The sequence below is a fragment of the Triturus cristatus genome, chromosome 12 (genome assembly GCF_964204655.1).
Source record: "Triturus cristatus chromosome 12, aTriCri1.1, whole genome shotgun sequence".
Classification (NCBI taxonomy): domain Eukaryota; kingdom Metazoa; phylum Chordata; class Amphibia; order Caudata; family Salamandridae; genus Triturus; species Triturus cristatus.
This window is the reverse complement of record NC_140595.1, coordinates 487,458,964-487,747,321: the sequence shown is the minus strand read 5'-3', so window position 1 is coordinate 487,747,321 and position 288,358 is coordinate 487,458,964. Positions and strand designations below refer to the sequence as shown.

The following is a 288,358-nucleotide window of genomic DNA, read 5'->3' as shown; positions in this document are numbered from 1 at the left end:
CGCCCCGTGTTGGTGGACTCCGGCACACCTACCACGCGTATATTATTGCGTCGGCTGCGGGCCTCCAACTCCTCGTTCTTAGCGGCGATGACCCTCAGTACATTGTCCATTTTTGTAAGCTGCGTAGAATAGGCTGCTGTGGTATCATCATTATCCGATATTCGGCGCTCCACCTCAGTGATGCGTTCTTCGTGGGCATCTATTTTCTGGGCGAACGCATCCACGCGCGAGGAAAGGCGGTCCACCTTATCCACAACAGTGGCAAAGCCCTGCCTCATCTCCCGCATCATCTGCTGGAGATCCGGCGTCGGAGCGGCCCCGTCCCGGCCAGCCATCGGAGGGCCCTGTCCATCTCCAGCATCCGGGGCACTCCGCAGCCCCGCTTTAACAGCCGGGGCCGCAAAGGAGAGTTTAGACTGTTTGTGTTCGGGCTTGCCCATCGTGGGCCCGGTGAAGGGAGACGTCAGGCCGAGCTCAAGGATCCAAGGCGTCAGTCCGCACCGCCACCCGGACCCCTCCAGGCCACTCGTCACACCTAAAGAGCGTCACGCAAACAGTGGATAGGCCACGTGGCGACAACTGGGGAGGGGGGGACGGGTCCAGCCGGCAGGGGTCCGTAGGATTGTTTAGGCCGCACTCAAAGCGGGCGCCGTATGCGTCGCATCCAGGTCCATGCAGTCGGATCGCGACTCCGGTCGCCAGCGCCACTGGGGCACCCAAGCAGCAAGTAATGACGAGGCCGCGCCACCAGCACCAGATCCTCACGAGAAGCGGGGGTAAACGCAGCAGGAGCGCCGCTCCACCGCCGGGGCCCCAGGGCGCCGAAACAGGAGAGCAAAAAGCGGGACACCAGGCATCAGGAAGCAGCCTCGGGAGCTGCACAGAGGGGGGGGGCCCCCACCAGCACCCCCGTCGGTCCAGGGCACCCCAGAGGCAGGAGGGGGGAGGCCCAGAACGCCCACTTCACCAAGGGACCTCACCGACCCCCCAAACTTCGTCCGCTCCGGCCGGTCAGGCGTCCCTGCTCCTCCGGCCCTTCAGAGGTGAGTGCCTGCGGGGGGGGGAGGGGGGACAGCGCCACAGGCAAATAGACGGTCCCACGCCACTCCGGTCCCCCCCGGTACCTGCCGCCGAGTCGATACTCCGGTTCGAGCCCCGGAAAGGCTCCGCCTCATCAGTCTGCTCCGCCGGGCCCACCGGCCTCGTGGAAAGCACCGGAGTCGCGTAGATGCAGTGTCCGGCCGATCCCTCCACCTCGCAGCAGCCAGGGGTACGGTCAGGACCGCGGTGCCCCTATCTCCGTCACCGGAGGTCGGACAGCCCCCAAACTTGGACCGGAGCCGCGCGGGGACACCAGCTACAATCTCATCCGGTCGTGGCACGGCCGGCAGTCCGGCAACCAGGATAACTTCAGGATCGTGCCACCAGGCAGCAGGAGCCTCACGCTAGTGCGGCCATACTGCGTGCGCGCCCTCTAGCGCCCCCAACCTTTGTTTTTTTACCAGTAAATTTTAAATTCTGTTTCCTAACTATAACATCCCTGTCACCTATGTTTTTTTGGTGAATTTCTAAGTTTTTTAATGTTATTTCCTAACTAGAACGTCACTGTAACTTTTGGTTTTTTTGAGTGAATTTCTAAGGTTTTTTTTAAATGTTATTTCCTAACTGTAACCTTTGACAGTGAGTGTGTGCATGTTTGTCTCAGTAGGTCTGTTAGTGGATGTGAGAGTGCCTGATTGGGTCTGTCAGTGGGTGGGTGTGTGTGTGTTTGAGTGCGTCTGGGAGTGGCTGTATAAGTATCTCACTGGGTCTATGAGTGGGTGTGTGAGAGTCTGACTGGGTGAGTGAATGTCTGAGTAGGTCTCTGAGTGGGTATCAGTGTTTGGGTGGGTTTGCCAGTGCCTCCAGAAGTGTGTGTCAGTCTGTGAGTGAGTGTCTGAGTGGATCAGCAAGTGGGTGCATGAGTCACTGAGTGAGTTGGTGAGTGGGTGTGAGAGTCTGTAAATGGGTCTATGAGTGAGTACATGAGTCTCTGAGGGTCTGTGAGAGAGTGCATGAGTCTGAGTGGGTCAGTGAGTGGGTGTGTGGGTCTGTGCGAGGGTGTGTGGATATATGAGTAGGTCTGTGAGTATGTGCATGAGTCTGTGAGTGAGTGTGAGTCTCTGAGTGAGTTTGTTATTGAGTGCATGAGTCTGAGTGGGTCTGTGAGTGAGTGGATCTGTGAGTGAGTGGGTGCGTGTGTCTGGAGGGGTCTGTGAGTGGGTGCATACATTTCTGAGTGGCTCTGTGAGTGGGTGCATCACTCTCAGTGGGTCTGTGAGTAGGTGCACGAGTGTCTCAGTGGATCTGTGAGTGGGTGAGTGGTTCTCTGAGTTGGTCTATGAGTGGGTGTCTGAGTGTTTTCTGTTTTGCCCTCTTCTGCTCTGTTTTGCCTTTTTTGCTCGTTGTTCTGCCCTATATTTTGCCGTTTCTGTGTGTTTTTCTGCCCTCTGTTTTGCTTTTTTCTGCTCTTTTTTCTACCTTCTGTTTTGTCCTTTCTACTTGTTTTTCTGCCCTCTGTTTTTCAATCCTCTGCACAGGGGTGCAGCATTCCCCTGGGCCCTTTTCAGCCACAATTCAATAGGGGAGGGGGACCCCATCTCTTGCGGCCTGGCCACAAACAAATGGGGGATCGGTTGCAAAGCCTTCACCTCCCAAAATATCCAAATGTAGTTTTTCTTTAATAACTCCCAAACTACTAAACAGTTTTATACCAATTTACCAAAAGGTTGCTTTCTGGACCTACAGCTGCCTTTCTGCCAAATTTGGTGTAATTCCATTCAGTGGTTCAGGTTGTAGTTATGTCTCAAATCCCCATGAGAAATTGAAATTTAGGGACCGCCCTTTTTCTCTTTGAAGACAGCAACTGAATTGACTGTCGTACTAATCTTGAACATTTTGTAAAGATTCATCAAGCAATGCCAAAGTTATTGGCAAAACAAAAAACTGACTATAACTACCTACATATATATACCCACACACATACACACACACACACACGCACACCCTTGTTTCCCTAAGAAAAGCGTTTTTTAGTTTGCTTATAACTTTTGCGCCGTTTCCTGAATCTTAATGAAATTTTCCACAAAAAAAGGTCTCATCTACCTCAGCTTTTTCCTGGAAACTTTTGGGGTGATCATCAGTCAAGCTGGGCTTAGAAAAAGGAAGGGTCCCAAAACACGTTTTCCTCCTTCATTTTTTCACATGGAATTTAGACACCGCTATGGCCCAAATGGCTGAATGGATTTACACCAAATTTGGCAGAAAGCTTGATCATCTTGGTCCAGAAAGTGTGCTTTTTGTGATTTGGTGTAAATCGGTTCAATAGGTTTTGAGATATTAAGGGTCAAACACAATGTATATTTCATGCTGCAGAGGATCCATGGAGCCGACGGGTCTCGAGATTTGAAATGCTTGGCTGCCACTACATCAACAACAATGTGGCAGCAGCCATCATAGGACTCTGTGCCGAGTCCCTTGTCCTGGAAAAAACTTTAAAAAGGATATAAAGGGGGCACGGTAGGGATACCCTGCCTCCCTTAGGCCTGGAGGGGGTTCCCTAGGGCCCTCAAAGGCCAGAAAGACCCCCTGCCCCCCACCCAGCCTCAAACATATTTTTTGTTTACTTTAACCACAAATTCACTGTAAAATTTTAAAAACAGTGGGAGTTTAAAAAAAACAAACCACACAGTATATGGCGGGAGTCTGGGTAGGACATCGCAATCAATTTTAGAGGGGAGGAGAAGGGGCACCTAATTCCCCCTTGAGTCTCCCTGAAGCCCTGGGAACTCCATTCCTCAGGGCCAACAATAAATTAAAGGGGCAGGGGATGTGCAGCCCCCTCTCAGCCTCCCTGTGGACCACACACCCCATGAGGCAGATTCAAAAATTAAAAGAGAGGGGTCATGCAGCCCCCCCGAGCCTCCAAAGGCTTTGGGACGCCCTTGGGGACGCTATCCCTCAGGGCTGCTATTTTAAAAGGTAGAAGCTTGTGTGTCCCCGAGCCGCCAAAGGCCCTGGGGACTCCATTCCTTGGGGCCAGCTCCCGCAGGGTGGCAGCACCCACTTTTCTCCAAGCATGTACTCTTGCAGCCTGAGAAAAAAAGATTTTCCCTGTCTGGAGGGGGCAGAGAAAAAACCTGCTTACACTGGGCAGGAGCAAAGCCGGCTCCTGCTGCACCCAGAATGGATACATGCACAGGAGCTGGCAGGCCCCAGCTGCCCCCCTGTGGCTCCCAACAAAAGCTGACTTGTGGTTACCTCAGGGCATGGAGTCCACAGTGCCCGTGCTGGCTCACCCCCTCCTCTTTAAACTAATTTTGGCTCCCAGGATGGTGTCCCTGGGGCTAGTGTTGGCTCAGGAGGGACGGGACACACACATTCCTCCCCTTTAAATAAAATTTGCCTCTGGGGTATGGGGTCACGAGGGCCAGTGTTGGGGGCTGAACTCCCTCCTGTCTTTTTAATTAAGTTCAGCCCAGAATGATAGGGTCCCGGGGCAAGTATTGTCTTGGGGAGGGGGTACGTGCCCTTTTTTCTCAATATTAAAAAAAGAAGAAGAAGAAGAAAGAAAAAGGAATTTCCAGCTACTGCTGGCATCCTGGATGGGTGCCAGCAGGGGAACAAAGCAAACACAAGGAGATGATGGACGGAGCGCAGAAACTTTTCAGACACTCACCCCCAGTCACAGATCTGGGTTGAATCCATCAACATTCTTTAGCTCACTTTGCCACCTCAGTTCAGACCCAGCTATATGCAAATCAGTCTTGACCCTGTGCCTCATGGGAACAGTCCAGCCCGAACTGCCAAGCCAGGTCTTCCCTGAACTGGAATCAAGCCTCCTGGGCCCGGTTTCTGGGTAACACCCTTCATCAGCCAGGCTAGCTTGAATCCAGTGGCAAACTGAGCAAGGGACCCACGCCTGGGCATACCCAGCCAACTTAGGGCGAACAAAGCAAATGCAAGGAGATGGGTCCCCTGCAACCCCAAATAAAACAAAAAAAATAATTGGTGTCCCCTGGTGAGCAACAGAACACCCAAAATATATATTTAAAAAAAAAATCTATGCGCTATCATATCCACTCAATTATTAATCACTGCTCCTTACAAGAAGCACCTAGTAATGCCATGCCAGTTTTTTTAAACATATGTTTTCGAGCCTACTGGTGTCCCAAGAACAGGGAGAGTCCCTGCCAAGATTTTTTTTTAATGTTGTAGGGCTGCAGGGTGTGCAGCAGGCCCACAGTAACATAAAAAAATACAGTAAGTTCCTGGGTCATTAAAGCCATAAACCCCTGAGAGCTTACCATATTTTTTAAAGCACTTCTTGCTGGAGTTCTATTCTCTTGAGCTGTAGCGCAGAGCTCCCTTGTGGTTGATTTGGTGGCTTCACTAAATAAAGCTTTATAGCATTGTTTAATGACTTTTATCAAATTTTGAACTGTGTGAATTAAATAAATGTACAGCTTGTTGTGATTATTGATCATATTTTGACAAGAAAAATACATGGGCTTTATATATTTGATATTCTGATCCCTTCCTTAAGCGAATAGGCCCATTTTTATATATTTTGATGTTCTGACTCTGACCAAGTCAGACGCTCTGCCTTACTTAAAATGACACACTTTATATTCAGCCATGTGGGCACCCGTGAGTTAGGCACCAGGCCCTGTGCTCAACCCCCACTGATCATGGCCTGTGCGCAGCAGAGGGGGTTGGGCACTAGGCCTGGCCTGAGGCCAAACCCAAACCGCACATGGCCGAAGGCTTTGTGCGGGGTGGGATTTGATACCTGCAGGGGGTTGGATGCACAGCCTGGCTGCAAGCTGGGCGTGGCCAACTCACGGTGAGCATGACTGAAGTCTGTGGGTAGTGTGGAATTGGCTGCCCGCAAGGTGTTAGATGCATGTTTCAAGTGGAACTACGGTTGTGTTGCACTGTTAACGTATTTATCATTGGAATTATATAATGAGAAATTTGTTGAGTTTTGTGCCAGATTGATTGATGATGACCTGCATTTGAAGTTCACAGTGAATTACAAATACAGAAGCACGGAGTGTTTGGATTTTAAACTTGAGGGGAAGGATGAACACCTTGAAATATTACTCCATATAAAATCATAGAAAAATTATGTCATAAGTGTGATGTACAATTTGAGGTCAAAAGCAGTGCATGGCGGGGTTGCAGGTTATAGGTAGTTTTGTTAACTGTAACTGGTGAATTTCTGTGTTTTTATTTTAGCTTTCAACATTAATGTTGTCACTGACATAGTCATTTAACAATAACGTTACTTTAACCTTTTGTTTTCTAAGGTTATCCTTTGAATTTCTATGTTTTTTTAAACAAAGACAAATCTTTTCATCACACCTAACTTTAATGTTACTTTAATGTTTGTTGTTTTCAGTGTCTTTCTAGGGTTGATTTTAACGTTAAGTAATATTTTATTACCATACGTAAAGCCTACCACCCCCCGCTGTGCACGTGCTATACCTGTGCATGGCGGTGGGGTTGGCCGCACCTACAGCAAACTCCCAACAGGTAGCCGACCACACGCTGCGCATAGCCTTTCATCATGCGCGGCGTGGTGTTGGCAACAGGGCAGGCAGGCAGCCAGGCCCTGCGCCCAACTCCTCGCAGGCAGCCAACCGAAGGCAAGCAAACCCATGCCATATACAGCCTGTGTTGCAGCCAAACCCTGCTTCCAACTCCCCACAGACAGCTAACCCCATGCTGTGCACATTTTGGCTGTGCACAGGGGTGGTTGATCACAGGGCTTGGTCTGCCACCAGGTCCTGTGGCCAAACTCCCAGCAGGCTGCCAACCATGCACAACCATTACTGTGCACAGCATAGGGTTGGCCATCGGATCCCAGGGACTCCATCCCATGGGGCTAAAACATATATTTTAATGGAAGGGGGCATGCTGCCCCCTCCCTGACCTTTAATTGAGCCTAGGGACACCATCCTGTGGGCCAAATATACTTAAATAGGGGAGGAGGGTAGAAACCCTCCCCAAGCCTTAAAAGGTTCTGGTGACTACATCACCTGGGGCCAAATACAGTAAAAAATGGGAAGGGGCCCACTCATCAGTCCTTCTCGAGTCCCTGGGAACTCCATACCGTGGGGCAATTTTTTTTTTAAGGGGAGGAGGACTGTGTGGTCTCTCTCCCCAAGCCTCCTTACGCCCAGGGGACCCCATCCTCAGGGCCTTATGTAATGTAAAGGGGAGGAGGGCCTTGCCTTGTGGCCCCCCTCCTCGAGCCTGTTTTCGTCTCAAACCCCATTCCCTGGTGCCTTCTTTTTAAATAGGTGGGTGCCCCAGTGCCCACCCAGGGCAGCCACCATGCAGACGTTGGGGGCCATGGGGAAAGCCACATGGTCCCCACTGCCCCATCCGGCTCCCCTCACAGTCTGGATGCCGGCATTGCTCTTGCCCGCAGGGAGCAGCTATTTATGCTGCTCCCTCTGGGCGCGAACAATCTGTTGATCTGTTTCCTTGCCCACATGAGTGCGGGCAGGGAAACAGATCTCAAGTCTGCTCCCAGCCGATGGGAGAATTTTTAAACCTCCCGCCCGCTGGGAGCAGACTTTGTATTTACTCCCGTTTGGCTGGAGTTCTAAAAATGCTCTTGCCAGGTGGGAACAAACACAAATTTCAGGCAGGGAAACTGGTGTGTCCTGGGGGTGGGCTACCGAGGACACAGCAAGTGAGCTGGCCCCAAGGTATGGGGTCTACGGGGCCAATACGGTCTCAGGGGCATGCAGCCATCCTCCCATTTAAGTAGGGGCCCTGGAGGATGGGGGAGGGACAGCTGTGTGGCCCTCCTACCCTTAAAATATACTTTGGGCCCTGGGGGGTGGGGTCCCTGGGGCGGAATACAGCTCGGGGAAGGAGGGCGCACGGCCCGCATCCCCTAATTGAATACGATGCGGTCCCTGGGACTGAAAATAGCTTGGGGTGGGGGCCATTATCACCCTCCCTTAATTATTGAAATCAGGTCCCATGGGATAGGGTCCTTGGAGACTAAAACGACTCAAGGAAGATGGCCACGGTGCCCGCATCTCATTGTTAAATAAATTGTGCCCTCGGGATGGGCTCTCTGGGGCCAAAAACAGCGCGGAGAGTGAGGCTGCCTGCCCCCTCCCCTTAATTAAACAATGCGTCATCAAACTGACATTTATTTTTTGATCCCGCAGGTGTACCACGGGATTGTGGCAAAAATAGCAGGTTTTCTTTCTGATTTTGACCCCATGAGGCCCCCATGGGAGGGGCACACAGCCTCCCTCCCTGAGCCTCATTGGGCTCGAGCGTCCCTCTCCCTTTGGTGGTATCCAAACCGGACACCCCATCTTCCAGGACATAATACTTTACAGTGTCGCGGGTAACCCAACCTAGGACGCAGAGAATTCTACTTCACTTCTGCCTGGCAGGAGCAATAGAAAAATGCTGTTCCCACCCAGGCAGTGGCAGACAGAACTATTGGCTACCGCCAGCATCCACTATGGTGCTAGATAGGGAGCCAGCTGGGTCTGCGGTGGCCCTGAAGCTTCCCTCGCTGCCCCAAGGTACTGGCTTGTCGGTGCCCTGTGTGTGCACCATGGTACCCAGTGGAATTTCCGGGGAATGAGGTCCCCAGCAGTTACTGTTTGAAGAGCTGACCTCGCACTCTTCTCCCTTTAATTTAATGGTGAAGGCCCCACTTATTGAAAAGATCCCTGGGAATGGAGTCTTTGGGGTCGCTCGGGGGGGGGGGGGGGGGAGCGCATGACCCACCTTCTTATATAAATTAAGTATGGGTGTCCGGGATGGGCAACCAGACACCCACAGTAGCCTTTTTGCCTTTTTTTAAATGAATAATTAATGAGCGCCAGGAGCTGTTCATTTATTATTCGCTTTTCCTTAGAAGGTGCCATAATGGCTGCACTTTTCAGGCCCTGTTCGGCTGCCTCCTGGGGAAACCTATCTAACTCAGACATTTTTTAATATTAGACACCCAGGGGAGTCCAGGATGGTGTGCCTTGCCTGGATCCCACAGTGTTCCAACAATGCTCTGCATGCCTCACATTTTTTGTCTAAACTCGTGCATTTTCCTTGCATTTCTGTCACATAAACTTCCACAATCAGCAGGAATCCACAAAATTCCTACCACCCAGCATCCCAACTCTTGTCAATGGGAGTCCTGTAAAGGTGGCCGCATCTTTTTGTTTCTAGCTGTGGCCAGTCAGTCAAATTACTCAGTACTATGCGCTACCTGCCCTGTTCCTGCGGTACTGAAAAAGCTCATGAAAGAAAAAGCTCCCTGGATCAATCATAAGGCCCCATTTCTTAAATGACAGTCCTCCTGAGCCAACTCACCAAATATTCCTAACTTTTAGCCTCTTTGTGACTATCCCTGGATTGAACAATTGCAAGGGAGAATCAAGACATTAAAATACAATCAAGCCAAGACAAATTGAAATTTTGAACAGGTCTCTGATGGGGAGGTGGAATCAGACAAAGGTATACTTTTTAACATTTGATTCTTTTTAATTGTTGCTTCTTCCCATAGATTTCTCATCTGCAAAATATCCCTGGTGTCAGACATAATCCAGTAATTGTGTTATCGCTCCCAGATAAACTGCATACCACACCAGAAAAGATTGAAGCCTGCAGAGGGCCGTAAATCTTATCACTGCATATGACATACCACCTGTAGTCATGCCAGTTTATTTTTCCACTCCCTACTTTCGCCTACATCTCCCCACAGATTTATTAGGGTTTTCTTATTTGGTTGCACTATTTTTCAACTTCTGTGGCACCATGGTGCTAGCAAGACTGTTGGACTTTTAAACACTGCCAGTAGTAAGCACAGGTAGAGCTGTATGTTAAGTCTGGGGCCTAATCTCAACTCTGCTGTCTCTCTGTAATGAACTAAATGTACTAACCTGTTCCTTTGTTGATTTCCTCTTCAGATCATATGAGATTGTGTCCACGGATCCATGTCCCCAGGAGCACAGGAGGTTTAGAGAGCGGCCATATAGAAACCTGGAGTAATTTGTTATCAGAACAGGTAAGTGGGGGCTCTCTCCTTGCTCCATAAAACAAAGCCAAAAAAAGAGCCTTTTGCCTTTTTGTGTGCTTTAAATACCAACACACCAAGGATGGCTGCCTACTGTCATGGCTTTTTACAGGTGCTCCCCGCCTACCTGCCTGACTGAATTAAAACCTAATGTTTGTATATTTTTCTTGAGAGAGAACCTAGTGACTTTAAGGGGAATGCTGAAATGTAGCAGGTAGTTGATACTTTAACCCCTTGCCCTGGTTGAATTGTATCCCTTTGTCATGCTATGTTCGATAGATGTTGCAGAGAACCCTGGCCGTGCTCGCTGGACAACTGGTGAGATGTGAGACCGGAGACTAGCAGTTACATTAGGGACTGTAATGATTCACATAATTTTGCTCTGCTCCCTGAGCTTTGTTGTTTTGGACAACTGCTCTTTTGGCTTCTGCGATGGATGAGGGCTGCTAAACAGGTGTTGCCACGTTAGCTGTCCCATTGCATGGCCTTTCTTTAAAGGGACAGTTGTTATTCCTCCAAACTGCTTTAGCTGCCACTGTGGTCTGTGTGCACAATAGGACAGAGTACAGGTATGAGGAGTGAAAGGTATATTTTCCCAACTGCTGCAAAAATGTAACATGCTAAAGGACATACTTACGGTGTTATATATGTGACATATTAATCCCAGGTTTGCCAAGTAAAGGTAATTTGGGCTTAAATGACCTGCAATGCAGTTAAGTTCTCATACCTTCTTCCCGCTATACCAATTTTAGAATATCAAATGTATTCTGCCTGCGCTCGGTTAAAGTGCTTTCCCCAAAAAATATTCGTTCTTTTGAGATTCTCTGTTAACTTCGTAGTGTTTAATATGTGATTCAGATGCCCCTCTTTATACTAGTGCAGTAGGGTTCCCCTTGAATGTATGTGTGAAACGGTTTTCTTTCAAGACTCAGACATGTTTTTTCCTTTTACTTGCTTTTAAGTCTTGCTTTCGGTTGTTCTCCACTTCCTTTATCTGTAAAGTATTTGGTGGTCGGCAAATTTTCTGTAAATTACATTGGTGTCCTGATCTAGAGGCTGCAGTTTAAACACTGAAGGCATTATTTGTATTTCCTATAACTATACAGATCTAGAGGAATACAAAGCATCTGATCCTCGGTTACAAGATTATGACTCTAACCCAATTGCAGGTGATGTTGCAGGCTGTAGCTTGATCTACGCACAATGTAAAAAGATTTTATCTCTTGGGTGTTAAATACCAAATGTCAAACTTCACATCAAACAACCTGTCACAATCCCTAAAAGCATTCAACTTTACTAAATGTATTTAGAATTTAGGGCCCATAAATCAATGATAAATACATGGAAAGAAACTAATTCTAATATCACAAAAATTATTTTATTAAAATCACAAATTCATTCGCCGCGCGGGGCGGCTGTCGCTGTGAGGCTTCGGCTCATCCAGTTTAAGTATCTGCACAGAGTCTATTTCACTAGAGTTAGGTTGTGGCCTCTCCGCATTGCCTCCGTTGCCTGAATGCAGAGGGGACGCTGCTACACACGATATGGGACTGCCCTGTATTAACTAGGTTCTGGCGGGGGGTCTTGACCTGTCTGTCAGAGGTGCTGGGTTGGGATCTCCCACGGTCCCCCAAACTGGTGCTCTTGCATGTGATGGAGGATATAGGGGGCAATGTCTATAAGCGCCATCTGATGCTCCTGGGTTTTACTCTAGCCAAGCGAGATATAGCGAGGGCGTGGAAGGCGACAGCCGCACCTTCACTATCTGTCTGGAAGACCGGTCTCGATTTTTGTATGGGACTGAAGGCCCCCATCTATGTGGCACGGGGCTGCCCCCGTAAACATTATAAAATATGGAAGCGCTGGGCGGACTACAGGGGACTGGACTTAGAGCCCATATTGGAGGAATAGTTGGGTGGGTGGTGGACCATCTCCCTCTAGCTTTAAAGAGGCATGGCACACTGGAGTACCAGGCACAGCCGGGTCTGGGGGGTATGGGTCATGGACGGAACAGAATAGTAGTCGTGCATAGATCTGCTGCCTTGACTGGATGGACAGTGCGATGGGTGGGGGAGTGGGGTGGGGGGTGGCGTTATGTTTTTTTAAGGGAGGGGACTGCTTTGGTTCTGCATGTCTCTTTTGTAGTCTGTATACGATACTTCATGAGAAAAATTTCAAAACTGGTATGTTGTCTTTTGATATGGTTGAAGTCTCTGGGTCACAGAGCTTCGCTGGATGTGTCTTTGACGAATAAAATTTGTTTACAAAAAAAAAATCACAAATTCATCAAATTGAAAACCAAATATAGACAAATGAAAAAATATGTATCAACCAACTCATACATGTAACAGTCGTAATACTTAAAATATACGATAGACAAGAAACAAGTGAAACATTAAAAAACATCAAAGTTCGATTGAATCAATTCTGTTGGAGTCTATCATTTCTTATGTGATTAGACTCAGATGTTTCTCGAATTTAGCTATGCAAAAGAGGGCGTCGACGCCTTTTCGGTGGGCTCAATCTATTTATGAACCACCTTCTTCAGGACCATTAATTATTATTGTCTCTCCTACCTATGGCACAATGTCATATATGCCTCTTGCTATTCTGTCGTGGTATACTGAATACGACTCGTCAAGAAGAAATAGCGATCTTCAATTCTTATTCATAGTTAAAAGTGGTAGTGTGTCCTCTCTAATATTAATCGTGGGTGAAGGTCCACAACCTTGGTTCGGTGTGGAATTACTGAGGGTTCAAATATAATCCCAATAATAGTAGGATATGGTGATCCTCTAATTGCGATTGGCTTCCTGCAGGAGGCTAAATGGTCCTCCAACCTTCTTTGGGGCAATGGGCGATGTATCCCTTGATTTATCCACAATAGTACTATCCTATGGCACTAGAAAGATAGGCACATCCTCTAATTACGCAAATTTTCCAAATTGTTCCCCAAAAGGTAAAATAATCCTCCGGTTCTTTTAAAAGGGAGGGACGATGTCTCCCTCCGTCATCAGGGCGAAGTCCCTCTGTATTTTCTATGTGGCTTATACAAGAAAGTAATCTGCAGTGTGGTCCACCGTGCGATTCCACTCCACAACAGGAAGACCTACACAACCAGAGGTCACTTCACCTCCATTCTGAACTAAATTTCTTTTTTAAGAGAAAACTACATTATATTGTAAAATTCTCAGAGTCTTGTTATTGATCATCCTTTCAGAACTGGATTTGTTCTGTCTTTTCTCCTTATAGTTGGAAGATTATTTTAAGAAGGTAATGAGTGGCTAAAACAATATGAATATAACATACCAAACATACAGAGAAGCCATAGTTGTGTTCCTGCATCTTGTAAACATATATCTCCTTTCTGGGTACATCCCAGGATTTAGGAAAATATCATCCTCTAGAACTTCGATAGAAGAAGTGCACTGTGTGTAAAGAGAGTGGGCCACCCAAACATTACGGGAACTTGAAGACATCTTAACCAGAGACGGGGGTGGGAGGTTATGTATTTTGGGAGTTTAAGTTATGGGCTGCCTGACTTTATAGAAGTGCAAAAAGAAATGCAAAAAGAACAATTAAATGCAAAAAGAACAATTGGTTGGACGGAATGCTGAACAATGTCAAACATTCACCCTTAGTAAAGAGATCTGGGCCTAAATACATGGCTTTTTAGCCCACCATGCCATTCTAGTTTAAACTCAGCCATATGCAAATCAGTTTTGACCCTACTCCCCATTGTAACAGTCCATAGTCATCACAGCACTGCCTAATGTTGGCTCCCCTGTGCATCCTGCATGTCCAGGGAGTACTACTGAATCCGCCTTTCACACACTTGTCTAAATTTATGGGGGCACCCCCTATTTGCATATATGCCTTTTTCCGTTACTATGTACATATCCATGCCGTTTTCTATTTTTGAATAGTCCGCTATATGTGTCTTGGCCACAACCAATCCCAGACTGCAGAACAACATCTTAGCCCTTAACAAATCAACATCTTTAGGGATTCCCCAAGACAATACATTCCGAATCGAGTCCATAAGAACTCTGTTAAGTTCCTCGACAATCATCTCCCAGTAGACCTGGATGAATGGCAGCCCCAAATGGTGTGGAAGAAGGAACCCTCCCCATCCATACATCTCAAACAACATGGATCTTGTGCCCTCCTCATTGCGTAGAGCTTCTGCCTATCATAGTATATCCTTTGAAGAATTTTGAACTGTATTAGGCGGAGTCTTGATTTTATTGCTACTTCTCTTGGGTGCATCAATGCCACCTCCCAATCAGTGTCTTCCATATCCCCCAACCATTTAATCCGTAATCGGAGTAACGTATCAGGCATATTATTATTGAGAGTTTAATAAGTTAGAGAAAACGCACCCAATTCATCCGTGATCAGTCGCCCTTCCAGTGGGGGCAAATTCAGGTGTGCCCTCCCCAGAGAGCCCCTCGGTCCACCATGCATGTCCTAACTGTGCATATCTTAAGGATTGATTGGAATTCATTTTATATTCACACTATAATGAGGAGAATGGCATTAAGTCTCCCTTTTCTAACAGGTCCCCAATCTTAGAGAGTCCCAGGAGATCCCAGGCCTCGAAACCCCATTGTTTTCTTATCTCAGGGAGCCAGGTCCCCTCCCATAGAGGTGTCCTCCTCATACGTTTACTGTGCCAACTCATACATTTCTCCCAGGCCACCACGGCCAATTGTGTGGCCTGTAGGAGATGCTGTATCCCCCTCCCCATATAGATAATGCAGGCATGATTGCCTCTCCCACTGTGCCCTCTCAAGCCTAAAGGTGGAATGGTCCCATGGGACAAACAGTCAGTCATTGATATTGATCAAATGGCCTGCCCAATAGTATGCCTCTAAATCTGGGAGGGCAGGGACCCCATTGTATGCATTACGGACAGTATAGCATTTTCAGGGCTACTCTAGGGTGCTTTCCATCCCACAGGAAGGTTCGTAGATTGGCCTCCAGTTTGGTGAAGACCTTTGGTAGGATCTGGTAGTATGTGTTTTGAAGCTCGTACAGCAGCTTTGGGAGGGAGATCATTGTAAACATTGCTACACTGCTGAGTAACATAAGGGGGAGTCCCCGCCATCTCTCCATCTCCTCCCGGCACTCCCTCGCCACCCACCCCAGGCTTCACACAAAACCGAGATCTTTCAGCAATGTTTAGAAGATACCTAAGTACATAAAACCATCCTCCACGCTGATCTGGTGGCGGGGGAGCAGGGACGTGTCAACCCCCCATTGTGGGAGGTAGAGTATTGATTTACCCCAATTTATACGATAGCCAGAGTAACTGCCATATTGTTCAAATAGGTAGAATATTAGGGAAAGGGTCGTGGACGGCCTTGAGATATACAGAAGGATATCGTCCACGTAGAGTGATATTTTCTCTTTGGCTCTGTCCACTCCCTTCCTCCGGAAGCCCCTTTCCATTCACTCGAACTGCCACCACGGGGGCTGGTAAAGCAATCCCACCCATTTCACTAATGTTTGTTATAGGAAGGACCAATGTGCCCCATCAAATGCATCCGCAAAAACAACAATTGATGGACAGAATGCAGAACAATGTCATACATTCACCCCAGTACAGAGATCTGGGCCTAAATCCATCGTTTTTTTGCTCACCATGCCATTCCAGTTTGAACCCAGCCATATGCAAATCAGTCTTGACCCTGTGCCCCATGGGAACAGTCCAGCCCGAACTGCCAAGCCAAGTCCTCCCTGGACTGGAAACAAGCATCCTAGGACCGGTTTCGGGCTTTCAGCCCTCGTCAGCCAGGATAGCTTGATTCCAGTGGCATGGAGAGCACGGGACTCACGTCTGAGCATACCCTTCCCACTCGGGGTGACAAATGCAAAAACAACAATTGATGGACAGAATGCAGAACAATGTCATACATTCACCCCAGTACAGAGATCTGGGCCTAAATCCATCGTTTTTTTGCTCACCATGCCATTCCAGTTTGAACCCAGCCATATGCAAATCAGTCTTGACCCTGTGCCCCATGGGAACAGTCCAGCCCGAACTGCCAAGCCAAGTCCTCCCTGGACTGGAAACAAGCATCCTAGGACCGGTTTCGGGCTTTCAGCCCTCGTCAGCCAGGATAGCTTGATTCCAGTGGCATGGAGAGCACGGGACTCACGTCTGAGCATACCCTTCCCACTCGGGGTGACAAATGCAAAAACAACAATTGATGGACAGAATGCAGAACAATGTCATACATTCACCCCAGTACAGAGATCTGGGCCTAAATCCATCGTTTTTTTGCTCACCATGCCATTCCAGTTTGAACCCAGCCATATGCAAATCAGTCTTGACCCTGTGCCCCATGGGAACAGTCCAGCCCGAACTGCCAAGCCAAGTCCTCCCTGGACTGGAAACAAGCATCCTAGGACCGGTTTCGGGCTTTCAGCCCTCGTCAGCCAGGATAGCTTGATTCCAGTGGCATGGAGAGCACGGGACTCACGTCTGAGCATACCCTTCCCACTCGGGGTGACAAATGCAAAAACAACAATTGATGGACAGAATGCAGAACAATGTCATACATTCACCCCAGTACAGAGATCTGGGCCTAAATCCATCGTTTTTTTGCTCACCATGCCATTCCAGTTTGAACCCAGCCATATGCAAATCAGTCTTGACCCTGTGCCCCATGGGAACAGTCCAGCCCGAACTGCCAAGCCAAGTCCTCCCTGGACTGGAAACAAGCATCCTAGGACCGGTTTCGGGCTTTCAGCCCTCGTCAGCCAGGATAGCTTGATTCCAGTGGCATGGAGAGCACGGGACTCACGTCTGAGCATACCCTTCCCACTCGGGGTGACAAATGCAAAAACAACAATTGATGGACAGAATGCAGAACAATGTCATACATTCACCCCAGTACAGAGATCTGGGCCTAAATCCATCGTTTTTTTGCTCACCATGCCATTCCAGTTTGAACCCAGCCATATGCAAATCAGTCTTGACCCTGTGCCCCATGGGAACAGTCCAGCCCGAACTGCCAAGCCAAGTCCTCCCTGGACTGGAAACAAGCATCCTAGGACCGGTTTCGGGCTTTCAGCCCTCGTCAGCCAGGATAGCTTGATTCCAGTGGCATGGAGAGCACGGGACTCACGTCTGAGCATACCCTTCCCACTCGGGGTGACAAATGCAAAAACAACAATTGATGGACAGAATGCAGAACAATGTCATACATTCACCCCAGTACAGAGATCTGGGCCTAAATCCATCGTTTTTTTGCTCACCATGCCATTCCAGTTTGAACCCAGCCATATGCAAATCAGTCTTGACCCTGTGCCCCATGGGAACAGTCCAGCCCGAACTGCCAAGCCAAGTCCTCCCTGGACTGGAAACAAGCATCCTAGGACCGGTTTCGGGCTTTCAGCCCTCGTCAGCCAGGATAGCTTGATTCCAGTGGCATGGAGAGCACGGGACTCACGTCTGAGCATACCCTTCCCACTCGGGGTGACAAATGCAAAAACAACAATTGATGGACAGAATGCAGAACAATGTCATACATTCACCCCAGTACAGAGATCTGGGCCTAAATCCATCGTTTTTTTGCTCACCATGCCATTCCAGTTTGAACCCAGCCATATGCAAATCAGTCTTGACCCTGTGCCCCATGGGAACAGTCCAGCCCGAACTGCCAAGCCAAGTCCTCCCTGGACTGGAAACAAGCATCCTAGGACCGGTTTCGGGCTTTCAGCCCTCGTCAGCCAGGATAGCTTGATTCCAGTGGCATGGAGAGCACGGGACTCACGTCTGAGCATACCCTTCCCACTCGGGGTGACAAATGCAAAAACAACAATTGATGGACAGAATGCAGAACAATGTCATACATTCACCCCAGTACAGAGATCTGGGCCTAAATCCATCGTTTTTTTGCTCACCATGCCATTCCAGTTTGAACCCAGCCATATGCAAATCAGTCTTGACCCTGTGCCCCATGGGAACAGTCCAGCCCGAACTGCCCAAGCCAAGTCCTCCCTGGACTGGAAACAAGCATCCTAGGACCGGTTTCGGGCTTTCAGCCCTCGTCAGCCAGGATAGCTTGATTCCAGTGGCATGGAGAGCACGGGACTCACGTCTGAGCATACCCTTCCCACTCGGGGTGACAAATGCAAAAACAACAATTGATGGACAGAATGCAGAACAATGTCATACATTCACCCCAGTACAGAGATCTGGGCCTAAATCCATCGTTTTTTTGCTCACCATGCCATTCCAGTTTGAACCCAGCCATATGCAAATCAGTCTTGACCCTGTGCCCCATGGGAACAGTCCAGCCCGAACTGCCAAGCCAAGTCCTCCCTGGACTGGAAACAAGCATCCTAGGACCGGTTTCGGGCTTTCAGCCCTCGTCAGCCAGGATAGCTTGATTCCAGTGGCATGGAGAGCACGGGACTCACGTCTGAGCATACCCTTCCCACTCGGGGTGACAAATGCAAAAACAACAATTGATGGACAGAATGCAGAACAATGTCATACATTCACCCCAGTACAGAGATCTGGGCCTAAATCCATCGTTTTTTTGCTCACCATGCCATTCCAGTTTGAACCCAGCCATATGCAAATCAGTCTTGACCCTGTGCCCCATGGGAACAGTCCAGCCCGAACTGCCAAGCCAAGTCCTCCCTGGACTGGAAACAAGCATCCTAGGACCGGTTTCAGGCTTTCAGCCCTCGTCAGCCAGGATAGCTTGATTCCAGTGGCATGGAGAGCACGGGACTCGCGTCTGAGCATACCCTTCCCACTCGGGGTGACAAATGCAAAAACAACAATTGATGGACAGAATGCAGAACAATGTCATACATTCACCCCAGTACAGAGATCTGGGCCTAAATCCATCGTTTTTTTGCTCACCATGCCATTCCAGTTTGAACCCAGCCATATGCAAATCAGTCTTGACCCTGTGCCCCATGGGAACAGTCCAGCCCGAACTGCCAAGCCAAGTCCTCCCTGGACTGGAAACAAGCATCCTAGGACCGGTTTCGGGCTTTCAGCCCTCGTCAGCCAGGATAGCTTGATTCCAGTGGCATGGAGAGCACGGGACTCACGTCTGAGCATACCCTTCCCACTCGGGGTGACAAATGCAAAAACAACAATTGATGGACAGAATGCAGAACAATGTCATACATTCACCCCAGTACAGAGATCTGGGCCTAAATCCATCGTTTTTTTGCTCACCATGCCATTCCAGTTTGAACCCAGCCATATGCAAATCAGTCTTGACCCTGTGCCCCATGGGAACAGTCCAGCCCGAACTGCCAAGCCAAGTCCTCCCTGGACTGGAAACAAGCATCCTAGGACCGGTTTCGGGCTTTCAGCCCTCGTCAGCCAGGATAGCTTGATTCCAGTGGCATGGAGAGCACGGGACTCACGTCTGAGCATACCCTTCCCACTCGGGGTGACAAATGCAAAAACAACAATTGATGGACAGAATGCAGAACAATGTCATACATTCACCCCAGTACAGAGATCTGGGCCTAAATCCATCGTTTTTTTGCTCACCATGCCATTCCAGTTTGAACCCAGCCATATGCAAATCAGTCTTGACTCTGTGCCCCATGGGAACAGTCCAGCCCGAACTGCCAAGCCAAGTCCTCCCTGGACTGGAAACAAGCATCCTAGGACCGGTTTCGGGCTTTCAGCCCTCGTCAGCCAGGATAGCTTGATTCCAGTGGCATGGAGAGCACGGGACTCACGTCTGAGCATACCCTTCCCACTCGGGGTGACAAATGCAAAAACAACAATTGATGGACAGAATGCAGAACAATGTCATACATTCACCCCAGTACAGAGATCTGGGCCTAAATCCATCGTTTTTTTGCTCACCATGCCATTCCAGTTTGAACCCAGCCATATGCAAATCAGTCTTGACCCTGTGCCCCATGGGAACAGTCCAGCCCGAACTGCCAAGCCAAGTCCTCCCTGGACTGGAAACAAGCATCCTAGGACCGGTTTCGGGCTTTCAGCCCTCGTCAGCCAGGATAGCTTGATTCCAGTGGCATGGAGAGCACGGGACTCACGTCTGAGCATACCCTTCCCACTCGGGGTGACAAATGCAAAAACAACAATTGATGGACAGAATGCAGAACAATGTCATACATTCACCCCAGTACAGAGATCTGGGCCTAAATCTGCCTAAAACTGGGGTGGTGTAGTGGGCAAAAGAACGATGGATTTAACCCAGATCTCTTGACTGGGGGAGAATGTCTGCATTGTCAGCATTCCGTCCATCAATTGTTTGTTGTAACGCTTTATCGCCCTAAGTGGGATGGGTATTCCCAGACGTGGGACCCGTGCTCACTACGCCACTGGAGTCAAGCTATCCTGGCTGATGACGGCTGATAGCCAGAAACCGGTCCTAGCATGCTTGATTCCGGTCCAGGGAAGACATGGCTTGGCAGTTCGGGCTGGACTGTTCCCATGAGGCACAGGGTCAAGACTGATTTGCATATGGCCATGTCTAAACTGGGGTGGTGTAGTGGGCAAAAGAACGATGGATTTAACCCAGATCTCTTGACTGGGGGAGAATGTCTGCATTGTCAGCATTCCGTCCATCAATAGTTTGTTGTAACGCTTTATCGCCCTAAGTGGGATGGGTATTCCCAGACGTGGGACCCGTGCTCACTACGCCACTGGAGTCAAGCTATCCTGGCTGATGACGGCTGATAGCCAGAAACCGGTCCTAGGATGCTTGATTCCGGTCCAGGGAAGACATGGCTTGGCAGTTCGGGCTGGACTGTTCCCCTGAGGCACAGGGTCAAGACTGATTTGCATATGGCCATGTCTAAACTGGGGTGGTGTAGTGGGCAAAAGAACGATGGATTTAACCCAGATCTCTTGACTGGGGGAGAATGTCTGCATTGTCAGCATTCCGTCCATCAATTGTTTGTTGTAACGCTTTATCGCCCTAAGTGGGATGGGTATTCCCAGACGTGGGACCCGTGCTCACTACGCCACTGGAGTCAAGCTATCCTGGCTGATGACGGCTGATAGCCAGAAACCGGTCCTAGGATGCTTGATTCCGGTCCAGGGAAGACATGGCTTGGCAGTTCGGGCTGGACTGTTCCCATGAGGCACAGGGTCAAGACTGATTTGCATATGGCCATGTCTAAACTGGGGTGGTGTAGTGGGCAAAAGAACGATGGATTTAACCCAGATCTCTTGACTGGGGGAGAATGTCTGCATTGTCAGCATTCCGTCCATCAATTGTTTGTTGTAACGCTTTATCGCCCTAAGTGGGATGGGTATTCCCAGACGTGGGACCCGTGCTCACTACGCCACTGGAGTCAAGCTATCCTGGCTGATGACGGCTGATAGCCAGAAACCGGTCCTAGGATGCTTGATTCCGGTCCAGGGAAGACATGGCTTGGCAGTTCGGGCTGGACTGTTCCCATGAGGCACAGGGTCAAGACTGATTTGCATATGGCCATGTCTAAACTGGGGTGGTGTAGTGGGCAAAAGAACGATGGATTTAACCCAGATCTCTTGACTGGGGGAGAATGTCTGCATTGTCAGCATTCCGTCCATCAATTGTTTGTTGTAACGCTTTATCGCCCTAAGTGGGATGGGTATTCCCAGACGTGGGACCCGTGCTCACTACGCCACTGGAGTCAAGCTATCCTGGCTGATGACGGCTGATAGCCAGAAACCGGTCCTAGGATGCTTGATTCCGGTCCAGGGAAGACATGGCTTGGCAGTTCGGGCTGGACTGTTCCCCTGAGGCACAGGGTCAAGACTGATTTGCATATGGCCATGTCTAAACTGGGGTGGTGTAGTGGGCAAAAGAACGATGGATTTAACCCAGATCTCTTGACTGGGGGAGAATGTCTGCATTGTCAGCATTCCGTCCATCAATTGTTTGTTGTAACGCTTTATCGCCCTAAGTGGGATGGGTATTCCCAGACGTGGGACCCGTGCTCACTACGCCACTGGAGTCAAGCTATCCTGGCTGATGACGGCTGATAGCCAGAAACCGGTCCTAGGATGCTTGATTCCGGTCCAGGGAAGACATGGCTTGGCAGTTCGGGCTGGACTGTTCCCATGAGGCACAGGGTCAAGACTGATTTGCATATGGCCATGTCTAAACTGGGGTGGTGTAGTGGGCAAAAGAACGATGGATTTAACCCAGATCTCTTGACTGGGGGAGAATGTCTGCATTGTCAGCATTCCGTCCATCAATTGTTTGTTGTAACGCTTTATCGCCCTAAGTGGGATGGGTATTCCCAGACGTGGGACCCGTGCTCACTACGCCACTGGAGTCAAGCTATCCTGGCTGATGACGGCTGATAGCCAGAAACCGGTCCTAGGATGCTTGATTCCGGTCCAGGGAAGACATGGCTTGGCAGTTCGGGCTGGACTGTTCCCATGAGGCACAGGGTCAAGACTGATTTGCATATGGCCATGTCTAAACTGGGGTGGTGTAGTGGGCAAAAGAACGATGGATTTAACCCAGATCTCTTGACTGGGGGAGAATGTCTGCATTGTCAGCATTCCGTCCATCAATTGTTTGTTGTAACGCTTTATCGCCCTAAGTGGGATGGGTATTCCCAGACGTGGGACCCGTGCTCACTACGCCACTGGAATCAAGCTATCCTGGCTGATGACGGCTGATAGCCAGAAACCGGTCCTAGGATGCTTGATTCCGGTCCAGGGAAGACATGGCTTGGCAGTTCGGGCTGGACTGTTCCCCTGAGGCACAGGGTCAAGACTGATTTGCATATGGCCATGTCTAAACTGGGGTGGTGTAGTGGGCAAAAGAACGATGGATTTAACCCAGATCTCTTGACTGGGGGAGAATGTCTGCATTGTCAGCATTCCGTCCATCAATTGTTTGTTGTAACGCTTTATCGCCCTAAGTGGGATGGGTATTCCCAGACGTGGGACCCGTGCTCACTACGCCACTGGAGTCAAGCTATCCTGGCTGATGACGGCTGATAGCCAGAAACCGGTCCTAGGATGCTTGATTCCGGTCCAGGGAAGACATGGCTTGGCAGTTCGGGCTGGACTGTTCCCATGAGGCACAGGGTCAAGACTGATTTGCATATGGCCATGTCTAAACTGGGGTGGTGTAGTGGGCAAAAGAACGATGGATTTAACCCAGATCTCTTGACTGGGGGAGAATGTCTGCATTGTCAGCATTCCGTCCATCAATTGTTTGTTGTAACGCTCCATCAAATGCATCCAGCACAAGGAGAACGAGTCTCCAGCTAGTAATAAATTTCATTCAGCCAACTATGTGCCTGTCTAAGATTGTATCGGGTAGATCGGCCAGTATGAGTCACACTGTTCTTTGTATTTACTGTCCCTGTGTATTACCAGTATGACTGCTTGGTGGAGGGGCGTGGCCTGAGGGCGCAAGATCGCGGACGTGCTTTAGTTCCTCTCCGATTCATACCCCCCTTATCCGATCAATTATCAGACCACGGAGCGACATCCCGTGGCGCATGGCATGAGTGCGGTTTCCCTGTTCTCACCGGGATGTCTTGGCGAAAGAAAAACTGAAAATCGGCATCAGGATCATTGCGAATGCAGTTGGAGGGTCTGAGGCTGGCGCGGTAATGAGGCACAGAGCTACGGACGAGTACGAGTTGTTCCGGATGGTGAACTACGTAGCTGCTGAGGACTGCTGCGATGAGGTGAGGCACAGCAGCAGTGTGCACTGAGGGATTGCCTGAGCCCTGAGTGTGGAAAATGACTCGGCGGACCCCTGGGGTAGCGGAGGCCGACATCTACCGGAGAGGGCTGGAGCTGAGGCCTAGCGGTGGGGAGCCGAGAAGCGATTTCCGATGCCTGTCCCTCTTCCCCTCACCATGCCGAATAAACTAGACTGGCTATGTTGAAGGGAGCCCTTTGGTCCTGGGAGCAGGGCCCCGCTGAAAACGGGACCGGAATGTAAAATTGAAGCTGCCGGGCTGAGCGCCGCATGGGACGGATGAGGAGGAATCGGCCATGGGGTGCTACAGAGACCTGTAGACGCGGCCCGAGGGAGGCTGATAGAGAGCACACCGCTGGAGTAAGGGGCCCCCATAGATGACCAGTGCGAAGCCACAGATTAAGCAATTATGGGCCTGGAGGCACGCTGCTGGCACACGAGAAATGCCCCAAGTGGAATTAAATTAAACAAGGCTGCTCCTCACTGGGACACCAAGGCTTTGGGAGCGGAGGCACTGGCTCATCTGCCTACTGAGGGGCATACATGAAAATAAACTGAGGAAAGACAGCCTCCCTCTGCTGTGCAGTGACCCTCATATTTTCGCAGATGCATTGGGCCTTACTCCTGCGGTGGTGCTAGGTGACTCTACGGGATATCACGCATTAGTGGCACTGATTGTTCTGGAGGTGATCGAAGTCTGTTAGGGCACGAAGGAGACACTCCTATGGATGTACTGCAACGCTGTAGGCTGCAGGGTATTCGCAGGCAGGTCGCACAATGGGCCAGCACACACCGACATTCTACCTCCCTCACAACCGATCATTGGTTAGACTGGCCAGTTAACTGGAAGAGACACCACTCACTGCAGCTGGCACATACCAGGGGTCACAGGAATGGGACACACACAAGGTGCTGGATCTAGAACCGCCTCAGGCTCCTCGTCCATTATAGAATCGAAACAATTGTACTCCCAAGATCCTCCCCCCTCCCCCTGGGGATAGACTGGATGCTATACTCAATGCTATAGAGAGATCCCGTGTCTCAATGGAATCCAAAATCAACTGTGTGGCAGCGGACCTCTCACTACTCCATGCAGATCACAGAAAGCTGTCGGATTGCGTGGCGATCATGGAACAAACCCTGTCTGAGTTGGTAGAAAAACAACTGCGAGATTGCGAGGCCAGAATTCGACATCTGGAGGAAAGGGTGGAAGATGCAGAGGGACGCTTGAGGTGCAACAATGTCAGTTTAATTAGCCCACCAGAGGGGGCAGAGGGACAAGATGCAGTATCATTTGTGGAGAGGTGGATCAAGGAGCTAATACCTACTTCTTCCCTGTCGTCATACTTCACAATTGAACAAGTGCCCGACATTCCTTCCAGGAGGCCGGCACCAGGCTTGAGACACCGCCCGTCCATTTTCAAGGTCCTACATTTTCGAGATAGGGATGCAATACTACGTGAAACACGAAATTTGCAGGAGATAAAACTAGAGAATGCTTGTGTGATGTTCTTCCCGGACTACACTTTGGGAATACAGTGCCAACTGTAAGTTGCAAGTGAAGCTGAAACTCCGGCAGTTGGACATTCAATACTCCCTGTTGTTCTCTGCATGGCTCCGTGTGGTGACCGGCAACAAGGCAAGATTCTTTGACACACCGCACGATGCATGGGACTGGTTAGAATCCAGCAACCAATTCACAGGTTCTTGACCAGGTAACAGGAGTGGAGACCGGAGCACCACAGAAGGGGCTACTAGGCCATGCTGGCGCCGAGGGAACGAAGGTGCCCACCCAGGTTGGCTGCAGTATCTGATAGATACATCTAGCCGCAGATTAACTTAGACTATCCCCAGGCGTGAGACTGGATCCGGAATTTTTTTGCAGCAGCACTTATGCACGCCGGGAGGACGGCGCCACACGACCCCGCACGTGATGTCAGCGAGGTCATATAAGTCCCTCCTGGTGCACTGGCATCAGTTTCCTTCTTTTCCGCGTGCAGCGCGGATCCGGAGTGAGCGGTTCCTCTGGCCTGTTTTCAGGCCTCCTTGTCGACGCTTCACATCAGGAACAGTGTGCTATGCCTTCGGGCTTTATAACTTGTAATTCCTGTTAACGAGAGATGTCCACGAGAGACCCGCATCTTATTTGTATGTGGTGTCTGGGCGAGCACCATGACTCCACAGACTGCGAAGCCTGCCAACACCAGAAGCCTAAGTCTCGGCGGGAGCACCATATGAAGCTTCTCTCAGCACGGCTGTCCCTGTCGGAGTCATCTCACCCCCCGGCCGCTTCATCAACGACAGGTTCTTCTACTGTCCTGTTCCGCCGTTGTTCGCCCTCCAGGGTTTGGGGCCGTCGTTCGCCACTTGGTAAGTCGAGGCTCTTGTCGCCAAAGTCTTCGACCTCCCCTTCTGCTGTTGTCAGGGGCACTGGTTCCTGGAACATTCCGGACATGCGCTCCCGACAGTCCCCCCCCCCTCTATTCACCCTTTCCGGGTGTGACTCAGGCCCAAATGGAGGCATATGCGGCGGCTCTGCAGTCCTCCCTTGGGTCCTCTCCCGTTCCTGGGGCATACTCGGGGCCTCCGCTTCTTGTGGGATCTCTGACGGACTCGCCGGCGGGTTTGCCCCCGGCGCCAATTGAGCCTTTGCCCCCCAGGAACGTCGGAGATGTGGTGCCGTTAGGGCGCGGCCTGGTTGGGTCCCCCTCTATGGTCCACGTCGAGTTGTTATGGCGTGGCCCACCTGGGTCCCCCTCTACGACCCACGGTGCCTCTGCCATGCCGCATAGCCCCGCTGGGCTCCCTGTGGCGCCGCAGGTGGTTGCCGGTGCTCAGAGCTCCACCTTGAGCACACCCCGGGCTGCCGGGCAGCCGGTCGCCTGTCCGGAGCCGGGGTCGGTGCCGTACCGGCGCCGGAGGCTTGCCTCCTTGGCTCCGCTTCTTTCTCTGGACTTGGAGCCTGTTATGGATGAGGTGGAGTCTGTGCCGCCGCGGCGCCAAAAGCTTGCCTCGCCGGCGCCTTCTCCTTCTTCGGAAGGGGAGCTTGTCATAGTTTCGGCACCGGATGCAGCCGAGTCGGTGACTGACGAGGCATGGTCGACGCCGACTCTTGTCGTTTTACCGCCGTGTCGACGCCGAGTTATGGACTCTTCTCTAGAGGCCTCTGGAGAGAGTTCGGCACCGCCCTCTCGCCCGGCGTCACCGGAGGTATTATTGCCAGTGCCTCCCTTGGAACTTGTGGAGCCTCCTCAGGAGCTCTCAGATCCAGCAGGCTCTTCGCCTCCCCAGGAACCCCGTCAGGATCCTCATTCTTCAATGGGGCTCCCTTCCGTGGGGCATTGGTCGCACCCTCAGTGACTTGGGAGGGTCAGCTTACAACCCTCCCCCACTGATGAGTTGTTGTCCCCTCCGCGGAGGGCTACCGAGGCTGGTGCGGCTTTTTTGAGGGTGGTCTCATTGGCCACCTGCATTTTAAACATGCAACCCCCTTCTGCCCCCTTGTCTGTGGACCCTTTGCTTGAGGTCCTTCATCGGGGGTCCGGGAATGTGGAGCCGTTTCTGCCCTTTGAGGCTTCCCTTTATGATACCCTTTTAGGTACCAGGGTCCGGCCTGCGCCAGGTGACCCGGTGGCTCATTCAGTTTTGCACCGCCACCGTCCAGCTCCGCATGATCCGGTTTGTCTCTTTGTGCACCCTGATGTGCAGGGGTTTGTGATGCAGACTGCCTTTCCTTCCCTGCCCCCTCTAACGCTTCCTCCCTCTCGGGAGTCCAGATGGCTTGAGTCATGGGGTAAGAACATCTTTGCATCCACTAGGTCCTACGGTCCTTAAATACGGTGTGTGTTTTGGCTTGGGCTACCTCTGCCCTATGGGACTCTGCAGAGTTTTTGCTTTCTGCCACCTCTGAAGGTGCTTGCGTTGATCTCCTTCGCCTCCTCTAGGATGGCCGTGACTTTGCCGAATTTACAATCCGCTCAGCCTTAGATACTGCGGATTCTTTGGGCCGAGCTATGGCGGGCTCTGTTGCCTTAAGGCGTCACGCTTGGTTGGGAGATAGCGTCTTCCCTGAAAATATCCGGGAGCGACTGGTTGACTTACCCTTTGATGGGGTTTTGCTGTTTGATGCTCACGCCGAGTCGGCAGTTCACCGGCTCCTTGCGGACTTTCGTACTCCCACTTAGGTCTTCTTAGGCCTATCTTCCGTGGTGGTACTTTTTCATTTCGCATCCTTTAGATGCGCTCTGTGTTTAACATAGGCGGTGAGCCTTACGTCTTCTTTTTCTGTGGTCAAGGGTGATTACCCTTTTACTGGCATCCCCTGGATGCGTTTTGCTTTGAGCTGCTGTAGGCCTGCTATACCCGTGTTCCACGGGTTGCTGTGTCTGGTCCTCTGACTGTGGTATTGAGTCAGCGGCTCAGCTCGGTAATGTCATATGGCTCGGAACTCGGGTTCACAGGTTCAGTTCGTTACTGCGCTCTTTTAGCTTGGCTTATTGCCCTAAAAGGTGTTCCCCATTGTTTGGGGTATGCATACTCCATGTGGAGTACTTGCATGCTATTATATAGCTTTGCTCATCTCACCTGGACCTGGAGAGCCTGTGTCTCCATCCATCCTCTGTTGCCAGATTGGATGCTTGGCGCTTTCTGTTGTTCTCTTGCAGACCAGCCCCCCTTTTTGGGGTATGGCTGTGGTATCTATTCTAAGTTAAGGAATCTGTGGCTAGATGTCTCTATCAGATGTGCGAGTTACTTACCTTCGGTAACGATGTATCTGGTAGAGACGTTGTCTAGCCGCAGATTCATTAACGCCCACCCAGCCTCCCCGTTCTGCGAGGACCTTGTCGAGTGGTGTTCGCCACTGGCCTCTTCAGTTGCCATTGGGTTGTCTCTCAAGGGGGTTTGGGTTGTTGTACTCCCCTGAGTGTTTATCATATACAGTTAACCTCTGCAGAGGGGCTTCTTTTCTATGATATGGTGCCTTTTGATTCGCGAGGAGATTCATTTTCCTCTCCAGTTACCTTCCCTTCCCTCCGTCTTCTCTACTAACTCGGGGTCCTGGTCTCCTCGTGGTCTTCCTCTTTGAGGGTCGGTTTGCTCTGTTTCCGACCTCCGTTCTTATATGGTAAAGGCCAGCCTTTTCCTACCTTCCTACAGTGTACTGTTGTTCTGTCTGTGTTCCGTTATTATTAGACGGCACAGTTCTACATGGCACTATCAGTCTAGTTTTGTCTGTTGAGATGTTCTTCCCTGGTTGCACTAGGGGAGGGGTCTTCGCTTAGCTTGGGGGGCTCTTTATGTAGGCAGTGTCTAATTCTGCCTTTTATGATGGTGTCTTCCACCATCCCCCTTCTTTATTCATGGACTTTCATCCCTCGCACACTGTTCCCATACTTTCAAAGTTTTTTGTTGGGGGTTCTGCGTTGGGTCGCAGCAAAGATTCTCCTAAGAAAACTTGATGCCAGCGCGCCGGGAGGGACTTATATGACCTCGCTGACGTCACGTACGTGGACGACGTCAGGGCGGGTCGTGTGGCGCCGTCACCCCAGAGCGCAGAGGTGCTGCTGCAAAAAATTTCCGGATCCAGTCTGATGCCTGGGTATATTCTAAGTTAAGGAATCTGCGGCTAGACAACGTCTCTACCAGATACATTGTTACCGAAGGTAAGTAACTCGTACACCGGACTTGGAACAAATCATCAGACAATAGCAGCGGGCTGTTCGTGAGGCAGAACGCATATCAGACACCGCCAATTTTTCTGAGAAAGATGTAGCATCTGCTCGATCATCCGGAGATGAGGAGTCATTGTTGATTTGTCCGTCAGACACTACCTTGCTAAACCTACTAGACATTACACTGCAGACATCTGATGATATTGTTTGATGGGCAATCTGCTTCTACATGTTCTCTGCTCTCCTCCGTCATTCTGCCTTTTCATCTGCATATATGATAGAGCTGATAAGTTGTCATTATACTAGGTGGGGTGAATTAGGTCAGGAGCAGTTGAGTGTCACTATGGCCTCCTGAGTGGAGTTGAGCTCGGTGGAGTCGCCTTCCTCCAGTTTTCGCTTAAAACTGTACTGTCTCCAAAGGCCTTCTGTCTACTGGTAATGTTTGGGGATTTTACCCCAAAGTGCCCCACGAGGTTCCACATCCCGTCACCCACACTATTTGAGGATTTAGTTCATTCTACAAAGTTTGAGTATTAGTTTGGGCAGCCCCTACTGTTTGTAGGGACCGCTCTTTCGGTACTGTTGCATCACCATGTTGGCACTTAGGTTTCAGGCCAGGTTTTACAGGTTCCACTGTAGGCACTTCTTGCAGCTTTTGCTGTTGTCTCCCTAAATAACCACATGTATGCCTTAACCCTGGGAGTGTTACAATTCATTACGTAGTTGTAACATGACAGATCAATGAATTTTAACTTGGAACATGTGGGGCTTGTGCACACCTTCCCGCCACTATGCGGTATATTCCTGTCTCAAGAAACATGACGCCCGGTACAATGGGCAATTGCCGCAACTGGCTGCATTGTCCGGCTTTCGGGGTTGGGACCGTATTGGCATTTCCACTCTTGGGGACGTCATGCGGAGATCGGTTCTGAAGTCCTTTCAGGATTTACAAAAGGACTTTCAAATGCCTAAAACCCAATTTTTCCGATACTTACAGCTCCGACATGCTATCACCCCCTACATTGAAGGGCTGGAGTCCCTGGCTGAGTTTAGTCCCATAGAGGTAAAGATATTTATGGGGGACCTCCATGACCACAAGATCTCCAAGATTTACCAGTCCTTGGTCACACATAGTTCCCCAACACTGCAGCGTCTCAGGGAGGCGAGGGAGGGGGATATAGGTCCGCTGGAGGAGGAGGACTGGGTGGAGGCCCTGTCCTCCCCACGGGGATCATCCATAGCCATAAGTCTTCGCCTTATCCATTTTAAGTATCTTCACTGGGTCTATTTCATTAGGCTTCGGCCCTGGAGGGCTGGATTGGTGGCCTCCCCAGTGTGTCTCCGATGCCAACATGAGGAGGGTACTTTGTTCCATACTATTTGGCACTGCACCGCACTAGCACGATTTTGGCGGGGAGTTCTGTCATGCCTCTCTGAGGTCCTGGGATGGGATCTCCCCAAAGCTGGTCCTGTTACATGTCATGGACGATATAGGAGGTAACACATACAAACGCCACCTTATGCTGTTGGGATTCACCCTGGCCAAGAGAGATATCTCCAAAGCTTGGAAGGCTCCGAGGGCGCCCGCGGTATCTGTGTGGAAGAATGGCATGGAGTTCTGTATGGGGCTGGAGATCCCTATTTTTGTGGCCAGGGGGTGCCCGCTTAAACATTATAAAATTTGGCGGAGATGGGCAGAGTATCGTGGCCTAGAGACAGAACCTGTTTCAGTAGCCAGGTCTGTTGACTTGGAGTCCCTTCCACTATAGTGGATATACAACATTGCCCGTGGATGTAGGTGTGCTATGTCTGGATAGATGCGACTGTTTTTATCAGGTGCTGCTCTGGGGTAGGCATAAGTGCGACGTGGGCGGGTTTTGGTGTTTGTTTTCTTCTTATTTCTTTGGTTACTATTTCAAATGTATCGCTCTTAAATTGTCTTATTTTGTCATTGAAACTGTCAAAGTCATTTATATGTACATTTCATGTGCATGAGTTGCTGGGTTACAGTGCTCTGCAATATATTTGTTATTTGGCAAATAAAATATGTTCTTAAAAAAAAAAAAAGACATAATGCCCACATTGCCCTCCTACAAGAAACACATTCTGAAGCGTTCAAACTGCAACGTAGGTGGAGGGGCCGTTTGTTTGCCACAAATTTCTCTTCATATGCTCGAGGTGCGCTGATGTGGATTCGCTCGGGCACCCCCTTTTCAGTGGAGAAGGTGGAGACAGACACAGAGGGTTTATATGTCTTCATAAAGGGAAGATTGGACGGTCGACACCTCCTGCTGGGTAACATCTATGCCCCAAATGAAGAACAGGGCCCCTTTGTGCAGTCGTCGTCATTGGTGCTTTCTATGTGGTGTGGTCTGCAATGGCTGATAGGCAGGGATTTTAACAGTGTCATGGACACTGGCCTGGATCAATCTTTTCCCCCCCTCTTCGCTGCACAACCACTTCCACCAATGCGTCCACACTAAGGGATTGGGCGCAGCAGTGGGGATTAGAAGACTTATGGATACATCGCAACCCTACGACACGAGTGTATTCCTTTTACTCTCCACCCCTTACACTACATGTCCGTTTAGATAAGATATTGGGAACCCCCAACCTGCTTTCCTCTGTTGCAGTCAGTGATTACTTAGGACGCACCCACTCAGACCACAATCCACAATACATAACAATTGCATGGGAGATGAGTGTCCCCCCGGTCCCCACCTGGCCTTTACAGCCAGTTAGATGTCCCCTTGCTGGAAGATTTCCCCTTCTGGGAGTCCTTAAATACCACCATCACAGACTATTTTGCACACAACGCAGGCACAGCTATGTCGGTCTTGATGGAATGGGATGAATTAAAGGTTACATTGCGGGGGCACTGTCTGGGGATGGGGAGTGGTATGAGGAGACAAGTAGAGGCAGACCTATTGGACGTGGAGCGTGCCCTAATAACACTTGATACACGTGCTACCACCACGTTCTCCTGTGCCCTGACTAACAGATGCACGTAAAACACATGCGACATTGACCGAGCGACTAAGATGTCAGAACTATACGGCAAACTCAGCGAGAAAACACGCGAGGTCCGACCCTTCTTGCGTGGCTGATCATGCAGGAACAGCCACTGGACCCATCACTGCACTGTTATTTCCTTATGTCATGATGCGATACACGCATCATGAAATACATGGAGAGATGGGTCTCCATTTCACGAAATTATATCCATCGATGCTGGAAGCATCGGACTCTGACATAAACTTTTTTCTAGAAATCTTACCTTTGCCATACTTACCTATCACGCCTACTGAGATAAAAGGCATGATACGCGCTTTAGCCTCTTGTAAAGTACCGGGCTTTCCATCCAAATTCTACAAAGCATATGCGGACACTTTAACTCCGCAACTGCACCGGGTGCATGAAGAGACACTACAATCCACACAACTACCCGAGTCCCTCAATGAAGCTACATTGGTCACTTTACCGAAGCCTGACCGAGACCTCACACAACCAGGATCATACCGTCCGCTGGAGCTATTAAATGCAGATTATAAGATACTGGCTGGCGTATTAGCGGGTAGATTGGCTTTATTGACACCCCAGTTCATACATGAGGATCAGAATGGGTTTGTTCAGGTACGCAACACCTCTCTGCAGAGGCTATTCTGTGTAATGAGATAAGCTCCTCACGTTTGACCCAGATCAGGGTGTTAAGTGCTTGATTAGGAAAAATCTTTTGACACCGTTGAGTGGTCGTTCCTTTTCAATGTATTGCTGAGATATGGGATTGGCCCGTACTTTCTCCACCTTGTCAAACCTTTAATTGATGACTAGGAACTCAGTTTTGAATCCCATAAAAGTGCATAGGGGCATCAGACAAAGCTGCTTTTCTCCACTTATCTTTTTATTGGCAATTGAACCATTGGAGATGGCTATACGCACTTCTGCAGGCCAGTGGGGTATTCCATCAGGAGCGGAAACATGCGCAATATCGCTATATGCAGATGACATCTCACTATATATTTCAGGGATATTGGATCGGTCCCGGATGACATACCCAACATTATCAATCTCTTTGCCATCCTGTCTGGGTTGCGTGTTAATTGGGGGAAATCGTCTGCTTCCATTTTCCTCTCAAACACCAGATCTAGCCCTCACTGTTTGCGATGTCCCAGTCACTTGGCAGCCAACCATGTTCCGATATTTAGAAATTCGGATCTATCATACTAATCAAGACCTAACAGACTGCAATCTCACCAGAGTGATCACCTCTTTGACGTCACAGACAGCATTTTGGAAAACTCTTGCTCTTTCAGTTGCAGTTAGAGGTGCTCCCGCGTCTTTTATATCACTTCGCCATCTACCACTCTATTTACCTCCATCCTTTTTCGTCCACTAGAACGCATGCTTCGCGATCTCATATGGAAAACATCTCGTTGTAGAGTGGCGCTGGCGAAACTATATTTACCCTCGGCTCAGGGAGGTGTATTAGTACCTAACCTAGAGCACTATTACTTAGTGTCCCAGATGTAGTGGGTGGCCAGATGGCTAACGGAACTATACCTGTCAGACACAGCGGAGAATGGTCCTCCATACACTATAAAAGCAATACTTCATCTCTTCCACCCCTGCACCAGGTCACCCAAGTCTCTCCCATTGCTATAACAGGTAGCCTACCACTGCTTCCCTTGCTGTGTGTTCTTAACCAAGCACATCCCACCATATGCACCGGCACTTCCATTACTGGGAATGCCTAAGGGTAGCAGGAGGAAGATGTCGGCCGTACTCATGACCTGGCACGAGATGGGCATTCACATCCTAGGCGACCTCTGCCGAGACAGCACACTTATGACATAAGATTCCTAAGTGGAGGAGGAGGGATTTCTGTTGGGTCATTTTCTTAGTCATGCATCCTGGATAAACACACTTCAACGACACTAGGGAGACATTGCACAAGAGTTACAAACACATCTCATAATGCAGTATGTATATGTCCTGAGTAAAGGGAGACCTCTTACTAGATGGTTCGCTGACGCACTCCTTATACAGACGGCAGCAGACTTGGCACCCCTGCGAAACAGCTGGGAAACTGATTTGACCCGTCCATGCACACCCAAGGAATTGGGCACAATACTAGCGAGTCCTGCATTCATCCCCCACAACGCAAGGTTCCGACTGATCCGGTATTACATATTCCACAGGGTATATCTTACACCAGTTAAAATTAATCCCCCGATGCAATCTTTGTAATGCTGATACCTATATAGGCTATGGTCGTGTCCCGCTTTGCACCGCTACTGGGAGGGGTGACACTGTACCTGTCCGAGTACACTGATAGAGCACTCAAATGTATGGGAGGTCTGTATAATGGGTATGTTCGCAAGAGACAAGAAACATAGAGCCACCACTAGATTGTTGGACCTTCGCTTAGTGGTAGCCAAGCGTCTCATCACAAGACGTTGGAAATCTGGCAAACCCCCATCCGTACAGTCCTGGTCCTACTCATACTCAACTAGGCTAGAGCGTAAGGAGTATCTTTCCACAGGGAGGACACTTTAGGATTGCGTAAATTCCCTATCTCATCCAGCTGGGATGCAAAATTGACGTCCCTACAATCGACATTAAGACCTGAGGGGTACACTCAGGATATTGGGGAAATGTAATCTGAAAATAAACTAGTGCGCACCCACATGTTAGGGACCCAATAGTTATGTTGATCTTGAAGCTGTACAATGCGGTACAAGAAGTGAGTCAAATTAGAAAACCATGGCAATGTTAGTATTTATTATATAGCTATTGTAAACTGCATGGAGCGAATGCAAACCTTTTTTTTCTTTCTTTTTGTTGGTTAACCTTTTATCATTAACCTCGAGTTCAATTGTTTTATGACTGCATGATATATTGCCATTTCCTACTGTTTAACATGGAAGCTCGTGGCTACACACTTCACAAGCGGGCTAGAGGGTGTTTTATAGCGATTGTTACAGTTTGCTTTATATACAGGGCTCCTTTATGTAGAATGCTTATACCTGCTATGCATTGCATACACTAGTCAGAACATGTATTAAAGGGAAGTATAACTAATCAGAGAATGCAAGCATTAACGGTTGCTCATAATGTATACCCCTTAATGAACACTCCTCTACTGGGTCAACATTTATTTATTGGATGTAAATGTTTCATGATAAACCACTAATAGGCAAATCAAACAAAAAAATGACTGTTTGGTGGAGATCTGCTTTTAGGAACATATTCAACAAGCAAAGGTAATAGATTCCTATATCACTTGAAAAACTCCACAGGAAGCCGGTTAGGGCCTGGGGTTTTGTTTGATTTTCATTTTGCAGTTGCAGCCTAAATCTCCTCTAGGGTAATCTCCACTTCTAACTCTTCACGTGCCTCCGCATCAAGTACCGGAGTCTCGACCAATGCCAAATAATGTACTATGAAGGAGTTGTCTCCTAGAGACTGTGCTCTACTGTGCTCATAACGGCAAACAAAGGCCTCTTCAATAGATTTGTCTATCTCAGCACTAATTCCCCCAGACCCCATCACCCGATGCACCCATCTGGCTTTGAATTCCTTTGTATCTAAACAGGAAAGTAGTTTCCCTGCATTATCACAAGCATCATAAAATCTATGAAACGAGGCCAGCATTTGTTTCTTCGCACCTTCCTTGGCCCGTTCTTGATATTCTATCCCCCTAATTTCTAGTTGCCTAGGTGGGGGTTCCCGATCTCCACCCGGGTCGCCTTCGAGCTCTAGGAGTTTGCCTTCCAACTGGTTCAGAGTGCCCACTTCCCGGCTCCGCTTTCGGACAAACAGATTCTGGGCCCTATCCTAAGGACTATATTATAGGCTTCCCAAAGTATCCTCTTGGATGTAATCGAGCCTTCGATCTCTTTGAAGTTGAGTTTAGTATCCACCCGTAGCCCAGTGGCCACCTCCCGATCTCACAGATCCCATACATCCAATTTCCAGCCTATACCATCTCAGGCTCCTTACCTACCCAGTTTCACTAAAAGGGGGGAGTGGTCAGAAAGCCCCGAGCTAAATATTCTGCCCGATGAGTGCCCCCATTTCCCTGGCAGAGGCAAAGATGTAATCAAAACGTGAAAACACCTGGTGTGCTCTGGAGGAGTACGAAAAGCACCGCTCATTTAGGTGCGCTCGTCTCCATCGATCTGAAAGGCCCGAGGTGAGGGGAAAGTGTGCAAGGGGTGTAGTGAGAGTGGGTCTCCCCGGTATCCTGATCCAATCCAGTTCAGTTGACATCACATCATTAAAATCACCACCCATAATGTAGAGAGAGGAATTTGCCTCCAATAAATGTTCTGAGAGTATCGCCATTGTGAGTGCCTGTAGCTGAGGTGGGGCATGTTCACTAATTAGCATGATATGTATCCGTCCCCAGAGTCCCTAGACTCCCACATATCTGCCAGCAGTATCTATCCACCTCTTTGCTACTTGAAAGGGAGGATTTTTTCTAATCAATATGGCCACCCCTCAGGATCCTGAAGTGCAGCCGGCAGAAGGCCAGAACTGTGTAGGCACTTCGTCCCAGGAATCTGCACTGTTTCCCTTAGAGATGGGTTTCCTGTAAGAGAACCACATCCAACTGTACTCTCCCAATATACTGGGCCACCAATCCTCTTTTAACCTTATCTCCCAGTCCATTCACATTATATGAGAGGACCCCGATGGTTCTGGAGTCGAGTGGGGGGATATCCGCACTAGGTCCGCGGTCAGGTCTATGCCGTTAAGGAATGTGCAGCAGCCATGACTTCAGTAAGTGTGTAGTGTTTTAATTAGCATCCAAATACAAGCCAAGCTATTCACTGACTAGTATGTCTGGGTCCACCCCTTAAAAACTCTAAAACCCTATTGACTCCTATATTGTAACCACCCCTTCTACCACCCCACTGTAACCCCTGTGAGTGTGTACCCCAATAACTCAACTAAAAGTACTCGACAAGGGAATAGAGCGGTCTTTAGCCCTCCCCTCCTTAACTCAATCCCGCAAACACTGTAACACCAACTCTAAACAACAACGCACGTACACTGTAACACTATGTGGGATAAAAGAAGAGAAAAAGAGAAGAGAATTTAGATTAATTCTAAGTCTTTGAACCACCTACATAGGGGGCGTGGAGATATTAGGTCTGCCACTAGCCATCCCCATATATTATTTGCCAACCCAACTGCTATTCCACTACCGATAGTCCTGAGGCCATATCAACTGGAGGGGACACTCCTGACTCACCCTCTATAGACACTGCCAGAGCGTGAGGGGACTCCGATCCTGTCTCTTTGCCATCTCCAGCATCTTCCTTGCTCTTTTTAACCTCTATAGTCAGGTGGAAGTCAGAATCCGAGAAAGCCCTTGAGCGCTGCCCAGGATGCATTCTGCACCACGGGGTGCCGCCCCTCCCTCGCAGTTGCCCCTGGCATCTCTGTCTGAGCCGTCATCGTTCTTTTGGCTGGGCCGCTGCCTCCACATATGGGTGTATATTGGACTCCTAATCCCATGCAACGAAAAGTTGAGATGCTCCTCTAGCCATGGTCAAACTTCCTCTGACCTCTGGAAGAAGAAAGACTTCCCCTTAAACAGGACCTTCAGTTTGGCTGGGAACATGAGCATATATTGTAACTTGAGCCCCCTCAACTTGGCTTTTACTGATTCAAAGGTGCGTCTCTGCCTTTGAACTTCCTGGGAGTAGTCAGAAAGATATTGGAGTTCTCATGGCGTATTCCCACCAGCCTACGTACTTCAGTAAGGATCATGTTACGATCTTGATAATTTAGAAAGTGGGCAATCACAGTTCTTGTTGGTGTCCCTGGCGGGGGTCTACTCACCAGCGCCCTATGCACCCTTTCTATAATAAAGCAAGGAGAAAACTTGTATTAGGGGAGGCCACTTTTTGAGAAACTGCACCATATTGTGTCCCTCCACTACCTCAGGGAACCCCACAAACCTTAAGTTATTTCATAGGGCCCACTTTTCTGCATCCTCCAGTCTCCACACCACTTCCTTATTAGTGGTCCAGGCCTCTGTCGCCTCCTTACACAACTCCCAGACTGTATCTTCCAGCTCAGAGATTTGTGCTTTGGCCGAGGTGACTCTTTCCGCTACATTAGGGAGTTCTTGGAGCAGTTCACCCACTCTTCCCCCCCCCAAGGCATCCTGGGAAGAATGAATTGCCAGAAGCAGGACAGCATTATCTGTCATGGGCTGTTGAGCGGCCGCTGGTGGTGGTGGTGTCAGAACTCTTGCATAACGTTCAGGGCTCAGAATGCCCAGATGCAAGTCACGGCAACAGTACACCCTAGTGGGGGGAAGCCATCCTCCAAGATCCACAAAATATATACCTTGCTCGGGAGCTCCCGTCATGTTCCGCGAGTAAAGGCAAGGCTGGCTTGGTGGCTGATGGCACATTGCTCTCATACGTGTGGAGAGAGAGAGCTGTTCTGATTCTTCGTCTGCGACTGCGCTGGGCTTCGCACAGCGTCCCGATCACAGAGGTGATTCATGACAGGTGCTACATTGTTGCAGCACACTTAAACGCGGCCCGTGGAGAGGGCTCCGACGACGCTTCTTTAACTCTACTCTACCCGGACACAGAGAGCTGCCTGGGAATCTTGCAACATAAGTGCTAGGCTGAGCGCGATCTCAGGGAAGTGGCTGGCGGAGTGTCATTTTCTCCATTGAAGGCAGATACTAACGAAGCTTGAGTTCCCAACTCCAGAGGTGCCATACTAAAAGAACAATACGGCTATAACGACTGGAGGTACAGGCGGACTTCAAGTAGGGGGACTGCTGAGGGCCGGCAGCGTGGGTTCACTGAATAGCTGCTTTTTTCACCGCTGCCTCTTTTCACCTGGAGAAGCAGGCAGCTTCTCTCTCACTGCAGCACCTTTAACTCAGATTAGGAGATTCTGGAGGATTCCGTAGGCTGGAAAGGTATGTGAGCCCACCACTTATCTTTCACCATGTTAAAGGCATTGGTCTTCTTTTGTATCTTTTGATCGTATCACTGGCTGTTTTTCTTTTTTTAAGCCTCCTAGACCGGACTGCTGTTACCGGAGAGGATACGGTGGCAGGTAGCAGGCTAGGGAAGCAGGCGCAGAGGGGGCCTACCTAGGTTTGGGGGTGGCTTGCGCCCCTCCTCTAAAGTTGCCTTCTCCCAGAGCACTGTAAAAGACATGAAAAGAATCTCCCAGGACAGCGCTGTCAAACCCCAATTAGTAGCCAACTCCACACGGGCTACAAAAAATTGTCATTGGATCTCATCTACTAAAGAGATGGATTCCTGGTTACCCAGTGAGAAACCTAAGGCTATCTCTCCCAAGGAGGATCTGTCCTTTAGGAAATCCGGTGAGCAGGAGGCCCGCAAGCCAGCGACTCTTTGGAACTTAACATCTGCTAAAGGCCCTTTCAGTTTCAAAGGTAACACTCCACTCCAGGTCTGCCCCCGAGTCTAGAAGCTAGTTCATCGGTACCGGATGTAACATCTATAATGAAGCTGCTCCCAGGAGAAATGCAACTGGGTACCTATTCATTATTCGCAGGTATTGGCACGAAAACCCATCCAAAAGTAGCCAACCTTACTACACCGAAGCCAGGCCCTAATCTCGACAACCAGGAGGCAGGCTTCTCGGGTGAAGATTCGACAGTCGGGCTCCCCGGTACTTCTCTGTTTACCACTGCTACCGAGGTTGCAAATTAAATTCCATCTGCGGTGATTTCCTCAAGTCCATTGACTATTCAACTTAAGATGCTGGAAACTGCGGGAGCATCTGAGGTTACGTCACACGCTCTGCTACAACAGATCTTGACATAACTCAAAAGCATGAAACTCTCTCAGGTGGAAGCACAAAAGAAAATGGAATCTCATTTGGGCTCGCTACACTCCGACATCCAGCAACTTGCATCACGGATACAGAACAACGGGTGTCAGATCTCGAAGACAAGATGCCTGTGCATACAAGTCATATTACAAAATTGCAATTCGAACTCATCAGCCTCCAAATCAAAGTGGACGATGCAGAAAATCGATCACGAAGATACAATCTTCGCGTTATAAGAGTCCCAGAGGGCAGCGAGAATGGCCGATCAGTGGTGGAAGTTGTTTCTGAACTTATTTCTAAATACATTTGTCCTGAAATGGCAACTGAGAGAACTGATCTCACATCGTGTGCTGGCTGTCCAGTATCCCAACACTAAATACCCAAGAACTGGTATCGTAAATTTTGGTGACTTCAGAATTAAGGACAAGATTCTGGCGCACGCCATCCAGGACAAAGGATTTCAGACTTCTGATAACTTTTCATTTAAAGTCTTTTCAGATATGTCTACCTTTTCGGCACGGAGGAGAAAGGAGTTCAGTGGCATGATTTATTCTTTCCAGCAGCTAGGGGCCCACGGTGGGCATTATCCAACAATCCAAACTGAAAGTTTTGCATAGAGGGTGTGTCAGGATTTTCCCCTCTGTTGAAACAGGCCAGGAGTTTTTACAGTCCCTACAGCATGTGGGGGGCTGGAATAAGGGCTAGTGCTTCTTGCTTTTCTTTTTCTTTTCTGAGCTATAGACGGTGGTGGATTCAGGCATGCAGCTTTCTCTTTTTTTTGTTTCCCTCTCACTAGGCAACGTTAGCTGCCCGCTCACCGCCCTGGGTGCCATGTCACTGCACCCCAACGTAGGAAGAAGGGATGGGTAGTTAGGGGCACGGAGGGAGGGGGAGAAGGGTGGGGCATCATTCGTGAAGGGGGGGCACCCAGGGATCCCTAGACGGGCAGGATTTCCAAGGTCAAGAGGGCCCATGGGTTGGTTGGGTAAGGGGTCACATGAGGGTGTTGGGAGGGGAGGGTCAGGGGGTGGAAATAAAATGTAGCAAAAACGCAGAAGCTCAAAGACCCATGAAAGATACTCTGTTTTATCTTCCTCGCTTTCTGTTACTAAGCAGTGTTTATTGTGCAAAAAAATGTTTATTAAAATGCTGCAGGTAGTGTCCTGCAATGTTAATGCCTTCAGTAATAAAATGAAGAGACGATCTATGATGGCTTGGTTTAGATCCCCGCAAGCCGATATAGTACTCCTGAAAGATACACACTATAAGGAGAGATCCCTTTTGAATAAGGCCTTGGCTATATCCAACACAAATTCTACACTTCTTCTAACGCAGCTGTTAGAGAGGTTGCTATATTAGTAACTAAGAAACTCCAGTGTGAGATCCTGATGGTTCATAAAGATCATAGTGCCAGGTGGCTCTGGGTGCAGATGAAGATCTCGGACCAACTTTTTAACTTTGTGAGCTACTATGGCCCTATTGAGGACTCCCCTATGACTCTGTAGTCTGGGTATCTTGTGCTAGGTGGCAATTTTAATCTACTGGTCAACCCAAACATAGATTGCTCTCTGGCCCACAAAACACAGACTAAACCCAAGTCAAGAAAGCTATACCAAGATTTTATAAGTGACTTTGCACTGGTCGACTGTTGGAGGTACCAACATCCGAACAAAAGTCAATAAACTTGCCATTCAGGAATAATTCATTCCTCTTCTCGGATTGACTTTTTCTTGATCTCGCATACTCTTTTAAAGACTGAGTCTGAGATCCGTGAAAATCCTTTCTCAGACCATGCTCTGATTACAGTGAAGTTTGAAATTAAAACTCAAACAAAAGCCATGCCCAGATGGGTACTTGATAAATCCCTCCTTCTTAACGAACAATGGGTCTCACACATGCGCCTGACACTGGAGGAATTTCTAAATTAAATATTAACACCGCTTCAACATTCACCATCTGGAACGCTTTAAAATCTTTCTTTTAAGGTGAGGGGCACAATCTCTATCAGGCGGGGGACGCGTCAAGGCTGTCCCCTTTCTCCTGTGCTATTTTCCCTGTTTATTGAGCCTCGGGCATTTGCTATTCAGCAGGATCATGCTATCGCTGCTCCCTTACCGGGTTCGGCAAAACTTAAATTATTTGTCGACAACATGGCACTCTATTTAGCAGCAGATAGAGATAATCTAACGAGAGCCTTGGATAAAATCAGGGAGTTTACTAACATTGTGGGATATAAAATAAATCATTCCAAATCTGAGGTGCTTCTTTTTAACAGCACCTCCGATATTCTGCCCCTCGCCATGCGGGAACATTATATAGCAACCAAGCCAATAAGGTACCTGGGGATCTTTGTGACCACTTGACTGGAGAACTTATATTTGCTAAATTTAATTTCCACTTTAAACAAAACACGTAATCTTTTTAAACAATGGGAAAATCTCCCCATCTCAATCATGGGGCGTGTAGCTCTCATCAAAATGAACATCCTCCCGTTATTTTTATTTCTTTTCTCCATCATAATGATTAAAATTCCAAAATCCTTTTTTGATCCTGTTCATTCAGAATGTAAACATTTTATCTGGTCTGCACAAAAACTGAGAATAAAACTACAAGTTCCTCAATTAGAAGCGGAGGATGGAGGTCTTACCCTACCGTATGTACCGCTATATTATTACCCTGCAATTGTTAACTAGCAAAACTATAATAACTCAAAGGATTTGTTTGATGCCAATCTACTTCTTACAATTATGCTTATGGAATCTGAGATCGACCTTGCTCCCTTTCTACGTCTACCCAAACTCCCAAAAAAACATGCTATAAGACCCCAATGGTGATCACTTCGCTCTTTCAAAAAATATGGGGAATATATGGTATTCCGTCGTGTCATCCCCAGATGAAATTAAAGGAATGCATTCCTCTGGGGCTTCAGTGGTCGCGTCAGAACTGCGATCAACGGGTAAAACTGGGGTTTTATACTCTTCAAGACTTATATAAAAACCGAGAAGTTTCTTTCCTGGCAGGAAGTACTAAACTGCAAGAGTAATGTAAACAGTCTCCTGATGTTTAGTTATGCACAGGCTAAGCAGTTCTGCGCAGGCCTAACTATCAAAGAAGACTGCCCAGGCACACTCCTTGGGAAGGCACATTTTATATCCAAAAATAAGGGGATAGGCAACTAGTACAAACTACTTACATCAGTGGAGAATAAACAGTTGATTTTAGATCACCTGGAGAAGGTTAGCTCAATACTGGTTGTATCTTCAACCATGGCCGAATTACAATAAAATGACTTACAAGACAGTCAGGGCTGACAACCTAAGAAGGATGAGTTATAAAGACAATGGGGTGACCCTGTGTCCCTCAGAACCTGGGTATAAATGATAAAGAAGACAATGGTTCTGTCGGATATAACCAAACAATCACTTTGTTTACAGTAATTAGTGAAAAAAGGTTTTTTTGAGGATGATTACAATCAAAGGACCACATAAAGCTAGCAACAAAAATACGGTATAAATCACAAAGACCTCCAATTGGCAGGGTGGAAAAATGTTCTTTTATATATAAATTACTTCATTTATATAAACACCCATAACAGTCTTCTTGCAAATTAAGGCTGCCAAAGTTATAAACATTGAGGTGAATTGGTGAACAAGTGACAAAGTGATCAAAGTGACAGAATTGATGTGCAATATATACAAAGTGAGTACAAAGATTTTTTTTATATACAAAATTTAAGTCGGCCAGTATTTGAAAGGGTACAGTGACGCCGTTTCCCGGGGATTTCTGATTCTATGGGAAAGCGAGTCTTGGACTGGTCCTAGGTACTGTCGACGTTTCGACCCTTCATGTGCGATCTTGTATCGTCACCTGGGTCTTCATCAGGACTTAAATGTTAACAGAGGCAACCTAGCCAAAAGGTCTAGGATGACCCAATATTCAAATTTGGTAGATCCGGTGTATACATCCAGTGGAGTATCTGAAAATTCAATTATGAACGGAAATGTTTAACGGCACGTCAACCGGTGATTCGGTTGGCAACGAAAGCTGAACTGAGGCGCGGGAACAAGCACCGCGCTGTGGATAGAAGTCTGTTACTCTCCTCCCAAACGCAGTTTGAGTCTCCCAACTGTCTTCACTCCCAACCGAATCACCGGTTGACGTGCCGTTAAACATTTCCGTTCATAATTGAATTTTCAGATACTCCGCTGGATGTATACACCGGATCTACCAAATTTGAATATTGGGTCATCCTAGACCTTTTGGCTAGGTTGCCTCTGTTAACATTTAAGTCCTGATGAAGACCCAGGTGACGATACAAGATCGCACATGAAGGGTCGAAACGTCGACAGTACCTAGGACCAGTCCAAGACTCGCTTTCCCATAGAATCAGAAATCCCCGGGAAACGGCGTCACTGTACCCTTTCAAATACTGGCCGACTTTTATTTTGTATATAAAAAAATCTTTGTACTCACTTTGTATATATTGCACATCAATTCTGTCACTTTGATCACTTTGTCACTTGTTCACCAATTCACCTCAATGTTTATAACTTTGGCAGCCTTAATTTGCAAGAAGACTGTTATGGGTGTTTATATAAATGAAGTAATTTATATATAAAAGAACATTTTTCCACCCTGCCAATTGGAGGTCTTTGTGATTTATACCGTATTTTTGTTGCTAGCTTTATGTGGTCCTTTGATTGTAATCATCCTCAAAAAAACCTTTTTTCATTAATTACTGTAAACAAAGTGATTGTTTGGTTATATCCGACAGAACCATTGTCTTCTTTATCATAACCTAAGAAGGATGGCATGGTTTAGTAAATGGACGATCTACTATACTCCTGACCGGCTCCACAAAATGTTCCCCACTGTCGATCCTAGGGGTTTTAGATGTGGATTTGTAATTGGGGATTGGCTTCACGTTGGGTTTACATGCTGTCACCTAGGACATTTTTGGCAAGATGTTTTTTCTGAAATCAGTAAAAAACTGGAAATTAATCTTCCTCCTAGTCCTTTAACCGCCCTTTTTTGCAGAGTGGAGACTCTAGGTCAACGTCAATTTACTTTTATTGCAACATTAATTGCAAGATCACTTGTTTTAGCAAACTGGAAATCCAAGGTGGTCCCGACGATCTCTCAATGGTTTATAGACATGCAGAGAGTTCTTAAACGAGAAACCATATATGCTAAAAGGGTAGGCTCCTCTGCCACACTTAATAGAATCTGGCAGTTTTGGGATTGAATTGCCCTTGTAACTAATATATAATCCCACTATATTTCACTATAAATTATGAGTTTTATATATATAATTCAGGAATTTCTTACGCTTACCAGGTTTTGAGCTTTTTAGCATATTACGAGCACCTTTTCTGAATGTCACACCTGCAGTACCAAAGACAATTTGTCTTGTTTTTCTTTCCTAATTGGTTTTATTAAGATTTATAGGAATTATGAATTGTCATGTATGAAACGCTAAGATGACGGTTTGTCAGACTTAAGATGAATTATGAATATTGCATATATGTAACAAGATCTATGCAGGTTTCTTTCTCATTTTGTAAAAAATTATTTTGCTACATTAAAATAAAAAAATAATAAAAAAGATCCACAAGATATGAGCCAAGAGGAAAATCCAGCCGCCCCAAGCCAGCAAAAACAGGGGCCGCAGTCTGGGTATCCCTTCGTTGTCACCACCCAACCATGGGGGTCACATTCCTAGAGTTCAGGCCCCACAGACATTCTGCAGGTGGGGTAGCCCCAACATCTCCAAAAAGACAAGCACTCTTCCGCACCCGGGAGAGGAGGAGAGCCGAGGGACAGGGCAGCGGAAGTCATCTGTCACCCCATCCCGTGGTGGTGCTTGTTCCAGGTAATCTTAAATAAATCTGCTCCGTGACCAGCGAACTTGGCCTTCACACCCCCAGGGGCCCAGACTGGACCCTACAACCTCTTGTTGCTTCGCCTCCACAAATCTGTCCCAGAGAAAAGGGGGAGGGGAAAGGCAAAAAGAAAAAGAGGGTGCCCCCAGAGACAGTAGGAATGTGGCCCCACAGGGACCACACAAGTTCAGAAAGTCCCATCGGACCCCGGTTCGGGTGCCCAGCTGCTCTCCCGGCCAACTCACTGTCACATGGGCCAGGGGGGTCTGGGTAGACTTGGAAATAGTCACCAACCTTTGGTGGGCCCACAGGCCCGGGTGTTTCTTTGCAGGTCACTGCTGGGGGACAGTCTCTTTCATCCCTCTTCCTCCGCCTAAGCTGTGCCACCTCTCCCCTTCACCTCTAGGCCGCAGCGTTAATGGGTCGAGCAGCCCATATGCCATGCCCAAATATCCTTCTCTCACTCCCCCAGCCTCTATTCAATCAAATGCCCCATGCGCCTGAAGCTCCTACGGCATCCAGAGCCCTGCTCAGCCCCTCAGCAGACCGCTGTAGTGCTCGATTTAGCCCCGAGTCTGACCAGCCGTAGAAATATTGCCCCAGGGAAGCCCCACATAGGCCTCAGTTTATCAGCTGGATTGAGGCTCTGGTGAGTCTCATTCAGTCGCGTAGGCCCAACTGCCCAGGTGTAGGAGCAGGCCGACGCCACAACCGCAGTGTCCCGATTCCTCTCAGTTAGCATCCCCCCGAAGCAATTGGTGTCTCTCGTGTCTTCGGAGAGGCCAGCACTGATGAACAGTAGACTATCCGCATTGGCAAGGATTATCAGGATTTTAGCGGGGGCTGCAGAGGGCTCATTTCTGGAGCGTCCCTAAGGTGGGGACATTTTTAAGCACTATCACAATGGGAGTAGCTTCTAGTGGGAGCTGCAAAACCTTATTGTGTTTCCTGGGGACAAGGTCTTCACTCATAAAATCATCTATCCTTGACCTCCTTGTTCCTGATACTGAGGAGTAAGGGGCTGTTCCCAGATTGCTCGGGTGAAGGATAGGGCTTGGCGGAGGGAGGAATTTGTTATGTGATAAATTAGCACCTGATAGTTGGTGGTACTCTTTATTGACAAGGCGTCAGTCGCCATATTTTTAGTGTTTACTACACAACTGGGCCCTGGTCTAAGGATATTGGTGTTGCCTAAAAGGCCAGTAGGCCCTGCACTTCTATATGCGGTCTTAGGTGCCCCTTGTTCTATTAACAGCTTGAGTGAGATATCTATACTTTTAAGTACAGGATCAAGTGTTTTGGCCAGGACTGCCTCAACAGCCTTGATAGGCACAGATTGGTTAGATCATCTCCTTAACTCAGGTTTGGCACATTTGTTGACAAAATCTCTGCCCCGCAGCTTGTGCTCAGAGAAACTGTGTGAATCTTTGGTTGTGGTAATACTTTGGAACTATTAGGTGGGTTTCTGATACGAGGATTGACTGACGGACCATTGTGTTTTCAATTTTTAAATGGAGCAGGATCCATGTTTTCAATTTTCTCAGTTAAAGTATTACTATTGTCAATCGATAAATTCCCATTGGAAACCTCCCTTATTTGTTCTTTGTTTGTAGTAGTGTTAGCACAGTAGTGTAAAGGAGAAGGATCCATTGCAGCACCACTATCTACACCCAATAAAAGAATTTAGTATTTTTGCACCCAACCTTTCTTTCGCACACACTATCTCAGTGTTAAGAAAAGGTATGATGGTGGTTAGGGGTCGGTCCTTAGAGGGTGGTGGGAGTACTGCAGATTTCCTCTTACCCATGATACGTAGACCTTCAGGTACCCAGAAAAATCACAGAATTTAATACAATAAAAGGCCACGTGGGTGGCCCAGCCCATCCTCATCTAGCTGTGGACTGGCACAGACAGGCATCCTGCACAACAGGTCTTGCAACCTCATAAAAAGCACTCAAACGGCACCATGATCAGCTCCTCCCACCTCCTGGCATTTTCGACCCTGGAAGTTGGAGTATGAGTAAGGCTGCAGCTATTGGTTTCCCATGCAGCGGGTCTTGCAGAGTCCTAAAAATGCACCAGCACGGAGCCTAGAAGTTGGAGTCTGTTTAAGGCTGTGGCTATTGGTTGGATTTTCATAAAGACCCAAAGTCTAGGCCAGAGTCTATTTTGTGCCCAATCTTTAAGTTAGCTTGTCTACCTTTGACCTAGATAACATCTGCCCTTATTTTCTGAAGAACCTGTGGAAGTATCAAATCATCCAGACAATGACTTTGACACACAACTAAGGCATCATAAGTGTGGGACAAGATCCCTGTTATCTATATTTGAAGTATATATATAAACAAACACAAGAGCAACCCATATGTCCCTGTGAACTGGGTATTTTGCAATAAGCAATAACAGTGTCCACAAGGAACTTATTTGAAGTAACACATTTTCAATAAAGACTACAATTTTATATACTCATAACTGAGTCAATCACGAACAACAAGAAGAAAGAAAATTATTTCAATTAAATTTGAAACAGTAATCTGGACAATTATTTACTTCAGCCGAAGTAAAAATTATTTATTTTGCGAATAACAGTTTATTCACACAAACAGTTAAGGTCACAGATTTTCTGACATTATAGGCACAATGGTAGAAAGTGAAAAGGTGAACCCAGTGAAGTGATCATAGCCTTCAAGGTGAAAAATGAGTGAATAAAGATTCAAAGAAAGGTCTTAAAAACAATGAGAGGCATTCAACAATAACATGAATCTTTCTCGCTCTCTCTTAGTTTGTGTCGACGACGTTTCAACCCACAATGGATAAGGGGTCTCTTCAGGACAATTATCTGGGAACTAAAATTTAAATTGTGTAAGTGCCAATAATATATTAGGACCGTCCGTAAAGAATATTATATAGATGCGGGTTACCATTTCACTTACCTAATGGTAATGGTAGTCTGATATTTCCACAATTTTCTATGTTCAACCACTGATCAAGGCAGGGTTTGGGGGGAACTTAGTCAATTCGATCCAGCCTAGTTAAAATATATACAGCCATGTAAGTATCATTAGACCTTATCTCAAGATATAACTTCTTTAACATCAAGAGATAATTGAATTCAGCCTAAATTCAGGAAGGGTCTAAATACCCAACCTATCCTAAGAGTAAGTAAGGAAACAACAAGAATATAGCCAATTGCCAATGAGAACTCTCTCAATTAAGCCCTCTTTCATAATATTTTCTCTTGATGTTTGATACTGATATTGATAAATTGGTCAGATACATCCTGTTTAAATCATTTTGGTCGACATGTTTCAGCTTCTAATTGTGTATCACAAAGCTTTCTTCAGGACCTAACAAAAATTCACACCTTGGCATATAAGCTTACTAAAGCTTACCCTAACCTCAGGTGCAGAGAACCGATACACTTACGGTTTCAATACATGCCTTCCACAACTCCGAAAGGGTATCTGTAAAAAAACACACACGTATATTGTATCAGCATGTGTATGCAGTCTGAAAATTGTTCATACCAAAAGCAGATTGAATGCAATATATGACTCAAAAAATGGAGTTCTAACAACGTGGTCAGTAAAATTGTATAACCAACATTGAATGTACTACAGATCCATAATTAACTCAAAATCAAACGAGTGACATTCGTGTTGTGAATGTTTGATTTAAGTCTCAATTCGAGAAATACTCAATCGGACAAATCGACCAACGAGTCATTACAACAATAGCGTTACGAAATAAGTGTGATCACATTGACGCTAGGCACTTGATGGCCAAATCGTATAATAAAAGAATGGAAAACACCAGGCGCTTACGTATAAGTAGAAGAAAATGAGCTCCTTGGGCAAGAAGGTGGTTGCGAGACTACAGAACAACTAAGGAAGAGACAAAAAAGAGGGGGAAAGGTTCGCATTAAACCCAGTAGTCCCTCAATTGGCCCACCCCACTATTGTTCGTAAAAAAATATAGGAAATAAGGATGGAACCATCAGACAGTACTTACATCATCCAAGTCCACTGCCTGGTTCTTAAACCTAAATACACCACCGAGCCCGGAGTCAGCGAGTTGTAGGGCGTCCAAATTTAAATAGAAGAAGCCTCCGTAATGTCCGGAAGTCTAAGGCCGTCCCTGCAAGCCGGATCTCGTCATACGTTCCCCACTGGTATCCTTGTGTGATGAAAGGTTGTAGAGCATTTAGCCATTACCACTGGTAAGACTCATTCTATTCATTTGCCTAGTCTTTCAGGCCTCCTCCCACTATCATATTCCAGACTCCTACCTGTAGTATTATTCCATCTCTACAGTTCGATAATCCCTATAAAGTCCTAGATATTACCTGGTAGCAATCTTCTGATGGTCTACATGGTGATTACTGCCCTGGTTTTCTCTTACCGCTTTTCCCTATCTTCTCTCATTTCGACCAACTGGCTATCAGCTAATCATTACTTCAGTATGGGGATTTAGGGGCATCCTGGGTACTTGGCGGGTCTGACTACTCCGAGTGTGACACAAGGGTGCTAACTTGTTTGATCTGTATTGCCAAAAATAGATCTGAATGTCTGGTACTCAAAACCCTTCTGGCTTAGTTTATTTAAGGTTAAGGCCAGAAGGCTTCCCTTGGGCTTTATTAAGTTTTCTGAAAGAAGGCTGATCTTTGACTCTCTCTTGCTTTTGGACGTTTGAAGATTTATCTGTAGCACCAGGAGACTTGTTCTTCAATGTATTTTATTTTTTGCAAAGATTGTTCCAAATAATTATGCTCCTAATCAGGGGTTTTGCTAAATGTTGTTTGTATTCTAAGCTTCACTTAACCTTCTTGGTCTGCAAAAGAGCATTCATTAACTAGGCATTTTGCAAAGTTTTATTTCTAGTTTTTTTTATTGCTTTATCTTTGTGCACAGGGTTGTGAGCAAGGAAACGCGTGCTTTTCTCCCTCTCTGTTGTTTACACATTTCTGTTTCTGAGACCGAAGGCATTCTATGGAAGACCTTTGCAGAGAGCATGTTCCCGTTTATGAAGTCGTCTCTGACCTTTGGGGGCAGTCTCCAAAAATGGCTGTGACTGACATTAGATGTATCTGTCCGCAGGTGAGAATCTCTGCTGCTTCAATACAGTACATGAGCACTAGCTGCAATCTTCATTTTAAAATTTGAACCCACTGAAAAGAGGAGGACAAACTGGCTTTGTCATCTTGGGGACTGTGATCAGTGATCTGTTCAGCTGGTCATGCTAGCCCAACACAAAATCCATTCCCAAATCTCCAGAGAGTCCACTACGAAGGATCCCTGATGCCAGGCTGTTTGATAAGGAACAAGAGGTCCCCCCTCACTGTCTGCGCACTAGTTAAGCAGATATGATCACGGCAAGTTTGTATACTGCTACTCTGTCTCTGAGAACTTCAGCGGCAAAACGCAGGTTCAAATTTATGGTCCCATAGCCACAGATCTTGGCTTCAGAGAAACACTGCATCTCCACCTGGCTTCATGCTAAAAGGAGTGATCCTCCAGAGTAATTCTTCTCAAAGAGAGGCCTTGGACCTACTTGTGGATGCACCGGGAGGCGCACAAGAAGGGGGGCAATGGACCACATACCTCACTTCAGTTCCTGGTGACACATCCTTCACCCACACCTTGCTCAATGATTGATGCACTTGTAAGTCCTTCTGGCACAACTCCTTCTTTCTTCAAGTATCTGGATTGTGTGTTGCTCTTCTAGAAAGCACTTTGCACCTGGGACTTTCAGTGTCCTCTTTTTTCTCAGTATTAGCCCCATCCAAGCCTCCTCCCAGCAGTGCTTCCAGTGAGTCTATTGCAGGATTATTGATCTTGTCCCTGACATGAGGAAGGAGCCAACTGCTCACAAGCACCAGCCCCAGAACGCTCAGATATTTCCCCCCGGTCCACTGCCCTGGAGAATTTGGTACCAGTCCGTGAAAGCCAGAGAACCCCCATCAGATCTAGGCCCTCACTAGCCAAGCCCTGAAACAAAAATTGTCAAAACGCGCCAAAACTCTGAGCTTGCCCAACATAGAACAAAAGGCAGCGTCTTGCCCCAGCAAGAAGCCTTCCGTATCACTTAGTGATCTTGGGAATTTAACTACACTTATTGTACATTTTGAGACCTACCTGAGAGAGGCATTAAGCAGTCTGACTGATAGTGTGATTAAGATTGAAGACCGATTGAACCAAGCTCAGGTTGTTCAGAGTTTTAGTAATCAGCCTGGTAGATTACAGAATCAAGAGATCTTAGGAGAACCAGATAGAGTGACCAGAATAGATAATTATAACTCTCAGGTTCCCTCTGCATCAACTAGTGATAGTTTAGGGGGTCATGGGAATGGGCCCCAATCAAGGAATTCCACTAGTGCACAAATAAACCCCTTCAAACCATCGCAAAATAGAAACGAACCCACTGGCAAGTTATCATATGAAAGGAAAGGCACAAATGTTTCAGAGGGTCATCTTCCACAGCCAAGTTATAAAACTCCATCTATTCCTCTTCTTCAATTGAATACCCCAGATAATTTAAATCTCCTGAACCTACCACCAGCCGCCACCCCATATACAGTAATCCTGGCCAATGTCCCTAGGTTAAGGATGAAGTCATTTGAATCTTGGGCCTCCCTACGAAATAAGGCTCTACATTGGCTGGGGGCGAAAACGGGGCTAATCGTTGCTCTGTTTAATGAATTTAAGATGGTAAGAAGAATTAGCTAAATATACAGCGAATAGACAGTAGGGGAAAGCAACAGCTGCACTACCCTCCTATACACAGAGTATCAATGATTTGTAGAATTCAGGTTGCCCACCTCTTTGGTCCACTGTCCTAAGACCATACACATTTAACACCAAAAAATCATTTCACAGAGAGGCAACCCTACAAAGGATAAAAATTATATATAACAATTTAGAGTCCAGATAAATAGAAAGAAATTAGGTTCTTTTATTGTTGCAGGTTGAACAGCAGCAGAGATGCAGCCAACGCGTTTCGCCCAACAGCGGGCTTCCTCAGGGCAAAAATCGGAACGTTATCCAATCCGGTACAGAACCTATCGATTCCCACAATTTCGACTTTAAATCACTTTGCTTTTAAACACCAATTCTCCTCAAATTTCTACGGACAAAAGTAACCGGAATTCTTCGGTAAATCACCACGATTGAGGAAAATATTTTCTCCAAAGGTAAAATACAGTCACGAAAATTCACTACAATTGGTGAAATTTTCTGAACATGAGTTATGTTTCGGTAAACGGCTCCGTGGAACTCCGAGTTCCTAGTTTCCCGGACCCGCCAACAATCTTGAAAATTTGAGGAGAATTGGTGTTTAAAGGCAAAGTGATTTAAAGTCGAAATTGTGGGAATCGATAGGTTCTGTACCGGATTGGATTACGTTCCGATTTTTGCCCTGAGGAAGCCCGCTGTTGGGCGAAACGCGTTGGCTGCATCTCTGCTGCTGTTCAACCTGCAACAATAAAATAACCTAATTTCTTTCTATTTATCTGGACTCTAAATTGTTATATATCATTTTTATCCTTTGAAGGGTTGCCTCTCTGTGAAATGATTTTTAAGAAGAATTAGCTGGCTGGGGAGTGACAGGAAAATACTTCAAGGGGATTGTGTGGTTCTTACGTTCAAAACCCCACAATTGGTGGAAAATAATATTTAGAGAGCTGGAGACAAAAGCATATCCCACATCGGCATCAATGTACTACACTTGGGCTATTTTTATCAACCACTTCTTAATATGAGGTCAAGAGATAATAGTATGGTTAAGTCTGAACTGAATCATTACACATATAACGTTTAAGTGTCCAATAGGTTTAAGTCCTTACATACACTGGAAGAGATAGATTGACTTATCACCTGAGTCAGCAGTGATAGGCCCAGGGGGCTAGAGGTTAAACATTCCACATTGGATACTCCTGTTTCCATAAGATACAACGTGCCAGATAGGGTGGAGGGAACAACCATGGTCTGTGGAGATATTTGCTCAGAAACTAATAACACACGGACAAGCCCTATACTACCTATACGGGGGAACATACATGCCAGCGTGCCGAATACTACTCAAGAATCACCACCCAGGATCTCAGTATACCCAGACAGGTCAGAATTTTCTATAGAACAGAACGATAATCTGAGCGTAGTATTCTGGAATATTGCGAGTCTGCAAACTAAGCTGTCAAATCCAATATAGCATGAGTTTATCGGGAGGTTTAAAATTCTTTGTTTTCAAGAAACCTGGGCGACAGAGAGAACCCACATAAATGGTTTTAAGCCTTTTCATACCACCGCAGTCCCTTCTATCCATGGGAGAGCCAAGAGGGGGTCCTTATGTCTCCAACCTGATTAATGTAATCAAAATAACCTTGTTGGTACAAGAAATCAATTATCAAATGATAATCATCCAACTTGCTAAATATCATACCTTGGCCCTTATAAATTTTTATAACAATGCATTGAGGGACCAGATTATGGGAGTATTGAGAAAACTAAATAGCGATTTGTCCAAACTTCAGAGCAAGAAAGAGCAAGAGGTGAATATTATTTGGGGCTGAGATTTTAACATCTGTCTATGCCAATTTAGAGAAGAGGGTAACTGTGGACTATTATCCGATGAAGATGATGCGTATCCCCATTTTGTTCATTCAATTCCAGGGGACTCTTTAAGCGAGATTTTATTTTCATTTTAAATGGGCTTTGCCAACAGTGTGTGCTCCCCTCTAGTTCGCTTTGTTTTTTAGAGTTTTATATAGCGCGAACTAGATCCGAGACATCGGGTATCGGAGCGCTTTACATAGCACCAGTTTAGTTACAGGAGGACACATTCATTTTTGTTAGGCACGGGGAGATTGAGTGATTTGCCCAGAATCCCAGGATGTTTAGCGTCGTTGCAGAGACTCGAACCCGGTTTCCCATCTTCGAGGTCGACTGCTCTAGCCGTAAGGCTACAGCCTCTCCCCGAAGAGGTCTTTGAGCATACGTTTAATGGGAGAGGTTTGAACTCAATAATAGACTTCATAATTGTACCTAACCATTATGCTACATGTTTTTTAAACTATAAAATTCACAAAATCGCTATTAGCGACCATTTCCCATTGAGTCTAAGTCTAAACCTCCCCAATATTACGTGAAATTTTTGTAGTAGCCAAGATTGTTGGGCCCAGAACTTATCATTGGGATGAATAAATGGCTACACTATGTGGTGGGCTAGGATCAACCAGGCAGAGTTTATTAAGAAAATTGTGATTAAGTGTCATAACTCACTTTCAATCTGTCTGGATGAGGCAAGCCCCCATGATAATATTTTAGAAGCTTATGCCCACCTCACTCATGAAATTCAAGAAGTCCTGAGGATAGAGATCAAGGGTGTGCGTAGCCAGGGATGGTTTCACACAAAATGCACAAAAGTGTATACTAAACTAAAGCTTGCCCTCCACAGATCAGCAAGGGGCAGGGATGAAATAAGAGAGTGCAGGAGGGAATATAATTAGGCCATAACAGCATGTAAAAGGGAATTAAAAGAAAATGCGTGGGCTAAACTTCTTGAAGCATCCCTGAAAAAAAGATAGTGCAGCTTTCTGGCAAGTGGTTAATGCTCCTTTCTTTACAGATCATAATAAACCCAGGATAGAGATCGTGATAGACGAAAGACATTGGGTGGACTTTTTCTCAAAAGTTTACAGTTAAAACACAGGCGACGATAGCATGATCCCATACAGCAGTCACTTGGGTACTATCGCCGCTAGAAAATTTCCCATCGATCTCTGTTTTACAATTGACAAAGTTATTGGCACAATTAATGTGAGTTAGGGTGGCGAGGCTCCTGGTCCAGATGGCTTGCCAATTGATCTTTTTAAATCAAATTTGCACCTATGGGGCCCCTTACTAACACAAGTTGTGTACGCCTGCTGCTCAACCGGATTCATTCAGACCTGGTCCGAGTCAATAATTGTACCCTTATTTGAGAAGAGGGACTGACAGAATCCAGTCTTTTACCGCCCAATATCTTTATTGGACTTCCTGGTAAAGGTCACAGGGTGGATAGTTCTAAGCCGGCTCCAAGATTGGGCAGAAGAGATAAAAATCCTTTCAGATGTACAATTTGGTTTTAGGAATCAATCACTTTTATTATCGGAAGACAGAGATATTAGACACAGCTTCCTGCCTACATCTTCAAGCCGGCAGAGCGATCATAAAGTAAATTGCCCAGCGTTAAAAGCCAACAACCCGGAGGCAGGCCGCGTAGTGAGCATGGCTGTTGCTTAGACAAATGGCATCTTCCAGATTTTCAAACAGAAGGAAAAACATTGCTGACGACTGTTCCAATGGTAATAAGTGAAGAATCTGTAAATACTTAGGCATCAGCAGTTCCAAAAAAGGGTGCACATAGTTTAGCATAGTCTTTTCCTTTGCCCTCTACTCCCATGGACATGCGTTCCATAGCTAAGACGTGCCATAATCGATGTATCCAGGACAACAGTTCAGGCTCTGAGGTTGTTCCCCATTGCGTTAGTATGACCTGCCTAGCTGCCAATAGCGTAAGGGCTATCTGCCTACCCCGTATGGATATTAATGGGAAAGCTTTGGGATGAGAAAGGCCAAGGAGTGTGTATTCTGGTGCTCTGGGCAGTGCGATACGAAATACTGCATCAATGTTATCGAGGACCTCTGACCAATACCGCTGTAGTTTCGGACAGTGCCACAGCAAGTGTGCTAGAGTACCCGACATCCCACATCCCCTCCAGCAGAGGTCTGTCTTACTTTTATCCCGACTCTGGATGCGGACGGGTGTGTAGTACCAGTAGGAAAAAAGCTTAAAGGAGGATTCCGCCCCCGTTGTGTTATGTGCTGTATGGTGAGTGCAGTATAAGATGTGCTCCCATTCCTTGAATGATAGTGGCCTACCTAATTCCATCTCCCATCGCACCTGTGCCTTTGTGCGCCGTGGGGAAGGGTCTATTGCAGGCGCGGTGCGTCCATTGGGGCGTAGCCCCACTGCCCGCAGCTCCATCGGCGTCTTTGAACTTAAGTAAACTGAATCAGTTTACTTAGGTTCAAAGACGCCGAAGGAAAACTGACAATCATGTCAGTCAGCATGACGTCGGACCGCCCACCCCATAGTCTGAAGGGGGTGGGCGGTCCGGCGTAATGTTGACTGACATGATTGTCAGACGGACCAGGCAGGGGCAAAAGGCAGCAGCACAAGTGCGCATGAGTGGGGAAGGTGAGCGAATGTTTACGCCGTTCCCAGTCATGCGCACTAGTGTCTGATCTGGCTGGCGCATGCCCATTAGGAGAGCGTGGGTTGAGCAAAGGCTGAAACCTCGGTCTCCTAATGGGCAGGCGGGCGAGCAGTAACCGTGCCATAAGCCAATCCTAGGATTTTTAAAAATGTATTTTAAAACTCTGGATAAAAGGCCATAATCCTGTTGGAGCTGCGCAAACGGGATCAGCCCCTCTGTGTCAAATGGGGATCCAACTCTTCTACAGCCGGCTTCCTGCTATCTGTGAAAGACCACCAAGCCTTTGCCCAGAGGGAAATCAGGGTTATTGACAATGGGCGTCATCGGCGAGGGGAAGGAGGTCCAGCCTTTCTTAAGCGCCACTTCGTCCCAGGTCCGAAGTGTCGGCATGTGACCGGCGAAGAATAAAGACCCCAAGCCCTATGTTTGCGGTGTAACCATAGTTCCCTCCAAATATTAATTTCTGCGACTGACTGGTCCATAAAGTTCCAGTGTTTATTGGACACTGGCCTGTTCCACTCCACAATGTAGCGGAGGCTTGAAGCTTGATAGTAGCCCCTAATCAAAGGCAAGCCCACTCCTCCTTGTGCTTTTGGACATGCCATATGGGCAAGCGAAAGACGCGGCTTCTTCCCACTCCAGATAAACTTATTGATGAGAACCTGCAATTGCTTGATCACCTGAGGTGGCGGTGATCTAGGAATAAATTGAAAAATATAGAGGATGCGCGGAAGAATGGTAATTTTCACCGCAGCAACCCATCCAAACCACGCAAGACGCAGGCGAGACCAGGCGTCCAGCGCCTTGGTCGTCTGCTCTAATAGCCTCGCGTAGTTAAGCGTGACCGTGCGGGCAATGGTAGGGGCCAGTCGGATGCCAAGGTATAGTATGTCCTGTTGCATCCACTGGAACGGAAATTGAAGTTGCAGCGCTATCATTTCTTCGGAGGGAATTCCTAGATTTAAGATAACGGATTTAGCTAGGTTGACCTAAAACCCTGATATATCGCCGAAAGAAGAGAGCTCCGTCAACAAAGCTGACAGGGTGGTTTGCGGTTGCATAAGAGAGAGAATCATGTCATCTGCGTAAAGGCTTATTTTATGTATGTCCGCGCCAAATTTCATTCCTACAATGCGATTATCCGTCCTAATCCGCTGAGCCAGGGGCTTCATATAAAGCGCAAATAAAAGTGGGGATAAGGGGCACCCCTGCCGGGTCCCGCTGGCAATTGGAAAGGAGTGAGATCTACTGCCATTGACCCGCACAAAGGCCGTGGGAGCGTAATAGATACACTGAATCCAGTTGATAAAATTCTCCCCAAAGCAACACAAGATTTCAAAGAGGTAGGCCCACCTCACTTTGTCAAACGCCTTCTCGGCCTCAATTGCTAACAAGAAGGCTTGCCTTCTCGACCGCTGAGTGCTATCTAGGAGGTGGAGTCGCCGCTTAGTATTGTCACCCCCCCTGCCTAGAAGGGATAAAACCAGATTGGTCGGGCTCGATGAGGTCAGGTATGAGGGGGTTAAGGCGGGCAGCCAAAATACCAGCAAAAATCTTCACGTCGACGTTAAGAAGGGAGATGGGTCTGTAAGAACCACACTCCATCACATCTTTTCCAGGCTTCAGAATGACAGAGATCGCCGTCTCTGACATGGAGGGAGTCACCCTACCAGTCTCTAAGAAAGAATTAAACAATTTTGTTAAAAAGGGAGCCAGCTCCGCACAAAAGGCCTTATAAAAAGTAGCCGAAAACCCATTGGGACCCGGGGACTTGGCAACCTTCAGCTTGGAAATTGCCGTGATCACCTCCTCTATTCCAATAGCCATATCAAGCCTTTCAGCTGAAGTCTTAGAGAGAGGTGTGATTCCGCTGCTACTTAAATATTCACTCGGGTCTAGCACTGAAGAGTCCTGCTCAGAGTATAGAGCACTATAGAATGAACAGAAGGCACCCAGAATGCGATAGTCCGAAGCCTGAGCTTCTCCTCTATGGTCATGAATAGACTGGATGAGCGAGGTTTGTGTTTTAACGCGCAGTCTAGACGCCAACATCCTTCTGCATTTATCGCTACTAAGGAAAAATTTGTGATGAAGTCTCAAAAGGGCATATTCAGCCCTGTCCAGACCTAGGTGTTTAAGCATGTGTCATCGATTTTCCAATTCCCTCCAAACCCTTGGAGCCCCCGTGCGTTTGTGAATTGCCTCAAGCTCTAGGACCTCTTTATCCAACGCCCCATGCTTCTCTTTGCGGAGATTGTTATGAGCCGCAGAGATGGCAATGAATTCCCCGTGGTCACTAATTTTAATGCTTCCCAGACAGAAGACAAGGATGTGGAGCCCACGTCATTAAGCCCTAGATAATCCTTTATTACCTGTTTGAGGCGTTGCACAGTCTCATCAGAATGTATCAGGGTCTCACGAAGGCGCCAACTAGGGGGAAACTCTTGTGAGCACTGTGCTGGGAGGTGTGTGGTGATAAGAGCGTGATCCGAGAGAGAGCGAGGTTCTATCGTGGTAGTGTGGAGGTGGGGAAATAGGGAAGCCATAGAGAGAAAGTGGTCTAGTTGCGCGTAGGTTTTGTGTGCTGCGGAGTAGTATGTGTAGTCACGTTCCCCAGGGTGTTGAGTATGCCAGACATCAATTAACCCGTTGTCTCTCAACCATTCTTTGCCCTGAGTAGAAAGTTCCCCTGCTTGATGTGTGTGCTGCCCAGATCTATCGAGTGCTGAGTCCATATCAAGATTCAGATCCCCTCCCACCAAGAGCGCAGCATCTGGAGAAGTAAGGACATCTGCAAGAGCGGAGAGGAGGAAGGACTCCAGCTGTGTGTTTGGAGCGTAGAGTGACACTACAGTAAGATGGGTTTCCTACAATTTGGTTTTAGACAGGGGCTTGGCACGGTGCAGCAAGGCCTAAATCTTAATATGTTAATAGGGAAATATACGCTGGCAAAAAAAGGCAGACTCTATCTCGCATTTGTTAACCTTACAGCCGCATTTGACTGTGTAATACATGGCAAACTCTGGGACATTTAAACAGACTTGGGAGTGGAGCCTCCATTGATTCAGTTTTTGAGGCAGCTGTATAGCGGTGCGACAGCTAGGGTCCGCTATGGAAAAAAGGGAGAATGCACTGCATCGTTCAGAGTAGAAAGGAGGGTCAGACAGGGCTGTGTCCTGGCACTGTTTTTATTTACTTTATACACTAATGGTTTAGATCAAGCGATGGTGGCGAAATCCCAGGACACCCCTTAAAATAAAAATCTCCCTATAGTCACCCTTTTATACGCGGACGATGCGGTGCTGATGGCCCACACACAACTGGGTCTCCAAAAGGCACTTTTTAACTATAACGATTACATGGATAAGCTGGGCTTGAGAGTTAATGCCTCTAAAACTTTTATAATGAAATGTGGGAAGGGCAGTTCTAAATGTAGGAGTATGTTTATAGGGGATAAAAAGGTGGAAGTAACCAATACATTTCCGTACTTAGGCATTTTATTTCACCATAAGGGGTCTTGGTATCAGGCAATTAAAAACAGGAGTTTACTTTTTATGAAAACAGCAGCAGCGCTGGCCAATTTCGCAAAGAAGCGGTTATGACACATTTGCACTGACCCGCTTCAGATTCCGGATTTTTCATCGCCTGATTAGCTTACTTGAAACAAACAATAGGTTGGATAAGTTATGCAGTTGCCCATGTGACAAACAGTCTCAGCAGTCGACAATCCATGTGGTTTTATTTTGTAAATTTTATAAAATGCAAAGAAGGAGATTGATCCTACCAATTTTAAGATTAGGGGGTGGTCTCAATGTAAACCAGCTTTTTTATGTCTGCAGTTAGACCACGATTGGTTTACTAATGCAGTCGCTGCCTTTTTAAAGTATTTTGAAATTTAGGAAAACTATTCTGATTTAAAATGAACTTGGGTTATTGATTCTGAAACTCAGTGATGAACCTAAACCCTGAGATATGGGTTATTTTGTCTTAATTGTTTGAGATTTGCATTTAAAAAAATGAGAGTTGATGTGTTTTAAATCTTGTGATTGTTTTTGTGATTTTTTTATACAAAAATCGAATAAAGCTGTTTTTGATTTGATTTGGTACCTGTCAAAGAGAAATCCCTGGACCATTGACCTGGGGGTGCCATCCCATAGAGCCATACTCTAGAAATGTGAGTTCCACCAGCCTGACTTGTTGTGAGTTGTTCAGATTTAGGGGGTGGGTTTCACCTCACACCTCGCTAGTTAGCCTTGAGTCAGTGTTGAAAAGTTTGAGGCAGGGAGATGGAGCTGGGTGTTCACTGACAGGGGCTTGAAAGAAACATTGCACAAAAGTATATGTGATGCCCTCATCTGTGTACACCTCTAGGAGGGAATGAAGCAGAAAAGTCCCATTGGGCCGGTCACCCCCTCGCACCGTGCACACTCCTCAGGAGTGAGCTCAGGCTGCCCCTCGTTCCCGCCAGTGCCGCCGCTGCCAGCAGCTGTGTCCCCGCGCACCGCTGACTGAGCCCAGGCTGCCCCTCGTTGCCACCAGCGCCGCCGCTGCCAGCAGCTGTGTTCCTGTGCACCGCTGATTGGTGCTCAGACCCCGCCTGCGCCGCGTTTGTATTGCGAATCCAATTGTCTGTGTAATTCTGCTCCTTGTTTTCTCCTGTGCCCCGTGTAGTTTATTTTTTGTTCCTCTGTGTTTTTGTTCCCCTCCTGTCTCTCCCGGCCCCTGCCGCGCTTCCCGCCACCTCCCCGCCGCTGCCCCCTGCGGCCCCGCCCCCTTCCCTATACAGCCCTACCCATTCGCCGCCCCGCTCCCACCTCCCAGCTGCTCCTCCCTCCCACTGGACCATATAGGGCGTAGTGTACACGGTGGAGAGCAGTGACCTCTGTCCTATTGGGCCGGTCACCCCCTCGCACCGTGCACACTCCTCAGGAGTGAGCTCAGGCTGCCCCTCGTTCCCGCCAGTGCCGCCGCTGCCAGCAGCTGTGACCCTGCGCACCGCTGACTGAGCCCAGGCTGCCCCTCGTTGCCACCAGCGCCGCCGCTGCCAGCAGCTGTGTTCCTGTGCACCGCTGATTGGTGCTCAGACCCCGCCTGCGCCGCGTTTGTATTGCGAATCCGATTGTCTGTGTAATTCTGCTCCTTGTTTTCTCCTGTGCCCCGTGTAGTTTATTTTTTGTTCCTCTGTGTTTTTGTTCCCCTCCTGTCTCTCCCGGCCCCTGCCGCGCTTCCCGCCACCTCCCCGCTCCCCGCCGCTGCCCCCTGCGGCCCCGCCCCCTTCCCTATACAGCCCTACCCATTCGCCGCCCCGCTCCCGCCGCTCCTCCCTCGCTCCGCCCCCCCCACTCTCCACTTATGGCAGAGTGGCAAACGCGCAGCGTTGACGCGCAGCGGGCGCGCCCTAAGCGCGCTGAAGGCGCGCCAAAGGTAAGCCCGTCTGCGCCCGTCCGCGCCTGGACCGCGCCCAGTGCCAGGACCCCTGGCCCCCGCAGTGCCCACCCCACCCGCCGGACGTACGACGCCGCCACCCTCAACGCACTCAACACCGGCCGATCCCCTGGATGCTACCGAGCCACCCCGAGACGCACCGACGGACCCTTCAGCTGCCGCGCCTGCAAGTTCACCTGCACCCGGACCGGCTCTGCACCAGCACCCACCAAGCCGAACACCAGCAGCAACCACCGGAAGTGCATCCTGCTCAACACCCGCTCCATCCACAGACACGCCGTTCAACTCTGGAGCCTCCTCGACACCACAGCCCCTGACGTCGCCTTCCTCACGGAAACCTGGATGAACGACTCCTCAGCACCCGACATCGCCATCGCCATCCCGGACGGATACAAGATCACCCGAAGGGACCGCGTCAACCAGATGGGAGGAGGCATCGCCATCATCTACAGGGACACTATCCGCATCACGACCAACACCGACGACACCCTGACATCCGCCGAACACCTGCACTTCCAGATACACACCGACCCCAAGACCACCCTCAGAGGCACCCTCATCTACCGACCCCCGGGACCACGCACACAATTCAGCGACGACATCGCCGACTTCATCAGCCCGCACGCCCTCCCCTCCGCTGACTACATCCTCCTCGGAGACATCAACTTCCACCTGGAGAACAACAACGACCGCAACACTACCACCCTGCTTGACAACCTCGCCAACCTCGGACTGAAGCTGCTGGTGACCACCCCCACCCACCTCGCCGGACACACACTCGACGCTGTCTTCTCATCCAGCATGGACATCGTCTTCAGCCACGCCACCGGACTCCACTGGACGGACCACAGCTGCGTCCACTTCACCTTCAGAAGAACCACGACCCACCACCACCAGCAACAGGTTGCTCGTAGAAGCTGGAACAAGATCACAGCAGACCAGCTCGCTGCTTCCCTGAGCCAGCACCCTCCCGCCAGCTCAGCGAACCCCAGCCAGGCCGACAACCTCACGAAGTGGATCAGCAACTGCGCGGACGAACTCGCCCCACTGAGGACCCCGCCTAGCAGACCCGGCAGCAAGAAGGCCCCATGGTTCACCGACGAACTCAAGAGCTCCAAGAAGAACTGCCGAGCCCTCGAGAAAGCCTGGAGAAGGGAGCCAACACCGGACAACATGACTGCCCTCAAGCTCGCCACCCGGAAGCACCATCAACTGATCCACGCCACCAAGAAAACAGCATTCAAGGACCGGCTGGACAACAATGCACACAACTGCAAGGAACTCTTCAACATCATGAAAGAGCTCTCCAACCCCAACACCGGAACCAACGACATCACCCCATCGCAAGACCTCTGCAACTCCCTCGCCTCCTACTTCCACAACAAGATCGCAGACATACACAACAGCTTCAGCACACAACTGTCAGGTGGCGAGAACCGGTAGTACACCGCTCGCATCCCCGCCACGCGGGGGAACTACGTTTCCCAGGACGCCCGGCAGAACACGCCCCACGTGTTCGGCGCCGAGTGCGACAGCGGTTAAAACCGCCAACAGACACCAAGCGGTGCCGATGATTCCAGCCAGTCCTGTTCGCACTCTTGTTTCGGACACAACGTTCCAGCCTTGTGTTCTCGGCCTTACCCTCGTCCTTGTATCCAGCCTCTCCGTCTCCAGCAGTGTTACCTCGCCGCCTTCCCTGAAGCAAGGAAGACCGCGGGGAGCTCCCAAGCTTCAACGTTCCAGACTCCAGGGAACCTCCATCAGCGCTCCTCTGCCCAAGGATTACCGGGTCCAGAGTGGTAGCGCGAAGGTGAAAACCTCGCCGGTGTGCCCCGACGCGGGTACGCGTCGGGACAACCTTCCACGTTCCTGTTTTCTTCCCTCATCCATTCCACGCGCTCCTCTGCCCACGGAGTTCCGGGTACAGAGTTGTAGCGCGGACTGGTGCGCTCCTCTGCCCACGGAGAACCGGGTCCAGAGTGGAAGCGCGAACTGGGGCGCTCCTCAGCCCATGGAGTTCCGGGTTTAGAGTAGCAGCGCCCGTTCCTTTTTTCAGCACTGCATAACTGTGAGTACTGTTCTTTCCTTTAGCCTTCAGGGAGGCGATTTCCTCGTTCTTTTGGGAGTGACCCTGATCCAGGACGCGCCCTGGGGGGCTTCAAGCACTGCCGTTCAAGTGCTGGCTTTTGCTCCCGGGGGGTAGCGTCCCTCTGCCCGTCCGGTACGATCCCAAGGGTTCGCCCGGGCTCTGCGGTGATACGTCAGTGCTAACCTCTACTGAGCGTCACGCAGGCCAGGCCAGAGAACCCCCAAAACCCCGGGTTGGAAGGTGACAGGTGAGAAACCACTGCAAAGTGGGAGGGTGGAGACAACAAGTGGGTCACTACTGACGGGTGTCTGACGGTGTGCTTGTTTCGTTCCAGATCCCTTTTCCCAGCTGCTCCTTCCCTTCCTTCCCTCGCCCACCTGTCTCCATAGTCCGTGTGTATTACACGTTCTCCGGACTGGGGACGGATGGGAGGTGGACCCCATTAACTTCAGCGTCATCCTGAGGAGAGAATTCCCCGGCCATCGTGACAACAACCAACGCTCCCCACGACTGCACCAACGCCCCCCACCACCACCCTCAACGCCTGGACCCCGATCAACACAGAAGACACCACCCGCACGATGAACACCATCCACTCCGGATCTCCGACCGGCCCCTGCCCTCACCACATCTTCAACAAGGCCGACGCTGTCATCGCTCCCCACCTGCGGGACATCATCAACACCTCCTTCGACTCCGCCACCTTCCCTGAGAGCTGGAAGCACACCGAACTCAGCGCTCTACTGAAGAAGCCAACAGCGGACCCCACCGAACTCAAAAATTACCGCCCCATCTCGCTCCTCCCGTTTCCAGCCAAAGTCATCGAGAAGACCGTCAACAAGCAGCTGGCCGCCTTCCTCGAGACGAATGGATCCCTCGACCCCTCACAGTCTGGCTTCCGAGCCAACCACAGCACCGAGACCGCCCTCATCGCTGCCACCGATGACATCCGAGCCCTGCTGGACAACGGAGAAACGGCGAGCCTCATCCTCCTAGACCTCTCCGCAGCATTCGACACTGTCTGCCACCGCACCCTAGTGCAGCGCCTCAGCAACGTCGGAATCCAGGAGAAGGCACTGGAATGGATCATCTCCTTCCTCAGCGGAAGGACACAGAGAGTCCGCCTACCACCGTACAAGTCAGAGGCCACCGAAGTCATCTGCGGCGTCCCTCAAGGATCCTCGCTCAGCCCCACCCTCTTCAACGTCTACATGAGCCCCCTCGCGGCCATCGCACGCCAACACAACCTCAACATCATCTCCTACGCCGACGACACCCAGCTGATCCTCTCCCTGACCAACGACCCCGCCGCCGCCAGAACCAACCTCCACGAAGGGATGAAAGACGTAGCCGAGTGGATGACGACCAGCCGCCTGAAACTGAACTCAGACAAGACGGAAGTCCTCATCCTGGGCTCCTCGCCCTCCGCCTGGGACGACTCCTGGTGGCCCCCCGCCCTGGGCACCGCACCCAAACCGACAGACCACGCACGCAACCTGGGCTTCATCCTGGACTCCTCCCTCTCCATGACCAGACAAGTCAACGCCGTCTCCTCATCATGCTTCAACATCCTACGCATGCTACGCAAGATCTTCCGGTGGATCCCCACCGAGACCAGGAAGACGGTCATCCAGGCCCTCGTCACCAGCCGACTGGACTACGGCAACGCCCTCTACGCCGGAACCACCGCCAAGCTCCAGAAGAGACTCCAGCGGATCCAGAACGCCTCAGCCAGACTCATCCTCGACATCCCCCGACGCAGCCACATCTCCGGACATCTGAGAGACCTGCACTGGCTCCCCGTCAACAAGAGAATCACCTTCCGTCTCCTGACCCACGCACACAAAGCCCTACACGACCAAGGCCCGAGCTACCTCAACAACCGCCTCAACTTCTACGCTCCCAAACGCCACCTCCGATCGACCAGTCACGCCCTCGCTGCCGTCCCCCGCATCCGAAGAGCGACAACAGGAGGAAGGTCCTTCTCCTACCTGGCCGCCAAGACCTAGAACTCCCGACCGACCTGCGCCTGACCCAAGACCACCTGTCCTTCAGGAAGAAGCTCAAGACCTGGCTGTTTGAGCAATAGCGGCACCACCCAGCCCCCCCCCCCCAAGCGCCTTGAGACCCTCCGGGTGAGTAGTGCGCCCTATAAATACCTTGATTGATTGATTGATTGAAAAGGAAAGGAATAAAGCTGCCTTTTCATTTCAAAGCGACTTCTGTCTCCCTCCTTCCTTTCATAGGAACCTGATGCTTACAAGGCGTGATTCCTGTCTCCCTACAGTTACAAACGCTCTCTTTCCAGCCCCCCTTCTCTCTCTCACCCGACACACATTTAGAGAATAAATATATATGTGCAATCCATACCCCATATGGATTGAGCAAAGGACTTGCAGAACCGTTTCTTTATCAGGAGAGGCCTTCGGTAAATCTCGCTATGTAGGAAACAGAAAAAGAAATTGTAGTGATTACGCTACTAGAAGTAGATGTAAAGCACAGGGTTTATTAACTGTATGTCTCCACAGCTTCCAGGAACCAACTGGCCTTCCAGAGATTCAAACTACAACACTCCATTTCCATGACAATGACATCATAGTAATGATGGACATGAGCATGCACATAGAATATACATGGAAGTAAAAGAGAGACTACTACAACATGTCCTATCTCTCGAAAGAATCAAAAACAGAAAAAGAAATGTACAAAGAAATGTAATAGAAAACCTATATAAAAAAATATAACATTAAATAACAGGCATAAGGATAAACACACAAAAAATAAAAATAAAATATTGATTTGAATTATGAAATAATAATTCATTCAGACAACTGATAAGGGCACCTAACCTATGTTCTCGCAATACAGTACAAACTATAAATTCAAATTATTTGGTGGAACACTGGTTCTACAGCTTCTAGGTGGAGGAACATACTTCAAAACAGACTCCTTTCTCTGTTCCTTCCTTTTTTTAGAATAGTTTCCAAAGTTAGATTGGTATTGACCAGAGTTTTCCAAATCAAGACCAAGCTGCATAACTACTTTCACAGGTATTTTATACACTCTAGAAAGATTCCACCAATTTTTCCCATTAATTCGTATGGCAAAACGTGAAGAAGCATCCACCCTAGCTGGTGGACCAAACTTTGACAACCCCTTGGGAACATTCAAAGGAGATTTTATCCTGACCCAATCCCCTACTTTGATTTTAGACTTAAAACCATCTTCAACAGAAACCATGGATTTAGAAGGTGCACTGCACCCAACCTCACTTGAAGAAGTGCCCAAGTTCCTGCTGTTTTCAGTCTCACAACCTTTAAATGACAGTCCCCATTTTTTCATCCACGCTGGGCACATGTGAAAAGAAGCTTGCCTTCCCCTCAATAAAGCGAAAGAACTAGACCCAGTGATGGCACTTGGAGTCGTACGATGAGCCCACAACATAATCTGCACAGCCTCTTTGATGTCCACCTTCCCCGAAACAGCCCACTGAACACATTCAACCAATATTCTGTTATTGCGCTCAATGAAACCATTGGCTTGAGGGTGATATAATGCCACACGTCGGTGTAAAATTCCTGACTGATTCAGGAAATCAAACATCTCCCTTGAAGTAAACTGTACTCCGTTGTCGGAAACAATTTCTTTGGAAAACCCTTCCCTACCAAAAAGACTCTGGAGAAATTTTATAACTTCTTTTGAATTGGGATCAGACATAAAATGGACCTCCCACCACTTACTGAAGTAATCAGCAACAACCAAGGCAAACTTGTATTTGCTGGATAAAATACTGAACGGTCCCACAAAATCTATTGCCAATTTTAACCAGGGACCCTCAGGCAGCTCAACGCTTTGTAAAGGGGGTGAGATAACTTTAATTACTTTATCACTCGTGTAACATGTCATACACCCCTCAACAACATCATTTATCTGACGATCCATAGAAGGCCACCAATAGACAGCACAAATCCTCTTCTTCGTGTTAGTTTGACCCAAATGTCCTTCATGACCATAAGCAATAGTACGAGCCCTAAGAGACACTGGAGGTACAAACTTATCTCCCTGCATGACTATTCCACCATCCTCTACAGAAAGTTCCTCAGCCACCTTTGAAAAAGGATGAAGATCAGAGTCCAAATGCTTCTCTTTTGGCCAACCCAACACTACAAAATCTCTTACTTTTCTAAGTATAACATCACATTCCATGCCACGAAACCAGTCATGTTCCGAAAAGCATCCAATACAACAGGCATCAACAGCGGTAATGAGGCACTCATCCGTAATATCAATGTCGCACTCATCATTCCTTAAAGGCAAAGGCGACCTTGAAAGATAGTCGGCCCTCGTGTTTTTCCCACCGGGTATGTGTGCAACCACAAAATTCTACTGCAGGAGTTTAGAACTTAATCTAGCAATCCTTGGCATATAATCCTTCACAATCTTACCCTCTAGAATGGGAATCAGAGGTTTATGATCTGTGAGAAGCCTAAAAGTCTTTCCCCACAAAAAACACTTGAACCGCTCAACGGCCCAACAACACGCAAGGAGTTCTCTCTCAATGACAGAATAATTTTTCTCACTTGGTCTCAGAGCTCTAGACGCAAATCCCACAGTGTACTCCTTCCCCTGTTTGATCTGAGAGATCAGGCCGCCCAGGCCATCTATGCTAGCATCAACAGATACTGTGCACTGAAAGGAAGGGTCAAAAGGAGTAAGAAACTGAAAAGAACCTAACTCTTTTTTGATCTGTACAAATTCCTTCTGGCAAAAATCACTCCAAAAAAAACTGTCTTCCTCTTGAGTAACTCTCTCATGTGAACCATTTTCTCAGCAAAATTAGGAATATATTTGGCATAAAATTCGCACATCCCTAAGAATGAAGAAACTTGATCTTTAGATACAGGACAAGGAGCATCAGATATGGCTTCAATAAGACCCTGTCTTGGCACAATACCCTCTCCAGAAATAACGGTGACCCAAATACTCTATTGACTCCACTCCAAAAGTACACTTGAGTTTGTTAGCCACAATCCCTCTATTTCCCAAACACTCTAAGACCCTTCCAACATTCTTGTCATGTTCATCCCTGCTCTTACCTGCCAATAAAATGTCATCCTGGAACACCACCGTGTTCGGGACACCCTCCAACACCTTTTCCATAACCCGCTGGAAAACAGCAGCCGCTGAGGCTAAGCCAAAAGGCATCCTCCGAAACTGGAAAGTCCCAACAGGCGATACAAAAGCAGTTAAATGTTTTGAACTATGATCTAATTCGACCTGATGATACGCTGAGGCTAAGCCTATCTTCGAGAAATATTTTGCTCCCGCAAATCTGGAAAGAATATCATCTATGCGTGGCAGAGGGTGTGAATCCACCCAAATCTCTCTATTGAGGCTGCGCAAGTCAATGCATACTCTGAGACTGCCATTTTTTTTCCTAGCGACCACCAAAGGACTTAACCAAAGAGACGACTCTATAGGTTCAATAACACCATTTTCACACATTTTCTTAATGTCAGCAGATAGGTCATCCCTGATGCTGAAGGGCACATTCCGTAGTTTGTGTTTAACTGGTGAAACTTCATCTTTTACTTTAATAAAATGTTTAAAACCAGTAATGCAACCTAAATTGTCACCGAAAACCTTAGGGAACCTTTTAGACCAGTAGATCAAACTCTCATCTGTGGGTAGATCACCGACAATGGAGACTTGTTCCGAGGTCCCAGGTCTGAGAGTCATACCAAACAATCCTTGATGGTACCATCCAAGAATGTTTAGTCCCTTTTACGCCACATACACCTTCCCTTGAATGTGTCTTTCTTTAAATACTAAGGAAGTTTCAAAAAATCCTCTCAGATCAATACGTCTCCCTTCATAGGAAACTGGACTTCTGTCTGGGGGATTGAGATGCCTGTTTCCCCAATTCTCTTCAAATAGGTCTTCTGTAATCATTGTCATCCTAGCCCCCGAATCAACTAATAGTTTCAAACACCTTCCATCCACCAAAATGTCAACAATAGGGTCGACACAATCCTCTGACTCATCTTTTACCACCAATACAAAATCGGTTAAAGGACTAACCACTTCATCAACGGAGTCCTGTTTGGATCCCTCAGAGTATACAACATTTACATTTCCACCAGAACAACACATTTTGGCGAAATGCCCTTGTTTCCCACACTTTCGACATGCTGCATTTTTGGCCGGACATATTCGTGCATCAGGAAAATGGGAAGGAAAACCACATTTGTTACAAAAATTCTTCGAGTAAACTCCTTTTTCCCCTGTTTTACTAGGAACAAACCTACCAGGAATGAACCTATTACCCTTTTGATCATTATTAAACTTATACTTGTCCGTCATTATTTTCTCGTTAGATTCCTTTTGCTCTTTATCTTCTTTAAACTCTTTTACAACACCTACAAGGTATTTTTCTGGTTTCAATTCTTTTGAGGACTTTTCTGACAATTCTATACTCTTTACAATGCTGATAGTTTCTTCTAGAGATGGATTTTTCAATGTAAGTAATTTTTGTTGAACTTTCCTATCGCGGCAATGAACTACAATCTGATTGTGAATGAGTTGAGAACAGAAATGCTCAAACTCACACTCTGATGCAAGAATACGTAATGCCGCTACATAGGAAACAATACTTTCTCCAGTCTCTTGTTCTCTAGTAAAAAACTTATGCCTAGAGACAACAAGACTACTTTCTACATCAAATTGAATTTCCAGCATTCTCACAGCTTGATCATATTCGTTAAACACTTCCTCTCCTACTACCACAGGAATGGGAGGCAAATGTTCTAATACAGCTTGACCCTCAAAACCTAAGTTATGCTCTAAAATAAACCTTTTCCTCTCGGCACTAAATCTTGAGCCCCTTATTGCTCCTAGATACTTCTCAAAAGCCCTATACCAAAGTTTCCATCTTACTGGTGGATCGCCTGGAAGCTGTAAAAAAGGAGGAGGGGCCTGTACATTTTGCATGGTGAATCAAGCAAAATAAAAACCCTGAAAAGGAAAATTTGGTTAATTGAATAACACTAAATCGTGAAACTCTGAACTGTACTCCTGCAAATAAAACTAGTTAAAACAGTAAATATCAATTCAAGACTTCCCAACTGTACAGCAGTACATAAATGAAGAAAATCCGTTCCGTCAAGTTCAGGATGCGAAGTGAAACATCAGATACATACAGGGGAAAAGTGGTATCTCTTATGATGTATTCATGTGTCCAATTCTTTCCCGAAGATCCCAATGTATTTCCTTAATGTTGACAAAAATAACTAAATAGATCCAGGCTTTTTCTTCACTGACAGTTGTACTCACACCCAAGTCGACCTAAGGTACAGCTGCATGAACTAGTGCTTCATTTGGCCAATACACTTCACTTGAACATATTTCAGATGTACAACATGACTGATAAATTATGCTTGAGCGGCACACTAATTGATAATTCACTTCACTTTCCGTGTGCTTCTAATTCTGATGAGATCCCTTAACTGCGTGTGCGTTTAAATTAAAAGTCTTCGAAACGTTGCACAGGCACTTAGTCAAACACTTTGAATGGGTTTTAAATAACTGATGAATTACCGTTCGTGCGCATAAATCCAAAGAAGCTTCGACGTCTATACCTTCTGCCAACTAAGTTTTCTTTGCACTTCAACTTCCTGCTATGCGTGACCTCCGTCCAACGCTCTACTTGTGTAACGAGCGCCTTCAACTTCCTGCTATGCGTGACTTCCGTCCAACGCTCTACTTGCGTAACGTGCACCTTCAACTTCCTGCTATGAGTACTCGCTTGTAGAACACTCTTTCACTCTGTGACGATTGGACCTTCTTCGCTGAGACCAAGCGAAGGTTCTACTGCGTCATCATTCGTCCGAGGCTTACAACGAGAGCATATCCCTCAGCGAGGAGCCATCAACACCAAGAGCGTACGTGAAGGCGATCACGAAATGGTCATGTAAGTAAGTTTTGAAGATATAGATTTCACACGATCACCAAATTTCCGATATTCTCGCTCAAACACCATCCAAAACACGGTAGTGTGTCAAGAGTTTGTCAATATAAAGGCGAGTGAGTGATTAGAAATGAAATTAGCTTACCATATACGGATTATTTTCATTCGGATCGTGTCCACTTGTGTGTAAGATGATGATTTCAATTCGTTCCTCAAGGTAAAATATCTTCTTGTAGTTGACGAAAAAGTTCAAAGATGAATTCAAGCTGTAGCAGGATAAATTCACGCAGGAAATATTCATTGCACACGTGGGTGGAGACAGGGACAGTTCTCGTCGCCAAATTTGTGGTGATTATGCTACTAGAAGTAGATGTAAAGCACAGGGTTTATTAACTGTATGTCTCCACAGCTTCCAGGAACCAACTGGCCTCCCAGAGATTCAAACTACAACACTCCATTTCCATGACAATTACATCATAGTAATGATGGACATGAGCATGCACATAGAATATACATGGAAGTAGAAGAGAGACTACTACAGAAATGTTCTTTCTGTTACGAATATTTTCTCTCACCACTGCCAATACGTCCCAGGCCCAGGCGAGGACAGTAGTCACTCTCAACTAAAAGAGGGATGAACTTGGTGTGCCCCTGCTTGCCAAACACAGGGCCCAGCTGGGTCTCAGTCCACACTAACAGGCATTCAGGGTGCATGCATGATTCTTGTGTGTGCTGAGGCAAAAACCACAAAATTATTCAGAAACTTGCTTTGGGGGACTTATAATGTATTCATGGTTAGCAAAGCACCAGTGCCATTAATAAAAGAAATGGACCAGTCACATCTAGACAGTGACCCAAAAACTTTATAAAACAAGAAATGACTGTTTCCAGAACATGCTCAGTGCTCTGGTGAACACGTGGTGCAAATGTGAGTGAGAACAAGTTAAAAACAATACACGTTTTACAATACATTCATGAAGCAAAGTTACAGATCAGAGCAAAATTACTAAAGTTCCCTCTAATTTCACATTCAGTGACAGTGCATAGCATACACTACTGTAGTTCCTATAGCTATTTATTGTGCTTCCACGCAGGCCATGCTACACCGAGGCACAGCCGTGAATATTGTCATTTCCTAGCCCTGGCCCATCTCCATCTTTTTCATAGATTCTCATTTTTATTTTTTTACAGAAATACTCCTTTGTAATTTTGCTTTGGTCCTGATGATGATCCTGGAGTAACTAAGGGTTGAAACGCTGTCAACACTTCTCTGGCGAATGGACTTATTTTGGCCAATGAACTTATTTTGGATAGAAGTTACATCGTTTCATTGAACCAATGTCATAGGGTCATAATGCGGGAACCACTGTTTGTTCTGCCCATTACCACAAATGCACAAGACTGACACAGTCTGACAGGATGGACGAGGGAATTTGTTTTGGCATCCTGTCCCCATTCCATTTGATTAGGATGGTTCAGCTGGAAGCCCAGGTTGAGTATTTCAGTAATCAATTTGGTTGAACAGTAAACTGTTACTCATCACATTTGCAGGAAGACAAGCAAATTGAGGTTTATTTAAAAAATGGCCATTTGTGGGACAAGGAATATGGTGTGAAAGATTGAAGGAAATGCTGGGTTAGTCGGGATCATAGGTGACAGCTTTATAGACTATGGTGTCATGATTGAAGAATATGATCTCCCGTTTTGGAAGGATTTGCTTTTGTGCCAAATGTTATTCATTCTGATCAGAGGAGATGGCTTTGCATGGTCTGCAAGAGAGGAAGCAATCAAGATGAGAGTGGTGCCCTCTAGCCGTAATAGTAAATGTAGTCTGTTGAACAGGGTGTGTCTAATGTAGGTTAAAGCAGTCACTTGATTTTGAAGAAACAAAATGGAGAAGCTCTCATTGTTGTATTTTTGAAGGGAAACGTCCTTCAGACCGATGCCGGAATCCCACTGTGCCTTTACAGCGCTGGCAAAAGAATGATGCGTCTTTAGTACGCATTCGTTCGGCACGTAAGTTGTTATAACGACTTGCCTTAGGGGGGGTGAATTGGTAGAATGGTGTTGGATTTAAAGTCCAACACCTTCCCTACTGTCACGCATACTGCAGCTAAAATAGTAAATTAATCTATTCCAAAATCCAGCGCCCCCCTAAGGCAAATCGTTATAACGACTTGCATGCTGAACGAATGCATACTAAATATGCATTCGCACAGCAGGATTCCGGCTTGCGGAGTACCGTCACACATTCATTTTTGAAGACTGACAAGAGGGGGGTGAGTACAGGCTCATTTTTATTTGCTAGGAGGGAAGCTGGCCTTAACATTTTTTAGCTGAAGTTGGATTCAGCATAAGCTTGAAGTCGCTTTGTCAATGCTCTCTCAATTAACTTAGCAAGTGAAGGGATAGTGGAAATGGATCTGATATTATTGGGATTTAAATAGTCAAGGCAAGATTTCTGTATATACAACAATGACTGATTCAAAATAATATTGAAAATTAGGCAGAGAGGAGGGAGATGTTGATTATCCTAAAAAAACGCAAGTAACAGTAGAAGAAATCACCTTCAGGATTTTGATTGGTAAGACTCAAGAGTCAAACCAAGTGTTTTCTATTAGCCATTTGATTATCAAATTGGGATTATTAAAAATGTTGGGAAGACGAGATAGTGGTGATGGAGTGAATTGAGATAGTTGATGAATGGGTAGAGGAGAATTAATACAAAGTGGGAAATTGAATCACAATTCCTAGCAATATACTTCTTGAAGAGGATCATCCAGTCACAAACGGTTGGGGAAGAAAGGAGGTCATATCAAGTAGTGAGGTGAGAGTTCTTCTTAGTTCTAGAATCATGAAATCGTTTTTATGGTTTAAGGTGTTGCATATTCTAGTTGTGTTGTACTGCCTTTTCACATGAAAGGTTTCTGAATGGAAGACTTTATGAAAGGCTTGGAAGGAAATGCAACTTACCAGAAGTGTTGTAGAATTTCTGCCATTCATTCTAGAGGACAGGGATGGATCATTTTAGTGCAGACAGATCTGAGAAGAACTTTTGGTGTTAACCGTATTAGTGAGACCAGGGTATCTTGAGTGCGGAGGTAAGTCATTTATGGTAGATCAAGTAGATGACTTGTAGAGTGGTTAAACCTCCTGAAAAAAGGCTAAAGGTTCAAATTTAGAATCACATATGTATTATACTGGAGATTAGTTTGATCTAGTGAAGTGTTTACATCACCCAAGACTTTTGGGAAATGACAGGCTGGGTCTGGAGACAGTGAATCAGTTGGTTATGGAAGGTACTGTGGCGAGATAGGTGTCTAAGAAGCTATGTCAAATAGATTGTCAAAAGAAAAAGATTGTTTTGAAGCCTGGGTATGGAAAGGTGGCACAAGATTAAGCAGGTTGCATTCCAAAGATATGTAAAGAATAATTGCATCCCCATCCATCTATACCCCCTACTATGCCTTTTAATGCTCATGTCCCGGAGGAAGCGGGTTGACTAACACAGTAGGGTAGACAGATAAAAACAAAACTTTATTTAGCCAAAGGAAGTCTTTACACAAGTTACCACCATCAGTAAATCTTGTGTTCCTTTGTATAAGCCTGACTGCTCAAAGCCACCGCTGCCCAGGGTTGAGCTAAAGGTTTTGCGAACGAGAGTGACTGGACCCAAGACAGTATTGTGAGTGTATTACACGCCGAGGACCCCCAACCACACTGTATGATTTACTACTTTCCTCACACTATCCATTTGCCTAGCCTTTCTGGCCTCCTTGCACGCACTATCATATTCCTTTTGGGTTACCTCGATTTTGTCTCAGCATGATGGTTGACCTGTTTTATTTTATTACGTATTTCCTAAGTATAAGGTAGTAGCATGGAGATTAACAGAATGGGACCCTTGATTTACAAATGGTGGTAACTTCCTTAAGACATTATCATACTCAGTGAAAATCTTGGAGCATAAGGAACCATGATTCATTTTAACACTGGCTGAGTTAACTGCAATATTGCTAGCAGAGTGAGCAGAAAACATGTATTCAAAATGAAAGCCTGAGAGATTAAACCAATTTCAGTGAATAATATTTTTGATAATAGTAGGTGTCTTAGTGAAAAAGCCATCAGGGGTGTGGTCCACTAAGTTAGTGGGTTTTCATATAAGCTGTGCAAACCTCATGTCAGGTAGCCATGTTTGGAATTACTAAGCATGGAGGGCATCTTCTTTCTAAAACCACAAATAAAAATAATCCAGAAAAGTAAGATCAAGGTATCTAGGAACCAGACAATAGCAAAGCATTCCCGTGAATGAGGTCTTGGAGGCTAAGGCAAGAGAGAAGGAAAAGTATTTCCAGCCTGCAGTGGGTTCCAGAAGTTTGCATGGTATAATAGGTACAGACGTATGGTAAATGAAACCCATTCTGTGGCCTCTCCTTAGGAATCTATCTTGGCCAATAATGTGACGGGACCAATCTAATAATGCTAGCATCTAAATCAGGGGTCAGTCAAGTTTCTACTAGGCGTAATAGGTCCACACTCCCAGATAGCAGTATATCTGTTCTTGATATGTGATCTAGTGTTAATGGCATTTTGTGAGAGAAGAGCATTTCATAAATAATAGTTTCTGCTGTGAAGAGATTTGATTGGTCTTCAAGCAAGTAGATTGAGGGACTCTAACAGGGTAAGTGTGCTATCATTAACTGGATAGTCATTATGTAGCTTAATAATGCCAAATATTGCCAAAGGAGTGCAGGGTAGACAAGCAGAGTGTCAAAGCAACCTACAACTAACAACTGCTGTTCTTTGCTTTGCGTCTGATACTGCACGTAAGTGTAGATGTGGACTTTCATTTGGACAGCACAAAACAATTGCTTGCCGAATGGAAAGAATAAGGTGTATCCCTGTCACTTGGTGGTGACGTTGAGATTAAGATCAGGCCAGATCCACATATGGATGATCACAGGTGTGTCTCAATGGCTGCCTGGGAAGGATGTGGGTTCTGAACATTACCCTTCATGTATTGTACTTCACGCAAGCATGCATACACCCAGCACATGCTACCGTTGTGCACGCATTGCGCAGCACTTCATCTTGATGTCATGTATTCCTTGCAGGCATACATACACTCTGCACCTGCACTAATCCCACATGTACTATACAGTGCTGCTCTTTCCCTGTACTGTTCCTTTCCTAGGCACACTTACATCCAGCGCAGAGTTAGTACTCTGGTGCTGTGCCGCACTCCTCATCTACCTGATGTAGGCCTAGGGTTAACCACACAGCAGCAGAACTTTTACAAACATGAGTGAGCCTTTAGGCTTCACTCCGGTGACGCAGGGTAAAAATGTCCTTTTCACTACCACTGATTACTGCACAATATGCTGCCACCGCCGCGCATATGCTGCTTAACTCCTGGTGAAAGTGGTAACTTTCTTCCAACATGAGGGTAGTACTTTGGGCACCCTTCCTGGTCCAATAAGACGGAAATCCATTCGACAGGCCTATGACATGGTGCACATGCATGATCTGTGATTATCTATGACCAAACATCTGCCATAGGGATCTGCACAACAGTACAGTTGGGGACTCAGTGCAGGGGTACACGTCTTCAGCTATGCAGAGCATATTCTTGTTCCAACAGATACGAATATCCAATTCATATCCTACAGCTCCGGTAAAAACTGAAAAATGCATATGAGCCTCACAGCTTGTGCACAAAGGCACAAGACAGGGCTGCCCCTTTTCTCCCTTGTTGTTTGCCATGGCAGTGGAATCCCTAGCATCTCGTTTACGTCTTCAAGGACTATACTGGGATATACGGCTACATGGACTCACTCATGCCTTATCCTTATATGCAGATGATATCCTACTATATGTGAAGGATACCACAGTTGAGTTGTCCACTATAGCTCACTGTTCTTGCTAGGTGATCTAGTGTTAATGGCATTCTCTGAGAGAACTCCAAAAGGGTGGAGGAACCAAGAGCTTTTTAATGAGGTCCTGTACAACGCTCCAAGGTACATACACAAAACCAGGAGTACAGTTCCTCTGGGAAGGGAAAAGGAAGGGGAGGGAAGATAACTTTATCTCTATATAATGCCCTCACACACCTAGCAAGGTGTCATGCTTCATCATAGGGCTATGCTCCTCGTCGGGCCGGCGCTGCATTGCCCGACGGGCTCCCGCGAAGGGGCTCTTTATCGGAGTTCTTTTTAGAGATAGCCGTATGGGTACGTGGGGGTAAGTGCAACAACTGTAGTGAGTGTAAGTGAAGTGAGTATAAAATAGGTCTGGTATTGTCAGGCAGAGAACAATTTTATTCTGGTGGTATACCAGCCTAGTTAAAAAGATAGGCTCCTGTAGGGATTATAATGCTCCCTCGGGAAGTAAGAGGGTCGACATGTTTCTTGCCGTGTGCCCAGAACGGGTCAGTGGCAATTCTTCAGGACCAGTGACAGACAGTGCTCAGGTGAGTGAATATATAGTTTCTACTACATATTAGGTGAAAGTAAATTTATACTTCACCATGTGTGTCCATAAGATCCCACAAGGGGGAGTCAGGGAATGGACCCACTGTTGTCACACCCCTAGGGTACAACCACTTGCTGTACGGGTTAGCATCAAGACCGGGAGAAACGGCGCTCGCCAAATTTGGGCGCGCTCACTGCCGTTCACCTATTGTGGCTTGTGCTTCCGTGACAATACCAGACCTATTTTATACTCACTTCACTTACACTCACTACAGTTGTTGCACTTACCCCCACGCACCCATACGGCTATCTCTAAAAAGAACTCCGATAAAGAGCCCCTTCGCGGGAGCCCGTCGGGCATTGCAGCGCCGGCCGGACGAGGAGCATAGCCCTATGATGAAGCATGACACCTTGCTAGGTGTGTGAGGGCATTATATAGAGATAAAGTTCTCTCCCCTCCCCTTCCTTTTCCCTTCCCAGAGGAACTGTACTCCTGGTTTTGTGTATTCTCTGAGAGAACAGCATTTCATAAAAAATTGTTTCAGCTGTAGAGAGATCTGTATGGTCTTCAATCAAGTAGATTGGGGGACTGTAACAGGGTAAGTGTGCTATCATTAACTGGATAGTTATTATGCAGCTTTATAATGCCAACTATTGCCAAAGGAGTGCAGGGTAGACAAGCAGAGTGTTAAAGCAAGCTGCAACTAACAGCTGCTGTTCTTTGCATCTGATACTGCACGTAAGTGTAGGTGTGGACTTTCATTTGCTTGGTTAATGGACACAGGCAGAAAGCACAGCACAAAAATCATTGCTTGGCCAATGGAAAAAATAGAGTGCATCCCTGTCACTTGGTGGTGACATTGAGATTAAGATCCCACCAGATCCGCATACGGATGATCACAAGAGTGACTCAATGACTGACTGGGAAGGATGCTGGTAAGAGGAGGCCCAGCTCGCAGACGCTAGCTAAGGTTACATCCTGGATGTTGCTGTGGTAGTACAATGATGGTGAATCCAAGTGACTGAACGGAGGATCCAGTGGAGGTAACAACTAATGAAATCCCTGAAATCCTCCATCTCCACATGAAGGTGCAGAGGGTCATGTTCCGAAGAGGGCAGATTGTGCACTATTTATGTGCAACTTAACAATAACACTGCAGCCTAACCTTATCAAGCACGAACACACAATGAAGGCGATAAGTCCAAGTCACTGCAGGTGCAGATTGTCACTCCTCGCCTGGTGGGATCTGCCCCACTCTCAGTAACAATACTGACAAGGGAAGTTGCCTGCACACAAATAGACATTAATGACACCTTTCATGACTTATAGAGCATTTTACAGAACCTATGCCCGCCCCCGAATCAGTCATAAATAACTTTTTTGCCCCTATACAGTTACGTCAGATCTCCCCAGAAACACAGCTCTCCGTAGATGTCCTCATATCTCAACAAGAGATTGCTCCCACACTAGGAGCATTATCCTAGGAAAATCACTGGAAACTGATGGCTTCTCAGTAGAATTTTATACTGTACTAGCCCCAGCCTCTGGCAACACTGTATGAGTCAATTTTCAGTTCTGGTTGTGTCCTCCTCACCCTCAAAAAAGCCTTCATCACCACATTTTTTAACCCTACAAAGATCCTTCTGCCGTAGCTTCCGGTCGTCCAGTATCTATATTAAACACAGATTGTAAAATCTTAACCAAACGTCTAGCATGTAGGTTGTTACCGGAGCTACCAGAAATTCTTTGAGGGCCAAGCTGTGTTAATTCCAGACCATACTACTTCTAATCATCTTCCTTGTTTTTGGAATATTAAGGAAGAATGAACTGATCTATAACCAAAGGCGGCATGCATCATTTTAAAAAACATTTGATTCTCTGCACTAGTAATATATGCAGAAGATTCTACAATTATTCCAGATGGGACCGTACAGCTTTAAATGGATATTATCAGATACCCTTTCAGAGGGCCATGTGTCACTAACTGGCTACTGAGCCAAACCGTGGAGGTTAAGGCATTTCACTCCTGATGTCCTGGGCCCAATCTACTGTGGATCCTGAGCCAAGTATCCCGACTCTCATTGGTTGCTGTGGACGAGCAGTCAAAGCTCCCTTGGGGGATGGGTGTGCGTAGATAAAGGTGGATGAACATGACACATCATGGAAAGTGCACACAGTACTTACAATAAATCAATGTCCAGTTAAAAACTTGCTTTTATAAGGAAAAGAAGTATTTTATTTCTAGTTCTACACATATAAAGGAATACGACATTCAGAAGCATAAACACAATTCCCTTGAGGTCGGGGGCTTTAGGAGTTGTCTGGCAAATCCCTGTTGCACCCTCCTTCATTTAACATGTTTGGGATTATTTTCTATTCACTGGTGGCCGCATCCAGGGAATTCTTACTATTAGGCTTTCCTCAAGAGTTCCCCCTTTGACTCTTCCGGATGTAGTAACAAAATCTATGGGGCTGCAGCACCACTAGCAGAGAGACTCCTGGGGCCCAATCATCCCAGTTCATGTCTTACCAACTATAGCAGCACGGCAGAATTTAGGGGTGCAGCTTCTGCCCTTTGCACGAGCACCCGAGTCCTGCTCTGCTCGTCGAATTCAGGCTGCTTGTGGCTCACGCGGCAGCATTAGGCAGCGCAGGCGCTCTCTCCTGAGAGTTGCTGCTGGAGTTCTCTCAGTCGTTGGAGATGCTCCGAGCTTGCGAAGATGCAGTAAGTTGGATTTACACAACGGGCGCAAATAATATTTTCTTCAGCTACCGACTCGAGCCCAGTGAGGTGCAAGTTATCCACCACGTCCTCTGCAGTCATCAGTCAGAGGCTGTTCCCTAGCAGTATGGGTCCAACCATGTGAACGTAGCCTCAGTCTCTCCTTCGGTGGCAGCCTGAATCCTTCAGTAACATTGGTACTGCAGCACCCCTGGCATACAGGGTTACTGCAGTACTGGAAAGTACGGGCATAGTCTCCACTGGTACAAACACCCCCGCCATTATGGTTACAAGTCTCAGTGCTTCTCACAGTAGTAACTTTGCCGTTGGTCCCCTGTGGCGTATCGGGTCATCGCAGTGTGGCATTTCGGGCCCTTACAGTCACACACAGCGATTAATAGGGCTCAGTCCACAACGGCCCTTCATGGCATACGGGGGTCGACAAGCCAACATTGCACACTGGCAACGACCTAACTGGTGCACCAAATCTTCACAACCAGCATTTGTTTTATTGCACATGCACTGCACACGGGCAACAACCATATTGGTGCACAGAGTCCTCACACCTCGCATAGGAAGTCCTCACTGTAGGGCTCCCCACTAGATCTAGCTCCCTCCAACTCGCTCCTCTTCCTCATAGGGCACACTGATCTTGGCAAGCAGGCCAGGACTGATGATCCAGGGCAGGTGGTCTTGGTTTTCCTGGGTAATATGCTTTGGCCCAGCAGGGAGACTAGCAGGCCTATGCACCCAGTCCTGGTCACAGGCAGAAATCTTGCTGAGCTTCCCCTTCTCACACAGCTTGTCTGGCTTCTTGGCAAATGGCCAATTTTGAAATCTCAACCTCACCTTCTTATAGGCCTTTTCTAGACACCAAACGTGATTTAGGGTTCGAGTTTAGAATTTTTATGTTGGGGGTTCTACTTCTTTTGAAGTATACATTTCTCTTTTTCTTCTTACCTCCTGAAAGTTTGTCTGTCACAGCGGGCATGACTACGAAGCTGATGGAGCCACAACACAATTCATGGCAGTACACTCCTGGATGTCAATCATTCAATGATTCAATCAGGGAATTTTAAGCGCGCTACTCACCCGTGAGGGTTTCAAGGAGCTGAGAGAGGGGGGGTCTGCAGATCTGTTTAGCCGAAGAGCCAGGTCTTGAGGGTTCTCCTGAAGGTGTTCGGGGGGGGGGGGCGTCTGATGTCTGCCTGTAGCTCCTTCCAGGTCTTGGCTGCAATGTGAGAGAAGGATCTTCTGCCTGCTCTGGCTCTGTGGATGTGCGGGGTTTCGGCCAGTGAGAGGTTGGAAGATCGGAGGTTTTTTTGGGGTACGTGGAAGTTGATTTTGTCGTTGAGGTATTTGGGTCTGTTGTTGTGTAGGCATTTGTAGGCGTGAGTGAGGATTTTGAAAGTGGGGAGCCAGTGGAGACTTCGTAGGTGTTGGCTGATGTGTTTGTGTCGGGGGATGCCGAGGAAGAGTCTGGCGGCGGTGTTCTGTATTGTCTGGAGTTTGCAGGGATGCCGGCGTAGAGAGCGTTTCCATAGTCCAGTCTGCTGGTGATGAGTGTGTGGGTGACTGTCTTCCTTGACTCAGGGGGGATCCACTTGAAGGGCTTGCGGAGAATGCGGAGGGAGTTGAAGCAGCTGGAGGTGACGGCGTTGACCTGTCGGTTCTTTGTGAGTGATGAATCGAGTACGATGCCGAGGTTCTTGGCATGGTCTGAGGGGGGATAGGTGGGCTTCCGAAGGCGGTCGGCCACCAGGTGCTGTCCCTTGCAGAAGGGGTGGTACCGAGGACGAGGACTTCCGTCTTCTCGGCGTTGAGCTTCAGGCAGCTGTTGGTCATCCAGACTGCGACGTCTTGCATTCCTTTCTGGAAGTTGAGTTTGGCAGTGGTGGGGTCTTCCGTGAGAGAGAGGATGAGCTGGGTGTTGTTGGCGTAGGATACGATGTTGAGGCCGTGTTGTCGGACGATGGCTGTGAGGGGGGCCTTATATTGTTGAAGAGGGTTGGGCTCAGTGATGAACCATGTGAGACTCCGCAGGTGATTTTCCTGGGTTCGAAGAGGAAGGGTGGGAGTCTGATCCTTTAGCTTCTGCCGGTCAGGATTGATCGGATCCAGTCCAGGGCTGTTCCTTGTATGCCTGCGTCATGTAGTCTGGCGACTAGTGTGCGGTGGGAGACTGTGTCGAAGGCTACTGAGTAGCCTTGGTCCAGGAGGGTGCGGATGTCGTCTGTGGCAGTAAGTAGGGCGGTCTCTGTGCTGTGGTTGCTTCGGAATCCGGATTGAGACTGGTCGAGGACGGTATTCTCTGCAATGAATCGTGTCAGTTTCCTGTTGTCTGTTTTCTCTACAACTTTGGCTGCGAAGGGGAGGAGCAAGATGGGCCCATAGTTCTTGAGGTCGGTGGGGTCAGCTGTGGGCTTCTTGAGCTGGGGTCTGACTTCTGCCCGCTTCCAGTAATCTGGGAAATTGCCTGTTTTGACGGTGGTGTTGATGGTGCGTTGTAGTTCGGGTGCGATGGCGGCCGCTACTCTGTTGTAGATGTGAGGGGGGCAGGGGTCGGTGGGGGCCCCCGAGTGGATGCTTTTCATGGTGTAGGCGGTGTCTTCGGCCGAGATCGGTGTTCAGTTGGAGATGGTGGGCTGGCTGGTGTTTCTGGGGGTGAGGGGGCCATCTGTGGAGCCTGGTGGATGGTCGAAGAAGTTATCGTAGAGGTTTTTGATCTTGAGGTGGAAATAGGTTCCAAGCTTGTCGCAGACGTCTTGGGATGGGGTGATGTCTGTGGCTTCGCTGCGTGAGTCGGTGAATTCTTGAATGACACTGAAAAGTTCCTTGGAGTTGGTGGAGTTGGTCAGGATTTTGTTGTGGATGAAGTTCCTCTTGCTGGCTCTGATCTGGTTGCGGTAGTTCGTCATGACGTCCTTGTTGGTGGTGTGGTTTTCGGTTGTCTTCTCCAAGCGTCTGCAGGTGCGTCTTGCTTCTTGGAGAGTGGTGGTGAACCAGGCGACTTTCCTGGGGCGTTGTCTGTCGGTGTTGCGTAGCGGGCGAGCTTGTCTGTGCAGTTGGAGATCCAGGTGTGGAGTTCTCTGGCTGCATCGTGTGCCCAGGTGTGGTTGTCTCGGGTGAGGGTGGAGTTAAGTTGCTCATCGGTAAACTTGCTCCAGTTCCTTCGTGGTGGGCGTGTGGCTGGTTTGGGTGCCTTGGGTTTGTTGATGGCGAAGTGTACGCAGGGGTGGTTGGTCCATGGCTGCTGCGTTGTGTGGCTGAATTCGAAGCTGTTTCCTGCCGCCAAGAAGGGGTCGAGGGTGTGTCCTGCTCTGTGGGTCGGTGTATTGATGAGTTGTTTAAGTCCGATGCTGGCGAGGTTGTCACGAAGGATAGTGGAGGTGGTGTCGCTGGGGTTGTCCAGGTGGAAGTTCAGGTCTCCAATGAGTATGTAGTTTGTTGAGGTAATGGCGTGGGGTGCGATGAAGTCGGTGATGGTGGTGGCGAAGGGTGTTCGGGCCGGGGGGTCTGTAGACGAGGGTTCCTCAGAGTGTGGCTTTGGGGCTGGTCTGGATCTGGAAGCGCAGGTGTTGGGCGGAGGGGAAGGTTTCGCTGGAGGTGGTGAGGCGGAGGGTGCTCTTGTGGGCGATGGCAACGTCTCCTCCTGGGTGGTTGGGGTGGTCTTTCCTCTGGATCTTGCATCCATCTGGGATGGCGGTGCTGATGTCGGGGCGGAGGATGATTTGGTCCAGGTCTCTGTGAAGAAGGCGATGTCGGGCGAGAGAGAGTCGAGTAGGTTCCAGATTTCCATGGCATGTTTGTGTACGGAGCGTATGTTGAGGGGGATGCATTTTAGGGTGTCAGAAGTGTTGGAGGCCTGGGTGGCGGTGAGGGCCTGGCAGCAGTGGAGGCAGGAGAACTAGCTGTGGGTCGTGTTCGGCGAGGCCTGTTGGCATTCTCTAAGTCTTTCAGGGTTGAGTGCGAGGAGAGTGGTGGTGTCGTAGCGATGGGTAGTGGAAGGTCCAGGGTTCCTGGTGCTGGTCGGGGACGGTCGTTGACAGGCGTGCCTTTGGCGCGCCTGCTGCACGTGGCCGCCATTAAGTAGGGGAGGTGGGAGGAAGGAGAGGCTGGGAGGCGGGAACGGGGGAATTACGGGTGGAATTCCGGGGTGGAGGGGTCGCAGGGGCAGCAGCGGTGAAAGGAAAAGGCAGCCACGAGAAAATAAAAACTGTGGAATTAGAGCAAGACACTGATGGGCACAATAACAGTGGCACAACAGGGAAAAAGTAAGGGGAAAAAACAGCTGGTTGCAGGCAGTCTGGTCCCAGTTGGAGCAGGTAGCAGGAGTGGGCAGCAGCCTCGAACCTGCAAAGGAGGAGGTCGGGGCCAGGAGGCAAGAGATGGCACAGCGGAGCTGCGGGGAGAGAGGGGACGTAGACAGAGGGTCGGAGGTCTTACTCGCGCTCCCCTGCAGCAGCTGCAATTAAGTAGGGGAGGTGGGAGGGAGGAGAGGCGGGAGCGGGGGAATTCCGGGGGGGAGGGGCCGCAGGGGCAGCAGCTGCGAAAGGAACAGGCAGACACAAGAAAATAAAAACAGTGGTGGAATTAGAGCAAGACACAGATGGGCACAATAACAGCGGCACAACAGGGAAAAATTAAGAAAAATAACAGCTGAGAAAGGATATGGTGGTTGCAGGCAGTCTGGTCCCAGTTGGAGCGGGCAGCAGGCGCAGGAGCGGGCAGCAGCCTCAAACCTTCCAGCAGAGCTGCGGGGAGAGAGTGGACCTAGACCGAGGGTCAGCCACTGTAATATGTGCATCAAATGTTCAATCCCAGGCTCTCCTGAGATGTGTCCAGGCATCTTCCTTGTGATCTATCACTGAATCAAAGAGCAGCATTTTGATGTGTAAAGGGAGGGTCCCTTCCTCTTTTCCTCCAGTGTGTTTCCCACCCAGCTCACGGGAATGAAGCAATACACAAATCTTTCTGGGGATTTCATCTCCTCCTCATGTTTCACCGGGCAGGCCTGGGCTTCGCAAAATGGAACCCAGGGTCCTCCATGTAATGTACCATTGCAAGCACACTTACTCAGTGTACAGTCACAGCACACTTACTGGCCAGCATGGTTACCTCCATGGATTGTACCATTACAAATACACATAAATTCAGTACACACATTTAGTCTGCGGCGCACACTGTTCAGCAATGTGCTGTTTACAAACAAACATTCCCCATGTGCGTGCTGAACTTTACACTTCATGTATTGTGATTCATGCAAGCGTGCATACACCCAGCACATGCGTCCTACACAGTACTGCTCTATCCTTTAACTCTTCCCTTCCCAGGCACACGTACATCCACGGCAGAGTCACTGCTCTGGTGCAGTGCAACACTACTCATCTATCTGATCTAGGCCAAGGGTTATCCATACAGCAGCAGAACTTTTAAAAAAGTGAGTGGTGGGCGTGGCCAGGCAAGATGGCCAGGTGGACATAACTCGCCTCTGCTCCGTCGCCCCCTTGGCTGTCTTCGGTGCTACTGAAGGCAAAATTGCACCAAGACACACCTATCTGAGGGGAATGAGTCACTGAATAGTTGGCGACTAGCAGGCTCAAGGTTGCAGACTGCTCTCCATACACCGGAGACTGAAAAAGGCACGAAGAAGAGAAGCGGCCCGCACCTAAAATGGTGGCGGTGCCCGGAATCTCTGCACAGCCCCAGAGCAGCCACTAACGGGCCGGGCGGTTGGAAAACGTGTGTGGCACCAACTGCGGATGTGGCCCCTGAGGCGGCGGCGACATTCCATGTGAGGCGGAGGGTGGCTGGTGCCTAGGAAACGGGACGCCGGGCTTGGAGATCGAGAACCGCTCCCCCAGCCCGCCTCGCGGAGATCCACTGTAGGAGGCCTTTGATTTTGGGGGTTGGGGACTCCTAAGGTGCCAAGATGGTACTTCCTGGTTTCTCTGACGAGAGACAGATTACTAAGAGAGGAACTCCGAGGGGCCATCGCAGAGTTCTTTCGCATAAATCAGCCACAGAACACCTCACCCCTGACTAATTGGGATGATTTTAAAGCTGATATAAGGGGAAAAAGTAAAGAACTCAATCCAGCCTTAAATAAAAAAGGACCAAGGAGAGGCAAGCTTTGGAAACGTCTGTGGGGGACATTGAAAGGGAACACAAAAAGAACCCTTCGCGCACGACACTGAGTCAGATGAGGGCAATCAAGGGGAAACTCACAGCGATATACTCAAACAGGGCGGAACATATTCGTTTACGATTGCGCCACATCTCTTATGCGCAGGGGAATAAGATCGGCTCGCACCTGGCTCGACAGCTACGGGAAAAGAGGGAGAAAGAATTTATTGGGGATATAGTAGATGCAGCGGGGCACACCTCACATGAAGATACTGATAAAGCAAATGCTTCTGGAGCTTTCTATACAGGTCTCTACACTAGGGATTACATAGAGCCTGCAGCGCAACACCAGTATTTACAATCAATAGAACTCCCACAGGTCTCGCTGGACTGGAATGAAAGATTAAACGCTCCCATTTCGGGGTAGGAAGTGGGGAGGGCAATCAAGGCTCTAAAAACCTTATAAGACACCGGGACACGATGGCCTGACAGCCCATTTTTAGGTCTCGCCTGACCCAGCGCATGCGCTGGTCTGGCGAGACTTATTGAGAGGGCTCCAAAAAGTGCTACCAGGCCAGCCTAGAGCTACAGTGCATGTGCGCGGGCGCGCGCGCCCCGCTTTACTGCGGCCGCACGGCCGCTTTGCATAGCCAATAGGTCTCGCTGTTGGGACCTTGTAAGTATTTAGTTAACACTTTAAGGTCCCAAAGGCGAGACCTATTGGCTATGCCAATGCTTGTTATAAAACCTTTGAACCAGACATAATTCCACACCTAACAAATCTCTTTATTGCGATAGTGGAAGGTCAGACCGTCTCCCAATTAAAGGCGGAGGCTGTTATCACGGTTATTTGTAAACCCGGGAAAAATCCCTGAGAATGTGCCTCTTACAGGCCTATCACGCTTATGAATCTAGATGCCAAACTTTATTCCTCAATTCTGGCGACGTGATTGGAGGTCCTGATGCCAAACCTAATCCACCCTGATCAATCAGGCTTCATAAAAGGCAGACAAACCCACGATAATATTCGAAGAACCATTCACCTGATTGAGAAGACGACCAAATTTAAGATACTTGCAGTACTGGTGGGCCTGGACGCCAAAAAGGCTTTTGACAAGGTGGATTGGACAGTCCTCTTTAGCAAGCTTGAGCACTTTGGGTTTGGTAAACCATTTATAGCTATGATTAAAGCTAATTATGCACACCCGTGCTCTAGAGTCCAGGTTAACGGGTCCAGCTCAGCCCTCTTTTCCCTAGAGAGAGGTACAAGGCAGGGCTGTCCACTCTCGCCACTACTTTTTACTTTAAGCATTGAGCCGCTGGCCCTATGGATTCGTAAAGCAGCAGGAATCCGGGTCATACCATTTGGGGGGGGAGGAGCATAAAATATTGCTTTTTGCTGACAACGTGCTGCTATCTCTCACCTCCCCTGACTAGTCACTACGGGTGTTGCAGGATGAACTAAGGGCTTTTGAACAAGTTGCAGGTTTTAAAGTAAACCTTACGAAATCTTTTATTTTGAATCTCACACTGTCAAGGGAGGCCATTTGTAGATTGTGTGACTGTACGCCACTTCAATGGGCTAAACATACACTCAAATACCGGAGTATTAACCTGACTCCCATGCTGGAGGGCCTGTTTAGGTCTAACTATCCACCATTGCTGCTCCAAATCCAGATCTCAAACGATGGAAGCCGCTCTTTATCTCATGGTTGGGGCGCATCCATGCGATAAAAATGACCGTTTTACCTAAATTATTATATCTGTTTCAAGCCCTCTCGATAGACCTAGATAGGGACTACCTGCCTATATTACGGTCTCTCTTCACTTGGTACATCTGGCAGAATGGTAGAGCGCGGCTTCCCTTTCACACTCTTCGTCGGGCAAGATGCGAAGGAGGGGTGGCACTACCAGATATCCACTTATATTTTAAAGCAGTCCAGCTCCGTATTTTAACAGAGTGGTCAAAGAGAGAATCAGAAAAACATTGGCTGCATATGGATAGGGCGGTTGTGGGAAGAACAATATGGAATCTGATATGGAAACCTAAGAAAGACAGTCGCCAAATGCGTACATTAGCACTCCCACGTGCACCACACTTAAAGTTTGGGATGAGGTGTCCAGGGGACTAGAGTGGTCTACATTCCCTTCGCCCTACACACCTATTCACATTAATCCTGAATTTCCCCCGGCGCTACGCGAGGGTCCATTTGATTCATGGAGGGAGGGGGGATGTCTGATGCTATCAGATCTGTTTCATAATTACGACATTCTCACCTTTGCCAGCTGCAAAAGGAACTTCAATGATCCGCCCAGCGAACACTTCCATTATCTCCAACTCAAACACTGGGATCTCCAGCCACAGGTCAGAGAGGTTGCGACATGGGAGAAGACATCAATGGAAATATTTGTTCAGTAGTTGGGGTCCATGAGAGGGGTGATTTTTATTCTTTATAATCTTCTTCACATACGCTGAGACCCCGATACATGCAGACATGGGAACAGTGGACAGGGAGAGAGATCTCAGATACTGAATGGAAACATCTTTGGCGTGATATTGCTAAAGATAATCATTCACTAGACCTAAGGGAGGCGGACTATAAGATTCTCTTTGACTAGAACTTATACCCAGCAAAACTCAAAAAGATCTTCCCAGAGTCTTCTGATATGCGTTGGAGAGGGTGTGGCCTTTTAGGGGACTTTAGTCTCATATGGTGGGACTGTCCCTCAATTCAACCTTTTTGGGAGGAGATCTTGTCTCGCATGAAACTATTCTGGGGTACCCTATTCCTACCACCAAGGAAGGAGTACTTTTAGGATTGAGAGATCCAGAGCTATAACAGCAAACTAAAGCGGACAGGGCCATAATGTGGGCTTGCTTTGGGGCAGCCAAAGTATCGATCGCAGCAGCGTGGAATTAAAAGGCAGCACCGGTGCTATCACAATGGCATGGCCGTCTCTGGAAAATATTGTCTATGGAAAGGATGGTGGATAATTTTAGATACGACTATAAAAATGTGAATACAAATGGGGTTCTCTCGTCGCCTACCTTACACGGTCTTCCCTTGGTGGTATGCCCTCCCTCATTACGCGCTATGCACCTATTTCAGTTTTAGTTGGAGGTCACTTGGTCACCTTGAAAAACCAGCCTAACAGCAGAAGCGCACATAATGTTAACAGCCATAAACCGAGCTGGACCTAGAGTCCAGTAATAGCCTTGTTTAAGGACCGCCTTCTGGTAGTTAAGTTATCTTGTTGGGGGTGGGTTGGAGGGGGCTGGGGGAGGTGGGGGTTTAAAATTCAAGGCCTCTTGTGATGTACCACTCAAGTCAGACAGGGTGTGCTGTTGAGAGTGAAGTGAGGAGGCGTACTCTCCTCTTCCTCATGAAACTATGACTTTGTTAGATAACTTATCAGATGTGGCGATTGTTGCGGCATTTTCTCTTATGTGATGTACAGTCATTCTGTGAAATGCTATTGTGCCTAATAAAAAGAAGTTTGACTAAAAAAAGGTGAGTTAGCCTGTAGACTTCACTCCAGTGACACAGGGTAAAAAGGTACTGTTCACTACTACTGATTACTGCACAGTATGCTGCCACCACCGTGCTTGTGCTGCTTAACTCCTGGTTAAGGTGATAACCTTTTACCATTATGAGGCACCCCACCTGGCCCAACAAGACGGCAATCCGTGAGACAAGCTTATGTCATGGTTCACATGCATGAGCTGTGTTTACCTATGACAAAAAAATCTGCATTTGGGATCCAGACAACAGTACAGTTGGACACTCAGTGCAGGGGTACACGTCTTCAGCTATGCAGAGCACTTTTCTGTTCCAACACATACAAATCCTTGATTCACATCCTACAGCTCGGGTTTACACAAGAAAGTGCGTTTCGGCCTCCTATCCTGTGCGCAAAGGCACAAGACAGGGCTGCCCCTTTTCCCCCTTGTTGTTTGCCATGGCAGTGGAATCTCTAGCAGCTAGTTTACGTCTTCAAGGACTACACTGTGGTATACGGCTACATTCATGCAATATTCTTATATGCGGATGATATCCTACTATATGTGAAGGATACCACCGTTGACTTGTCCACTATAGTTCACGTTCTTGATAACTTTATTGTTATTTCTGGCCTAAAGTTCAACTGGAATAAATCATGTATTTTCCCTTTACACCCTGGTATGGAGTTTCCCCTCTATGTCTCCTTAGAACTCAAACTGCAAGGTAAAACAGTCACATTTCGGTGCTTGGACCAAAATATCTACCACTCCATTGCTGATATGCAAGGCGGAAATCTGGCTGAACGTTGCGTGCCCTCAAGACCTCGTTTACCGTATGGTCATTGCTTCCGCTGTCTTTAATGGATCAGGTGGCAGTACAAATAGTGGAACTGCCTAACCTACTGTAAAATTGCCTATGCTGGTTCCTCGTTTCATTTTCAAACACATCCCTTATTGCTTTTGTTAGTTTGGGAAACTAGAAGGTGTGAGGTAGCCCGTTTTACAATGAGGCTTTCTGTGAGGACAGGCAGATTAGCCATCACTGATTTCAAATGCTATAATGTAGCTTCACAGATGGAATGGCTGACCCACTGGCTATCCAGACCTACTCTATGAAATAGGTTTACTGAAAATTACATTAAAGAAGGGTTGTTAAATTACCGCTAATCCTCCCCCCCTTGCACAAACAGGTGTATACTCTGAACAGCCTTGTCCTGCCTGACCAGAAATTGAATAGTTAGTATTAGGAGCTAGGGATCGAAACGTCGACTTTTCTAACAGCACCGCAATTTATCCATTGTGTAAATTATATTGTGGTCACTGTTGGTTTAAGCTTACTTAAGATTGTTTTGTACTGTAAGCCACCATTTGCTCCCAACGTTCTTGCCTACTATTTTGTCTTCTTTTCATTTTTTCAAATTCCTTTTCAATTCCTTTCCTTTTAAGCTCGGTACAGGATTGTGCCCATGTTTAACTCTTTGTTGCTTCCGTTACTCTGTTTAACCCCTGTGCATTGTTCTGAATAAATGTTCCTCTGTCCGGCTGGACATTGGAAGACTTTCCATAGTGCTCATTGTAGTCTATGTCGAAATGTTTTTCATTATCTATCCTTATGCTAAGGACCTTTGTTCTTCAAAATAAGTAATCACCCGAGGTCCTTAAGCTACCTGATCGGGTTCCCTTGTTAATTATACTATTATCAGCCCTAAATCATAAAATTTGCTCGTCATTTTGGTACTGGGGGTGTGCGGAAACCAGAGCAAAAGGCAAGTTCCCATTTCCACTTCCAGATCACGCTCAGTCACGTGATTCAAACACGCCACCACATCTGCCCAGTGAGAGCCTAATCCCGGGCAGGACCAGAACATATGTCCGAAATCAGCCCCTTCCGCATTGCACCGGGGATACGGCGAGTGAGATCCGCCAAAATACCGCAAAATCTTTGCCGGAGTTAAGTAGGCTCTGTGGAGAGTGTAAAATTGGACCAATTGAAACCTAGCGTTACGTGTGCCCTTCCAGGCTCGCCGCAACAACTGCAACCACGTCGTCTGTGGAATAGGCCTACCAAGATCCCCCTCCCATTTCCCTCGCAGGGCATCCAGGGGTGGGAGCCCCTCCGTGGACAGCCGCCTATAGAGACAGGTGATGGCCTTAAACGTACCTGCCGCCATAGTGACGTACTGACACCCCAAGGACGTTGGGGGCTCCGACAGCCCCATCTTCCAATGTTTCTGAATCCCTGACACCAAGGCAGTGTGAAGAAGATAATCCCCCCTCGGCAGATCAAAATCCCTCTGTAACTCTTGGAACGGCAACAAGACCCCGTCCCTGTACAGATCCCCAATCATGTGGACCCCACACTCTTACCAGCCCGCCAACGCCGACCAATCCCCGCCATGTGGGAGAGCCGTGCACATGCCCAAAGGAATTTCCGGAGCATATGGGACCACGAAGCCTGCTCGTTTCTGACTGCGAATCCAGCAGAGCCGGAGCGTGCGCTCCTCGAGAGTGAGCTGGTCCACCCTGATTTTTTGCTGAAGCACAATGAAGGACAACACATGCCGAGGGATGAAAGTTTCAAATTCTTAATGTGAGTGTTCCTATAGTGTTTATGCTCCTGGTACAAGGTACAAAAGTAACTTCAATAAGGTTAATTAAATGCAGTTTTAAATTTTTTGTATTAAATTTAAAAAATGGGATACGGACTAAAGTTTACGGCACAGGCCTCACACGCAGGCAAGAGTAGCCATAAGACACAGTAGCGCTTGTTCATTCACAAGTAGACTTTCCATGAATTGGATCAGGACACATTGTGCAAATCAGGGAATGTCTATTGTATTCACCAAGTTCCCATTAGTGAACATGCACACGCAACAACATAACATCTGAGGGCGAGACAGAATGTAGACCACCCAGGAGGTAACTCTGGTTCTGAGTCATCTTATGTCGCCCATTTCAAAAGGAAATGAAGCCAGGTTTGATTTCACATCACACAGGCAGGGAGCACCTGCATCTGCCTGTTTTAGAGAAGCATCTTCAGATGCCTACACCAGCCTACAACATCAACGGAGTCCCCATAACTGAACTGGAATCCAAGATTCATGCCCATCTACATCCCCAGCTTTCCAATATGACGGCCGCGGATCTCACAGCCCACTTTAATTCCACAATGTCAGCGGTGTTAGATCAAGTAGCACCACTCAAACTCAAACATTTGAGATCCACCAAATCAAAATCTTGGTTCAACTTGGATCTTAATAACGAAAGAAGACAACTCAGACAATCAGAAAGGGCTTGGAGACTTAACCCGTTGATTCTTCACCTAGCTCAACTTAGATCAACCCGGTCAGCATAAAAAAAAACACATCTTTAGAGAAAAGGCCACTTTCTTCCGCAGTCAACTAGACCAGGCGAAAAATAGACCTAGAGAACTCTTCAACATTATCAAAAGTCAAACAAACGGCACACCCCACAAGAAATAAAAGCCACCAAAGTTCGATGCGAAGAAATCGCCAGCTTCTTCACATATAAAGTCACAAAAATTGAGCAATCCTTCATCCAAACCTCAAATCCTCCCTCCCTCGTAACCTGCCCCCCTTTAACCGCCCCTGAACAAACACATCCAAATCATACCACGAACAACCAGGACTGCTTCCAACTGAAAAATGACGCTAATTGGTCGAACTTCGAACCCATGTCGGAAATCAAAGTCTTCAATATATTTGCAAGCTTAAAGTCTACTTCCCACACTATGGACCCCCTCCTATCCACAATAGTAAAAAAACTCAACCACGCCATTGCCCTTTTCTGGACAAAAATCATCAACTCCTCTCTCAAATCAGGTTGTGTCCCAGACTCCCTTCAGCTAGGACAAATCACACCTATACTCAAGAGACCAGGGGCCGACCCCAACAACCTCAGACCTATCTCCAACCTTCCGTTCCTAGCTAAAACATTGGAGAAGTGTGTTCTCCAACAACTCAACAAACATATTGATGACTTCAACCTCCTTGACACCTTTCAATCGCGTTTCAGAAAAGGTTGTAGCACTGAAACAGCGATGATCAATATTTCAGATGATATCCACAGAGCCTTAAATGAAGGTGAGCCCTGTCTCCTCATCCTTATTGACTTATCAGCGGCATTCGACACAATAAACCATCCAGCTCTACTTGAGACTCTGAAGAGGCACTCTGGCATTAATGGCACAGTACTAGAAAGGTTCACTTCCTTCCTTCAGCACCATTCGCAACAGATTAAAATCAACTCCTGCCTCCCTATACCAACTCGAGTCAAACTTGGAGTCCCACAAGGATCGATCCTCTCACCATCCCTCTTCAATCTCTTCATGGAACCCCTTGCAATTATTCTGAAACAAGCAGGGGTTCAATATCACCTTTATGCAGACGACACACAAATTTACTACAAAATCAAATCACCCCGCGACGTCCGACACCTCAATGGCATGCTAACCAAGATCCAAAACTGGTTTAACGCAAACCACTTAAAACTGAACCCAGACAAAACGGAACTAATACTGTTCTCTCCGAAAAGTAACCACCAACCAATTCAAGACTGGCTCAAGGAGCTTGATGCTCTAAACTGCTCCCTCGTCCTATCTGACTCGGTAAAGTCACTAGGCATTACCCTGGACAATAACTTGTCAATGAAGGACCACATCAAGAACTCTGCAAAAAGTGATCTCTACTCTCTTAAACACCTCAAGAAAATTAAACCTTTCCTTCCTCAAGATGATCTCAAGACAATTGTACAATTCCTAGTCTTTTCCAAACTGGACTATGGAAACGCCATCCTAACAGGGTCCCCAAAAGCTCACCTAGCCCCACTAAGGACAGTCCTTAACATGACAGCCCGACTCATAACTGGTGTAAAAAGATTTTAACACATCTCACCAGCCCTCAGCACACTCAACTGGCTTCCCATGGAAGGTAGATGTACTTACAAACTGGCCTGCATCACACACAAGGCCCTTCACACCCAATCCCCAAACTACCTAAACAGCAAACTAGTAAAAGCAGGAAAATCCAGAACTATGAGAAGCACCAACTCACTTCTTCTCATCCCCCCGAAACTGAAAAAGAAAACGAACCAGTGCTGGTCCTTCTCTGGCAACGTATCCAGGATGTGGAACGCACTCCCGATTGACCTCACATGCAACCCCTCCTTCTCTTGCTTCAAAAAGGACCTAAAACTCCTTCCCCTCAACCAATACTTTCCTGACCAAGTCAACCATCCTAGACTTCAATAACATAATGGACTCTCCCCTCACGTTGACCTTCAAGGATGGTGGTTATCTGACTGTGTCAACCCCCTGCGTCTCTCTCCCCTCACTAGATACATAAGTATTATGTATTTGCTTATATCTTTATACATCCTCATGTCCTGCGATGTTATGCAATCTTTCTTTTCCTTTGTGTATGTAAGGCGCTCTGATACCTACGGGTCTAGCTAGCGCTATATAAAACTTTATAAATAAAAAGAAAATAAACAGTGATTGTAGAGACTTCACTCACCCCTATGGCTGTCCTCAGGCCTTCCACTGAATGTCCCAAAGACTCCTGAAAAATGTAACAAAGTGGCAGGGGGGTCCTTACTCTTCCAGTGTGAGCAGAGTGTTGGGATGTGCAAGTGCACAAATTTTGAGTTGCCCCAGGGACAACTATACTAACACGACACATGAGAGCTGTGCTGTCCAATGCACACACATTGAGTGTGCATCTACTGAGTTGTCCCAGGGATTGCCATTGTCTCTAGTGCACAGTGGTAATATTGTAGTACCCGAGTACTTGGTACGCAACAAATACTTTTTTTATCTGTCATTCACAAGAAGGGGAGCACTAGCAATAAATAGTAGAATCACGTTGTTTATCAGAAATTTCTGATATAAACATGTCAGATGATGTGTGAAAATCTCATGCTGGAAAACGTATTTTATAGACAGAGTTGATGAGGATAATGTACTCCTATGTTCGCACCTGAAAATGCAGTGGGTGCTATAATCTTAAGGGTTAAGAAAAGAGATTGGGGAAACTAACCTCAGTTATGTACTGCTTGAAATATTCAAAATACTGCTTTCACCTGCAACCAGCTTAGGTCAGATTGCGAGAAGCTTATATCAAACATTTTTTCTACACCAAAACTCCTTCACTCAAATGATGGTTTCAATAAGGGTAGCTGTAACCTTTTAATGTTATTTTGCACATCCCATTTATTTCTTGGTCTGCTGAATGATCCGACTAAAATATTGACTTTGAGGAACTAGCTCTTGTCGACGCATCTAACAAGGACCTTTCTATTCCAAGTTAACTTTTTAACTGTAAGAACTTAGGTCACTTGGAATAGCATCTTGTGGACCTACCACTTTGATTGGGAAAAGTCTATCATATAGAATTATTAGAACTGGTGGCTTAATGTAAAATTATGGACCCCTGCAGAATGTGAAGGGGGGCCCTTGAGTCTCCCATATCACAGATATTCATTGGCCTTGAAGCAAATGGTGTCCTCCATGGAGTACTGTGGGGACCCTGAAGTGACATGCGTTACGCCTCAGGTTAGACCAGTCAGCGTTTGCCTCTTTTTTTTTTTCTCTACTACGGATCATATAACCCTATGTAGCTTCAATTTGTTTCTTTTCAGACGCATCTGAAGCAATGTTACGAGGTTTTCAGTTGAACAACCAGACCTTCCCTCCCTGAAAAACAACAGTTTGTTCATCCTACAAAGTTTATAGTCGTCAAATAATTTATAGAAATGTTTTATGTCACAGAGTATAAGAAATATACACAGATACATGACAAATACACTAAGATCTTTACAATATTAAATGTATAATATACAATTCTACAGATATCTTACATACAAAGGTTTATGCAGAATCCCTATTTTACATCTGTGAGTACCTTACATGTGTATTACCACATAAATATAAAATCATGAATGGAAAAATATTTCTAATTGTGGACAAAAGTGTCAATTTCATTTGCATTAGACCAAATGTTGTTCTTATTAAAAGAGTTACACTTCCATTTGATTTACCACTATGTTGTCGCAAATTTTGTTAACATTCCTTTGAATAATATATTACATTCTACAAGGTGATGTAGTGGGTCATTTCATTTTGGACAAATTGTTTGTAGACTTTTGAAACGGTATTTTCTTGAAAACACTTCGTAAAGGATCAGTTTTCATAAGGCACCCAATTCCCCATGCTTGTAAAGGGAAATAATGGGTCTTGGGAGTAATTGGTAAGAACAAGCATGTGTCACTGATGTGATTGTAACCAGTTCTTGTAATGTCTGCTGATTTGATTTAAGTTATCTGTACTTTGTGATATAGGAAGCAATGAAGAACCCATCTACGTGTGTTGTAGTGTTTATTGATTCAGACTTCTTGTAGTATGCTATAGGACATGACATACTGTAAGTATATAACTGTGTGTCTAGGGAGTTCAGTGTTGTTGAACTTGTGGGTTATTCTCAAAGTAAGGGGATTTGTTTTAAAAAAACATTGCCTCTAAGACTTTTCAGAATTAGAGGTGTTGTAATTAGTGTCTGAGATACTTTTGTTGGTAAGAGGTACTCTTGGTCCTCCATGGGTGGATCATGGTAGGTATTCAGTATAACTAATGATTGTGCAAAGAATCATTGTATGTAAATGTATTTCCAGTATATTCATTAGGTTACTGTTCAATTCAAGATTCAGGATTGGCAACAAGTAGTCTAGTTGTACAGCAAGGAAGCTCTCCATTTAGCCCACATAATTTCCATGTTTAGGTCTTTGGACTCTGGAAGTTTCCATCTCTCACATCACTACCTTTGAACAGAATGCTGACCAATCACGTGATATGATAATTACATTTATTTAAAATAATTTAACATGAGTTTGCTAAAAAATGTAGGTGGATTAAGAACACTTTCTTAGCTCCCATATTCCCTGGTTGCTATGTGGATCAGGGCTCCTAGTAGAGAGAACAACTCTTTAAATGTTATGTGTAAATGTATGTGAGCTGCCTGAAGACCTAAGCTTTTCAGGGACCAGACCACAGGATAGGCCAGGTCCCATTTACAGAGTGCTCCAAGTGTCCTTTTCACTCACACCATTTCCTTTATTTATCTCGGAGCTTTATTGGCAGAGATATAAACAACAACAAAAATACATTGTTCCGAAAACGCTTTTTGAGTTACATCTCTAAATTCAACAAACAAAAAATATTGTGCTTGTATTCGTTTCAGGAGCATTCAAATCTAGTAGAGGGTAACACATTGTAGTGATGTGAACTGTCCTGTAATGTAAAACTTAGGTCAATATGTCAGAGTTTGCTGTTCTTTATTACTACAGAAACAAAGAAGCATGTTGGGGTCGTTCATGTGGGGGCATGGTAGTGAGGAATGGTGAATATAGTTTTATCAATGTGGCTGCTTGCATTTATGGTACTAAGAAGTAAATATGCTATCACTCCAGCATATGCAGGTAAGCCTTACATATTACACTTATTGAGAAATATTTTACAACTTAGGTAAAGTGGCTCTGGCAGTACGAAACAAGGGTTAACTTTGCGGCAAGTCACCTCTCTACTCCTTCCATTTTTCTTTGATGCACTATGTACTAAAGGTATGTTTTATCATTTGTCTTTTTCTAAATAAATTGGGCTTAATACAGACTTGCCAACTCTGGAAAGTTTATCACTGTGTGAGTGAAGAGGCAGTGTCTCAGACAGGGTGGGGCTTTTGGACCATCACAGACATGAAGGGACATTGAAGGAAGAGGGACCTGGTGAGAGAGCAAGGCTTTAGGCTCAGCATTGTCTAAGAAGACACTCCTACCCTCCACAAACAACAAACAAAAGGCTTTTGAAGTCATCTACTCTGCCCCAGGGAAGTTGTAAAAATGCTAATGGGTTAATCTATCCCTACAGAGCCTTCAAACACAAGCTGAAAATCTACTTGTGTGGGGGTTTCCTGCTCACAAGGCACTCACCGCGTGGTATCTGCTCTTCACCAGATTACCGTGTGAAGATATTGCAGGTAGACATTGTGTCATTTGCCAGGTCTTTTATTGAATATTGTGGACTAATTCCCTGTTCTTTCTTCATAATTCTGATAGAGGCAATGCAGGTGTGTTCCAAAAGTAAAGCGTCTAACATATATCTGAAAATGTGCAATGAGTTGGAAGTTCATGAGTTTTAAGGGCAGGCCACTGTGAATTGTGTACACATGGGTCTGGCCTGTTTGATAATGTTTACTCTCTAACACATTTCTGAATATCACTTCCATGGATACTAAAAGACAAATAAAATTAAGCAGTCAGTGAGATGAATTGAGAGACATAGTCAAATATTGTTTTCCCCTTAAAATTGGAGAACAAATTGCAGATGTAGTTAGACTGTTATATTTATTTCCTTGCAGTGGGGAAGTAGAATGGAGCATTAGATACGTGCAGAATAAGGTCACATCAAAGACGATGGAAGGGCATAATGCTCTCTTGGGCTGTATCATATGAACATCCTTCCAGAGGTTTATCAGTATGCTATTAGATCGCCAATTAGATTCAAACTTGGAAAAATATGCTAGGGAACAGTATTGAATTAAGAGGGAATGTTTGGCAAGCCACTAGACAGGAGCGGGAACTGGAGGTTAGCGCTCCATTGCTTTAAAAGTGGTTCCAATGTGACATGCTTGTCGGGGGACAAGAGTAATTTGTAGTTCATAGGAAGAGGATATCACCAGCAGAAATATGATGATCTGCTAACATTGAGCACATCACAGGTTAGACCTAATTTTGAGAATTCTGTCTAGTTATGCAGGCCACATTGTCAATCATAGACTTCAAATATACTGAAGTGGGCTTCCACCTTGGTCATACTGCAATTCTCAACAGATGCTTAAGACTTTATACAAGTACACCCTTACAAAACTGGGGAAACAAGATAGAGGAAATCCAGGTCCTTGAGTGAATCAACACAGTGTGAGAGGCAAGTTTTTTTCGAGTGTTGTGCCCACAAGATCAAGTAGAAGTGGAAGTGCTAGTCTAACTTTATAATGTGCTGTTAAAAGAAGAACAGTGAATGCACATCACATGACCAGCCAGCAGAGATGTTGGAGGAAGAAACAGAGAATGAATTTCTGAGAGATAGGAACAAACACAAGGGGAAATGAGTGCCTGGAAATCTAACAGGGTCCGCAGTGTCACGAGGAATTAAGTAAACTGACAGGTTTGATTGGATCAGAGGACCGTCTCTGTCAATATGTGTGCTGAAACAGAATGTTGGCGACTAAATATTTTGAATTTTACATTAAGTAAAGAAAAATTAATTTATTTGAAATGTTGCCACCACCACGCACAGAAAGAAGTTGTCTAATTGATGAGAACACTAACAAGTCAATTCACAACACAAATTTGGATTGGCACACTATTTCTTGACATACCTTATCATTGGCACCAACTTAAAGTAAGATTCAAGAGGAAACCAAAATGTTATCTGTGGGTAAATCTGTGGTGTCAATGTTGTTCTTCCTCTCCAGTGGGTGATGGCAGATCTTTACTAACTTTTGTTTACCAAGATCCCTGTGATCCTAAATTGATTGTTCTTATTCTCTTCTGGTTACTGGGTACCTGATAAATAAGCATTGGTCCTTTTTATTGTACAGTATGTACACATTTATTTCAATTCTAAGTATAGAAAAATAATCAATTTTCTAGCACGAGTGAGGATACAGTCATGTAGGTGAGTATTATATAACTCAGATGTGTAAGAAAACATCTGATATGAGGAGTGTGTGGAAAACAGGCTTCAGACGCTGTTGTGAGTAGATTCACCTTCATTACATTAGCTCCTTTTGCAAGGGTTTAATATTAGCATTCAGTGAGGCTGTCAACAAAATTATCACGTTTGTTTCTTCAGCTGACAAACTTGTTCCACTTCGATTGGTTTCCGTGTCGAAGTCCATTCAGGAGCCACTAGTTTACATAACTTAGCTTTGACGCAACAGCTGCTCTGTCCAAGTGTATTTCCGCACAGTCCTGCATGGTGAGCAAGCTTCGCAACAACATTAAAATGAACAATGTTTCCAAATGTGCTTCATGGCAATGCGACAGGTAGTTTTAGGATACCGCAAACTGGTAAGGTAGTCACAAGTTGCTTGCTAATACTGTTTTGCAAATCCTTTGTTTCACGTAAAGGACTAATGAACACTTCCATTGCTGCAAAGGTGTCCAAGGGTAACTCAGTCAAGAGGTTCTTGCTTTATCCTGAGTGATGATGGAATCTGTAGTACTCGCCTGTCCTCCCTGCACAGGACGTACTCGCTGAACTGGGAGGAGTCCACACCGCCGCCGCAAGATGCCACCACGTTAAATCCCTTTTGGAACAACCGTTCAAGAACCTGTGGATTCAGAAATGTTAGAAGAAAGTTATGCAACTTCCAAACTTAACAACAAACAAAGCATTCCACATAAGCCTGTAATGCATTAACAACCTCTTGGATAAAATCCTGCAAATGCAACTTTGCAACAGAATATACCAATGTAACCACGTCTTTGATAGATCCTTGAGATACATTCACTCAGCTTCAGATACGTAAAAACCCCTGAACGCAGAAAAATTGAATCTGTGGTACATACTATTCACATTATTTTGCTATTTTAAACAATGAACAGGCAATATTGTCGTTTTTCTTTCAATGTTCGTGTAAATCTTAATACACACACATTACTGATGCAACCTGAACAGCTTCCTGCAGATTCAAGGGATGTCTGGGTCCAACTGTTTAGGACTATGCATTTTTGCCCTGGATAAACATGATGAATTTTGAAGTCCCAATGCATATTCACACACTCAGAGACCCCAGTCTCACCTACTGAGCCCATTTATTTCCACCTATTTTTCTGTGCTATAAAGAATGTGTTCTTGCCAGCTCTCAAGGTGTTGACCATGCTAGTTTTGCCAGCTCCTCACACTTGTGACCTGCATTGTGTAAAGGTTTTGTTGGAGTGCCTGGGCCCCACACATTCAATTTTTAGTAGTTCACTCAGTGAGCCTCTTTCATGAACCGCCTTTGCAGTAGAGAGTTACATTCAGATCACAGTTGCCTCAGGGGTGCTGGGACCTGATTGCATGGAATCAATCAAAAGTAGGCACAACAGTTTTGATAATAGTAAGGTGACTGATAAGTAGACTTGGTATGGCCAGACAATTGTGCTAAATAGGTTCCGAGATGTTTGGTTGGACAAATGTATTGGCTGATGGAAAGCTCAAGCTATTTTTCTGTTTGCAGTGTTACGTCCTCAAGATGCCCATGCTGCCTAACGCTGGCTCCCAAGTCGAGGTGCCCAATGTGCCTAAAATTACAAGACCTCTACTTACCAGTTTAGACTCATAATACCGGAATAAGTCTCAGGATGCCTAACATCAGCAGACATATTTTATCTGGTGTCATGCTACCCGAAGTGATCTCAAAGTGTACTTGAGACCAAGACAAAATGTTTCTCTCCATTCCTAGAGAACACGTCAAAGTTGGACTCTGAACCTTTGCGTACCCAGAGTAGGCTACTTATGAGCTTTTTAAAATGGCTTACCATGGTTGATTACCAAATAAAGTCATCATTGATTAACTGAATCACCTATACCTATGAAGTCAGTTGTCAAGTATCAGAAAAAAAGGGATGTAAACATTTACCAAGCAACCTATTGCCAACTACCCATATTACCGTACCCATTTGGGTAGCCCTAGGTTCAGATCATCCATGGACATACTAGCCAAACTAATCTTCAGCATGGAGACTTCTCTTGGCTCACCTTAGCGTGTTTTGTTGCAGGCTTCCTGGATAAATTGGTGCCGCGCAGATTAACTGGGGAAGAAGAGGGGGGTCAATATTTCCTAAGCCACTCTTTCTTTGAGGGTCACACGTTTGTGCTGCAACCTAGTTATTTATATATTTCAAAGCAAAGCTGGTCTCTTTAATAATGATGACATAGCTAACATGGCTAATACCAATAGATTGCACCAGATATTGTATCTGCTATGTTTTCTGAGCTCTACTGGGCACATTTTTAAGCTCTGAAACAGGTCCTCCTCCTGTGGAGTGCTCTGCTTCAGTTTGATGCCCTGGGTGCCACGAAAATATCCAAAGTGCCTGTGGGGGGGCACTGAAACATCCTCCACTGAATTCTCCTATACATATCTTTAAAAAATGGTTTCCCCTTATGAATATCTTTGAGATGTGGGCTTCTAGTGAGATTGCCAGAATGATCCAGACCAACTATGATTCTCAGTAAGTATTACCTACAAAACAGGGTCACCTTAGATTATTTTGGCCCAAGCCTGTTCCTGTGCATCCTTAATTGTAGCCATTCACCTTCCACCCACATCTGTATAAACAAGCGCTCCCCATTCATTGTACTGGATCCACATTCAGTTATGTGGCCTGGATTCTATGAGCCAGGTCTCAATAATTAAAACACGTCCAAACTTGATGTCAGACCATTGTTGAGAACCTGAATTATTGGACCCCATTCCAGGCTCAGCCATTGGTGTCACCAGCTTCAGGCCTTCAGCAAATAACCCCTACAGCTATTATTCCTTTGACTCCAGTGCAGCCAGCCATCATGGTGCCTGCTTGGTTAGTATCCAGTATTCTCCTTCACCCCATCAAAGTTTGGTCTGTATGAACCCATGGGGACCTCAACACCTGACTGAACTTTATGGATGTAGTTGATGACTGCATTTTTCCTGATCACGTGGACAGCTACCTAAAATGTAGTCTGCTTCTGTGCGAGAACTTTTGGTCCATCATTTTTTTATGTATTTTTAATTTTTCACTTTTAAACTCTTGGCTGCTTATTTACTTAACTAGGACTCAACACAAGGAAAGTTGCTGCATTTGTCAATTCCGAGAGAGCAGAAATGTGTCATTTCAACTAGTATACGGCACAGTCCTGCTCTTGTAATCACTGTCTAGTGTTAATGCAGGCACTCTTGCGCAAAATAGTAAGGCTGTCTGCATTGTGGTCAGAATTGAAATTGCGCATGAAGGGTTACCTTCCTGCACAAAAACTATTCTTAGAGGTGTATTCCTCTTTGTATGTGTGGTGCAGAATGAAGCACACTTGCATAGAGGAAGAAACAAGGAGAAATAAAGATATTTTTCCTCGTTACACCAGCCTCGGGTAGGCACACCATTTTGGTGCAAACCCATGTTTATTGACTTTAGTAAGTATGGGCTTGCTTCAAAATACATGGTTAGATGCCCCACCCATGTAACGCCTACCCCTTGCAAGGTAACACATGGCAGTGCAAACCAGGCTTTGCGTGACTTCGCAAATACTAACATAGATTTTGTGCCAGGGCTATGTCAAAAAAGTGACGCAACCCTGATGCAAAAATCTTAGTAAATCTGAGCCTGCATTTCTTTTTGATATATCCGCAAAAAAAAAAAAAATGCACACTTACAAAGGTCAGAACTGCTTTGCTTATTTATGCTTGTTACTTTATTTTCTCGTACAGCACGAACGGGGTTCTAATAATCATATTCTCAAACTACCTGCCAGAACACATAAGTTTCAAACTAAAAGGTTTTACAGCGACACTGGCGGATTTAAGTGCTTCATCCAGAATGCCCTCAACCTAAAATGGGAGGCTGTGTAGGGTTACTCTTTCTGCCCTGGAGGCTTGTGCTCAGTCCAGGAACTTGCACTCACTTTAATGGCGCGTTACATCAACTTCTGCAAGATGCTGAAACACCTGGACCATACATACGTACATACTGTGCTTACCTGCCTTGGGATATCCTTGCCTGCCGCCATTTTACAGCAGGTCACGATTTTTGGCTTAATTAGATGGGATACTATATAGCTCTCAGTTTCACAACCTTACACAGTAGCGTACAATGTACATAAAAATATTGCTGATGCTCTGTCTTCAAGTGATATGGTAGTCCAATTAGTTCTAAAGACTACTGCTTTATTTGTTTCGAAGGCAGGCCAAATGAGAAAAAAATAGCTTTCAAAAGAATGTTCCAGAATTTGGCAATGCACGTTTTGAACTCGTATGAGAGGAAAGTCTAATTAGACATGAAAGCACGGCTGATGGAGGGCTGGAACACCCCTCGTTTTGCTGTTGAATTACGGCAGCGAGGCGCGCGCTCTGCAAACACAGCGCATACCCAGCCAACTGGGATTTGGAATTACATACACAGGCACATTTGTTTTTTTAAACTTCAGTCTGCTTAACTCTCAACTTCTGGCAGGCATGGAGGCTTTGAGCTCTGCAGCCTGGATCTCAGTGCTGGGCAAACGTTGGGCGCTACTTCTTTCCAGCACAGCTTTGGGGAGAGTCGTGAAGGAAGGGCTCGGATTTATCTGGCCGTGGTACAAAAATGGCGCGCGGAATCAAACTCGGCTGCCAAATCCCGCTGATTGCTGGCAGTAGTTGCAGCTCGCAGCGAGTGAACGCTTGCAGTGGAAAGAGCACATTCCCAGTGATAAACTACCAAATACACAGCCCTTCACCTCGGGATTTTTCACCCCAGAACTAGGTTCTAGCAGTAGCCGGAGGCGTACACAAGCATCCAATATGGAACCGCCACACTTCTCAAGAAAGTACTTGAAAAAACAGATCGAAGGGAAAAACAAAACAAACTGGTGTAAGAAAATGTAAGTGGATTCTCCGGAAGTTCAAACATCTGGGGTCTCTTGCCACAAATAATGCCCCCCCCCCCCTCCCCCGGGAACCTTTTCGCCTTTCTCCATCCACCTTATATTACCTTCACAGCCATGCTCCTGGCAACATGCTCAGCACCACCGTATTTCTTCCAGTGCCTTTCAAACAAACTTTAATATTTTTTTAATCAGCTTATCTGCAGAAGCACAAGTGTAGTTACAGTGTCGAGATTCCAGTACGCAGGTTGGAATCCTCCCGAGGCACCCACGATTAAGCTTTACTAGGTGACAGAATGCAGATTTAATTTCCTGCCGATCAAATTGGCCGATTTGAGGGTGCCCTTTATAATTCTGGGCCAAATCTATAAATCATGTTTTCATTCTGTAGGGACAGGGACACTATGGTCTATAAGAAAGCCACTGAAGATTCCCGCAGGCAAGAAAGTGAGCAAGTAATAGACTTTTTCTAGTTATCTCAGCAGGTCAATGGTAAATCTACCAGGATAGAAATAGTATAACAGAGAAATCAAAGAATTTTATGTATTTATGTGAGTAAAAAAAAAAAATCAATCCATGAAAAACCCCACTGACGTGTGGGAGGGGGGAGAGATGAAATCTGTTATGGGGACTGTGGGATACGGTCTCCCTATCAAACTTACAAATGGTGTCCCACCACCCTGTGCTTGATTAAAAAATACCGTGGGACCCCCCGGTTTCCCTCACTAGGGTTAATCAACCAGAATTTTACTTACATTTTTAACCATACCAGTGGTACCCAAAATAAAGGGAAACCGGGGTGACCATGAGATATGTTTAATATTTACTCTCCTTGCTAGGATTAGAACATTATCCAAAGAGTTCCCTGGAAGATAATTGAGCCTACCCTGGTTTTTAGGGACCAGGGTGTGAGTCCTTGATGAAGTATGACACCAATAGGGTGAGTGGGGGTCCACAATAAAAATACCTAGCATTCCTATAGGAGCAATAGGGACGCGTCATCATTTTATAATTTAGTACAGGGCAGTAGGATACCTTTTGTAAGCTTAGTAAAAATAATTTTTAAAAAACACCTGATTGACAGGAGATCTGGTTTCTAGATCTTTGTCGAAGCCAGCAGAGAAGGGCACCTAGGGAAACCATTGTCTAATTGGTCATAGTTCCCACATGCTGAAGTCTACAAAAATTAAAACATTCATTCTGCTGAGCCATGTTAGCCAGTACTGTGGCCACTCTGGAAGTGGGTATATCACGAATGGTGTTATATTTGGTCACCATCAAACCTTACCCTCATGTATTTGAAGAATGCACTGGGATAAGATTTCAGTAGGTTCTTATTGGCTATTTTGAAGCATCCTGTATTGTTTCCAGTGGCTCACCCAGATGACCAAAATAATATTGTAGTTTGCAGTGAATTATGTGGTATTAAGCAGAGACATTCAAAAAGAGTTGGGAAGAATCCTGCTAGCTCGGGTGAGCATGTTTCACCGGTGTCAAACACTCAGAAGACATTAATACTCTATGAGCTGGCAAGGCAGCTGCAGGTGTGACCATATAGCTGAAAAGTTCTTACCGGATCTTTACCCAGTGTTTGTTTTAGGACACTCACAATGCAAGTCAATGTATGCCTATTCTCAAGCAGGATACCCCACGTCTTCTGAAGGATTCAGCAATATGATGTATGATTACTATAAACTCCAGGGCATCTAAAACTATAGGAACAGAGGAGATCTAAACATTACCAAGAATGTGTGCTGTTCAGTTGTCATGGTCAAGAACTTTAAGTATATATACACTCATCCAGGTAGAGTTTGTAAAATAGCCATCTCGGATACTTCATGTGCATTACATCTTTTTGTGCCTACTGCTACTTAAAAGTTTGATGTTTTCTGAGTTGATTTAGCCTAGCAGTCGTCTGAATAATTCAGCTGGAAACTTTTTAATGTACCCAGATACTTTAGGGGGTATGCTGTTGGCTATATAACTACAGCTTTTCTAATTAATCTTACTACTATTACTAAATGTAGGTGGCAATATTTAGACCCAAACATTTCTGACTTAGTTTCCATGCCAAGATCAATAAGATACCACTCCTGAAATAACAACCAATGGTCTCCAATAGAAGGGGGGGGGGGTGCAAACACGTTTAGCTGTTTAGACATTATTATAGTATCATGTATCTTATATTTACTCAACTTTTTTGCACAATCTCCCAAATCCCTGTGAGGAACAAGACTACTATAGCAACTGTGATGGCCGACATACTAATTGAGTTTGCCGATGGCACCATACTGCTGCTGACCTCTTGGTCCTATCATGGATTTTAGTTTAACAATGAACATGTTCTGGGACATATAGTCTTGGCTCATTCAATTCAACTGACAGGACTTAAGGACTATATTACAATAGTGTCCGTGGTGACTACTAATAATCACAGAGTCCGCTTTAAGTGCATCTGATATTAATATTCATGCGTACAAACAAGCACAAGAATAAGCAAGAAAACACATATCAGCAATGGACAGCGAGCAAAAGTTTTTTTTTTTTTCTTTGCAAACAGTTCATTCAAACTGTAAAAAAATATGTATATATATTTGCCTGTTTTCTTATAAGAAAAGACTTACATTTGTAATCTATCTTCTCAATAGAATAAAGACCTGTTCATATTTTAAAAACTGAACTGCATCTACAAGCGACGTGAAAAATTTGCGCATACAACAGTAAGTAGTAATTTCTTGTGCAACAACTGATATCCCATATTGGCAAAATGCAGACATGACCAGTTTTAATGTGTATTTATAAACTTAAATGTTCCCTTCGTTTGAGCAGCAAAGCGTATGTTTTTTCTCTTTTAATAACTCCAATGACCAACTGCATTCAGTGCCTGGAGTACCACCACCACATATTATAACCATTGTATGTTTAAAATCAGAAGGGAGAGGTTATCACTTCATATAACCAAGATGTGTGTGTCAGTTTCTTTGTGTGGGTGAAGCAAGTGGGTTGTGTAACCTGATGTTATGTTCGTATTTTTAATGCAAATAGGGGGCTTCGGAAGCCACTATAATGCACATAGGAAGAATAACAGCCGGACTGCTAAAGAACTTCTTCTACCTTGATTCACTCTCTTTATTGTAGGACCCTAACCTTACCTGTTACTGATTTTGATGACTGGATTTTAGATAAGGGATTTTTGGAAACATCTTTATGATTGTATTTCTAGTTTCCACAGTAAGTCCTGTGCTATAATAATAAATAATTCCCTTGCTGTTAGGGTTTTTTTTAGCCAATCAGTGTAGTTGTCCTTACCCAAATTCGATATTGGATACCATGACTACTCTTCACAAGATAAACAAACCCAAGGGACGACAACAAATTATTCACGGAGATTCTGCACCTTTTAAAACTTGAAGGTAGAGTGGTGCAGCAAAAAAAAAACTACAATCTGATCTGATTGCATGTGGTATACACTCAAGAGGTCCGAAACTAGCTGGCACTAGGACAAAGCAGGGGTACTTCCATGCCTGCCTTTCAAAGGCTGACAATTCCGCCAAAGTGCCATACATTGTCGACAGAGGAACGAGGACCCGCTGATATAAGGGAACATAAACCTTCACAAATGTAGGGTGGGGCCGTTCCACAATTCATGCTATTGCTCTGTAAACCACAAATGCTATGCAAGATGTTTGGAAATCACTGACATTAAACAGTGATCGTACCATACGAATTGAATGTTGTCTTTCCGCAGTAGCGCCAGACGGTATATGGATACACGCAAACGTCTTTGTGAGAGCGCATCGTAACTCTCGATATTAGTGACATCCAGGACGCGGTTTATATATTGTGGCTATATCCCTTAGCCTCTCCGCTATTAGATTGATTTTTTGCGCTAAAAAATTACCCATTGGGTGGAAAGCTTGAGACAAATATCGATTGCACAACTGTTTCCTTCCGATTTGACCCTCACAGGGCACCCGGCTGGGTACTTTGTGAGTTATTTTGCTTCACTCCTAGCACGGTGACACTTTTTTACGTGTTGGCTAACACTATTGCCGTTCAGGTGTCCCCATATTAAATTGTCCTGAAGAGACCCTCTATTTCAAATAGGGTCGAAACGCTGTTGACGAGATTTAAGAGGCGAATCGTTATTCAAAACTTATGATGAATAAGTGTTGGTGAACTACATTCTACTATTCTTTTTGATCGCCTATATAATGAATAATTGAAACCTTTTATTTCGCACTTTGTTGTTAACTGTTTTGTTTAGGTTTATTCACTTTTTTCACTGGGACACTTTTCAGAATTGTCTAAAGAAACTGTCATTTTTGTTTGGAATATATATTGTGAAATTGTTTTCAGTAAAAGCTGGTTCATTGTAAATATAAAGAACAATGTTTTTTACCAAGTCTCTAATGTGTATGGTCAACTTTTCCTTCTGACGTCACGTTTAACCCCCTTTTTTTGTTATTGCCATTGGGCTTTATATATTATATATTTTGTTATTAATCCACACGAGCCATTGTTTCAGTTTAATAATTAATACCCAGGCTCTTTGTGAGTAAGGGTCCCCTTGTTTTTTGCTTAAAGTATACACTCAAGAGGTCCGAAAGTAGCTGGCACTAGGACAAAACAGGGGTACTTCCATGCCTGCCTTTCAAAGGCCGACAATTCCGCCAAAGTGCCATACATTGTCGACAGAGGAACGAGGACCCGCTGATATAAGGGAACATAAACCTTCACAAATGTAGGGTGGGGCCGTTCCACAATTCATGCTATTGCTGTGTAAACCACAAATGCTATGCAAGATGTTTGGAAATCACTGACATTAAACAGTAGACATTCTTTGCCCCAAATTTGCAAAATACATGAGCAATGTCCTGGCAAGTGACATACTTTCTGTAGCACCTTTTTTTAAAATTTGAAAAGTGGACACATACATGCACACTCTTTACTTGTGTTTATTCTTACCATTTATTACCACAGTTGTGCAGTTTAGTAGCAATGTGAATGGGAGTTAAGAGTGCTTATTTTATTCACCCCAGAAGAGTAAAAGGTTGAGTTTGCAGCAACAAGGTTTGAGCCTGTCGTCCACTTCTTGCCCTCAGCTAACAACAATCTGAGAAGTAACCACTGAGGTATCTTACAAGCATGTTCTGCTGGGCCAGTATATCTACTGGTAGGCTGGATTCAGGGTTTTAATCAGTTGCTGAGGGGGCTAAGGCACCTCATAAACTGTGAGCATCCATGGTCTCTTATGTTAATGGGTCCAACATATTGTTCAGTTTGTTGACCTGTTTATAATCTACATCTCACAATTGTGAATAATCACAAAACATCTTGGGAGGGTTGATCTGTCTGCTGCAAAGCACTGTGTGAAAGTTGTTGATCAAAATCACAAATTTCAGAGTAAAATGGCGCGGTCACCTAAATCAATGCTAATATTACTCTGAAAGCAACACTGGTGGATCAATATATCTGTGTATGTAGGAGATCATATTTGAATCAAGATAAGGGGAGGTAGAAGGGGATGTGGTCCATTCACCTTCCGGCAAGTAGTTGATAATCAAAAATAGAATGGATCACTTGTACCTGTTTTCCAGGGTTGTGCGGTTTTTCATTTATTCCTTAAAAAACCCTCATTCACGTTTAAGCGGTTCATAGGGCGGTATATCTTGATTCTCCGCCTAATTTTCTAAAAACGTGACAGCATCATCATTGGGTTTTCTTTTATGCTTCTCCCACCCGGAGGGAACCACTGGATATTTACAGTAGTGATCAGAGATAAAAACAATTGTGAAGTGCTCGTGTTAAGTGAGAAAATATTAAGAAAGTAAATTCCTCATGCTGCCTGGACTGTGTTTTATTTTTGTCTGGAGCAAGGGAAAAGAATAAAAAGGGGGGTGTGCAGACAGGGCGTATAATGAGTCCACTGCACAATCAGTCCGAGTGATTGGTCGACATGTTTCAGCCCTTAATTCGCCCCAAAGGGTCGGGGGGCTTTCGTCAGGACCTTAAGAACGTATAGTGGATGGTGAAATAAAGGGATATTACCCAAAATCAAATTAGGAGTTCAAATGTCATTCTGTATTTCGCAGGCTGCACGACTTGTGCTGATGCTGTCTTCCTGTGACAGGAAGACAGCGTCAGCACAAGTCGTGCAGCCTGCGAAATCCCGCAGTAGATACGCGTCCGTACCTATTCACCGAAGCCTTGAATACCAGCAACTTAAGGTAAACACCTTCTTTGGAGCTCTACAGAATGACATTTGAACTCCTAATTTGATTTTGGGTAATATCCCTTTATTTTACCACCCACTATACGTTCTTAAGGTCCTGACGAAAGCTCCCCGACCCTTTGGGCCGAATTAAGGGCTGAAACATGTCGACCAATCACCCGGACTGATTGTGCAGTGGACTCATTATACGCCCTGTCTGCACAACCCCCTTTTTATTCGTTTCCCTTGCTCCAGACAAAAATAAAACACCGTCCAGGCAGCATGAGGAATTTACTTTCTTAATATTTTCTCACTTAACACGAGCACTTCACAATTGTTTTTATCTCTGGTCACTACTGTAAATATCCAGTGGTTCCCTCCGGGTGGAGGAAGCATAAAAGAAAACCCAATGGTGATGCTGTCACGTTTTTAGAAAATTAGGCGGAGAATCAAGATATACCGCCCTATGAACCGCTTAAATGTGAATGAGGGTTTTTTAAGGAATAAATGAAAAACCGCACAACCCTGGAAAACAGATACAAGTGATCCATTCTATTTTTGATTATCAACTAGGTGGGAGAGCAGAAATGTGTCAATGTTTTCATCTTTTTGATGGGGAAAGAACATAGTGAATGTCATGGCTGCTTTTCCCTAATACTGCCACAAACAGCCCACAGAAATCACAAATATCTGTGGTTCCCCAGCCCTCAATGTGCATCACAAGGACAGCTCTACGAAAGCATTGAATTGCTCAATTTACCAATGCTTTTACATCACAATTCACAAATGGGGCCTAGTTTTATTTCGGTGCCCAGGCCTATTTTCTGTCCCTGACTAAGTGAGACAAAGTGCCGTGGCTCACTGATGCCATTTGAACGTTCAGGGGCGGCTCTGGGCTCATGGTGGCCCTGTGCAGGGAGCGTAGGTAGGGGGCCCCGGAAGAGGGGGTCCGGGCGGGGCGGAAGCCGGAGGCCGCCAAATCCCTGCCAGGGGCTGCCACGAATATGTATTGTATCCGATTCCTCGTGGTCAGGCGGGCCCTGGGGTTTGGCGGCCCTGTGCAGGTGCACAGCTTGCACATGCCTAAGGCCGCCCCTGGAACGTTCTCTGCAAGTGGAGATCAGCTAAGTGCACCTGGAGACACCCACATACTACAGCACACAATAGATGCAAGAAGTTTGCTACAAGGGCCTTTCATTAAAACAAAAAAGCATCACAGTTGTTGAGCATATCACAAAATGTGTGGAAGATGCAGAATTGTTTGTTTTGCAAGGAAAGAAGAATCGCAACCCGAAGGCTAATTTTAAACCTGGGCATTTGTTGTCAGCTGCCTACCTTAGCGCTGTATTAAGTCTTTGCTAACTTGTGGTTAAAGCTTTCGAAGTCTGTGCCAGCCAGTTTTTTTTTTTTTTAATTTAGAACTAACACAGAACATGCTAAATAAACCCTGTGCACATCTGTTCCACGTTCAACCTTTCAAGTGGCACTATCCACAGACGTGTCTGTGTAAACGAAGGTCTGTTTGAGGGTGTGGAATTTGAGGCAGTCCTCCTCCCTGCACACTCCACACATTTTGACATCAGTTGTGTCACCACATTTGAAGGGTTGCTGCTTTCTAACCATTTCAGTGCCGCGCCTGCCCAGTTAACGGCTATGACTCCAGCTCTTTCATTTTTAATTCCGTGTCAAAGATCAGAGTGTGAAACTTTTTGTGTTTAAAATAATCTGGGGGAGTTTTATGTAACATTTTGAACGAAGTGCAGGGATCAATGTTTTTTTTTTAAGTCCACACCGCAGGCACCATCATTTAATTATGAGAGAGACATAAATAATGCATTTTTCAGTGTTGCCTCCTTCTACAAAAAGGCATGAACAGGCTTTTTGTGTGTAGTTTTCGAACTCTTTCCATAACGCGCCCCGGGCTGTTGAGGGGGAAGGGGATAGGTTGCTTCAGGCTGCACGCTGATGAAAAAAATTAACATTGCTGCTGTAACACCATTACCAGGACAGCGTGACGCCAACCAACATGGAACAGAAGCCCGATTTATTATTATTGCCCTTGAAACAAACCGCAAACCTAACGTACCAGAAAAAAAATGCCGAGGCGCCGCCTCCACCCCTGGTGTCCTTATTTCCACCCTTTAGAGCACATGTTCTTGTAAGTAGTAAACTCAGCAAATACACCGATCCCCAAAACTGAAGATTTGAACAAAGGTGGGTGAGCACAAGTTGGACATTAGGAGTCATAACATTTACCCTGTCTTGTAAAAGTGTATTTGCTTCAGAATATAAGTGTAGGGTGGAAAACTATTATTGTAGAGCACACATATAAAAAAAATATTTGTCAAAGTATTTCTATAGCACAGACCTACAGTAACACAGTAAATGAAGTAACAAAGCATTGCGAATATTAGTATTTCATTTTTTATATATATATATATATATATATATATATATATATATATATATCTCTATATATCTCAATATCAATTAGAGGCTTGCAGAGTGTAATACACAATTTATTACCTTTATAGAGCTGAGGAGGGCCATAACTTGTGAAATGAAAGATGTCTCTCTTCCTTCAACAATAGTCTTGAATAGCATATCACACTCAGCTGAATTACATACAGCTGGATGGGCTACTCAGGCACAAAGGTGACGGATATGCCATCTGCTGTATCACAAGGGCATTATATCCTGCAGCACTTGTAAGAAGGTGGCAGGGTACCCATTCTGTCAGTGACGTAGGTAGCCCTTTAGCCGGCCGTGCTGCCCCCGAAGTGTAGAGTGGTGGGGGGGGGGGGGGTGGGGTACGATTGCCACCCCAAGTCGGCAGGTAAGGCCATGCCGCCTCCAAAACTTGTGCCACCCGGGGTGGACCGCTCCCCACCCCCTTGCTACGCCACTGCATTCTGTCAAACTCTAAATCAGGTCCATATTTTGTAGATTTCATGTGCAGAAACTATACACAGTGTTGTCCCACAACAACACAGCACAAGACGAAATGTATGAGTACTAAACCTGCCTCTACTGTAGTTATATTAATGCATTTAACCCTTTCCCTTCAGTACTGTGTGAATCTGCCTTTACACATATTTCTAATATCACGTTTTATTGATCCAGATGTATTTCCACTTTCATGGCGTAAACATCGATATGCCAGGGGAGCCAATTGTGCTTCAATAAAAGCTTGTTATTGGAAACAACTGTACTAATAAAGCCGCATTCAGACCTTTATTATCACAGTGGAAAGGTCCACGCAAACGTGATTACTATAGTAACCTCAATACTCGAGAAAACCCTCACAGATGGCATATTACCACCATTTTGCGAAGGGAAACAAGTGGTCCTATACCCAAGCGTTCTATTTAATAAGCTACAGTTTGCATGAAAAATATGCTGTTTTTCAAACATGAAATACCTTTTGAAAATAGTTAAATACGGGACTACTCTTTGATTTTCTCCAGTGAAAAGGAACATTTTTAATTAGGCAGTTCAAAAGTTTAGTTTTAGAGTTTATGCTTTGCTCAGAAGCACTTTGTGCCGGTAGAAGTGAGAGGATTTAAAACCATTGCCAGCAAGGTACAAAGAACGACGGGCGCTGATTGTAAAGACAATGTTTTATTTACCAAGTATGAAGAAAATTCTGCTTAAAGAAAAAGGCGGTGGTGAAGCTTAGCAGTGTAGGCGTGGCCGCCATTATCTAAATTCGATATTGGATTCCTTTCCATACAAAAATGAACCCAAGAAAGGACAACAAATGGTTCACAGACAATGTGCACCTTCCAAAACATCAAAGTAAGAGCGCTAAAATGACAGTAGAACAAAACAAATCTAAATTCAGATCTGTTTGCATGTACAATACCCTCCAGAGGCTGTAAACTTGCTGGCACCAGGAAAAAAACAGTAGCACTTCAAGCTAATGTTACAAAGTACAAGTCAACCATAGAGCTTTTCATTGTCTCAGAGAAATACTGATCCCTAACATCTGTCAAACTTTCAGGTGCATTCTAAAGATCTGTGTGACAACCTCTTTGTCATCAATGTTAAACTCAATGCCCTCAGCAGGTACATGGCCTCCTCCTCCCTTTAACACATGGAGTCCCCACCTGCCTCCAGCACCTTCAGGCCCCATTGTCATTCTCGTCACGCTCACACCAACCACTGAGGATGAGGACAAAGGAGGTAAAATCCTTCCAGGCCGATGATGTTTGTAACGCCAAAATTGTCAATATGGCCTACCAGGACTGCTACCACTGATCACAGGTCAATTACTTCCTTATCAGTGGTTCCATCCATCCATCAACCTATCAAGCGCACCACCATCACGCATATCATAAAGAAAACCTTTTTTGACTCATGAGAGTCTCTCCTATTTTAGACCAATTTCTGGTCTACCATTTGTGGCCAATGCCCTTGACATAGTAGTCGTCTGTCAACCCTCATCTCGAAGCACACTAGCTCTTCATTGATCTTCACTAAGGTTTCAGTTGTCAAAGAGGTTCAGAATCAAAGCTGCTAAACATCAGCGAAGAATTCCTTGACAGCTGGGACCAAGACACCCTCTGTGCCCAGATTCTTCTGGGCCTCCATACGGAACCATCAAGCAAAGTCAAGTCAAACAGGGTCAATTTTTTCAAGATTTACCTCAATAACCTTTTGTGTTCTACAATGTACAGCACTTTCACCAATGCCCCAAAAAATTCCAGCCACCCATTGTAAGTTTCACACTGTCTATCCCAGGTTCATCATTGGGTGCAGAAAAACAGGGTAATCCTTGAATGGTGAGGAAACCAAAATCATTCTATTGGGCATGGCCTTGCTGAAACACCAACACGTGTCCAGGCCCTATGATGATTGTTAAAGTACCACCTAAGCATTATCTCTGAGCCTAAAGTGCTCTAAGGGTACCTAGTTGGAGGCTAGTAGCACCCAGGGAATAACAGCTGCCACCAAGTTTATGCTCAGCCAGTTCAGGATCAGGTTTTTCTTTGTTTTGTTTCTTTTCAGGGAGGGGACCCTTTATTCTTTAGTTGGTCGGTGGTGGGGGGGTTCTTGTTTACATTTGGGCTGGAGATTGGTTTGACAATTCTACTGAAACTGTTTCTGTTCTATTGGTAGATGTGTTGAATGTCAACCATTAAGTTGTGCATGACTTCAAAATTAATACAAGCATTTTGATATAAAAACAACACTGATAAAGAAAATAAAAACAATCACTGCCATGCTTGCAGAATAACTAGATGGAAGAAAAAACACACAAGAACGAGCCCAGTCATCCCACTGGGTAAAAATCCTAATTCATAAGAATGACGTCAAATCTTCAAATGGGTATGACATCGTCCCTGTCTGTTAGGATTTGGAAGAGTTGTGAAGTAGGATGGCTCACTAGCGTGCCAATACATTGCATGCTTCATAATGTATGGGAAAAAATAGGGGTGCTTTAGTTACCTTTCTTGGCTACGGCAAACCTTTCATGTTGCTACAAGTGCAGCAGGTGGACGGGTGCCCTCCTGGGAGCAATTTTCCATTCCCTGCTACTAAACCTCACCGATGCAATGGCCACTAAACCTCACCGATGCAATGTCCTGTACAGTTATCTATCACACTGAAATTGATTCGCAGTCCTTGTAGGACTTTCTAGTATGAATTTGTAGATGCTAAATTGCGATCTATAAGAATGTTTGAATCTCATGTGTATAAAATCAAATAATAAAGAGTTGTCTATAAATAAGATATAGAAAAATAAATTATCTTGATAAGCCTTCCATTTCATTAGAGCCAATGAAGCAAGGCCCACAATTTACTTTTAGCAATCTCACCTGAACAGAGTTTAACCGGCAGTATCCGTTCAAGGGGAATCTGATTACGTGGGTCGGATCTTGGTTCCAGCCTGCATTGACCGAGTTGCACATCACATCCCCTGTCTCAGGGAAAATTTCTTCGATTAATGCTTTTTCCCCGCTCAGTGCAATCCGCTCCCCAAGGTCCGGACTCACTCTCACCACCAGGCAATCACATGGCTGGAAATGTTTTCTTTGTTCTTTGTCCTGCTTCCAGCGCTCTAGTTCCTTGATCATTGGCTGCAGCTGGTAGTACCTTGCTTCTTCATATAAGAGATGGAATTCCTATTGGAAATATAACAGTTACAATGAATTGACCATTTCAATAATTAGACATGCACATTCCTGCTTATTGTCAACAAAGGGTGCATAACATGGCGGTGACGGGCAGTGAAAGCTGCAAAACTCCCCCTTCGCCATTGGTAAAATTCTGCCTGTCAAACTAACAATGCATTGACACGAACCTCCGTGACGATGGATCCAGCCAATGCTAAACATGACTGCTGGACTGGCAGCCATCTCAGAATTTGACAGAAAGGGACTCTTTCACGGCAACATAGTACTCTACTCTGTCGTCCTAACGGAGTACGTACCCGTCTGCCAAACTCTAAATCAGGCCATCTATTCCTATTGTTAGATAGCACATCTTTTTGATGAAAAAGGAGCCATCTATATTGCTCAAGCTAGCCCCATAGAGAGCTCAAAGTTTGTTCACTTTATGCTGCTTCATATAGCGGTCCCGTGTTTGTCATCTGCCCACTTGGTTCACAGGACCAATGGCACTTTGCCCTTGCAATATCAGAGTATATGCTACACTTTGGTTAATCTCATAATGTTAATTTGTTATGAGTAAAGGTAATCATATGTTAACTTAATGTTTTTTTCTTCTGTCCTTTTTTCTGTAACATTTTAGTACAGAGCAAGACTGACCTGTTGGACACTGAAATCAGGGTGAGGCCATGATATTAGGGTAGGCCCCGTGTTCTGATCCTTCTCACCCAAACCCCAGGGTTTGATACTACGTAGGGAATGTATCTCGTCATCCCGCAGTCATTTTCCCCGCAGGGAATCACAACGCGGTCGTTAAAACGACCGCGTTGTGATTCCGCATACCATAACTCTGCAAGTCGGAGCAACGACTTGCGGGGGGGGGGGGGGGGGATGGATGTTGGAATAGCATAATTTACTATTCCAACTCCAGTCTGTGCGGACACTAGGGAAGGTGTTGGATTTTAAATCCAACACCTTCCTCCCCCCCTCCGCAAGTCATTGTTCCGATTAATTCAAGAAATCTGTCCATCACTTTTGTTTTTCGTTCATGTGATACCCTAGGTGTGGTGGGTATGCTCAGATGGGATCATGTACTCACTGTACTACAGGTAGGGCCACTGGAATTATGCAGAAGGGTTGACTAAATTATGCGGCAAGAAAAGCCAAATTATGCTGCATAATGCAGCACATTTTTTATAGTATTACTTCATTATTTTACAATTATTACACATAGAAATACTGTGTGAGCAAAGATTTCCCCACAATAGTATCAGTGTAACAACTAAATACAAAATTAAGCAACTGAAAGATGACCAGTTAACTTTTGTGAAGCGCCTTCCACTGCGTGTGAACACATTGCAATGTTTTTTAGTAAAGTTTGATCGGGTGAGATAGAAATGATTTTTATGCAGCAAATGATGGATTATCTGGCAAATCCATAAATATGTGGAAAAAACCTGTGGCCTCAGAATTGCGTAATTCCAGTGGCCTTGACTATAGGACTCAAACTGCACCTTACTGATGATACCCAAATAAGCTGAAACCAGTCTGAGGTTGGTAGTGTTCCCGTTCTAAGGGGATCAGTCTAGTCCGATTGTGTAGGACCACGACGGAGTTGCATATTGCTTGATTCTGTCAGAAGTGCGATGGTGGGCAAAAAAAACAATCGGCTAGATTGCGACCCAGATTAATTAAAAAAATCCACCCATCACTTGTTTTCCTCACTGTAACCCTATGGCCTGCATCGCTTGGTAGACCACAAACAAGTGGGACAGCTGCCTCCTCATCTTTTTGAGGGGAAATAACATCCTCCAGCCTTGGGCAAGGCAGGGAGTTTTATGTTGAATTAAATCGCCTGCCATTTAGCAAGAAGGCCCAATACATATACCCCTATGCCCCAGAGCACGTTTTGGAGAAAAAAGCTGAAATTACCCCAGCTGCTGGGCAAGGTGGGGGCGGTAATATAGAATACATCCACCTTTGAAAATTGTGAGGGTTAAAGGCCCTATTGTCCCCGCCAATGTACAAGTTGGTGGACACTTAAGACGATCCCACTTCATCTACACTGCCAAGATTGGGTTCATTAAATACCCCCACATGACCAAATTGCAATTTTTCCAAATAACCCCAAGGTTTGTGAACATTTATGGTTGTTTGCCAGAATAATATACAGAAATATTGTCTAACATAAATACCATGTCCTAAATATGGTTAACAAAATTTCATCCCTTTGGGTGTTGATTTTCCAACATTAACTACAATGGTGCCATATTTTTGTAGACAATATTTAGGATACAATATTTATGTCATATGATATTCTGACAATGATCTTCTGGTATCACATCATCATTTGCTGTGGAATAAAAACAAAAACAGGAATCCACTTGGCCAAGTTAAAAAAGGGTTCAAGGCTGTCCTGGCTCCCCATCTCTTCATTGATCAAGGCAGCATGTTACATTTGTAAAAGGCTGCAATTTTGTTAAAAAGGTTTCATTTTCATGCTGAATTTCCAATTGTTTTAGGGCTCTCGATATGTTTATAGTGAGAAACAAATCTCCCCCTTCTCATCTTTAGGTATGGCAGAGGGATAGAAATAAACCCCCTTTTCCTTTAGCAAGGCAGAGGGAGAGTACCCTCACATCCAGAGCAAAGTGGTGGGGGGGCACATGCCCTTCAGACTCCTATACAGACATCAGAAGTCCACAGACATGCATACTTTATCAGAAACCCACATATGTGGCATCATGCCCACATACTCTCCACGAGGCACCCACACACCTTTCATGTTCCAAGAAAACCTTACAGCTAGAAACAGACACTCACTATCACATACTCTCCACGAGGCACCCACACACCTTTCCAGTTCCAAGAAATCCTTACAGCTAGAAACAGACACTCACTCCCACATACTCTCCACGAGGCACCCACACACCTTTCCAGTTCCAAGAAAACCTTATACAAGCAGGAGTGTAGGATATTGCAACAGAGCAAAGTCAAAAGCTCCAGCCAAGCAGGACATAGGTATAGAGGTATTTCTGAGCACCGGACATGAGTGCCACGGCTGGGCACCTCAACGAGGTTGTGCAGAAGGAGTTTTGGTGAGGTGTGGCCAAACATAAAAAGAAAACGGAGGCTCCACCACTTGCTATATATAAACTCAGTTAACATCACACAAGCAAATACTATCAACATAGAAAGAACACATCAACCTTTAACATATTTTCAACCTAAAATAACAAACAATAATGTAATCCCATAACAAAAAAAGATAAAAGGGAGTTAAGTTTGACTAATAAGTTGGCATGGTCTATGCCACAAAAATTGAAAAGACAGAAAATTCAAAAGTTCACTCTCCTCTTTAAGCACCATCATAATCACTTACCTTTAACTCTCTCATATGCCACACTTCCAATAAGATACGTGTTTTACCAAACTACAGTTTCAACACAACATAATCCTCACCGTCTGTGCATGCCTTGGAAGGACCCTTTCAGCGGATTGATACAGGTAGTAGCCAGTAGCATAACTGAAAGGCTAAAATACACCTCTTAGCTGATCCAAGAGGCAAATGAAACTTTCTGATAGCAATAACTGATGGAGGCGGACTCAGAGCAACCAATGCGTAAATGAGACTGACTCATAGTCATTCTCTGTTCATGACAGTAGGGCTTGGTAATCACCAGACCTAGGAAAAGGTAGAGCCTCTGGAATTATTTGTAATGCACATCCTGATCTCTGCTTGCAAGCGAGCCTAGTCTGGATTATAACTTGCACTTTTTAAAATCTGGCGAGTATTTTAGAACTTCAAGAGACTGTAAAAAGTTTTGTGAAGAATGTTGTAAGGCAGTATTCATGAAATAAAATAATTATTGGTATCAACTCAACGAGAAATTCTTTTTTCCACATTTCCCGCTCTCTAATGCATTTCCCAAATATGTGATTCGTCCCAGTTTAGGGGCCTTAAGTTGTATTAAGGCCAATTCTGCAGTGACTTACAAAAACACACAGTGGCAGATATAATAACATTTTGATTTGGGGTTTGGTCACAAAAGTTACAGAAACTGATGCAAAATGTTTATTTGTGAATTAGAAAAACAGATTTTGTGCTGCAAAGATGCTTGAAAGTAATGCAAAGCAAGTTTGGTGCCCCAATATACTAAGAGGATACAACCAGACGTGGTGCTCCTACAGGAAACCTAACTTTTGGGGACACAGTGCAGGTTCATGGGAAGACGTGCCTACACTGCTCAGTCCCATAAGGGTTATACCTCGGGGTGCGTCCATTTTAGTCCAGAAGAACCCTCCCTTCCAGGTGGTTCAGCGCTGGATAGATTCTTCTCTCAAATACGTGTGGTACAAGGGCGATGGGGATGGACAGATGTTACTTTGCTTACCGTATACATGCCACCTGGCTACAGGCCCCCATGATGACGAAACACTGCTAAATTCTGTTGGAAACAAACTCGCCTGTTCACATTCTGGGAGAGTATTTTAATGATGTAATGGCTATACAGCTGGATCTGACTGGGACACCTATCCCAACTACCTTGCTTTCACACTTTGTCACTACCCTTGGCCTCGCGGAGTGTTCCGCAGGGCACACCCCTCTGACAGGAGATACTTATACTTTTCTAGGGCCCACAGGGTGTTTTCGCACTTAGATTATATCTTTGCACCGGTGGGAGAAGTGGGGGGAATACTTCAGGCAGAATACTTGGTCTGGGACCTTTCTGATCACTTCCCCCAACTAGTGAAGATGGGTAGACGAGACCCCAGGGATGGTATGGGGTGAAGACTTAATGCATGGGACTTGAAAGATCGGGAGGTGGACACAGGGCTACAAACGGACTGCAAGCTTTACTTTCAAGAGAACGAGGCTCAGTCAAGTCCACAGTGACACTGTGGGAGGCCTACAAGGTGGTCCTGCGGGACAGCGCCCAAAACCTGATTGCCCAAAAGAGGAAGAGAGGTGGGAGCCCTAGAGCACAGACTCCTGGAACTTGAAGGAGATCCATGTCCGGAGATAGAGCCCCCTAGACTTAGACAGTTGGAACTTCTGAGAGCTGAGTACCGTGCTCTGGTGCACAGTGGGGCGGGGAAACAAATGCTGGCTATGCTCCATAGGCTGTATTATACTGATGATAAAGCCAAAAAACTCCTGGCGTGGCTAGGTAGGAAAGAAGTGGTGGCCAAATGGGTTTCGTGGATAGTCAGGCCGGAGGGAAACTGTTTTGAGATGGTTCATTCCATTACGCAGACCTTTGCCCACTATTACGAGGAGTTCTATAAAGCTTAACCCCGTCATGATTCACCAGGTATTGCGCATTACTTGGCATCTATTTCCATCCATGGGTTGGATGCATAGGTGCGTGAGGCGCTAGAAGCAGAAGTTGCACTGGCGGAGGTCCAGGCCACCATGATGAAGTTACGATCCAACAAAATGCAGGTCCCAACAGACTTCTGGTGGAATTCTTCAAGCGATATATAGGTTTACGTGGACCTCATATACTCAATATGTTCTTAGAGGCCGGTAAGCAGGGCATTCTGTTACCAGACCTTCTGCGGGCAGTTATAGTGGTGATACATAAAGAGGGTAAGCCCAAAGAGCACTGTGATTCTTATTGCCAGATTTCATTACTAATATCTGTGAGAAGTTGGCCTGGCATATGCTGTTCCTACTTATAGGGACACCTTGCACCAGTCCAATTCGACTCTTATTGATGATAGGTTTAAGACAACCTTTAAAGAAAGCTATCCTAGTGGTAGCTGTGGAGAGCAGCCTTCAGGCTAAGTCTTGAAGGAGTGTTAAGCTTATTGTTTTACCATAATAACCTCTTGAATAACCAAATGAAAGTGTAGCCCACACAGGTATATATATAAAATATATGTATTTATTCTAGACAGAATCCCACAGTCTCTTTATGTGACTACTGGCAAAGTTACACTTCAAACAAGCATTTATAAACACAATAAATAGCACAGAAATCAATGGGCCCCAGGGGGGGACAAAACCATATATCAAAAAAGTGGTATAAGAACCACGACAATTCTACAGGCAATGCCTAGGGCATTCAGGATCGCTTGCCCCTTCAGAATCCACCCACAGTTATGAGGAAGGGGACCCACGGGAGACGCGTGCAGTGCAAGTAGCTGCTATCGGGATCTCTATTACAGCCTATGGAGAATGTCGCGGTTGGAAATAAACAGTTTAAAATTACTTCTAGCAGGAGTACAAAGTTACAACTTTAGACTTAAGCTTTTGAGATGCCCACAACCACGAGAGTACTGAGGTACCACTGTTACCTGCCCCAGGGAAGCCGGGTGCATAGGTCGTTTCTGCTGTCAGGTCGCGGGCTGATTTTCAATGGGAAAATAGTCAAAAGTTCTGCTAGCGAAAAGCGTCGATGATGCCGTGAAGATCAAAGATGTGAAGAATGTAGAGAAGAACCTGAAAGCAGAGGGAACAGAGTCTGGGTCACGGCAAAGTGACCAGGAGACTCAAAGCAAAGAGCCCTTCGATGTCGGGTGCTTCAGGTGGAAAGTGGTGTAGCTTGGATCTGCAGCCACGGGCTCCGGGAGGCTTCAAGGAAGGCCAGCTTCAGGAGGGCGACTGTCCCACGTCGGATGAGGGTCGCTGCGGTGTTAGTGTCCGGAATGGATCCACTAAGCCTTGGCAACCGCAACCCACGAAGAATGAACAAATCTGCTACAGTGCAGACCCACGAGGTCTGGGAGAGGTCTCCTTCAAGGAGACTGTAGAGCAGGCCTGGAGCAACCAGGGGAACTCTTGTTTTCAAAGATAGACCTCCGCTAGGGCCCACAAGTCGAGAGACAAGGGACCGTGGGAGGCGGCAATTTGGCGTGCGTAAAAGGGCACCCACGGGCCACCGGAGGGGACTAGGGCGCTGATCTTTGGCACAATTGCTGTAGAGTGGTTGGCTCGTAAACGAGCCAAAGCACAACTTCCCCACTGGTCAGGGTCGTGTGCTATGCAAGAGGTGGCCGGTGTCCTGGGGTATTGGGGATCTCGGCACCCACGCGGTCCACGGTGCCCAAACTCGTTGAGCACACTCACTGGCCTCTGGGATGCGCTGGAAACCCACCTCAAGGGTGCTGGAAGTCGTCGAAGTCCGTTGGAGCAGCGAGGTTCCAACCGGGTCACTTGCAGTGTTTCAGGTGCCTGCCAAGCAGGGGGATAACTCCTTTATCCCAAGGGAGATTTCTTCAGTCAGCTGGGCAGCAGCTCATCGAAGGTCAGTTCTGTGAAGTTCCAAATTAATCTGAGGCTCTGGGGCCACGTTATTCACCTTTATCCCCAAGATTAGGGGAGTGTCCAGAGTAGTGTCCACCAATGAGTGGTGAGGCGGGAAAGGGTGGCTACACCCTCTCCCCTTTGTGTGTTTCCCGCCTGGGCGAGGGGCAGGATGCCCCTGAACCGGTTCCAAGCGGTGTATGCAGAATTAGGTCTCTGCAGCTGCCTACGTGCAACTCTGAAAGGACATTTGGTGCACCCACCCTGTTCCAATCCACATTATCCTGTCTGGGGAGATGCTAGCACCTCCCTGCCACAGGAGCCCTATTGTCCAGCTGGCGAGGCTGGGGTTTTCCCCAGCAACAGCCAGCCAGGGTCGTGCAGGTGGCGGGCAGTAGCCATTTTGTGAAACTTGTGCACTTTTAAATTGGTGTCTAAATTCTACCGCTTTTCCCATATCGCCCTTCTAGCAAGGGGAAATCGTACCCTCATGCCCATGGCTGGACTGGGGGTATGATTCCTACATGTTTGACACCAAACACGATATGGTTCTGTGTAGCCATTCTCAAGTTCTCGCGATATCGCAATAGACTTATAATGCGGTTTGAATTTAATTTGAATTTAAAAGCATTTATTAAGCGCACTTATACCATACGGTTTCATGGCGCTTTGGATAATGCGGTGGCCGTCAGCAGAGGGAGACTAGACATTGTAGGCGCGCAGGAATAAAAACGTTTTGAGGTCCTTCCGAAACTGTGCATAGGAAGGAGATGTGCGAAGGGCAGCAGGAAGGGAGTTCCAAAAGAGCGGGGCGAGAACAGCGAACTTTGCTCCGCCAGACTTCTGTTTCTTTTTTTTTTTAAACTTTATTTTTCGTTTTAATACAAACAATCAAATTTCACCCTCTTCTGTTTCTTAAAGCGAGGAATGGCCAACAAGGCCATATGGGTGGAACAAAGTTCACGGCTTGGAAGGTAAGATTTTATAGCAGAGCATACGGTTAAGAGTATATGGTATGGCTACACTACAAACAACCCAGTAACGATTTTACGAAGGTTGCAGAGAGGCCCTACTCATGTAGGGGTCCCCCCTCACACATACCTCAGCACCCTGCCTTGTAGGATTACCAAGGCCTGCTATAGGGGTGACCTATGAGAGTATATGTGTTGTAATGGGGTGGGATATAGGGTACCTATATCCCTGTAAGGGGTGCTAGCACCACCTTACCCAGACTACAGTAGTGGTCTGGTGGTGTCAGTTTGTATGGCTTTCCCAGGGTGGCACAATAAGTGCTGCAGCCCTGGTAGGCTTACTGGGGGACCCATGCCCTGGGTACCTAGGGTACCATCTACAAGGGACTGGTAGGGCATGCCCAGCATCCAATTAGGTTTGTACCTAGAGTACTCACATCAGTTTTAGGGAGAAAGCAGATAGGCTGGGGTCCTGGATAGCAGGATCCCAGCCAGACTAGTCAAAAACCACTCAAATACCAGGCAAAAAGTTGGGGGCAACCATTAGTCAGATTCCACTCTCCTACATAATCAAAGTCAAAATCTTGGCTACAATACTGGCCACAAGATGGTCCATCCATTATAATTTACGGCGGGCACATAACTGGCTGAATGAAGTCCGCAACAGGCCAGAAGCCCATGTTCTCCTCCCACCTGACGCGAAGAAGGAGTTTGTCGCAATGCAATGGCCCTTCTTAGAAAAAACCTTGATAAAGTTTGGCTTTGGGTCCCAATATCAGAAGTGGGTGGGGATGCTTTATCAATCAAGTCAATGTAAAGGTGTCCTCTGACTTCCCAATTTGCTGAGGTATGAGGCAGGGCTACCCCATGTTCCTCCTCTTGTTCCCCCTCACAGTAGAATAGTTGGCTTGCGTTGCGTTGTACAACACCACCCTGAGGTCTGAGGTTTCCATCATCCAGGAGTGGAGGGTATAAAGAGAAAATGTTTCTATATACGGATGACATCCTCTTATATGTGACTGAACTGCTGACGACCCTCCCTCCGATGTTTCCCTGTTTGAGGGATATGGCAATCACTCTGGTTATCGGATGAATTGGGGCAAGTCAGTACTTTACCTTCCACGGGGCAGGATGGACGGGGACGGATGTCCTTCCTCCCCCGTAGCCTGCCCCGAGCAGAGGATGGCTTCGGGTATTTAGGTATTTTTATGACACTGCAGAGAGATCTCTGCTTCGAGCGGAACCTGGGACGGTTGGCGCGAGCATGTTGAGAAGACATGGAAAGGTGGAGAGGGCTGCCCCTCATGCTTATGGGGCCCGTAGCAGTGTTCAAGATGACCTCCTTCCCAAAGCTGCTATATGTTCTGCAGAACACATATTATTGGATCCCCAAAGGTCATCACCGGCTTCCCTGTGGTATTGAAAACACCCCATAACTACTTTAAAAAACAGATGCAGCAGTGTAATCTCTGCAACGGGGGTCTGGCCCTTATGGACCTGGTCAACTGATTTGACTGGTTATTTGCCCCACAGGATCATTCCACCATTAAGCTTGAGCGGGCCCAACGGGGAAAACAATCCTGCCTATATTATCTACGCAGGGGAAAAGGGATGCAGAGAACCCTCTCGGCCTAAAAAAAGGCCATACCGGCCTGGGAGGTGGGGGGGGGGAATGAAGCAAATGGTCTGGCACTGCAGACCCTCGAGGGAGACAGCCTTATGGGAGGGGACCTGGCTTTTGGAAATATGGAAACAGCGGGGTTTTGAGGGCTGGAACCTCCTTAGATCTAACCGCAGCTGCTAACCAGGGAGTTGGAAAAGGGTGCAGTCTCCCTAACTTATAAAACCCTCAATAACAATATGCCCAACACTCTCCATGGGCTGCAAGTGAAATGGGTGGACGATGTAGGAGATCTGAAGGACATATACTGAGAGGCGGTCCTAATGCACCCACTGAAGATGGCAATAAAACCGAGACTCCGCCTGATACAATTTAAGTTCCTTCATAGGGTTTATTATGACAGGAGACAACTGCATTCCATGGGGAAAACACGAGACCCACATTGTTTGAGGTGCCACGTTGGGGCTCTTCCCTTTTTTTACACAGTCTGGAGCTGTCAAGTGATCCAAACCTATTGGGAAGTGGTGATTGAGGAGCTTGGCAAGTTTCTCACAGACTCGATCCCACTGGAACCCAAATTTGTATTCCTGGGGATCCCTAACTATGTTGATTTGCCAAGGGCAAATTTGCTGTTCTGCTGTCTAGGACTAGTGGTGGCCAAAAGAGAGATAGCCTGCCACTGGGGGCGTGGGAGACAGCCCAACGCTCCAGGAGTAAAAAAGGGGCATAGACATGTATATGGTGGCAGTAAAAGACACATACACCAGCAGGGGCTGCTCCTGTAAGCTTTGTAAGATATGGGGTGGATGGATGCACTACTGCTTCCTGGAGAAGCCGGGGAAAGAGGAAGTCTGAGCCAAGATGGGTTGTAGGGAGGTTGTGGATCTGGGACGGTGTATACTGTTGTCATTGAATCTATGTTTTCTCGCTTTTGCAACTTTATCGGCTGATGGATGTCTGGGAAGTGGGAGGGGATTGTGGTGGTGGGGGGTTACCGAGTTGTGTTATATCATTGTTCACACCGTTCTCTTTGTTCCATTGGGGTCATACACCCGATATCCTGTGTGATGTTCTTTTTTTACTGATGCACCCAATAAAAAGATTTTTTAAAGAAAGTAACGCAAAGCAGTGCTTTGCTCTACTTTGCATCAAGGAGGCTTTCCATGGATGGTGCATGGGCGTTTGCCACACAACCACCCATAGTTTCTGAAACAAACCCGTTTCTATTAACAACTGTAGACAGGGTTTTGTGGCAAAAATAGCGCCTCTTTGAGAAGGTGTTAAAAAGAAGAAAAGTTTGTATTTATCCAAACCTTTTTGACTTGCATCTGTGCTACACTGTACAGCACATTTCTAAAGTGCGAAAAGTTTTACACTTTGTCTAGGAATAGTATTTTGCATTGTAAAGGTATCCTTCTAGTACAAAACCTATGCTAGACATAATGCATACACCTTTGCACCATTGTGCAAAAGTGGTTTCTTGGCTCTAGGCAGTGCTAGGGAGAGAGCAGGCCAGTACCCTATGTTAGTAAATATGAAACTTTCTTATTCTCTCCCTCAATGCAACACAGCAACTTTGGTTGATGAACTGCATTGCATGAGTTTTTAGTAAACCTATCCCACAGTGTGGGCATTTGCCAAGCCGGATTGCTAAAACTCACCACCCACCCTGGGGTAGGCCAGGGCACGGGGCAGAGCAAAACATCCTACACTTTCCACTTCTGGGCTCGGCGACCGGCAGATGGGGAAGTGTAGGTGTGCATGCATGCACATTCCCTTGATGCATGTGTGACTACAGGAAATTGCCTCCAGGATCTGGCCAGTAGGAATCTAAAGTTAGGGTGCCTATTTAAAAAAATAAAAAGAGAACAGGAAAGTTATGAGAGCATTAGGCCACTGATAGCTGATAACTAGGTGGCACAAATGTGTAGAGTATCAGGGCTCCTATAATCCCTGCCTAAGGCCGTAGACGGTGATGGGCTTTCTGATTCGCTGAAACATGTTGGCATAAGTTTTCGGATAGATGAGTTATTGTATCTCATCTGACACCCAAGATATATGGTGTTTTGATCATATCAGAGGTAACCAGTAGTAAAGAATATTCTCTGGGGTATAGCTCAAGATATTTTTAAACACTTATATAGATCCATGCTATAATTCAGCGTTCACTTATCTAAAAACTCCCAGCAATGGTTGAGTCCACCGCAGTGCTATTTAGCTACCAAGGTGTTAGAAATTGCCTATGATGAAGCATGCCACAATATATTATTAAAGGACCTAGACACTGATAGCGATGAAGATAGTGAGATAGCTGTTCCGGCGATAGGAAATTGAAATGCTAGCCCCGCAGTACTGTCACCCCTAACGCCAACATGATACACGAGCACACAGTAGAGGCGCACAACCGACTTCACTATTAGCCTTGGTATACTGGCGAAACCTATGCATAACAGGTGGATATTGAGGGTATTATACAGAGCTGGAAGTGACATGCCTGGGGGGAGGGAGGGGCGGGGGGGAGGCTCGGGAGTTTAGGTAGAATAGTATGCTGTGAAGTCATAATGCAACCATCGCCCAGGGATGGTACTAGTTAGCGAGGACTGTTCTTTTTATTTCTACTTATTCCCCCATTGGGTCTCAGTCACAGCAAGGACGGAATACCGATTTGTAATGTAGACCTCACTTTGTACGACCCTGCACTATAAGCTTGTAATGGTTCCTGGGGTGGGAATATTAAGAAATGGATTTTGACACACTGTAAACTTGTGCTGACAAGGAAAAACTCAATGAAGTTTGTTTACAAAATAAAAAAAAGAAGCATGCCACAATATGTTGTGGGTGTGATGATTTCTCCAAAATCTTTCAGGATTCCCATAGGGTAACCCAAGAAGTACCCTTTATTGTCCTCAGCAATTTCAGTGTGGTATTCTTATCATAGGGAGGATATGCATTGGTTGAGTTCCTCTCTCTCTTTTCTTGTTTATTTATATTTTTATTATTGCCCATTGATCCCATAACCAAAGCACCTCAAGGATTTAAAGTGGATCTTCTTTCCAACATCATGAAGCTGCTAAACTGATCCCTTTTCCGGCCTGCATTGTTCAACCTCTTACAACATGCAGTAGTACCTGCCTGCTATAGATTCCTGCTGCAGAGCCTAATGACCTCACCAATTGTTCCCTAACCTTAAATATACCATGCAAGACAAGCTGTTGGGAAGTACATAGGTGACTGCTGGAGTATGCAGAATCCGATAACGTTATCCACAGACATTAGTAGTGGAAAGGGAACACGTTGATCTACCTGAAGACATACTGTTATTCCCCCTGGTCAATTCTAGCAAGAGAACCCACACAAATGCTACAGTAGCTTTTAAGTGTGAACGCTGGAAGATCTTATGTTTGCATGAGCATTGTTATTAAAGATGACCACATTTTGATGTACTAAAAATGTGCTACAGTTTAAGAATAAATAACATGCTGCTTAATTATCATTCCGCTTTCAGTTCTATATCAGGTAAACATGATCCATACAAGCAACCAATCACAAGGGCGATTTCAGCACTTTTGACAAGTTCCAGATAGCCTCAACGTGCCTCTGCTTGCATTGAGATCATGGATGGGTAGATGAACAGATCCTGCTGAAATGGCTCAAACTCCACCAGAACGTTCCTTTCATACCAAAATTAACAGATTTTTGTAAGTTCATTTCAATTCTCCAAAAAGGGTTATGTGTGGTGTTTCATCAGAATCCTCTCAGTCTCTAATTTAGTCAATGTGTACTGAACCAATATCACAAAATTTATACAGGAAATACTACAGACTTCTGGATAAAAGAAAGCTTCCTCTGCCCGACACACCTTACGTAATCAACGCTACCAGATGATTTGTGTTTGTGGATTAATGTAACATTTTTTTGGCTCAATGGATGAGCCCTAAATAATGTGAAATATAATATTCTTCTAGGGAATGCGGAATTATTGATTGATTATTGGGAGAGAAAAACTGTTTGCTGTTCTACTCACTTATCCTTCTTGTTCAGGTTGCAGCAGCTACATGATTGATGTTCGTCAACTGAGCCCCCAGAGGTCACAACGCAAAGTTATGCATTTAAAATGCCAGTTTCTTGGCTCAATCTTGGGGAAGACCTATTGTTCGTTTGAAAATAAATAAATATTCTCCTCCTGACTAAAAAAACTTACGTTGTAAGGAATAGAAGCAGCTTAATTGTTTTTCACAGCTGTCTTCCCTGGGTAAAGCCGATCTTAGGGCTGAAATAAGAAGGAAACCCGGGACATCTGATCTGATTCAAGAGCTCTCCTCTGCAGGGTCATTTACAGCCCAATGTAAATTACAGGCCCAAACACTCCAGAGCACCGGATTAAGACTTGCATGTAAAATGTGCCCAAGCAGTTTTTGAACCATTTTTGCATACATTATTTTCATATTTTTCATATTGCATGGAAATTTCCACCAGCTTAAAGCTGGTGGGACCAACCTGAGCATAATAGTAGGAAGGTCAATTGTAGTTCAACAACTTCTGTATGCGAGTGCAAGATATGGGGCAAACACCATTTGCGTCAGGTTTCATACTACAACATGGGTCTGCAAGACCCTGGTCAAATCGGCACATCAATGCACTTCAGAGAGGTCTATAAGGAGATTTGTCAAGACTCTATCTGAATGTGGGGGGATACTGCTTTGAGCGCTAGCACAACTTGAGAAAACCAGACATTCTGGCTTGAAAGAAGAAGTATCTTGTTCCCCGGGGCATAGTGGCTTCCTCACTGGGGGGAGAGAGGCTGCCAATGGCCCCACTGGGTAGAAGTAATGCTAAGGGAAGCTAGAGTTGAACTAAGTGGCACCTGTCTAGATTTTACAAACTGCACCTGCTCAGTTTGCACATTGTATATAGTGCGGACACAGCTGCTTCAGGGGGCTTATATAGTCTACAGGCCTGTGATGCTGACTTGTTGCTTGCTTCTATAGGACTACAACTCCCAGAAGTTTAAATGAGTGGGCTAAACAGGGTGCCGTGCAGCCTTAACGCCCTGAGTGCTTACTTGCCTCCAGTAAGTAAGCGCAAGTGAGGTGTATATGGAGAACAATCAAGCTTCCAAGGGCAGATCTATGAACTATGTCACTATGTTTTATTGCATCTGATAGGATGTAGGCCAATGCTCGTTCTTTTCAGGGTGCCCATTTAGATTAATATGTAAAAGGAATGCTTTTCTTTCTTACATCGAGGAGCCTATTTACGAGATGGTTTGCTTCCCACTTGCACCACGCAAAGTGGTGCAAGTGCGACGCAAACCGGAAGTCAGATTTATGAAGTCACGCAAGGCCACTTTGTGTGGGGCTGAGTGACTCCATAAATCTGGAGTAAGGCAAGGCAGCGCAACTCGCAGTTTTGCCTTATTCTGCCCTGGGGAGGCATGCCATGGGAGTAGCATCGGTGCAACTCCCATGGTTTTTTATGCATTCCCAGATTTACCAGAACTGGTAAACCTGGGAAAGCGCCAAAAAGATATGCCTTTTCAGGAGAGGTGTAATGAGGAGAAATATATTTATTTCTCCTCATGACTTCCTCTTTCTGTGCACACATAGAGAAATATGCCTCTCAAGATTGTTTTTGTGCAGGAAGGTGTCCCTTCCTGCACAAAAACAATCCTGCAAGCAACGCAGGCACCCTTGCACCATAGTGCAAGGTTACATGTGTTGGCGTTAGGCTGCCAATAGGGCACCATTGCAGAGGAAAAGGCAGGAATGCGCTGTATTGCCTTAAATACAGCGCATTCCTTTCCTTTCCCTGTCACGTAGTGCAGCGCAGCAAGGTGACTTGCTGTGCTGTGCAACTATTTCATAAATAGGCCCCCAAGTTTTGTTCCCTTTAGGACACAGCTCCATTGTTTGACACCAAGTTGTTTCTTGGAGTGCTTGAAAATGTTGTGATTGGCCCCACAGCTGGTTTACCCAACATGCTTCTCGAAACATTTTTTTTTCCTGACAGGTAGGTAGTGATAATTATTGTATACTTTTCCAGTCACTTTAATCCAACACATTTCACTAATGTTTATAGCTTGTCATGTGCAATTTAATTTTTTTTAAAATGACAATTTGCATTCCACACAAATTGAATTACTCTTTTCACACTTAGCAGGTGTCGAATAAGTGTTAAATAAAAATAAACTCAGAGGGGCGCTTTTATTACCTTAAAAAGATTGAGTTAAAACCTGCAAGCATTCGACCCAATTTCTTTCTTATGTGAAAACCCTTTACAACTCTTGGGCAAGGTGAGTCTCAGTAGATAAACCCTATTTTTATTGCATTAGTTCCTATGTGCCCTTCAGGCGAAAACATGTAGCAAATTTGTTGAATATTGTACTGCAAATGTGTCCTACGGCCATATCTTTGAAAACATTGATTGGAGAGAAGAATCCTGAATTTTTCTTGCAACGTTGGCTCGCTCAAAGCCATTCACAATGTGGCTAAAAGAAGGGGGTATTTTTTTCTGAAAACTGCCCTGCATGTTCTCCTCCAGATATTACCTTGCAGACAGCCCACAATGAGAGCAACTAATGAAACCAAGAGGTGATTATGATGTAACAATATTGCCAAATAGCAGTAATCTCCATAGCCAAGATTTTTTTCCACTGCTCATACCTCTTGACGCCACAATTGCCAGCTGTGCTGTAGATACCATGTTGGATACACTAAAGTAACTAGGGTATAACTGGTCCTGGGTTGCTTGCGTTCCAGTTCAGGGAGTAACTGGACTGTTCCCATTGGAGCAGAGTCAAGACTCCTTTTCATATGGCTGGGTCCGAACTGAGGTGGCAGGGTGTGCAAAATAACCATAGACTGGGATGTGTCCTGAGAGATTACGAGTGGTTGAGGTTAATTCAAGCATTCCAGCCATCACTTTTGTGTATTCTTTATTGTGTCACCCTAAGTGGGACCGGGTATGCCCAGGCAGGGGCCCCATGCACAGTGTGTCCCTGGAACCAAGCTATACCTGGCTGATGACCCCTAACTAGGGAAAAACTGGTCCTGGCTTGCTTGTGTTCCGGAAGAACCTGGCAGTTCAGGCTGAATTGTTCCCATTAGAGCAGAGTCGCAACTGATTTGCACATGGCTTGGTCCAAACTGAGGTGGCATGTTGGGCAAAATAACAATAGATTGAGATGCGGCTCCAAGTAACTACCAGTGGCTGAGATTAATTCAAGCATTCCATCCATCACTTTTTTGCATACTTTACCATTTTGGATACGGAGGAAGAGGCACGAGAGGAGAAGAGTCTCTATAGCTTCCAGCAGACACCGGCGGCCCTATGGCAGTTGGCGCGTGGACAGTCTCCAGTGTTTTCAACAATCTAATATAGAAGCCACTTTGTGAATTTCGAAACATGTGGAAAACCAAATTCCTGCCCTCCCCAGCGATGCAACAACGCCATTCAAATGTTGGTCTCTGGAGGTCTTTTTATGACAGTCACAAGTCTAAGAACACATCTGCCCAGGATTAGAAATCTCGGTGCCAATTTAAACATCAGATCTGAGGTGGAAAAACGTGTATGCGAAACCGTGTTCTAAATATTCACACTTTCAAGCCTCGCAGTGCTAGCGACTACACTTGGAAGACGCACTTTGCTGCACCTCAAGGCATTTAACCTGACTAAATGAAGAGGCACCAACTGATAAATATTCAACAACACTTTATAATGGTTTGTTTGGGCGATGAAAATACCTCATGCAACTCTCTCAGGAAATAGTCTTGCTTTTTAACCTCAAATTCTCTTTAACTGCTGCAAAACAGACATTTACTCCATTGGAATGCTGGAAGCATTGTTTAAACGTCACTTATGTCGCTGTCTTTAATAATCCGCTCCCCATTTTGCTCAGTGTAAGATATGTTGCGGATGTCGGTAATACACATGCATTCTTGCAGAGTGCAAACGATTCGCAAAAATAATTGCAAAATAAAGACGAGATCCGCTCTCAGCAGCCCTTTGGAGGCAACCGCCATTTCAAAGCATCTGTGAGGAGGTGGACTCTGGGTGTGCACGTCCGGATAGATATGCTATTTTCAATTCAATCAAAAACATTTCACTCAGGTGACAGCAACTGTCTGTACCATTAAAGTGCCACCAAAAAGATTATGGGGTAGATTTTCAAGCATTTTGCACAGGGTTAGCATCACAAAAGTGGCGCTAACCAGAAAAAAATGTTTTTGGGGGAATTTACTTTCCAATGCAAAGCTTGTTTTGCGCTGGAAAGTACCCTAAAAGTAGCACAAAGCACTGCTTTGCATTACTTAGCACCAAGGGGGCGTTACATGGGCATTCCAATGCAACCACCCATGCCTTTTGACGCAAAACCCTATCTACAAAGACTTGTAGGCAGGGTTTTGCGCCACACATTAAAGCCACTTCAAAGGAGGTGATAACAGGAGAAATGTTTTTGTTTTACTTTTTTTCCAACTTTGCATCTGTGCTGCACTGTGCGGCACACATACAAAGTAGGAAAATCTTTTTAACTTGCTAGGCATGGTATTTTGTACATAAGGGTACCCTTCCTGTACAAAACCTACGCTAGACTCACACACACAACCTAGCTCTATGGCGCTAATGTGTGTGTGTGGCGCTTGGCAGCTGAAATCAGCACCGTCACTAGGGGGAGGGGAGGAGAGGGCCATATCTCTGAAGATATGGCGCTCTCCTGCTCCCTCCCTGTCATGCAACGCAGTGCAGCCTCTTAGGGTGCTGTGCTGCGTGCACTTTTTAAAAATCTGCCCCTATGTGTGAAGTTTTTGTGGTCACAATCACTGGAGGCGGCAAACAACCTGAGCATTCATTTTGGGAAACATTTGACACATTAGCTATGCTGAGTAAAGAAAGCTAATGGCCCAATGTACTGTTCTCCAATTCTTGGATAAACTCCACTGGGTTAGGGTATACACGATTAAAAACAAGCAAACGGTTCATGTGCAATTGCAGATTGACTCCCACATTACATTCTACCAAAGAATAAACAACTGTGGAAGGGAATGGGAAATTGGGGGTTTGTGCCACTGAGTGGGTCGCTTGCTACAAAACTCATTTACAATGATGCCAATGCCTTCATGACCACCATTATCTCTTCCGCAAACTTTCCCTAGCACTACAGAAACTGCCTTGCTTACTGGGTAAACAGAACACTTACAGGCGAGAAGCACTCTTCCAGAAGTGATCTACAACACATTTAATTACCCATTACATTGAGCCTGCCATCTTACATCTGCTGACATGGCCAACTCAAAGGTAGAGCTTCATGAAGGGAGACATCATCGGTCAGTCGGTGAGCATCTTTCAATGTGTGTGGTGTGGGCTGCCTGTCTCCTTCCCTTTAGGAAAGTGAGGTACCGCACAAATCCCTCTGGATCATCACTCGCTGTTTGCCTTATTCTGCCCTGGGGAGGCATTCCATGGGAGTAGCATGTGATGCCTTAAACTGACCTTTGTGTATGTGGTTTCTTGTGCTTTGTCTGTTCAATAGCTGAAGCACCGGGCCCAATGTGCAGAACAGATTAAGGCATGTTTGTGATGCGGCAGTAATACCTTTTCAGTCTTTGCATTTGATATTGTTAAAGTCAGTCTATTTGAAGGTGCTTTAGGCTTGAGTTGGGTAGTTAAGACACCAACACAATTTGTAGAGGAAGTTGTGAATCCTTCACTGGAGCTTTCTACTCTGTTAGAGAATCTTCTGACAGATTTACCACCACCAAAATGATAGTATAGCAGAAGTGACTACACTTGAAGATTCTTTTCTGGAGTAATACTCCCCAAAGTAGAAGTTACCACTTTCTTCACAAATTGGAAGGTTTTATGGTATCATTGAACACTAGACCAACCAGTTTGTCTTACATATTGGTACCTGCATAGGACAACTCTTGCCTACCTGAAAGAAAGATTGTTCCTTATGTTCCGCACAGACCTACTTCCGAAGAACCACCAGGTCACGTTGCAAGACAAAGAGTGAGTAGCAATATTTGCTCTAAATCCTCAGGTTGTGAAATAAACTTCCTTTGACGGAATGTGTGATAGCATTGTTGGATATCTTTTAAAGTGGCTTTGAAGAATTATCACTTTGCTTAACGGATTCTGACATTGTGAGGAATTTGCTCTCCGTTACTGGGCCACTGGTTGTTAGGTTTGGGTTTTGACAAAGGTATTGCTTACAATGTACATAAAGTTTGCTTTGGGTCTGTCCTTTCAACCCCGGACTGTTTTTTAACTGCCTTTTTCAACAACTGGCTTGAGACGTTATCAATCCTATCACACCTCAGCGAAGCAATCATCTATCACCTAATGCTATTAGCTGTTTGGGCGTATTCTTCCACCTTCACCCCAGTGCTTGCATTGAACTGCATGCAGGACTACTTTACAGCTATAGCATTCTCTGTCTGCATCAAGAAGCACTATCCTTTGTGTCCCCTTCTGATATACTGATACTGCTTGCTTTAGTACAGGAGTAGCCAGCCTTTTCTGTAATAAGAGTTACTTATGTAGAATGAAATTCATCCTGACCTTTTGGCTTTTTCAATGGTTGTTTAATGGTGAAAGCCATTGACTTTGTGGTGCAGACTGGTGGTGGATTATGATTATCAGTTACAATAATCAAATGAAATCACAGGGATGTGAAATACTCAGTTTTACTCTCCTAAATAACAAAGATCACACAGACTATAAAAAAGTTGTAAAAATTATCAGAATGTTGTGAAAACAAAGGGATGGGCCTCTTGGGCGCATGCTATCTTAAATCTGGAATTATGTGGCCTAGTCTTCCTTAAAATTAAGAAACCCATCATGTAAACACCAAAAATGACCAAGAAAATTTTATCTGCTAGATTTGTGTTGGTGGGATAGGACGGTCTGGACATGATTGAAACAGGCGTTTGGGGTGGCATAAAAGGGGGACCCCCTGAAATGAAAGGAGCAAAGTTGACAAACATAAACAAAAATCGCATGAATCATTTCTTGGTTATGGGATCGAGTTAATGGATTTATTGGTAACATATTTCTGTATTTTCATATCGATCCAGTCAAACGTTCGTATTTGTGATCCCTGATTTGGTTGTAATCAGTTTCTAAATATGAATTCTTGGGAACCCGCCTAGAAGCACGCAGTTTTGCATCTTCTTTATCAACACAAATTGTAATGCTGATTTCTGATTGCTGACTCCCTATTATCGATTGTGAAAGCTTTGTTGTATCCTTTTCTGGTGCTGGAAGCAGTTGTACCATTTCCACGTACTCTTTATACTATCGCGATACTGTGCATATTGCATTAGAAGAATCTATCCCACCCCCGGGTTAAAATGTAGCTAAAGCCCCTCACGATTTGACCCGTGTTATGGGACCAATGTACACACAGATGCACCAAGTACCATTACATTTGCCCATTCTGTCAGGCACCCTTGCCCACCCCATCACAAAGAGCTTTAGGATTTTATACAGAACGTGCCCCACCCCACATGCCTGCGTGAGTGTGTATGTCAGTCACAAATATGGGAACATCTCTCTTAGCCCTGTATCCTCTGCTCCACGGAATGAGTCCCCATAATCCAATTTTCGAAAGTTAGAAGATAAAAATGTATTTTAGGTCTTCAGATTCCTATGACTTAAATCCTGTAATTAATGCCCCGCTCAGCCACACAAATCGTGAATACACGAACCAAGAGTGTGCACTCATTCACTGTACACTTTATTAGCAGCAGCGTGGCAAGGATGCCATGGGCCCTGGTGCAAGCAAGGAAAATGGCCCCTGTGACTGCTGTTGGGGGTAGTAAAATCCAGTAACTACAAGGGTTCAAAGGACCACTCTGGGCCCCAGTGCCACTGCACCTGCTGCACCGATGGTAGCTACGCCCCTGTTTAAGAGACGCACACAGGTGCAGGATATTGACTGCACAACAAGAAACCCCCATATCTGACATGCACTACAGAACAGCAAAAGAGTGAATGAGTCCAAAACGAAGGTCCCAAAGCGGACTTTACACTAACACATCAGGCGTGATGTGGGGCGAGAGGTGGGAAGATGTTGGTGAGAGCAGTCTCAAAATCGAGCAGTACAAGGCGACACATGCAAAAATAGAGTAGCGGTGGGCTTGGACAATGACGTAGAGGTGAAAGGTGAGGTTTGTAAATAAACGCCGTGAAACCGAAGTGGTGATATTAATATTAACAGTAACAGGAGAGAAAAAATACAGGAGTGGGGAACAACAGAAGTGAAAATAAACACAAGCCCGGTAAACAGTTTTGTGCCAGCTGTATTTGAATTTGTCGGTCGTAAAATCGATCAGCCACATGTAAAGTGCACTGTGATTGACTTCAGCACCATATTATATGTTTTCTTATTTTTGTCGGAGGTATTTCAATACGTGCCATTTTCAACAACAAATTTAAAAAAAAGTGCCTACAGGTTTTACCACTGTCAGATTCAAGTAACGGTGACCCAAATATGTTTACGTGACAAGACCAATATTCCCAACAAATTCACATTCAAACAACAAAAAACTGGAAGGACTGGTGGCAAACTAATAATAAAGTGAAGGCATGCAGGTAGTGTCAGGATGGCTCAGTGAATTGAAATCTCGCAGCTAACGTTCACGGTCATCTGTATGTTTAATTGTTTGAATCTGGCAAGGCCTAACAAGACTTCCATCCTTCCGAGGTCGGTAATTTGGGTAATAGTGACACCAGTTATTCTAAGAAAGGGCAGAAGTGCAAAATGAAACGCTGCAAAAAATGTTAGCAGAAACGTGTTGTGATTGTCTCACCTAAACTTGGGAATAGCTTTCCAGTATTGAATACCAAACTAAAAAAAATAATTCAGAAAACAAACCTAAAGGCTGGGCCTCGTGATCCACAGTTTATGCTGACTTTGCAAAAAACAAAAAAAGTGATGAAATCAAACCAGGCGGGAAACTGATGAAGCCAAAGGCTTCGCCATTAAATTCTTTTCGGTAACCATAGCAACCAATAGCTCATCTGTATAGCAACATCTCGCATGTAACACAGAAACCCCAAACGGTAATGAAACTGCAACAGCAAACACTGAAGCTTGGTCAACTGGGTTTTGGCTGAACCTTCAAGCAAACCTTCCAGTGTGAAGAACTCTGGTGGTAATGCCATCCCCTCACCTTAAAATCATCGGGGAGAAGCAGCTTACACGTCCTCAGGAAACTCAGGATGTATCTGAAAATCTCGCCGTCCCGATCAATGAAGTAATGCTGCTTCAAGCTGTCCAAGACGATTGGCTCCGTGCCGTTGAACAGGCGACTGATTCTGCGCAGAAAACAGGGGACAAGACAGTATTTAGCCTCTGACACACACATGGTTTGATCCACTGCTCTTAGGGGAATGGACTGTTCATTCATGGAAAGTTCTCACAACTGTGGACATGCACACAAAGACGTTTGAAGGCATGGGGTAGTGGGCAGTTGCCCAGGGCCCCCACCTTCCAAGGAGCCCCCAGGGAAGTGAACTTTCTCTATGTTTCACATGTTTATTTCTGCATCTCAGCCTGTAATGTATTATTCAATATTGTTTGGTATCATGGGGCTTGAATTAGCAGAAAATGGGCTATAAAACGCAAAGTTGTTCCGAAGAGGGACCCCTAAAATAATTCTTATCAAGGGCTCCCAAAATCCTTAAGATGACACTGTATGAACAGTCACAACTGCCCCCAACCCCCCTACTACGGCAGGCACCCTGATGTGCAACGAGTTGCGCGTTTATGCTGCAATTACTAGAAAGCAACAGGTATTCGTAAAAACATTGTCAGGACTAAGGAATATGGCCATTTGTAATGTATGTGAAACTGTTTATTTTGAAGATTTATATTGCTCCCATTGGCTGTACAGTAGTGCCTCATATCCTCACTAAGCACTGGTCTACAGAAGGAACCAAGAGAACCAGGGGGGTTCTGCACAACAGTGCCTCGAATGCAGGTTGTACTGGAAGTAACAATGGGAGTGAGTGTTCTCCAGAGGATCATTCTTTCAGAGAATGTAGAAATCCAGGGAGTAGGACTGCATGCGCCCAGATTTGACCTCTGGAAGCCCACACTGTGTGCACGTGCCACTGGTTTCCTCCTGAAGCAAAGAGCAGGTGGTGGCTGAGCACCAGCGGATATTCATGGTCTGCCTCTAATGTTTTAATCATGGCCATGGAGTACACTCTCCATCCATACTTCTCTAGCGGCTGCTCTGTCTCCTCCCTCACTCTACTGCCTCCCCGACGCTCCTCCCTCAAGACCTGACTTTAGGCTGGATTCTACGGCTTTCTCTAAACATTTTTTTGTTGAAACATTTTTTTATTGTTTTCATAGCATCAACTCAGTACAAACCCCGCTACCTCCCCCGTCAAAGAAGGTACTTCACATACATTGTTACCAGCCAATATCTGGGAGAATGAACTTCCAACCCATGCGGGCCCCCCCCCCTCCCCACCCCATGTCAGTGTGCCCCCTTCCTTCCTCCTCTCTCCTGATGTGCCCCTTCCCTGCTATAAATCAGGCATGGGTGCTCAACCTCCTCTAGGGAACCAAGGCTTTCCCTCGTGCCTAGCCACCCCCTTGCTTCCAGCGCTCGCTACTACTCCCCTTCTACTCCCCGTTCAACACCTCCTCCTGCCTGTCAGAGGTGTCCCCCTCTCTCCCGGTGTCAGACATCAGCCCCTGAAGTTCCACCACCAGCGCCTCCCACGCTCGGGCCGTCGCCAGCGCCTTCTCGTCATCCCTCCGAAGAGCTAATTGCAACCGGAGCGTACCCTCTGCCCCCGCCCATCGCGCAAACGCCGCCCTCCACCGCAAGAAGCTAGGCCCCGCCCTGGACTTCCAGTGCATAGTCAGTTCCCTCTTGGCCATTATCAACCCTAAGTCGTAAAACTTGCTAGTAACCTTCGTCCGGCGGGTGTGTGGGAACCAAAGTAGTAAGCAGGCCCCCAGTTCCGGGTCAATAACGCGGTCCGTCACCTGATTCAGGCAATCCATAACCTCTGCCCAATAGTCACCCAACTGAACGCAGGACCAAAACATGTGACGAAAGTCATCACCCTCTCCCCCGCACCGCGGGCATATGGCTTTCTCTAAACATGCACATCACACTGCCGCGCACACCTCAACACACAGATCGCATGGCGTCCCTCACCTCAACACACAGATCGCATGGCGTCCCTAACCTCAACATACAGATCGCATGGCATCCTTCACCTCAACATACAGATCACATGGTGTCCTTCCCCTCAACATATCAATCGCACTGCGTCATATAACTCAGTTTATAGATCGCACGGCATTGTACACCTCAACACACAGATCACATGGCGTCCCTCACCTCAACTACAGACCGCACTGCATCATACACCTCAATATACAGATTGCAGGGCATTGTACACCTCAGCACACAGATCACATGATGTCATTCACCTCAACATACAGATCACTTGACGTCATTCACCTCAACATACAGTTTACACTGCATCGTACACCTCTACACACTGATCGCATGGTGCCCTTCCCCTCCACATACAGACCATACACCTCATCATATGAATCAAATTGCATTGTACACCTCAGCATACAGATCACGTGGTGTCATTCACTTTCAACATACAGATCACATTGCATCGTACACCTCAACACACAGATTACCTGACATCTTTCACCTCAACATACAGATTGCAGACTCCGGACATCCACGCTCTCCCTGGAGGAGTTGCTGGAGACGAACGGAGCGGTGCTTGAGCGGCTGCGGCCTGGGGTTTCTGAGACCCTCGACTCACCCATCGAGCTGCAGGAGATTGAGGAAGCGATTGGCCGACTGGCGCCCGGGAAGACCCCGGGACCTGATGGGTTCCCTCAGGAATACTATGCCCACTATCGTGAGATTCTGGCCCCGCGGCTCCGTGACCTGTTTGCAGACGCGGTGGAGACGGGCTCGTTCCGGCCCGAAACGGACACAGCCACCATAGTTGTCCTCCCCAAGACGCAGCCCCCCTCGCAGTCCTGCTCGGCCTACCGGCCGATATCCCTTATTAACACCGAACTCAAAATTTATGCCACGGTCCTCGCGCAGCGGTTGCGCCCATATCTTGCCTCCCTGGTCCACCCGGACCAATGTGGATCTATGCCGGACCGGGGGACCAGACACTGTTTGCGGCGCCTGCACCTTGCTCTGGCGCACCGCGGCCGCCTTTCCCCCTATCTGGCCCTCCTGCTGGTCGACTTTGAGAAGGCCTTCGACTCAGTGGGGTGGGCGTACTTGGGTAAGGTCCTGGAGCACATGGGCTTCGGTCCCCAGTTCCGTGCCATGGTGGCGGTCCTGTACGCGAGCCCGCGGGCCCGTGTCCTAGTCAACGAGGCTCTATCCCGCCCGTTTCCCATTGGTCGAGGAACGCGCCAGGGGTGTCCGCTCTCACCCCTCCTTTTCGCGCTGGCCATGGAACCCCTGGCGGTATTGATTCGTTCGGATCCCGTGCTCCGCGGGTGGGACTGGCCAGGTATGACCCCCGATAAGATCGCCCTCTATGCGGACGACGTCCTCCTCTATCTCTCTGACCCAGCGACCTCGGGGCCCCGGGTCCGCTGGATTCTCCGTCGATTTGGCCAAGCGTCGGGTCTTCATCTTAACCCTAAGAAATCCGTTTTAGTTCCGCTGCACCCATCAAGGGATTGCTTCGATTGGCAATCGGATATTCCCCTCCGGAGACTCTCATTTAAATACCTGGGGATCTGGGTCACCCTCCTTCCGGAACTCTGTTGGGCCCTCAATGTGGCTCCGGTGGTCAACCGGACCAGATCAGATTTGCTCCGGTGGCAGTCACTCCCATTGAATCCGCTGGGGAGAGTCGCCCTCTATAAGATGATGGTCCTCCCGAAGTTTCTATACATGCTACAAAACACTCCGTGCCCCTTTCCGCGCCCGTGGTTTCGGGAACTGGATAAGATGGTGATTAAATTTCTCTGGGGCGGCGGCAGGCCCCGGCTGGCTCTCGACCGCTGCAGAGTCCCCTCCTATGACGGCGGCCTGGGCATGACTAACCTATATCTCTACTACCTGGCCACCCAGCTACTGGTGATCCATGACTGGTTCTCGAGTGGATGGAGCGATCCGGCCTATCGACTCGAAGTGCAATGCCTCGGGTTCTCCTCTATCCAAAACATGCTCTATGGGGCAGCGGTCCCCCGGTCGCTCCCCGGCGTCGTGCGGGCCCCTCTCATCGCGTGGCGCGCAGCTTTGAGGCACACCCGGTGGTCGGGGACGAAGACTCAGCTCACACCGCTTTGGCACGGGACATGGCTGCGGGAGGTGGTGGGACTAGCGGGTTTTTGGCAGTGGGACCTTCTAGGGATCTCTAGTCTGGGCGATATATGGCGGGGGAGCCACATGTGTTCCTTCCAGGAGCTTCAGACCCGCTTCTCGCTTCAGCCGTCCCAATTCTATAGATACCTTCAGCTGCGCCATGCGGTCCAGGCCCACGTCCCTCTTGATTCCAGGTTGCCCTCTCATAGCCCGCCTGAAGCTCAGGTGATGTTGGGGTGTCTGGGGAAGGGGGGGGATATCCCGCATTTACAAATCCCTGATCAACAATACTCCGGTAGACTGGAGCGGCCTAAAACAGCGATGGGAGGCTTGGGTGGGACCCCTGGATGACGCGGACTGGAGGGATGCCCTTATGGCCCCTCGGTCGCTTACCACCTCCGCTAGGCTGCGGCTCATCCAACTCTATTACCTTCACACCGTTTATCTGACTCCGGAACGTCTATATCGTGCGGGCCTCCGTGTGGACGCCTCCTGTGCTCGTTGTGGGGTGGCCCCGGCGGATTTCTTCCATATGGTGTGGTCTTGTTCCCGCCTGGAGGGCTACTGGGCAGCGATTGAGGCTGATCTCGCGGAGGTCCTGGGATGGGAGGTCCCCCACGACCCTAGACTGGCTCTGTTGGGCATCACGGACGGGGTGGATGGATCCCGTAACGATAAATACTTCCTCACTACTGCCCTAATGGTAGCTAAGAGGGATATAGCAGCCGTGTGGTCACAACCGGATCCGCCCAGTAGGGCTACCTGGAGTAGAGGGGTAGATTGGTGTGCGGCCCAAGAGCGGTCGTTATACACTGCCCGGGGCTGCCCTAAAAAATTCCGCAAAATATGGGGGAAATGGCTGGGGGGCTTGTTTTGAGGGGTGGGGCGCAGAGGACGGGGGATGGGGGAGGACGGGGGGTTATGTTTATATTCGCTTACCAATTGCTTTCCTGATTGCAGTTACTGATGCCATGTTTCACACACTGTTGTATATCATTCTGGATATTGTCCTTCATGCCGAAAACACAATAAAAACTTGTTTATCAAAAAAACATACAGATTGCAGTGCATTATACACCGCAACATACGGATCACATGATGTCCTTCCCCTCAACACACAGATTACCTGACATCTTTCACTTCAACATACAGATTGCACGGCATTGTACACCTCAACATACAGATTGCACCGCGGCCTGCACCTCAATATACAGCTAGCATGGCATCGTACACCTGAACACAAAGGTCACATGATGTCATTCACCTCAACATACAGATTGCACTGTATCGTACACCTTGACATACAGATCCCATTGCATTGTACAAGGCAACATACAGTGTGCACTGCATCGTACATCTTAACACACCGAACACAAGGCATCCTTCCCCTCAACGTACAGATCGTACACCTCATCATATGAATCACATGGTATCGTACACCTCAACATACAGATAACGTGGTGTCATTCACCTCAACATACAGATCACACTGCATTGTGCACCTCAACACACAGATAACCTGACATCTTTCACCACAACATACAGATCCCACTGTGTCATACACCTCAATATACAGATTGCATGATACTGTACACCTCAATGTACAGATCGCGCAGCACTGTACACCTCAACACACAGATCGCATGGCGGCCTTCGGCTCAACATACAGATCGTTCACCTCATCATATGACTCACAAGGCATCGTACACTTCAACATACAGATCACGTGGTGTCATCCCTCCAACATATAGATCACACTGCCTTGTACACCTCAACACACAGATCGCATGGCGACCTTCACCTACAGATTGCACTGCATTGTACACCTCAACATACAGATCGCACTGCGTCGTACACCTCAACATACAGATAACACTACATCATACACCTAACATACTGATTGCAAAAGCATTGAAAATACAGCACCATTATGCGATTTTATGGATCAACATAGTCCCTGGATGGCCGGATCCGTGAAATACTTTCAAGAATCCCCATAAGGCACATTTTCAGACAGTGATTCTAACGGAATTCATTACTGTTACCATAATTAAATATGCCACAAAAGCAATAAACAGGGACACACCTGACCTAGACTTATGCTTCGCGGTGTACCTACTCTATGCAGAGTGTAAATTGTATTTTTTTTGACCAATGGACTAAAGGTAACAAATGCATGGGTCAAACTAAGGGAAACTGAAATGGACTGGTGGTGCTATATTGCACAGCCTTTGAAAACAAACTTATTGCCCATAAAAGCAAGCTGCTACATCATAAAAGTACACAAGTGAGACTGTTTTGTAATTTTAATAATACAATATCTCCAGATTTAAAGTGTCAATTTCTATGATTTATAAAACAAAGAACAAAAGTCACGTTAAGTAATGAGACTTTAGCAATATTAGAAATAAAAATCAGACAGATTACTAGTGATTGGTTTATTAAATAATGTCAACCCACCACTAAACCTGCAGTATGCATGCCTCGGCTGCGCAGCTGTATGGTTTGCTAAAGACATCTTGGGGACAGTCAGAAAGCTTCTCTGGGAATACATTCCAAACATTGCTTACCATTGGTTTTGTGGTTTGTAGCTCACATTTTCTGGCTTTATATTTGCTGGATCTATTTGTTTTAGGCTGTCCAATGTGAGTTTGTCCCTCCAAAGAAGTAAAGCTTTTTCACATTACCTCTCCATGTGTTATTCCAGGAGTGCTCTAGTCTATAAATGGGCCTGTAAATCTTGTTCTTATCTCGTCACATTTGCTGTGCATTCAACCACAGAGATCAAATTTCAGGCTCTGTCATTCAGGGGAGCATGGAGTTGACCTTTTCTTTGACTTCAAAGTGAGAGGATTTGTGACAATCTCGCTGGACTACTGGGGGTAGGGAAGTTTTTCTTTCTAGCACACAAAAATATTTAAATGAATTGTGGTGCAAGCATTTCAGAATATATTAGAAAACCCACAAATGAAGCACATTTTCAGTGGATACTTTAATATGATCAAATCAATACATTAGGTGATGCCATTTCCACACTTTATCATTTGTGCGCTGTATAGTTTTATTAGTAAAACTGTATGTCTATGCAAATATAATGGTCATTTCAATTGAAAATGAGTTATTTGTAATCGTAGTGTGCAACCACACTATGCATACTCCACTTTATTCTGCACCACTCCACGCTCCTTCACTCTACTCTGCGCCACTGCACTCCACGTCACTCTATGCCACTGTACTCTACTCTTCACAACTCCACTCTACACTATGCCAATGCACTCTACACCCCTGTACTCCACACCACTGCACTGTTTGCCACTCCAGTCTAGGCCGCTCCACTCTACTCTGCACTACTCCAATCTACATAACTCTGCAACATTTCACTCTACGCCACTGAACTCTATGCCAATACACTGTACGCCAATGCACTCTACTCTGTAGCACCCCACTCTACACCCCTGCACTCTACCCCAATCTACTATATGACACTTTAATCTACTCTACACCACTGCACTCAACGCCACTGCACTCTACGACACACTACTCTGTAAAACTGCATTCTCTGTGACTCTACTCTGCACTACCGCACTCTATATCAATGCAGTCTACGGCATTCCAGTCTGCATCACTCCACTCTAAGCCACTCTGCACCACTCTACCTCACTGCACTCTATCTACTCTACATCGCTCTACTCTGTACCACTGTACTCTATGCTAATCTACTCTGCACCACTCGCATCTACGCCACTGCATTCTAAGTCGCTGCACTGTACACTGAATTCTATGCAGCTGCAATGTACACTGCACTGTACTCTGCACCACTGTACTCAACATCACTGCACTTTTTTACCACTCTACTCTACGCCACTCTGCAACACTGCACTCTATGCCAATCTTCTCTGTACAACTGCATTCTATGCCACACTCCTCTGCATCACTCCACTTTACACCACTGCACTCTACGGCACTATACTGTACTCTGCACCACTCTACAACACTCTACTCTGCAGCACTGCACTCTATGCCACTGCACTCTACTCTGCAACACTGCAATCAAAACCACTCTACTTTGCACTCTACGCCACTCTACTCTGCATCACTCCAAGCCACAGCACTCTACAGCACTATACTCTACTCTGCACCACTCTACTCTGAACCACTCTACACCACTGTACTGCACACCACTGCACTCTACTATGCGACACTCTAATCTACGCTGCTGAATTCTATGCTGCTGCCCTCTACGCCGCAATACATCCAACACTACGCCATGCACTCTACACCAGTCCAATCTATGCCACTCCACTGTATGCTACTCCACGCAACCCCACTCTATGCAACTACAATACATGACGCGCTCTGTCACTCCACTCTACAACACTCTGCTCTAGTCTTCACCATTCCAAGCTATGACACCCCACACCACTCTGCTCTAAGCCATAACTTTAAGCCATGCTGAACCGCAGCCACACTGGTGTACAACATGGCTAAAACACATTGCCAAAGACAATAACTCTTGCATAGTCGAGACATATTGGCTTGCCAATACTTGTTTGAGAGTATCTTTTCTAGGAAATAAAATGGAAAACAATAGATGTAGCTTGCAATAGGGCCTACAACCTGGCTCTGTGCTGCACCTTTGGTGCCCTTTAAGAGGGATTTCCTCCATGATTCAGTGCCACTATTGTAAAACCTCACCACTGATTGATACGAACATCCTATCCTTTGTAAACTACCAAAATGTGTTTCCAAGTGACAGCTAGCCAAGATGTAATAAAGACAAACTAAAATTTAGAGGTTGAAACCCTAGTATCTGTGGAAACGTGGCTAGCTTTTTCAGTGAGGATTTACCAAAACTAGTCCATAAGGTTGAGACAGGAAAGGGATACTCTAAACTTAACTCGTTTGTATGAGCCAGCCTACTTTATGCCTCGAACATTACCCTAAAGACAACATGAAAGCTTAGCCCCTTCTTTGAAACATATAGCCTTCTTAAGACTTACCTTTCTTCTTCCCAGAAGCATAATTTTGTAAAGTAAACTGCCGACTTAAGGAAGCAGGGTCGGACTGGCCTTTAGGGTAATCGGACAGTGCCCGAAGGGTTGGTATGGCCGTGTGTGCTCCGTTTTTGGCTGCTTGTGGACCTGTTTTATGGCGTAGGGGTGTTTTCTTCTCAGTTTTTCCACAAACATTGCCTGCAGCTAGCACAAATGTATGCAGACTGCCATATCTTGTAAAACACATATACAGTTTGTCTTTAAAAGTTCAAAACTGCCCAGATTTTCAAATTCTGGCTACTTTTTAAACTGTCTGATTACCTAATCGGGCAACTTTTATTTTAGTGCCTGGGCCTATTTTTTGTCCAATTCTGAACCTGTCAGGAAGAAAGTTGAACTTCAAGCTATATTGGTACAACCTGCCTGAGCGTTATCCATTCTTGCCAGCCAGTAACTAACTGACTTGGCACGGAACCCTTAGCTCAGGGGTAAACAATAGAACATCTGGAAATGAGAGATTCAATTTCATGCATTAAAGGCAGAAAACAAAGATAAAAGAAAACATAATACAGATGTAACATATAAATTAATTAAAGTGAGACCACAATAAAAGACATAGGAGATGGAAGGAAATGAAGCATGAGAAAATGATAAGGTGAACTTACCATGTATATAATCTCCCTGTCATCGCCTAAACACCCATCAAGACTCCATTTCTTATTTTTAAATATATTTTTATTAATTAAAAAAAAAAAAAACATCTGGCAAATAATACAGTATTACAATTATCCATTGTAGAACACCACCATCCCTCTTGTCCCAATGTCCCAGTTCCAACACCAAAAAGGGCTAAAAAAAAAAATAGTGACATCTACCACAGAATTATAGGCTATCCCTATCCCATCAATGTATTGGTCTTCCGCTCGATTATAAATCCAGTTCCCACTAACAGTCAAGAGCCAATAATGTTACATTAACTGAATAATAGAATATAAAAACTAAAGCCAATCTTCACCCTACTTCCTCCCCACCCCCCCGTGCGCCCTAACTACTTGCAGCTCAGAAGTGTAGGAACATCTAATCCCTCTGTTCTGGTTAACTCAGTAACAGCAATCCAGTACAGGCTAACCTACTACTATTTGAGTCCAACAGTTGCTCCACAGGGTATATCCAGTGTTACTCTACCGCTCCTGTGGAGCATGGCGAACTCGTCGGGGCTTCCAAGGCAGAGCCGACCTCCGATTCCACCTCAGGCACCTGTAGCGCAACAACCAGTGCTTCCAATGCCCTCGCTGCCTCCAGTGCTTTTTCAATATTGGTCCGCATGGCCTGTTGAAGGCTGACTACGCTTTCGCTCAGTGCCCATTTGATTAAGTCCGCCCTCCACCTCCCAAAATTGAGCCCTCACGCTGATTTCCAGTGTGCAGTGATCTCTCTCTTAGCCAACAACAGGTCTAAATCTATAAACTTGCTGGTCACCTTTGTTTTAGAGGTATGCGGAAACCAGTGTAATAAGCAAGTGCCCTGATCAGGTTCCATATTACGGTCTGTAATTCCACAGAGCAGCTCGGCCACTTCCTCCCAACATGTTCCCAGTTGTGAACACCCCCACATCATAGGTTGAAAGTTTGCCCTTCCAGGCTGCAACGCAGGCACTGTGCAGTATCCGTTTTAAAATATTGATTGATCTTAGCAGGGGTTAAATATACCCTGTGCAGAATTAAAAAATGAACCAATTGAAATCTGGCATTCCTAGTGTTTTTCCTGGCTCTCCTAACTAATTGTGCCCATGTCTTTCAGGGATCTCTTTGCCTAGGTCCGCCTCCCATTTCCCCTGCAGCTCCCGCAATGGCTCCAGCCCCTCAGTCAACATGCGCGTATAAAGGCACGTAATGGCCTTGAAGGTTCCCGCAGCCATCACCACATACTGGCAGGCCATAGATGTCTGTGGTTCCAACAACCCTGCCTTCCAATGACGTTGCATTGCCGAAACTAGGGCTGAGTGCAACAAATAATCTCCCAGAGGGAGGCCGTATCTATCCTGCAGGGCCTGAAACGGCAACAATGCTCCCTCTTCATACAGATCTCCCAGCACTTACACTCCTAGCGCCTCCCATTCAGCCAATGCCGTCCAGTCCCTGCCATGTGGGAGGGTGGTACACATACCCAGCGGAATCTCCGGGGCATAAGGGAGGGCAAACCCAGCTCTGTGCTGGCTCCGGTTCCAGCACAATCTCAGTGTCTGCTCCTCGCTAGTAAGCAGCTCAAGGCGCAGCCGCTGCTGAAGTACTGTAAAGGACAGTATATGGCGTGGAGCCCACCGTCCCTCAGGGCCATCCGGGCCCCGGAACTCCCGAGCTACCGCTTGAGTGAGCCACTGTAACTGGGCTGCTAAATAGTATAACTCAAAGTCCGGCACTGCCATACCCCCGTCAGCTCTCAGATGCATCATTGTGGTCAGTGCAACCCGCCGTCTGCTGTTTCCCCATAAAAATCCCCCAGCCATGGAACGAAGCTGCTTGAAAGTGGAACCCGGCACCCAGACCGGTAGTGTCCTAAAATAATACAGTAGCCGGGGGAGCGCTACCATCTTCAGGAGCGCCACCCGGCCCGCCACCGAGAGCAGCAAAGTACTGCAAAATGCAAAGCTACTCCTAAGGCCTTGTATGGCCCTACCCACATTACCCTCCAACAAATCCTCAGGGTTATGATAAATGTTGGTGCCAAGGTATGGCAAGCATCTGGGCTCCCAGCGAATGCCTGCAACCTTGGAGGGACTTGCCTCAGACGGGACCACCGGGAACAGGCAAGTCTTCGCCCAATTCACCCCCAGCCCGAGACCCTGCCAAAAGCATGGAGTAATTGCTTTGCTCCTTCTAAGGCCGTTTCCGTCATCGGCATATAAGGATATATACTGAATATCCCCGCATATCCCCACGGAGATCTCACCTGGGATAATGCCTCCTCACTCTGGCGTGGGCAGCCAAAGGCTCAATGGCTAAGGCAAACAACAACGAAGAGAGCGGGCACCCTCGACGCGTTCCCCCCCCTACTAAACAAGAGGGGGAAATCGTTGCTCCCGTCCGTACTCGAGCCGTCACCGATCTACAAAGAATCTCCGTCCATTCCACAAAGGATTCTCCAAGACCAAGCGCACTCAGAACCCAGAGCAGGTATGGCCATTCTAGGCTGTCGAACGCCTTTTCAATGTCTACTGAAAGGACTGCTGCAGTGGGGACTGTGCTATGATCTTCCCCCAAAATGCAGAGGAGGCGTCTCACATTAGTTGCAGTGGTGCGTTTCGGGATGAATCATGCCTGATCACTATGGACCAACTGCACCATATATGGAAGGAGCCGAGTCGCAAGGATCCTACTAAGTATTTTATAATCAGATGTTAGCATGGATAATGGGCGATAAGCAGACCTATTCAGGGGGTTCTTTCCTGGTTTCAGCAGAGGGATAATGATAACCTCTCGAGTGGAGGTAGGCAGCCGTCCCAAGCCCCGGGCTTCTTGGAAAACCGCCAGCAGCTTAGGGGCTAATATATCAACGTAAATCGAATGAAACTCTATCGGTAGCCCATTTGTACCCAGTGTTTTATTGCGCACCATATGTTGAATTGCACCTCGTATTTCCCCCACGGTAATCTCCCGCCCTAATAAGTCCGCCTGCTTCTCCTTGAATCGCGGCAGATGTACTTCCTCCAAGAAATCCTCCAGCGCATCGCCCGTGGCCTGAAGCTTACTCCTGTACAGGTCTGCATAGTATTCTAAAAACAGCCCATTACCCATCAATACTCCATGTGAAGTGGAATCACCACTATAATAATCTTCTTATATTTTGCCTCAAATCTTCTTCTCCCATCAACATAAAGCACTCCACTCATCCTCTTTTGCCCTACCACTACACAAACCTCCCTTCTGGTATAGGGCTGCTCTTCATCGGCTTGGTTCCATTTGTCTCCATACTCCAAAACAATGTACCATTCATGTGCCTCCTTCACTTTAAAAAGGCCATGGAATTTGGATAGCCCTGTCACCATGCGTCCATGCTTAGCTTTGACCCAGTCACCAACCTCATTAGGTCCTCGCACAACCTTTTGAACCTTCAGGCATCTATCACCCACCTTTTATTGGTGTGATAAAGCTTGCACTAAGTTTGTGCAAGGCTTTCTCCCTTTCATCAATTAACAGGCAAAATCTTGGAAACTGTCTTTTGTGGTGCGATGTGCCCACACTATATCACTAGCCAATTTTACAACATCCATGTTATTTTGTAATGTCATTTGGATCGCGCCATTTGCCAGTCTATTGGCTCTCTATACCGTGCCATTTGCTTGGGGGTTGTATAGTGTTGTGCAATGATGTTTAATTCCACACCCCTCTAAAAATACTTTCATGTCTTGAGAGTTAAGTTGTGTACAGTTATCCGTGATGAGTCAGCATGGCAAAACCTTCCTCTTTAAACAATTCTTTCAAAACAGAAATTGTGACTCTTGTGGTCACATCTCTCATAAAAGTGACCAATAACCATTTTGAATGTACATCAAGGCATTTAAAACAAGGGCAAACTTTCATTCACTCCAGCTAATGGCTCAATGAGATCCATGCAAACACAATCCTCGATTTTCTTGGGTCATGAATTTGGCCCACCTCAGACCGTTCACCATCTTTAAGCCTTTTTTTATTTTGCTTCCATTCACTACAACACTGGCCACCAAAACCTTTCTTTGATCTCTTTTTTAGATACAGATTGGCCAAGGTACCCTTTATGTGCCAATTGCATGATCATTCCCTTGAAGTTCTCGGGAGGAACAAATGTATCATTCCTCATAATGTAATTTGACCATATTGTTAGTTCTTCCAGAATCTTAATGAAAGGCTATATTTAGGGAGCTACTGCAGCTTCTCTCCGCCTTTACTTAGTAGAGCACTATACAAATGTCAATTTAATTTCCCCTATCCCTGTATCACTGGCATCTACTGTCAAGACAGTACTTATTCACATGTCAAAATGGTACAAAAATACCTGCACTACGGAATTCTTTCTTAATCTTTTTTTAGAAAACATTGCTGCTGCACCCTCTCCCATTTGAATACACTTCCTGTGTTCAAAACAATTCTCAACCCTTCTGTCTTGAAAGTGGAAGTTGCAACAAACTTAGACTAGTATTCAATGAGACCCATGAAGGATCTTGACTGTTATTTAATCTGAGGTGATGGAGACAACTTGATAGCTTTCAGTAGGTCCTCCTTCTGTCTCACTCCTTCAGCATAGATTCTGTGACCTAGATATTCAATTTTTCCTTCTAACAATTTACACTTATCCATTCTCAAGGTAAAGCCATCGTCTGATAACCTTTCTAATGCCTGTTTCAAAGCTCCATTTTGTTCCTCCTCTCTTCTCCAAAAATAAGTACGTTGTCTTGAAAGTTTATAATTATTGTTCAGCCTTCGAACATCTCAGTCATAATCCTCTGTAAAATGCTAGCTGTCAATGATAATCTGACAGGCATCCTTGTAAATAGAAATGTACCTTCCATGGTAATGAATACCGTCAAGTTCTTAGAGTCTTCATGTAAACGTGTCTGGTGATGTGCGTTCTTTAGCTACAGTTTTTTTTTAATACCCCCATTTAACAACAATATCATCTCAGTGATATTAGGTAAAGGAAAATTGTCTGTAAAAATATTCTGAATCCCACTCAAGTCCCCAAAAAATCTCAAGCATCCATCTGCTTTTTTGGTTATGACCACAGGAGACACCCAACTTGAAACCTCAAAGGGCTCAGTAATACTTTCCCTCGCCATCTCTTCTAGCATCCTCTTAACTACACCTTTAACTACAACTGGGACCCTTATCATCTTATGTTTCACAAGGATGGCCCCTGGTCTAACCAACATTTTCTAGACGTAGTCTCTCAACGGACCTAGTTATTCTCTGAAAACATTTTTAGCTGCACTCACAATATCATAATCGCTCATCTTTTCTTCTACAGTCCCCTGCTTGAGAGCCAGCTGGTTGATAATAATATGTAAATCATACTCATATACCCAACCCAGGATGTGTGGCCCTTCCTCCGCAATATACACCTTACTTTCAATCTATGTTCATGAGTTTTATGTTTGCAAGGAAATATCCTAAAATATCGATTTATTCTCTCTATACCCTCCCAGACAGATATATTTTAGAAACACCTCTATATTAGGCTACCTTTCTTTAAGTCCCTGTTTTGGTATGATAGTGTACATTGATCCTGAATAGACCATAAGCACTATATCTCTAGCCTTCACTTGAAGGGATGTTGATGATCTATTCTTCCTGCATTTACTATCTTTATCTTCACCTAGTGTCAATATTCGATACGTTGATTTATCAACACACAATTCCTCAGTAGTAGCTACACTTGAGTTGCTATCACTCGACTTGCTATCTCTGCACATGCGTGCCGAATGGCCTTTATGTCTACACGTTCTGCACTCCCTGTTAATGGCATAACATGACTTTGACTCATGAAAATTACTTCCACACCTTTGGCAACCCTTACTATTATGTCTATAGCTGATACCACGTTTTGTATTTATTAGGTTTTTTTTTTACAGTTACCCACTACAGTCTCATGTTTTCCTACACTGTCCACAGAAGAAATCTCATCTTTATTTGCAGTTTCCTTATTTTTCCATTTCTCACATACAAAACTCGGACTGTTACACTACTTTAGCTACATCAATGGCATCCTTTAAAGTTAGGTTGGCCACCCATTTTCTCTCTTGAATTTTCTTGCTGTGGCACTGAACGATCAGCTGTACACGTATGAGTTCCTCTGTCATCTGAAGAAATTGACAAATAACTGAAAGCTCGGGTAACCTTGCCACAAATTCAGCGATGGAGTCTCCTGATCCCTGAGGTTAGGTATAAAACGTTTTCCTAGTCATAACTATATTTACATCCTTGGCAAACCTATACCTAAACCTCAACTTTGCTTCATTGGTTACGTAGTATTATTTAACCATAGTGGTCAGTTGCTTCTGGTAGAAACTCGGCATGTAGTCCTTCCTTCCCTACTGTACAGATTTTTCATTTGATATTTAAAATTGTGCCCATCTAGGTTTATCAAGTAATATTCAAAAATATTCATCCAGTCTTTCCATTGTATAGATAGCACAGCTTGTTTCAAAAAGGCGAGATTCTATTTAGTGCATTACAGTCATAAAATATCTCCCTTCTTTCCTTACAAAACAGAAAACAAAGATAAAAGAAAACTTGATAATGGTGAATTACATTTAGTTATGAATTCCTTGATTAATATAAAAATTGAGTCTCTGTAGCTATTTGAGCATGTTGCACACACCTCACCCCTTGCATGTTAGGACATATGTTAGGACTCGCACTGTTTGAGACGGGCACAAAGACAGCCGTGTCGGAGGGTTATGCTGTGTGTGTTCTGGTCAAGTGCTACTCATGCCGTCCACCGTAGAGATGCGCCACTGGTGCTGTGCAGCCTATCACTTCAAGGCTATTGCGGATATGCTGGTTACTGCCCCCTGAGTTGCACTCTCACTGGGTGCCTGAGAGGTTGGTTATATTAGTGCAAATTTTGTTGATGAAAATAGTTACAAAATACAGTTCCAAGTTCAGAAAAGGCCAGACACTGCCAATTGTGACTGACTGAAAGTAGCATTCATAGGGGACAGCAGACATCCAATTGAATGTGCAAGCTCGTGAAAGGTTTTAAATTACAGTTCATATCGCAGGGATATGTAGCAAGGGAGGTTCACTGAAATGCGCTGGCATCAGTCAGAACAGAACGTATTTGTCTCAAATATAGACATTTAACTGGACACAATAACATCGCGTGGGTCCTGGATCACCTCACAGACTGCTCATTCCTCTGGCTGGCAAAATTGTGGCCAAAATGTTGTGAAGTAAACTGCTGACTCCAGGAAGAAAGTTCAACTTCAAGCTATATTGTTACAGCCTGCCTGAGCATAATCCCTTCTTGCCAGTCAAGAACCAACTACTTTTGGCATGGAATCCTTAGATCAGGAATAAACAATAGAACATATGGAAAGGAGAGATTCTATTACATGCCCGATAGGCATAACACGTATCTTACAGTTTTCCCACTGCTCTACTTGCCCATGGTGACCAATCGCAAGCTACTGTGCAATCCCGCTAATACCTCCTTTTTGTGGGAGTTCAGGAGGGTGACCACTCAAAACCTTTCTTTATCAATCCTACGTGTGCGACATTAATACAAAACAAGTTCCTACTCTGAGCTACTGCCCTGTCATTAAAGGTTATATTAGCTCACATAATGGAAATCAAACAATACAAAAAGAGGGAGGAGTCATTGGTGACTAGGATGAGAATGTCATCACCTGGTCCAAAGCACAATGATAAGAATAAAATGAAAAGGGAAAAATGGGGAGTAGCTGTACAGTACCCACCCAATCCCTCCCATGCTTTTCATCGCTCAGCCAGGATGATGCTGAATATACATCCATGGGCACATCCCTTCAGAAGGAGATCACAGTATATTCAAACTGCAAACAAATGTTAGTATACCAATGCAACTAACCACAAAAGATAGCCCAGTCGCAGCAATAAATTGCAGAAAAACCCGTAGTTATCCATGGCAATATGTGCCATGTTATTCCATATATTTTCTAAAGGATATCTAGATTTCCTTGAACCGCTTATCCATTAGAAAAGAAAATAGGTTGTATAGAGGCAGTATGCACTCTGTGGTGTTTACATCCTATAGAAATTTCGTACAGATATTCCAACATGCAGTAAACTTGGAACCACCTTTGCTGGATTTTAATTTAATGTAGATTCAAGCTATATTTTTTTTACAAACCCTTTAAAGGTCCATTATTTTTTATGTAGAGTTAAAATCTTTCTTGGTTCAGCCATGGTAATGTTCTACTGCATTCCATGAAGAACTTTGACATTCCCCAGAAACCCTGCACATCCATTTCCTGTGTAAACGTCCAACACCGGCTACCAACAGTGAAATAGTGTCAGGAGGGGTGAGCAGAGCAAATCCCTTCATAATTAAACACAAACATAGCCTAGCATGCAAAATCAGTTCCAACGATTGATTGGCCAGATAAGCCCTTGTCATAAAGTGTTCAGTTCATCTGTAATTTCAGTTGACGAGAAGCTTGTTCTTCTTTAATTTCCTTAATTTGTATTTACAGATGTCTCTCTGAGCACTGCTTGTATAGGTTATTACAACAGGCAATTGAATAATGAATCAATAATAATGTTTCATTAACAGATCAACGAAGGAATATTAGAACTTTGTTTTACAAATTAGAACATTATGCCCTCTAGGGGCGGAATGTTCTGATAGCTTTAGAGGCCTCCGAAGAGGGCTCTAACGGCCATTAAAGACACGCATCCTTGTTAAAGACCCTCGTCTCAGACCTTTAACATTAGAGCAGGCCTTTAATGGTCGGTAGAGCCTACAAGGGCGGGCTCTAAGAGTGCCAAATTGAAGGAAAAGGATTGGCTCAGGGACAATATTGGCAGGTACAGGCACTCTGCTACAACATTCCAATGTTTTTTAGAACACACTACCCACAGAGAGTGGAATGTTGTAATAGCCTTGTTGCCCTGCTACCACAGGTTATACCGAATGTTAAAGCCCCTCTTCATGATATCGTTCAGGTTCATAGCCCTTGGTAGCAGCCTATAATGCTATAGGGAATCTCATTATGTATCCTTATTGCCCATAGCAAAGGGTTATATAGATTGGTCAAGGCCCTGAACCCGAGTTATAGGACCAACCTGAGATGTACTATGAAACAACACCCCTACATTTACATAGCCTGAGCCTAACATACGGAAATAACAACAATATTGGGCACAGGTTCAACATGGACTGTGATAACAATCATAATATGAATAATTTGCCAGACTGGTGGCGCAAGCTATAAACATTATGTCCTGAATAACAGTGATGACACACGTCCGCCATTACTGATGGTAGGTTTGAAGGATAGTCTAATGTATGACTGGTGGGCCATGAAGGCATAATGCATGCCTCGCTGTGTGTTCCTCCCTCAACCTGTAGGACATGGCTCGATAACACCTTGGGGGTTTCCCATGGAACGAGGGAAGGCCTGATGCTGCCTTCAAATGTTTTATTACAGTATATGAGCTATGGGCCGTTCACCACCCCCCCGAGGAGTGCACATTTAATAACACTACTGGGACTGAGTCTGTCTTTTATGTGCACATTGAATGTGCACGGCACTGCAGTGTCGAGGTGGGAAATGAAGGGGTGTCCACCTGGCTTCCATCGTGGGCTGCAGATTATGTGATGCAGTGCCCAGTCCTGGAATCCACTGGTTATAGCACAATTTGCTTTGGACTCACTACCGTTGAGGGATGGGTACCCTTTGTACGATACAACCCCCTTGTTGGTCTATACAGGTTGCTGTGGTAGACATCTATTCACTAGTTTTTCACAGTGGTCACAGCCTTTTAAATTGAGATTTCTAGTATTTCTGCTGCAAAACCGGCCCTTGTAACAAATCCGGCCCCCACGGGTCCAAAAACGTCCCCCACGGGTCCAAAACCGGCCCCCACTCTTCCTGCCCACCAGGAAAATGCCCAGTGCTCGACACGGCCAGTCCAGCCCTGCGCATAATTGCAATAAGTTGCAAATTGTACAATACAAATCAGTTTTGGTTAAAGCATTATATTCTTTACTCTTTAAATATTATGAGGGCTGTGGATAATAACAATGTTTGCCTCAAATGATAATATTTCCAGCAAGTACTGTTGTATCAAGTAAATTGCAGTCGTTTTTACTACACAAAGAAGATGAAGCTATCATTGCAAATGTATGCCTAGGCTATGAAACTTTGTCTCTAGTATAAGCGTAACATCCCAGTCTTTTAGACTTTTTTTTTGCAAATTCTTTAGCTATACAAATTGAGAAATGAAATAGAAAATTATAAGTTTTACATCGTCCATTCCTTCCACAGAATAAATGCTTCACAGTTCACTTCCAAATAACTTTTAGTATGTCTCTGAAAATATTTACATTTTGGAAGAGGCGACGGGGGCAGGTGCGGAGGGTGGACGATATTGCAAGCACAAGAACACCCTTTATTCTCATAGAAGTAGCTACTAAGATCAAGTGAAATATTTAACAAATATGGAGGGAACTTCAAAGACAACACAGAAAATCAAAACTCCAGCATTCCCAAAGGTTGAGCTCTGGTGAACGGTGGGCTTTTTGTGCCTGAAGATGTGCTGGGAGCAGCTTTAACCTTATCGATCATTCCCATTCCCAACATTTTCTTCTTAGTGGAGACTCGTGATTTCCAACGCAGCATTGCACCTGTACAGATAAGTGGTTTTCTGGTAACTTTACAAAAACACCTTAATAACTTTTTCATGAAGGTGCTATCTAAAGCTGTTCAGTAAATACATATTCTGAACATGAGGACCAAAGAGCCTATGGCTGTGTTCTATAACACCTAAAATGCATGACTGCAAATGATAGTACTCTACATAACACAATAAGTGTATTTGTTAAGCGCAAATTCACCCTGTGGGTTACCTTTGCGTTGAATAACAGGACCCAAAGGTACTTTCACTTTGCTCTAGTGCAGTATCAACACGCAGAACTTGTTACTTTGTGCTACTTTGCATCCAAGGAATGTCCTGTGGGTATATAGGAGTGTTCCCATCCAATCACACATTGGTTTTGATGCAATTCACTATCTACTAACATTGGTAGACAGGTATTTGGTCCCAAACATTATGCCACCTTGAGGCAGGTGTAAAGTTGGAGCATTGTTTAAATGTCTCCAGACTTCTCAAACCGTGGATTTGTACTGCATTGTACAGCACACACATAAAGTGGGAAATGTTGTAAAGTATGTCAAAACATAGTATTTGTACTGGAAGGCGTACCGTCCCAAAAATAACGATGGCAGACACCACACATACACCTTTGTACTATAGTAGTACATTCTGAAGTGCACCAATGCTAGGAGACAGAACCACAGCACCATATCTCAGTAGACACGACGACCGTGGTTGCTGCGCTGCATGCCCTCTTAGAGAATTCATTTGATCAACCTTGGAAGGTTTGAGAGGCTAGGGGAACCTGCTGGAATTTGAACCTGTGACCATGTGGTCAAACGCCAATTCCTGCACTAGATTTCTTAGTTCACTGAACCATCAGACATGGCTGATGGATCACAGTAAAGTTACACCACTATAGTGGCATGGGAAAATTCATTAATTTTAATAAAGGGACCTGTGATAGACGATCTTGAAGGTGTAAATAATTCCATTATTTTACCCATAATTACGTCAATATAGAAATGATTAAAAAAATAAAACCGAGGGAAAAGTTGTAAAATGTGCCTGTAATTTGTTTAACCATCTGACGTTGTTTTAAAATTATATTTTGATGCATAAATGTACCAATTAGTATTTGTCCTCATATTAGAATTTTAACAATACTTCAGGAAAACACAAACAAAACATCTGATACTATGACAAGTGTATCAAAGTATACATGTCTAACAATGGGGAAAGGCATTGCCTGTAGTAGACACACTTTTTTGAACAAGCATTTTCTGATTGTCTACTTTAACAGTACATATTGTACTTAGACAATGTTTGGTTCATTGTCTGCAGGAGACACGACGTATTAATACCGTTTCTTGGCTCTTAGGTTCTTGGAAATGAAATTGTGAAAGGGTTGTACTAAATACCGATACTAAATCCTGGCTTTCACTGCCCTTTCTCCCTCATTGATCCTTCCACAGCCTTGAGGTAACAAATCATTGTGGATGCATGAGTTGGGCCCTGAAGTGATAAAATGAGTCATAAACTGGCCAAGGGAGAGGCGACAAGGTGTGATTGGTGAACTAATAGACAACAATAAGCATTGAAATAGGAATGTCGTTTCTCAGGGAATACAACAGGAGTAAAGTTCGAGATGGTGATCAAGGTGGCAGCTAGAATTTAACGAAAATACATGCAAAGCACCAAGAGCAGCAAAACCAGGCTAGCGTTACATGATGTGAAGTGAGCAATTGTCTACGCTGAAATAACTCTAGTCTTAGAAACACCCACATCAATTGACCTCAAAAAGATCAACTATTGTGAAAAAACAGGCAGTAGAAACAATTAAATAAATAGAGGTGTATACCAGGAGAGGTGCAGCGAAGAAGAAAAAGAAGGTTGTGACACATACTTAAATATTGCGTAGAAAACTCAGTTGGAGTATCATGTCCACTTTTTAGGACCAGAGCTATGTTGGGGTGACAGGTGAGCCTAAGGATTGTGTTGGTGGTGGCTGAAAAATGCTGCTTTGGTGGGCTCTTGCTTAGGAATACATTTGTTCTGAAATATTAAAAGCCTACCTCATTGGTGGTAGTGGTTTGGGATATATAATTATAAGGGAGGCAGAGAGCTTATGCTGGCTCTTTCTTAGGATGGTAAAGTGTGCCTCATCTTTTAACGGACCCTAGAAGACAATCCACGAAAAGAAGACTCTAAGAAGAGACTTAGAGCCAGCTATGCATTTCGGAAGAAGGAAAGAGAGAGGTTTGGCACATTTGTAGAACAGTAGAATGTAATATTTTTTTCTGATGGTAATCCTATTTTACCCTAATCTAAGTACAGTGGTTAATTTGTTTTAGTGAATACCGGTTATGAATGCCGGAACTCTTTTTTCGGGATACATTATTCATCATCCGACTTTGTTCCAGATTAAGGGGGAGAACAAATAAAAAGGGGGTAAGAAGAAAGAGGTGAAAGACAGGCAAGCAGTCAAAAAGAAGAAAGCAGGGACAAAAAAACCTCGAAGAGAAAGATACAGGGATAGATAGAGAAGGAGTAGTGGAAGAAAGACTAGGGAGCCTTGGTATTCTGCAACCCTGGAATTCAGCCATGCCTAGCGCAGGTTCCTATGAAAAATGATGGGTTGTGCACAATATTTTGTATCTTCATTTATTTTGTTATTGCAAGGTAAGGATTATTTTCTTCTCTTCTACAGTTGAAAAATACAGGGCGGCCATGTCTTTCCCTTGATAATCCGTGGCCTTGGGTTCAGGCTGCCTTTTAAACTCCATTAAATAAATGACCGTTCAGGCATTACATTAAAGCACTCCTCTTCTTCTAACTACTTCTCCTATTTAATTTCACCTCTTAGTGTAGCTTAAATGGTGCTCGATTCACAGCAGTGAAAGACCCTCCATATGAAGCATCATACTCAGAAAAACATTTGAATGAATAGTATATGTCTCAACCCTTGGGACTTCAAAAGGTTATTAATCGTGACATCTAAGCATATTTATTTTGGTACTTCTTTTAAAACGTGGGAGCAGTGCTGAACCTTCATTTTTTGACTGGACTAACCCAGCATCAGATCTCTCTGTGCTCACTTGTATAATACTTAATATAGCACGAATAATGAAGGGGCACGGACAATTTCAGCTACTCCAAGTTAATGCACTTTTAATATTCACATATCTTAAGGCTATATATGTATTTCTTGTTTAATTGTTCTCAGGTTTTCCTTTACGTTGATTCAATTTTCTTTACTAGGTTTTTTTTTGCGGCAGTAGACATAAACTGAAAAAATAGGCTTCTGATTATTAGTATGGTTTTGTATTTAAATGGTTAAACCAACATAAATGAGGATGTAAAAAAGGTTGTCATGGTGTTTTAATAAAAAGTAAAAAATAATTTTAAAAAACCCAGAGAAAATGTTCTTTGCTCAGCAGTCTGAAAACACTTTGTTGCTGTTAATGGGAGCTAACACTTTAGTTCCTTTTTGGGGACAAAGTTGCTGACACAACAGAGTCGATGGCATTGCTTTGTAAGCTCTAAAATTCTGCACCAATCTTTAAAATCACAAAATAATATAAAAAATAAATTTACATCTGTAATCCACAAATAGGGTCAAAATGGCGATGGAAACACTACTCTCGTTTCCTACAAATAGAAGTATAGAGAACTAAAAATACAATTTTTGAGTTCATTTTTCATAGATCAGAAAATAATTAGGCAAATACAACCCTAAATATTTAACAAACAGTGGAAAAAGGTTTAAGCACAGATGATATATTGAAACAAACACAGTGGAGGCTGAAAGGCGTTAACGATCAGCGGAGGGCAGCAGTTCGGTACATATTTAAATATATTGCTAAAAAATGAGGTAGAAGTAACAAGTATTGCCCAGTGGGACAGTTGTTGTAATCTAAGACGTGTTGATAATATGCTGAAGGGGAAGACCAAACAACCACTAACTAAATTATATCTTCAGAGAAAAAGTGGTGTGGACGTCAGCCTCCTGTTGAGGATAAGAACACAAACAAAATTGTAGGGAGGCTTAGTGAACACTAAAAGAAATTACAAAGATACTCATTAGGACCTTCGGGGGACTCCGGATACCACAATACTGCACCTGGGAATCCAAGTACCTCCGGGTACAGTAGTTCCCAGGGGTAGTGTTTCCACACCATGATGACTTTGCCACTGAGGAAAGGAACAATTCCACTGAAATGTGTGCTTTCTCACAAATTTTCAGATGCATTTCCCACGTTGTGAGCAACATTCCACAAGCGTATTCTGGTAAAGTGTGTGCACTTAAATCCCAGGGAGTGCAGAATTACTTCACAACTCAGAACCCTGATCCAGCCAATAACCTGACGAATTCGGATTTACCTCAACGCTCATAACAAGGGTCTTGGTGTTGGGGAGGAAATGCAAGGAGGTGGAAAGGATCTAATAAATTAGGCAATAGAATAAATGATAGGTATAATGCAAAACTGGGTAGAGGATAAAAATACATACAGCATGAACACATTGAAAGTCTTTATTTGCCCCAGCGAATTCTAGTTACTATCAATTTCGGATGTTTATGTTTTTAATTATGCACCAACCACTGAATTGACAGGTTCAAAGGCAGTGCTGAATACAGACACGCCTTCTAATCAGAGAGTCATCTTGTACAGAAGGAATTATTGATTTTGTTGATTTTAAGAAACAATTAACACTAATGAGTGGCCCAGAGCTGGCTTGGAAGCAGAACAAAGCAGGTAGCAGGCTGTTGTTAAAGGATTGTAAGTACCTGTTGGTTTATGCTACTGCAAACACAACGTAATCACAATCCTGGTCTGTCTGAGTTGCTTGACATAAGTGAAGGAGGACCTGAAATCGTTGTTTAGCCATCTAGTTCTACTTGACAGTCAAAGGACAAGAGTAATACATTTATTTTGAAAAAGGGTCCACAATTAATACTATGCCTTTTCACATGTTGGCAAAGGTTAACAATAAGAGTTTTTTTCCACCTGAACATGATTGTGTTTAGAGGAAAATGCTCAAAGGTAGGAAGAGTAAAATAGTTCCAATTTATTTTTTCTTGTTGACTACATTGGCTGGCTTGTGTATTAGCGAAATATAGAGTACATTTCAGAAATATGGGACCAATAAATGGTTTAGTCATGAATGAACAGTCCCTTCCGAGCACAAAAGCAGAAAGAGCTTTGCAGAGAGTATGGGTAAAACGCGCCCATACCTTTTGACCCTGGACGCTTGTACTCAAAGACTCATCAAGTTAGTTTGGGGAAACAAATCAGGGCATAATTAAGCCTTTGAATTAAAATTTGCTAACAAATGGAAAACATTTACAAAATTATTAATATTTTTGTTTAAGTTGCTAGTGGCATTTGCTTAGCACAGACACAGCTTTCAAGAGCAGTGGAGTGTTTTACAGAGCACAGGGGTTACATGCCTGTACATACTTGTTACATACATTGTGGACTAGGATAAGACATCAGGTAGAAAATGCATACATGCTTGCACGTAGAACAGGGAGCTCAAAGAGGCAGGGATAGGTGGACTGGAGTTTGAAAAATGTTCTGTGTCGGTGGGGCAGGGATGGGTAGGGAAAGTATCTGGAAAAGAAGGTGTTTCATTATTGTCTGAAGGACAGCCCAGTGGGTGCGTATTTGGATCCAGGGTTAGTTCCAGAGGTTGGGTGGACTGGAGTTTGACAAATGGTCTGTTGGGGCAGAGATGGGTAGGGAAGGTATCTGGGAAAGAAGGTCTTTAATTATTGTCTGAAAGACAGCAGTGTGGGTCAGTATTCGGACCCAGGGTTAGTTCCTGATGTTAGAGGCATAGAATGAGGATTTTTCCCCTCATCTTTTCTCTCTTTGCCTTGGAATCTCCAGTTGCATCAGGTTCATCCAAAGTCAGATGATTTTTCTGCTAATTCACCAGTTGGATTTGCTGGCATGGATTGGCTTGTAAGTGAAACAAAATGATCTGAACTTCATGAGCAATGGCAGAAGGAGCCAGTGAAGATGTTGGATGGAAAGGGTGATGTGGTTGTAGTTGCACTGGCTAGTGAAGAGATGAGCAACTGCAGAGAACGTTTCCAGTGGTATCACCCGGGGAGAGCTCTTCGCTCCAGGGATGCAAAACTGGCTGTCATCACCAGGGCTAAAAAGGCCAACTGGGGTGGTAAAAGCTTTGTGCGGAAGGCTTCCTATGCCTGGAACGAACTGCCTCTGTTTCTTAGATCCACCTCTGATCTCCTCTCCTTTAGAAAAGGCTTGAAGACCTGGCTGTTCTCAGTTAGGCCTTGACATCCTCCTGGTCCTGAGTTTTGTTCATCTCCCCTCCAGACACCCCGCTATAGCGCCAGGACACCTTTGGGTATTAGTGCGCTCTATAAGCTTACATAACATAACATAACATTGAAGACGGCTTCACTGGAATGAGGGTTGACGCCAAGCAGCCTGTGAGCAATGTATGAAGTACATGATGACGGATTGAACTGTTGAAGGTGTAGATTGGGAGGAAGGCCTTGATGTTACAAAAATAGCTTAGCTGGCATCAAGCAATCTGTACTTTCCTCTTCTTGTACTCTTTGAATGCAACACAAAAAACTTTGGACAAGTTACATGGCTGCTACACGTACGTCACCTCTCCAGGGAGATTGATTACCACCACTGCCTAGTCTTTCCAGCCCATCACACTACACCGCCTCACACTTTCCTCACCTCAGCTGATCGTACACATACACACACTCTTTCACACCTCTCTCTCACTTTCTCTTCCTTTGCCCTCATTAAATGCTAGCTAACTCAGCTTCAGTCCCAGTCCAACAGTTTACATCCCTGAACTATCCCTGAATACCTACTTTTCTTTTACGGGTCTATAAAATACAAAACTCGTGTGTCTGGCTAATGTAAGCATGGCATGGAGCTGGACAGGAACGCACCAACCCACTCCACCAAGCCCTTCCTTTCCGCAATCTGGCCTAAACCACAAACCTTATGCTGTACTGGACAGTAACCTATGGAAAATATTCATGAGGTTATGAATTTCTACAATTTAAAACTCCAATGAAAAACTACTACAGGTTACAAAAGAATGGCTTACAGCACCCATCGTGCTTACACGTATGTACAAAGGGTGCTGTAAGCACATTAGATATTAAAAAGAGAAGCCCTCATAGGATGCAATCTATTGCTTACACACATATTTTACATATGCCCAATAAAAAGATTTTTCACATAAAACTAGCTTGCTTGCACCTCTCGATTTATATAATCTATGTAATTTATAAGGCTGTAGTCTTTCAGTGCTGAATGTTGCTCTGAAGGTACATCTTTGCCTGCAATACCTTTAATGGCTGGTGCCCAGTGTAAGTAGGGGGGTACTGGCAGTGTGTCATTGTGATTTTGTAGTCATTGGACAGGCAAAGATACGGATAATGCAAAAAAAAGCAAGGCTGTCTACGAGGGAGTGAGGTCCCACTGCAGCAACGCTTTCCTTGTTTGGCTTCCATGCACTAACTAGCCTTTTGGTGATGCCAAGTCAAGCACCGAGCACCTTTGTAATGAAAAACACTTACTGTCTTCAGTCACAGTTGGTCATGGATGCATAAAAAAGTGACCCGTGAGTCTCCATTGTATCACCATTCACAAGGGTCACTCAATGACATTGTTTAGACATTTATCAGGTCTTGTTTACCAGACAGCATAAGCTCTCTGGTTGCAAAAAACATATTCTGAATTTACAATGGGTTTAGGGTCTACCCATTTCTTACCATTGGTTGGCTTTATTGTCACTCTCATTTCTTAGGCTCTTATTCAATGGCTTTACTTACTCTTATTGCATTTGCCCCTCCCCTGGAGCATAGACTCTTTACAATCCTTTTCATTTGCTGACTGGTAGCCTTCCATTGCTCAGTTTTTTTGTTAGCCCTCAAAGAGAGTACATGTATTTTCAAGCTTTGTCGCTGATATGCTTCTCCCCCGACACTTGTTGCTATCTCTCTCTGGTGCTTCTCCCCATGCTCTCTATGTTTCTCTCATCTATGGCATTCTACCCCCAAAAAGTGCTTTTGTGCTACCTCAATTTATCAATCCATCTAGATAAATAAAAAGAAGAGCGCACACATCATTTTGTAGGCAGGCACATGCGTGCTCATATGTCATCATACACGTACAAGCCCACAAAATGATTCAGAAACGTCATTGTGCCTCTTTTGTTTTCTCTTTGTTCCTTTTGGCCATGCTGCACAACATCTTTTGTGATGCAGTACAGCATTGCCAAAAGGCACTGGCAAAGCCAATAGGTCCCATCTGGGAGACCTATTGGCTCTGCCAATGCTTGCATAGGTACTGGAAATGTATGTTATGTGTGTTGCTGCTTCTGCTAAGAAATGCTGATTCTGTCTACTTTTGCAGCAGCTGTTCTGAGAAGTGCTAGTGCTAACTGGCTAAAAGTATGACTGCCCCTTTAGGGCAGCAGGAACAATTTCACTGAAAAAAAGTGGCCTTGCTATAATGTGCTTGCTATACCCGTTACTAACATAATTACCCTCTTGTAAAGGGTTGATATAATAGCATGAAACATTTGGTTGTTGTGGTAAGATGTGCCAGTATTAATTCAGTGGAGAAATAGTGAGTTGCAGAAATGCAGTTCACAATGGCATCTTACAAGTTGCCAGTGATGGTTACCTGTTAGGGTATTCCACCTCCACTCCACCAGTGAGTACCTACAGTATTTTTTCCATATGGACGGAATATGATCTTTTTCCAAATCTAAAATGATAGAAAATGAAGAGGTGTCCTTCTACAACCTACTTGCCCTCTGAAAACTGTATTGTAGTATTATAAACATATATACATGTATATATTCACGGAAAAAAACAAAGGTTAAAGTGATGCTATAGTTAGGTGAAAATGTCAGTTAAAACATTACATTTTAAAGTTAAAAAAACACTGAAATTCAGAAGCTATAGCTAACTGAAGGAACTATGGCTCATTCCCCTGCCAGGGTTGCCATCAATGAAGTCACTTCAGATAACAAATTGATTTTATCAATGATGTCATAGAACATGTCATGAGTGATGTAATATGTGATGTAATAGGCAGTGTGTGGCCAGGGGGAAAGCTGTAGTTATCGCAGTTAACTATAACTGGCGAATTTCAGTTTTGTTAGTTAAAAAAAATAAAGTTTTAACTGACATTTTCACCTCACTTTAACCTTTGCTTTTCTCAGTGAATTTCTTTTTTTTAATGCAAAGTAAGATATAATAACCAAACCTAACTATAATGACACTTTAGCATTTGTTTTTCTCAGTGAGGTTTTTAAACCTAAAGTAATATTTTATTACCATACAAGGTGTGCCCCCGCGCCTGTAGCCAGGCCCTAAGACCAACCGCGGGTGGCCAACCGCCTGCTATTTTCGGTCGTGCACGGTGTGGGGCTGGCCTGTGGTGCGGTCCTGTGCCCAACGCCTTGCAAATGGCCTACCCCACCCCCCCCCATTGGGCACGGCTTTCATCTGTGTGCAGTGGGGCTGAGGCCTGCGCCCAAACCCCTGGTGGGAGGCCATACAACTGTTGATCACGACTTTTGGCCACAGGGCCTGTCCTCAAACCCCCACAGATGGCCAAGACCCCTTTGAGGGAAAACAACCATGGTCTTGCAGCACCCCAAGGCCTCCAGTGTTGCGGCACTACCACAAATTACACTGGGGCCTTGCAATATTTCGGCGGTACCACAGCGATGCAGAATAAAAAATCTTTTTATTTGATTTCATGAATCCCACTGTACTGCAACCCTGCCCCCTTATTCCTTATTAGTTTGTACAACACATGGACCGGGTCATAAAAATGGTGGCAACTTTATCTTCATGTTGAGGCCTGCCTATCAGATTGTGTGTTTTGAGGTAGTGGTACTCCACAGAATTTCCGTGGTGGTACTGTATCGCTATATAGTCATAAATTGTGTACCTTAATTGTTTCAAAACTAATGAATAGATTTACACCAAATCAAAGATAGCACCAAATCACTATTTCTGGGTAAAGATCTAGCAAATTTGGTACAATTCAATTCAGTCGTTTTGTCTGTAGCTCTGATTAATTTTCCTCTGGGAAATTACATGGCTAAAATGTGTTTTGGGTAACCCATTGGTCAAAGCTGTGTAATATATATTTATATAGTATTTCCTAGCATGAAGCTGGCGAAAATGTAATTTTGCAGTCGAATGAAGTGCTCTACAGGCTAAAAGACGAGCATAAAAATCAATGAGTGAGAGGAAAGGTAGAGGAATTGTGGGTGGCATATACGTCAGTGAAAGAAGCTCTTGCCACATGCAAGGTCTTTTTCAGTAACATACTGAGAAGTAAATCCTGAATGGTCGCCTAATGTTAATTTAGCGTATATTATCAATAGTTCCACAGAATATAGGCTTAGGTGGCGATAAGTGGATTGTAAAGGATGAACATTTCAGCCGGCGGTCTTCCAGTAAATTCCCTGTAATCCTACTTTCTTATAATTCTGACATTTATGCCAATGTGTCAATAATACATACTGCTTGGCCTGCTCCAGGAGTTGCAGTTTTCACTCATTTTTTTGCTTTTTAAAGAATTCATGAGCACATGCATCAAAATAAGGAATTGCAATTCCTTAATAGCGATTTTTAAGGAATCGCTATTAATGACTCGCAATTTCTTAAGCATGTTCGAATCGCTAAATATATTGCGAGTCCTACACATTCCCTATTAGCGATTTGCAAATTGCGAATCGCTAATAGGGAATGCCTTTGCATTCAATCCTATGGGCCAAGAGGCCCATAGGAATGAATGAGAAACCCTTTGCAATGTGCGATTACCAAATAGGTAATCGCAAATTGTGCATGCACTATCAAGGGTGCTAGGGGGCCAAAAGGTCACCCTGATGACCCCCAAAATTTGCATGAGTGCAAATGTTGTGCACACACATGCCCTAAGGGCATATTTGTGTGACTCCTGGCACTTAGAAAAAAATGCATGTTTTTTGCATTTTTCAAAGGAATCGCAAATTACCATCCCCTTGAAAATCTCAGTAATTTGCAATTCCTTAATGCAAAGTCGCAATCTCAGATTGCTTCTTGCATTGCATTTGAGGTATCGCAAATTGCGATTCCTTAAATGCGTTTGCAAAATAGGTAATCGCAAATTTTGCGATTGGGGTTTGACTTGATGCATCCCAAATGGCTAATTACTGGGCGCAAAGAGGCCGATTCTGCGAATCGGCCCCTTTGCAACCGGTAATTAGCCTAATGCCTGTGCCCCTCAGTTTTTCAGACATCCAAATTAGCTTTTCATTGCCAGTACTTGTAATTCGAGAAACGACTGGTTTACAGGAGATTCAGATACGTAAAATTAATGAAACCAAACTTTTTCTTAGGAGTCAGAGCCAGACTGCAAACTAAAAACAGCCCAGGCAAAAAATTTCAAGTGAGCCTTATGCGCAGGAGGCAGAGATTAGAATGATTCAATGGGACATGGTTGAGTTATGCCAACCCAACCTGCTACGAAGACAGAACCTTAGCTTGCAGTCCACCAGGTAAATGCCGGTGTGACAAAATGGCCCGTTTGGCCCTATTAGGAGTCCGTTGCAGAATGCTGGGGATGCCGAATACCACGCCTGCCATGTTTTGATTTTACCTCACGCCTCTTTCTGTAGCCACCGTACATTTCCTCTCTTTGTATTCCCTTTTCCAATACTGCTTCCTCTTTTCTATCCTGTATTTCCCTTCCTTCACCTTCTTTCTCCCTTTTCTTTCCTGGCTAATAGTCTGACGTTGAAAAAAAACTGCCTGTCCCCAAACAGGAGTGCTGGTACCTACCACCTGCAGCTACTGACACAAATTATACATTTTCTATGAGGGCTAGAGAAGAGATATGTCTGGGAACCCCATAGCTCACCTACTTCCTCATTTAATTTGAATAAGATGATAATAAAAATAATAACAAATTACCCAAGTTGCCATCTCCGGGACTTGAACCTGCCTTTCCATTCTCTTTAGTACCGAACCATTTTTCTAATGCTAAACTCGCTATTGGAAATGCTGTTGGCTGTGAAAGAGTGATACGCGAAACAGTTGCTTCTTTTTGTCATTTTGCTGCTGATCTAAATTTTGGCATTCACATTTGAAATCACAAGTGCATTAACTTAACAAGACATCTATGATTAACCATTCTACAAATTGTGGTTTGCAGCTTTTCTCAGTGATTCATATTTTCCTGTGTTGTGGTTAGGAGCTTATCCACGGGGTTTGTATTTTTCTTGTCATATCAGGTTTGCCTTAGAAACTTAACTTTGGTTGGTTCGCTAGCGCATAGTATTGAAGGGAACATATTAATGGATTTATTTTGTAGTTTTGTAGAGTGATCCCCAAGGATGCATTGAAGACACTGGTCACAGTACTGGCCCTTTCGAGACAGGATTATGGCAACGCCCTATATGTGGGGTTACAGTCTCAACTCCTACTGAAGCTTCAGCGAATGCAGAACGCAGCAGCGAGATTAATTCTAGATATCCCCAAATACGAACCAGTTTCTCACCGGTTGAGAGGCTTCCAGTGGAAAAGAGAATTAAATTCAAGTCACAATGCCTAGCATATAAGGCCCTACAGGGCAGAGGACCTTTGTATCTAAGAACACATCTCCAAAGATATACACCAACCAGAAATCTAAGGTCAGGTCATTCTTAACTACTGTCAATCCCCAGGTACAAGCAGGCCCGTTGGGGGGGCAGAAGCTTCCTGTTAGGGACAGCGAAATCCTGGAACAGTCTACCGATTCTGATAAAAAACAGCACATCACTCATGTTGTTTAGAAAGCTATTGAAAACTTGGTTATTCGCCAACTGAAACGCCAAAATTCCTGGGGCCGCCAAAAGTTCAGTACTCCTGCCTACTCTAGCGCCAAGACACCCTTGGGCATACGTTACACTTTACAAGTCTATAAATCAATCATGCACTGCGATGCAACAACCAATTTTTGGGTGCGCTGCGCAAGAGGCAAAACAAAGCAGAGTGCTATAGCTGCTAAAGTTGGTTAGCTGCTGTCATCTCCTGCTCTGGAGCTCTGATTAGGCTGCCCTGCATGACAGCCTTGAAGAAACCAGCTTGTGCTGTCTAGCACAAGATTTGTACAGGAAGTGTTAGACTTGGCATCTTTTTGGTGTTGTTTTCTCTTTCTTTTTACCGCTGACATCCTGTTTTTGATTGTGTGCTGGATTTTGTTTTTGCTGGCCTTAAGATTCTGTTCACTTTACCACTACAGACCAATGCTAGAGTACGGGTCCTCCGTGTCTAAAACGTAATGATTGGGCTATTTGATTTACTAGTATGTCCCTAGTATAGTGCATCCGGTGTGCCCAGGGCTTGTAAGTCAAATGCTACTAGTGGCCCTGCAGCACAAATCGTGCCATCTATAGGAGTAGCCCTACAAATCTGTCTCAGGCCTGCCACTTCAGTGTCTGTGTGTGCAATTGTTTACTACCATATTGATCTGGCAAGTTCACCTACTTGCCAGGCTCAAATCTTATCTTTTATTACATGTAAGGCACCCCTAAGGTAGGCTCGAGGTAGCCCCCTGGGCAGAGTGCAGTGTACTCAAAAGGTCGGACATGTGGTGTCATGTTTGACATGTATTGATAGTGAAAAACTGCTAAATTTGCTGTTCACTACAGCAAGGCCTCTCTCTCACTTAGGTTAGCATTGGAGCTGCCTTGTAACATTTTACGAGTGCATCTTCCAATAGGAAGCTGATAGAAAATTGGAGTTTGGTGTCTCTGGACTCACAATTTAAAGTTGCTTTATAAATTGCAGGTCTGAAAATCACACTTTGAGAAAGATTTTATGATTATGAAAATGTGACTAAATAGAATGAGGAATGTTGGAATTTGCAGAAAATTGGAAACAGAAGCCTGAAAATAAATGGTGATCACATCAATTTGGTTGTGTGATCACGGATGAACTAGTATTGGTAAATAGAAGTCAGTATTGGCATTTGTTACATTGTGTACTTTTAGAAAGTAGGCATGTTATTACTTAACCATTTTGTGCCTCTGCCTGTCCTTCGAATACACATCTGGGTTGGATGACAATTGGGTTTTGTGAGTTCACTCTAGACAGTCGCACCCAAGGTAAGCTGAAGTATGCCCTGCATATCCTGATTTCCCATCACCAGGCTGATGGGTCTTCCTGAGCTGTATAGAGCTTGTTTTGCAAGGTCAAAGTGACAATCTCTGAGCAGATCACAGTGATAAGGACCGCTTGGCATAATATAGATCTAACAGTGACTACCTCTATGATGCTGCTTGCAACCTATATTATCTGAGTACTGAGCTTTTAAAAGTAAAAAAAAAAACCCTTATCCCGAAGTAGTGTCTCGTTGTGGCCCTCCCTTTCTGCAAATTCATCCTGAGAGTAAAAACATGAAATTTTATTTTCAAAAGGATTTTGGTAAAATATTGTGATTGGCCAAAATCATTAGTAGACTACAAATTACTACAACTCTGTACAAATTAAAGTTACCACCATCCCGGCGTGATTGCAATTATCACATCTCGCTCTTGAAAAATTACAATGTCCAGCACATTGGACCAATTACAATCGCCATTTCTACAGTGATGGACAGATTACCATTACCTAAACACTGAGCTGATCACAATTACCATGTTCCTAAGCAGATTACAGCAGCCAAGTGAATATTTGTTGGTATACCGCATCCTTGGCCCAATTACCATTACCTAAATGGATTACTATAGGACTGTCACAAACCTCTCCATGAAATCCAGGGTAAGTCACGAATAAGTCACACCTAGTCACAGGCAAATCCTTGTGAATCTGCCCCAAGGATTTACACCTGGGCATATGACTTAAACAAACATAAGCAGGATATTACCACAACATTAACACAAATATATTCACCAATACTCTTTGCAAGCTTCAATTACTAAAGGCCTGACAGATTGTGATTAACTCTGAATTTATATTGCAAATTATGTTATAAAATGCTTCTGTGCTCGTTGCGCACTATTGGTAACAAAAAAAATGAAAGAAAGGATTACAAATACCACAGTTCTGGAATCTTCAAACCGGATTACACGTGCTGCAACCATGGGAAAGATTCGAACCACCACAGGCTTTGGTAGGGTGTACTTATCACATCCCTAATACGATAATTACTTTACAAGGCCCTTAATCAGACCACAGACTCAGCAAGCTCTGAAGTGTATAAGAAGCAATTTGTTTTTGCTATAACAACACTGAAAAATAAATTAAGGCCCGTATGCACTAATACATTTTTCCATACATACCGAATGGGAAAAGTGGTTTGATACATGAGACTCATATTTTAATGAACATCCCAGGGTATACTGTGATCTTCATGCCAACTTTTCATGATAGAGTAGTGTTTCCCAAACTATGGGCTGTGACATTATTTTTGGTGGGTTACGAAAGTTCAAGCAATAAATAAAGATGCATTTACATTCTGTGTTTATCTTGTCACGTTTGCTGGTTCAAACACAGAGGTCAAATGTCAGGCTATGTCTTCTGACAAATTGTTGCTTATTTTTTTAACATGGGGATTGGTGTTTACAAACTCCTCTCACTTTGCAGTCAGAGAAAGAAAAGTAAAGTGAACTATGAGACAATCTTCCTGGTGTATAGGGAGTGTGAAAGGAAAGGCTGTAGTATGTCATTTCTGTAACAGACAACAAAATGGAAATATCTGTAAATAAACTGTGCACATTCAGCAATTAGGAAAGCAAAAAATGAAACACGTCTTTTGTAATTCTGAAATGTGATGGGACACAGATTTTAATAGGATCAAACCAAATCAAGGTACTTTACTTGGTGATGCACAAATGATAAATATTCACTGAAAGTCAATTTCCACACATGTTCATTTATGTGCAATATAGTTTTATCAGTAAAACTGTATGTCTAAGCAAATTTAGTGGCCGTTCAATGGAAAAGGTGCTATCTGGTAATGACATTGCGCACCCACACGATGCTTTAGTTACATTTAAAGAAATCGCCCACCTTAAAGCTAGGGAGGATGTGAAGTTGTTAATTCTAAAAATTGGCTCGTGGTTCTAAAACGTTTGGGAGGCACTGCTATAGAGCATATATGCTGAACTGCCTTCTTGAATTTAAAGCAAATTCTTAAGGGCCTCCTCAGACGTTTTGTGTCACAAAAAGCTGAGTTTGACAGATGTGAACATTTCTACTTGGATGGGTTCTTTTCCCTGTAGAATCCCACAGGGTTATGACCTGTTGCCCGTTGTGTTCAGTATCTAAGTGGCTTCCCTCAAGATATGTTAATTCAATCTGATGGTGACAACACTCAAGTACTGAGAATCTTTTGCTCCATTATAAGTCTTCAGATTATCCATGAGCAGCTGCAGGCAAAATGTCTGTAACTGAATAATTCTAAGAAAGAGATACATTGGGAGGGTTTCAAGAAGGGTGGAACTCCAAATATATATGTTGCTTTTAATGGGATGTTTAAGAAAGTCATTGATTTTTGGTTTTTTATGGTTCATGCTACCAATTAACTATATTTACATTTAGATTGCACTTCATCCATTACAGCCTTCAGATGCAACCAAAAGCCCCTCTACTCTAGACATTTAACTCACCAGTGACAAGAGACTACACAGAGTAGTGTGCATTATACAAACATAAATAGCAAATTACTTGGCTAATTCAGCCCATGGTCAAGCTTGCTAATTGAGTTGGGAAAGAATAGATTGTTTTTCATTAGGCAGTGTCAAAGTACAATGTTTATGACAAACCACCACTAAAACCAAATACCAGGTAAGCCTCTTTGTCAAAGACAAATGTCAGAAGCTATTGTTCTTAAAGACATAGGAAGGCTCAAGCCATGTCCTTCTGTGACCATGTATCACTAGCCATTCAATTAATTCCTTTACTCCCCTTTCCAACCCACTCCCTTTTGTTTTTTATTTGTATTGACGGGTGTGCCAAAGTACATTTACATTTGTTCTTGGATTGGGTGGGTATTGCATGGCTCAAGTAATAAGTTGTCTATAAAAGCATAACAAGGAAGCGATATAATTGTGATACTGTTTGTGAGAGAGGGTTTATATGCTTGGGTAATGAGGGGCTATGGAGTTGGTTTAGCAATACTTTGTCAACTATATAGCAAAGTAGGGGGATGGCCATGACAGGGCAGCACTGGTGGCTGCTCGCTATTTGAACGGAGGATTCAGAATGTAGACCCTGATCACCATGCATTTGCAATAGGCGATTGCCTGCTGAGGCACTAGAACTAATGATAGGAAGAGTCTCAAGTAAAAAAGAAAAAGGATAAATCCTGTTTTGAAGTGCTGTTTTTTTTTACCCGATACTCCCTTAGTAACTCTCGCATGAAGCCATGCATCATAGGAGGGAAGGCAGTGATAAGCTGAGGTGGTCTGCTTAGGATGGAAGAATCCAGTAACTTCACTGGCAAGGAAAGGTAGCAGACGCTGGGTGTAGCAAGACCAGTGCTCATGCAAGAAAAGCAGAGCAGCACTGATGCTTGCAGAGATCAGTGTCTGAACAGGCGGCAGCCATCAAGTGAACCAGAGGAATCTCTTGCACCGCCAAAGGGAAATATGAAAGACATGGCTGATTCTGACGCTTCAACCACTTTCCTAGAAGAAGTAACCAGGTGCTTAGCGAGAACTCTACAGAGCCTGGGCTTCTCAGCCATTAAGAATGGTAAAGGTGGAAATGGAATCTTCATCCGTAAGTGACCCTGATTCTATGTGGTGCAGGGCAAGAATTGCAACAAGGCGCAATCTTAGGCCAAGGGCAACTTGGAAAATTCAGAGAGACTGCAACATTCTCCTAGTCAAAACAGGAGTATTAATTGGAGCGCAATTGAAGGTTTTTGAAACTTCCAAGGACAGAGGGTGATTGAAAGGACATGCGGAGCCAGTGGTTATACAGGTAAGTGCCTTTATTGACCGTCAGCATTGCCCACCAGGCAGCAACTGCCGTCAGCAGAATCCCTTATCCCAACGTTCACAATTCCATCCCAGAACCCCACAGTGATGCAGAGAAAAGTTTGAAGACAAAAGGTCAGATTTTGTCAGCGGTTGCCTTAAAAGTAAATCACCAGCAAGAGAGAGGAAAAGAGGGCATGTAGAGCAAGGGCCCTATCAAAAGCTCGGAGGAATAATTAATGTGTAACTGGAGGAATTCAATGGAGAAATCTTGTCAGGGAAAAAATCATCAGTAAATATAATTTCTTCAAACTCTGCACAGCTGCAGTGCTACAGCTCTTTCTTTTTAAAGCAAAATAAATTCCTCCCTGGGATGAGCCTGCTTTTATGACCCTGAGCCCCCTCACTCCCCCAAAAAAGGGAATTTATCCTCAGAGGATAGTATCCCAGGGATTGCAAACCTATAAACAGTATGGAAGCAGGTATTCCCTCTGAAAGGAGTAGAAGTGCTAAGAACCGGGACAAGAGAGGAGGACCTTCTGAAGCACTAGTTGTAGGCGTTTTAGTGGACAAACGTCAGTTACCTGGACCTGACAACAAGGATTTGCAAGTCAGGAAAAAGCTGGTATAGCATGCTGAGTAGGTTTGAATGATGGAAAGCAAGTACAGATGGAGAGGAAAGTGGGTAATGAAGAATGGCTGTGGTCTCTCCTTTGAATCAGCCTAAAGGGGAAAAAGATAAGAAGTGTGGTGGAAGAACTCAAAGCTGCAGATACACAGGCTCAAGTGGTACAACACTGTAAATTGAGGGTTCTCTGGGTGGGGGAGTTTGTGTTAATGGAAGAGATATCCGAGTCACTGAAGCTCCTGAAAAAAATGTCAAAATTCATGAACTCAAGAAGTGGACATAACTTTTGAATTGCTGGGTCTGAGTAAAGCTTCTTTGTGGGTAGTTTTTTTTTAGTAAGGCATGATGATTAGCTAGCAAAACACATCAGGAGAGCACAGTAGTATACTTGGAGAACTTTAGTATTTTTATGATAGATTATGGGGATGGAATATTCAAACTCTTTGTTAGGGGGCTGATGGGGGTGGGGGGGAGTAGTATGTAGTGGTGTGTGGACTGCATTTTGTGAAGGGAATTTAGCCAAATGCCCAACTTACTCATCTTCCCTGAAGGCAATTGTCTAGGGATCAAAGGGAGACCCAGACAGCTTGGAAGTCAGGGTTAGCATTACAGGAGAAAGAGAGGACAATAGGAGAGGGAGAGTGATGAGGAGTACAGAAAGAAAGCAAGGGGCGAGCTGTGAGATAGAGGAAAGAAGAATGAGAATAGGTAAAGTGATCTAATTAGTAAAGAGGGACAACAGAGAAGAGTAACACAGTAATACATTACTATAAATGAGTCAGGTGAAGGTGTTCACACTGAATATAAATGGTATGTTCGATTGAAGGAATCCTAATGTGATCATGGACTAAATGGAACAGAATAAAGCTAACTGATTTTGCTTCACAAAATGCAACATTCTAACAAAAAAGCAGGGTTTAACCAAATATCTTGGGTACAGGTAGTTAGGTAATCCTGGGTTTCAGCAGCTGTAGAAGGGTGGGCTGTAATAATTTGGAAAATAGAGACTTCATGGTCATTAAAGTACAGTACTGAGGGGTAGATGGATTATACTTATGCTTAAACATTGGCAGTGCTATGAGGTACTAATGCTTCAAATTAACCTGGTGATATACATGCATGATTGTCTAAGAATATACTGTCTAATGAGCTTGTTAAATAAAAAGAGTTTAAAAAAAAAAAATTGGCAGGTAGACCTACATATTTACAGCTATTATGGTTGCCTTAGACGAACTTTTATAAGCGCTGCCATCTTTTAGGATGTAGCAGTGGTTGGAGGGGATTTTAATGTGGCTTTACAGCATACACAAACAGTTACATTTGCAAACAAGCATTGGCATAGCCAATAGGCCTTGCTTTTGGGACCTTACAAGTATTTAGTTATGCAGCACAATATCCTTGGTGCAACAACATTAACTGTTGCATGGTTAAACACTTATAAGGCCCCAAAGGCGAGACCTATTGGCTATGCCAATGCAGGAGCACTGCGCAGGAAAACACAGCGCGCAACGCCGTCCATTCAGAAATAAATTGTGTACCAACACGGACTACTCACCAGATAAATAACATTCTGCCATAAGATCGTACAAGGTGCCAAGTCCTGTGAGCTCCGAGGATATTTCAAGTCGGCAGGGATTTCTGTGATCACGCAGAGGCAAAAGGGTGCTGCCAGAAAGGATTACGGGAGCTGAGCAATTTATTCCTTAATTAATTAGCATCTAATAGCAGGCGCGTTCTGATACCAGAAATGCCCCGAAAGAAGCATAAAACCTGCGAGAATTATCGACTATGTCCTTCCACTAAAACCCTTCAGGAGAAATACAGCTGGATTTCCCTGTGCCGCTTTTATACGCGCACTGACATTTACAAGCTACGCAAGGGCTTTTCCAAAACACACTTCTTGAAGCGGTGCCAAGATTACGTGAAATGTCTGAAAGGCACGTTTAAAGGAATAGAGGGAGTGTGCCCCAGGGTCATTTATTGGGATGTCAAACATTTCAACTGGTGGCGACACCTCCAAACGTTGAAGACTTCAAGCCTGTCCGAGTCCAGACACCAACAGCAGGGTACAAAAAGACGTGTTTGTTTGAGACTGTCGTTGCAAATGCAAATTTCAAATGAGGACTTTAAAATGATCGGCCATGAAAGAGACCGGTGACCGAAGACCCTGCGGAGACCCCCTCGCGCTCTCCCTCTTGCACGCTCTCTGCTGGGGTATGGCTGCCTGGCATGCAGCCATTCACAAGCGCCTTTCACGTGTACCAATGCCGTTTGTTGCACTAAAATCCGGACATACTGGTTTTGCTAGTGCTGGAACAAAGTAAAAATAATAGCTTTCGGTATACATGAGGATTGAGTGTTTTTTTTAGATGCAAGTCAGGCCTGCATTCTAAGAAATACTTCCTGGAAGACAAAAATACGGTAGCATAATGGGAGTTTTATTCCCTGGGTAAAAAGTAAAGCTCACTGTGCCTATTGTAAAGAGCTGGTAACAATAAGACTTGCAGACAGCTGCTGTGTTGGACCAGACCTGAAACTGGCGATGGACTAGAACTGAAACACGAAAAAAAATATATACAGAAAGTTTTGTTGAATAAACAAGGACGAAAGAGGATTTTTTTTTTTTATCCCAGAGGGGTGTTTTTAGTTTGGCGCAGCAACAATTAATCACAAGCATTGGCTGCGCGGCCGTGAAAGTGACACGGCCGCGCGGCCCGCGAAAGTGATCGCGATCAACGGAGGAAAGACAGATGGCGGCTGCGCGCGTGCAAGCTCACATGCACGCAAGCTTTAGGCCACAAAAAGCCTGTGGCAGCACTTTGAAAATCCACCTACTAAATGTCTCGCAGAGCAGCGCATGCGCTGGCTCAGGCGAGACCTAAAAAGGACCGTATATGTGAGGCAATATGGTTGCTACAGAGAAGCTTGTGCCTGGCTGATGCATGGATGGAAGCAAATCTGAATTTTGGGGGATTTACACATTGTAGGCATGAAAATCAAAGACGGGTGAGCCTTGGTTGTATTCTCTGTTTTAGGACATTAAAGTTAATAATTAAACATCAGCTTCCAAGTAAACCTTTTTAGAACTGTCTTCACACTACTTTAACATACCACAAATACTGGAGCATAATTAATCAAATAGAGGGAGAATCTCTTTTATCTGTCTGAAACAGATTATGTCTATAGTTGCCAAAACCTAATTAGACCGTTTTTTCTTAAATAACCTGAACACTACTACGAACAGTATAGCGTGGAAGTCTTTGAGGCTTCCTTGTAGGCTTTTCAGAGCTAGAGGCATTTGGAAAATAAAAGTTTAGAGGCTATTATCTTACAAGAAAAAGAAGCCTGACTTAAAGGTTCTCAGGATCTAGTTGCTCAAGACCCAAGCAATGGGAATATAAATGTACTAAAGATATTAAGATGCGGGCGTGGGGTATATGAAGACAATAGCAAGGCGGTAAATGCCTAACTTGGAAAATTTGAGCTTGTCAGACACCAGATTGTGATAACTTAATTCTAGATAGGAAACTGGGTATAATGGAGGAGGACCCTTGTTGAGGGTTTTTTAACATTTTTACCACATACTCTATCTGGAGTTACTTACTCACCAACCTGAAGTGATCCGGGTATTCTTGGAAGCGGCAAAGCTGTATAGTATTACACTAGAACAACAACAGATTATCAGCTGGTCCAAAAACAAGAAAGAACCAGAGGAAGCCAAAATATTATCTGGCCAAGATAGACTACTGTCTGCTGTATAAGATGTTCTGGCAGCAGGTGGTACCCCCATTATTCTACTTTTTATGATAGATTGCTATGTGCAGATATTCCACCTCTTGTAGACAGGACAATCTATTTACTTTTTTAAAACCTGGCAAACACCCAAGAATTGAGTCTTGATTAATTTTGCCCTATAATGTTATTAAATGAGAACTATAAAATGTTAAGAAAGACTATCTCTTTTAGTCTGGTCTGCATTACAAAATATCGCAAATTGTAATAAGATCAGATTGATACTGGACTGATTTCTAGCATCAAATACCCACTGCCTTTGAGAGATGAATGATTTAGATGAGATTCTACCTGTAGGTGTGTGGTTTCTGGATGCTGAAAAGTCTTTCTAACTGGTAAATTGGGGATACTTGGAAATTATATTAGATGAAATTATTTCCCCCCCCCCCCCCTCCCCCAGTTCATCAGGCTTTTTAAATATTTGTTTTGAGGCTTAAGGGTGGCACTTATTCTGAATGGGGAGTTGGTGGGCAATATCCCAATTCAGAGGGGCACAAATATGGTTGCCTGATATCCCCTTTGTACTCTTTTCAGTGAGCAGTTATCTTGTACATCAGCGTAACAGAATCCATCAGGGTTAACCAAAATGTTCCAGGAACTGTGAAGATAAGGTAATATGCTGACAATATAGCATTTTTCTTGTTCACAGAAGAAAGAAGTATTAGTTTAGTATTCAAAAGATGAATCTTTTTTCAAATATATGATGATACAATGTTAATGTCATGAAGTCTGAAGCCTTGCTGATTAATTTTTGCCCGCCCAGCTTTGCAATATGCTAACTAGATGAGTAATTAGGTATTTAGGAATATAAACGTCAGCTACTGCAATCGATATCTATCATCTCAATTATAGGAGGTTACTAGTTAAGATACAAAAAGACTTTGAAGTTTTGCAACATCTAGCAGTTGTATGAAGAAGCAATGTTATAAAATGTGATTAAGATGGTGACCTGACTTCCATCTCTATTTTTGTTTCAGACACTCCCCTGCTATCTTGAACAATCTTTCATTAAATTCTGCTCAATATTCAGAGTTGCTTCCCTTCCACCTGGCTAGTTCTGTGTTACAAAATACCCTAAATTAAATAAATAATATCAAATAAATGCCATGGTTATCACTATGGTAGGTTTACGAAAGTCATATTCAAATGAATGACATTTGCACAGTGTCAATGCTCATAGTGAGGGCTTAACTTTAAATGAACACTGATTCCACAACCAAATCAATATTACCTTGACAGCCTTTTCATGTTTGTGATCTCAAGTAAATCATTGTGGCATCACTTAACTCTGCATGGCAACTGAGAGTAGGTTAGGCAAAATGATATAATGGATCTAAGTGTTTTTTTAGCTATACTCTTAGGAGGAGTTTTCTAAACCACTGCTGCCTCCAGCCAGCCTCTTCAGATAACATTAATCAACACTCTAGATCATAATATCGTTAATTACCCCTCACCTATGTTATGTGCCCTAGTCTTTGGCTCACAATGCAAAAAGTTGGTGGTAGGTAACTACCTCGTGATAAAGGCCGGTGGAACATTTATTAATGCTATAACGTGTTTAGATAAAAAATAATGGCCATGATTTGCACAACAATCAGATAGTTGTGTGTACTATTCTCTGTATAAAGACAGTAATCACAGGTGTGTAATGTGATTTGAGATGTAAAGTGTTGGGTCATGAGCAGTGCATAGCTGGGGCAGGCGTGGCAGATACTAAATAGCTGGAGAATTTCTGTGGATTAAGGTTTTACATTATTTCTGAGAAATCGCTTTCAGTGATGTTTTTATTAGAATTCCTGAGGTTCTTTTCCAAGATAAATGTTAATACTAGCAAAGGTCGTTATAACTTTCCTTTAACAAAGTGTTTTCATTTAATATACATAGATATGTACATATATTTGGCTACTGTTTGTTTAGCACAAATGCACCTTAGCTTAAAGATTCTTCAAGAGTTATCGGATAGTGCCGTCTCCTGCTTGAGCTTGAATGTGGAGAGTTGTGGCTCGATTGTTCAGGAACTTGTATCACATATATATTTCAGGATACTTGAACACGAGTCACGAAGGGGCTAGTAACACCCTGAATGAAACCCTTTATTCATTCCTCCCTCTCGAGTGCCCTTGACTCGTGTTTAAGTAGCCTGATTGATTTATCCTGACCGGTCGCCGCTCCCGGCACCAAGCAACACCCCATGCGACAGCATGGAGCCAGCGGACTATATATATATATATATATATATATATATATATATATATATATATATATATATATATATATATTCACAGAAAAAACCATGAGTTTCACACACGTTATAGTTAGGAATTAACATTTAAAAAACCTTGCAAATTCACTGAAAAAACCATAGGTTTCACACACGTTATAGTTAGGATTTAGCATTTAAAAAACCTTGCAAATTCAGTGAAAAAACCATAGGTTTCACACACGTTATAGTTAGCGGACATTTCACTCATAAAAAACCATTGAAATTCCCCCGTTATAGTTAGTTAAGCTAACTATAGCTCGCGCACCCGCAATCCACTGCTGATGACGTAACATATTACATCACTCATGACATGGTCAGTGACATCACTCATGACATCACTGATGACATCTCAAATGACATCACTGATGACATCATCCTTGTGATAGAGTGGCAGACCTCCTCTCACCCTAATATAACCTTTGATACAAACATTCAAAAATAGAAACAAAAATTTTCAAAAAAATGGACATACCAATATCAGGTACAACAACCTATTCAGTAATTCTAAGATCCACATACACATCCACTCATTCACCAACAGTCCTGTACAGTCACTCATACATGTACTCACTCATCATATGTACTCATACACCTATACATCCTGTAACACATTGTCACTCATCCATAGAGTTACTCACACACATAGTCACTCATGCTAATAAAGAGTCAAACATCCATTTACTTGCATATTCAATTATACACACACCTCATCACGTACTTCTACAGAAACTTACACATACTTACTCTTTAAAATAATCACTAAAAAAAACACATAATTATTCATACAGGAACTGTTTCAATCTCTCACTCTCACACATACTCACTTATATACACCAATAGTCAAATATACTTCTTTAAAACATATTTAGTAACTCATAAAGACACTATTGAGACAGTCATTCACTCACTAACACACCCATACACACACTCATCTAACCATACAGTCATGCACACATGCTGTCTTCACCACATACAACCAGAGAGTCAATCATACATGCACCTATGCACTACGTAATACCCCCCACTGAACCATGCAGACACTCAGACTGATACTCAAAAAACAACCTAAAATCTAATATAAACACCCATGTAGCTACTCACCAACCCAAGCAGACACTTATAGACAAAGTGAGAGACTGATACAGATAACTACATATTTAAACATTACTCACTAAGCCATGTATTCACTAAGATACACTTAATCAGTCAGTTACACAATCAAATTCTCAAAAACAAATCATCCTTTTAGACACTTATATACCCATTTATTTTTCCATCGACCTTGAGATATACATATATAAAACATATTTAATTTTCAGAAAAATACACATTCACTGGATGATGTCATCAGTGATGTCATTTGAGATGTCATCAGTGATGTCATGAGTGATGTCACTGACCATGTCATGAGTGATGTAATATGTTACGTCATCAGCAGTGGATTGCGGGTGCGCGAGTTATAGTTAGCTTAACTAACTATAACGGGGGAATTTCAATGGTTTTTTATGAGTGAAATGTCCGCTAACTATAACGAGTGTGAAACCTATGGTTTTTTCACTGAATATATATATATATATATATATATATATATATATCTGCTTGGCATCCGTAGCATAAAACTAGAGACTGCTTTGATATTCCAGTTGTTAAACCTGTATATTTAATTTTACATATATATATATTCACTGAAAAAACCATAGGTTTCAGGGGTGTTATAGTTAGCTGGACTTTTCACTTGTACAAAACCATTGAAATTCCCCCGTTATAGTTAGTTCAGCTAACTATAACTCGCGCGCCCGCAATGCACTGCTGATGACGTCACATATTACATCACTCATGACATGGTCAGTGACATCACTCATGACATCACTGATGACATCTCAAATGACATCACTGATGACATCACTGATGACATCATCCAGTGAATGTGTGTTATTCTGAAAATTAAATATGTTTTATATATGTATATCTCAAGGTCGATGGAAGAATAAATGGGTATATAAGTGTCTAAATGGATGATTTGTTTTTGAAAAATTGATTGTGTAACTGACTGATTAAGTGTATCATAGTGAATACATGGCTTAGTGAGTAATGTTTAAATATGTAAATATCTGTATCAGTCTCTCACTTTGTGTATAAGTGGCTGCATGGGTTGGTGAGTAGCTACATGGGTGTCTATATAGGTTATTAGTTGGTTTTTTGAGTATCAGTCTGAGGGTCTGCATGGTTCGGTGGGGGGTATTACGTAGTGCATAGGTGCATGAATGAGTGACTCACTGTTTGTATGTGTTGAACACAGTATGTGTGCAGGACTGTATGGGTGGATGAGTGTGTGTATGGGTGTGTTAGTGAGTGAATGACTGTCTCAATAGTGTCTTTATGAGTAACTACATATGTTTTAAACTAGTATATGTGACTATTGGTGTATATATGTGAGTATATGTGAGAGTGAGAGATTGAAAGAGTTCCTGTATGAATAAGTATGTGTTTCTATAAGTGATTGTTTAAAAGACTAAGTATGTGTAAGTTTCCGTAGAAGTAAGTGTGGTGGTGTGTGTATAACTGTATATGCAAGTAAATGTATGTTTGATTCTTTATTAGCATGAGTGACTATGTGTGTGAGTAACTCTATGGATGAGTGGCATTGTGTAACAGGATGTATAGGTGTATGAGTACATATGATGAGTGAGTACATGTATGAGTGACTGTATTGGACTGTTGGTGAATGAGTGGATGTGTATGTGGATCTTAGAATTACTGAAGAGGTTGTTGTAACTGGTATTGGTATGTCCATTGTTTTGAACATTTTAGTCTCTATTTTTGAATGTGTGTATCAAAGGTTATATTAGGGTGAGAGGAGGTCTGCCACTCTATCACAAGGATGATGTCATCAGTGATGTCATCAGTGATGTCATTTGAGATGTCATCAGTGATGTCATGAGTGATGTCACTGACCATGTCATGAGTGATGTAATATGTGACGTCATCAGCAGTGCATTGCGGGCGCGCGAGTTATAGTTAGCTGAACTAACTATAACGGGGGAATTTCAATGGTTTTGTACAAGTGAAAAGTCCAGCTAACTATAACACCCCTGAAACCTATGGTTTTTTCAGTGAATTTCTGAGGTTTTTTAAATGCTAATTCCTAACTATAACGTGCCTGAAACCTATGGTTTTTTCTGTTAATTTCAAAGGTTTTTTAAATGCTCATTTCTAACTATGCCTACAGAGATAGGACATGTGAAGAAAGAAGAAAAAATGCACAGACAGAAACAAAAGAAGTGCAGAAAGAAGCAACAGAAGTCCTCAAAGACGAAGAAAAGTGCAGAAAGAAGGATAACGTGCAGAAAGAACAAAAAGAAGAGCAGAAAGAAGCCTTGTTGCAAAATCATCCTGTACCCTCAACTTTTTCAGACGGATACTGGTGGTAACTGAGTCTGACTAACCAGTCCTAGAGCCAGTGCTATGTTAAAAGACACTTAGAATACAGTGAAAACACCTACATACACTAGGGAACATTATGCGTTGGGGTCCCCCTGTGATTAGCCTTACCTCCTCTATAAGCCCCTAGTATATAATAGGGCATGGGGATTAAAACTACCTCTTAAAACAGGCCACAGGGCGTTTTTGCACACGTTAACTCAGGCCCCGTCCCCTCCTTTCACCATTGTGTAAACACGCCCTGTGTCCGTTTTTAGTTGGGAGATTAAGTTCATTTGAGTCCTGAGGGTCCCTAGGGTCCAACTAGCCCACTAGGTACCTCCAGTAAGTGCCACAGAGCTGCGTTGCAGAGAGGTGTAAAAAGTGGCACGGCCTGGACCACCTCTCTGCAATGCAGCTCAGTGGCGCTTACTGGAAGCACTTGGTGGGCTAGTTAGCCCCCAGGGGCCCTCAGTATTGAAGGGAAATTATATCCCCAATTTAAAACGTGCCATGGTGCGTGTTTGCACACGTCACCTCAGGCCCCGTCCCCTCCCTTCACCACTGTGTAAACGCGCCCTGTGGCTGTTCTAAGTTGAGAGATTAAGTCCCCTTGAATCCTAAGGGTCCCTAGGGTCACACTAGACCACTAGGTACCTCCAGTAAGCGCCACAGAGCTGCGTTGCAGAGAGGTGTAAAAAGGGGCTTGGCCTCAGAACACCTGTCTGCAGCGCAGCTCCCTGGCGCATACTGGAGATGCCTGTTGGGGGCGCGTTTGCAGAGTGCTGCATGGAGGGGGCATGGCCTCCGGGACGATGCCAGTCTTTTATTTATTTTATTTTTTTAAGAAGGGGGGCTGTGTGGTTCCCCTTCTTATTCTAATTTATTGGCCCTGATGACCCCATCCCCCAGGGCCTGTCTCCTAATTATATTTTTTTGACCCCAATCCCCAGGGCCGGCCACTGTTTTTTATTATTTTTAAAAAATATATATTTATAGACACACCTAGGACATGCTGGACAAACCGTACGTACCTATCACCATGACGATTTGCGTGATATTCATTAAAAGGCGACTATGCATGCAATTAATCCACGTGGAATGTATTTACACCACTAGTGAAGCTCTGACATGTCTGATGCTCTACCGTGCCTAATCCCGGTAGACACCCTTGTCGTTTATTTATACAAACATGGGTAGCTATTGACGGGCACATTTAATACACATGCACACCAAGCCATTCAAAGGGGATTCGACAAAAATTCGACCAAAACTATGCAAGAAACCCCCCTCACAGTTAATAAAACACACATCCACTGCCGGATGTGTAATACTTTTTATTTTACTCTCTGGAAAGGGGACGAACATCACTTGCGAGTCACAGCGCGCTCCTGACAGAGCCCAATGCTGTGTTACACCCACCATTGCCTGCCGAGTGCCACACACCTCTGTATTGTATTCCACTAGCTAGTGCATATGCTATGACACTCTCTAGCCCATGTGCACTGTAACACCACCCCGTGAAAATGTCATGCCACACTTGTCTTCGCACGGGTTATATTGCCCCATCTAACGTGCCTTCCTCGATGCCTATGTTATAACGCACAGTGCTATGCCATACATATTACAATTTGGGATCCATATCTTTGTCACAGTGCATATGCAACGTTACACTCCCCAGCACATATTTTATATTACAACTTTAGAGACTAGTTAGGTTACACAACACTGCCCTGTGCATATTACACTCCAAGGCGCATATCGCATAGCACGCGCTAGTGCCTGTGCTATCTCGCGCTCTCCAATGAATCTGTCATTGCGCACAATGTATTGCATATTTTATTTCACGCCTGGTTCATCTTATATCACACTTTTTGGTGCATAGTTTATACCATACACTATATCTAGTTTTCATTTTCAATCGTGCTCTCAGGACTATGTTCTATATAACACTGTGTTCACCTACCCTTTTCACGGGCATTACATTTTGCGATAGGGGGTGGAGGGTCAGGGGGTGTTTTTGCCAAGTGAGCCCAGAGTCACAGTCACTAACGTCTTCTTCTTCCTGAATAAAAGTGAGATTATGCTGCATACTTGTTCATATTTTAAGTAGTTTGCACAGACAAAATGTTTTAAAAACAATAAAGTTTCTAATACCCGCCTTCTCTGAACAGTTAGCTTGCTGCCCCATCCCCCTCCTCCCTATCCTCTGTTGTGTGAATCCATGGACTAGCCTCCTCCCTCCTGCCATGCATGGTCTGATGTGCTGCCACTGCCCTCAATTTAGTATGATGTACCAGTCCACTCCTCCTGCCCTCCATTGCCCAATTCTATGCCCCATCATTGACCTCCTGCTTAAACTCTGTGCTTAGCTTGCTGCCCCTATTCTCCTTCCCCCTGCCCTCCGATGTCTTTGTGCATGCCCCTGCTCCATCCTTTTTGCCCACCATGTCCCATGGACCTGCCACTCCTATCTACTCTGAGTGTTCTGTTGAGCTGCCACTCCCCTCCCACCTGCCTAGCATTGTCAGATGACTGTAACCTGTCCCTGCCACCTCCACCCTGCCTGTCCACATGCCATGCCTCTATCCTCTTCCTCCTGTCCTACATGGTCCATTGTACTGCCACACCCTTCTGCCCTCCCTGGTCTGTTGTGCTGCAACTGCTCCTCCTGCCTGCCCCGTGTGGTCTGTTGTGAGGCCCCTTCCCCTGAACTTTCTTGTCTGTGCACAGGTCCTGACCCTCCCTTCTATCCTCCATCGTCCTTTGTGCATGCCCCTGCACCCTCCTTCTTGCCCATCATAGCCATTGTGCTGCCACTAACCCTCCCACTTGCCATGCATGGTCTTCTGTGCTGCCATGGCCCCTCCCACCTTCCCTGTGTGGTCAGTTAGCTGCCCCTGACCCCCTCCCACCTTCCCTCCATGGTCTGTGTGTATGCCATCACAGTCTCACTGTTGCTCTTCATGTTGTGTCTTGCTTCTAGTGCCCATCCTGCCTGACCTCCATGGCTATCTTGCTGCTCCTGCCCTGCCCCCTTGCCCCCAGCCCTCTGTTTACATGTGCAGACCCCTACTCCCTCCCTCCTGGCTTGTCTGTTCCATTGTAATGCCCCTGATCCGTCCCTCCTGCCCTTTATGGTCTGTTATGCTGCAGCCTTCTCTCCTGTCTGTCCATTATGGTCAGCTAGCTACCATTGCCTCTTGCCCCTCTGTTCTCTGTTGTCCATGTGCATGGTCCTGTCCCCTCCCTCTTGCTTTCTATGGATTGTTGTGCTGCACTCCCGTCCTGCATGCCCTGTGTGGTGTATTGTGCTGCTGCAAACCCTGATGCCTGCCCTGCAGGGTCAGTTTGGTGCACCTCTCCATGTCTCTCCTGTCCTCTGTTATCCAAGTCCATGTCCCTATCCAATTTCCTTTCATGATCCAATGTACCATACTTGCGAACATTTTGAACTTGGTAAGAGGGAGATTTTGAAAAAAAACTGGGGTATTGATTTTCCCCTTTGAGTTACATTGAAAAAGAGGATATTGTAGACAGGAGACAGATCAAATAAAGCCCATTTGAGCTTAAAAACATTGGACGTTTCCTGGCTGTATCGGGTCTGTTGGCATGTATGGTTGTACTACCATTGCCTCTTCCTTCTGCCCACAATGGTCTATTACATTGCCACAGCCTTGAAGGAGGGTAGATTTTGTATCACAGGTGGCCCCTGGCCCGTTCTGTCCACACCTGAAGTATGAGACCCTTGTCCTTGCCCTGCCAGCGGCATTTGTAGGCCGTATTAAATTGACCAGCGGGTCCTGTGTTGCTATATAATTATCCTGAGACATCCTTACCACTCAGCCAGCATAAAACCCCTGTGTAGGCCCTTCTGTTCAATATGTAGGCCTCTTTGTTAAATTGACCATAGCTCTGCAATTTTAGTGTATAGCAGTCTGAAGGCAGGTCTGCGAGGCCTTCTGCTCCAAACTAGTAGCCCCCACCCTACCCGAGTGCTCCGTGCTCGGTATCAAAGTTCAACATCCCCCTGAAGCTGTCGACATACAGTAGGCTGCATCCTGGACTGGTACTTGCTTCCTGGGCAGGTTTCCCGCTTTTAAGGAAGTGGCAACCGCAGAGCGTCAAGTTAGGAGAACTGAGGAGATTTTATACATGAATATATTGAATTCCTGTAGAATACCCATTATTTTCTGCTTGCTCTATGGAACTTACGATAAGCGATTGGCCTGAGAGACTGACCTTTTCACCCAGTCCATTGTCAGCATTAAGTGGGTAAATGACGAAATGTCTGGTAAAATCTGCAGACGAAGCTTTTGGGTAGCATACGTAGGTAGATGTAGCGTGCAAAGGAGCCCACAAAATGATATAAAAAGGGAGCACCCACAGATATCGACGGACAACCTCGTCGTCTGTATGTAGGTTAACAGGCTGTGCAGGTTTTCCCCAAGAACTGGGAGCTCTTGTCTTCCTTTGCTTAAAATGTCTTGCTCTGCTTTGCTTGAAGTATCTTATTCTATTTTACCTATATGAAATGTCATGTTATTTTTTAACCATTGTTCTCTTTACTTTTGCATTTAAAAGATGTTGTATTGTAATTGCAGGAATGCTTGCTCTAAGAGTAAATGTGAGTGTCCCTAGGTAACATTTTCCTTGGTGTAACTTGTTTCTCATGATGCATTTATAGATGTGTTTTCTCTCTCTCTCTGTCAGTCCATTAATTGAGATACAGAGAATATCATGACAGCTGTATGATTATCTGGATTCTGTATTTTGTACTTTATGTCTCTATTCTGCGGTTTCTTTGAAGTTGCATCTTCTCATTAAACTGCCATTGTATTCTGCCTCCAATTCCATGTCTCATATGTCTGTTTTCTTCATTTTTGGAGCAAGCGTTCCTAGGCACCCCGGCTCAAATTAAGGTGCCCCTTTTGTCCCTGACTCACTCTCCTGCTCAGTTCTGTGGTGGCTCCCGGGGCTCTGGGGACCGCCCCTAGCTTCCTTGACCCGTAATAGATCTTCCCTCCAACAGCCTCTCTTGCAAGTCCTGTATTGTTGGTTTGTTGCCCCTGCCCCCCTTTCCACTGCCCTCCATAGTCTGTTGTGCTTCCACGGCCCTTCCTGCCTGCTCAGTGTGGTTAAATTGTTGCCTTTGCACCCTCCTACCTGCCTTCAATTTTCAGAGTCCGTGCCCCTGGCCTCTGCCTCTCAACAGTATCCTAATGAACAACTAGATTGCTAACATTCTATATTTATTACAAAAGTGTGGAACGCCTGACATCATCTTAATGTAATCAAAACTGTAATACCTAGAGCAGTCCTTTAGAAATTACATATATGAGAGGGTCTTATTGGCTTCAAAATTATGGTTAGTGCTCTAAAAGACTAAAATAAGGACATATTTTCTGAGTTTTCAAATAGCGACAAAGCACTTTTAAATTATTTGTTATCTTTATGTTTTTTTATCTAGTTGACAACTTGATTAAATGTTGCACTTAGGGGAGAGGATGTGGTGTTACTTCCAGAACTGCAGACTTTGCAACTGGGGAACCAGGTTGAAGTTTCTGCTTCAGCTCGACATTCTGTGATTCTGGTCAAATCACTTAGTCTCCCCATGTCTACAACCAAAATGAATTTGTTCTTGTGTGATGTAACCAATGCTCATGTAAAGCACTCCAATACCTGACAAGTCTGCACTATATAACACTGCAAAAACACAAAATAATAAGTGTTTTGCACACTTCTGTCGTTGGGCTATATTTGGGCTATATCTGGGTGATTTGGGGCTACATTTGGGCTCTTTTGTCTCCGGTGGCCATCTTGGGAGATTTATTTGTTATGAAGTTTCCTAATTTCCTCATGTACTGCAGTCTCCTCAGTCGGAAATGCTTTCAGTTTTTTACTTTGATTCCATCATGAAGGTATTCAGATATGTCACACATTTGCCATAAATTCTGAATGTTAGCACTCTAGTTGCTCATTAGATCACTGTAGTAAAACTACTGTTCACCATGGAAGTCTGCTCCTGGTATTAAAAGTGCATGTTTCAGTCTGCATGTCAGAATTTTTTAATGAAATAGAAGAGGATTTGAGAAGTCACTCAAAATGTGCCCTCATTTTCTTTCTTCAGCATTAATCATAATTTCTATGGCAAAATGAACCCCCTCATTGTGTTCCTTTTTAAATTAAATGTTTTAAGTGTTACCAGTTTATTCCAATCAAGATGGCTTCAGGTGTGCCATACTTTTGTCATAATGAAGACAGTAAGTGCTCTAGTTGTTTTTAAGAACATTCTTGGACATTCTGTCATTGGGCTATACTTGGGCTACATCTGGGTGATATTTGGGCTACATTTGGGCTCTTTTGTCTCTGGTGGCCATCTTGGGAGACTTATTTGTTATGAAGTTTCCTAATTTCCTCATTTACTGCAGTCTCCTCAGTAGGAAATACTTTCAGTTTTTTACTTTGATTCCATCAAGAAGGCATTCAAATGTGTCACACATTTGCCATAAAATCAGAATGTTAGCACTCTTTTTGCTCATTAGATCACTGTAGTAAAGCTACTGCTCACCAGGGAAAACTGCTGCTGGTATTGAAAGTGCATGTTTCAGTCTGCATGTCAGAATTTTTTAATGAAATAGAAGAGGATTTGAGAAGTCACTCAAAATGTGCCCTAATTTTTCTTTCTGCAGCACTAATCATACTTTTTATGGAAAAATGAACCCCCTCATTTTGTTCCTTTTTAAATTAAATGTTTTAAGAGTTACCACTTTAATCCAAGCAAGATGGCTTCAGGTGTGCCATACATTTATCATAAGTAGGACGGTTAGCGCTCTAGTAGTTCTTTGGAACACTCTGGAAAGCTGCAGTAGAACACAAAGGAATCAACTGACAGTCTCTGCCCTTGTTGGATGTACATGTTTTACTGAGAATGTCAGACTTCATTCTCACATGACTGAGAAAGATAATGTGAATTTACAGAAAATAAGCTCTCAGTTTAGCTTATAGATCACCTTCCAAACCTCTGTGGTAAAAGCATGAGAAAATATTTTTCTCTCAATCATGATATCCCAGCAGAAGGCTTTTTCACATGGTGAAATCACCTTAGAACATACCACAATTCCTAAAATGAGTATGGTACCATCAACAAATGATTTATAATGTAACTAAAGTCTTAAAACCTTCTATTAACTGCAATGCTTTTTAATGAGGTGCTATCATGTATATTGGTCCCAAGATGGCTGCCAACACTTCTTGGATGAAGTGCTGACAGCCAATCAGATCTCAGGATGAGATGTGTGGTTAGGCTCCGCCCACATATATATATTGATTTAAATGCTATTTTCTCAGGAACTACTGAACAGATTTACACCAGACCTACAAAAGGCACTTCCTTGACCTGAGGACTACCTCTCTGCCAAATTTCAAGTAACTCTGTTTAGCCGTTCGGGCTGTAGCTGTGTCTAAAGGTCCTATGGAAAAATGCATGGGAAAAACGCGTTTTGGGACCCCCCTTTTTTCTCAGCCCCCGCTTGACGAATCCCCCTGTGACTTTCAGGGTAGGAGCGGAGCGTAGCGCCCCACCTATTTTGAAAATTTCGCGAGGATTCATCGACCGGCGCCAAAGTTATTCCAAATAGAATGTTGCGGATTTCCTATGGAAACAGGGTCCTAACTATAACTATCTACTGGCGACCGCCAGTAGATAATATATATATATATATATATATATATATATATATATATATATATATATATATATATATATATATATCCACCAAAGTTCTGCAGCAAGCCGGCCACGCCCACCAATGCACCCAGCCATGCACTGCTTATGACTTCACATATTACATAACTCATGACTTTCTATTTCATAATTTATGACATCACTGATAATATCGTCCAATGAGTGTGTTTGTTTTATAGTTTACATAGTGGCGGGTAGCTGCCATATTACTTTTCTACCTAAATTTGTACAGCCTGTGTCCAGCTAATGGTAGTAAGTGTTTACTAAATGCATGTGCTCCTAATGCATCATAGGTGTGGAGAGGTATTGAACATGTTATAAATCTTTGTATTGAAGAGTAACTCTGTGTGCAGATAACAGTTGAAGACTTGTGTCCAGTATGTGTCCCACACGTTTTTTAGTTCTGTAGAAAGATTTTCCTGCAGAGCACAGATTCTGCGTAATAGATACTTAATATTGTAAGCAGCCTTGAGTTATTAGACCGAATCATCTTAGCATGACAATATCTACATAACAATGAAGACTGTGTGCTCCAGGTACTAACCTATGTACATGTGCTTCTTTTGCTTCAGAAGATGAGCTGTCTGTAAATGTATCACCACAGTATGAAGGCTGCAGACCTTGTTTATTTTAAGTGAGCAGTGGCTTTTTTTGACAAGTGCTGCATAGAGTGTAGAGTGTTCTTAGTAGATACTTTTTAATACCCTGTGGTACATTTCTCATGTGAATTTTACTGTCTACAGTACAGTACCGAGTAAACTCTCTCTGTATAGTAAACCCTCTTTCAGGACTCTAATGCCATACTAGTTTATAGCGCAATATGTGCAAAAGAAGCTTGATGTCATCAATGATGTGATATATGATGTCATAGAAAGTGTTATGAGTGATGTTATATGTGAGGTCATAAGAAGTGCATGGCGGGGGCAAAAGTTATAGTTAGTTACCTGATGATTTTCTGTGTTCTTTTTAAATTCAAAACAGTAATGTCATTGACATATTCACATAACTATATTGTTCCATTAACCTTTATTTTGTCTGTGTAATTCTACTTTAAGAAAACCTGATTTTTTTTATCACATCTAAATATGACATTACTCTAACGTTTAATTTCACTGTGAATTTCTTGTTGTTTTCTATTTTTAAACAAAAAAAATCTTTTTAGCACACCTAATTAAAATGTTACTTTAAACTTTGTTTTTTTTCTAGTGCGTACTCTACACTACAGCTGCTTAATGGACAGGGCCGTCTCCTCCATTGGAGCAGAGGAGTGTCATTCCACTTAATTGCCCCCAGAAACAAACAATAAAAAGGTAATAAAGTTAATTAATTACCATTTTATTTTCTGTCAACCCGTCCTGAACCGAGGGTCGGGGTGGGGCCTGCTGATTGGAAGCAGTGGTGGGCTGCCTGTACAATATTTGATAGTGTGCATGTCCCTTTGGCCAGCCGTCTTGCGACGGCCAGCCTGACAAGCACACTATAAACCTCTCAGTCCAGCTGTCTTGGACAGCTGGCTTGAGAGCAAGCATAGGCCTGCAGTGTCATCGGGAGTGCCGAGAGAGGCCGCTCCCTCTAATCCTGGCACCACCCTGATGCTGGTTAACAGTATGAGAGCAGCGCCAGTATTGGTTAAGCCCAGCTGGATGTCAGGGGAAGATGATGACTGGAGTAAGGAGGACGTGTCTCCGGAAAGCATGGTAAGTACCTTTTTATTTATTTCATTTATGTATTTAATTTTATTTATGTATTTTCTTTTTAATGTATTCACCCATTTGCACGCCCCTCCAGTCGCCGTACTTGCTAGCCGCCACTGTTAAAGGACTATGAGGTAATGTCTCCAGTGACATTTTGTATGTGTAATTTTGGTAATTTGATTGTGCCTCGAGCGTTTTTATACAAAAATCAGTGACAACATAATTCCTCGTATACAGAAGAGGAGATGTTTATAGGGTGTTTTGTGGGGCTGCAGGGAGTCCAGTAACGCTCCCCATACATTGTTTTTAGTAACCATATGGAGCCTATTGAACATGACGCCAGGAAAGGTTGTTTTTTTGGCTACGTTATGTGGCCTAAGGCCTGTAAAAGAAAGACTGACACATGTTTAATGTTATGTTGTATAAAAATGCTTGATTCAAAGATTTATTGACGCACATTGCAATGCTTCATTGCAATGCTTGTTACTAATAATAAATATCTTTCAATACATTTTGGAATTTATTGGTTTTAGTATTGAATCCTAACAAGTGATTACTATTTTATTATGGTTGTGATTTATTGACATAGCCAATAAACTTGTTTTCATACGAAAGTGTGATGACCCTTTGACAAAGCCAAAAGGCTTGCCCTGAGTACTGATGTGGTCGCCCCTTTGCAAATTCAAAGGGTCTATCTTTTATATATTAATGTGGTGACCCCTTGACAATTCCAGAAGACCTGGCTTTTTTAAAATGTCACTTACTTATTTTGTGATGAATGTTCTCATTGGCTAGCTGTGCACCGGTGGGGGGTGTCGCCCCAATAAAGAGCTTACTTTGCGTTAAAAAAACATTTGAAATTCACTGAAAAAAAGAAAGGCTAAAGTGACAATATAGTTAAGTGAAAATGTCAGTTAAAAATTACATTTTAAACTAAAAAAACAAAGCACTGAAACCTTCCCATTATAAATAACTGAGCTAACTATAACTTGAATCACCGCCATGGACTCCTTATGACCTCATATATTACATCACTATATAATTTGCTCTGTGTGCCATATTTAATTTTTGATTTTTTTAGTATTTTCTTTTTGTTTAATTTACTACTTTCATAGACACTGTGCTCTTTTTTATTATACATGTATGTTGTCTTCTACTGACATTCAAATATCTCAGATCCTTCCTAATATCTACAATGGATTCTGTCCATACGTTCACCCTCTAGTGGTATAGAACAAATAACACAAATTCTCTCTACTTGATATCCTTGTCTAGTGCTTGCCATTTAATGTTGAGGTGCTGAATGTCTATTCTCTCACTAGTGGGCAGATGTACATACTATGTACTCAGTAAAAGTAGTCGCAATTTGTGCATCAAAAGTATACAAAATCCATTGGTATTTTGCGAACTGACCTATGTACTAATAGGATGGCTCACAAAATACCAAATTGTAGTGGGTTGCAGTGTGAACTATCTCTTTAACATTAATTACTATCTGTTGCCATCACAGGGATGGTAACCTGCTGGGAACAGCAAACTAACATGTCTGCGATTGTTTTCAAATAGCACAATCATTTATTTAAACATCTTTTTATTGAGTTTTACATTTGAATTCCAGCTTATAGCCATATGCATTGCGTCGAGTCTGCAAACATCAGCGACTGCTGGATGCTCAGCATGCAGGATGAAAGAAAACACTGGAGAAATTATACTATTCATGTGTTTCGGCACGTTCCAAATAATCAAGTTTCGACAATAAATCTATCAATGGGGGGAGGTGGGGTTAGTTCGACATGGCATTATCTATGTGTCATATTCTAACAGCTAATCATATATAAAAACATTTTACTCATGAAACTTGATAACAAGAGAGGATCTATTGGTCAAATTATTCTGGTGACGGGCAGGTCCTGTATACGTGTTGCGGGATTTAATGGTGTTGTAAAGGTCATCTAGGGGTCGCCGAGTGGGGTTACTGGCTGTCGTCCTTAAATGAGGTTTGGCTGTGGGTTGTTTTTATTTATGGCATTGGGGTAGCTTGTGGTGGCTCAGTCCCCTTCAACTGTGTCTTTTGCTTCCCATTCTCGTACTACTTCTGACCACAGGTCCGCTATAGGGGGGCGCCTCACCCCTCTTTTGTCCTCCTCAATTAATGCTCTTTCTTCCGCCTGGGCCCAGGCCGTGACAGAGCAATCATTTATTTTTTATGACAGCTCATTTTCCTTAAAGGAAAATGGGACACTTTAAAAAAAAAAAAAAAAAAGTTTCTCAAACATTTTTCCCATTGACCACTGCTAACTCCTGAAAAAATAAATCTACATACACCGAGGGGAAGGGATCATTGAGAACCTCTTCCCATTTGCTAATGAGTTACCACCTCCTCTGAGGTGTCTGTAAAATATTCATATTTTGAGAAAATTATTCAAACATGCCATCAGAAATCAGTACTTGGAAGAGATGCCATATATACATCCCTTCGAATTCGGTTTGATTTCCTGAACCCTTTTAACGCTTCGGGGGAAAAATTCTGGATTGTTAAATGAGCTTAGTACATTTAAAAAAAGATTTTAGCTTTCACAAACTCTCTGGTTTGCCAAATCAGAGGGTTTGTAAACACTAAAACCCTTTGTAAATTTTAGCCTTAGTCTAGAATTAATTTTGTTTCTGTAATGCGCTAACCTCCGAGGGCACCTGACACACAGCAATGTCATATATTGTGGAAACCTGTCCTCTACAGGTCAGCTGTTCCTTAAATCTCAAAGAATATTGGAAGCTTGACACAACCGTGAGCATTGACCACTCCTCCACCTGTCCACTTTAAAGAAAAAAAGAGGAGGGGACAAGTCTCCCGCTTCCCTACAATCAATCACTTATACTGCAACATGTAGAGAAATAGAAACTATCACATGCACCTAGAAGCCTCACCTCTTATTTTAGTCCCTTAACTATTCATCCAGATGTAGACCTTCCTGACTGCACAACAAATCACCTGAGCTCAAATCAGAAGGGAATATAGAAGTACAAGTAGTCTGACTAGGTTTAGACGGAGAGGCGTATTCATATCCTGCTTGAAAAATGGCTTCTCCGCTGTTAGAAAGGCATTGCAAGTGAGCTTGAAATACTATTCCGCCTACTGATTCAACTATACCTCACATTCCCTGAACCCTCCTAGCTTAATCATATCGCACCCCACTACCAGTGCTCGACTGGAAACCAAAATCAGCCATGTTCAAAATATTCAAATCAACCCTAAACTGTTGTAGGCTGTGAGTAGGCCATGGGTTCTTTCAAGACTTGGTCAAGGCAGCTCACCCAGCTCTGAGTCAGAGTGGCGAGCCCGGCCATGCACATCAATGATAACATCAGCCACTATGTGACAAATAAATAAATAAATATAGGTGCTGGTGAAACTGAAAGTGTGGGCCCTGGTATGAGGTGCAGAAGAGCAGACATATTCTGAAGGATAGTGCAGCTGGGAATAAAAGTGATTGTGTTGCATAATTTAATTATGTTATTACACCAGTGCTCTACATAGACATTAATGCAAATGAGTGTAATGGTGTCAATAACGCCTGTGTCAAATAGCGGCTTCTTCATATTGCCAATTAGGGCTCTCCAAATCACTAAATGATACAGAAGTTAACACCGTTTGGGAGAAGGTGTTAAAACCCAGCACTGTGGCTGTCTGTCGCAGAAACTGCAGCATATATGGCGGCTGGTGGTGCAGTATGGCCACAGGAACACCTCCAAGTCATCACTGCATTAAAAGAACGACAATAACCTTACAGCATTGGTGAGGCAGGAGAACCCACTTCTAAAATACACAATAAACATGCCAGGGGAAAACTCACAAGACAGTCACTGAGATACCCGAGGGCATCAGACATAGAGGCAGCTATCCAGGTTTTAAATTCAGCATTACTGCTTTTGAAGCTCCTTGCTCTGTGCCATAGACTCATTCCGAAGAAAATGTGTCAATAGAAAGAGAGATATGATTGGTCCTTTTGGCACATTACTGAACCAGATATTGGAAACCATGGCAATATTTGTTAAGCAGTATGGAAGGTTCTCCACCAGGGAACATGATGCTTCACCAGTGAAGAAGTACACAATACCATGGCTGTCAACTACCCCACATGGAACTGATTGCAAATGCACAATGTGTGTGTTAGTGCAAGTTACAAAATAAATGTACATCGCAACAAAATATGCCATGTCCATGCACAGATGAACTAAACAGGACACGTGCTTGCCATGTGTTTATGAACAAAAGATACCAGTGCTTGAATGCCCCACTCATATTCCGGTACTTTATAAATAATGTAAAATCACGTAATCCGGCACAGTGTTGGAATCAGATGACCAAAAAACGTGAGTGATTGGTAAACAACACACCTACGTAGACGCCACAAGCACATATAAAGAAAACAGCAATGAACACCATTTTTGTTCCCGCCATTAGCTCAATACCATGAAACATATCTTTGATCTTACATAGGATAGGATCTACTTTGTGTACACTACTGTTTGTGCATAATTGCTTTCAGTTCAGAGTTGCACAATGTGGTGATGATGAGAGGCGTACAACTGATGATGATGCAAACCTGAAGCCATCCCCACACCGACAAAATGGGGCATTAAAATTCACACCATTAAAATAGCAGACACATCAAGGTTTAAGTCCAATCAAAATTACTTTGAACCCATGAGTAAAACAAAACACGTAGACAATAGCTCTAGAAAAATACTACAATTCATAAAGCACCAAACCATTAAACTGACCACCGGTGCCAACATGAACTACCGCTGAAATACAGTGGTGTGCTTTAGATTTTTCAAATTCACTGTCAGTGGTAAATGTGTATAGCTGGAATAATAAACATGTCAAACAAACATGTCAGCAACCTACATTCAAGTATATGCATGCTTCATGGCACTGACTAAATAAAACAAAAACACAAATGTATTTCTTGCTTATTGCATTGGTGATTAGAAAAATGGCAACAACACATATTAACATAATAAAATGCAAGACACACCTTGCGGTAATTCATCATTGTAAATGAAAGAACAGCGTGCATGCTAACCCAGACGTGAGCAAAAACATAATGCAGAATTACTCGGTGTATGTTAAACATAACCCCAAGGAGAACCAGAAAACCTGCAGAAGGTGTGTAGATGAGACTTAATGGGGGTTCCTCGCCTGCCACGCTTCATAGATGGAATAGCAAATGCCCTTCTACTTTCCTTTTCCTCAGGGGTAAATAGCATAAGCCAATGATGCCCCCTCCAAAGTCCTTACAGACTTTTGGGTGTTCGGCATGTATATATGTGGGTCGCCATTTATTTCAAAACATATGTCAGTTGCGTCCTGAATTTAGGCTTCATCGCTGAGATGTGCGTAAAACCTTCAGGTCACAGGTTTAAATCCCGTCAGAGGAGACAAAGCCTTTTATCACTTGGGATTCAATCATTAAGCTGGGGCATTAGCAATGTAGGTTAACAGTGCTTTCAGATGGAAAACTGTGGGAACAAGAGTGTATAAAAGCCAATTATAATGTGGGTGTGTTGTGTGTATCGCTCTCACACCTAAGAGACACGCTCTTATTCATAAAGGTGGGGTGGCACATGTGAGGTGTTGGATGAGTGTACATGGCTGTTTTTATAGTCTCCTATGACTCACACCAACACAGACACCAATAATGTATGTATCTGTGAAGCTCTATCACTTGTTCAAGACTGCACTTGTGAGAAGGGCAGATGTTGGGGTGGTAGTCGTGGTCTGCATACTTGAAAATGGATGCCTGTGTACGTTCCTCAAGTACTACATCATGTGAGTTTTTCTCTGAGGGTTTCTAAGTTACCTTCTTGACGATGAATAGCAATGGCTTCCTCCATCTGTTTGTAGACTATGCAAATAATGAAAATAAGTGATCTTCGGGGGCTATTAAGATTCTGATTTGTCATAGTACCTGTTCAAACTATTTGCTGATTGACACGTGTACTGCTTATTTAATTTATTTGCCATGCAAATATCATAACAAGTTGAAACATCATTACCTTCGAGGTCCATTTTGGAAAAATGGTAAATTGTACCAAGAACACCTAGTACACATTTACTTGAGGCTGTGAATGGGACTCAACACGGCTATTATTAATATTACATTAGTGCATGTTCACCAAAGGATCTTGGCACTAAGAATGAAAAGAAAGACAAGCCAACCTTACAAGACAGGTCAAAAACCATGGCCAAAAGAGGAAGGCCACCAGAGCCTAGACCCAATCAGGTTAGGCCTAACTAGAGATGAGAGAACAGGAATACATGCACTACATACTTCACAACTCAAACATTGGAGATACTCTGCAATTCCTACCGGAGATCATTCCAAAGTTTGAGGCCCAGAGTACAGAACACTCTTCAGCTGTAGAGTGCCCATTTTAAACAGAGCATGTATTTTATCAAAGCAGACCTGGAATGCAGTAGCCGGGCCTGGTCGGGCACAGGATCACTAAATTAGATAAGGGCACTGGGCTAATATTATTGAAGTTTCTTTAAGTGAAGTAGAGAACTTAAAGGTGGATCCTTGATTTTACAGGAGCCAGCCCAAGTGAAATCTGGCCTGTGAGACACGGCTGAATTTTCTGAGACCCTTACTAAGTCGCTCAGTCATATTTTAAAGCCTTTGCAGCTTTGAAATTTGCCATCCTGCTATGCCTAGACAAACTGCATTACAATAATCTATGTGGTCACAGCAAATTGACCCCCATCACATGCCAAAGGTTTTCATCAAGGATGAAGATGCAAATATTTCTCAAGATCTTAATCTGAGCTATCCCAGTAGCCCAAGTGTTTCTGAGTATGGCGTAAAAGAAACAGTTTCTGATCAAAGACCACTATCCAGATAGGGGCCACTTTATGGCAGCTAGACACCAGTGGACCAGTTCTCAGAGTCCCCACCGATAATTAACAGTGCTGGCTTGTTGGCATTCAGTTTTAAGAAATTGCAGAACATCCATTGCCTGACGCCTGCTAGGAAGTCACAGAACTGTCTAATCGTACTGGACTAAATGTCGGTAACATTCACATGAATAACTTACCAAATGCTATTACCTTGTATGCAATGTTTTGTCCTTGTTTGTGAGTTGATTTATGTCTGCTATATGCTTACAGACATTTTAATGAGTAACTTAAAAAACAACACAAGTGTACATCTCTGTATTAAAACAGAAGTTGTGAAGACTGTACCTGCACTGAGGAAGATTGTGTGCATAAACACCTTCTCAAAGTAGAGTGATGTGTCATCTAAGAATCCGAATCACTATTGTTTTTTTCTGAGTAGCTGTGCCTTACTCCTGACATGTGAGATTTACACCTAAATTTCAATGATTTAGACTTACTTACTTTCAGAAATGTGCTTTGAGTACAGGGCCCTAAGAGAGAAACTACGGTTATTTGTGTTGTAACTGGGGCCCCCAAAGTGGGAAGCAGCTATGGACATCACAAGTGATATAACCTGTTTCTGATCCACATTCCACATCGCCTTGACAAATAACACCGCCGGGGAGAGAGCAACTGTCCGCTGCGAATAAAGACAGACTGAATAAAGCAACAAACGTAACACTGCTGTAACGACTAAAGCACAGTAGTAAGATTTTCTGTAGGAGTGAATAAATAGAAGTAAGAACATTATAGTTTGGTTCAATTACTAATAAGTAATTACAAAACTTAGACTCAAAAATGTGTACAGCCATGAGCATACCTGCTGTCATTTGAAAATTACTGCTTCTTCTACTGTGTGCGTCCTTAACACCATGACAAACCAAGGTCTGCCCAGTTGCAAATATTTGATTTGTGTAAATATTCTTTTTGTTTAGAAAGGGAAGATGTTTTTGAGAACCAATGCAATGCTCACAAAAAAAGGTTAGGAGAAATATTGCTCCATGTTTCATATTAAGATAAAATTAGTTTTCTTAGATTGAGCTAGAGGCCTACTAGCACAATTGTACTCATGTAGGCTAAGGACAAGTTACGAGACATGTCATCGTTGAACTCCTCCTTCTACCTGTACATGTACACGTTTCAGCAAGAACTCCAATACTTATATTTACCAGTAGGGCGACTCGTTGTATGATCTGAGTACGAGAAAGAATCGCTCAAACCAGGTACTAATATAACTTAACCACTACATCTCGACAGAAGGATGACTTGTCCATCACATCTGTCCAACATGCATCATTGTACAATTTCAATACCAAGTTTTGCTCTAAACACCGTGTTGAAATCTTTGACTATATAACCAATAACTAACAGAAAAAGTATCTGTTACCAAATCATAAATTAATGATTCAGCCATCTACTTGATTATAAATGTTTTGTAAATGTCTCACTGGTAGAGGTGCCACTGCCAGTATAGAGGTTACATCAAACAGGGGCAACCCATACCCCCAAACCTGGGGCAGATAAATAGTATTACAGCTACAATGTTTCAGGAAAATTGTTAACACTGAACTATAAAAAAAATCATGTACATGAGAACACAAACAAATCAGAAGACAAATGAACAGAAAATCTTACAGGAATAACCAACAGAGAAAACAATTAATAATACAAAAACATATTTTTTACTAAAAAAACAGATATAGAAACACAATTACAAAACAATTAAGGAATACATAAAAGGTGCTCACATGGTTACACAATGAACATAGCTAAAAACATGGTTTACAGTATAAACAAGAAAACAATGGCAGAGGGAGACAGAACTTAAAACAAAATGAGTCTAACAAATAACAGGAACAAAGAAATGCAGTGAATGCTTCCTTATAAATATATGCCAAAGACAGGTGTCAACAGCGTTACGACCTATGGTATTTACAAGGTCATCATCAGGAGGATATTTTTATAGAGCAACGAGTCAATGTAGTTTGTGTAATCTGAGTCAAATGTTCTCAGAAAAACGCAAAAGGACCTCATACGAACAACATCAGAAGTCCAGCAATAAAAATAAATCAGCACATATTGGAATTACAGTGCCAATGTGGAGTCCAGTACAACTTTCAAACTGACCCACTCACAGTTCAGAGGACATTACATCCGAACACAGCAGGACTAATCAAGCCAGCATACATATCGCTCCCTGTCAGAATAGAGACCCACCGTGATCTAGCAGCTATTTTTGTGACACAAATGAACAGTCAGATCATTCTACATGACCCTAATTAATGGATGGATTTTCCCCAGAGTTCTGTGCCTTTATACTTACCCTTCACAGTATTTCACTACAATCTTCCACTATCCTGCATAAGGATAGAATCCGGTATTGCATGGGCTTTGGAGACATCGTGGCCCCATGTACTAACGCAATGGTGAAGACCTATTATTGGGCATTTATGTTTCTGTTTCAAATACTTTGCAAAAAATTGTACTATCACTCGACCCAACAAATATGAAGCTTGTTTGTTATTTCTCTGTTAGCAGATGCTAATCAGAAGAACCAATAGCAGGGCAAAAATGGTGGAACACTTACACAAAAGAAGTACAGATTTTCCTCCAGTGGACATCTGATATCAAATTATAAATGCAGAATCATTCTTCTCTTCCCACTATTTAAATGATTTGATTTCTTTATTTAAATATGATACAAAAACCCAAAGGTTGTGCTGGAACTTCACATAACTATTAATTGACTGGTTCTTCTCATACTGAAGATCCCCCGCTTAATTAATGATTTACCTTTACTTCAACCCTTGTTCTGAAGAAGGCTCCCAGAGTCCATATTATACAGCAGAAATGTCGAATTGTGCAGTAATCAGGCTATCTGTTATTTTTAAATCTGACCAAGTGAACGCTTATCAAATGGATATCAACAGAGTAGAATTCTAATTACACTTCTGAACAACCACAGAGCAGAGTGCACTTTGTACAAATTATATTGATGCATTAATGAATGCCTCATTGTGTTCTACGTCACTAGCCAGTGCTCTATGTTATCTTATAAAACCACATTTAACAAATTGGTGTACTTAAATTTCTTGATTGGTGGAATTCATTTAGGCTTACATTAAAATGACTACATGATAATAGTATAGTGCTGTAGGGTATGTCCTATTACAGACAGTTTACAAAACATGAGTTCTGGGTCCTATATCAATAACAGGTTCTACTTCTTGTCATTTTAACTTAGTGCCCACCACCAGTCTTGATACAATTTAAATCTCCATTGACATTACATTTAGACATAATTTTATTACAAGAGCTCTGCAACCAACTCTCTGGCTTCTTGTTTTACATTTTGTTTTATAGAAAACTACACTAATAGAGAAAGAGCTATTAGCTTCTTCTACTCATTTTCAAGTGGCCAGATCCTAAATCAGTTGAATATATCCCTTGCTATGTTTCAGGTGAAGCCATAAACTTCCAGGCTATTGCCTTTGGACATCCTTGTTTAGTAGGCCAAAACAAGTATAAAATCTATTTCGGCACAGTATGTCTAAGCACAGTATGTCTACCCTTCCTACATGTTTCAGCAATTGGTCTCCCTAGACTCTGACAGTGAGGAATAAACTAAATAGGATTAATCTTTCTTTGGCCAAAGGAATAGTGCTTGCCAACCTGAAAAGTAATTGATATTTCCATTATTGAAGAAAACGTCATGATATCCTACTAAGACAAAAATTCAGACTTATCACTAATATATCTGTTTAAATACTCTCTTGTGCCAGTGATTCTTCACCTACAGTTAACATCTAAACGTAATAATTTCTAGGCTTTCTAGAGCAACCGAGGAGCCGATTTAGATTTTGGCGGACGGAGAGAACTTTGTCGGGATGATGGAGGTCCCCCAATCTAGAGAAGCCGTTGCTTGCCATAACTAGAGAGAGCATTGTCCTCGCCATTATGAGAGACCAACACCAGAGGCGCTGGAAGTAGGGGTGCTGCAGTCCTCCCAAAATAACCATGCTCAAGTTCAGAAGGTGAATGAACAATAAACATGACTTTAAATTTTGTGCTTATCTTGTCACATTTGCTGTGCGTTCAAAGACAGTTGTCAGGCTATGTCTTCTGACAAATTGCTGCTTATTCCTTGAATATAGAGATTGGTGTTTACTTTTCTTTCTCTGACTGCAAATTGAGAGGATTTGGTAAAGTGAACTATGTGACATTCTTGCTGCCTTCATGGGAGTATGAAAGGAAAGACTGTAGGATGTATGTTTTTGTTTTACACAACAAAACTGAAATACTTATAAATGAACTCTACAAATATTTCAAACTATATCACCAATTAGGAAAGCTTAAATTAAACACATTTTGTTTAAATCTGAAGTATGATGAAAACAAAGATTTTAATACAATAAAGACACTTTACGCAGTGAGGCACAAATAATAAATATTCGCTGAAACTCCAGGAATCATCTTTCATTTGTTTTTGGCAAAGTTTTAGCATTTAAACTTTAAACTATGTATGTGCATATTTAGTGTCCATTCCAATAGAAAATGTGCTCTCTGTAAATGACAGTGCACTACCGCACAATGCATTAGTAATAGTTTGCGACATGGGCGCCAAAATGCACCACTGGCTTCATACCACACCCTTAATACTCTCCTGCTGAACTGGTGTGGCTCAATTGCTACAAGTTTTCTTTTTTATAATGTTTGGATTTTCACAATCCCTAGGATTTCACTGATGTAATATTGATGGCAGCACCACCACACTAAATATTGTTCCAGCACAACTGACCTCCATCTGTCAAATTAAGAGATGTCACGGAGGTTCCTGACAATGTTGTAACAGATTGAAAGACAGCTGGTCAACATTGTACAGTCTTTTATTTTTCAAAAAACAAACTACGAAAGTGGGAGTTTGTTGTTGAAAACTGAAACACCACTGACCCCTACACCATGGACGTTTTCACCAATGGTATGGGGAGTCATTACATTTTTTTTTCTTCTGTTCCTCACAGGCAGATTTTACCTGACGGTGAAAAAAAGCACACAAAAAAATGCCTGATTGCCCACTCAAAATTGGGAGGGCGGTTGGATGGCTAACTTCCGACGGAGGAGAACACTGGGGTTGGAGCCATTGTTTACATGCTTTCAGTCCGCTGGCCAAGAAATTGGTCAGGTGGACTGTGAGTTTGGCAGTCAGGGTACTCCATCAACTGTGTGACAGAGTACTCTCTCTGCCAAACTCTAAATCAGCCACTGTAATTGTGTTCCTATGAGATACGCTAGGGAAAAACATTGCTCTGGAGCATGGAAGTGCTGCTTCTGCTGAGACTGTCTGAGGCCATTTGACACAATCATCTACTCAGTCTCAACAGACTGTCTAACGAGGGACTGCCGGACAGTTCTTTTTTGGTGCTGCTCACTTCTGACAGGCCATTGCTCTGCTACTGTTCTCCCACCTTTCAGGTCCCCATTTGTAATGAGCAGCTCTTTTTCAACAAGTATCTCAGGCATTTGATTCAACTCATTGAATTATTTGACCTTCCAGTCTAAAATTACATGGATGCCTCCCTCTAAGAAAGTGTTCAGTGACCTACTGTGCAGAAGTAAAAAAAAATGAAGAATTGAGTGGGCAGAACTGAATAAGTTGAAGTTTAATTAAACTAAAATCGAGGTTCTGGCATTTGTGCATGAGCCCAACTTATGACCAATGCCTTTCAGCTGAGTGATCTGCGTCATTGTTAAGTCCAGAAAACAAAAGCGTCAACATATGTCCTTAACTATACATTTTCTTTTGAATCCAAGGTCTCTACTGGTATATACCACGGTTTATCACCTTCAAACTCAGAGAAAACTCTCATCTGGCCTATTTTGTGGGTGGGAAGTGTGGTAATTGCACTTGAGTTGTCTCAGAGATCATGCAAAAAATACTTATGTATAAGCTACCTGACTGCCAAATTGAACAGTTGGAGCCCTCAGAATCTACTTACTATACTTCTATCATTACGCCTTTACAAAGATGTCCCTGATGTCCGAGGCACAACCGATTAAAGGTCTTTTCTATGAAGCAATTAGCCTTTTATACACAGTAAATCAATCAATCAAGGGTTTGTGTAGCGCGGCTCAAGGCGCCGGGGGGGGGGAGGGTGCTGATCCCTCTAAAGAGACGTCTCTCATGTACCACAAGGAAGGCCCCCTGTTTATCTTCAGCCCTCTGTTCAAGGCCATAAGAACCAATAAATTTCATTCCAGGAGCGGATCTTTCTCTGCGTCCTTATTCGTGGAATGTCCCCCTGTTTGACTTCAGAAACAGCCATAACAAACCCCTCTTTTGGAAAAACTTTTGACAAACTCATCTCTAAGAAACAGCTTAAATTATATTTTTAACAAAGTAATCCTACTAATCTAAAACAGTTACTATCTGTCTCTCCTTCTAACATCAGGCACCTCTAAGTTGTAAATGACAAAATGTTATGACATGCTATAACATAAACTTTGGAGCTCTTGCAATAGGATAACTTGGCCCGTTTACCAGACGCATTAGCCAATTTTAGGCATAGCCAGAAAATTTAGCAAAATAATAGGTTTTAGTCATTCGGAAACAGAGATTAGGAGTAGTGGTATGCCACGCCAGAGATGTAAGTGCCTTGGCTGTATACAAATAGACATACACATCACTACATACGTCAGATGGATTTTCAATGTCAACATGGGACTTGTTGGTAATCACCAAAAATAAACAGAAGTTCTTACAAAAATAGAAAACGAGGTTCTGCAGTGTGCACAAGGTTCAGAAGTGGCACATCACTGCCATAATCTACGGCTATCAATGTAAACAAAGATGAAGCCTATATATATATCAGGTACATACAGAAGCATGATACACATCTGATTGCCGCCATATTAAATCTCTAGATATCTATATGGATTGAGTATGAATTGACTGCAGTATAGTTTGAGACTTTTCTCTCTCCGTGTCTAATTTGTACCTCCCTCCCTGTCAGTTTGAAGGTGATGGAAACATTTTGCTTTTTCTTTTAGAAAAAAACAGCAACTTTACCCTAACAATCCACTGGGATTAAACCTTCTTCAAGTCTCGCAAAATGGTGTTTTCTTTTGGGCAACAAACATTTTGGCTCAGTGGAAGCACTTTGTTAACATATCTGTCCTCTGTTGCCACATTCACGTGTTGTAATACTGACTTTGGTAAACATCGAGTGTACTTTCCAGCTCTGATGACTGACTATACCATTTAAAATTCACGGGTGGGTTTGCTTTTAAAATATTTACAGAATTAAGCAATCTTCGTCAGCTCCGCAATTAGCATGAGCACTAAATAATTATGTGCAATATTTATGCGCTGCCTTATGCTAATAATGGAGGTGCAAATAAATACTGTATGTCGTATGTGTGCTCAGTATCTTAAGTCCCCTCTCACAGGCAGCGGGCAGATTCCACGGAATGGGAAGCAGTGAGAACAATACGAAAAGATGTTGCTTCTACTGTTTTAAGGGATTTGGCCAGCACTGCTTGGGGGATGGTGGATGCTGCAGATTATGAACTATGCATGCAAATGATTTTCAAGTAAACAGGTGCTTAAAATATAAAGTGCAAAGTGTTAAAGGTCAAGAAATAAAATAATTATAAGGAAAAATGGAGAACATTTGGATTATGGAACAGTTTTTACCCTTTATGCTATTGCAATCTTTGAATAGACAGACATGAGAGTACTGCAAAGCCCCAGCATGGATAAACAGTCAACCCCATCATTCTAACACAGTTCATGCACAGTATTCACGCAGAGGACAAATAAAGCCTTACGGTACCTGGAATCGGGATACTTTGTTAGGGTCGCCAGGCTGCTGGTGTACATATGCCCTCCTACATCAATGTGCACTGGAGCATTGCATTTGGTGAGCTGCGCCGGGAGAGGGATTCCTTGAGATGCGAGAGGTGACACTGGGGACCGTGTTAAGGAGAGACGGGACATGCTTCTACCCTCCTGGAAAAGGAAGACACAATGCACAGTTCCTCTTAGCTAGAAGCGGGCACTCTCTTAACTTCAAGCAGGGTCTTAGATCTAATCAGATCATCTTTGCATCTGCCTGATCACATATTCAGCTAACAAATTATTGCTACCACTGTAATTAAGTGTATTTGCATCATTTTCTTCAAAGCACCAGAGGGTAAGAATAGGATGCTTATTAGCAATAAGAAAATCAAGAAAAAAATGTCAAGGTGTCAGCCTCAAGGGGCATAAAACAAACTGCAAAATTCTAATTAAAGGTCGCGGGCTTATGTGTTAGATGTGAAATATCCCCTGACAAACGAATAACCAATTTGTGAATTGGTATTCAGGGGTTTTTGCAAGTTTGTCTCAATAACGAGACACCTCTAAATTAGTGACTTCCTCAGTACCCAAGGCATTTGGTTTGTACACGTCGTACATTTCACATCAAGCTAAGAGCATTTCATGTCTCATGTGTGACTGCAAACATGATTGTGTCGAAACGGTTAAATCTTCTAAGCACAGCAATCTGTAGAAGCACAAGAAGCAGTATGTAGATGTCAGTATAAAAAAAAATCAAATCTAATCTCTGAACTCGAATGCACGTCACAATCAACAACAGTAGAGAACATCACCTGAAAAAATAGTTTGTTTGTTTTTTTTTAAATGATTTAAGGTCTCAGTAGATGTGTACGCTCAGGTGTATAATCACTTATTCTAAATAGTACGTGGTTGCCTATGTGCTACAAGGACACAGAAATATAAACATCATCCAGTGGATTGTACATACCAATGCATGCATTTTATGTAGCTCTCTTTCAATTAGAACCAAACTAATTACATAGTAAAAGAAAAGAAAAGTAACATTTCAAACAGTAATCTTATTTGTGTGTGTCTTTCACTTCATCTCCTTTCATGGAAAAAACACAGGAATTTCATTCTTAAACAATCTATTCAACTTGTGCTAGTACTCAATATATATCAACTTTCACTGCTTTCTTTTCAATGATTGGACAGCTATAACCAGCTGGTTCTCTCGTGTGTCAGCTTTCATAATTCAAGAACCTTACACCATCCACATATCGTTCAAGACTAAAGCGAAATTCACATAACAATGGTATTATAGACACGTTTCATTTGACTGGGTGTTTACAAAAGTGCCCATTTTCTCTTAAAGTGTCAGGCACCTGGATGTTAAAAGATGCAACCTTCTTAGCAACCCCTCCCTCACAAAAAACATTTTTGCCTATCACTGATATCATGTCAAAGAGATGAATGTTTCCGAACTGTCTTCCAATTTCACTTGCAATGTATATTGTGACACACCAACATAGACACTTCACATTCATGCATCACTTCCTACACTAGAGTAACAGTGCTGTGATAACTTTTGGCGTAGGTTTTAACCATTCAATCTTCATTACATTCAAGAACTCATGCATTGGAGGCCCCATTTAGCTAAAATGCTTTTGAACCATAAACGCGTGACCGGGGCACTAAGCAAAGATCATCGCTCCTCGTATAGCAGGCCGGTTGCCCCGGCTCTCATAGTTTATGACGCAAAGGCAGTTAGCTCGGCTCTTTACGGAGCAGAGCTATGGGGGTTTGAAAACATAGACGAGATCAGCAGGTCTGAGCACACATTTTTGAGGGATTTGGTGACGCTTCACCGTAACACCCCACTAACACCTTTAATGTGTGATATGGGAAGGCGGCCATTTAGAGCCATTGCTAGGCTCCGCCCACTGCTTTTTGGGCTCACTTAAGGCGTACTGTAGAGCTTACCAACTACGCCATAGCTCTAACGGAGGTAATGAACTTGGATGTGGACCATAGGGTCAAGTGGATTTCATATGTGAAGAAAACTATGATGCTACTTGGCCTTAAAGAATCATGGGATACCCAAATTCCCCCAAGCAAGGCAGAACTTAAGCGTCATTACTGGGATTGGATTGACAGCCAAGAGCACAGTAAGCCAACTATGGGGAGATTAACAGAGGATTTTCTCACGTTTAAGCAAACTAGAAGCCTAGAGCCTTACCTAGACATGATCCAGGTCCCACGAGATAGGACTGTACATCAGTTTAGGTTCGGCACGCTCCCTGTTAATACACTAACTTCAAAGTGGCACACAGCTGAGAACACAACAGAGTTGCCGATGCTGTGGAGCCCCGGTGGAGTGTGTCGCTCATGTCATGTTTTCTTGCCCAGCTTACAACAAAGCAAGGATCAAATGGTTAAAACCAATTTGCAGTGGCATGGGCACCCGCGACCACCGGTTTGCTCTGCGTATTTTAAAATCTGACCCCAGTGTTCTATTCTCGTGTGGGGTGGCCAAGTTTCTAGGCCAGGCTTGGTTAGTTAGGATGAAAGCACTACGTGGGGTGACCTCAATATAGGCCCTTGTGACTCTAGAGGCAGCTAAAAAAAAAAAGTTGTCACATAGCATTTATTAAAACCACAGACGACATCGGGATGTTATTACAAATTTAGAATACCTCCCACGATGGATATAGCACTAGCACTTTACATAAACACTATTGTGATGGACCATGCCCCTTTTACCATTTTTCTTTTATGTATTCCTATTTTAACTATTGTGTACCTGTGGTGGAAGGGATTTGTAGAACCTGGCATGCACACTTTTTTAGATAAATGTTTTTAGTGATACTTGTTTTATGCTTAGTATTATAATACGATGCCGAAAATGCTACGCCAAGATATTTTAAACGAACTTTTGCATTCATAGCTTTATATCAACACATATTGTTTTATTGTACAAATGTCAAATAATGCTTTTATGATACATGCTGTTGAATAAAGCTATTTGAAATTAAATAAAATGAATAACAATTTTGTGAATTGGGATTCAGGGTTTTTTTGCAAGTTTGTCTCAATACCGAGACACCTCTAAATTAGTGACTTCCTCAGTACCCAAGGCAATTGGTTTGTACACGTCGTACATTTCACATCAAGCTAAGTGCATTTCATGTCTCATGTGTGACTGCAAACATGATTGTTTCGAAACGGCTAAATCTTCTGAGCACAGGAAGCTGCAGAAGCAGTATGTAGATGTCAATATAAAAAAAATCTAATCCAATCTCTGAAGTCGAATGCACGTCACTATCAACAACAGTAGAGGACATCACTTGAATATTTTTTTTTAAATTTTTTTTTTAATGATTTAAGGTCTCAGTAGATGTGTACGCTCAGGTGTATAATCAATTATTCTAAAATAGTGTGTGGTTGCCTATGTGCTACAAGGACACAGAAATATAAACATCAGCCAGTAGTTTTTACATACCAATGCATGCATTTTAAGTAGCTCTCTTTCAATTAGAACCAAGCTAATTACATAGTAAAAAAATAATAATAATATTCCAACAGGAATCTTATTTGTGTGTCTTTCACTTCATCTCCTTTTATGGTAAAAACACAGGAATGTCATTCTTAAACAATCTATTCAACTTGTGCTGGTAATCAATATATATCAACTGTCACTGCTTTCTTTTCAATGATTGGACAGCTATAACCAGCTGGTTCTCTCGTGTGTCAGCTTTCATAATTCAAGAACCATACACCATCCACATATCGTTCAAGACTAAAGCGAAATTCACCTAACAATGGTATTATAGACACGTTTCATTTGACTGGGTGTTTACAAAAGTGCCCATTTTATCTTAAAGTGTCAGGCACCTGGATGTTAAAAGATGCAACCTTCTTAGCAACCCCTCCCGCACAAGAAACATTTTTGCCTATCACTGATATCATGTCAAAGAGACGAATGTTTCCGAACTGTCTTCCAATTTCACTTGCAATGTATATTGTGACACACCAACATAGACACTTCACATTCATGCATCACTTCCTACACTAGAGTAACGGTGCTGTGATAACGTTTGGTGTAGGTTTTACCATTCAATCTTCATTACATTCAAGAACTCATAATGTGAGTGTGCTTTATTTATGTAGGTGAATACCAAGGCTCAATTGAGGGATAACGAGGCGAGAAGGGGTGAGCGGCAATGCGGGAAGGGACTGATAAAAGGAGGACTGGATTTGCAGCTATAGCTTTTTGAAAGCACTTAGGGTTCTTTTTGGGATTAAAAGTGGTCGTAGAGCGCCATTTGCAGGCCTAGGCACGCAAAGTAGACCACCACGTGAAAAGTATGCCCACATTATGTATCTGGTGTGATTACATAGTTGTCCTGTGTGCAAATCCAGTATTTCACTGCTGCAATTTTGATGAATCACACACCTGAAACAATCACTGGCCACAAATCTAGAAAGCAGGGGCTGGACTTTAAGCACCACATGACCAATGAGGGGTGATTATTGCACTCACACACAGCACAACAACTGTCTTCTGGGCACATACACTGTTTTACAGGCTTCCGTGGACTTTAAGGGAGGGGTACACGTATCCCTGGTTTCCAATGCTCACCATGCGGTGCAAAGTGCAATCATTTTTCACTCACCTCTTTGTTCTCCCACTTCCCTCCCCCTTGACTGCTTGCTGCCTAAAACATGCCAGTTGAGTGAGGGGGGGAAATCTGGAGCAGGCATTGGAATGTTCCTGGTCAGACTGTGTATCTCTGATTTGAGAGCAATCCATTTGTTTAGGACGAAACCCCTCACCCAGCCTTGGGTAGCATGCTTGATCATAGGGTTCCTCCTCACACCACTCACCAAGGTAAATGGTGTGGACTACGACACCCCGGAAAGGGAAACAGCCCTTGGTCTACTGGCTAGGAGCAAAAGAACCATGTGAGCTATTGGCGTGGGAAAAAGTTGCAGAGTGCTATAAAAGGAGTGTAGGGAGGAGGACAAATTCAGAACTATAATGTGTGTCCAAAAAGGGAAAACTAAGACGGGATTGAAATTCAACCCAACAATGATGCAGGGGTTAGAATGTTTCCTTCAGTCTAAAGACCCTATAATGAGGCGTTTGGCATTCTTCAGGACCAAAAATGTGAAGTCACTCTGTCATGAAAGGAGGAAAGAAGTGCATGTGTAATGTATGATGATAAAAAAGATGAATAATTGATTTACACTCACTAGTCCACAACTGTGACTATGAAACATCATAAACCAATTACATCGGATGTATTGATAATTGATAATGAATATATTTTGGGTTACCTCGCAAAGTCATTGTCCTCTTGTGGCCAATCTAAAACCTATTCTTTCCTCCCTAATAGTCAATGGAGCAAAACGACTGGCTCACAGCAGTGTTTTAGAAAATTTGGTGTGGGTTTGGTTTTTTGGGGTCAAAGTTATAGACTGGAATCAATGGAGCAACTTGTTTGCAAAATCTTAAATGCTTTTTTCCAAACATTTTGTTGTTGTTCAGAGATACTATTTTATTTCTGAAGAACAAGCTTATGATGAGTGTTTGTTTGACACAATAGTATCGTAGACAAAGTTCCCCTCGAGCACTTTAAAATGTTCCTTGTAACACATCAATATACAGTCAAGAAAACGTAACAAAAGAAAACACAATAGCAGACAAAATCTTTAAATTTAGGTACACAAGTGAAGGTTATACCAGTGTGTGTAATGTTGTCTGCTGGCGATGTTTAAATTCTGTCTTACGTATCTGGGTATGAATGTAATGTAGGACAATCTCCCATAATATGTGTTAAATGTGATTTGTCAACACTGGTAGTATTTATTAATGACTGTATTATTACTTTCCATGCCAAGGCTGGATCTGTGAATTCTCTCCCTCCGAATATTTCCATGCATGACACAAACCCCTATAATCTATATGGCATAAGACGTTGTATAATTACAAAACAGAGAGCTAGCTAATTGCCATATAGAGAATGAAAACCGAGCCCAACAATGAGATGTCCAGTTCAGTTTGCCTCCTCACCAGTCAAACAGTTCAAATAAGTTTGTTCCCTGAGTCGGGATTCCATCAGCGTGAGTTGATCATCCCCTGCATTTCTTTTATATTCATGTAAAGTCCAAACATAGCCAAGCATTGTCCCATTCAATGAGGCCCTTTTTTCCAGCTCATCATCTCAAACAACAACAATGCTCCCCTCTGCCAGAGATGACCGTTCCCTTCCTTCCCCTACTGCTCCGCCCCACTCCCTCATCCCGCCAAGAGGTCCACGCAAACATTTACCACCTGCGATGGAACTGGGTATTCTGAGTGATTTTATGACCAGAAAAATCAGCCCCACACTGTAATTCTCCATTCCAGGGGGATTCAATCGTAAGTGGATGGTACTGGGGCAGATTTACCAATGGTATTGATAAATTCTCATGCAAATTTATCATGATCTCAGTACTGTCAAACGCGTCATCAGGGCCACAGTCAACTACAATCCTGAACGTATGACTCGCTTTCCTGTTCGGATTATGGACCAGAAATGTGTCTTTTTCATGCCATACTAAACCAAGATAAATAAACACATTTAAACAGTGTATATATTGTGTGTATGACTATTATAAACCTATAGTGTCAATTTGGCGTTCTTCTGGCATTAACAAACTACTCAAACTTTGGGGTTGTATTTGTTTTTGTCGCAGAGCTATTTAAAGGATGAATAGGCTTTGAATATAAAGTAACAAGCCATATAATATTTATATCACCTCATATGCATTAATAAATATCTGAATTTAATGTTTATTGTCATGGTTGGTCTTAAACTATATGCTTCATTCACATGGCGTAACACATATTTTCAAAACTCCAGCCTCAAGAACGTATCGTGGGTGCTAAATTGAGCAAGGATTTACCAGTGCTTTCAAAATGATGTGACATTAGTGTTTAGTCTCCATGTGGGACAATCCCCAATGTGACACCTACATTTTGTCAATTTTTTAGTATTTTCTTGCTTCACTGATAAAAACAAATCACACGTACTTTGTTTCTCACTGCAGAGGTGGCTCAAGGTGCCATGTTTCAGAACACAATTTGAGCAATGATTTGGGGGGTAAATTTATATTTCCGAGAAATATAAAAAAAATTAACTTCATAGGAGATGAACAAAATATAAGGATACCTCAGGCGAAATAATAACTTTCGGCAAGCAGTAATACCCGATCTAGAAAATCTTGAAGATGATCAGTTTTATTGGAGACAAATAGTGCACCTATGTACACCTTTCTGCTGAGAAGGGGCAAAAATAATGGTGCATTTTGGGCCTTCCATTCGTCAACATTAAAGTAACTTAGTGCTTCTGAGTGTCAGAGTTCCTTTGTCAGACATTTATATATTTTAAGTGAGTTTTGGATTTTTCTGACATTATCGAACCCAGATGTTTAGAATTATAAATACTTCCAGATACTCGAGGCTGGTTCTGTAGCAACTACACCCATTCTATTTAATAGCACATCATTTGGAATATTTTTAACCAATTAAGGAGACTATTTTTAGGTCGGAGAAATGGATTCTCCGACTTGTTTTTGTGTGAGTGGGGGGGGGGGGTGAATTCATTCGCAGACTTTTAAAACACTCATCGGGTGCGAGATGCTTCGTGCACCTTCCTTGCATTGTAAAGGCAAGAACCCTGTTTAGTAATAGAGTTGTGTAAATTGGTAGTACTCGAAGTTGGAGGACTTTTCAAAGGTGAATTCACTGAGCTAAAGTCAGATGCCCACAGAAGCATCTGGCAGTCAGTCCAATGGCCAATTCTTCCCACAGCTCAGCAATTCTGAGAGCTGTCAAGGTGGCAAGCAAACGAGGTGGTTTGGGGCATATTAGGTACACTATAGATGAACCATGATAGGTGTATCTATGCCTCTCTGATTATGTCTTGCTCTTCTGGCTGTTTCTGTCTCAACTCCCTATTCAAAGTTTCATTCCCTCTTTCATGAGAGTCAAGGTGTACTCTGTTCTATGGGTGATATTGGTTGCCCAGAGCCTAAGTCTGGTTTCGTGTGTACTTTCCACCCACAACATATTTCTCAGACAATCGTGCTAGTACTAACATATCAATGCTACTTCAGACTCATTTTTACTCTGCACATTTTTGTCTGGTCTTGCTTTCCCTTTTTGTTACACCTTTTGTCCTCCAAGCTTCCTATTTTTTCTTTAGTTTGTGCCCCTAACATAGTTTCTACAAGTGGTTTTCTCATTCTCACAGGCCCTTGGAGCACCGTCAAGAAAATATTTCTTTGTGGTCTCACAGGAAGCTTCTCTCTGAAGTTCCCACGAGATCTAGGGAAAAATAACATGAAGTAGAAGGTGCCTTAGTGCAATTGTGCCAAAATCTGCCCCCCTCTCTCGGTTCCCTCGCTCCCGACATAGTAAATCTCATAAATGGTTTACTTCAGCCCTGAAATCTCAACATCTTGAGCTACGTCAAGCAGAGCGTAAGTGGGGACGCAATTACCTTAGCACCGATAGGGAGGCGTACGTGCTTGCACGTAAGGAATACAAAAATGCCATCACCACCACTAAGGCCGCCTTTGTCTCTAAGAGAATACTAACTGCCCCTAATAAATCCAAAGAGATATTCAAGGTTCTTGTTGAAATAACTTCAGATGATAGGACACTCCCTAACCAGGCCCCCTCTGCCGAGTCATGCAATGCCCTGAACTCCTTCTTTATCGATAAGATCTTGGCAATCAAAAATTCTATCCCTCATTCTCCCTTCCCGGCTATTGCCGCAGTCCCTTCTATTAATACCTCTACTCTGACTTGTTTCCCGACTCTTGACTCCGACTCTCTGGCCAAATTGGTTACGCGTGTAAAATCTGGCTCCCCCAAAGATTGCTGCCCTCCCTCAGTGTTCCGTGAGATCTGTCACACTTTCCCGCACAATGTTTTATCCCTACTTAACGCCTCTCTTAGCTCCGGAATAGTTCCAAGGTCATTCAAGGAAGCTATCCTGGTGCCTCTGCTGAAAAAGCCTGGCGCGGACCCTGCGGTCCTCGCAAACTATCGGCCCATCTCCCTTCTGCCTTACCTGTCTAAAATCTTACAGGCACATGTCACTGCTTGCCTCTCGCAATTCATTGAGGAATCCAATTTCTTGGAAATAAATCAAGCGGGCTTTAGACCAGCCCACTCTACCGAGGCTGTCATTCTCGCTGTGCTGGATAACCTCAGAAGTAATGCTGACAGAGGTCTCTCCCAGGCACTGGTCCTACTGGATTTGTCGGCAGCTTTCGACACGGTGGATCATGCCATCTTACTCCACCGTGTCGAGTCAGCTGGAATTCGTGGGCTCGCCCTGACTTGGGTCAGGTCTTTCCTTGAGGGAAGATCTCAAGCTGTCAAACTGGGCCCCTTCAGAGCTACTAGTGCCCCGTCGCTGTGCGGCGTTCCCCAAGGATCATCTCTGTCTCCCCTTCTCTTTAATTTATATATCCAACCCCTTATCCACTCCTTGGGCAGGTGGGACGTCACCGTGTTCAATTATGCAGACGACTTACAAATTATTTTCCCCCTCACCTCCCCTGACGCCATCACCAACTTCCAGGCGGTCATGACACATATCCAGCACTGGATGAATCAAAACCAACTGAAGCTCAATCCTGGGAAAACTGAGCTCCTCCTTCCCGGGAGGAGCGTTTCCCACTGGGGTCCTCAGTTTTGGCCCTCTGAGCTCGGTCCTCCGCCACTCCCAGCTGATTGTGTAAAGAGTCTCGGGGTCATTATTGACTCTGAGATCAATCTCAAGGCTCAGGTGAGTGCTGTAACCTCCGTCTGTATGTTCCAGCTCTACAGAATACGGAAAGTCGCCCACCTTTTGACCCCGGAAGCCTTGTTACAGGTCATAATAGCATTGGTGATGTCCCGTCTGGACTTCTCCAATTCCCTTTACTCTGGCCTCCCAAAATCCCTGCTTTCCAGGCTACAGATTATTCAAAACCAGGCCGCAAGACTTGCCTTCAAAATCTCAAGATGGCAGTCGGCTAGACCTCTGCTCCACCAATTACACTGGCTGCCTATCAGTGAAAGAATAGCCTTTAAGGTCTGCTGCCTGGTTTTTAAAGCCCGTACCGGCTCCTCCCCGGTTTTTGTGAAGTCCTTGGTTACCCCTTACTGTCCTTCCCGTACTTTGAGGTCCTCCAATCTCCAGCTTCTGGTCATTCCTCGCTTCAGACTTTCTAGACTAGGCGGTCGCAGCTTTATCCACTTGGCACCTAAGCTGTGGAATTCCCTCCCACTCTCCCTCAAGACTGAGCCTTCTCTTCTGTCTTTTAGGAAATCTCTGAAAACCCTGCTTTTTTCACATCCCCGCTAAGTCTCCTCTGCACAACCTTGGTAGTCTATCAGCGCCAGGAAACTCATGGTGACAGCGCGCTTAATAAATTCCCCTTAACATTAACATTAACAAAGCCCCATTGTCCTTTTTCTTCGCGGCTCGCAGCCAAAGTTACGTATCTTCATCCTTTTCTCCGTATCTGTTTTACCATTTTTTAACATGGTTGTGACTTTTGTGATTACTATAACCTATTGGGTGCCGCACAGATTCTGTTTTCACTGCGTAGCGTCTTTCTCCTTTCAGGTGCAAGGTGCCGCGGGATTGCTCTGCGCTCCCTTAGTGGCCTGTTTCTGGTGCGGCTCCACGGTGCGAACCTCCGATGCCAGGTGGCATTTGTTAGTCATTTTTTCCTGCTCATGACGCGCAATCTCTAGCCTTCAGCTACGTGTGGAGATTGGGCGTCGCGTTGGTGAGCCATCAAGCCTGGAGAGTTAGATCCTCTGATTCAAAGGGTCTGCAGCCCGCGAAGGGCATTTCTATAAGCGCCTGCAAACGCCCTGGAGTGTGGGATCTGTATCTTATCGTTTGCGCGCGTGACACCTCAGGTGGGCAGTAATCCCCTTGCAACTTGGCTGCCCGGCCTTTCTCCACGGCGTTGACGGCCAGTGAGGGCTCTTTTCTGCTTGCCTAAGGCAGCGTGGCTGGCACGCTGGGGCCAATATCCCAGGCTTGGGTCCCCTTGAAATTTAACTGCACCACAGGAGTGTCCCGGGGTTGGACCCAATATATTGAGGCACTGCCTATTTATAATGTTTTGGTTATCTCCCAACCCTTTACATTTCCCATATAGTGCTGGGTTCATATTCGCCCTCACCGTTTGTCACCCCATTACCTTTATAATAAGTATGGAGTCCTATGATGATGCAAGGGATGCCTGCCCTTTGATGATGATTTCTACGAGGCGGTTGATACCTCAATATATAGGGCAGTAGCATAGGCCATAGCCCCTATGGAGAAGAGGCTCTTCGAGCAGTTAGCGCGAGAATGCGCCAGGTTGGCTAGTCTGGCTACCCCTTCTGTGGACACTTAAGCGTCTGCTCCTCCTCCCGATGGTGGTGAAGCCCCAGCCAAGTGCCAAAAACAGGAAGGAGTAGACCATGATGCCTTTGAGCATCTTAAACACGCTTTCCTTAATCAAGACCCGCAACCCCATCCTCTGCCTGGGAATCCCCTCAGCCCACCTCCTTTCCTCCCCTCCCCAACTCCCCAGATCAGGACAACACCCAAGAAGGCTTTCAAGGCCTTGGCTCCCTTCCGCCCCCCACAGAAACCCATGCCACCGCCCCGGGGTCCGACTTATTAGACCCAGATGACATCATCCACCCAAAGTCGGTGGAGTGGTCCCCTTCTGACAAGGTCGCCTCATATGTGGCAGCGCACATCTGAATGCTTTAAGAAAAAGAAGCTCAAAGCTCTCTGCGTGTGGAGTGTCCCCGTCCATTCCTCGAGGGAAAGGTTTCCTTGACCCCAGAGCTGGATCCCACCATTGCCACTTTTTTGGCCAAAAATATCAGGAACCCAAAGAAGGGGATTGATAGGTCCTGGTGCTCTTGCCAGGACAAACTCCTGGACACCCTTGACTAAATGTTTTGATATGTCAGAGGACGCCAGATCCTCAGGTACCATTATCTCCCCCAAGGTGCTCTCTGGATATGCGAAGCATGCCATTATATTCCTGAGGAACACTAATTGCACTTTGTCAGCAGAACAACGATGTTCTTTCCTCACCAAATACGCCCCCAAGTTGGGGGACTTGGCGGTCTCTGAGGCTGGCGCAGTTGCTCAGTAGGGTCTTTTTCGGGAGCCCTTCAATAAAGGGCTGGGAAAATGTGTCCATACCTTTACTTGCCTAGACAAGGCCCATTCTTCTATCAAGAGGTTCTTCCACTACTGGATTGTCCATGGGGCCAGGCGAGGTAGGGACCACTTGTCTGGCTGCGGTGCTTCACAATATTCTCGAGGGCAAGGCTCTAGACATGGTGGTTACCAGGATAACACCTGTTATACTACCTTCTATCATACTCAAGGTCAACGCTTCAGAGGCAAAGGCAGAGGAGCCAACTCTACACCCATTTCCGGTGAGTGTCATTCCTTCTTCATCTCTACAAGCTGGGGGTCAACTGGCGGGTTTCATTAATGTTTGGCGTTCTATTACCACCGAAGCTTGAGTTCTGCAAACAATTCAAGGTTTCAGATAGAGTTTTACAGCTCCTCCACTCAGAGTACGTCCCAGACCTACTCAGTTTTCCATGCAGAAGGCAGTGCTGGTAGATGAGGAGGTTTTCCCGTCCTGGAGAAGGGCTCAATTTGTCTCTCGACTCCCCATCGAAGGGGATTCGTCAGCAATATATTTTTGGTGGACAAGACCGATTGCGGTCAATGCCCTATCATAAACATTTGCGATTTCGATGAGTGGCTCATATACCATCATTTCAAGATAGAGGGCATCCATCTTCCCTGAAATCTGTTGCGGCAGGCCGATTGGATGGTTCGGCTGGACTTAAAATACACCTACTTATTCATGCCCTTTTTTCCACCTCACAGGAGGTTCTGCAGTTCATCTGACGTGACATGACAAACAAGTTTTCTACTCCGCCTTTTGGGCTGTTTTCGGCTCCGTGGGGCTTCATGAAGGTTCTCAAATGGGCTGTGGAAGACTTTGGGGCTCAAGGGGTCCATCTTATTGTCTAGCTGGATGGCATGCTCCTTCTGACTCAGTGTCCATGGCAGCTGTCCCTCCAGCTGCAGTTGTCAGTCAACTTGTTACAGGACCTGGGTTTCATCATCAACGAGAAGAAGTCACTGTTGAATCCATCACAATCTATCACGTTTCTGGGTTTCATCATAGATTCGACAAAGGCCACGTTGTGTCCTCTCCTTCGCAAGGTCTCTAAAATATGACACGAGATGCGCAAGACCATGGCAAGGACCCAGGTTTCCCTCTAACAGATTGCACGTCTGGTGTGCTGCTCGCCTCTTCTAGTCAGGCGATTTTCCTGGGTCCTCTTCATTACCGCACCCAAAAGCGGCTCATTTGCACAAGGGTCTTATGTATTCATAGTGCGCAACCCTTACGTAAGAGGCAAAGGACGAAATAGGCTGGTGGCTCGCCCACATGGAGGCTTAGAATGGGAGGGCAATTTGCGTCTCCTCCCTATATCTGGTGATCGAATCCGACGCCAGCAGTTCCGGATGGGGTGCCCGAATGGCACTGCAAATCAATTGTCTGGAGCTCCAAGCCGGCTCCTTTGCAGTCCACTGCTGGACACGGGAAAGGATTCAGTTATGTGTTCTCCTCAAGATGGACAATATATTGCCTGTTGCGTATATCAACCATTTGGGAGGCACTCATTCCAAGGCTCTGTCAGATCTAGCAATTAGCTTTTGGCAGCACTGCCTCAAAAACCAGATTTCAGTGACAGCGAAGTACTTACCGGGGCAGGAGAATCAGATGGCGGATTGGCATTACCACAGCTTTCAGGATTCCAGCCTTTAGAGGCTGTACCCGGACGTATTTGCATTGCTTCACCGAACCTGGGGCCCGTTCTCGGTCGATCTGTTTGCCTCTCAGCTAGATCACCAGTTGCCTCCGTTTTTCAGCTGGAGGCCAGATCCAATTGCAGTAGCCAAGGATGCCTTCCTACAGGACTGGAGCCTGGAAAAGGCCTATGCATTTTCCCCTTTCACAATGATCACACAAGCATCAGGGAAGTAAGACGGCAGGAAACACAGGTGGTCATGGTGGACATGGTCACTCTGACCTGGAGGTCTAAAGTATGGTTTGCGGTTCTTCTGGAACTTTCTTTTGATTTTCCAATCCAACTCCCCGTTTCCATTTCTCCTTCTAAATCCAGATCAGGTACATTTTTCTGTTGGTTCTGGGGGGCTCCCTCTCATTAATGGCCTGGTGGATTTCAGCGGCAGATGGTCAGAGAGGCTGAGGATCTCCTCTTAAAGGCATGGGCCGGGAGCAGGATCAAACGTTACAGGTCAGCTTTGAAGCGATGGACCAGTTAGTGTGTGCGACTGGGTTGTGATCCCTTGGGGGCCCGATGTTGTTCAGGTTCTGCATTTCTTGGCAACCCAGGGTTTGGCCTACCGATTTTTTAATACCTTTCAGTCAGCCATCTCTGCGAGCCATGCCCAGATAGACGGCTCCCCAGTTGGGGAACACCCCTTTGTGTGTTGTCTTCTCAGGGGAATTAGTTTGCCACTCCCCACCTCCCCCACATGCCTAGTTCCTCTGTCCTCTGGGATGTGAATAGGGTTCTTAACTTGTTTCTGTACTGGCAACCAAACCCATTCTTATCCAGAAAGGAGCTATCTGCAAAACTGGTGATGCTCCTCTGTCTTGTCTCATGTAGACGGGTATCCGATGAGGGGCTTGGACATTACATGCAGAACCTTTTCCCCTGCGGGCGGTTTCTTCATTGTTAGCAGGCGCACCAAATGCTACACCAGAGTGATCTCTTTTTTCAGATGTTCCAAAACTCTGTGCGGTGCGGTGCCTCAAGGCATACAAGGAGATGACGGAAGAGTTATGGCCTCCGGGCAAGCACCAACTTCTGATAGTGCTTAACAAGCCCCACAAGGCAGGCTCCTCGCCTACTATAACTCGCAAGCTGAGGTGGGTCAAGCAGGAGGCAGGCATTGATTTAAAGATGTTTGGGGCTCATTATACACGTGAAGCAATAGCTTCTAAGACCTTCAGCTTAGATGAAAGGTTGTAATAGTAAACGTAAAGGGTCAACCCATATGAAGTCACTGGGACCTGGGTAGAGAACAGTATAGAGAAAAGTGGTCCCAGCATACAGATCATTCAAAACAAAACATTAAAAAACACAGTCGACCAAACGGCTCAAAAAAGTTCGAATGCCATTTAATCACATCAAATAAGTTAAGATGTTTCAAATGGAGTCAACAATTTAAGCAACAATTTGTAAAAGTAAAACACGTGCCCAAAGAGAGGGATAGGAGAGTGAGTGAATTAGTGCGGAATTTGAAAGGAAGTGAACACAGTGGTAAATATACTAAATTACAATCAAATTGATCGGCATACTTGAATCTCTGCCGTATTTTATACACAGATTAAATCATAGTCACAATATCCACAATTCTGAGTAATGCCATATAAAGACGATCACAGTGCATCCTGTACTGTTGATGATATTGGCCAAAGATGTTGAGTCGACGTTTCGACCCCTTGAGTGTTGTAGGTGTTTGGTGCAACCTTACGAAGTGGGGTCTTCATCAGGACTGGGGTAAACAAAAAAGGAGCATGGGCACCATGTCTGTCGGAGGACAGGCCTCTAAGACGTCCGAAGGTCGTCAGAGAGAGAGGGGTTCAAACTCCTCGGTGGTAACAAACGGTCATAGAGAGTGGTGGACACCGTAGACCGCAATTCTTTCGGGTTGTGTCTTAAACTTCAATGAACAGCAATGCCTGGAAATAAATCCAGGTGATTTGGACGATTGAACTGCTGAGAATTAAACACCGCTAGTTCACCATCAGGGAATAAATCCTGAGTCTCTGCTTCTGCTGCACAAGCGAATGAAATGAGATGAAAGGTTGGACGGCATCATGAATGCGGTAGACTGATCATCAGATTCCACCTTTAAAAGGTTCTATTTAAAGCCTGTGCTGGATATGACTTAGTTGGCGGTGGATAAGCTTTGAACATGCATAATCCACGACTCCGGTCCTGAAATAGAATTAAACATTTCCTAACTTTCGGAACGGAAAGTTTCTATTCTAGTAAGGACTCGGAGGTGAGGATTATCCCACCCGGGGATTCCAATCAGATTTCCCCTCCCTGTGACTAGTAGGTACCTATGTTTCCTTAAGAGTGTATAAGAAGTGAAATATAAAGTGTAAATCTTTATTGATGTTGTGCTTCGTCTCAAAACTGATCGGTTATCTTTGCCTTGTACTGACTGCTAAAGGGTCTGGGGAATGCTATTCCCTCGGTGGCGATCATTGGGTAGCTACTCCTGTTCTTTTTTCCAGGCTCGGATACTGCCAGACAGTATGCTTGATTCTGGTTAGTCGGTTTGGCTCACGCAACGAAAGAGGACTATGGGACTTTGTTAATGGGCTATATGGCAGCATGCAGTCCCATGATTGGCTGTGCCTTTGGACCTGTTTGATGATTGGTTTCACACTGTTGTGCTCAATTTTTCCTATTCCCTAGGATTCATAAGAATAGTAGTTTATGATTTTTTTTTAAACAATGGCTGCTGTAAAAATAAAGCGCAGAGTATGCATAATCCTCGCCTCTGAGTCCTTAATAGAATTTAAAATTTCTGTTATGAAAGCTAGAAAATATTTCATAGTAGTTAAATTCGCTGAGGAGTTTGGGTGGCAACATTAGAAACAGTTGCAACCAGGGGCGTAGCTACTATTGGTGCAGCTGGTGCAGTGGTACTTCGGCCGAGAGCCCTAGAGGGCTCATTGAACCCTAATGATTGCTGTATTTTATTACTTCAACAGTAGTCAAAGGTGGCATTTTCCTTGCTTGTGCTAGGGCCCATGGCATCCTTAGTACACTACTGATTGCACAAGATTTGTGAGAGACACTAAAGAAGGCAATATCCCTGAAATATGAGGCATGCTAGCTCCTTTTGTAATGTTATGTAAGAGTGATCAGTTCCAGTAACAGAGACATTGGTTTTCCATATACTGAATTCACTCGCTACAAAGCCTGCTAGTGGGACCTTTTCTGCTTGAAAAATGGAGTTTCAAGAAGGAGGTTTCAGAGCTCCACAGGGAGTGGAATCCACCTGGGATGATTATTTTATTTTTTTCATTTATTTTGGATGTTTTATAGAGCATGGCACTACCCTCTCAGACACTCTGGGACTAGAGGGACACAGGAAGGTAATAAGAACAGTTACCCTGAGAAGAAACATGAGCCCCCTTGGCCTGGGTATTTATATGTTCATGAAGATTCAGGGTTTGACCACCATAAGCGAAAGAGATCCGGCACAATCAGTGATAGGTGGCTTGCAGTGAGGGAGTTGGACATGTTTGTGTTGGAATGGGAGAATGAGGTGGGGAGATTATGTGGAAATCTGTTTTAGTTGTGCTCAGTTTAGGAGATTGGACAGACCTCTAAGATTTGATTTTAGTGAATATCTGTGCTAGGAAGGGATGTCCTCAGGGAAAGAGACTTTCAATGGGAGATGTTGGAAAATCTCACGAGTGTGCCTAATGGTTCTATATATAGGTGGAGGAGCACGGGGAGTAGCATAGAGCCTGGTGGAACTACTTGAGAAAGAGTGGAGCAGTGGGAAAACTAGTTTGAGATTCTTATTAGTTGCGTGTGGTTAGACAGCTCGGAGGAGAAACATCTGACTATCACTGCATTAAAAGATTTATAGAGTTTTTAGGCAGGAATAGTAACTGAACCGCCGCAAGAGCAGGAAAGAGGTAGAAAATAAAATGGGAGAAGGACGAAGTGAGCAATGCGTTAAGCACTTTGCACAATTTCCAGTCTACGTGCTGCAAACAGGTCTTGACTGGAAATTATGGAGAAGGTAATCTTCTGTGATGATTTGTTTAGGCTGGGTTTCAGGACAGCCTTTCAAATCTTTTGTCAGGAAGGGTAGGTTGGATATAGGGCATGTGCTGGATCGGGCCCTCGCTGCAGAGTCAACCACAAATATTTCGCCTTTTACCCTCCACTTTTTGCTAAATTTGTTTTTGTTGGCTTTAGGACTGCATGCATGGTACAACTGCTAACCACGGCTTTGGTTCGCCTCTAAACATGGTTTGATTTGGCTTATACCCAATTGGTATATTTAATTTACATATAAGTCCCTTGTAGAGTGGTATACCATATACTCAGTGCGTGTAGATTAAATGCTACCAGTAGGCCTGCAGCACTTCTTGTGCGACCCATTTAAGTAGCACCTTAACACATAACCCAGGCCTGCCGTTGCAGCCTGAATGCAGTTTTAATTTGCCATGTCGATGTGGCATTAAAACCCCCTTGCCAAGCCTTAAAATCCCCTTTTATTACATAAGTCAACCCTAAGGTAGGTCCTAGGTAGCCCATTGGGCAGGGTGCAGATTAATCAAAAGGTTGGACTGGCACTTTTTAGTGTTACATGGGTGGTAGTGAAAAAACATCTAAATTTATTTTCACTACTGTGAGGCCCACCCCTTCCATAGGATAACATTTTGGGTTCCTTAAGCTGTAATTTCCAATTTGGAATAGCTATGTCATGTTTGGTGTCTTTGGAATTGTAATGAAGAACCCTATTTAATGGTAACACCAGGTTTCTAATTACAATTTTGAAAATGCCACGTTTGGAAAGTTGTCATTTTCTGCCCTTAGCTCTTTTTTCCTGCAGCCTGTCTTGGGTCACATGACTGGGTGTAACTGACCGACTTTGTGAATTTCTCCCAGGCAGTCAAACAATAGAGGGATAAGGTGTGCATGAATAACCATCTGCTGGAAGGATGGGGTGGAGCTGAGCACAGCTTCACATGCAACTGAATAAGAAGTGCTCTACCATTTTCACACAAAGGACCTATCACCTCCACATTGTCACTGCAGCCAGCTTGGAGCCACGACAGGGGAGTCAGGAAATGTCACTGTCTAGAAACTTCTCCAACCTACCAGAAGACGAGCACCCGGGTATAAAAATAGGGTCTCGGACACCAACCCTTCAGTATACTTCTGGACTGCTGTGCTGCTGAAAGGACTGTCACTCTGCTGGACTGCTTTTCTGAAGGACTGCTGCCCTGCTGTGCTGACCTGCTGCCCTCTTGCCTGGGTGAGGATTGGACCTGCATCCCCAAAGTGACTCCAAGGGCAAGTTGGCTGGTTTCTTGACTAGAGCCTCATGGATAGAAAACTTCAATGACCTTCAACCCAGAAACTGGACACTGCCATGTGAGAGTCCACCCTACAACATAGTGCTACCCTGGTCCTGTACCCTGTAGGTGCTCTGCCGGCCTATCTGTAGACTCATCAGAACTGAAGCATCTCCTCTCCCGAGTGGCGCAAACCCGATCAGAACCAACGCATCGCCTCTGTTGCAAGGGTTTTTCTGATGCAAAGGATTCTACCTGGACCCCACCGCTGTATCAGATTTGCCACCTGTTCAAAGCTTTCCCGATGCAGGCCCTCACATCTCTTGTCGATGGCAGCCTCTATGACACTGCAGGTTTTCGCATCGCAGTCTCACCACTTCTCAGAACTTGTGCATCTATTCGAATGTGTGACGCATCCTCGACGTCAGACTTTGCACTGAATTCCTCAACGATGATACAGGACCTCGCAATCCTCGGCGCGGGATCTTGCAACGCTCCATAAGCAGGATCTAAAGTACTTTGTGCCAGCAGGCCTAACTGGGCCCCTGTAGCCGGCCCTTGCTCTATTGTGGTTGGCCTGAACTTGTAACTATGTAGTGGTCCGGTGCGACCAGATTGCCACAGTTGGCACTATTTTCACTGAAACCTTTAACATACATAACTCTGGTTCTACTGATTGGATTTTAGTCATTTTGGTGTCAAATAATTCATTAAAATGTACTCTATTTGTCTAAATTGATGTGGGATTATTTTTCTTGTGTTGTATTCTCACTGTATTACTGTTTGTGCTGCAGAAATACTTGACACATTGCCTGTAAGTTAATCCTGCCTGCTTGTAATGCCAAGCTACCCAGGGTTAAGCACAGGCTAATTTAGTGACTTCTTGAGCTACACCCTGCAGGGGAATGTGGCTGTTGCTTGACCATCATGGATTCCCAAATCTGAGATGGAGTTGATCAACTGTGGCAACTGAAGGGCAAAGGAGATGCTGTTGGCTTTCAGCAGTTTGGCAGTATAGTCTAAAAAGTGAGAGGATGGCTTATGCACTGCAATTGTGTCAATACATTTTGACTGAGTCATTTTCTAGAACGATGGCCAAGAGCTATTTGATTTCGGATAGGTTATGTTATGTTAATACACTTTTAAAGTGCACGTATACCCTGGGGTGTCTTGGCACTGATTCAGCATAACGAACACAGAACTAAGAAGAAGACTAGTTGTTAAAAAGCAATGTTTTCAGTTATTTCCTCAAATTCTGCAGGGTGGGAGCCGCTCTAATGTTTATAGGTAGGCTATTCTAGAGTTTATAATTTTCTGAAGCAAACCCTCTATTTGAGTCTTTTGAATCTGGGGTGGGTGACTATCATGGAGCCTTTAGATCGCAAGTCCCTGCTGGGTACATACCATGCTAGCGATTGTTTGAGATGGTTGGGCCAGAGTCGTGGAGAGCTTTGTAGGTAAGACAAAGTGCCTTGAATTTAATTCACTTGCCTACTGAAAGCCAATGGAGTTCTTTAATGGCTAAATAAACTGACTGAAATTTTGGAAGAACAAGAAGAAGTCTACCAGCCACATTCTGAACACTCTGCAATTTGTTCAGGTATTGCTTTTGCTGATTTAAGTATAGTCTGTTACAGTAATCCAATTTGGTGAGGATTAACCATGTAATGACCGTTTTCCTTGAATTAGGGGAAATAAAAGGAAGGATTTTCCTGATGATTCTGAGGGTGTTGAGGCTTGAGGAAATGCCGGAGTGTGCTTGCTAAAAATTAAGTTCCCTCTATTAAGACTCCTAGATTTTTTTACTTTCTGGACGGAAAAAGGGAGTACTCTTAGTTCAGTGGGCCAACAGGTAAGGCTCCAGAATTGTGGTCTGTTACCAAAAAGAATAACCTCGGTTTTGTCTGAGTTCAATTTAAGGCAGTGTTTGCCCATCCAGTTACTTATAGCTCTCAGTTGTGAAGCTGAAGGTTAGTGTCATTGACATTATTGGAAGCAGGCAAAATGATTTGCGTATCGTCAGCGTACGATGTGGATGAAATGCCAAAAGATCTAATAAGGGATGCTAATTCTGTTACATAGATGTTGAAAAGTAAGAGGTTGGGTGAGGACCCGTGCGGGACCCCAAAAGGAAAAGAGAATGGCTTGGATGAAAGATTGTCCAGCATCACTAAATGTTCTCTGCCCATCAGGAAAGATCATAGCAGAGCAAGAGCTTTTTTTATTAATTAATGCCGAGATGTTTAAGGCGGAGGATCAAAGTGGAACTGTCCACCGTATCGAAGGGCGCCGTTAAGTCAAGAAGAATAAGGGCTGCCCTACCTCCTTTATTTGATTAATGCAGTCTCTGTGCTATGTTCAGCACTAAAGCCAAATTGTGAGGGGTCCAGTAAATGATTGGAGTGAATAAATTACGTCTGTTGGGTATTTATTATTTTTTCTACTATTTTAGCTGGAAAGGGCAGTCTGGAGATAGGATGGTAGTTAGCAGGGTTATCTGAGTCCAGCTTCTTGAGAAGTGGAAGAATGGAAGCCTTTTTGCACATGTTGAGAAAAATCCCTGTGGCAAACATCCCATTAAAGATGTTGTTTAGGTAACAGGCAATGGGTTCGGAGATCTGCTTAAGAACTGAGGGAGGGCATGGGCCGTAGGGCGATCCAGATTTGGTGTATTGGATAGTCTTGAGGACTTCCGGCAAGGTGATGGGGGTGAAGTAACTGAGATTATTAAGGGAGCTGCTATGTGACATTTTGGTGAGTAAATGTCTGTTTGGGTGAGGAAGAGCTCAATAATTGTAACTTTTTTCTTGGCGAATAAAATTACATTGTCACTTTTTTTTGTATGAGGAGTTATAGGTGGGTGTGATAGGAGGGTTTGTGTACTGTTTCACAAACTCAACCAGTTTTCTGGGGGAAATTCTAGCTGAGTTGATTTCAAGTCTGAAGAAAAAATGTCTTCACCTCAAAATAAGTTTTTAATACTGTTGCAGTGGAATGCAGTTAAAGATTTTTTATAGGAGGGACTTTGTTGCCAGATAAAGTCAATCAATGTCTTCAGTGACCTCTTTTCAATACAAATTAGATTTTTTAGATTTTCTCTGTGCTTTGGGCTGTGAGCTCATCAAAGACTGCAGTCATGGCATCATTATGGTGATTGGTCAGTAAATTTAGCGCAAGTTAAATTAGGACATATTAGAGGTTGCCCTAAAAATGCTTTCAGGTGTTAACAGAGGAAACTGTGATAGAATTATCTTGGGTGCGAGTGGACATATTTCTCACAAACCTCACATTTACAGCTGTTCTCCTGACCGGCCAGAATCTAAAAGATTTTGGCCTCCACTTAGGTCCTTTGTTTACATGAGGAGGGAGATTTGTTGTGGGGGTTAAAGGACAAACATAGATAAATACTTATTTAATTCCTTAAATGTAGTGGATGACTCTAGAAAAACTGAGTCAGAGATTCGGCTGACGACGGAGAGGCAGGTTTGAGGTCCAGGAAGTAAATTTCCCTTGTAACCGAACAGAGGTAAGTCATTATTACATGTTGTAAATGAATTTGCAGCCTTATCATTGATTTCCAAATACTTAAAACATACTATGAGTATAGGTGCAAATTATCACGACTGCTAAATAATTATACCCTGGGGTGTGTTATTTATCTGGTGTTATAAATAGCACCCATTACAAGTTTCTGGGGAATAACATGGAGACTTTGGTGTTTGGCGCACCCAAATCAGCATGATACAGTAAATACAATCTGCTTTTCCCCTGTTAAATTTTGACCAATTAGACATGCCGAAATTTAATGAAGGCTGAGGTATTTAATGCATTTGATAATTAGTGGATGCGTTAATTACAACCAAACTTGTAATTCCGACCCCTGGGCCATCAGAGATTTATGCAGGGTTCGGAAAACAACAACCCACTCTTAATCAGGCCCTTTATCAGTATGAGATTCTCATAAGATGTGATGATTGTGAATTATGGCTGCAAATCGAAATTCGAAAGCAAGGGAATACAGGGAAACCTGTAGAACCTCAATTATGCTGACATAACATAATGGAGTGGGGATGTTGCTAATATGTACAACTCTTTCTTTACAGTGTCGACCACATTTTGAACATCCAGAGTATTCAGACATGGAGAAAAACAACTGGGAAGATAAACTAGTCCCACAGAGCACAATGAGGTACTGTACATTTTGACTAACTATGTTACTTAGTAATAACTATAGGATGTGCAAGCAGCCAATGATAAAATGAGTCTGCTTCCATGCCAATGTTATGTAATTGTTTTTTAGATCCATTGCATGGCAGTTAGATGAAGTGTGAAGTGTAAGTTTCTGCAACAGAATCTATATACTGGATAAATATAAGAGGTTCAGGAGACACCTCATCGAGGTCAATGCTAGTGTCATATACGATGTCATTAGCCATTTGCAGTGTTATGTGCAATACAAGGGAGCTACATTCACATCTCTTCAAGAGCAAATTTAGACGGAAATCTTAAAGGACTTCAAATGCAGTGTGCTTGACCATGCGTGATATCACTATTTGGACAGGTGTAATTGTTATTGTCACAGATATAATAGTTATTTTCATTGGTCCTAATAATGAATAGGGTATTATACCGCTTGGCATTACAGCTCTAGTGACTTACTCATTACCAGTGAGACCAACTGAAAATCATGCTTGTAATATTTCATATATTTAATGCCTGTTACAATTACATTTTGAAGTCAGGGGTGGTTTTTTTATTCTGGCCTCTTGCAGCATTCATAAGTTAAATCTTTGTGTGGATATACAAATGGGGGACTCTGTTGTTACAAGTGCAATGCTAACTTTATGGCTGGCTGAGCTGCCAACATTCCACATAAATGACCAAAGTTTAGTATCTGCTCCATAATCTTAATATATCATCTGCAGTTTTAATGTGCTTAGTGCTGGTAGAAACCATGTTATGTTTTGACTGTACCCATCTAGAAGCAGGTAGTAGCTAAAATGCACTATGTACACGCGCATCATTGCATTTGGCTAATGTCAATGTCACTCTGCTGCTTATAATCTTGTCTGGAGAAATTATTGAGAATATTTATCACTATAAAATAACTGAATGCTCAACACAATTCTGTATCATTTTATAATGGCTAATGAATTGTTAAGACAGAAGAAGAGTAGGTGAAAATATGTGAAATTATTTCTTAGAACATACTTTTTTTGTGTAGAATTCTGGACATCGAAAAACCTTTCAACTTTATGCAGCAAGATGTCTGTTGTTCAGTAGACTATCCCCCTTGGAAAAATAAGGCACATGTGACACAAAAGGAAGCAATAAAGTGGACTAATTTCACAAGTGAGAAATTGTTTTAGGACACCATTAATTGGGCAAGACAAATAATCTTGTGTACTTCTTTAATCGGCTGTTTGTTAAAATGCCTTAGCTCAGCAGCACACTTTTCACTGCCACACTGAACAGTGGTAAGTAATTCTAAGAGAGGAAGGCCTTCGTGAGTAGCTCCCATCAGCCTAGTTAAAGGAGTTGGGGGTATTGTTTGATTTGATAAGCTCCTTCTATCTACAGTTACTATATTATACGGTTCATTCAGAAATGGCAATTTCGTCAGCATATATATGTATATATAAAGGTGTCGTTCACATTTACTTTTCTCCCACAGTCATGAGTATCCACTCTGCAAACATTCCATAGGAGTAGGTCTGCAAGGCATATGCAAACACAAGGAGATGATGGACGGAGTGCTGAAACTTTTCAAACACTCACCCCCAGTCACAGATCTGGGTTGAATCCATCATTCTTTAGCTCACTTTGCCACCCCAGTTCAGACACAGCTATATGCAAATCAGTCTTGACCCTGTGCCTCATGGGAACAGTCCAGCCGGAACTGCCAAGTCATGTCTTCCCTGGACTGGAAACAAGCACCCTGGGACCGTTTTCGGGCTAACAGCCCTCATCAGCCAGGCTAGCTTGAATCCAGTGGCAAAGTGAGCAAGGGACCCACGTCTGGGCATACCTTGCTAACTTAGGGCGAACAAAGCAAACTCAAGGAGATGATGGACGGAGTGCTGAAACTTTTCAAACACTCACTCCCAGTCACAGATCTGGGTTGAATCCATCATTCTTTAGCTCACTTTGCCACCCCAGTTCAGACACAGCTATATGCTAATCAGTCTTGACCCTCTGCCTCATGGGAACAGTCCAGTCCGAACTGCCAAGCCATGTCTTCCCTGGACCGGAAACAAGCACCCTGGGACCAGTTTCGGGCTAACAGCACTCATCAGCCAGGCTAGCTTGAATCCAGTGGCAAAGTGAGCAAGGGACCCACGTCTGTGCATACCCTGCCAAATTAGGGCGAACAAAGCAAACACAAGGAGATGATGGACGGAGTGCTGAAACTTTTCAAACACTCACAGATCTGGATATGCGACAGAACCTATGACAGAGTCCCCCCAGTACACCTTTGGGATTCTCTAGTCTTCACAATGAACTGCAAACCTACTACAATTATTAGCACACAACTACACAGTCTTATACATTTTTGTGAATCGGATTATTTATAGTTCTTCTTTAATACTTCATTTCGGTCAACGTCAATAAAAGCAGCATAAAATAGGAAACACATTGTATTAACAAACTAAAAAAAATATATCTTAAAAGCTGGAATTCCCAAAAGGCAGCGTCAAAGTGTTAAATGTTTTTAAATTTAAGTAAAATCTGTATAAAAAGCCAATTTCACACTTTAAGAACAATTTTGAAGGCAAAGCTGTATAAAATCATTATTTTGCTAAAAAGAAATGCTTTCTTGGCAAGTTGTGTTTGATGGTTCACCGAACAGAAGTGTGCAGCTGTAGCTAAGCTATCATAATTACAGCTGATTTATATGCTCAATGTTTAGATTCTGGCATTTGCATGAGTATCCTAGTACGAATTTGCCAGACTGATTCTAAGAATTTAGTTATTGAGAAAACCACACAAGACAACATGTCTGACCTGCAAATACGCAAAGCTTGTTTATAGAGCCGTATTCCAAGGTGTCTGCACAAGGGGACAATCCAGCGTCTTCATTATCTGGTGTACGCTGGACAAAACAAAAAAAGAGTAGGTGGGCATCTGTCTCCTGCGCTGCTCCACATGCAGAGCAGGCTGCACTACTCTTCGAATGGGATCTCCATTTACTGGTGAAGGATGCGAGTGCCAAAGTACCCAATCTACATTTTATATACAGAGATCTAGTAAATGGCAGGTCAATTTCGTCCAAGAAAGTTTCAAACCGTGGCTCAGTTTTTTGATGCAGTAAAAAACGTCCATGACTACCACTGCTGGTGGTTTCCAATACCTTCCTCCATTCGTTTGTCCAGAAGGCTTCTTTGATCCCCTTTACAGAGGAGAAGGATGTCCTTCAATCGTTCCTAAAACATTCCAGCTCAGAAACCAACCATAATCTCAACCAGTATAAAATTGGTTTTAATCTCACTATGGCATCGAATGTGCGAACCTTTAGGTACACTCTGAAAAATAAACGGGGCGTGCCTTGGGGAAGTCCAAGTGCTGTTCTCAAAACCTTGTTTATGGCAATACCCAACGATTTAACATTGCCATGGCCCCATAGTTCAGAGCCATAGATAGCCGCAGCCACAGCTTGGCTCTCCAGATCTCCAGTAGTGCAGAAAGAGGAGTTCTTAGCAAGTATTTAAATGTAACGATTTACATCAAGTAGATATGGTATTTTTTTTAAAGAATCTTCTTCAGGTTTGCCTGCAAACCAGTTACAAAACTATCAAAACAAAATTAAACCCTAATGTCTCGTGCTGAAAATTAGCGATTTATTGATTTTGGACGCAAAATGACATTTTTTGGAACTATAGAAATAAGGCAATTATGTCTGAAATGTCCATGAATTATTTTGTGCGATGGGAAGTGATTCTCTCTACTTGTTCTGAAAGGTGTTTAAAGCAGAAATTATTTCAATGTATTTGGAAAAACTGGTATTACAAAATGTTTTCATACCGAGTAAAATGAGACCTTTGAATAAAAAGACATTTTGAACAGTTAAGAGATAATTCCACAACTGGTAAAATAGGCAAAAAGTAGAATTGAGGCAATTGACAACAGATCATTATCTAGAGGCACAGAGCCTGTTGTCATGAGATACATTTTCGAAATTGATCATCAACAAATTAGATGAATACAGTTTCTAAGAAAGTTATCAGAAGGACTTTTGAATCAATGTGTAGTGCTGTGTCTGAATAACAGATTCCTGTTGTATTACCACTTAACAAACCTTATCCAGCATCCATAAATTATTAAACAGACCACCTTGTCAGGCTACACTCAAACAATGGCTGACACACAGAATGCTTCTTGAGGAGTAGCAATACACACCTCACGTGAAACTTCACTTTGTACATTAAAGACATGCCAAGTGTCATAGAAAGGATAAGTGGGACTGCAAGAGACAGTAAAATCTTGTTAGTAATAATGTTATTTAGAGTTCTTCAGGAAAGTAAAAAGAGATTACATGCACATTTGCACAAAACACTAATTGTTCTTAATTGCAATTGTTTTATAAGGTTTTTACTACCAGCTAAATCCTGGTCTTACTAAAGTGGGGATGAAAATGTTCAACAGCTTCCAGTAACAATTTTGCTGCCACTTATTCCCGATTTAATTTTACCCCGAGTTCATCCCATATCTTGAAGGTGATGCTAAGTGGTAATGTTATTACTGCCTCTGAGTATCACTTATGTATTTTGTACTGGACTTTATATGAATTCTTAATACACTGCCTCACTTTTTTATAAGTAATAGTCACCAAGAAGAAGTGCAAGCATTGAGGTGCTTCCTAAGAGACAGACCAACGCGTTACCATCTACATAAAAATATTTTGACCAAAAAAAAGCATCTGTTTGTCAAGTTGACAAACAGATGTTTTTTTGTAATGGTGCCCCATGCCGTGCTTTCAGTTTAATAGCTGTCACGCACCTTTCTTTAGATGTGGCTTGTCTAAATAAAGGGGCGTACCTCTATGAATATGAAAGCACCGCATGGGCGCTAGTAAACAAACAAACAAAACAAAATAATAATAAGTAAGTGCGGCTGCTATACTTAAAGCCGACCGCGCTGCTAAAATAAATAAATAAAAATAACATGCCGCTATAGTTAAATCGTACCACCATTAGTAAATAAAAGCGGGCGGTGTGCTTCAACATAGTGGGTGGATTAGGAGCAAATCATTAAACAAAATAGTGCTCACAGCCCAGATTAAGCAGACCGTGTAACAAGACAAGTAAACGGTCCAGTCATTACGGGAGGTAACAAATGCAGACAAGGCGGTACCAAGGAGGGACTAACAAGCCTAATAACGACTTGGAAGCCCGCGTTTACGAAGGACAATGACACAAGCCAATTAAAAATATGGGCAGAGAGTGGGCGGGGCTTCAAATCCATACTCTAATACTGCATGCCTCGCAGCAGCACATGCGCTGCCCAGGCTTGACCTAAAAAGGAGCACCGATGGACCTTATGCAGCCCGCCAACATATTGCTCCAGTTTGAGCCTTCGTTTTTTAAATGTGGCGCCCATTCTAGCTTCTCGATCAGGGTGATGCCTAGATACTCAAATTGATGGACCTGCTCTTCTGGTGAACAATTCAAGGTTGTTTTGACACGTGTTGTGCGAAATGGATTGAATACCATTTACTTTGTTTTACTAACATTTATTTCCAACCCTCTCTGCATTCAGAAGCCACTGAATTTGCCCATTATTACACTATGCCCATGGGCGATTTAGATAGGAGTAAAGTGTTGTCCGCAAACATTAGTGCCGGGACCCTTGTGTTAGCTAATCTAGGGGCATCATTGTCATAGGAATTCAAGCAGGCTACCAAGTCATTGACAGTGGAAAATGTGTTGGAGCAAGAACACAGCCCTGCCTGGCGCCCCTGTTGACTGGAAAAGGTTTTGTTACTTCTTGCAGTCGGCCACAGCAGACCTGGGCAAATGTCTGTTCATGTAGACTTTCAATGATTTGGCATAAATGACTTGGGACACCCATCTCAGCCAGAACCCTCCAAAGCACATTTCTGGGAATCAAATCGAAAGCAGATCGTAGATATATGAATATCATGTATAATCTGTCCTTTTCAAGAACAATGGATTTCCAATATATTAGCTGCAGCCTAAACACTATCTATAGTTGATGTGTGATTACGGAATCCTGCTTGCAAAGGGCTCAGAATGTTGTAAGCCTCTAACCAAGTCTTGATGAAATAATTCTACTAAAAAGCTTCTGCGTAGTATCAATGAGACCGATAGGCCTGTAGTTTGCTGGTACCGGGAGAGAATCCCTTTTGTATATAGGAATCATTTCTGCCCCAGCCCAGGCTTGCGGGATTGGTAGCCCACTCAAGATGGTATTAAAAACTACTGTGATATAAGGATCCCAAACATCAGCCTCAGCTAAGAAGAGATCTCCTGGGATTTTGTCTAAGCCAAGGGCTTTATGCCGAACAAACTTCCTAATAGCCAGGACCACTTCCTTGCATGCAATCATCAGATTCTAACTTGTGGCGGAAGTCCCCTCCATAGCTAGTGATTGAGGCCTTCTTGCAGAGACAGGAGGTACACCGTCTCCAGGAATAGGGGCACACAGGTTTGAAAAATGTGCATTTGAGTTATCAGCGGCGATGTTACTTTAGATGGTAACAATCTCCTGGGTGTTCCTAGTGGCAACTATATTCTAAAATGCTGCTTGATCTTTATCCCTGGAGGCAAAACGGAGTGCCTCCCACCTCCCTTGGTCTCATTCCCTCTGTGCATTGTAGACAACCCTCTTAACCTCTTCAATGCCCATGACGAGCTGGTCTCGTCATGGGCCGCGGTTGCGCTGTGCCCATGACGAGACCAGCTCGTCATAAACCCCGCCCGCTAATACAACGGCCGGCACAGGGCGGGGAAAGGGGCGGGCACTGAAGGGGTTAAAAGCTTGCATGGCTTGAACAGCGCTTCTATCCTGGGACTTAATTGTAGTAGTTAGCGCACATTTGGCAGTCTTGCAGTGACTATTAAACAAGGAAGGCCGATTTCTCCTCACTCCCTCAAGCCTAGCTTCTACAGAGAAGTGCTTTTTGAGATCAGCGAAAAGTTCATTGTGTACATGACCAATCCTTACATGGGGAGTTTCCTATCCCAGGCTTAGGTCTATATTACACGGGTCTCCCAGACTCTTTGTCACTAGATTATAAATGGACTTTATTTAGAGTTTCCTTTACTTTTACCCTGCTTGCTTTCTAAGAACATCCAGCGAATCTGGAAATTAGATGATTACCAACCTAATTAGAAATTCTAGAAGGGAGAAAGATACTAATATTTTGCGCCTTCCAACACTGTAAACATAACTTTCAGTTGATAAAGTGCACCCCATTCACTTGAAACTCTGACATAGTGCTCACGTTTAAGCGTTGTGGAAGCTTAGCCACCCCTAAATTAAAATAAAAGATGACTATACACATTTTATTATGTTTGTTTTTGCTGCCTGACATTTGCAGTGCAAAGCTATTCAGGGTGAACTTTACAGTATAATAAAAAGCATACTTCACTTCCATTTCTTGTGACACTGCAAAATGTGGATGGTTGTGGCGTCACTAGAATATCATGCAATGATTCACGAGTGACTAGCTGGTTTCCAGTTGTACTATAAGTTGCTGAGTACTATAGTTCCACTGTATTTCCATAGTGCAGTTTTTTCTCGTTTAAGTTTTTTGTCTCCATCTCTTCTGATGCTCTATTAATTATTTAGGCTTTTCATAACAAATAAGTTTTCTTTATTTATCTTTCCTTTTCCTATACGTCAGTTAAACACACAATAAAACTCTAATACACAAGATCTAGATTTCCATGTTTACTTGATTGTTGTCTATACAGCAGTTTTATACACGTAACTTCCATAGTTCATATAATCAGTGTAAAAGAACTTGGTGCCATTGTCAACAAGATTACCAACCTATCAAATGAGTAGAACATTTGTACATGTCAAAAATGGTTTACTGGAGAGGTTTGCAAACTTGATATGGAATTTGAACCAATAAGTGGGGCTGTTGGTTTAGGGATTAGGAACTATCACATGCAGTTAAAGCTGGGCCTAAGAAGGTGAGTGTTAACTCTAGTTAACCACTTTTGAGTGAGAGTTACTTGTTAGTAACTTAATTTAGCCTGAATGTTTTCTTAAAATTTTAGCAATAGCAAAAAAGCAAAATAAGCTATTTTTTCTTTCTTAACAAGAAGCTGATAGTACAATTTGACATGATCTTGTTAGAGTTCTCTTCTTTCCAGGTGAGGTCTAGTGGAAAGAAAGGTGAAAGCTGATGGAGGGCATACATTATTTCAAGACCACAGACAAATAATCAATGTCTAATTTACTGAGTATGTACCCATTCACATCTGAATCTGGGAGCAGCATTATTCGCCAGGTCTGACTACTTGCTAACCCCAGTTTCTCCAGCTATGTTTCTGATTTATTCCTTCTCACATCAGGGGTACTGCCTTTTCCATTCGCTGCCTCACCTTCAGAATAGCCATACTTGACAATTCACAATCCCTACCATCCTTTGTAAGAGTCCTTGTTGGCTGTTTTCTTCTTTACATCCCATGTTTTCTTTCTTGTACAAATTTGCAGTTAATTTGGTTCTCTCTTCTTCATCCATGAAGAATCATCAGTAAATTTGTCTTCTTTGTGATAGCATTTAAACTCCAACTCCAAAAAACTTCTTCCCGCGCTCTCCATCTCCTTTACCACCATGGAATTATTATCATGATAGACCCACCAGAAGCGATCCTGCAGAGGGCGGCCCGGGCCTTGTCTAGGGTGACTGGGCCGAGGACGGCGGGATCGTTGGCACGCGCGCGAGGGGTGCTCCGATGTTGAAGTTCCGAGAACACGGCCGTGACCGGTTTCCTGACTCTGTGCCCTCGTGGTCCTGGGGACCTGCGTCCGGCGAAACCAGATAGAGGTGTGTCGGTTGCGTGGCTTGTACGGCTGGGGCATCGGGGGGGCTTCCCCCTCTCCCCCACTACCAGACTCTGAAGCGCTGCGGCCCCGGGCCTGGGAGATTGGATTGGGCAGCGCTTGGAGGCGCCCCCGCCGCTGCTGCAGGTGTCCCGCCGATTAACGGCCTGGCCCTGAGCCCCCCCAGACCTCTTAGAGGAGCGGTCTCTACCTGCATTGCTCTGTCATTGGGATGCTGCGGAACTTGACTTCTGGGCCGGACCTTCCCTGCTCGGTCGGCCCCACAGACCAATGAAACCTTGACCAGCCCCTCGCCCTCTGACGAGTCCTGGAGTTCAGCAAACAGGCTCATGGGGCCCAAGTGAACACCCGGAGCCGACCCCTTAAGACCCCATCTGCAGGGGGATAGCGTTATAGTGAGAGGCTCTTCAGATGATATTGGTGCTGGCCTAACTGTCACCGACTAACTCCTCAGGCTTACGACATCTCCAATCTAACGTGTGAGGCAGCAGCTACGACGTCGAACAGCACTGGTCTCCTGAAAGATCTCCCCACCCGGCCCACTAGATAGACGCATGCTCTGCTTCGCAGGAGGGGACAGGCGCCTACCCTTGGCGGGCCGCAGTTGGGCCTCACTAATTTCTAATTTCTAATTTAAAACATTTATAGAGCGCAGCGTACACCGAACGGTTTCTTGGCGCTAGTGGAAGGTATTGGCAGCAGAGGCAAAATAGGAGCCTATGGGAGAGCAGGGGGGGAGGTTAAACCGGAAAGGCCTGTTTAAACAGGAACGTTTTTAGTTCCTTGCGGAAGGGCACATAATGGGTAGCCGCTCGGAGATGGTCAGGGAGGGAATTCCAGAGAGTGGGGGCCAAGGTAGAGAAGTTGGTCCCTCCCCACTTTTTACGTCTGAAGCGTGGGATTTGAAGGAGGGACTTGGAAGAAGAGCGAAGTTCTCTGGTGGGAACGTATTCTTTTATTAAAGAAGAAATAAAGGCGGGGGCAGTGCCTTGGCGGGCCTGGAAAACCGTGCATGCGGTTTTAAAAAGGGAGCGTTCCTTGACAGGGAGCCAGTGGAGCTCCCTGAGAAGGGGTGTGGAGTGGTGATAGCGTGGGAGACCAAAAACCAACCGAGCAGCCTGGTTTTGAACCATCTGAAGCCTCCTCAGGCTGTATGCTGGTATGCCGTTGTAAAGGGCATTGGCGTAGTCCAGCCGAGATATTACCAAAGCGGCCATGATCATTTTGAGTGCCTGGGGGGAAAAGAAGCGAGAGACAGTGCGGATAGTTCGGAGGGTGAGGAAGCAGGAGGAGACTACAGAGCTGATTTGAGAGTGGAGGGTGAGCTGATTGTTCATTTTGACCCCCAATGTTTTGACCGTGGTAGAGGGAGTGGGGGCGGGACCAAGAGAGGAGGGCCAGAAAATAGAGTTCCAGGGACTGGAAGAACCCCCGGTGAGAACCAACTCGGTTTTATCCGGGTTCAACTTGAGATGGTTGTGGTTCATCCAGTCCCTGATGAATGTCATGGTGGACTGGAAGCTAGAAACAGAGGCGAAAGAGGAGGATAAGTCAAAGATGAGCTGGAGGTCATCCGCGTAATTGTACACGGTAACCTCCAGCTGCTGGAGGGCGAAAATGAGGGAAGAGATATAGAGATTGAATAGTAAGGGAGACAAAGAGGAACCCTGGGGGACACCACAAGTGACGGGGAGTGGGGTGGTTGTGAAGTCACCCAGCCGGACCGCCTGGGTACGGTCCCTCAGGAAGGAGGAGAGCCACACCAGGGCTGATCCTTCAATTCCAGCCGCCCTGGCACGGGACAGTAAGATGGTATGGTCCACCGTGTCAAATGCGGCGGAGAGATCGAGGAGTACCAGCGCCTGGTGTTTGTTGTGATCCATACCCTTCCTGAGGTTGTCAAGGACTGATACCACGACTGATTCAGTCGAATGCCTGGGTCGGAAGCCAGCCTGGCGGGAGGCCAGACCCCCATTAGCCTCTACGTGGGCGCTGAATACCGCGGTGACATGGCGCTCCAGCACCTTGCCCAGATAGGGCAGCAGGGAAATGGGGCGATAATTGGCTGAGATGGACGGGTCAGCGCCAGGCTTCTTTAAGATGGGTAGTATGGTAGCTGATTTGAGCGCGGGGGTCACTACACCCTGCGCCAGAGAACTATTGAGGAAGGTGATGGGGGGTTCAGGGCAGGAGGAGTAAATTTGTTGCAGGATTCGCGCCGGACAGATGTCTGCCGGGGAACCAGACTTAACTTTGGGGAGTATCTCCAAAAATACTTCCTCAGTGAGAGGAGGGATAGAGGTAAGATGATTTTGGACGATAGGGGGAGGAGAATCAACAAAGGCAGACGAGGGGGGGGGATGTTGGCCTTGATGGTAGCGATCTTGTCAAGAAAATAAGTGTTGATTTGGTTGCAGAGAGGCTGGGATGGGGGGGATTTGAGGTGAAACTCTGTCGGAATAGGCCAGGTCATTCACTATACCGAAGATTTCCCTGGGTTTATTCTCAGCTGACATTATTTTTAATGAAAAATAGGAGGTTTTGGCAGCGAGAATTGCAGTCTTGTATTCGGCAAGTGATGTAAGGTAGAGGGTTTTGGATAAAGGGCAGTAATTTTTTCTCCAGTGCCTCTCTGCCTGTCGAACAGATAGTTTTAGCTCTTTTACATGGTCATTGAACCACCTGTTCGAATCCTTGGGTCGCCAGACGGAAATGCGACGCAGGGGAGCCACTGAGTCACAACCTCTAGCTAACCAAGTATTAATAGTGTTGGCTTGAGAGTCAGACGGAAGACCAGAAAGGGTCGGGTTAGAATTCCGAAGATGAGAGGTCAAAGTGGGAAAGTCAACTCTGTTCCAATTCCGCGCCCAGGTATTTTTGGCGTGTTGGACTTTGGATACCGGGTTGAGAGAGATGGAGAAAGAAATAAGGGCATGATCGGACCAGAGACAGGGGGAGACCGTCACCGGGGAAACAGGAAGGTTGAGGGACCAAACCTGGTCAAGTATGTGACCGTGAGAGTGAGTGGGAACAGAGATATGTGACACAAAATTCAGAGATAGAAGAGACTCCGTGAATTATTTCGAGGCAGTGCACTCAGAAGGGTCCAAGGGCCAGTAGTTGAAATCCCCTAACACCAAGACCGAAGCGTAATTAACCACCATATTGGCCAGCATGTCTTGAAATGCCGGCAAAAACAGAGGAGAAGACTGGGGAGGGCGGTACATAAGAAGACAAGTAATAGGGGGGGAGAAGACGGGGGAACGGACTAGAAGGAATTCAGTGGAGGGAATGGGGGAAGAGGGAAGGGTTTGAAAATTCAGTTCCGACCGGGCAATTAACGCCACACCACCGCCTACCCTACCCGCCGGGCGGTCGGCGCGTAAGGCGACGTAGGGAGGGGTAGAGTAGCCAAGAGAATGGGAAGGGAGGAATCACAGAACCAGGTCTCGGTCAAGAGCAGTAAGTCAGGCCTCTCAGAATCGAGCAGGACAAAGAGCTCATGATGGTGCTTGACCGCTGACCTGGTGTTGAGTAAGAGAACAGATAATGATGGAGTAGAAGGAAGGGGGTCCGTCGGGGAAGGGCATTGTGGCGGAGGGGCGGGCAGGGAGGACTGTGAAGTGGGAATAGGGGAAGGGACAAGCCCTAGTGAGACAATATGCCTGCGGACGGATTCTGAGAGTGGCCAGTGACCTTGGAGGGTGGTAAGCTCATCAGAAGAATATGAAATAAAATTGGCATGGAGTCGTGCCCCTAGCCCCGTCCGGCTGCGGACGGGCGCAGACGGGCTTGCCTTCGGCGCGCCAACGGCGCGCCCGCTGCGCACGTCCGCTGCGCGTTCTGTAGATGCACATTTGAAATAGACGACCTCAGGGGCGGGAAGAGGGCGTGGCCAGAAGGTGGGCGTGGCCAACGGCGAGGGACGCCGGTGCAAGGGGTCACGTGAGCGCTAGATCCGCTCCGTGATACCCAAAGTGCAAAGTGCAGAGTAAAGTGTCTAAGCACAGTTAAAAACACATAGAATCACAGTAAACTCCCAAGCAGCGTCTACTCCCGGCTTTTCGCCTCAGGAGACAAACCCAGCCGAGCGCGAGGAAATCAGCGCTTATGAGGGGCGGGAAGAGGGCGTGAGACTTGGACACCCATTGACCACTCTGCTTTGGAGCGACCCCAAGACATTCACCCATATCCTTTCAGGTGTTCCCCCCATGGGCATCTGCACATGGGCCTAAAGCCTTGCCTGTCTGCCTCTCACCTTGGTCCACGGCGTTCATGCATCAGTAAAACTCCGATCCCCCCAGGAGCTCACTATAGTTCCACTTGCGACACATGTGGAACCCCCTTCGCATTAACTGAACAGTGAGCTCTCACCGAGACTCAGCACCACCCACGTGAATTAGCTAGTGTCCCCCCCCCGTTGGGATCCTATGTTGACAGCTCACGCTAGTGCTGATTACCGACCCCCCCCCCGATCCCTTTCCACTATGGGGCGAGACCGAGAACCGAAGACGCACGTGACTCAGCCCACCATGGACCAATACAGTTACTGACCAGGGGACCCGACGGTGCAGAGAGCCACCCCCAACAAATGGGGACCTCTGCATGATCCTGCAAGCCATCTCTGCCTTCCAAACCTCCGTTGAAAATAAAATTGGTGAAGTCCGGGTAGACATGGCCCTGATCTGGCAAGATCTCCGAAAGGTTAAAAAGAATTTTCTCTTTGTACTAGAATAGAGACTTCTGTTATGTAAACATACCTTCTAACAGTCATCCACATACATACTTTAAAACAAGATTATGACCGCCTGACGTTAATGTTGGAAAATTATCAGTAAAAAAACTCTTTCATAAGTGACAAACATTAGTTACAATTTATTGACAGATTAAAAAGAGGTAAATATTTTTCTAATTCACCCGAAAATCTGGGTACGGCTATGTGGCTCAAGATACGCGCTTCAACAAACGTCGCTGGGTTCACACCGCCTATCACGTTTTTGTTCCTCCCATTATACAATTGTATGTATGTCCTATTGTCCCTTTTTAATTTGTACTGAAAGTTTGATTTCATAATGGTGTGTGCCTTTTGATACAACGCACATATATTTTTTTTTAACTTACTGTCACAATTGAGGTTTTTTGACGTTTAGTCACTTGTGTTTGACTATTTTATTTGATATATTGTGATCACGTGATACCTCTTTTTAATCTGTCAAATTGCAACTAATGTTTGTCACTTATGAAAGAGTTTTTTTACTGATAATTTTCCAACATTAACGTCAGGCGGTCATAATCTTGTTTTAAAGTATGTATGTGGATGACTGTTAGAAGGTATGTTTACATAACAGAAGTCTCTATTCTAGTACAAAGAGAAAATTATTTTTAACCTAACAGGTACTGGTGCTCTATCTCTTTGTACGCAACTGAGCCCCTCTCCTTGTTTTGCAAAGAAAAGATCTCCGAAACACAATGGCCAGAATTGCCGAAACAGAATCCCGTATCTCCTCAGTCGAGGACGACGTGACCAACCTAAAAGAACAAATGGTTCGCCTAATGACAAACTATAGAACTTTATAGGAGGTTTAGAGGACGCTGAAAACCTATTCAGGCACAACAATCTGCGCCTAGTGGGATTTCCGGAAGGAATTGAACGCGGCCCCATGGAATTCTTCATCGAAGCTTGGATTAACTCCTGGATACCGGATGGTACACTCTCCACCTAGTTCGCCATCGAGCGGGCACACCGCTCACTGGCTCCAAAACCTACCCTGGGTGCACCATACCGGCCCATCATAGCACGGATCCTTAACTTTAGGGACAGGGATCTAATCCTGCAGCAAGCCCGTACTCAAAAAACTGAAACCTACCAAAATTATACTATTATGATATTTCCAGTCCATACCAGGGAAGTTCAGTCCCAGAGGCGCTCCTACACAGAAGTGAAACAGAAACTCCGTACACTCAATCTGCAATACAGACTCCTCTTCCCAGCAAGACTGTGCGTGGTCTTCCAGGACAAATCGTACTTCTTTGATAGTCCTGAAGCGGCCTGGACCTGGCTGACAGAGGAACGCCCCCTTCAACTCAAAACCAAATCCACGGCGCTAGGATCCCAAGCCACCGGCGCCAACAACTCAGCCCCATGATCTAGGCGTACACAGTCCCGCAGAGGCCGGAAGACGGTATGAGCCAGATCAGACTCCCCAGGGGTCAGGTCGCCAAGGTCCAAACCCAGACTCCCCCACCGAGGCTTCACCACTCTCATGAGGCTAACTCCTGTGATCCCTCGCCTACGGGAAGCTCCTCACCCAGGACCCTGTCTGAAAATTCCGCAGACTCCGATCTCTCCCACAGTCCAAATATTCCTGCCTGAAGCTCACCGAGATACTGCAAACAAACCTCATCACACTACCATGAAGACAGCTACATACAGATGAAATCCAACCAAATCAGATATTTCTGCTGATGTACACTTTGATCCTTCGATGAGAGGGGTCCACCACGTCCCATTGACTCTAAGCATTATAGTTTAGTTCACTTCAACAGTTAAAGGGCGACAGATGCTTCAGTTTCTGAAGTATAGGGAGGAGGAGGAGGGGGGGTTTGGGGCTGTTGCCCCGAGTCCTTAGCTGTTCAGCATCTCAAGGTCCACAGCATCACACCGCCACATTGGCACGACACTACCCTGCAAAGACACAGACACAGCTGTCCCACATGGCAAATACTTCTCTGCCTCCAAGACGCTCACCACACAGCAGGCTCCCTCAGCACTGTAGGTTCCCCTTGCTGACCACGACACGATGACCCACCAAGGTCACCTGCTCTGCATCATGTCATGGAACGTTAATAGCCTACTAGATAGAATCAAACGAACCGCAGTCCTGCGATACGCCAAGAGACACACTGCCGACATTCTCCTACTCCAAGAAACCCATCTCCTGGGCAATCTCTGCCCCTTCCTCGCCAGATATGGCTTCAACAGAGCCTGGCACTCAGGCTTCTCATGGGGCTGTCGTGGGGTCGCTATACTCCTAAAACACAATTTCCCTTTTGTACCTTTCCATGATACCAGAGACCATCACAGGTGTTTTGTTACCCTCTCCGGATCCCTATGCGAAGAAACCCTTAATGTCCTTTCTGCTTATGTTCCAAACGCCACCCATACACAGACCCTACACTGCATAGGTGACACACTCGCCTCCATGCCTCCAGGAACGACAACAGATTTCAACACCGTCATGCAACCGGCGCTTGACGCCACAGGGACTCCCTCTCTTGCTCGCACCTCCCACGCCAAAATACTTACAGACTGGGCTGCAGCTATGGGTCTCTGTGACATATGGCGAACATGGAACCAATGGTGACCCACTACACTCACACTTCAGCAGCGCATCACAGTCACTCTTGTATAGATTTGATGTTTACGCCTGCCCCTGAATGTAACAATGTCAGGGACATAGATATCCTCGGTTAAACGGAAAGGGTATACAGTTCCTCTGTTCGTAAAAGAGAGAGTGAAGGATACTCTCTTTGGAATTAGACTAAGTGGGGGGTAGTGTTCAATAAGCCTAAAGGGTATAGGACTGTGTGGGGTGGGGGAACCCACATTGGTGGAACTAAAACCCTCACACACCCAGCAAGCTAGGTGTCATGCTTCATCATCTGGGTTTTGCTCCTCGTCGGGTCGGCGCTGCAATTCCCGACGGGCACCCAGGGATGGGGCTCTTTGGCGGAGATCTTTTGTTCCTTGCCGAGGGTGAGTGCAGGTGAGGGCCAGGGAGGTGTAGACGTTAGTGAGTGTGGCTAAAAAGGGTCGGTTAGTCTGAATAGTAGATTTTATTTGGTCAGTAAACCGCCCTGTTAAAATGAAAAGAGAGGCGGTAGTCTTGACTAGATGGGTCAGGGACTACTCTACTCTGCTCTGGTGGTCGACATGTTTCATGCCTAACAGCTAGTTTTACCCAAGGGAGGAATACCATCCCATTACACTGTGAGCGAGAGGGTATATCCCTATACTCCCATGATCCCAAGGGAGGAACCTTACCCCTCAACACTGAGTGCGAGTTAATCCCATGACACCCATATTCCTCTGTAATCTCACCTTCGAGTAATATCTCATAAAGTAAGGGGCACCATCTGCTAACTAGTGACAGCAACTGGGTGATTCTATGAATACCTTGCAACACTTCTCCGGTATACACCCCCAGTTTGGAGTAACCCCTTATATATTTGCTACCAAGCACGTTTCTCCCTTGACATCATAACACTTTCCGTGAGATCCGCATCGGAGAATGATGCCCTGTAGCGCCCTGCTATTTATTAATTTCGAGGAATATCACATTACATATCTTCCCATTCAAACATGGCGCCTAAAATCGTCTTCGATGACGAGACTGCCGCCGGCAGCATCGTGTCAGTCCCTCATCCACCGTTCCACCTCTAAGCCTGACGTTGCTAGCCCCAGATGATTAGTGGTCACACCAATTTGCCACAACTCTTTCATCACCCGTTTATAAGACACATTACCATATATATTGGTGTTCACGAGCCTTACTAACCAATATTGTCTGAGAAGGATATAGTACATGATCATATTTCTTTAGCCAATGGTTACCCATATCTGGAAGGACCCCTTGACTTCATCACGCCACACACACTATTTACATCATAGTGACATACCCCTCTCTAAGATGGCACCCTTGTTTACCCTTGAAATTAGACCTTTGTCTATTTTCTGTGCCGGTGTCCGGTGACCAATCAGCATCCACCTAGCGTTACGAGCTTTACTCTTAAACCGAGCACCGGGAAACAGACTCCACTTCCCGGTTTCGGCGGAGCGGGGTAGGTCTTGACACCACCCTTGGGCGACTAAACTTAGGCAAGTTCGCATCCCCAAGAGGCTCGCCAAGTACCGACTGGAGTGGCACTTTCTAATACGTTAGGTGAGCATCATCGCACTTATACGTAAGATTCTGAGTGGTTTTAATGATTTATATAAATTTTATTCCAGATTTGATCACCTGACACGTTTCTGCACCATGCATCCACCTATGCATGATCACCAATATGCAACGCAATTGATTTTCTAGCCAATATGCATATGAGGAGTCTTTGGCTCCTGTTTTTTCTTTTTAATGAATTAATTTGACTAAGTGTGCGTCTTAATGTACGCTGGTGCTTGTTTTGTTCCCTTCTTTCCTTTTCTATAGGCCGGTCCAGAATGTAAGAGTCTAGTTATTCCGACACTTACTTAGGGTAGTTTTTACATCACTGTAAATAATTAGTATCACACCCTCACATTTTTTGTAGATAGTTGTAATCACTGGTCCTGATGAATTGCCGCTGGATCCTCCTGACCTTGTAGGCATGAAACATGTCGACCACCAGAGCAGAGTAGAGTAGTCCCTGACCCATCTAGTCAAGACTACCGCCTCTCTTTTCATTTTAACAGGGCGGTTTACTGACCAAATAAAATCTACTATTCAGACTAACCGACCCTTTTTAGCCACACTCACTAACGTCTACACCTCCCTGGCCCTCACCTGCACTCACCCTCGGCAAGGAACAAAAGATCTCCGCCAAAGAGCCCCATCCCTGGGTGCCCGTCGGGAATTGCAGCGCCGACCCGACGAGGAGCAAAACCCAGATGATGAAGCATGACACCTAGCTTGCTGGGTGTGTGAGGGTTTTAGTTCCACCAATGTGGGTTCCCCCACCCCACACAGTCCTATAACCTTTAGGCTTATTGAACACTACCCCCCACTTAGTCTAATTCCAAAGAGAGTATCCTTCACTCTCTCTTTTACGAACAGAGGAACTGTATACCCTTTCCGTTTAACCAATTCAGGGCCTGTATACTGGACCTCATTAAATATAGCCCATCTGTCTTCAACGCTTTTATTCTTCCTTCATTTGATTGCGATTCCTTGCGCGGTTTGTTAACCGTAGGATAAGACTGAGGTTACCTACAGTGTCAATCTACACTGGTAGGCCCACCCCACAACCAACTAACCCTCCACGTTGGGTTAGTGGCCATTGCCCCCCGTCTTCCACACAATGGAGGGAGAACTAGGGATTAGCTATGGCGAGGATGCAGTCTCAGACATCCTCAGAACACCATCACTCCTAGGAGTAGAAGGTGCAACAGCAAACGTGTCCCACTCAGATGACTGGTCTAACCTGGTATCCCTAAAAAAAGAATGGCTCAGAATAACAATGCATGGTGCTGTTATGACTGAGTATTTGAGGGCAAACATTGCCCCCAATGGACTGATTGTGAACATCTTTCCCCGGCTATTTCTGGAGGACCCCCCATTCAAGAAGGACTGGTCTGCAGTCTCTTGGAAGTGTACTCGTGACCTCCTAGTGCTTATAATTAACACTGCAAAAAGACTCGCTGATGCCTTGTTACTAAGGATACAAACTGCAGAGTCCAATATGAAATCTGCAGTGCCCAACAGCACATATAAAACGAAGCTAGCTGAAATCAACGCAGAAATAACGGAAAATAGGGAGTATCTTCTTAAACAGAAAATCACTAAATTACAGAAGGATATTTCCAGGTTCGATAAGGAAAAAATCTTCCCCTACCTTAAACCAGACTTCACATCCAACAGGAACAATTACTCGAGCGATGAAGAATCTGGCAACAGTAGCAGGAGGGGCTCTAACAACAGTAACTCAAGCTCTGGTAGCTGGGATTCCACTAACCAGAGGAGAAAGAACAATCGCCCTTTCTACAATCAAGGGGCACCGATATTCCCTGGCCCACCACCACAAACTCAATTTTGGCAATACCCCACATTTCCCCCGTGCCCTCCCCAATTCTACCCAGGAACCAACCCCCAACCTTTTTTAGGCAGAGGCTGGGGCAGAGGAAGAGGGCGAAGGCGAGGAACACAACATGTTCAGTGGCAAGATCAAGCTCAGCCACCAATGGAAACCCGGAGCCAACGCAGGGGCAGAAGGACCTAGTGATCAACCTCTCTGAAAGATCACTCAATAATATTGAATTACGAGTGATGCACAAAGGATTAGGCTTTGTACCAACTCCCAAAGTGGATAAATTCAGGGAAGCTTGCGAACTGCACAGTTTCTTCAGAAAGATCCGCCTCAAAGCCTTCTTTCACAACAAATCTAATGATGATACTGATACCACAGATACTGGGTTACATAATCCCTCAACTTTCACTCCTAACTCTGGGATGGTCCCCCCAGAAGTACTAACATTTGAGAAAGCAATACTAAAGGATTTAGCCATGACACGAGATAGGTCCAACACCTTCTATAATCTCTCAAAGGAGGAAATGAATGCTGCCAGGGCCCTGGCAGATGACCCCTCAATCACCATCAAACAAGCAGATAAGGGTGGGGCTACAGTCATCCAGTCCACCCCTGATTATGAGAGAGAATGTCAGAGGCAATTAAGTGATCGGAAATACTATACTCCGATTACTATAGACCCTACTCCCAGACTGAAGGACACCATCAACAGCCTAACTCTCGAGGCTGAGACCAATGGTTGGATCTCTAAGAAAGAGGCTGACTTCCTCAACACACAGAATCCCGTAACACCATATTTCTACACCTTGCCTAAAGTCCATAAGGGAACCTTTCCCACCCCAGGTAGGCCCATTGTGTCGGGAATTGGCTCAATTCTGGAGCCTCTATCCAGATTTGTGGACCACTACCTGCAACCCCTGGTCCAAAAGATACCATCTTATATCAAAGATACTAGTGATATCTTAAGAACAATTGAAGGGTTGGCACCTAATGGGGATATCAGCCTCCTCGTCACCCTAGACGTGGAGGCACTTTACACCAATATCCCTCAACAGGCCACCCTTACTGTGATCGAAGAGGCACTACGTAAGGAAGAATGGACATCACCCACCCCGGTGTCCTTTATCATGGACTTAGCATCCTTGGCATTAACTGAGAATTTCTTCGGATTCAGGAATGAACTGTATCATCAATGCCAAGGGACTTCTATGGGCAGCACATTCGCCCCTAGTTTAGCCTGCCTTTATATGGCATCCTTCGAGGAGGAAATCATTCAGAGTCCCAACAACCCCTTTAATGAGAATCTGATGTTGTGGAGGCGATTCATTGACGACATCCTCATCCTTTGGAAGGGTCCAATGAGCAGATGTGATGAGTTCTGCCAATGGATCAATATCCAAAATCCTTACCTGAGATTTACCAATCACATCTCCCCCTCACACATTCCCTTCCTGGACCTAGATATCAGACTGGAGTCAGGAGTCTTAACCACTAGTCTCTATAAAAAACCGACGGACAGAAACAGCCTGTTGTTGTATAGCAGTCACCACCCCAAAGCATTGAGGGACAACCTGCCATTCGGCCAATTCCTCCGATTAAGGAGAAATTGTAGTTCTGTGCTGGACTACAAAAAAGAGGCAAATAGCCTGGCCAATAATTTACAAGAGAGAGGGTATCCCCCCGCCACTATCAATAACGCCATGAAACGGGCAAGGAATAACCCCAGAGAGGCTTTACTTGAGACAAAGACCCTTGAACAAACCGATATCCTGACTTGTGTGACTTCTTTTACCCCATCTTCCAACAACATTAAAAAGGTCATTAAAAAACACTGGGGGATTCTGGCGACTGGAGATCTGTCTTTACCACAACCAAGGTTTGCCTTTAAGAGAACGCAAAACCTTAAAGATATTTTGATCCACACCAGACCGAAAAAAGCAGCGCAGAACACCCAGGCGACCCTGTGGGGCCTTCCACCAGTCACAGGACATTTTCCGTGTGGCAGTTGCACATCTTGTCAACAAACGATGACCGTTAAGGAATTGGTTTTATCTGACAATTTAACCTGGAAATTGAGACGTCACACGAATTGTAATTCTAAGAATTGCATTTATCTATTACAATGCCCTTGCGCTTTGTATTACATAGGGATGACGACAAGATCAATTAAGACACGCATCACAGAGCATAAAAGCAATATCAGATGCTCCAAGGAGACCACAAAATTATATTGTCATTTCAAAGATCTGCACCACACAGCAGATTCCTTGAAATGGGTTGTCCTTGAATCACATCCAGGCATGCCACCACAATCTCTTCTCAGATTGGAACAAAGATGGGTCCATAAACTGGCTTCGGATACACGTGGTCTTAATGATGATATACCATGGGGTTCTTTAACTCATTAATAATCACACGACACCTATATGTCAGTCCCTAACAGCTAGTTTTACCCAAGGGAGGAATACCATCCCATTACACTGTGAGCGAGAGGGTATATCCCTATACTCCCATGATCCCAAGGGAGGAACCTTACCCCTCAACACTGAGTGCGAGTTAATCCCATGACACCCATATTCCTCTGTAATCTCACCTTCGAGTAATATCTCATAAAGTAAGGGGCACCATCTGCTAACTAGTGACAGCAACTGGGTGATTCTATGAATACCTTGCAACACTTCTCCGGTATACACCCCCAGTTTGGAGTAACCCCTTATATATTTGCTACCAAGCACGTTTCTCCCTTGACATCATAACACTTTCCGTGAGATCCGCATCGGAGAATGATGCCCTGTAGCGCCCTGCTATTTATTAATTTCGAGGAATATCACATTACATATCTTCCCATTCAAACATGGCGCCTAAAATCGTCTTCGATGACGAGACTGCCGCCGGCAGCATCGTGTCAGTCCCTCATCCACCGTTCCACCTCTAAGCCTGACGTTGCTAGCCCCAGATGATTAGTGGTCACACCAATTTGCCACAACTCTTTCATCACCCGTTTATAAGACATATTACCATATATATTGGTGTTCACGAGCCTTACTAACCAATATTGTCTGAGAAGGATATAGTACATAATCATATTTCTTTAGCCAATGGTTACCCATATCTGGAAGGACCCCTTGACTTCATCACGCCACACACACTATTTACATCATAGTGACATACCCCTCTCTAAGATGGCACCCTTGTTTACCCTTGAAATTAGACCTTTGTCTATTTTCTGTGCCGGTGTCCGGTGACCAATCAGCATCCACCTAGCGTTACGAGCTTTACTCTTAAACCGAGCACCGGGAAACAGACTCCACTTCCCGGTTTCGGCGGAGCGGGGTAGGTCTTGACACCACCCTTGGGCGACTAAACTTAGGCAAGTTCGCATCCCCAAGAGGCTCGCCAAGTACCGACTGGAGTGGCACTTTCTAATACGTTAGGTGAGCATCATCGCACTTATACGTAAGATTCTGAGTGGTTTTAATGATTTATATAAATTTTATTCCAGATTTGATCACCTGACACGTTTCTGCACCATGCATCCACCTATGCATGATCACCAATATGCAACGCAATTGATTTTCTAGCCAATATGCATATGAGGAGTCTTTGGCTCCTGTTTTTTCTTTTTAATGAATTAATTTGACTAAGTGTGCGTCTTAATGTACGCTGGTGCTTGTTTTGTTCCCTTCTTTCCTTTTCTATAGGCCGGTCCAGAATGTAAGAGTCTAGTTATTCCGACACTTACTTAGGGTAGTTTTTACATCACTGTAAATAATTAGTATCACACCCTCACATTTTTTGTAGATAGTTGTAATCACTGGTCCTGATGAATTGCCGCTGGATCCTCCTGACCTTGTAGGCATGAAACATGTCGACCACCAGAGCAGAGTAGAGTAGTCCCTGACCCATCTAGTCAAGACTACCGCCTCTCTTTTCATTTTAACAGGGCGGTTTACTGACCAAATAAAATCTACTATTCAGACTAACCGACCCTTTTTAGCCACACTCACTAACGTCTACACCTCCCTGGCCCTCACCTGCACTCACCCTCGGCAAGGAACAAAAGATCTCCGCCAAAGAGCCCCATCCCTGGGTGCCCGTCGGGAATTGCAGCGCCGACCCGACGAGGAGCAAAACCCAGATGATGAAGCATGACACCTAGCTTGCTGGGTGTGTGAGGGTTTTAGTTCCACCAATGTGGGTTCCCCCACCCCACACAGTCCTATACCCTTTAGGCTTATTGAACACTACCCCCACTTAGTCTAATTCCAAAGAGAGTATCCTTCACTCTCTCTTTTACGAACAGAGGAACTGTATACCCTTTCCGTTTAACCAATTCAGGGCCTGTATACTGGACCTCATTAAATATAGCCCATCTGTCTTCAACGCTTTTATTCTTCCTTCATTTGATTGCGACATAGATATCCTCCCCAGGGGCATCTCAGACCATTCACCTTTGCTTCTAACCATGGGTGGTCCACCCACTGCTCTTTGTGTGAGAGAATAAACGCATGGTTCCTCCAGTACCACAAATTCAAAGAGTCCCTCAAAGCGGACATTAAATAATACTTCCTCATGAACCAGGCCTCTGTCTCTTCATCAGGTACCCTATGGGAGGCGGGTAAAGCCACGATCTGCGGGCACGCTAAGAGTCACCTCAAAGCCCAACGAGTAGCCAGAGATAGGAGACTCACTCTCCTGGAAACCCAAGCGGTTCAACTGGAAAGAAATGCCAGTGCCACGTCAGTTGACTCCCTGCTGCGTCCACTGGCGTTAGTAAGGGACGAGATCAGGCAGATCTCGCTGGACTCTGCAAAACTCCTTTGGAGGTCCTCAGCAGCCCGAGTCTACGGTTGGGGCGATAAAAACAGGAAACTACTACACAGACTAACAACCTACCCCCTAGCAACCCGGATAATTCCAGAGATCCCAGACTCGATGGGACATACTCAACGCTCCCCCCGGAAGATAGCCCAAACCTTTGCAGACTACTACTCCGAACTATACTCCACCCGGAACCCAGAATCCTCATTGGAGGAACTGATCGCCCTAGAGGACCTCCACCTTCTTGCATTGTCTTCAGTTGAGTCCGATGGACCGGAAGGTCCGATCACATGCGAGGACATACAGGGAGCCATTTCGCTAGTTACGGCCGGCAAGACTCCGGGCCCAGACTGCTATCCACAGGAATACTACTCCGCCTACAGAGACATACTCACCCCTCGCCTGGCTGCTCTATATGATGAAGCCATAGAAAAAGGCTCCTTCCCTCCGGAGACAGATAGGGCCACCATAGTTCTTATTCCCAAAACACAGCCACCCTCACCAATGTGTGCAGACTACCGCCCCATCTCCTTGATTAACACGGAGATCAAAATCTTCGCCACAGTCCTATCTCAGTGCCTCAAACCCTACCTCGACAAACTGGTTCACCCTGACCAATGTGGGTTCATGCCGACGCGTTGTACTAGGCACTGCCTGCGGCATCTCCACGTTGTCCTGGCTAACCGTCAGGTACTAACCCTCTACCTAGCGCTCCTCCTAGTTGATTTTGAGAAAGCCTTTGATTCGGTCGACTGGGGTTACCTTGGGGATGTCCTGCGGGTCCTGGGCCCCAGGTTTCGCCATATGGTTAATGTCCTGTACTTCAAACCAACTGTGCGGGTGCAAGTCAATGGCGTACTCTCCGACATCTTTCCGATAGGCAAGGGACAAGGCAGGGGTGCCCCCTTTCATCCCTCCTCTTCGCCCTAGCCATGGAGCCCCTGGCCAACTTCGTTCGTTCTGACAGTCGAGTCCAGGGCTGGCGGTGGGAAGGATCCCATGACGACAAAATCTCACAATATGCGGATGATGTCCTACTGTTTCTCGCAAACCCAGTCCGATCTGGCCCCTGGTGCTTGCATATCTTGCACTCCTTTGAACGGATCTCTGGTCTACGTCTGAATTCAGCCAAAACATTGGTCTCCCTACACATCTCCAGGGACTGCGTCGACTGGCAGTCCACCATCCCTATCAGGCGGCAGTCCTTTAAGTACCTAGGAATATGAGTCGCCCTATTACCAGACCTGGCCTGGGCACTCAATGTGACCCCCTTAATCACTAAAACCAAGCAGAACCTGCTGAAATGGCAAAAACTACCACTCAATCCACTAGGGAGGATAGCGTTATTCAAATGTTGATGTTGATCCTCCCCCGGTTCCTTTACATTATCCAAAACATACCACACCACATCCCCCGAGCCTGGTTCCGAGGCATAGACAGTCTAATCATAAAATTCCTCTGGAACGGTCAACGACCCCGTATGGCTCTCCGGCACTGCCAGATTTCACCTTTTGATGGAGGTATGGGACTAGCGAACCTCTACTTGTACAATTTGGCAACCCGCCTCCTGGTGGTCCACGATTGGTTCAATGGGGGTTGGTCTGACCTGGCCTACAGAACTGAACTCAACGACCTGGGTCTCTCCCGCGTTCAGGCTATGTTATAGTGACCCGTGCAGTCTTCTTGGCCTGGCGCGCATCCCTACAATACACTCAATGGCAAAGCAAGCAGACCCAGCAAACACCACTTTGGCAGGGTACATGGCTGCGGGAGGTGGAGAGCTTAACTGGCTTTAGAAGCTGGGACCTCATTGGCCTCTCGCAGCTTGGAGACATGTGGGTCAGTGATCATATTTGTTCCTTTGCCGACTTGCAAACTAGATACGCACTTCATCCATCCCAGCTCTACAGATATTTGCAAGTATGTCACGCCTTAGACACGCATATACAATCTGGCACTTCACTGCCAGAACACAGCCCCCTTGAGGCCCAGGTCTTACTGGGTAACCACGGAAGAGGAGGAGTCTCACGCATAAATCGCTCCCTAACAAACAACAGTCCCACATCTCTTGACCAGCTGAAACTTAGGTGGGAGGCGTGGGTGGGTCCATTGGAGGGCAAGGACTGGAGGGATGCACTGATGGCACCTAAAACTATCACTGTTTTGGCCAAGCTTCGCCTGGTCCAGCTCTATTACCTGCACACCTCCTACCTTGCCCCCAGTCGCCTACACAGAGCGGGCCTTATTCCAAACCAGACATGTCCGAGGTGCGGTTCAGACACTGCAGATTTCTTTCACATAGTATGGGCATGCCTGCACATAGCCCCCCACTGGGTCGCCTTATAAGCGGAGCTCACAGAGATATTAGGATGGGAAGTTCCACACACTCCCCTGAACATATTAGTGGGCATCACTGATGGGTCCAGGGCAGACAAGACATTCCTGGGAACTGCTCTGGTGGTAGCCAAGTGCGACATCGTGGCTGCGTGGAAGAATCCCGCCCCGCCCACTATAGCTAAATGGCGCCGAGGAGTAGACTGGTGCGCCACGCAGGAACTCTCGTTATACGAAGTCAGAGGTTGCCCTGCCAAACACCGAAGAATCTGGGGCAAATGGCTGGGTATGCTAGTCTGGGCGTCACCCCTAGGTCTGTGGGTCTAGTTTGTTATGCCCTTTATAGGGAGAGTAACAATGCTGTACTTTGCTGTACCTGTACTGTGTGCCGAAATCCACGTTATGATGCTGCCTACAATGCTGTACTGTTTGCCTTCACTTTTCTCACTTCTTGTAAAATCAATAAAATTAATTATCAAAAAAAAATTCTTCCCTAGTTTTTTTCTTCTCACTATATAATATAAACAGCGGATTTAAAATTGAGAATAAGGTACAAACATCCCTTTGTGTAAAGGGGTATACACCTTAATGTATGGGGCTATGCACCCAGGTTCCCTGTTGCACTCCTGCCCAATGGCCATTCCAAAAGACTTCTGTGGGTCTGCTAGTCAACCTGGAACTTCCATTCCCATAAGAAGTTGAAATCTTCCTGTGGATAAAACTCCAGAGACCAGCACCATGTGCAGAAAAATGTTCATCAGGAAACCTGTAAGAAAAGCTAGCCACAGCTCATCTTTCATCCTCATTACAGCAATAACCAGAACTTGGTCCTTATATTGAGAAGCCATGTGGAGAAGATCACAGTTATTCTCTACGAGATTGACATAATGGCTGGCACCGTGAAAGGCCTTTCCTACAAGTCATAGGACAGTCTGGGGTTACTGGTAGCTCTTTGGTGATCAACTGGGATTTCTCACCAATGTGCAAAGGCCTTGAGTGCTGTGCACACCTTGCTGGATTCCACGTTTTCATGTCTCCAGGGGTATTGTGATTGACCAGTCAAGGATTAGTTTAGGAGGTGATAAGGATTTGGAACTCGGATAAAGTAGAAGACACACTGAAAACACTCACCAACGGGAACTGTTCAGTCAGAGCTATAACTTTTAATATGCATCAGTCATTATTTACAGGAGAGTACGTTAGATTAAACTTAAGGTATCCACATGGAACACTAGGGAAGGTGCTGAGCACTTGTTGGGCTAAGGCAAAATCTTAGTTGTTAGTCCATAGCTTACATGACTAATCACCATAAATTTTATATCAAGCTCTATGGCCTCTGGTATCCCTTTCCGAGAGACCTTGAAAACCCAACAATCATCAGACCCTATTAGTCCTAGTTGGGTTATTATACTGTGCTTGCCACAATTTTAGTCATTTAATTATAGGTGCCACAACGGATGCAGCAATGTATCTTCCAGAGCCATGGCCCATTTTCGTAGCACTGGGTTTTAGCAGCTTAGCTGAAAAACCCATAGCCAATAATTCAGAACATACCAAATCTAACAAACCCATCACCCTGAAGGGAACTGAGAATATCAACCCAAACCCGGTTTACCCAAGTAATTATGGATAAATACAGAGGGAAATGTGAAAAAACAAACAGCATAAAACTGGGAGCCCTGTTTGACTAAAAGTTCCATATTCATTGTTGGTAGCTACACCCATAGACACTGGGAAAACAGGGTTGTGTGGGTGCAGTGTTGTCTGAAAAAACATGAATTTGCTGCAGTCACAACATAATCCTTCACGTGATGCATTATTTGCAGATTTTAACCAAAACAAATACTTACTAACTAAACAGATATAGAGTCATCAAACTTTCACAGATGTGTCTGACACTATTCAAAAGTTAACTAGTCAATTGTTGTAGTCAGTCATTTAAAGAGGTGAATATTTTACTAAGATAGTGTTAACAGCACTATTTGATGGACCCTGGTATGGGCTCTTGTCTAAAACACAAAACATAAACCTTAAATATGTTAACGTGGTTCAAACAGGGTGAATAGAATGATTATTAATTTAATTCACAATTAGCAGAAACCCATGAACACAGCCATCACTGTTTTCAAAGCTTCAGTGATAACATCAGGATATTCAGAACTCCTAATGAGGCACGTCAATAATACATCTGAAATGTACTATCCTGTACTGAAGAGTTATTTTAATGGCGAGAGGTGGTGCATAATTTTCCTTTTCTTGCTGAATATTGTAGTCACCCCTGCCAGCATAATTTGGTCCTCCACACCTGCATAATTACCGTGGCACGAGCTCTACCACAGCAGCACGGCAATTTCCAAGAACATGTACGACACATTTAGTGTAACAGGAGAACCAAACAATAATGTAGTTTGGTAAGAACTTAAAGATGCTAACCTAGTTTAAAAACAAAAGTACTGTGCAAAATATGTAAAAGTAAGAAACAAGTAATGGTTCACACTTTATAGCAAACAAAACAGTTATTGGGAAGCATTGGCAGAGGAAGGGAAGAGGGTCGTCATAGAACTCTTACATTAAAGAATTTCCTCTCAAACACTAAGAGGCTATGGCTGCATCGCAGGTCCAGGTGGCATAGACCCACATTCATAACATGCACAAAACAACATAAAACACCAATACAAATACAAAGGAAGACCAATGAAGAGAAAAACAGGTTCGCTTCAGGCAAATGTCACACCTCTCTTTACAAGGAACTCCACATAGTGGAAGCTGTCTCCAACTGATCAAGCAGCAAACTTTCTTGCCCACAACAACCCTTCAGTCGAGCTGGGTACAGCATAGGCTCTAAGAGTGATCTCTAGAATTCCCTCCCCCTTGTTACAGTAGCAGATAGCTTCTGAGAAACGTAACACTTTCTGCCCCAATTCACACACGATCTTTTTCCTTGTTGCCCATCTCAAATTCAAAACTCTATGCAATGTGAGCAGTATTCTCCCTCGGCTGTCACCTCCTTCTCTCTTACTTGGCGTGGGCAAACTTGTCAGTCCTCTCGCAATGTCAGGTTAGAGGCCAGCAATTGCAAGTCCATTGCTTTCCGAATCTATGTCTGCATAGGCTTCCACAGGTGGATGTGTTTGTCTGTCCCAGCTAGCCTATACATTGCATGTTTGTTGCTCTTTTAGCAATTTCTGATGATTCCAGTCTATCATTGAACCGGAAAAGAATGATGGATTTAACCCAGATCTTTAGACTGGAGGTGAATGTTTTGATTTGTTCTGCATTCCGTCCATCAATTGTGTGTCTTTTGCTTTCTTGCCCTAAGTGCGCCAGGTATAGATAGAGGACATCAGCCCTGGCTGTTGGGCCAGCACTCTAGAAAAGCCTTAATACAAGAGCTGAATCAAAGCCAGGTTCTCCCAAGGTCCTACTACTTCAATTATATTTTCTTACTCAGACAGCCTTTTAAAACCATCGGAGCAGAGTGGAGAGATTCAAGAGGAAGTGCGCCGCTTTTTTTGCACCTCTGTGGTGCAGGTCGGGGAGCTTTGCCTCTGGTTGCTGTACTCCTCAATGGTCTCTGCCTCACTTTGTGGAGACAGCACTGGTTCACACATCAAAAAGATGCACCCAAAATCATAGTAACGCACTAGAGCTGTAGGCAATGACTATGAAAGGCCACCACAACAAGATCAGCAAGAGAAGTTTTGTCCACAGCTTGCTTGATCACACCGCTCTCTGAGACTGTTTAGTAAAGATGAAGCTGCCTGCAACAGAGGAACTTCACAAAGGCGGGACAACTGGGAAGCAGTCAGGTACTGTGATGTGATATGATACCCACTGCTTCTTTGTCGGGGACTTCCTGGAATTCCAAAAGAGTTTTCAAGGGTGTGGAATTTTCAGACATATGCCAGGAAAAGTCCACATCAATTAGCATTCCTGGAAAAAAATGTTTATGTCACAATTCCATACTACATTGGTCTTCTCTATCCTTCCCAACTCTTACAGGTCAGTAAGGAATTATTCCTGAATCGAATAAATAGTCGAACTTCTTATTGGATGCCAAGCAAGTTCTGAAGTGACAGTGGGCCAAGCAGTGTTTTTTTAAAGGGAAAGTAGCAATCGACTAATGAGCACCTAAACCAAGTCATAAAAAGTTCCCACACATCATACTTCCACTATTGCAGGTATTGTGCATAATCAGAAGATTCTTACAGAGTTCACTATGAGCTAAATTCCAAGATGGCAGAGGAGAGCTCTATGGCGAAGATGTTCTTCCCTGCCTCTTGGCAAGTTAATCTGGATATACTTTAAAGTGGTTTTTAGAACCTTCTGTAAGAGGTGGGTAAACCAAGCATGGCTTGCGCCCGACTCCAGCCGAACGTCTGGCTGTGGCTTGGTCACTGTTCAAGGAGGACTAGAGATCCAAAATAGAGCAGAGCCCAGCATCCAATGCACTCTTCTTTATCCTCCCTAACATAGTTTCTTTAGAAGACAAAAAACGAGTAAATGTAGAACAGCTAAGCGCGAGACGTCTACAAGGTTCTTCTGTCTTGAGTGTCTGCAACGGTGTTGAGCTGCAATTCAAGCCTCTCAATGCAGAACTGTAACAGGACAACCGTCTCTACATGCTAATTAATGTAAATGCTTTCCTTGAAGTGTTTCGTTGAAGTGCTGACCGGATGCCACTTTACCATTTGTTAAGTTGGGGGCAGGCAGTGATGTTAACATAAAATGTGATGTGACTTCCGTTCTCAGTCGTGCTTAGCTATGTACTTTTTTTTGTCCAAGGCAGACATTTTGACATGGCAGAAAGACAGACAGACAGATATAGATATTGTGCCAAGCTGAATTAATGTGCGATACTTATTGAAAATAGTCTACAAATTTAGGTCATCAAATAACTGTGCACCAGGCACTGAACTCTGGAGGTAGGAGATATAACAGCAGTGGCTGAACTGCACAATGTGAAACTGGGGTTCAAATCCGAGCTTCCCCACCTGACAAATTGTGTGATTCTAGTCTAATTGCTTTACATCACTCGCCTCATTTTGGCTAAGTGTCAAATTTGATGGTACCTTAGGTCAGTTCAGGACAACTTAAGTGCTACATACAAACTTGTACCCCTTGGTGTTTATTAAGTTTACCAAACCTTTAATCCGTGTTAATGTTGAGGCATTAGTTTTACAAAGCATTTGTCTGCATTAACAAATATCAGATATTCAGTTCTGCATGCAATCCTCAAGAAAAGGGAGACTGTGGGAATAATGTGTCTTGTTCCAGATTTCCTAACTGATCTCTCGGCAGAAGAATGGAAGATCCTATTCAAAAACCACTGATGTGCAAAGGAGTGATTCATATTTATTCAGGTCTTACTGTCAGTTTATTCCTCGGACAGTCAAGATGGGTCTGCAAGAGAAGGAGCGACACAGAGGACAGAGACAAACATGTGTACCGAGGCCATAGTCAGAGCTTGTTTTTTTCAGCCCTTAGTCCACCTCAGGGAGCAGAGATCCAAGAGTTTTCCAAACTGATTAAAAGAAACTGAACCATGCAAACTAGATGCACGTTCATGTAATATTGCTGAGCGGACTAAAGATGGATGCGCTTGGGGGAGGTCACGTTTGCTCTTGTAAGAAAAAAGAACATCCATAAACAAGTGGGCTATGCATAGAAGGATAAGCATGACTAACTGTCGGGGATAAACATGGATAAAAATGAGGGAGAAGTAAGAGGGTTAAGCATTGAAATGTAAGAAGCGATAAGCATGGATCATTAGGTGGGTGTATGCTTACATATGTATGAGGAGATTATTAAATAGGGAGATGCCCTAAAATGCAAGAGGTGTAATCATATGTATGAGTGTTAAGCGTGGATGTGAATAAGGTGGAAAGGCATGAATATGCAAGAGGTCGATATGGATATCTATGAGCGGGTAAGGATGTACACGGAAACGCTTACCAAATTTATGCAACATGAGAGCACACAAGCCTTTCACAAACCAATTTTTCAGCATGGCCTAAGAAGTGGATAGATTTTACCTGACACATTGGCAACGTTTTACTGTTTACTAATGTCATGAATTCATCTGTGTAACTCCTAAAGTTTGTAAACACAACCAAAGTTTCCCTTTGGAGGATATCCTCCAATATTCACTGACTGACCAAAACGTAAAGTTGACCTCATTTTTTAACTAAAAGCCCTCAAGCAGTGGGCAGCAGAGACACTAACTTTTAAACTCAACACTTGGAAATAAATATATTTAAAAATAGCACTTAATACGATAGCAAGGATTGTACCTTAAATTGGCTTATACACATTTTTGGTAACTTGCTTTCAGGGCAACACTGCCGTCCAACAGTCCTACCACTACCTCAACAGATGTTTATTTTATTTAATGCGTTTTTATATAGCGCGGACTTTACCCGAAGGTGTCAGAGCACTTCACAATAGGAACAGTAATGATACATGAGGAGAAAAATTACAAGTGAGCATGTTACAAAAGCAAACGTAACATGAGGCAATAGTGACAATTGTGCAAGTATCAAGAGCAAACAAAATACAAGAGGTAACAAAAGGAAAAACTGACGTGTGCAGGTTACAAAAGCATACAAAGTACACGTAGAGGTAAAAAAAACAGCAATAAATGGCAGACACTCAAAACACTAAAACAAACTTTACGTTACATGAGGCAATGGTGGCCATTGTGCATGTATCAAAAGCAAACAAAATACAAGAGGTAGCAAACGATACGTTACAAAAGGAAAGGTGACGTGTGCATGTTACAAAAGAGTACAAAGTACAAGTAGAGGTATAATACTGCACTAAATGGCAGACACTCAAAACACAAGAACACACCGGGAAGGCACTTCTATAGGCATGGAGAACAGAATTTCCTATAATGGAAGGACTTCCTTCAGAAAATAGAGGGCGTGAATTAAATTTGGAAGTGTCTTTGAAGGAGGAGAGCTTTGATGTCAGTTTTGAAGGCCTGGGAAGAGGTGGTGGGATGTCCCCTTTACAAGCAATAAGAGTCTGATTGCCGAGGGGTACTACATTATGTAAGTCAATTCCAGTTTGACAACTTCTAGAAAAGGGATTTGGGTAACATAACTTTGAGATGTGCACAAAGGTTAGGGAGCTTCATTTCTCAGCACTGTTGTCAGAGAAGCTAACGCTATATGCATATGTCCCACGTAAAACTATAACAGATCTTAACCCCATGATACTCCGTGGCAGGGGGCCCACTTAAGGCAACATCAGAAAGCGGTCTCCCCAAAAATCTGAATATTTCAATTTACCAAAACTGCACATCAGCCTCCTTCACACCAGCTCGCCTGCCTTTGTCTCCCAGAGATAACTGCCTAAGTGCTTCATGCAAACACTATTTGCACATAGAACGCGAAATAATCCGAATGGCTTCCTCATTTAAACACAGAATGGTTTTGTCTCCCACGGTGCTCCCAGTTGTTCGCCTCTCTGGGGGTGATTAAAGCTGCTGCGGCTTGCGGTGCTGAATGGCTTGCCCGTGAAGTTGCCTCTCTGCTAAGCTGTTATTCTAACCATAAAAGGTAAACAGAAGGCAATTTTAAGAACTGCGTTGAGCTACAGGCCTCGAGCCACAGGCCCCAGGCAGAGGCTGCCGAAGAAAGACAGAAATGTGGCAGGGTGGTGCCTCTCTCTGCTTGTGCGCGCGCTCCATGCACACTGCGGTGGAGGGTTTGAGATCCTTTTAAAACAAAACAAAAAACTTCAAAAGTCCGGGAAGTGTTTAGAATGTTGCCTCTTCCCTAGTTGTGCTGGTAGCTTGGGGGCCCCTGGTAACTAATACAGGAGTTGGTGAGGGAGGTGGGGTGTTAGCAGTAATGGAACAGAAAGAAAAGTCAGGCCTGGTGGGGGTGAAAGGTTAATGAAAAGATTATTAAAAGGGCGGAAGCGAGAATGGAAAGAATGACAAAGGATAGGTGAGCGCCTAAGACAAGAACACTACACAGGGGAAGCACAACATGTAGTTGTGTTTTGGTTTCTTCCGTTTATGTATGCAAACTACCATCATGCGTTTCATTCTGGCAGGGGGTTTGCACCAACGAGTATTTTCTTCCCGTTTGGAAAAGAGGCTTTTTTTCTTCAAACAAAAATGTTTAAATTGCTCTACCTTTGTATGTACCCCTGAAAAAAGTAACCAAAGCAAGAGGATGGCAAATGCCGGTCAGCCCCAAAATCATTCCCGGGCTGTTCCCAAACGTTGGCACAAAAGTGCTGAAAGTAAATTTTAAAAGTGTTCCATTTGAGTGTTCTAGTCTGTGCTTGTGTTGTGATGTGTACAGCGGGGAGAGAAGGGGTGGATCCCGTGTCTTGTACATGGGTGCGTCGATTTCATTTGTTGTAAAAGAAAGGATACACCCAGCCTCATTTGACCACATGCTAATTTGTATTGAGTAGAGCGGGGACAGCTCATCTGACAACCGCCCTCTCCCCCAGACACACACCCCGCCTTCTACACCCCTTACCCGGCCTCACTGCTACAAAAGGCTAGCCAGCTGTGCTAACAATACAATGGGGTCACCGGGTCAGTTGTCCATAGGACAAAACCAACAGGAAGCCATTGTATGGGCTTTTAATCAGTAGGCACAGTTCTTAAAGCATATGCTCTGTATCTCTTAGCAGCATTCTATAGGGCGGCCTTGTTGGAAAACGTGCCTGTCATACTCCTTTCCCCACAGGAAACCTATAAAAACAAGGAGTTGGTAGTAATCACTAGGAAAGAAATGTACAGGATTAATATTTCAGAAATGTGCACGACCCTGTGTGCATTTTGTACACGGTGCCGTTCAATAGTGTGTAGAACGTTTACAAATAGATGGCGTCACACACTGAGCTTCCCTCTGCTGTGCCCACCTCCAAAACGCGACTAAACAAGTAAAAATATCCTTTGCTGTTATGTCCCCAAACTGACAACTCATGTTTTTTAAGGAGATAACTTGCTGTCCACAGCCTGAAAAGCGTGAGCTTTGTTGCAGGAAACGCACTCCAGCTCCTTCCGTGGTAAATGAATTGTCTCGAGGCACTGTATAATCCTGTTAGTAGCGCTACACAAAGGCCGGTGACACAAACCAAAATAACATGAAGAAAAGCGTATATCGTGATCAACACGCGATATACTTTGGGCACAATTGATCAGCCTCGCCAGGATTTGAACTCGTGACCTGCAGGTCCACACCAGACGTCGGCGGCAGCGCTTAACTCAATGAGCCGTAAATATGCCAGTCTCCTGCCTCACTTCCGGTAATTTGAACGCCTAAAAAAGGCTGCTAGGAAGGTGAAACAATGTATTTAGTTGAATCCCAGGTGTTCCTGATCTCTTTCAACTTGGGTACTAAACATTGACTGCCACTGGGAAAGACCTCACAACTCCCTAAATGGGTGCACGAGAGAGAGCCACTGGGCTATCTCGTGAGTGACGAACTTTCCACACACAAAATTGGGCTTCGTGTAATAAACTTTCCAAACTCGGGCTCCTTTTCATAAAGCCGTGTATGTCGGGTGTTCGCCATTCCATGTGTCTTTAAAAATAAAAAGGATTTCTCCGCTTACCTCCCTCTTATTTTACCACTAGGACTCTCTTTAAAACAGGGGGACGCATACCAGCGAACGTTCTAGGTTGGTCAACCAAATAAATACATATATATATCGGGCAGTGCACGCCAGGTCTCAACACCTGGCACTCTACTCCCATAAAGGAGCATTTGGGACGTAGGAATGCAGCTGTACCGGTCTCACTTTAAACACGAGATTTTGAAACATGCCTCGAAAGAAACAGAAGAGCACTGATAGTCAGGACAAGCAGCAACAAAATATGCCGGTGCCCCCCGGTACAGGAAATAACAAAAAAACGTCCTTCTGGTGGACTTCCGCCGGAGTTCTAAGGTACACGTCAAACTTTTTAAGTCGCTCCCACCCCTGCGCTTAGAGTTCAAGCATCCCTCCTGCACGTCTATCTACTTCGAGACATCTCCGTTTCTAATAATGCAACGTAGAACTAGCATCTACACTTCATACAACGATGCCTGGACAGCTTCAGCTTAATGAAAGATTTCAGTAAAGAATAGCACAACATGGCGCCGCTGTAGTTAGCGTGAAACAGGAAGCCGGGAGACCAACGCTGCACACAATGACGAGCGACTCTCCGGAACAAACGACGAGAGGTCCGGGGCTCCAGCCCAGGTCTGGGCTTGAGTCCACCGTCCCTGCGCCCACACGGAGCACGCATGGGAGGACTGCAAGCTGGATGGAGTAGCCCCGAGTGCTTTCAGTAAACGCAGTCAGACACATCTCCCCAGACTGGCGCCAGCACACATTACACACCGCCCAAACCCCCTGGCTTCTCCATTGTGCAATCTCATTTCACCAATCGTAATAGTGGATACCCAACAATATTGAACATGCACGAGAGGGTATATTTCTCTAAAGACGTAACATTTCACAGGATGTTTAAATACAAATAGGTTCGCGAAGTAACAAACATAAGCAACAAAACACACCCAGCATACCAAACCGAAAATATCCCAGTAAAATATTGGCAGCTGAGGTGGCCGCGGTAGCCAATGATCTCGCTGTGACATAAGACAAAAACTGTATTGTTGGTGCCTGGGCGGGAAAAAATAAAGACGAAAACCCCAAAACAGGAAAAAACGGGCTACAAAACATTTTTTACCGAAAATGGGAGAGGAAGTGATAGGATAAAATAGAAACACAAAGAAACATTTCTCCTGAAGCATCTTTGGAATAGGAAAGGCAGGAAGGAAAAATCAAAAGACGGGTCTGCCCCGCTCCGGAGCAGCAGGGATCGCAGACTGCTGTCCCCAGCCACAACAAACCCCTGCAGCAGGCAAGACACAGGGCAAAAAGGACCTTTAAACGAATGATCAGAACGCAGTTCTGCCGAAAAAAATGCTTGAAACCTGCAGTTGCGTGGATGAAAGCGGAAACAGGATTTTTCGACAGAACCAGGCTCACGGAACTAGAAAAAGGAGAAAGCCCCCTGTCTCCAGAGAGAGGCGAGGCGCTCACCCAGGCTCAGCCACCCCCTGCAAGAGCCAGGCGAGCAGCAGCCTGGCGCGAATGCGCAGCGTGCAAACCTTACCTTGAACATAGAAGAAATCGCACTCTTCCTCTGGCCTCTTCTCGCTTTTTTCCCCTCCACCACCGGCACCGGCTGAAGGCAGAGAGCAGCTGTCCCGCGTCCCCTCTTCAACACAACAAAACCTCGGTTCCTTCGTCTCCGTTTCCCCCTTTTTCCCAGTGCCCTTAAAACCGAGGCTGTTGTGTGAGGAAGAAAGGGCATAAAAGAGAAAAAAATAACCCGTCTGTAAACGAGGGAAGGGAAAGAGAGCGAGACAGACAGAAAAAAAGAGAATTCTTGCTCAAGGCTTTCCAAACGCCTTCGGGGCAAAGGATTAAGCTACAATTAGCTCAGCCCTAGCACTCGCCCTAGCACAATTTTGCAATGAAAATGTGCTATTTTCTCCTCATACAGATGTTTGGGGAGATTTTTTTTTATATAAACTGCCCCCCCTCCCCTGAAATAAATCTTTATAACGGGCTTTTTTATGTGCTTGCGGGATAACGGTTTAATATTGTAGGATTTCAGGCCACGGTGTCACCTCGCTCGGTAGACTTTACTGAAAGAGGAGGAAAAAAAGAATGGGGGCAGGAGGGGGGCGCCGATTTTAATCATTTTCATTTCGTCTGATGTAATATTTCCCCAGGCGTTTTCGACTAGGCATAAATTTTCAGTTTCTAAATAAGTAACACAGGGCACGTTTCTCGCATAGCTCCACACTCTGTTAGACAATTAGACCAGCACTCTTAAACTTGTTGATAAAGTGGATTGAAGTTAAAAACAATGGAAGGGCGTCCAGTATTTATTATTATTTTTTCTGGAGGTGGGCAGAATTTTGCCTTTATTATGTTTTTTTTTTTATCCCCTCCCCACACTTTTTTTTTTGCTAATGTCTGGCACTGCAAACGGCGATTTTTTTTCTCTCTCTCTCCCCCTAGGGCCATCAAAACCAAATGACGTCTATCGACATGCATTTCTGCTATTGCAAAAAGCGCCCTCGACTAGCCCGCCTCTGGCAAAACGCGCCATTTCAATTATAGCAGAGGGCTTAGATGGAGATGTCTGTCGTGAAGAGTTCCCATGCAGACAGGCAGCTCCCCGGGCACTCTGCGGGGTGATCCCTCCCCCTCCTCTGGCCTCTCTCGGATTTTCTTTCTTTTTAATGAAAGAAAAAAAACAGGAAGGCATAGCGAACAAACAAAACATTGATTTCTCGAAGAGGAAAGATTAAATGATGGCCTAAACTTTTAACAAAACGTCTGTATTTTTACCCTGCGCGCAGAAGTGTTTCATTTCACACCACACTGATTTCGCATCCTAGCTCTGTGTGTGGGGACGTGTATCAGATGTCTTCTGTTTTGATCACAAGGGTCTGGGCGCTTTGTGCGACGCAGACACCAGTAGCCCCAGAGAGTTGGCAGAGTTCGAAAAGAGCAAGAATGGAGCAGACATATCATCAAACCAGGAAATGCAATTCAGGCGCCTGTGATGACCCATCTTTTGGTCTCTGGCGCCTACTAGTTGGGGACGAGGAGAGGTGCAGCACAGTTATGCCATTGTATTATCTATTTGACCAAAAGGTCAGCCCTTGATCATGTACTGGGAGCGACCCAGACACTGTTAGGGACCCCCCCACCTTCTTTTACTGTGCACTCTCACTTTTCCAGCACCCCAATTTTAAACTTTTTGGTTACTGGCTTCAGCTATGTATGCAGTTTCAGAAATTCATGCAAATGGCACAATAAACCACACTGGTGTGAGCTTCAGAATATGTTTGAATCCAGTTTTTAAGATGGTGGGATATATACTGCCACAAATTAGGCATATTGCAATGCTATGATGTGTTCTTTGTATTGTCTTCTTGTATGTCTTTCTGTTAGCGCCATGAAGACTTGCAGAAGCAGTGCATGTTATACATTAAACAACAACTGCGGTTGTAGTCTGGAATATAGAGTAAGGAATATCATTACACCTTTAAAATCGTAGCCAAAATATCAAAAGGGTATTGCATGTATAGAAGTTTAAGTTTACTATTTAATGCCACATCTATATAACTTTTTTTTTTATATATAAAAGCACCGCCGCATCTGGGCACCCGCCCTAAGAGTGACTCGCTTATTGGTGCATCGGAGCAGAATATATATACTCACATATACACGCACACACACATATATTCAGTCGCTATCCTGGCCCACCGCTCTCCCGATGAAGCTTGTCAGGTACCGGCCACCAGACGCCAAATATTGTAGTATTGAAAAGTGCTTTCTTCCTTTATCGGCACAGTCTATTCAAGGCTAGTGTCTACCATGACGTGTTTCGACTGTCAAAGCGCGGTCTTGATCAGATGATATATATATATATATCTTCAAGGTACAAATATGTTGAGTTAGGTAAAGAACATCTCTACATACTTACTGTTGATATTTTGTCTTTGAAATTACAGCTTCGATATTAAGGTATAACAATATTCCCTACTCAATAACCAGGACCCACACCAACAATGAGTATTAATAATTGCTGCGCCCTGTCACTCACAGGAAATACAGTGTTTTGAACTTCTCAAATCCAAACTTAAACCCAACACTGTTAAGGGAATAGATATTTATTTTCCATAGCTTAGCGCTGGAAGGCACAAAAAACAGGAAGCTCCTAAAAAGTTTCAGTTTTTTGAGTGCGTGATAGGTTATCCTCTATGGCAGAAATAAACAGAAAGTTTTCCCCCCCTAGGGTGGTTTTTATTTTTTCCAGCACAAACTACAAGGGGAGAGGGAAATTTTCTCATTAAAGTAACATCCCTGCAGTTAGTTCAATTACGTGATATATGCAGAAGATGTTGTAAATTTAAAGATTTAAATAGCTTACAAAGATGCCCGAGGCCCCATCAGTTAATTTCCTTAATTTATGGATTTTTTAGCTGAGCTTTTGAAATGAAAAGTAGAATGAAAAGAACTAGGTCAGCTGAGACAATTTGCATCCATCCCTTTACTTTATATTGGTTTTTTTTTTTACCATGTTCACGTGTCATGGATGTTTGGTGGGGTTGACAAGTTTATTCTTTTGACTGTGTTTACTGAATTATCTGTGTGATAAAGCCACCATACAAGATTATTAAATTGGTCTAGAAATTTACCAACATGTTTTCAAACAGAATTTCTTATCCAGGTTTAGCACCTGACTTCATGTTACAGGAACACCTTGTTTCCGGCCCCGGCTCACAATTAAAAATTCAGTACATTGAATGAGTTGTAGTTTTGTTTCATTTGAATGTAACTAACTGGGCTAACAAGCACAAAAAAATAAAATACCAATTGGTGCAAGGGAAGGTCAGGAGCTGAATCATTGTTTCCTGGTGATATGGCGTCATATAACCATACGCTCATCTGAGCCTGGAGAAATTGTTACCAGATTGGTGCAATTTCTGTGTCGGAACTTTTGTCCAATAAATAGAACTTAACAGTAACATTCATTAATTATTTTAAATTCTCATTTTGAGTTGGGTGCAAATTGCAATGTGAAAATAGGGGAACCAATACTTTTTTCAGCCTGGTTTTGCACTTCGCGCCCATTATGAGTAAAGTACAAAATTTCGCTTTCACCACTTACTTGGAGAAAATTGCATGCACAAAGTTGTGTTGTAGCGGTAAAGCTTTGCTCAAAGTCGAGTGCACGTTATTTCCTGTTGTTCGCATGAAAAATAATAATCAGGTGTCAAAATATACCTATTTTTACAAAATTTGAAGACTAAAATAGCACTCTCACAATATGTGAGGGTTAAGTACCCTACTGATACAGGTTATCAGTTCACGTTCAGGTCATATATGCCTGTCCTATTGCCAAAAACATGAAAAACGAAAGGAATTTCCTCAATTCCTTCAGGTGGTTTAAGATATCACGTGAAAAATCCAGGACCCTTTGGATATTAGATGTTGTTCATCTTTCCTTTATTGATGCAGAGTGGTAAACTCCAAATACACGGACCAGCCGACACGTGTTTCGTCTAACAAAAGACTTTTTCAAGGCAATAAATTCAATACGGTAGTTGACGGTATATCCAGCTCTGTAATTCTTAAATTGAAAATTCCCAAGTATAGATATTGTACATGTGATCACAACATCCAATAGAAGTATTAAGCTGTCGTATTTCCAAGTGAGGAATACGTGTAAAATAGTTATTTCCTTCAATGCGCAGATAGGTGATAGTGGCGTGCTCACTTGAACGGTGGGAGAGGTGTTCGGACTTTCATCCGGGTGATGACAAGCAGTGAGTGCAATCTTATCACGGAGTGAGCACGCCACTATCACCTATCTGCGCATTGAAGGAAATAACTATTTTACACGTATTCCTCACTTGGAAATACGACAGCTTAATACTTCTATTGGATGTTGTGATCACATGTACAATATCTATACTTGGGAATTTTCAATTTAAGAATTACAGAGCTGGATATACCGTCAACTACCGTATTGAATTTATTGCCTTGAAAAAGTCTTTTGTTAGACGAAACACGTGTCGGCTGGTCCGTGTATTTGGAGTTTACCACTCTGCATCAATAAAGGAAAGATGAACAACATCTAATATCCAAAGGGTCCTGGATTTTTCACGTGATATCTTAAACCACCTGAAGGAATTGAGGAAATTCCTTTTGTTTTTCATGTTTTTGGCAATAGGACAGGCATATATGACCTGAACGTGAACTGATAACCTGTATCAGTAGGGTACTTAACCCTCACATATTGTGGGAGTGCTATTTTAGTCTTCAAATTTTGTAAAAATTAATATTTGTATGTCTTGTACATATGGATGATGTTCCCAGGTAGTGGACATTAACTGAAGCCTTGAGCACCCCACTATTACAATTCACTTTCTTATATTGTTAACGCCTCAAATTTATTTATATTAGCGACTACTCATATGCAGTTTGGTGTGCCGTTCTTCCCTATGTTTAGGGACGCTACTACCTATTTTCTAATTGTGTCAAAATATACCTGATACCATGAGCAAACAGTATTTGAATAGGGGTGCTTTTATACTTTTAATAGCCCCATACCTTGGAGAGAGGAAGTTAGAGCTTCAGAGGTACACTTTAAGGTACAGCTGCCTTGTGCACAATGAAGAAAAGCCTGACCCAGAAGTGGGACCTCCTGGCCCTTTTAATGCTGGTGAAACAAAGACTGCATCTTCCAGAGCCCGGGCCTTACTTTCCCACAAAACAACCCTACAATTGATTTTTTTTGTGAAAATATGTTTATTTGCATGAAAATCACTCAAATACAGTGCAATCAACACCCATCACTTGCCCGGAACATACCAATATACAATTCCCTTTGCACCAACATCCTTATTATGACTCCACAATAGTTGGAACAATTCAGTGCCTCCCCAGCAGACCTTGTGGGGTAACCCTTGGAAGTCCACCATCCAGTGCCCATATGTAAGTAGCTCGTATACCCGTAGGTCGCAGAGTCTCCACTCAGGAGATTCCGCCGTGCAATTGGAACAACTAAGCTAACGTAAAAACAGCTACCCCACGCTACATCCCTCCCCCCACCCACCACCCTCAACCCCCACCCCCCTCCGGCATGTCTTAATGACAGAATACATGGCAAGGCACTCAAGTCTGTATCTCTACGCCTCCGACTTGCCCAACACAGGACCACCAGCCGCCCAGGTGTGCTGTTGTCCGACCCCTCAGCGCTTCTCTAGGCAGATGTAGGGGAGGACGGGACCCGCCCCCCCTCCGTGTCAGAGGCTCCCTCTCCATCAGCGACAGCTGCTTTCAACAGTTCCGCCAGCACTCCCCAAGCTCGGGCCGACTCCAACGCCCTATCACTATGAGCACGGGTAGCCGACTGCATGCGAAGGGCCGCTTCGCAATCCGCCCACCGAGAAAATTCTGCTCTCCACTTCTGTAAGCGTGGCCCGCGGTGCAATTTCCAGTTAGCAGTTATTTCCCGCTTAGCTAATACCAGCCCTAGGTCAATAAATTTGCTGGTTATTTTATACTTGGAGGTGTGGGGGAACCAGTGCAACAAGCACGGGCCCATACCAAGTTCAATCTCCCTGTCCGTGATAGCACATAATAACGTCCACAATACCCTCCAGTATCCCCTGATCTGAGGGCAACCCCATAACATGTGGCAGAGGTCAGCTCCCTCCGCCCGACAGCGAGGGCAGGGCGCCGTGAGAGTATGAAAGTATCTTTGAATCTTGGCTGGGGTAAGATAAGCCCGGTGTAGAATAAAGAATTGGATCTGCTGGAAACGAGCATTCCGAGAACATTTCCAAGGGCGCTCGAGCAATTCAGCCCACGCTCTATCAGGTATATCCCTTTCAATATCCTCCTCCCAACACTGTTTTAACCTGTCAAGTGGGGCCAGCCTTTCATTCGTCATCCGCCGGTATAAGCTTGTGACCGCTTTGATAGTGCCCGTCGCCAAAACTACATACTGACAAACCATCGATGTTTGCGGCTCCGACAACCCACTCCGCCACCGACGCTGAATAGCCGAGACTAGGGACGAGTGAAGCAGGTAGTCCCCGCCCGGTAGGTCATAACGCTCGGAAATAAATTCATATGGCAAGAGTACGCCATCCTCATACAGGTCCCCCACCGCCGTCAATCCCGCCTCGCTCCATCCCGATAGCGCTGACCAGTTGCCCCCATGTGGTAGCTGCTGGCACATCAATATGGGTATCTCTGGCGCAAATGGACGGGCGATCCGCGCCCTCTGCTGACTCCTAGTCCAACACTGCTGAAAGGTCTGTACCTCAGCAGGCAACTCCCCTCCGCGGCACGGCTGCTGGAGAATTATTTTTGCCAGGAGAGAGGCAGATACCCGCCCTCCCGTACCCTCGCCAATTCCCCTGAACTCTCGGGCCACCGCCTGGGTCAACCACTGCAATTGCGCAGCCAAGTAATAAGTCTCTAGATCAGGGACCGCCAAACCACCGTCCCCCCGCGGCCTCATCAGTTTGTGCAAAGCTACCCGACGGCGGCCAGAATTCCATAGAAACCCCGTGATCATCTGCTGGAGTCTTTTAAACGTCGACGCCGGGACCCATACCGGCAGTGTGATTAAGTAATACAACAGCCTGGGGAGTGCCACCATCTTGAGAAGAGCCACCCGGCCCATCAGGGAGAGTGGCAACGTCTGCCAGAAGTCCATATTACCTCGTGGGCCTCGCACCGCCCTGCCAATATTACCCTCCACCAGGTCCGAGCGGTCATGGTAAATGCGCGTCCCCAAGTATGTTATGCAGGTATACTCCCATCGGACCTCCTCTGTAAAGCCGGGACCTCCCGCCCTCTTGGAGGCGGGGAAGAGACACGACTTGGCCCAATTCACCCTCAGGCCTGCTAAGTCCTCGAGACACCCAAGCAACCTCTTGGCTCCCTCCAGATCTCCCCGCGAATTGCTCAGAAACAGGAGGAGGTCATCCGCGTTAAAACAACCCTACAATTGATGCCAACAACATACTGTAGATTAGTTTAACCCCTAATACTTACCTCTCTGCTGTAAAAATATCTAAATACTCCTCACATGCACAAGTAACGGGCAGCCCTACATTTTACCACACCACCCTGATTCTATGGAAACCATAGGTGGCTATAAGTTGTGTCAATGATCACAGTTAAAACTATTGGCATGATACAAAAAAGTACTGCATAGACGCGTTACTACCCACCTACAAAATACACATCATTCATCCAAGTAAGTAACCTCTTGTCAAAATATCTGCATTAAGTGAGAACTCAACCTTGCAAAAAGGAATTAAGGGCAGAGCTAAACTGGGAACAAAAAACAGCGCTGAACAAAATGTTCAACCCCACCCAGGGCTTTAAGGAGAAAGAAAAGTGTGTGTGCGTGTGGGGGGGGGGTATCTCTAAAAGGGGTCTGAACTATGTAGTTCTAGGCATGGCTTAAAATATAAAATACATTTCTTTGATTTCCATACTGTGCCACCGACTTGTATTTTGGTGTCTCTCCAAGTTTTCTTTTATTGCATCCAGAAACATAACACAACAACTAGCATACAGCTAAAACCAGCCAGGAGTAATGGCTTTGTCAATGGTTGTCTCTGTGCGCTCTGCACAGAGGCCAAGGATTAGATGACCATGTATTCTGAACTCCTGTTTGATCCAGCGACAGGCGATGTGAGAAACTCACAGTGCCTTCAGCCTCAACTCTAGAGCTCTCAATTGTGTCCTGTTATAAGCACCTTGAGAGGTCTCAGTTCGAAGTATGCACTATACAAGAGAAGTATGCTGCACAAAAAAAAATAATACAGAAACACAACATCCTGGCGACAGCTAACACTCTTATGGAGTGCACGTTTCAGTAAAACACCTGAAATATAAACAGGAACAAAGTCTCTGATATGGATTACCTTAACGTTTTTACATTAAGGTGCCGATTCCAATCCTGTAAAACCCGGGTACGAATGGTCGTACGGAGCGTTTTCTCCGTACGACTTGTACCGGGGAATTCCACCTTACAAACCAGCAAGTACGATTCGTACAGAAACACGATTTCCGTACGAATCATAAAAAACACCGTACGGCTAAAATATACATACAATTCTGATCCTGGACAGCGCGTACGCAACATCCGCACGGAGTCAGGCAGCGTCTTACGGACCAGCAAGTATGATTCGTACCTACAGCACTCCGCACGGCTATATTTTTACGGGAGCCAAAAAGTGCTGGAAAAGCTAAGTATGCTGCGATGCACAACGAAAAGGGGGCCCGCTACGCGACGTACAAGCCATCACCCACATCGTACGTGTCATCATGTACGGTGCGTACCCCAACATTGCATATGTACAGACTGTACCCCCCACCCCCGTATGTACGGACCGTACCCCCCACCCCCTGTATGTACGGACTGTACCCCCCACCCGCGTATGTCTGCACCGTACCCCAGGCGTACCCCCCACCCGCTATGTCCGCACCGTACCCCAGGCGTACCCCCCACCCACGTATGTCCGCACCGTACCCCAGGCGTGCCCTAATCCTCGCGTATGTACGGATCGTACATACGCGAGGATTGGGGTACGCCTGGGGTACGGTGCGGACATACGCAGGTGGGGGTTACAGTCCATACATAAGGGGGGTGGGGGGTACGGTCCATACGTACGGGGGGGTGGGGGGTACGGTCCGTACATACGGGGGGTGGGGGGTATGGTGCGGACGTACGCAGGAGGGGTGGGAGGCTGGGGGGGCCGTACGACTCGTACCCCGGGCACAAGTGTACTCGGGGTAGGGGTCGTACAAAGTTCGCTCCGTACGGGGCCATTTCCGTGTGCTTGTGTTTTCGGACGGGCGGTACGGATCGTACTTGCGCGCTCGGTCTTCAGTTTTACGATTTGTATGTAAAACTGTCCGAGGACGTCTCGTAGACTTTTCCCGAGGCGATTCGTATGTATTTTTCACGTACAAATCGTACTTCGCCGTTTGTACGGGACTTGTACGATTCGTACGTAAAAAAATACGAATACGAGTCGTACGGGAAAAAAAAATCCAGGATCGGAATCGACCCCTAAATGTTAAGAAATCGTCAATGTTTTTACCAGTAAAGTTAAGGACATGAATATAGGGCTCGATGGGGACCCATCTTGATATTCATTTTAAATTATCACTAGGTCAGAGACCTGGAGAGATCCAGCCCACTTAAAGCCCTGCCTAACCCAATATTGCACTGTGCGAGTGAGCTTAATGAACAAATTCAGTCCAATGGGACAGGGAGTTCTCAGTACATAAATGGGCCCAAATTGTACATTTTACAGCACAGTAATTCAAATATAGTGGTTACATTTCTATAGACCAGAATGTTGCCAGGAGACCTTGCACGGCTGGATCATGTCAGCCCACCCAACTCTAAAATCAGCTCTTTAGCCTGCAGCCCACAGGGAGAATGCCTGGATGGCCAGTATGGCCCTGGCCAAGTGGTGGATGTGAGAAGTTGGCCTGGTATATGATGCTCACTAGTTAAAGTGATCACCTTGTACCATGCCAAGCAACCCTTATGGTGTGGTTGTAAGTCAACCTTTTCGGACTAGCTGCCCTAGTGGTAGCGTAGGCTAAGCAGTCTTTGAGGCTAAACTCGTGAAGCGTGTTAAGCCAGCTGTTTTACCAAATGCAACCCCCTTTTATACCAATGAAAGGACACCACACAGATATATATTCAAAATATATATGTATTTATTTCTCAAAGTAACCCCTAGTCTCTTTATGAGCACAGGAGCACAAATCGTCAAACAAGATTGCAGTAGAATACACAGAAGTTGCACTTTATATGGATAGGCCCTGGTGGCCGCTCAAACCATATACTAAAATAGTGGTATAAGTACCACGAACAGAAAAGGGAAAAGGCCTAGGGCCTCTAGAATCGCTGGGCCTACAAGGAGCTAACTTCAGTTAGTGACCAGGAGGTCCACGGGTGGCGTGTGCAGAGCAAATAGTCACACGCGTGCTCCCATAGGTTTCAATGGGTGCGTAAAAAGTACAAAGTTACTGCAAAGAGGATCTTCCGGATGGACTAGGAACTCAAGATTTAGAACACAGGCACTAGAGATGTAGTACTACACTTGGGCACAGGAGTGCCAGCTTTACCTCACCCACAGGAAGCGGGTGCATAGGCCTCGAAGTGCGTCGGGTTTATTCTATCTGTTCCGTGGAGCTTGAAGACAAAGATGCTGCAGGCGGTCGGTCCGGGAGAGATGCGGTGGATCCAAGAGTGGATCGGAGATGTTGAAGACCTGTAAGCAGAGGGGACAGTGTTCACAGTCACTAGCCAGTGACCAGCGTGGCACCAGGTGGGTACCAGGCAATGTCGGGTGCAAACAGGAAGAAAGGTGTAGCTTGTCTCTGCAGCCACGTGGTCCCTGGAGGTCGACGACGCCCAGGAGTCGGTTCACGAGCTGTCCCACGCAGGCTCTCGCTGTCAGCGGTGTCGGCGACTTGATCGAAGCAAACAAGCCTTGACAAAAGCAATTGTTGTAGGAGATGAAATAAGCTGATGGTTCTGACCAGCAAGGTCAAAAGGACTGCTCCTTTGGAGGGGAGCAAGGGCCAGTCTTGAGCAACCAGACCAGTGGTGTATTTTGTGAAGTTCGTCGCCAAGATGGCCACTAGCCAGCGGGCCAGCAACCGGTTAGGCGCGTCGAGTGGCAAAATGCAGAAGGGCCCCACGCAGATCGTGGAGATGCTGGAGGGCTCACCTTTGGTGCAGATGATGCTCGAGGTTTGGGCTTCTCAGATCCCAAAGCACAACTTGGAGGGAGCCTCGGTTGTTGCACTTATAGCTTGTCGTCGTCGTTCCAAGATGGCTGTCTCCATGTGTCTCGTTGCCTCCACGGGTCTCCTCTTTTCAGGGACTGTGGATCGGGCGGTGAGAGGTCTGGAGGTCCAGGTCTTGTCAGTCTCTGGGCTCGGGCTCCGGCGGGAGGCGGCGGCAAAGCAGACGTTG

General features: G+C 44.8%; 1 protein-coding gene across 3 annotated transcripts; it reads right to left on the bottom strand.

Moving 5' to 3' along the window:
• Positions 1-98,516: 98,516 nt before the first annotated feature.
• Positions 98,517-278,183, bottom strand: KCTD15 (potassium channel tetramerization domain containing 15). Of its 3 annotated transcripts, none has more exons than XM_085637388.1 (5): positions 278,161-278,183; positions 215,564-215,739; positions 142,775-142,919; positions 119,465-119,770; positions 98,517-103,157 (listed from the first exon to the last, which is right to left on the bottom strand). In XM_085637388.1, the coding sequence occupies exons 2-5, from the start codon at positions 215,725-215,727 to the stop codon at positions 102,999-103,001; spliced, it is 774 nt and encodes a 257-aa protein (XP_085493514.1). In that variant the 5' UTR covers positions 215,728-215,739; positions 278,161-278,183; the 3' UTR covers positions 98,517-102,998. The 3 variants fall into 3 exon arrangements, with proteins under 3 accessions (XP_085493514.1, XP_085493512.1, XP_085493515.1); XM_085637386.1 differs by lacking the exon at positions 278,161-278,183 and adding an exon at positions 276,911-277,766; XM_085637389.1 differs by lacking the exon at positions 278,161-278,183 and adding an exon at positions 273,069-273,113.
• Positions 278,184-288,358: the final 10,175 nt, after the last annotated feature.

Coding starts and splice junctions, on each gene's coding strand:
- KCTD15 (XM_085637386.1), bottom strand. CDS start 277,111: ATGCCCTTTCTTCCTCACACAACAGCCTCGGTTTTAAGGGCACTGGGA. Junction 142,920..215,563: donor ACAAAGTATCCCGATTCCAG/GTACCGTAAGGC, acceptor TTTTCTGCGCAG/AATCAGTCGCCTGTTCAACG. Junction 119,771..142,774: donor TTCTCCCCGATGATTTTAAG/GTGAGGGGATGG, acceptor TATTTCCAATAG/GAATTCCATCTCTTATATGA.